At 35.9% G+C, this 288358-nt stretch overlaps 2 protein-coding genes across 2 annotated transcripts; one reads left to right on the forward strand and one right to left on the reverse strand.

The window, feature by feature from the left end:
- Positions 1 to 19243: 19243 nt before the first annotated feature.
- On the reverse strand, positions 19244 to 174996 carry LOC128863460 (protein sickie-like). Its single transcript, XM_054102623.1, has 10 exons — positions 174147 to 174996; positions 136668 to 136798; positions 129482 to 129590; positions 127608 to 129254; positions 47812 to 48479; positions 47219 to 47363; positions 44487 to 44855; positions 20562 to 20932; positions 20329 to 20480; positions 19244 to 19273 (listed from the first exon to the last, which is right to left on the reverse strand). The coding sequence occupies exons 1-10, from the start codon at positions 174236 to 174238 to the stop codon at positions 19244 to 19246; spliced, it is 3714 nt and encodes a 1237-aa protein (XP_053958598.1). The 5' UTR covers positions 174239 to 174996.
- Positions 26564 to 29473, forward strand: LOC128863065 (chitinase-3-like protein 1). Its single transcript, XM_054101966.1, has 4 exons — positions 26564 to 26723; positions 27422 to 27878; positions 28033 to 28280; positions 28340 to 29473. The coding sequence occupies exons 1-4, from the start codon at positions 26645 to 26647 to the stop codon at positions 29050 to 29052; spliced, it is 1497 nt and encodes a 498-aa protein (XP_053957941.1). The 5' UTR covers positions 26564 to 26644; the 3' UTR covers positions 29053 to 29473.
- Positions 174997 to 288358: the final 113362 nt, after the last annotated feature.

Raw genomic sequence — 288358 nt, forward strand, 5'->3', positions numbered from 1 at the left:
ATATTGATTCGTTTCGAGAATTTAATGAGAGATTCGATTTTCAGGTCCGAGAGTAACAATGATAACTTACAATTTTAAACTTTTTATTAAGTTTAAAAAATTAAAAAAAAAATTATTAATTTTAAATACATTTTTTTTTTTACTTTTCATTGTTAAAATGTCAAAATTTCAAACTTTTTATTAAATTTTAAAAATTAAAAAAAAAAAAAAAAAAATTCGTTGTTAAAATGTCAAAATTTCCAACTTTTGAATCAGAAAAATTTTGGGAAAAATTTCAGGTGTATAATTTTTTATATCCATAATTGGCGCTTACACAATTCATTGGGTATTTACCGCGCTTCTCCTCCAATTTGTGGCTTGCATCTTCAATTTTTTTTTCAAATGGAGCTTTCCACAATTTTATGCCGACTTTGAACGTCAGTTGGTTTTCTGTGAGAAGTTTTTTCACAGCAATACACTCGGAGGCGTACTATTGCTTGACGAGGAGCGACCGCTATTTACAGAGGGTGGCCAAATTATTATACTCAAACAAAATGTTCTGTGCTTTTGTTCGGTTTCTTAGCGTGCAATTTTTTCTTAATATTTCGAAGATAAACTTTTCCTTTGGTATTTCATGCCCGGAGACTCGAACTTTTGCACTTCCGAATAGGAGTCACGCACCAACCCATTCGGTCACGGTAGCCCCAGTTCTATAGCCTATTGCATTTTGCTGTCAATTTCTCCATATTCTCCATATAAAAAATGGCAAGCATTCGATATAAGGTAAAAAAAGAACAACTACGCCAACAAAAACAAAAAAAAATTATTAAAAATCAATGCAAATTTTTATCCAGTTTAGAGCCAGGCACAATATTATACCAAAATGAACTGCATATCCAGAATTTTTCTTATGAATCTGACAAAAAAGTTTGAAAATTTGGGACAATTTTTTAATTGTTTTTAAATTTTATACAAAATACCCAGAATTTTTCTTAAGAATCTAAAAAAAAAATTTTTAATTTTAATGTTCATTTTTTTGTTTTTTTAATTTTATACTACAAAGTTTGAAATGTTGAGTTATAGTATTTTTATAACAGTATGAACAATTTTTTATGAAAAAAAATATAAAAAAGTAATTAAATAAAAAAATATAAATAGACATAAATTTGCAATTTGTTGCACTGCTACTATTCTGAACTCGAGTGTAGAAACGCCTGTATAAAAATATAAAAAAGTTGTTACTTATAAATAATTATTTATGACTAAAGAATCGCCAATAATTAAATGTGCCATTAAAGCACAGTTCATTAGACTTTTTCAATTTTTATCAGAGTGAGTAAACTTGTGAGTTTCTTTTTTCTTAAGAGTAGAATTCTGTGTTAGTTGATAATATTCAGTATTTTTTTGTTTGTTGTGAAAGAAAACAAAATATTGATACTACTACTCCCTTCTACTTGAAGCATTCACGAAATTTAGGACGTCAATGCTTACTCTATCTTTGGCGCGATATGTGGCAAAGGTGAATGGCAGAAGCGCCACAATCATGAACTTGAAGAACTGTACGTGCAACCGTTTGTAATAACCGCAGTAACGATCAACATACTGAGATGGGCAGGTCACATATTACGGGCTAATAGCTCTTACCCACCCTAACAAATACTCTTTGGAAACTCCCACAGACATAAAAGAAAAGGTCACTCGCCGCTTAGATGGATTGACGGTGTAGATGAAGACGTAGAGAATTTTGGGATTTCGTACAATTGGAGGCACATGCGCAGCAGGCGAAGACCCGACCAGGATTGTCCAGCCATGAATGACGGTATTTACTCTAATTTACTTAAATTTACTTTACCAGCTTTAACTGTTCTCCCAGTTTTGCCGAATGTAGGGCAAATTAATTTTTTTGTACTAACAGTTTGTACATATTTCTTCCCAGAATATACAATATTAAGTAGTACAAACCTGTTTTCGTATACATTAATGCTGCAAAAATTGTTTGAACTTACCTGAAAAGATAGAAAAATTGTTTTAATTAATTTTTATTATTTTTGTCTTTTCTTGTTCTAGTCTTAAAGGTATATTATAAATTAGAGGAAGAGTTACTTGCAAATATAAAAATTTAAAATTCCCTCAATATAAATTTAGCCTATAGAAATAATAATAATTTGGCAGTATCTATAATATTAAGCATAAGTTTAATAAAGAACCTTTCAAAAGGCGCGCTTAGATGTTGTTTTAAAATAAAGCTACTAGAAATTTAGATTTTCAGGTTTCACTATTCTTATTCAAAATATGGCTTTAAAAAATTATATGTGGACAATTACATCATTTAAATGTTCACCACGAGCTCGTCTACAGGTACAATTCGTCAAATAGTCGATTCACGAATGCTTAATTGTTGAGAACTGCGAGATAGTGATGTTGAGGGTTGTTCAGCAACACTTTGCGCTATGGTAGCAATATTCTGAACAGAACGTCCAGCTTTTGGCCAGCCATTTCTTTTTCTATCCTCCACAATTCTAATTTTTGCATAAAAGTTGAGATTCGGATTTATCTGGTTTTTATTAGGCAATGAGTTATATTTCCAAAAGAAAAAAAAAAAAAACTGGCGAAAACTGGTGAAAATGTTGAAATGCTATCGGTTTTTTGCGGACTTCATTTCGCAAATCAATCTTCTCATAAATTTTACCTCAAGAACTGTAAAATAGCATCTTAACTCAGGTATATCCACCTGAGCCTTTTGAAAGACTCAGTAAGTAATAACATAGAATCACAATCGCCACAAGAACCACATCATTTCTCGCCTCTAGAACTTGCCGCGATTATTTGCTCTACCACTTATTTTCGCCCAACAAAAATTCGTTTCTAATTTTTGAAGAGCTTGCCACAAAGCGCACCGATCAATCATCTGGATGGCACGGAGATCGCACCAAGCTACTTAAGGGGAGCCAGTAGTCTAGAAATTTCAACAAATCGATATTTTGTTTTTTTCAATATTTCGAAAGTATAGTATCTAAAGAACATACTGTGAAATGTTCATGCGGAAATTCTCAATATTATAGTTTCTACAGACCATTTACTAGGTAGACAGCGGTCCGAGCGCTTCTGTACCTCAAACTTTAAATTCATTTACCTCGAAAACCTTTTTTCGGCCTGGTGTTGTCCAAAAAACTAAAAAAACTATTCAATTGAATCGTCTGAAATTTTAGTATGTGGTTTAAAAAATCAATGGCTATTGCCCTTACTAGAATCGTATTATTATTTCAATTATTTCGTTTTTTTGATTAAAAACTGAAAAAAACCCGATTTTTAGAGTGTCAAATTCAAAACCGCGCGATTTTGTAATTTTTTTTTATTTTAGTAGCGGGGCATAGCTTCACTCATACTGATTAATATTTTTTTTGGTTTTTGTGTTTCAAATAATGAACAACACCGTCTAGGACCAATTTTTCGGGAGGGTAAACTTAAGCGCCACTTTTAAAATTATTAAAAAAAAAATTCGTTTTTCATTTTTGTATGTAAAAGAAGTTAAATAAAAAGTCTACAAAATTTAAATACCGTTTTAGTTTCATGTTTGTTTTTGTAAAAAAAATTCCTGAAAATATTCTAAATGTCGAGCTCTAGACCACCGGGACCCCTCAAGTGTGCATGTACGTAGTTGGTCCAATAATTTGAACCAAAAAACTTTGATAAATAGAAGACTTTGTATTCTCAAGACCCGACTATGAATGCCGAAAATATGACGAAAAATGTAAAATGCCAACCCCTGGGTTCGGTCCGAAAAAAGTTTTTTTCGAAATCATCTTACGAAAATTCTTTAAACTTTTCTTTTCTTGTATGGTGGTAGGATTTAGTATTAGTTGGTATGCCATGATTTGAACAAATCATATAAAACTATTATAGCCAATAATTCAAATCAAAATTTGTATCAGTGAGAAGAAAAAACAAAAAAAAAAAAAATTTATAATATTTTTTTTATATATAATTTAAAAAAAATTTTTTTTTTAATTTTAATAATTTTTTTAAATATTTTATAATATACGTATTAGCTCAATAATGGTAGCAAAAATTGGAAATTAATTCAATAAAAATATAAAAAATTATTCAAAAAAATCAAACAAACTCAAATGAAATTATAGTGCGAAGGAGAAAAGCTACTGATGATATTTCTCCAAGACATTCCGCCGCTACAATTCATTGCTAATGCCAAATAATTTACTTCAACCTTTGGTCATGGATGCCATAAAAGTGTTGGCGGCTGGCTGTTTGGCTGATGGTTGGTTGCCTGCATACGAACATAACTGTAAGAGCATAAAATGTGGCAACCAAATACCAGCAACTGCAGCCGCAACAGCAGCACAGCAGCAACATAAGCTACAAATATGTACTGGTGCTGGCAGACAGACCCGATTCAATGGAGCATTAAAAATGGAGAAAATCCGGTAATGCTACGTGCAATAGAAGCAACACCAACACCAACAGCAGCAACAACAACAAGAAAAACAATAAATCGAATAACAGCATCAAAGAGCAAATATTACAACTGACTTAGTATGTACAGCAGCAAAAATCCATTCCACATATTTGTATGTGCCCGCATACTGTAAAGGTATACCAATTGATACGTATGTATGTATGTATGTATATTTGTAAGTGTGCGTGATCACCAACAACCACAACAATGCAATTTAATAGTTAAAGTATTTTCGCTTGCGGTGGCTGTTGTGGTCACGGAGCAATGATGCCATGCAGTTGGCGTCGGCTGTGGGGATGCTTGTTACTTTGGCAATGGCATTGGAGACTTCTTTGTAAGTAGCAACAGCAATCAAATGAAGGTAGCAAACAACAACTAAACCATATAAAACGTAATGCTAGGAAAAAAGGCAAATGGAAGAAAAAATTTCAAGAAATATTTATTGTCACTAACGGTAGACACGTAACACTCAACGAGACGCACTTTTTTCGTAGTAATTGTTGTTGCTACTGTACATAGTGCAATTGGCATTTGGTATTTGGTATTTGGCACTTGGGTTGCCATTTGGCATTGCACCCACATGAGGGCACAAATATTTGTGAAAGACAGTAGGCTGCTCTCTCTCTCTCTCTCTGCCTACTGATAGTACTCACTGGTTGACAAACCGACTATTAATTAAGAATTTTAATTAAAAAATCTGTAAACGTATTTGGTTATAAAAAAGGTTCTCATTAAAATCGTCTGCATTTTGCAGGCACTAAAAAACCTATCAACAAACAGGATGCTTACAGACTCTAAGATAGATAGCAATAAAGAAGGATCTTATCACAAGAGTCTTAATAGTAAATTCTTAAAAGTAGATTTAGTGTAAGAAAAATCAAAGTCTAAGGAAGATGAATAAGCACCAAACAGAACTGGCATCCTCTTAAACGGAGCATTCATTCCATAAACAGTTTTAACAATACCCACAAAAACAATTCATTACAACGGAAAATGCATAAGGGAACATTAAAATGAATTGTATTGAGCAGATAGGGCAACTTGTTGAGCCCGCACATATATCAAAGACAAAACACATCGACAGCGTAGACTCTGAGGGCATAAAATTTATTAGTAAGCAGCGAGAGCGATAGAAGGGGATGGGATCAACGAATTTCATCGTACGCAAAGCAAATCTCTCTGAAAAGAAGTAGGGCCTAAGCAACAACGTACCGGCTGACAGACATCGCAACCATTCAAGATTTGATGTCGCCTATATACATATGGTAGAGTAGTTGTGTGAGTATGAAACCGCCTTTATATTTTCACAAATTTTAAGGGACTTTTAAGTATTCGTACTTTAATGCTTTTTGTCTTTTGATTAAAAAATTATTTTTTATTTTAAAGTCTTACAGGTGGGCAGTTCCATGAGAATGGGAAATTCTGGTGCACAGATTTTTTTTAATCTTTGTAGTTTTGTAGTAAAGGGTTTTCCAAGAAGAGGTGTTATTTTTATATTAAAATAAAAATGCTATTTTTTAATATAAATGATCGGACGTTTATTCAATTATAAAGAGGAGGGATGCCGTTAATACTGGAAAAACAGGCAAATGACCACCACGACCACGCTTACAGGATTCTTTTCATGAAATTTTCCATAACCGAATCGCAAAGTGGCTGCCCTATGTCCTCGATAGCCTCACGAATCCCTTCTTTGAGGTCTTGAAGCGACCCTGGGCTGTTCGCGTAGACCTTTCACGTGGCCCCAAAGAAAAAAGAAAAAGAAAAAAAGTCACTAGGTGTTAAATCACAAGATCTCGGTCGCCAATTGTGATCACGTTTTCGAGATATGACACGATCCGGAAACTTTCCCCGTAAAAGATCAATGGTTTCGTTGATTAATACCATCCAATTCCAGCCATAAAAAATCGTTAATCATCTCTCGATAGCGATAGATAACACCTGTTATTGGAAAACCCTCTACTAGAGGTGCTAAGTAGCAGTGCTAAAAAATGTTTTAAATTTTTTATTTATTTCGCAAGGTTTTGGCAATTGAAAATTAGAAATTTTAAAGAAATTTTTTTTTAAGAATTTTTATAGCAAAAACTATTAGTCGTTCAAGAAAAAATCAATTACCCAAAATTTTAGAGAAAATTTGAAATTCTTCTACTATTAAAAAATATTTGTAAATATAAAATTTTTAAATAGTATTTAAACATAAATTGCTTATTGTTCATAAATCATCATAAATATCGTCATAGATTTTGTCAAAATATTTTTTTCAATTTTAACCTTCTTAAAAAAATAGTGAGATTAATTTTTTTTTGCCAATTCTGATATAAAAAAATCTGTGGCCGCACCTCGCGCTAAAAAAATGTTTACGCTATTCTCTGGAAATTTTAAACCTGAATGACACTCCAAATTAAAGGTTATAAAGCTAGAGTTTGAGTCAAATTAAATATTGCAAATTCTTGTATTATTAAAAAATATTTTTAAAACTAATGTTTAAATCTAAATTATTTATGTTCAGAAATCATCATCAAGATCATCATAAATTTTATAAAATTTTTGTTTTTAATTTTAACCTTTTTATTAAAATAGTGAAATTTAGACATTGTTTTAATCATTTCTGCAAGAAAAATTTAAGCTTGCGGTCTGAGTTGAAAAAAATTTCCCTACACTGTGGAAATTTAGAATCTGAAAGGCACTCAAAATTGGTAAGACCTATACTCACATATGGGTGTCCTATTTGGTATAACTTGTCACCATCTTACATGGAAAGGATAAGAAAACCGGAAAGAAGGATTCTAAGATCATGCACTTCCTTATATAGGACAGCAAAAAGCAACTACACCAAATATGTAACGAATGCAAAAGTATATAACACAGCCAAAGTACCCAGAATCGACTGTCATATAATAAATCTAACTCGGAGACACATAATGCGCTGTCTTTACAATAATAATAACACTCTAATAAGGGCATCTTACCATGAAAGCGATGAATATTTCCTGTCAACCATTAAAAATGGATTTACACCACCGGAAACATTCCTCTATCTTGATAAGAACGGTTTTATACAAAATAAGGACCATATACCGATAATTTATCACATTCATAGAAGAGCGAACGTTAAAACAGTCACGTCAAAAGCCCTTAACAGAGAAAACCAACGTTTTGATACATACATCTCCCCCAGAGACAAAATAGAAGCCCTTGATATTAATAAAAAATGCTGGTGGCTAAACAATACACAAAAGTAAACACTATTTCATGCCGAATACCCGACATAACTTCCTTCTAAACCATTTTATCTTCTATTAAAAAAGCTAAGCATGCACTGTTTTTAGAGGTTTTTTTCTCTGCAATATAATCATAAAATTTTATAAAAGCTTTAAATTAAAGCGGAGACATCTAAGATCCATCAATTAATAAAATGTTACTATATAGGTATATCTATAAGAAGCTCGTCATGTACTTGAGAACTCGTCTAGAGTCATTGTATAATCATATTATATACTTAAAACTATTGTTTAGTTTAGTACATAACATTATTAATACCAAATAAATAAACAACTTAAAAAAAAAAAACAAAAAAGGCACTCAAAATCAAAGCTGATAATTCAAGTTAAAAGTTTTCATATAGCAGCGCCATTTTTTGTTTTTTGAATTTCAACCTTCTTTAAAAAATAGTGAAATTTTTGTTTGTAATTTCTGAGAAAAAAAATGTTTCTGCTTGCACTTCAAGTTAAAAACAAAAAATTTGTTAACGCTATTCTATCGAAATTTTTAACCTGGATGACACTCAAAGTCAAAGCTGATAATGATAGAGTGTCAGACAAGTTGAAAATTTTATATAGGAGCGCAAAAAAAACTTTATGAATTATAGTTTTATAGCCATAGTTGACTCATAGACTCTATGCCGTATTTATTGAAAATTCTCCTAGATTAAAGGCCTTATTTCACAGATAACACACATATTTTTCTTCATTTTTTTCAGTGCTTCATGTTTTACTTTTTCGAATAAATGTTTGTAATTTCCTGCAGAAGAGGGCGATTTTAGTTCTTCTAACTTTTCTTGCTCACTTCATGGCGATTTGCTCCTTTTTCTAACACAAATTGATAAGAGACAGAGTTACAAAATCTCATTAAATTAAATGACTTTTGCCACAGCAGCCACATCGCAAGTTGGCAACTTTCAATGTCATAAAGCGACGGACGAAGAAGTGTCAGTTATTAAAGAAGAAGAAACACGGCAACATTGAAGTATACATACATAAATATAAAATTGTCTACGAAAGAACAATTTACAGAAAAATATATTTCTGAAGGAAAGTAAATGAAAACTTCATCCATACATTCTTTTTGTTTTGTGCTCAGCTCACACTCAGAAATACAACAAAACTTTTGATAGTTAGATACAACTTCAAGAGTTCAAAACTAAGTAAAACGTGAAAAAAATAGCTGAGTAAGCGAGTCACATTAACTTTTGGTTTCTTGGGTTAAAAAGTGCAGGCTACGCAATTTAGCTGGCAACTTTAACAATGAAAGAATTACATTAGAACTAATGCCTGTTTGAAGATAATTTGGTACGGAATTCGTGATATTGGAGTGACCTGCTGAGTTTTACTGTATTGACTTCGATTCACTAAACTCTGAGACAGCTAAAGGACTGCTCAGCTATGTGTTTGGGGGATGACGAACAATTTTTTGCAGTTCTCGGAGTGGGAGAGAAGACTTTCACACTACTTTGATAAGCAGCCCTCAAAGAAATGATAGCATCGCAACATTTTGACCAATTTGACCCATTTTGACCATTTTTGTTTTTTTTGTTTAATGCCCATTATTTTTTTTTATAAAGGTGCAGCTCATTGTCTGACAAAAGTCATAAAAATCCAAATTTCAAACTTTATACCAAAAACTAAAAATTTGGCAAATTTTCATCAAAATATCAAATTTTTTTATCAGAATTAAACATTTACATTAAACATTTAATTAAATTTTATAGCCCGCGTCATACTTCATTCATCAGAGAGTTAACAATGAAAATGAAATAGGACAATATTTTCTAGGAAAAATTCAGAAAAATAAATTTAGAAAGATTCAGAAAAATAAAAGTAGAAAAATTCAGAAAACTAAAAGTAGAAAAATTCTGAAAAATAAATTTAGAAAAATTAAGAGAAATTTAGAAAAATCCAGAAAATAAATTCAGAAAAATAAAATTAGAAAAGCAAATTTGGAAAACAACGGAGAAACTAAGAAAAAGAAATTTAGAAAAATTCAGAAAAATAAATTTAGAAAGATTCAGAAAAATAAAAGTAGAAAAATTCAGAAAAATTAATTTAGAAAAATTCAGAAAAATAGAAGTAAAAAATTTCAGAAAAATAAATTTAGAAAAATTCAGAAAAATTAATTTAGAAAAACTCGGAAAAATATTTTAGAAAGACTCAGAAAAATAAAAGTAGAAAATTCAGAAAAATAAATTTAGAAAAATTCAGAGAAATTTAGAAAAATAAGTTTGGAAAAATTCAGAAAAATAAATTTAGAAAAATTCAGAAAATTAGATTTAGTAAAGTTTAGGGAAATTTAGAAAAATAAGTTTAGAAAAATTCAGAGAAATTTAGAAAAATAAATTTTAGAAAAATTCAGAAAAATAAATTTAGAAAAATTCTGAAAAATAAATTTAGAAAAATTCAGAGAAATTTAGAAAAATTGAGAAAAATAAATTTAGAAAATTCTGAAAAATAAATTTAGAAAAATTCCGAAAAATAAATTTAGCAAAATTCAAAAAATGTAAATAAAAAAAAATTGGTTTTATCGAATAATTTAAAAATCAAGTGATATTGACTTATGCAAAACAAGGTTTAGGAAGGTTAATTAAATTTTCAATGCATCCATTCCCATATACAAATTTAAGTAAATTTTCAAGTACCGTTATCTTGAGAACTGGAACCAGTCTGGCCAAAAGGGGGACGCCTTTTGAATTTAGAGGATCCGGATTAAGTCAGATCAGGTAACAAAATCTTTGCCCAAATTTTGAACTTGCACAGGGAAATTAATTAGAACTCCCAAAAGACCTCAAGGTCATCTTCCAATATCCGAATAAAGTCTACGTTTGTCGAATGATCGCATCAGAAGATAATCTAATCTAGAGCACTTAAGACTCTCGATATAAAAAAACAAAAAAAACTTATTTCACACTCAGTAACATTCAATAACTTTTTTGCTATGCTCGATTGTTTACGATGGAGTATTTGTAAGATACAATGAACTGTAAATGCAAATACAACAGGCTGACACAAAACAAAAACGTGAAACCTTTTGAACATTTTTAGTATCCAATTTTAATTGCACAAAATGCAATCAAATTTCCATTTATGTAATGCACTTGACACACCAGAATTATCGAAATAAACAAAAGGCAAACGCATTCCTCTCAAAACCGGCAGACAGTCGCTTTAATTCACACTTCACTACATCTGAATAGAGTTAAGCGCTTCATTGCGCTCAAATACGAATAAAATTTGTATGAGCTGCACCAGTCAAATGTTTTGAAAAGCAGCAATGCGAAAAACGAAAAATTGTTTGTCACTTTTTTTCTGGAATCATTTTTTAATGCTGTATACAAAAGTCGCTGCCAAATAAGTGCAGCGCAAAAGGAAGGACAAAATTTATGTATGCATTTGTAATCAGCGACAAGATTCGCGAAAAACTCGTTGCATACATTTTCACCCAGAAAATTAAAAGCTCAAAGGGCCGGCTGGACGTTGTAAGTAATACATACATGTGTAATCGTACATATACATACATAACTATGTATGCACGCTGGTGACAGAGAGAGATGTAAGAGCTACAAAAGAAAGGTTTCCAGCGATTGATCAAAAATGGCATACAATTTTTTTGTGCCTTTGATGGACTAGCGAATGTGACGAAAACTTTGGAGAACTCAATGGAATGACATTGACAATAAGCTTTTAATTGCAATAAAAACAAAAACAAAAAAAAAATCAATGAATTTTTCACATGTTGTCAGACATTTTATTACACTGTAGTTGTTATTCCGCCTAGACTTACGAGTTTTTCCATATGAACTTTAATTTACTTTCAAGCTTTGAGGCGACAGTCTTACATATTTTGAGTTAACACTGAACGTTAACATTTGGATGCGACGTTAACGGGACTATCTCAGTTTCTGTGCGTATTCGGACTGGCTATTGTTTTTATTACTAGGATCTCTGTTCTTTTTTATTTATTACAGGGACTTTTGCAGGGGCTTTTGGTAATGATTTCTCATGCATTTAAAAAAATTACAGCTCAGCGACTGAAGTCGAAAATTGGCTCTGCCGATTTTGCAGCAGTGAATCAGTGGCATAGACGCAAATGGATATAAAATATTTACCACAACAATTACTACCTCTGGCCGGATAAAAATGTGACACTCTGTAATAAAACTCAATCTACGAACAGTCTGCTAAGAAATATGGACCAGTGGTGGACCAAAATACACTGGACTTTACTTAAGGGTTTGGCGACAGGAGCGGCGGAAAAATAAAGACTCTTTAGGGAAATTTGTTCAGTGTTACAATGAAATAAAAAGAAACTGAAAATTGTTTTTGTTACAGATGCCATTAGTAAATTAATAAATTATTACTATTTATTTGCTTTTTTTTTGCGAATTAATATTACAGAAATAGTAGCTGTACAGCTTAAACGAAGGTTTTTGTTTTTGATGTGCTGTAATTTCTTATTCGCGGTAACCAATATTTGTTTTTTTTTTGTTTTATAAAGAAACACGCAGGATTTTTTTAAAGTTTAGATTTTCAAAGTTTTCAACAAAGGTCTGCCCAAAGTCTCCGAAGCTAGCGCTGCGTTAGTTTTAGTTTATATAACAATTTTATTGCTATGGAAGCTTTCATAAAATAAAATAAATAAATTTGAATAAAAAAATCGTTCAAAATTTAAAAAAAAAAACCTGCTACGCACGAGTATAACATATTTGTGAATATGCAGTTTCAATGGTAAGAAAATTGGTCAAGATTGTTTGGAGTTGTCCAATTCGATGTGACCAGGCTTCTTGAAAGATATAGCGGTGAAGGTAATGGCAAACCTCTGAGTGTATTTCTACCATGAAAAAGGTCCTCATACAAACCATCTGCCATTCGAAGGCGATTTAAAACCTAAGGTCCTTAAATTTTTGGAAAAATATCAAGAGTCACTCTACAAATAGGAGGAGAAGCTCTACCAAACACCTAAGAAAAGTTTACGCGCCCATTATTTATTTATTTATTTTATTTTTAATTCTTCGATTTTTCCATTTCTAAGATGCTAGGGCATATAAGGGTATGTAAAAAAATGAATTTCGCGATAGCTGCAATAGTTTAAAATTTGCATCACATCAAAGTACATTAAACAGGTAGCAGCAGTAAAGCAACAATAAGAGAAATGTATTTTATTATCCCTAAGGACCCAGAGTGTAAGTATTATCTCTAAAGACCCAGAGTGTAAAATGTTTAGATTGCCAAAAGAAAATTTAGACTGTCAAAGGTGGACAGTTTAGAGTAATTTACAAAAAATTTGGCAATTTAGCGACCAAGTAAATATAAAAAAAATGCAACGCTTTTGCTGCCGCCTGTTTAATGTGTCTTAAACTGCGTATTTATTATATCAAGCGAGACTGTGTTACACTTTTTAAGCCGCTTAACGTCCTTCAATCCCTTGCATCGCATAATAACGCGATACTGTTTTATTCGGCTATTCGGTGGTGCCCGGGTTCTGAACCTCAGACATGAAACACCAAATTGGTCCTTCGATTTGCGAAAAACATCCAGACACAAATAGAAGCAGTAGCTCTCCAAAAAACTTAGCAAAAGGTGTAAAATTGTTTTTCTGGTTTTTGTCAAGTTTTGTCAGTTTATGGTAAACAGTTGGTCCATTTCCCATTTCTTCGTGTGCTATTTCGAAAACCCTTTGGCCCCAGTGCAACAGACGCAGGACTTAGAAAGTCCTAAGGACTCCACGCCACTCAATTTTCAAACTCGTAGATGTGTTTACCAGCCATTGAATGATCAGCTCACACAGGAAAGCTTGGTTGACCATTTAGTAACCATCTCAGAAGCTGTTGACATTGTTGCGAAGGAGATTGCTGAGCACTTTCTCTGTAAATGTCCGGGTTTGACAGCTACACGATGAAGATCACTGGGTGCCCATTTCTTCGACAGTCTGGGGCAATGCTCCAACTTAAGTCCCATCAACCTTCTTCATTGCTTCAATAGCTTTCGTTGGCTGTAGATATCTGTCTTTTGGAGGTATCAAGGTGCTTTCAAAACGGCGCTTTAGTGCTACATGGTGAGCGCCTGAGTGGTACTTCAACCATTTCACCAAACTACCTATGGTAAACAATTCTTGAAATATTTGTCGCTGAAGTCGAAATTTATGAAATGGAAGTCGAAAATTAGAAAACAAGTATTTTTTTTTTACTAAACTCAAATTATATCTACACGATTAGAGATAAAACAAGACTAGTTCAAGCTCTTTCTATCAACTAGAAGTAGAAGTAGCTTAAAAATCAGTGACCTTGAGGAGCGATGAGTAAAGAGTTTAAGTCGAATTTAAAGAATCGAATCGTCAAGAAAAAAAAGTAAGAACAAATGTAGGCCTTACCAGGCGGACCAGCTTTGAAATCTTACTTCAGGTTAGCAATCAGCAGCCATAGAGACCATACATACCAATTTTTACACACATGCTCCCCTATATGTTCACTTATATTTTTTATGAAAATATAGTTCATTCTACGAGAAATAGCATATAAACCAAAATTTCAAACTTTCTCCATATAAAAAGTTGCATATGGAGAAGACTAATAACATCCTCGGGAGAAAAATTATCAAATCATAGACAATTTTGAGTCACTTAAAACTTGCATTTTAGTGAACTAAAATTTAATGAACTATAAACCTGCGTACTCAGTTCTTAATTTTGATGAAAAATTTTGTAATTTTGATGAAATTTTTAAATCTTTTATAAATTTTGTATAAAGTTTAAAACTTTGATTTGTACGATATTTGTTGCAGAATGAACTGTGGTTTTATAAAAAATTAATGAAAATTAAAAAGAAATTAGTCAAAAATGGTCAAAATGCTGTGGTACTACAGTTTTGCGGGTTGTACAGCTCCTGTATATATATATATATATACATATAAATATATTTATATAATTTCCTTTAGCTTCTGTTGGGGCGTATGACCAGAACAAAATTAACGAAATCATTTCGATTGTGAGCAAGTTGTTTTAAGGAAATCCATGTATAGTTTGAGTTCCTATCCACCATGCGTCGCCAGGAGGTCTTTGGTGTTCCACGGTTCCTTGCACCTTGCGGTTTCCACCACAGAGCAGCCCTGTAGAGTGTGACCTATCCAGCTAAATCGTCTGCGTTTGATGATGAGCTCGATTGGCCGTTCGTTGGTCGAAATAAGCAAATCTTGGTTTGAAACACGAGACCACCAGATTCTCAAAATTGTGCGTAAGCAAGTGTTGACGAAAGATTGCAGCTTTCCGGTGAGCACGGATGTAAGCGACCAGGATTCGCAGGCCTATAGCAACACCGATTTTATGTGGGAATTGAAGATGTGTAGCTTAGTTTTGGCTGATATGGAATTTGAAACCCATATGTTGTACAATTGTGAAAATGCTGCACCAGCGTTGTTGATACGGTGTGCGATATCTTCAATCGTCATGCCTGCTGGTGTGATTTTACTTCCGAGGTAGCAAAATTGCGTCTTACGATTGATCTGTGTATTGATCTGTACCGTCTCAAGGATATAGTTAAGGCAAAAAGTGGTCATATCGAGAAAAAGTAAATTGATGCTTAATTTTGTATTATGGTCACACATTTTTTACTTTGAATTAAATAGAAGTAATTTTCCAACCCATTTTAATCTATTTTAAGTGGTTACACTTCGAGTTCCAGACCCTGTAATAAGTAAATAGCGCAATTTGCGCTCCATACACAGTAAACCGGGGGTCTCGATTTACGAACAATTTGAAATGAATTCAGTTTTGTCAACGTATCCTGCGTACTCAGTTTCTTTTTTTTTAATTCTGATGAAAAAGTTTGTAATATTAATGACCATTTTTTAAATTTTGTATAAAATTGTGAAGTAAAGCTTAGATGTAGGCGATATTTGTTGCAGAATAACTAACATTAAAACAAAAATTAATGAAAATAAAAAAGGAAAAGTAGTCAAAAGTTGTACTACTACAGTTTTTTCGCGGGCTGTATAACTCCTGTAAAAAACTGGTTATTAAATTTTCCCTTTTATCTTTACGATTTCCACATACGTGAACTTGTCCTTGTGCTTCCACGTAAAATGCACTTAGAAACCAGTTTTTTTGTGCCTCACTCATGCCTTCACACATTATTTATGTAGTATTAACGTCAACTTAATAGACTTTTCGACGCCAAGTTTTAAAAATTTTGCATAAGCAATAAAAGTAGGAACAGCACAAATAAATCAAAAATAAAATGTGCACCGACCGGCAAACACATAAAAGTGTTGAAGAGGCAGAAAAAAGTTTAACAGGAAATGAATAAAGCAAATATTTGTGTTGCGCCTAAAAGTGAGCTGCATGAATAGAAGACCTTCGTACAAGCCAAGCGAGAAGAAGAAAATGCTTCTTTCATATTTACACATGACTGTGAGAGTGTGTGTTTGTTTAAGTATGGGACTTCTTCACATACACACCACTCCCGTTGTCTTTACTTACATGCAAACTGCAGGCCCGAATTTTTTTATATGGAAGAAAAAGCCTAGCACCATCAACGAAAAAAATTGCAAAAATCAACGTTATTTTCTAGTTACTTAAAACTTTTACTTTGGTATACTAAATTCAATGGGCTAAAAAAACTGCATATCCAGAAAAATTACAAAAATTCTGGTTTCCAAAAGTTGATGGGTTTGCTGAAATTCCGAAACATTTTGAAAAATATTTTACAAAGTTTGAGACCTGATTTTTGTTGCGGTATGAATGAAATTTTCATAAAAGATATTGGTGTGTTTATAATTTTGGGGCTGTATATGAGAAAAAATCATAAGAGTGGGAATCAATAGTGGGTAGGGCCCTTTAGCAAAAACCATAAGAAGGTTCTAGTGACATTTCGGCTGAAAAATTGCACTGGATTGCTTTGGACCAATAGGTGATCAGTGTTCTTCTGAGTAAGTTTGACTGAGTGGGAAAGTGCTTCTGTTAGTGGAAAGAAGTTCAAAGAAGTGGGTAAAGTTTTTGACTATCTTCATACCAGAAACGGTTTTTCGCATAGCAGCTCACAACCTCATACTTTTCCAAGTACCCTCTGATTGCCAAACACCTCTTTGGATACGAACTATAATAAGATGACGAATCCGTGTCTATCTTAAGGCATCAATAAGTTGTCTGTATTGCCTGCTTACCAGTTTGGGCAGGCATCCCCTATGGAGCAAACAGTTCTCTTTATACAATATAACACAAATACCAAAAAGTGGATTGTGCGATATGCCTGACAGCCACTACTACTTCCAATGTAAGTGGTAAATTTTGAAAGATTTTAAATTTTGTAATTTTTGAAGTGAAACTTCTTAGGCGCCGATGGACGAGCGAGAATGGAGAGTAAAATTTCAAGGCCATGCAACGTTTTGGGCATTTTTGTTCCGCGAGAGAGAAAAAAGATATAATGTAGAGGAAAAGGAGAAAGAGAGCTATACCTTATATAGATCTTAGATACACTTTAGGCTATTTTTCCTGAGTTTTTCCTTGTGGTTGCTAATTTCTAGTGAGAAACAACACTGCCTACTTTTTGGCGCTTGTTTGTTGGTGCAAACTTGTAGGAAATATATTTTTGGTGCCTACTCTTTGGCGTTGTATTTCTCTGGTGCCTACTGTTTGGCGAATTTTTTGTTCCCAATTTTTTGGCGGTTTTTTTTTGGAGCCTACTTTTTGGCGCTATTTCCATTTCCTGGCTAGTGCTTGTGCGTAACTATAAAGTGATATCCATTCCGGCGTCGGATTTATTGGTATTGCCTTGCGGTAATTTCTGCCGTTGCTGCGGTCCTGGAATCGCTGCGTTTGTGCGGAATAGTGCGCATTGTTGCCACGGTTTGTGTCCGGCGTTTACCTACACCGGTCGACCCTACTCCGTTTTTTGTAAATTTTGCCCATTTGTATTCTCTGCAAATGTTGTGAATTTATTAAGATATATATTCTTTCTCTCTTTCATTCTCTCTCGGGTCTCTCCCTCTTTCTTTGTCTGCCTTGAAAGTTTAACTTCTGCTATGTGTACTACGCTTCACGCACTTTATTTTATGGCAAATGTAGCTTAAATTAGATTTGAAATTTTCTAAAAAATTTCTAGAAGGCAATCGGGACTTTGTATGTAAATTTGACAGATATTCCCCATATAAAGAAAACGAGTTTGCTTGGTTTCAAATTCTCTACTATACCAACATCATTCCTGCTGGGTGTGCACATTTCCAGCTATATATGTATTTTTCTATGTGTGCATGTATATGTGTATATATGTATGTATAAATATTCCTATGACGACCACTTGTCAACGTGGCGCTGACTTTTTTACTCTAAGCTGTGCCATTTCGTGCTTCCTGATTTTTATGCGAGCTCTTTTGCACATTTGCCAGACACATTTTGGCAGTTTGTCAGAAAAGTTCGCTCATTTATTCAACTGCACGGGTGTAAAAAGTCTATTTTCATGAAAAATATCTGTAAGATATATGAAAAAGCACTCGTAATTTTTATTGTTGCCTGCAGTCGGTGACTTTTTGTTGACAATCTTTACTTGGCGGAAAAGTTTTCCATTTTAAGTTGGTTATCTTAAGTAGGCATTGACAGACAGGCAGTAGACAGTGTTAAAGTGTAGAAAAAAAACCGCGTCAATGCGTTGAGCTTGAGAAAAACGGAAATCGTTACTGTAATAATTTGAAGGTGCACTTGAAATTCAAGACAGTTTGAAAGTCAAAATGGTTTTATGAAATGGGGGCATAACCAAATATAATTGCTTTATATTGAAATAAATAAAAATTAAGATGCCTAAGTGAAAATTGCTCACGCGTCTCCCCTAACAAATAAAAAATTATTACAAATTCTAAAATGATGCAAAAAAATATAGATATAATCGTAAAGACCATTTTGAGTTAAATAATGTGGATTCCAGTAAAAACTAATTTTGAAACTTAAATTGTCAGCATCAACATTCCGTCTTCTATTTCATTCCCTTTCGTCGCTTCATCGACTTCCGGTAAAAAATTCAACAATTTCAACACTTTAATGTTCGCCTCTCATATGTTGCCTAAATGTATGCAATGCGCAATTAAATCGCAGCTGTTCTGCCGCAGTACACCACAGAAATTTTATGCTAAATACTTTGGGGTTTCGCTCTCTCTCGTCTCCCTCTTTTTTTGCCAGCGCTGCTAGTGTCCGTCATTTGTACATAACAAAGGACAGCATGGAATTGGTATTCAGCCAAAAAAATATAGAAGAATGCAAAAACTAATATTAAGCGCAAATTACATCGGCAGAAAGAAGGGAGAAAAGTCAAGCCAAAGGGAGGAGATGAGGAAAAGAAAGAATTTATTCCATGTTTTGGCTCTTGCGCTTGAATTTTTATGTGCACAAAATAGGGCGTGGGTGATTTTTTATTTCAAGCAGAGGAAAAGTGAATGGTTTTTTTTTTGTGCTGAAGGCTCATAAGGCTATTTGTAGGCCACCACCTTAACTACAATATTTTCGATTATACAGACCCTAAGTAGAAGTGGCAGTTGGCCTCTAAACCAACTCATTTAGACCATTGCCGATCTATTGCGATATAAAGAGTGATTAAATTTCAAGGGCCGATGTTGAATGTGAACCACACCTAAACGTCAGGTTTTTTTTCTGCATTTCATTTGACATTTTTCAATTTCAGACTAACTCAATTTGAACCATGGAAAGATACACAATCGAGTCAATGGTCCAGAATGGTGGCAGGAAATGGCAACAGTGAATGACCATCTTCAGTGATGAGGCACATTTTCACCTCAGTGGATTCGTCAATAAGCAGAATTGCAGCATTTGGGCGAGTGATAATCCAAAAGTGATTGCCGAAAAACCAATGCATCCACAAACTGTTTGGTGAGGTTTATGGGCTGGCGGCATAATTGGTCCGTATTTTTTCAAAATGAGGCCGGTCAGGCAGTAACTGTGAATAGTGTTCGCTATCGTGAGATGATAACGAACTTTTTATGGCCCAAATTGGAAGATATGGATGTGGACGATATGTGGTTTCAACAGGACGGTGCCACTTGTCACACAGCTAACGAAACAATGGCTCTTTTGCGCGAAAAATTTGATGGCCGAATAATCTCACGTCGCGGCGATGCCAATTGGCCGCCAAGGTCATGAGATTTGACTCCGTTGGACTTCTTTCTTTGGGGATGTTTGAAAGAAAAGGAGTACGTCGATAAGCCAGCAACAATTCAAGAGCTAAAGGATGAGATAATTCGGCACATTAACGGCATAGAACCCAATTATGCCTCAGCGTCATCGAAAATTTGGACCATCGGATGGAGGTGTACCGCCGAGGTCGCGGCGGTCATTTGGCCGATATTTTGTTCCATACGTAATTGAGCCATACCAATATTATCATAGTAAAGAGAAATGACAATAATTGCCTAAAAAAATTGTATTTTATTAAAAGTCAAGAGTGGCCCTTTATATACAGATCCTACATAATAATGGAAGGAAAATCTCGGCCAAAAGAGGTAACAAAGCATTAACCAGATACGACTTTTATATACTACAATTTATGTACACAAAATTTATTGGCATCTAATCCCACATACAAGCAACAAAAATTAATTTTTTCTACTCACATTTGTTGACAGTTGACTGCTCAAGCTCAACACCTGTTCACGTGCATCCAATAATTCCCGCTTCAAACGACGTATTTCATTGGCCTGGCGCTCCTCTGCTGAACCATATAATGAACTGCCACCGGAGAGCAATGATGCGGCGCTGCCATGCACTATCAGAAAAAAAAAATGAATTTTGTATTAATATAATTTTCCACTATTTTTAGTAAAACATAAATAATTCGCACATTCACCTTCATCGTTCTTCTTCGGATATGTAAGACGATGTGCCGTTGTATTGGTGTTGGCACTACCAGGCGCACCCACCAGCCCAACCATGCCAGGCATGCCGGCCGGATGTGTCGGCGAAAGAGTGCCGCCGAAGCCACGACTAATTGGTGTCGGCGATGTCGGTTGACTCCAAGCCACTGGCGCACCAGTTGGACCAGCCGTTGGCTGTCCAGTCATATGTGACATTGCAGCGGCCGCAACAGCGGCCATTTGCGCTGATAACGAACCATTTTGTGCGGTTATTGTGCCCACGGGTAGGCAATAGTAGGGTTCGATTTCCACATCAGGACCGCGACTCAGCATCGAAGGGTACATTTTCTCTGATTTTGTGGATCTGTGGGTGAGAAGAGCGAAAGGAAGAGAGCATGAAATATTTTAGTGATAATAGAGGATACAAATATTGTTTGTTTTTATGGAAGCTACATTTGGAAAGCACATCAAAAGCTAAATGTTAACAGAAAAGCGGGTGTGAAAAACAGCTTTAAAAACTTACATAGCGCTCAAAAAAAGACACTAAAATAATGTTTAATGAAATTTTTGGAAAAAAAAATTGTGCAAATTATTATATTTTATTAAAATGATTGGCAACATTAAATACTATGAAAAGAATGTAGAAATATTTTATTATAAGTATTTAAATTATATTTAGTAAAAACAATTTAACCTTAATTTTCGATATATCGCCTACATATAGAAAATATGCAGCAAATTTTTTGGAGAGCTTACATTTTTGTTGAAAATTCAATCTTTTGCTATTCCTAATTTAGTTTTGCGGCTCAGCTAATTCGAGTGAAAATTCTAATCTCCGTCTGTCGCTTACCACAAAATTGAAAACATACAAACGGCCAATTAAAGTCAATCACCCATTTCGGAATGTGGCATCCTCACAATCACAAATACCTAAAAATTGCAAACATACTGACAGGCACTCCCTTCTGCAGCCATGGTTAGCAAAAGACAGGCACCCTGTAGTGGAACCTACTAGCTCTGAATTACCTTACTATCAATTTTTTTTTGGAGCTGAAAGTGTTCGTTTTATATATTTTTTTAAAGCCGTCAACAACACTTTTACTTAACGAGGTTCCACGAAGTCAGAATTATTACCTTTGCCGCAGCGTCATAGTGTTTTAGTGTTTAACGAACTAGTCAGTCTATACACCAGTTTCAAACCAGTTAATGAACCAGTTCATAACGGTCAAAAAAAAAAAGATGATTGCATCCATCAACATTTATATTCACCTAATACCATCAATCACCATTTTTTAATAGCAGCATATTTACTTTGCATGCACCTCTAATTGGTCATTTAGTAACAGGTACACTTGTAGTCACTCTGCAACTAATATCACTTATTCCGTTAAATATTAATTCATGAATTAGATAGAATCTCTCTCTGTTGAGTAGTTTGTACTCCACCGCAGCGCACATACACACGTATTCATCAACCACATACGAACACACGAGCAATTGGTGCGCTAACTTCATATCCGTGTAGTCTACTTTTAGCTGCATGTAAAATCAAGCTATTTTTAGTCGCCACAACAAACCATATTTTATGGTAAACAAACCCACACCCGCACAGGTCTGCTTATAAATGCATTTCCAACACCAGACGATTGCAAATTTCCGCTTCACGCCATTCACTATGAAGGCGTGCGAAGACGGAAACTTGTATGGTGAAATTGGTAATGGTGGTGGGTAACTGGTAATTGAATGAGAAGTGCAATGTAAGTTCTTAGTTTTTTGCTTTTTGCTTTAGGAGCAATGCCGGCAGCGAAATTTTTTGCTAGAAGTGGATATTGAATTGAATGTTTGAGTTGATGATTAAAAGCATTTTTTCTTTTTTTTTAAGGTTTATAGTTTTTCTCCATGAGACAATCGAGTTATTAATTTACTCTGGTCACAAAATCAAACGAAAATTGCGCCAGCAATAGTAAATATGAACTTTAATATTTTTACTTATCGATCGGTTTAATATAGTTTTTGATTAAAAGTCTTGGCTCTGCAATACTAATTTTTTTATATTTTGCACGATTTTCAAGTTTTTTAACAAACAAAAAAAAAAAAATTAATAAATGTTTTCCTTTTTCTTTGAGAATTTTATTGGCTGTCCAATAAAATCATATCCATAGATACCCGGCATAAAATAATATTTGTTTAATATTTTAATACCCAGTATTTTAAACTTTGCGCGATTTCAAAGCTTTTAATTAACAACAAAGAAATCTGTGCTTTCTCTATGCTAATTTTATTGGCTGTCAAATAAATACATTTTTACAAGAACAGGCCTTCTAAATCAAAAGATACCACTTTGAACCCGGAACAACCGCCAGGTGACGCTCTGAGCCAACTGATTTGAGTTCGGTTTTGATAGGGTTTTGGTTAGTTTGCCTCATCTGTGATTAATATTCCTATCAAACTTTTATTCCCATTGCTTGACATTTGCAAAATTTACGCCGTCTTGAGTAAATCTACCACTGCGCGTGTTTTCGATTTTCTACAGTTTTAAAAATTGATTTAAATTCGCAACAACTACTTTGTATCAAATTTTACATTAAAAATAGATTCAATGGTGTGGAAACTTTAGAAATGTGGGGAAAATGTTGTTACATTACTGATACCCTAAAGAAAAAAGCCGTCATCCGTGTACGAGTGGCATGAACGCTTCTGAAGAGATCGAGAGTCCACCGAGGATGATGAAAATCATAGCAGGCCGTCGACATCGAAAGCTGATGAAAACATCAATGAAGTGAAAGCAAATTTGATCAATAACCGCAAATTAACCAACAGAGAGCTGACAGAGAACCTAACATTGCTTATGGATACGTTCAGGGAATTATTAATAAAGTTGATTCCAAACAACCTGAATTTCATTCAAGAAAGAGAACGCACTGATATCGCCAAAGGCGTGGTTTCCAGGACTGAAACTGACCCAACATTCATCGAGCGTATCATTACTAAAGACGAAACGTGGGTTTATGAGTACGACGCGTAATCCAGACATCTGTCGGGGTGAGTTGAGAGCTCAAAATGAACCAATACCAAAAAAATCACGTCGTTTTTAGTCGAAAAAAGAAAACGATGCTCACGGTTTTTATGTTCTTATTACAACTGTATTATACACCAAATATTTTTGCCAGAAAGTCAGACAGTCAATACGAACTCTTATTTGGGCCTTATAAGTCATTTACGCGAAGCAATTCACCCAAAAGGAAAGTTTTTTTTAGAAAAGAACTCGTAGATTTTGCAAGATGATATCGCACTATCGCGCAGTGATATTTTTAACACTGAATTTTTGATCAAAAACAAAACGAATACCTTCCAGCAGCCATTGAATACATCTGATATGGTTCCCTGCGATTTTTTTTCTGTTTGATGAAGTCAAAAAACCACTACGGGGAATGCGTTTTAATAATCTAAAGAAAGTAATGGACAAATCAAAGACGGCTCCGATGGCTATACCGTACCTAGAGTTCCAGAAATGATGAATGGAACCCTTAGTTCCCTTCGATTAGCGAGTTATAAATTGATATGACCCACACAAGCCGAACCACCGCGTGCTGTTATTTGCAATACCGAGTTTTCTTTAATCTAGTACAGTTGCATATATGAACTAGCGCCGGATTTCCTTCAGGGGCATTGCAATGCGACACGCTGGTCAGTGCTTGTCATTAGCTAACGAACCAGAATTTTACGATTAACTCCATTACATACTTGCAGGCGTGCAAGCAAACAAGCGTAGCGAGCAGCAGCGTGATTTTATTAGTTTACTCGTACAATGCAGTGCAGTGATTGCTCTGGTGGTAGGTGGCAAGCCAACTTTTATTTTTTAACACCTTCGGACTTACATGCATACAAATGTGTTGTTCTAAAATTGTGCTGCATAATTTCCGTTTGGATGAAAATACGAAACTTTTGTTAGAAAAGTTGTACGCAGTACAACTGTGGGGAACTGCTTGCAATTCTAACATAGAAATTCTGCAAAGATATCAGTCAAAAACTTTAAGGCTTATCACAAGTGCACCCTGGTTCGTCACAAATAAAGTCATACATACTGATCTAAAAATTCCCTTTATAAAAGATGAAATTAAAAAAATTACCACAAAATATTTACAGAGATTAAGTTATCACGATAACCCGCTAGCAATTGCATTACTTGATGAAACTAATGAAATTAATAGACTTAAAAGACATCATGTATTAGACATTCCATTCAGAACCTAATAGATAAATCTAATATTAAAATGTATTAAAATCTAACACATAAGTCTGAATATAAGTGTACATTAATCGTAGTATACATATATATCATGATTGACCTCAATGGAGCTCAATAATATAAGTCAAATTGTTAATAGTTAGATAATTTGCTTATTATTTTAAAAATAGATTGCAAATAAACGACAAAAAAAAAAAAAAAAAAAAAAAAATATGAAACTTGTATTCGACCGAAATGTTTGGCACCCAGACTAATCAATGATATTTGTGCACTACGAAACTGTTAATATTATGTCCAAGAGCTTATTTTAGCCTGTGGCGGCGAAGTGCGAAGAGTCTAAGTGAAGTGGATGCAAAAATACTGAAGATATAGACGAAAGCATTGGAGTCGAGAGCAAATATTTTTTTTTGTCATTTTTATTAAATATGTGAAAATATAAATGTAAAAATTTAAGCTTATTTAAAAAATTATTGAATACCCCTTTTTCTAATTTCTAAAAAACATATTATGGAACTAACTTATAAGAACTTATTTTTGACTACTGTGGTACCCTAAAAGTAGCGCATTGATAAAATCAATTTTTTTAGTGAATGACGATTCAGCGTTTTTCGATCAATATTATGTATCTCATGTTTTAATTTCCAAATTCATCTATTCAGTGTTTTTTGTTTTTTTGTCGGGACAACTAGCAAGTACAGCACCCATACACAATTAAGTCCATTGTACTACACTTGGATTCCCTATTAATTTTCTTTAAATCAACCCGATCTCCGAAGAAATCTGAGTAGATCTTGTGGTGCCAAGGAGCCAAGATAGTCCTCAAAGACCTCAAACCTGATTCGAGCGAAGGTGGGCAAGACGCACAGGAAGTGGTCCACCGTCTCATCTTCCACTCTTCACAAGCTGAGCAGAGTACACATGCCCACCCTTTCCATATGCTTCGCCCACCCAACCAGCTGTCTACACTCCCTTCTGCTTAATGACTGGAGGATTTGCAGTCGATCGGACATGACAGGTAACATCACTTTAGTCCATGCCAAGTTCACTTTTGGTTTGTAGTAACCTATTTGCTAACAGTGGCTTTGTTAGCTGCAGAAGGGAGTGGGGCCTCAGAGCCCTTCCTAGCTAAGGAGTCAGAGGTCCCCCACGATAGCCACGTGTCCTGGAACCCATATTAGCATCAGGCTATTATGCCTACCGACACTGAACTATGTCGGATTTACAGGACTCGACTAGCCCTGATGTGGTTAAGGGGCTGTCTAAAGCCATGAGCGCAGCTTGGCTGTCGCTGTAGATACATATAGATCTGCCTCTCCAACTGTTTTCCACAACAAAGTTCATCGCTTCTTGAACAGCATACATCTATTCAGCAGTTTTATTTAAGAAATTTCTTAAAATCTTATCAAATGAACTTCGCCTTGTCTCTTCAAATTCTACGAAATCTCACACAGTCTAGAAGCACAATAAATATCGTCAATACCCACATACACATATGCAGAAGCAAAAGCAGAAATGCTTATGATGCTATACTTGCAACTTTATCACAGAAATTCTTTTATCATAATGCATCATTTCTCATATCATTTATCGACAAAAAAAGTTGGCCAATATTTACCTTTTTGTACTTACAAACAAACAGATAAATAAAAAACAAGCTCAAATGGGGGTTTTCGTAAACAACATCAACTTTTCGCAAATATCAATCGGCTATAAATTGACGAAAGCAGCTATTTTCAGCTCAGTTGCAAGTGAAGAACTGTCACAGAATCTTGAAGCAGAGAAAAAGTGAAAAAAGTGAAAAAGTGCTTTTAATTGCAGGGGAGTGAAATGTTTTTAAAATTATTTGTGTTCATTGCACTTTGTGTAGTGTTGCAACAAGCAGAATTTACAAAGGCGGAAAATCGAAGTGAGTGATGGAAGGAGCAGAATACTTCTTTTAAAGAAATAGAAATTTAGAGTTTTGAGTAAAGAGTGTGAAATAAAAAATTAAATGAAATAAATAAAAATTAAATAAATTAAATTAAATAAATAAATATATTAAAATGAAAAATTAAATACAATTAATAAAATCTCAACTTGTAATATTGGAAAAATTGTCAAAAATCAACGGAATTTTTGAGAGACTTCAAACATACACTATCTTTTACGATAATTAAATATACTATAGAACTTCATAGTCAGAGGTCTTTTGAAATTCTGAAGAAAAAGTTGAAACAATTTATGACAAGGAGAATTTCGTACAAAGTTTGGAACTTTGTTTTATGAGGTTTTTGTTACACACTGAATTGAATTCTTATAGAAAATTCACGAAAAAAATTGTGGGTATAACGAAATAAACTTTTAGAGCAGAAATAACCACAATGGAATGTAGAAACTTGAAACGAAAAATAGTTGCACTGAAATTGAAAGATTCCAGCGAAAAGTGGTCAGCCTGGCAGAAGCAATGTGAAAAGTTTTCCCAAATAACCAACATTGTGGCAAAACCATTCAATTAACATGTTTACAAATCAAATTAGTTAACCACTCAACAACTGATAAGCAAAAGTTTGCTTTTCGCACTTCGCTCATTCATATCTCGTCTTCTGCTTCTTCTTTTTCTTCCAGAGTACGTTGTCTGTTATCACGGCACTTGGGCCACATATCGCAAGTCAAGTGGTAAATACGATGTGAACAGCATTGATCCCTTCTTGTGTACACATCTGATGTACTCCTTCTTTGGCATTGAGGAGAGTGGAGATTTGCGCATCATTGATCCTTACTTGGATTTGGAGGACAATGGTGGCAGAGGCAATATACGAAAGTTCAATGCACTCAAGCTACAGAATCCAACGTTGAAAACACTCGCTGCGGTTGGCGGCTGGAATGAGGGCTCGAAGAATTTCTCAATTGTAGCAAATGATCCGGCGCGCAGACAACGCTTCTTGCGATCGGTGGTTCAATTCATACAGCGGCATGGCTTCGATGGCTTGGACTTGGATTGGGAGTATCCAAATCAGCGACACAATTTGACTTTCGATGATAAAACCAATTACGTAACGTTGCTGCGTGAGTTGAGAGAGGGGTAAGTTGGAAAAGGTGCAGCGAATGATTGTTGTTGAAAGATTTTTGAGGCAAGATTTTTTGTTATGATGCCTCAAATGTCGAAACTTCTAGTTTAATAAGCTTCAAATTGGTGTGAGTTGTTTTAGGTTTTTAATTTTTTTTATTTTTTGCAGCCTAGACCCCTTCCAGTATCTACTCACCGCAGCGGTGGGCTCTTCAGCGGACTCTGCCTCGCGCTCATACGACATTCCTGAAGTCTCCAAGTACTTGGATATCATCAATGTCATGGCATATGACTTACACGGCCCATGGGATCTCGTCACCGGTAATAATGCGCCACTTTACGAGGGTCCCACCGATATAACCGCGAAGAATAAGCAACTCAATTTAGATGCTATAGTCAAATATTGGCTTGCACAAGGTTTGTATTAAAAAACTACCAAAAGCTTTGAAATTTTCTAACTCCAAAGCAAATTTCAGGTGCACCCCGCCATAAACTGGTAGTCGGCGTACCTTTCTATGGCCGTTCCTATACACTCAAAGACGCAGCGAAGCACGCTGTGGGCTCACCGCATTTGGGACGTGGCATTGCTGGCCAATACTCGGTCGAACCCGGTTCAATTGGCTACAATGAGCTTTGCGAACGTATGCGCACCGAAGCGTGGACAGTCGAGTGGGATGAGGTGCAAATGACCCCCTATGCATATTTGGGACAACAGTGGATTGGGTTTGAGAATCCACGCAGTATTGGCCTCAAGGCGCAATATGCGAAGGATAACAACTTGGCCGGTGTGATGTTGTGGTCATTGGAATCTGACGACTTTCGTGGCATTTGCAATGGTGAAAAATACCCGTTGCTGCAAACTATCAATCGTGTGCTCTTCGATGGACGTACAGCGACGGGATTAACGCAATCTGTGCTAAATACGGCGGCGGAATCGATAAAACGCCCTGCAGCGCCTGGCTATGTGGCGCCATTTGTGGGTGGGCAGTATCAGCAGGCGGCAGTGTTGGGGCCGCGTGGCAATGCCGAATGCGAAAATGAGGAGGACGGCTATGTGCGTGATGCGAAAGACTGTGCGAAGTTTTATTATTGCGAACAGGGCATGACGTATCCGTTTAGTTGTCCTCATAATTTGAAATTCGATTTGCTGTCAACGAGCTGCAATTATGCGCAGCTGGTGGAGTGCTAGGGAATGCGAGCTATTGATTTTCAACACATACAAACATATATATATTAAGTACACATATTTTAGGTGATAGAGTTAAAAACGATATTGGAAAATAACATTAGCTTCGGTGAAATGTAAAAATGTAAAACTTTAGCCAGAATAAAGAAAAACAAATTCACAAAAATTAAATAAAAAGGACTACTAAGCCGCGCAGTAAAAAACAATAGCACATCAACATTTGGGCAAGTTTTGTATATTTTTATTTTCTTCTTTTCTTACTTCAGTAATTGTTTGTGTAAAAATATCGTTCATTCTGTAACAAAGGCCATATTAATTAAAAATTTCAGACTTTGTACCAGATTTATAAAAATTGGACACATTTTCATTAAAATTTCAAACTTTTTAATCAGAATAAAAAAATGTAGGTACGCAGTTTTATAACCCATTCAATTTTAGTATAATAAAGTGCAAATTTGAAGTTGGTAGAAATGTTTTTTGATTTTGGACAATTTTTTTCCTTGATGGTGTTGCATATTTTCTCTATATAAAAAAAACGTCGGGCATATGTAGAGAAAAAAATCATAGAAAATCAATGAAATGTTTAACAAGCATCAAACTTGCACTATTCGACTAAAATTTAAACAGTTATAAAACTGCATAGCATATTTTTTTTTTAAATTCTAATTAAAAACAGTGGAATTGTTTTGAAAAGTTTGTGCAATTTTTTCAATTTTTCTATAAAGTAAGAGATTTGAGTCTATATGCCTCTTGTTATATGATGAGTAGGGCGGGTCGATTTAAAAATCGCTCATTGCTCTGTGAAAATCGTATTCTAGGGATCAAAATAAGAAACTTTGCCGAAGGAACCATACCTCTAAAACGAATTCTGATGTCCCCAATTTAAAAATATCACCATTTTTGGCCTTTACATGAAAAAATCAGCTAAATGGCTATGTTTTTTCTTTATTTTTATTTATTTATTGTATAATAATATCTATTTTTTCTCTTAAGAAATTTATTTAGTCAGAACATATCGTCCCCTTAGTATAACAATAGCCTATGTGCTCATAGGCTATTATTTTTTTATTGAATTTTTGGATTCTCCATCGTCGATTTTATATGTGGTCAAAATTTGGTCAAATTCTAGTTCCACAAGGTGCGTCAAAACGTCAGTCAAAAATAATAAATATTTACAGACATAACGAGATTTGAGTGAGAGCTACTTTCGACAAAAAGTTTGAAATTCATTTTCTCAAAACATCAAAAAATTTATAGGCTATTTTAATACTAAGGGGACGATATGTATATTAAATGAAAAAATTAATTTAAGTGAGTTATAGAAAAGAAACTAAAAAGTTCGACCCAAATTGGGGGACACCAGAATTCGTTTTAGAGGTATGGTTCCTTCGGCAAAGTTTCTTATTTTGATCCCTAGAATATGATTTTCACAGAGCAATGGGCGATTTTTTTGCCTCCCGACAAATCGACCCGGCCTAATGATGAGCTATACTTTTATAAAAAAATACTTTAAATTCGAAATAAAAATAAATAAATACATTTTCCAAACTGATCCAAATGTTAAGGTGCTATAGTTTTTCGTGAGCTGTACCTTTTTCTATTTAAAACCTGACGTGGCATCTATGAGATGTACCCATAAATATTTTAAATATATAAAAAACTTGCAAGGAAAATATTTTTATAATTATTTCTAAGCACTGAAGGCCCTAGTTACCAGTGTGCTAATTAAGTTAGGGTTATATTTTATATATATCTCCTATAAATAATAATAATTATTATTATTTCTAATTTCCTACAGTTACTGGTTGCATACATCAAGGCTCTTTCTCAGCTGGTGAAATAATAGGATAAACTATCGATTTCTTAACTTCAGCTCGTGAAAGTCGTCAAATATCGGCATAAGTTTATGTTGTACTTTGTAGATGCCTTCCGAATAATAGCCATTCATTTCTGCAATCACCTCCTCGTTTGAATAAAATCATTTCCCCGACAACCATTTCTTCAAATTGGAAAACAAATAGTAGTTTGAAGAATCCGAAGGAATTAAGTCTAGAAAATAGGCGAACTGTGACATGAGTTTCAACCATATTTTTATTAATTTTGCAAGCATAACTGCTGAGACGTGAGCTGGCGCGTTGTCGTAATGGAAAAGGAAAATCACTCGACTTACTCGGTTCAAACGAATGCCGCACACAAAGAAATAGACCGATCTGGCGGAAACTTGGTGTGTGTTCTTCCAAGAGATGCTGGTAACTAAGCATAAACTCGATACGCGCCAGTAGGTTCATCACTCTAACTTTGCCCGAACTTTTAAAACGACCCTCGTAGTTCAGTTACAAATTACTTGTTGAATGAAGTATTTTGTAGAAAATGTTAATGGCTACGCCATTAGGCATAAATTATTATGGCAAATTGATAACATTGGTGTGTCCAATTGGCGCCGGTTAGCACGAGAGAGAAACGACTGGCGCGCTTTGTTAATCTCGGCCAAAATCGCGTAAGCGGTTATCGCGCCAATTAAGAAGAAGAAATTGATAACATTTGAATTGGTATTGAAAAAGCTTGCGGTAATTTGCAGTTAAAATATCATTCTCTTGAAGAAGAGTGTTATTTGCAGGTCCTTCATTTTAAAGTTTTTTCTTCAATGCTTTCATGCGCGAGACTGCAAACGTTGTGAAGAATACGTTGATATATCTTATGCTCAAATATGAACGAGACGTTATCAATAAAACGGTCCGCGGATGATATATGACAAAAATAACTATGACTAAGGACTATGAATAAGTTCGTGCGGTTTTACAACAGATGGCGTAACTTGATTATTATTCCATCGATCCACATTTCCAAACATTCATTGGAGAGCTACTGTCGTAAGGCACAAACGTCAGTATAAGTTTTTTATTTGAAGCGTAAACAACAATATTTTTACCACACTTGAAAATGTCGAATTTCGTGCCAAATAATGTGTTTTTGCGGGGAATTCTTCTTCATTATTTTAATATGAAGAAAAAAGCAGCCGAAAGTCATCGTATCTTGGTGGAAGTTTATGGTGAGCATGCTCTATCTGAGCGAACGTGCCAGAAGTGGTTTGCACGCTTTAAAAGTGGTGATTTTGGCTTGGAAGACGAAGAACGCGAGGGTGCGCCGCCAAAGTTCATGGATACCGAATTGGAGGAATTGCTCGATCAAGATCCGGCTCAAACTTTGGGAGTTGATCAATCAACCATTTCCAAACGTATAAAAGCCATGGGAATGATCCGAAAGGCAGGCCATTGGGTGCCGTATGAATTGAAGCCAAGAGACGTTGAACGCCGTTTTATGGCATGCGAACAACTGCTTCAACGGCACAAAAGAAAGGGTTTTTTGCATCGAATTGTGACTGGCGATGAAAAGTGGGTCCATTACGACAATCCAAAACGTCGGGCAACGTATGGATACCCTGGCCATGCTTCAACATCGACGTCGGCGCAGAATATTCATGGCATGAAGGTTATGCTGTGTATCTGGTGGGACCAGCTGGGTGTTGTGTATTATGAGCTACTGAAACCGAATGAAACGATTACGGGGGATGTCTACCGACGACAATTGATGCGTTTGAGCCGAGCACTGCGAGAAAAACGGCCGCAATACGCCGATAGACACGACAAAGTTATTTTGCAACATGACAATGCTCGGCCACATGTTGCACAAGTGGTCAAAACATACTTAGAAACGCTCAAATGGGATGTCCTACCCCACCCGCCGTATAGTCCAGACCTTGCGCCATCCGATTACTATCTCTTCCGATCGATGCAACATGGCCTGGCTGACCAGCACTTCCGTAATTACGATGAAGTCAAAAAATGGATCGATTCGTGGATTGCGGCAAAACCGACCGAATTTTTCACAAAGGGAATCCGTGAATTGCCAGAAAGATGGGAAAAAGTAGTAGTAAGCGAAATGCATGAAAAATGCGGCTGCATCTTGTTCTAAGCATACCTAATGCATTTTTGACAACAACCCTTGTGGAAGAATGTAAAACACAAAATTTTAAAATTCTTGTTCTTCACACTAGAACAGCATAAGATTTATGTCAGTGCTGCTGCTAGGAATTAACCACTACACTGAACTGCACAACCCAGGGAAACATTTGGTAGCTAAAATTACATTATTTGCTGTTGGATATTTATAAAATAGGTCGCTTGAACAAAATTGAGAAATATTAAAATCGAGCATCAAAAATTCTAAATCTAATTATCAACTGAATAGGTAAGAGCAATTGGCCACCTAGAAGCTGCGATTTTACAGCATTAGATAATTTTTTGAGGATCACCATTCAGAAACGAACCAAGAATTAAAACCTGAAATCGAAGTTATTGGAAAGAGAAAATGCCGAAAATCGCGGAAAAGTACTGAAAAATTGGGTTGACAGAATGGGATACTTTAAAGCCAGCTGTGAAAACCACTTCAACGAAATTTTGTTCCATTTTTAATTAAAAAAAAGCAAAATAATAAATATAAAAACATGTAAAAATATTTTTGCGTCTTTTATATAGAAGGAAAATTTAAAGAATAGAGAAAAACAGGTGGGTGGAAGCTCAACTGCTTCTCTGCAAAGTTTTTAAAATTATTTTTTATGAATCTTAGCAATTTGTAGAGAGCAAGAAAATGCAGCTCGTCCATTCTCAATACATCCAATACAAATATGTAACATCTACCCTATGATCAAAAAGTACCGGGAAGGTGATGTTGACTGTTTTCTTCGATTGAAAAGGTTTAGTGCACCATGAGTACCATCCATCGGGCCAGACAGTCAATAAAGAGTATTATTTATATGTTTTGAAGCGTTTGAGAGATGTAGTACGCCGCAAACGGCCGGATATGTGGGCAAACTACTCTTGGATTTTGCATGATGAAAACGCGCCATCGCACCGAGCCCAAATTGTGCTAAATTATATTATTTCACCAAATACCAGATAAATACTACCGTGCAAGCACCGTACTCACGGGATATGGCCCCGTGCGACTTCTTTTTGTTTCACAAGTTACCAATTCGTAGAAGGAGACTTCAGTCGATAGAAGAGATAAAAGAGAATGCGATGAAGGAGCTGAAGACCATTCCTTCGTTGGCGTACCAGGGGTGCATGGAGGACTGAGTTAAGCGTTGGCACATGTGTGGTACATCAGACGGGTCATATTTTGAAGCAGATAAAATAAATTAGTTTAAAGTTTTATTTAAACATTCTCGGTACATTCTGATCATAGTGTAAGTCTGCCGAAAGACGAACAGCAGCAGAAAAAAACTTGCGTGAGGAGTACGAGTTGACTAAAAATTTTACTATTCTACAAAAATTACACTATTTTCGACTATTAATTTTTGTTTTTTTTTTTTATTAACGTCACTTTTAATATAAATAAAGGATACTAATAAATAACTTTCATTTAATAATTTAACTTGGTTTAAGAAGCGTTCTTACAATAAAATCGCTATTCGCTCTGCATCAGGTCTGCTACCGATCATTCATGATCGAGTTTGAAAAATTAATTTCGCGATGACTTTTTTTTTTCAAAGATAAAAAATTTAAAAATTTTAGAAATTCGATTGGTATTTTCCGAAGCGGCTGAACACTAGTGATGAAGAATGTGTCACTTCCAAATACAATAGCGGAACAATATTCTCAACAATTGTACCATATGAAGGAAACAACTGCCCAGAAGTAGCTAATTTTGGCCATTTACTCTTCCATCAGAAGAAGAATGTCGGGCCAGACCCATTGATAGTGACGCCAGAAGTTTTGGTTTTGTAGTCCGGACCTGGCAACAAGCGATTAGTACCAGTTCCTGGCTAAAGTTAATAATTTTTTCGCTGAAAAATTGCCTCAAAAGAAGCTTGTAACTCGACTGCCACAGTTTTTTGTCAATAGTTCAAGAGTTCCTTTGAGAGAATAAAACTGTGTATGTGACCTTAATTGGATTATTTTAATTATGCTAAATAGGGTAGGTCTTCATATTCATGCAAAAGTAATAATGTTTTTTGCTTCGTCTTATGTTTTTATCTTTTATTTCAATTTGTGTTTTAAACCTTTCACGATTATATATTAATTTGGGTTTAACAAATCGTCCAAAATATTTTGTTGGATATTAAAAAAATGTCTCTTATATCATTCCTGCGTATTAATTTCAAACGCATCATCTGGCTTATTTCTCTCATTTTAATTTCATTTAAAGTTACTAATTTTTCATTATTTTCACATTAAACTTAAAATTTAATTTTACCTAACCTCCTCCACGAACGCCTACGCTCAACTGACAAGCACCCACGTAAAGCAGACAAGTGTGAATGTGTGTGAATAAATAGCGCGTTCCAAGCATGTGTTTAACATACTTTTAGCTGCGTGCATAACTTTGACATGAATAGATCTGACATTGCGTGGTGTGGGCGATAGTAGATTTGGAGTGTTACTAAACCGTTTAAGGGTATTTCTAAGCTGGCAAGAAAAGCGAATTATGGACGAAAACCAAATAAATTGAAGTTTAAAATTTTATGAGAATTTAAACAAAAATTATAAATTTCTATCAAAATTTCGTACATTTTAATGAGAATATTTAGAGAAATTTCGAGTGCACAGTTTTAAAGACCATTAAATTTTGACATGATAAAATGCGTTGATTTTTGACAATTTTTTCTGCTGAGGGTGTTAGTGTTTTTTTTTTTTTTTCACATGAAAAAATATTAAGGATTCGCTTCAGAGAATGCATTAGCTAAATACATTGCACAAAATTTTCTTTGGCACTAAATTAGAGATTAAAAATCTAAACTGATATAAACAAAAAACAATTTTTTCATATATTATAAATACTTATTACTTATGCATTGACTTTGTTTTTCTATGAAATGGGTTCATATTTCACTGGATAGTTTCGAAAAGTAATGGTACACCTTATTGTACTTATACTCGTATATACTCTTAAAAGTATGCTCCTGACTACACTACGCAAACTTGAAATATTTTTTGCTTGAACAGCCCTCAATATGCCCACATGAATACCCCCATCGCATAGAAAAATGTGTGTAAACAAAATATTTGCATATTTCGCATACTTCAGGCATACTGGAAACGCTTATGTAAATTAAGTGTGTCGTAGGTGCTGGTGGTGCAAAAAATTATCCTGTTTCTGTCGTGTGGGAGAACTTTCGAAATTGACGCAATAAAAGTGATCTTTAGAATGCTAAGCTGTACTATTTGCGGGGCAGCGTAATTTTAGATGTGTATAAAATTAGAATAAAGGTTGCGCTAATTTATAGGAATATTAATTTAGCTTTAAGAAAAAATGCTTCAAATCTGTCGTATTAGGGTAAAATTGGAAAAAGCGGAAACATTTATGCATAGACAAGGTATTTTTACAGTTGAAGGCGAATATTACTAGAACTATAAGTATAATTAAAGTTAAATTAAATTGCAACTAGACCGCAAGAAACACCGCTGTAAGTGTGTACACACTGTAGATTATAGAGAGGATAATTTTTAACAAATAAAGATTTGTTGATGGGACCAGAAGGCAAATAGCTGCGTTTTGATACGGCATCTAAAAAAATTTTAATAATGTTCTACGGCAACAAATGAAGGAAAACAGCTAATTTTGGCTTGTTTTAGCCAAAAATAAAATAATATAAAATAAAATAAGGAAATAAATAAAATAAAATAAGGCCATACTGAACAGGAATACTGTTATCTCTTCCGACATAGATTATCATGTAAGTCTTCCCTCACCACCTTTGCTATTCTCCTGTTCACTCCCAACTAGGGAAGAATGGAAGACAAATCTAACCGAAATCGATGGCCCTCTGATTATATATACAGATGGTTCAAAACAAGACGGCAAAGTGGGATTTGGAATCTTTTCCAATTCCCCTCACATCAATCTATCATTTAGATTACCCGACTACTGTAGCGTATTCCAAGCGGAAGTAGGCGCTATCTGGTATGCTGCGAAAACTCTCTTAGAAAATAGAATATCACTAGAGGATATCCGCTTTTTCACCGACAGTCAAGCGGCCGTTCGAGCACTCAGCTCCTCTTATACCCACTCAGATGTGGTTCGATCCTGTCTCTTATCTCTTAACGAGATAAGTGTTCAGAATTCTGTCCAAGTTATCTGGATACCGGGTCACAGTGGATTCGAAGGTAACTGCAAAGCTGATGAGCTCGCAAGAGCTGGAGCTGCGCAATCAAATGTTAGTAACTTACCCACAATCCACATTCCGCTCTCAACATGTAAAATGCTCATCGATCGAGAATTTCACAGCATTGCTGATCGGAGGTGGCGAGTGGAAACTACTTGCGTTACGACCAGACAAATCTGGCCATTCTACAATCTGAAACAGACAAAAACCCTTATAAGTCTTTCGAAACACGAACTAAGGCATATAATATCTCTTATCACCGGCCACTGCCTTTTGGGCACTCACGCACGTCGGCTCGGGGTTCCTCAAACGACCTGCGAGGACGAAGATGAGGAAGTATCGAGCAGACATTTGCTGTGCAGTTGTCCCGGTCTAGCCAGAAGTCGACTCGCTCTTCTAGGCTCTCCAACAATCGACAATCTTTAAGTACTCTCGAACCTGAAAATCGAAGCTGTCATCAAATTCTCGAAACGAATTAATAACTTTGACCAAAATCTATAATAAAAATCTCGGTTAGGTGGGGAAATCATTTAAAATAATGAGCTCTAGGGCAACACAACGGACCCAACTTGCGGTCTATGTGGCACTCCGATGCGGGGTCACCCTTAAACCAACCAACCAACCAACCAAAATAAAATAAAACAAAAAAGAAAAATTAAATTAAAAAAAAAATGAAATAAAAAAAATTAAAAAAAAAATTAAACAAATACAAATAAAAAAATAACATAAAATAAAATAAATTTAATAATAATAATAACAAATATATTATATTGTAATAAAAAATAACAAATCAATACAAAGTGTAAACTGCGAAAAGTCTTATTAGTTTAAACTGAGCTTCTGAGAAACCAGAAATTTTAGAAAATTAGCTATATATAAATAAAATTAAAAACTGGGTTTTGGATCAGTGGTTCAAAAAAAAGTTTAGAATCATATTTTTGCTATGACCAGATAGTATTCTTACGAAGAATAAAATTTCACTTGTTTTTGAAATTTCTGTCGACTAGCCACAGCCAAGAGTTTTGTAGATAACTGCGGTCGAAATATGAGGTCGAAATATTGACGAATAAAAAAGGCAACAATTTCATATTATATTATTGCATTTTATTTTATTTTTCGTTGTTAAACCGACCCTGAGCTCATAAAATAAACAAACGAAAATTTCTCTTTTGGCTCAAATTACGAAAGGAATATCAAAAAACAAACTTTAAGTTTAAAATGTGTTCGTTAGAAGTAAATGTGGAATAAGTTTTTGAATTGAAAATGTTGCATACTCATACTGATTTTTCTGCGGCGAAAAGGTAACATTTTTCAATTTGAATTAATATGAATTTTCTTTCAGTACGATTTTTTCCAAATTTTTTTTAACTTGAAAAAAGAAAATAATCATTATCATTTAATTCATATCAACTAATTTCGGGACTTTCGGTACTTAAAAATTATCCGGATGTCGGGTGTCAGGGTTACGGGATTGTCATTCCTGATTTATATATGTGAAAGGCGACAGTCGCAACTTATTCTAGAGTGAACCGAGAATTAAACTGAACTTTAAATTAATAACAAATGTTTTAGTACCATCTAATGCAGTTTGACAGGCACAAATTTTAACTTGATCTTAAAGTGATTAGTACAAAAAATATGCAATAATCCCCTTTTTTCATAAAGGGATTCTCAATTAGAGCGGCTGATATTTATTTTATTTAATTCGTGTATTTCAAGTCTAAGTCATAATTACAGCATTTACAGACCACTAAATTTACTACAGACAGTTAAATAAATAAATTAAAAAAAAGAATTGAGAAATTTATTTCTTTGTTGAAATGGAAGAAAGAAGAAAACAAGGTGTGCGTGAGGTATCAACATTTTTTTTATCTGATAGACCCATACATTCATATGTACTGAGTCGATGCGCATGCATTTTAGCAACAGCCTGGTGTACGTTGACTCGGGCGATACCCTACCTGCGACTTTAGAAAATTCCATAAGAAAAGGTCTGGTTGGCTTAAGCCTCACGAATTTGGTGGCGACTTCACGTAAACTCTGCGACAGATTCTGGTCACACAAATGGTTCAAGTAGAATGTTCATGAATGGTATTCGCTGTGTGGCACAAAGAGTCTGCTTGATGGAATCAAGTAACGCAAACGTTTATGTCGCTCCAAAGGATTAGAGGTAAGTTATAAGTCGCTCAAAATCAATTAGTTAATAACAATCTGCTGTGCTCATCGCTAATAAGGCCGTCATAGTAACGTTATTCGCGAAGAAGTACAGACCAATGATGCTATCGGTCAAAACTCTTATAAAACAGTAGCTTTTTGTGGATAATTTGCTTCTTGGTGAGCCTTGTGTTGGTTGGAATCGTTTCAAATATGACAATTTTGCTTGATGGTTGTAAACATTCATTCAAAAATGGGTCTCAGTTTGGCAAGGTTTGCACGAACTGGTGTTGATAGTAAAACTTTATCATTTGGAAGTGCAGCTGGATGAGCAACCATTCAATTTGCCATGATGATTTGGCGCTAGTGTTAATATAATAATGGCTAAATAGTAAACAAGAGATTTCCCTGATAGCGCCAAAATAATATTGGAAACCCCTTTATCCGTAGCTACATATTTGCACTTTCATTTTTTATTGCTTAGAATTTCAATAAGCTTGATTTACCGCTATTTTCGGAGTTATTCAAATAAGGGGTTACAAAATAATATTATGCAGAAATTCACTATTTTCGTAACTTAAAATAAAATTAGATTTTACTAAAATAGCAAAATATGTAAATTGAGTACAACTCAAAATGCAGACTGCAAATGTCAAATTTGCTAGCAGGCTTTTAGGCAGCTTCCACCTCTGGTTGCTGGTTGAATTATTAAAAATTCCAATAAATCACTAGAAAAATCATATCAATTTCTATAACGTCCGACTGCAACTGCGTACTATTTAAAATGCGATGGCTATCACCATAACGCATACATCACATAGAAAATTTGCATATACACACACAGGCGCACACACACTCAAACATTATCTGATTGGCGCTTGCATATAAGATCGCCATAGCAACGTTGCTCGCACGAGCAACTCTACAAACTGCCTGCAGCGCCAATGCCACACACACACACACACACCTCCAATGGTTATTCAAGCAACTATGTATTGTATGTATGTATGTGTGTATGAATGATTGCACTCAGCCATTCAAGCACTGTCCTGCACATAGCTACGGCTGCTGAAATGCTCTCTTAGATTTGTTTGTTTGTGTCAATATCCACATCTATCAAATTTAAATGTGTGTGTGTGCGTGCGTGTATGCTCATCATACGCCCTGTTGTGCTGCAATTGTGTGTAAATGATATCGGCGCTTGTTGCTGCATTTCTTTCATATTTGCATGCGAAATGCCATTAGTGTCAGTACGTCAGGCGTATGAGCATAAAATTTGTATGCGTACAAAATACTCTCACACACACATATTCGTGCAGACAAAAAGTATGCATAAAAACAATATATACATATATATAAGTATTTATATCTCTTCTCTTGTGTATCTTTTCTCTAGGCAGGCATGACCAGCCGACAGTTGCATCATTTTTGCTGCACAGCTACTAATTTTCTGCTGTCATTGCGCTTCTTTTCATTCACTCCTCTACACCAACACTCACACATACAAGCGTTTGCACGTGCTTTATCCTTTCATTTCTTTGTTAACCACTAACTAACTGCTACATTTTTTATTTATTTTTATTTTTTACTTTTATTGGTTGCTGTGGCAATTTTCCTTGAAATTATTACTACTGCACCATACACATACACACATACATACGAAAACATATAATATTTATTTATATACAATAATTTGCACTGACCAATTTGCTTTATATGTTTAGCATTCATAACTAACGAGTTTTAAGACACTTAATTTCAGCGAGAATAATTTCAGTTAAAATAATGGGAGCTGCATAGTAGCATGCGATAATGGCGTGGCGTATTCATATGAATTCACATGGATAAAAAGTTTATTGCTTCCGAGTAAATTAAGTGCGTAAAATATTGCAATTTAAAACAAGGTAATGGAAAAACGGCCACAGTAGGTCGAATGAATAAGAAGTGCGCACCTTCGGAAGCCCGGGCATCAAATACTAAGTCATAGCTATATACATTCTGTCAAAGAAGTACCAGGGATTGTTCAATAAAACACAAAATAATTGTTCTATCATCAAAATTTATTTTTTCGCCTTCAAAACAGGCTCCATTCAAAGCAATACACAGAGACTGAAGAGACCCATGAAAGGACGACGCTACGCTATGATTGACGAGATAAAGAGGGCACCGAAGGAGGAGCTGAACAAGATAAAAAAACATGATTTTTTGAAGTGCTTCGAAAATTGGAAAAAACGTTGGCACAGGTGCATAATATCTCATGGGGATTACTTTGAAGGGAACAAAATAGATATTAATGAATAAATAAATAATTTTCGAAAAAACACAAAATTCGCAATACTTTTCGAACACACCTCGTATGCCAATGATTAGTCCAGACATCAAAGCACCTTCTAAACGCGTTTGAAGCGATCTTTTTCAGCTCCTTCAGCGAATTCTCTTTATTGGCCCCATCAACTCAAAGCGGCGTCCGCGTAGTGGCAAAGTAAGTTTTGGGAAAAGGAAAAAGTCACAGGGGACTCAATACGGTGGTTGTTTGATGATATTTGTCGAGTTTTTGGTCAAAAACGTGTTCACAATATGAGCTTTGTGAGACGGTGCGTTATTATAGTGCAAGATCCACGAGTTTTCTTTCCACAAATTGGGCCTTTTCCTACGCACATTCTCCCTCAAACGTCGCATAACTTCCACATAATATTCTCTATTTACCGTAGACCCATTTGGAACGAAGTGCACAACACCCTGATAATCAAAGAAAACGAGTAGCATGACTTTCATATTTGACTGACCTTGACGTGGTTTTTATGGGTTTCGGCTCATGTGGATTGCATTCAGCCGCCTGTTGACTGGTTGAGTGGTTTGCATATCAAACTCATATACCCAAGTCTCATCACCTGTTATGATGCGCTAGATAGACGTTGGTTCCGAATTCACTTGCTCAAGCATGTCTTCAGCCACCTTCTTTCGATGAATTTTTTGAAAGAAATTCAACTCTCTTGGAACGAGTTGAGCAACCACGCGTCTCATGCCCAATTGATTATGTAAAATATTGCGAATTGATTCATGAGACACGCTAAGATCACGAGCTACCTCCCTCAAACTTAAATGATGGTTTTCTAGCACCATTTCCTTCACCCTGTTGACGTTTTCATCCTTTGAAGACGTTGATGGGCGACCAGTAAGGGCAAATCTTCCACGACTCCTCGGCCCTCTGCAAAAGCCTTATATCACTCGTAGACCCATTTTTTTGATAAAGCACACTCGCCATGGGCTTTCTGCAACATTCTCAATGATTGGGCCTACGAAATCCATTCAAAACACAAAATTTAAGACCAATCTTCGTTCGATATTTATATCCATATTGAAAATCGCAGAGCATACCTGCGGTTGATTCAAATAAATACCAAAAACAAGCTCATAGACAGATTACGCTGAAACTCTCCGACACCATAGAGAGCGGTTATATCAACATTCCAGCAAAAAAAATTTAGTCAGTTCCCGATATTTTTTGGACTGAAGGTAGGTACTCATATATATACGTAACTATTTAAATGACTAATGAGTCGCATGCTATTTTCCTAGCACTGAAGTTGCGAAAGTGAGCAAAATATTTCCCGGAAGGGGAAGGAAGCTGTTTAATTATTTATAATGAGATATCCTAAATATTGAGCAGACAATTGCAGTGTCAAAAAATTTTCAATTTCGAACGCCATTGATTCTAGAAATGTTGTTTTATGTAATTAGTTTTGGCTAAAGCGATGTGAATAGTGAAAATGAGCCACTTTTTGAAATAAAATTTCAGTTTTCATTTTCGCGAACTTGCTGAAAGTTCTTTTGTTTTTTCGTGAAACGTCCAATTTGTGATCACAATTGAACCTACATCTAGATTGCTTTAAAGAAACTATGGATGTTAATTTTTACAACCTCGCGATTTTCGGAATCTCGTTTTAAAATCCCGAAATCGCGGGATTATTCCTGTGGCATTGCAGCAGTGGCGCCAGCAAGAGGAAGCGTGCAAGCGCGGTAATAGCGGAAAAACACCAAATTTAGCGAAGTCCTCAACAATCTGTGCAATCTTTCCGCCAGAAAAATGTGAAACATAGATGGCGCCCCAAGCAGTAAGAAGGCCTTGTTCCTAAGCAACGACAGGTGGGCATTTCCACCACTTAGAACTGGGAGCGGCAGGCTAATCACCTACCCTATCAGAAATCAAAATAGATTAACGAAACCAACGTAATACTGAGTCTTGTCGAGGCCATATACTCCCGAGAGAAGTGAACAAGGAAAAAAAGAAACCAATTTAAGTTTAAAAGTTTGATAAAAAATATATAATAATAAAATTTTGATTAAAAATGTGAAACTTAGATATAAAATCTAAAAGAAAAAAGAATAATTTATAAAAAAAGTAAGAAAAATAGTCCAAACTGGTAAACAATTTTATCAAAATTTTAAATTTTTTAATCAGAACTGAAAAAATTGTCTACGCATTTTTATAGCCCATTAAATTCTGCCAAATAAAGAGAAGGTTTGAAGTTAATAAAAATTCCCTTTAATTTTTTATTAATTTTTCCCTTGACGGTGTTGCGCATTTTCTCTAAATAACGAATGCACATTTTTTCAATGAATATAAAAATAAAAAAAAAAGTAATTCAGTATAACGTTTTACAGAATAAATAAATAAATAAAAGAAAACAACGCCTAAAGTATTCAAACATATCCATATTTGCTTAAAAATTAAAGTCAATGTTGGTTTTTTTTGCTATGAAAGTGAATTTTTCCGCCTCCATGAATGAATTTTTAATTTACATAAAATAATTAATAAAATTTGATTTTTGCTTCATTTAGCCGATAAATGCAAAGCTGAATTTTTCAAAGGCACAAAAAATGTAAGCAAAACAACAGGAAAACGCAATTATTCGATATTATTTTCACCTTGGATATGTCCGTTCTTTCAAGTAGCTTTAGAGGAGTTAGAAGTTAAAAATAACGTCGTATCAAAAATCTTACAAAAGTTAATTTAGTTATTGTTTTTATAATAAGTAAATTCATATTTAATAACCGAAAACAAACATTCTTGGTTTAGAAATAAAATTTAATTGGAAAAGTGGAAAACTTCACTCACCTTATGCTATTGCTCCGATTCAGCCGTGGACTCTGCACATATGGCGACTCACTGCCACCCGCTGCACCCACTGCTGACACCACGCCACCACCGCCACCCTGTTGTACAGCACCAGCTGCTGCTGCTGCCGCCGCGGCTGCTACGGCTGCGGCAGCATTACGATGTTGCAGCATTTTGTGGCCATGACGCGTCATTGCCGGCGAACCAATTTGCATATTCTCCAGCGAATCGCCCTCAGATAGGCGACTGCCTGCGGTATTGCTATGCTTCAGCCACATGGCGTATGTGCTGTACTCGGGCTTTACTTCGGCGTAGGTTTGCGTGTCCGAGAGTGAACCATCGATCATTTTGCCAGGGCGATTGGAGATTCTGCAAAGCGGAATGAAATATTGCGTACATGAATTTTAATGTACAAAATGTAGCTGTGGGTAATGCATTAAATTATCACCATAAATTAGCGAAATAAATGTAATAAATGCAGACAATTAGCAGCGTTTAATGGGAATTAGTTAATAAAATACAGGGTGTTTCAAAATTAAGGCAGTTTGATGCTTAAAAAGAATGTATTTTCGGCACGAAAGGTATGCAATTATTTTTAAATGTTAACACTTTTGGGATTTGAGCAAATTTTTCCGTTTTTTGAAAATGTTAAAACTTTTGAGACTATAATTTTTTGTGTGTGTTTTTTTGTGTGAAAGTTTACATTAATTAAATTTTTTTTTATGAATATTTCATGCTGCCAATTGTCAATGATAAGCAGAATAATCAAAATTTTTGGATATACAATAAATAGCCAAGGATATTGGTTATGCCTTGAAGCCGATGACTTTTCCGATTTTCGCCTTTGTTGTGCCCATTTAGAAACGTTTGAGCCAAAATTTTGTTTTTTGTGAAAATTTAAATGAATAAAAAAATTGTTTTCTCAATATTTTATCCTGCCTATCATTGACGGTTGAAAATTCGCGCCTAATTTCTAGCATCCGTTAATTTTCAGACACCCTATACGAACGCTGACACTAAAGTTAGACATTAAGCATAATTAGCATATCTGTTGCAGTTGCACATTAGCGGTTAGCCTGCCTGCAACACTTTTCGGTATTAATTAATTTTATTTTTACTTTTTTTCTTAATTTGTTTTATATGAAATTTTGTTTGTATTAAAATTCATATCCTCGTACTACAGCAAATATTTTGCTGTATTACAATAAAAAATTCTGCTAAACATTTTATGTTCATCATTTGGGTGCTGGATAGCTGTGTTGTTGTTCTGCGTTATGTTGGGAAGCGAAAATTAATTACATTAGTGCGGCATTTATTTCGAGCAACCAAAACCACAAAATATGTTGGGCTGAAGTGTGCCGCAATGCAGTAATTAAAAATATCAACAAACAAACTCACAAACTACATTGCGGGAATAATATTTGGCTAATTAATAGAAAAGTTTGTTGCTGAGTTCTAGGTAGAGGAAATTGTATTGGTCCCACAGGATATTCGTTAAAACCAACAATAAAATGATTTTGCTAGAAATTACAGAATCGAAGAAAATGTAGTAGTTCTGGAGGATGTGGGCGAATAAAATACCAAAATAGCTTTGAGCTTTTGAGAGTAGGAGTTGCAAAATTTAGCTTAAAGGCGCTTTAAAGGCAGCTAAGTTTTGGTTTTAGCTTAGCGCGAAAAAAGAAAATCAGTAATGGATTTCAAACGTAATAGTGTGATTGCATTATATTTGACTGGAAAATCACAACCAGTGATAGTTCGGGAGTTCGATCACCTTAAAGTAAATAAAGTTTTTGTTTATCGCACCATTACTCGTTATAATGAAACGCGAAACATCATGGAGGTGGCCATCAAATCACTGCAACGTCACGTGAAATGGTTCAAAAAGTGAAGAAGCGACTTGAGCGAAATTCCCTCGAAGTGCCAATCAAATATCGAAATAACTGAAACTATCTGATCGCAGCTTCCGCCGCATACTGAAAAATTATCTCAAAGTCAAGCCTTACAAGATCCAAAAGGCGGATGATATTACACAAAAGCAGCAACAAGTCAGACTTGAGAGAGCGAAGGAGTTGTTTTGCTTGGCCGAAAGTGGTCAATTTCCGAACTTTGCGTATTCTGACGAGAAAATTTTTCAAATTGACCAATTCGTAAACTTCCAAAACGATAGGATTTATTTGACCGACTGTTCATACGAGAATTTGAGTCATCGATTGGTCAGCAGGAGGCAGCACACACCACAAGTAATGGTTTGGACCGCTGTAACAGCTGATGGGTACTGTCCAATCGTTCTCATAGAGTCTGACGTCAAGGTAAATGCGAAATATTATCGGGAAGGTATCCTGGAGGTTGCTTTGAAGCCATGAGCAGACCATGAACGTTTCAACAGGAATCAGGACACTGTCTCACAAAGCTCAAGTGAACCCAGAATGGCTAAAAACCCACTTTCCGAACTGCATAACGTCCACACAATGGCTTTCAAATTCACCAGACGCGAAGCTGATGGATTACTATATTTGGGTCCGAGCTAAAAGATTCACTAACGCCGAGGCGCTGAAAAAAGCCATTGTCCGCGAGTCACATTCGAATATTGCTTGCGATTCGTCGAGGCAAAAAGTGGTCATATCGAGCAAAAGTAAATTGATTCTTAATTTCGTATTATTTTCACATATTTTTTATTTTGAATTTGTAAAATGAATTGAATTTTTATTTAATTTTCCAAAGCCTGTACTTACCTATGCTGAAATAGATGCAAGTCCGTGCCCGGTTTGGGTAAACTATGCGACCCAGTGGCTAGGCGTTCCCGTATCGACTGACTTAGCTGTGTGGCGCCAGGTCCAGTTAAAGAAAAGCTGCGGTGCTGGGTGTTGGGAGGAGTTTCTGAAAAATTATGGAAAGATTTAAAAACATATATAAAATGATGTAAATATTAATTAAGTAAAAGTAAATGAAAATAAATTTTTTTGTTCAAAATTGAGCCAAAAAATTGGAAGAAACATTCAATGTAAATTTTAAAATTTGGAAAAAAAATTAATTTTTAGATCTTTGAGCTTAAATCGATATTTTACCTAAAAATTGATGCACAAAAGATTCAATTAAAATAAATTAATGTTTTCAGACTTTTGCTCTCTTTTTTTAAAAAATTTGTCTAAATCAAAACTATAATCCTTATTTAAAACATGATTTGAATTTTTAAAATTGTGTATTCCTGGCGAAAATATTCTATACAAATCTTAATGAACGCGTTATTCAAACAGGCTAGAATAGCGGTTCGTTATTTTACTCTTAATCTTTATTAAACATTAAAATTATTTCTTTCTCAACTCACTTGACATATCGTTGGGCAGCGTTTGTGTTCCCCCCGACACCTTCCGTCCGCCGCCAGGTGCATTGGCAGTGCGCGGCACCGCCGAAACGTGCGCTGTGCGTCCCATGCCGCCACACATGCCACCCGGTGAATGGCCGCCATTTGTCTGACCACCACCACCACCAGCGCCCATCATTGCTGCGCCCATCATAGCGATGTTCTGTTGCTCCGCCGTAGCTGTGGCGCTGCCATTGGCACGTTTCACATAGCCAAAACTGGGTGGTACACCTTTGGTGCGACCCGATGGTGAACCTTGCTTGGAAGAGCCGCCACTACCGCCACCCATGCTACGCCTTGAAGGCGATGACTTTTCCGATTTTTCGCCTTTGTTGTGTCCATTTAGTGGCTCCGGCATTTTTGTCCAGTTGTCACGCCCATTTCGTGAATTGGAGCGATGTACACCCACGACGCCGGCCGAATGGTGCGCGTGTTGCGAATGCTGATGTGTGTGATGTTGTGGGCTTGCATTGGCGCTGGTGTTGCCAGAGCCGCCGCCGACGCCGCCACCAACACCACCGCTAGTGCTATCCATTTTCGGGTTTGAGCCACCGCTAGAGCTGGCCTGTGAGGCAGCCGATGAAGGAGGTGCGGTGCCGATGCTATCGAGACTGCCACGGCTATTGCGAATGCTGCAAGAGAAAGAAAGAAAAAGAGGGAGGATAATGAAAAAATTGAACTAATTTAATTAAAAAATAATAATTTTTTTTTCTAATTTAACTTATAAATAGACTATTGATGATATAAATGAGATTAAGTTTAATTTATTTTCAATAAATTCATTTTTTATTATAACAGTAAATAATTTAAATATTAATCTAATTTAGTACGATCTATATCAATTCGCGTATATATAACTTTTTTACTGAGCACTTAATTTAAAAAAATTCAAACTGCTTATCAGCGCATTTCCAATTCCCATCGCTCGGCTGCTTACCATTTTTCTATTTGCTCAAACAGCACAAAGTTGTTTGACTCTTTAAACATGTAAATATTTGCATTTATATGAGTTTCATGTATGTATGTGTGTATATGTGCTTCATATGTATGCACTCTGAGGTCAAAAGCTGCAGCCAGTGTTGCCGGCACTCCACTGCCTAGCATTGCATTCGCGGAATGTTGTAAGCAAACAACAGCTGCAACAGCGGCAAACAAAGGAAGTCAAACACCCCAGCCGATCGTCTGTTTGTCCGTTCGTTGCTCAGTAAGCGCGCCGTTCCCACTGCTTACATAGCACCCTTGCATTGGCTATTGTTGCTATAAAACATACTTTGTTTTTGTAAAATTTTCATTTGGCGAATATGCCTAGTGGCACAGTTTTAAGTGTTTCGTTTTGTTGTTGTTTCAGCGCTATTTGTTGCAGTCATGACTACAAAACAGCCTACAATGAGTTGGATATCGATTTAATTTTTTCGCGAGTCGCAGAAAAGGGAATAAAAAATATGTTTATATGTAGAGAAAATCAAAAAAAAATATGAATTTTTTTTTTTTTTTTAATTTTATTTGCTTGCATGGGCGGCTGGTTCACTAGCGTTTGAAATGTATTTGGGCTATAAATAAAAGGCGCATGAGTATTTTCTTGAATGGAAAATATGATTGCAGTCACTCTCTTCAATTTAGGGAAACAGAAAATTGGTTAGTATTTCAGTATAATGCTTGCCTTTGACTATGACAGAGGCTTCTTACACATTTTCGAATGCATCGGCTACTTCACGACGACTTGTGGATCTTTAGATATATACATTTGGCAATTCTATTTGTAAAAATGAGCAGATCTAAAAATATGGAAAGCGTTCTTATGTCCTGGGTCAAGTTAACCAACCTGCATCAGCCTATTACACAAAGTAATATTCAAATATACAGTCTGTATCAGAAGAAAAGAACCGGGTTTTTTCTTGTAACTTCATGATTCAAGGGATACGATGTCAGTGCTAACTCAGGTTAAGATTCTTAGAACTTTCCCGTAAACGCAACCAATCAAAAATTAGTGAGAAGTACGCGAAGCGTTTTGAGGCGGTATTTTTATGCACGACTTCGAAAGGGCCGAAATTATCTTACGCCGCAGCTGCAAAAGTTTGTTGTGACGTAGAATCAGCGGTGTACAGTGTACAAAGATATTGATGACATTTCCGAGAGCGACTTGAAGCGAGTGACGACAAATAAGCAGGATAAAGTGATCGTCCAACTTTTTAAGCGGGACCCTTCTTTGTGACTACGCCAAGCCTAATCAGTTCTTGCCAAAAAGGGAATAGATGTGAGTATCAACACGATCGAACGTCGACTAAATGATTCGAACATATCCTACCGCCCCACATCATCTAAACCACTACTCTCAAAGCAAGAAATTGGCGTCACAGTATTGGGCTGGCCCTGCCAGTCGCCAGACGTGTGTGTGGGGGGGGAACTATCAAAACGCATCTTGCCGGAAGGCCAGTCCATGATCTAAAGCAACTCGTGCGCCAAGTTTGCAAAATCTAGTCCTGTTTGTCGACAAGCTACGCAGAAAAGCTGGTTCAAAGCACGAAGAAGATGCAGGCTATACTCAACAACGATGAAGACTACACGGTTTTTTGAGTAATTACGAGTCGTAGTTTTATACATACTTTCATGTAAAAAAATTTTAAATATAATATATATATTTTATACTGTATGACTAATCGCGGTTCCTTTTTTCTGGCACAAACTGTATTGCAAGTGGATTAGATTTTAGCTTCGATATCCTAAAAAGGTTATAACCCGGCGAAATGAGTTCGCTGGCTCTGCAGTTTGAAGCCATACACTGGCACAATCTACGATCCAATCGTAGGAAATAGAGCCAATCAATGCTTTTGGGGCTGCCATAAACCTTCGTCTTAGGTCGTAAGGGACCATCCATGGTAAATATGAATTCAGGGCCATGAATAAAAATAAGATTTTTAAGAGTTGGTTGCGGTTGTAATTTATTAAATGGCTATTAATTATTAGGTTAGGTAAGGTTAGGGTGAATGGCTGCCCTTACGAGGGGCCCACTTGAACGAAAATTCAAAATGTGTACATTGCGATGCCATACAGAGGGAGGGGAGGGGAAAAGTAGAAGAGAGAAGAGAGAAGAAAGAAGGGAAGAAACCAGACAGGTTGAAGAAAAGGAATAAATCGCTTTGGATTAGAGGATATCGACCAACTGTGGCGATTTACGTTCGTATGAACCGCTTCAAGCTACTGATGAATTGCACCCGCAATATCCGCAGGTGTAGCGAAAAAGTGAGCACCCAGATGTCCAAACTTTTGCCCGACAAGAGCAGGGCAGCTGAGAAGAAGGCTCTGAGATGATTCCACCACACCCTCCAGACAGCTTCTGCCGAAAGGACTTGAAGCAATCCCAAGCCTCGCCGCATGGACAATGTCCGGTAGGGATACATACCAAATTCGAGAACTGCGGCTTTATTGGCCATAGAAGTTCCCTCGGGCGCCCCTAATTTAACCGTGGACAGAAAAATTTCGCGGCTTTTCACAATCGCGCTCTATTAGCCCAGCAGTTTCCCTCTATGACGCTGTGACCGAGAATACAAATGAGCTCTAACGGTTCGACTGCTCCAAGTGGGACAATAGTTGAACGTTGTGTTCATGAAAAGTTAACTAGAAAACTACGATTTTAATTTCAAATTCCACTGTGAACAAGGCAAGTCCTCTAAAGGAAATCTCAGAGTAAATTTCATGCTTCTCAAGGAAATTACCTGCCAATCGGAGTCCGCATCAAATTGTGGATTCCTCTATTTGTAGGACAACATTAAGACGTACACCACAAATTGGCGGAGATCTAAGCCAAATAAAGGATGTACGTGCCAATTATTCATATACACTCATATCTCATACTTGAGTCTATGTATGAGATATGCATAATTTCATATCTTAAACGAAAACAAATATGCTGTATCATGTGTGAACAAAAGCCATATTCGTACATACAAGGTGCGGTCCAAAATAAACAAGACTGAGCAAGAGTAGAAACGACATGAGTTTTGTTCTGATAACTTCGAGGGATTGATGGTTAAAATGCGATTTCTAATAAAAAAATCAGTCACAAGAGTGGATCGATGAGATGGTGCATTATCATCCAATAAGCGCTAGATTTCTCCTTCGCGGCATTCAGGGCGAGTTCGATGAATGCGATGCAACAAACGCTTCAAAACGCCAAGATATAAAATTGTATTGACGGTTTGTCCCGTTGGCACGAACTCCTTCTGGACAATTCCTTTGGAATCGTAAAAACAAATGAGCATCGACTTGATTTTTGACTGCTCCAAACGGGATCTCTGGGTTGGTGGCTCGTCTGGGGCCTTCCATTCGGCACTTTTACGCTTAGTTTCAGGTTCATGTTGAAAACGCCACGTTTCATCACCAGTTGCAATGTTGTAAAGGAAGTTCTCGTCTTTTCTCGCCTCTTTAATGAGGTCTTTCGAATGCTGAATTTTGAGTAATTTTTGGTTCTCAGTTAATTTGTGCAGAATGAAACGTGAACAGACCTTTCGTAAGCCCAAATGAGCAGGTAAAATGTGATACATGGATGATTTTGGGATATTCAACACCGATTCTATGAATTTCAACGATCATTGTGTTTCATTTTTGATAAATTTACCAACGATTTCGATGGAGTTTTCGGTGATTACTGATTTCGGGCGTATGTTCTTTGTTATTCATGTTCTCACAACCATCTCTGAAACGTGTGCACCACTCATGAACTCTGGCACGAGATAGACAATCATCGTCATAAACTTTTTTCATCAATTCAAATGTTTCGGTAAATGTTTTACCGTTTTAAAACAAAATTTTATATCAGCTCTTTGTTCGAAACTCCTTTTTTTACCAATGACACAAATATACTGTCACTTTAGACGCAATAACTTCGCTTCCACTGAACCGAATGTCACCAAGCTTTCACTAGAAGTCAGTTAGGGATGTAACTTCCAACGCGCTAGCTCATTAAAAATATGGCGTCATCAAAAACATTTTTATCACGCCAGTCTTGTTTATTTTGGATTTCTCCTTGTATATTCGCTTGGTGTTTATTTTTATTTATATATTGTTGTTTTTTTTCCTTAATTGGTCGGTATCAACAACCCAAGAAAAGCCCGAGCTGTCATTACTGACATATTTATAGGCGTATTAAATATAATTTATTATTATACTACGCGCTGGCTGACACATTTGCCTGCAGGTTTGTATACAAAATACTCTTCGTGCAATGAACCCTTGGGATGTGGTTTTTCATAGCAGTCATTTGTATGGACACTCAGGCCAAGTACTAGAAGAGTGCATATTAGTTGAGAGTTTGGAAGTTTAATAAAATTATACCTGTTTGACCTTTAAACCTACGCATTGGGCTTTAAGGGATCGTAGATCGAATGAGAAAGAAATAAATCCCCAATATTTTGCAAAAAGGCCAAACTAAATATGCTCCCCTGTTCATTTCAACTCTATGCATTTTTCCAATACAATTTTCAGTACAATTGAGCAAATCATATAATGAATATTACTTGGAAACCCTTTGCAGCTGCATTTGCATTGATAATAACTAAAATTTCAATTCAATCGGAAATTAAATAAGAGCAAAAATAAGGAAAAAGAACACGCCATGCATGCATCACTTTGATTTCAAAGAGCACGTAAATGGATATGCACATGCCAGCAGCTCCCACACTCCCTCACGTACATGCAACAAAGGCCAAATATTCGCAGTGATGACTGAAAATCAAGCGAATATGAAAATCGGTCGAATGTGAAAGACTGTTTGATAATAAAATTTTTGCAGACACACAAGCGAATGTTGAAAATACATAAAAGGAAACGTCTAACGATCGATAAATTTATAGAAAAGGGTATGAGTAAAGCAACGAAAATGAATGAACGGGGTGGTGAGGAGCGACAAATGCAGGCTGACGGATGGTTGTAGGGCCAAGTAGCGAGGGAATACGAAGCTCAGGTCTGTTGGGCGGCGATGAGCACTGAAGTGTTGCGCTGACTAGACAGATAGGAGGAAATGCAGGAAAACGGATGCTATAACAAATACACAAACACAATACTTGAAGTGTTTTGTGTGTGTGCGAGAAAAGCGCATTCGAGTAGAGAAAACAGCAAGGAAGGTTTTCAAAATATTTGAAGTGTTGCGGTAACTGCAGAATTTCGGGCGACCGTAATAAATTTGTGGCTATTCACGAGAATGCTGCAATAACTGCGAAGGCGATAGCTGCATGAAATATTCAATGGTAGAAAAGCAGAGTGATAAGAAGCAAACAACTCGGTTGAATAGAGTGAATACAAAGGAATTCTACAATTAGGATAGATAGGAACAACTGTGTTGCTGCTCAATGCTTACTTGGATGCTTTTGTGAAAATAAATGAAGAGGCGAGGAAAATATTATAAGCTCTTTTGTATATTCAAGGGTTTGAGAGAATTAAAAAAAAAAAATACAGACGCAATTTATTTAATTTTCCGTTGCTTCACGTCAAACTGGAATATTTAACGGAAGCTGGTTAAGGGGGAATTCTGGTCTAGAAATTTGAAAAAATCGTTCTTGTTTTGCATATCTTCGAAGCTTAGACTTTCAAAAATATGCTCTTGAACGGATTTTTCCAAATTCGAATTATTTTCGGAGATACAGTGGATTTTGTGACGTGGCGTCTAAGCCGGCCGAGTGGAGCGAATCGCACAATGAACGGCAGATGTTACCGGACGACTTGAGGGCTCGTTCTTTCCAGAAAATCTTAGGTATTCGATTTTTTATTATACATCTGTCTATCGCGCCTGCCTCGCATTTTGAAAAATTTAGGTTTGAAGTATTTTTAAAAAATTTGAAAAGCTAAAAAAAAGGGTAAACAAATTTTTTTTTATGTTAACGCCATTTTGTGAATTTTTTTTTTATTAATTTTTGTATACTTTTCCAATATTAATAAAAACCATAAAAAATGGATGGTAAAAATGTTTTTCCGTCTTTTTTTATCTTAGTTTTAAAAATACCTAAAATTAAGGCGTCTTGACCAGATAAAGTTAAGATAAAGTGAGTGGAATAATAATCTTGATAGGTTTTGACTACATTTTTTTTTCTTTAAATGAATTTTATTTATTTTTTTACAGTGATAAAAATATATTTTTAAGCAGAAATGAAAAAAAAAATTTATTTAATTTATCATTAAAATATTTTAAAATAAATAAGTGAACATATGAGCATAAAAAAATTATTTTTGTATACATTAAGAAAATTATTTTACTTAAAAACATACTTTTTGTTATAGAATAAAAATCACATGCATCCAAGTTTCAAATCTTGTGCAAAATTTTTAGGCATTCATCGAATTTCCAACGAAATTTCACACTTTTTAATCAAGGTACAGCGTACGCTCTCTTAAGCGGACACTTTGGGAACAGAAAAATTTGTCAGCTTATGGGATGTGTCTGCTTATGGGAAAAGTGTAAAAAACCTACTAATATTTAACGAGACAAGACAAAAAAAAAAATTCTTAAGCATTTGAGGTCCGGAATTGGAGGTGCCCGCTTAAGAGGCGTGCCAATTAGAAGATAGTACACCGTTTTTAGAAAATTTCTGAGTATGCAGTTTTGTAGCCAATTCAATTTTAGTATATCAAAGTGCACATTAGAAATGGCCTAGAAGTTCTGGCTGATTTTTAATAATTTTTTTCTCTGACGGTGTTGCGCTTTTTCTCTATGAATAAAAACTATGTGATCACGGGAATTTTGAGCCTCTTCGAATTCGCACTTTTTTATGCTAGAAATTAATGAACCATAAGGCTGCAAACCTTAAAATTTTCTACAAATCTTGAATAAAAAGTTTGAGATTTTGATGGAAATTGGATGAATGTTTAAAAGTTATGAACAAAGAAACAAATGTACATAACCGTCCTAGCGAAAGCACTATTCGGCAAACTATCGGTCGCTAATTCCATTTGTAGGGATGAATTTTCAGCAACATTAAATTAAATATTTAAAAAGAGATATTAAAATAAAAGTAGACACTGGAATTTCCTTATTAAATAATCAGCTAGTAACGAAAGTATATCTTAAATGCCCATTCACATGAAATAAATGCCTGTTGACTTCGTTTTTTTTCTACTTTCTCTCACTTCCACTTGTTTTTGCAGTTACTCACTTCACACCCTGAAATAACATAATTTGCACTTGTCAAAGACGAGCAATATGCCACCAATAAAGTTATACCTTTAGGCGCTGTCAACAGTGAGACAGGCTCCCCTTCGCAAGCCAACCGCAATCACGCCCAGCAACATCAACAACTCGCCCATGCACACCGAAGAAGTTGGAGTAATTTACACACCTGCAAACACACTTCACACAACAACAAACACAACAACAGCGAAGCATAACTAATATGCTTGCATACTTTTAGGGTTAATTGAGCGTGATATATGATTTTGCCGTAGACATAGTAAAGCATTGAAGCGTTAAGTGGGAAAAGGGAAATGGGTAGAAAAAAGTACTAATGAAATGGGTGAAAACAAGAAACCGCTTGCGGCTGTGCAGATATTTATGAAAGCAAAAATGTGTTTAGGAAAGGCAAGTAGCATAAACAATATGGGGTTTTAAAAATCTTAGGCGCCTAGAAGCAGACTACAGCATAACATGGGAAAATAGGCTTGTCAGTGTGGGTGCAGTAAGGCAGCGACATTGTAGCTTTTAAATATCACTTTTTAAATGAGACTAATTTTCTGAGCCTTTAAATTTGTTCTATATTTTCTTTGTAACTAATTTAATGCGATTACAGAAGTGGCAAGGCGCAGCCAAACAGCTTAGAGTTCTATTTATGTCGTGCTATTAAGCCTGAAAGTAGGCAGTGAAGAAGAAAATGTAGCCAATGAAATCAAAAATATGGGGCAAAATAGTGTGAATTATTCTTTTTAATAACAACAATATTGTATACAAATTGCTTGCATAATTAATCACGATTTTTTTTCTAATGAAGCTGATAATGAAATCATAATAATTGTGAAAAAGAATATACGATAAAAACCTTACAGAATAGAAAGACCATTTGGCCAAGAAGGCAACACCGATGAGATTTCGAAATATGGCGGCGATCATTTGTATCAAGAAAATCTTTGTAATATTAGATATATTAATATTCAAAAAAAAATTCAAAAGGAAAAGACGCCCTTCAAAACTATCGCAGAATGACCTTATTTCCCTTCACTTAAAAGCTTTTTACAAAAATCGTATCATTAAAGTTACAACCATAAGAGGTGTGTTCAAAAAGTATCGCGAATTTTGTGTTTTTTCAAAAATTATTTATTCATTCATAATATCTATTTTGTACCCTTCAAAGTAATCCCCTTGTGATATTATGCACTTATGCCAACGTTTTTTTCCAATTTCGAAGCACTTCAAAAAATCATTTTTCTTTTTTATCTTATTCAGCTCCTCCTTCGATGCCGTCTTTATCTAGTCAATCGTAGCGTAGCGTCGTTCTTTCATAGGCCTCTTCAGTTTCGGGGACAAGACAAAGTCACAGGGGGCCAGATATGGGGAATACGGTGCACAGTGGTCCGGCGGCCGGACAAAATTCAATTTTTCAACATTTTTGAAATAAAAATTTGATAATGCAGATGTTTTCTTAAATATTCAAGGCAGATTTCCTGAAAATATGACTTAATTTAAAAAATTGTTCATTGTAGTTTTTTGACTTTAAACATGAAATTGTATGCAAATCGTTCTTCATACAAGAGTTTCATTTTCATGTCTGCAAATAAATATTACCATTTGATTGTTAACCAAATATTGAAAAAAAAAAAGATAATTGAATATATTAACGGAAACAGTAATAATTCTCTTAAGTTGTGGTACGAAGACGAATTTTTTTTTTTTGAAATTTCAAAATTTTTCGAAACATTTTTTTTTTAAAGATCATTTTTTCGAGTGGTCAACCGGTCCACTTGAAATCAACCTGAGTGCTGCAGCCACATATTTCAGCTATGATCTCAAACTGAAACCTGTTGCGCAAAGTTGCGCAAATTAAAAATAATGTAGCTTTTGTGCATTTACCCACAGGCAAAACGTTACATATGGCTTATGCAATTTTGTGTAAAAGACAGAAAAAGACATCACAGACCCCATCAGCATTAAGAGACAACTAAAAAAAAAATGTTATTAAAAAAACAAAATTTTTTTTTAATATTATTACAATATTAATATGATATATGTATATATAACACTATATACAATAAAATTATATATAATAATATAACATTTTTATCTGTCACCGGAGGAACGGGCATAAGCCGATTAGAATATTAACGAACATCTGAGAATTGCTTGTAATAATAAAATCAAAATGACGTATAGTTTTGAAAAAAGGAGTTATTTATTGTATTTTTTTGCGTTCTTCAGAAAAAAAAAAGTTTTGAGTCAAAGAAGTTTGAATTACACGATACAAGAGGGTTCTGAATCATAAAAAAAAGTTAAGAAATGAAAAACAAAAAAACAACTAAATATCCAAAAAAAATTTAAAAACTAAAACAAAAAAAAAATTTAAAAATTAAAAATAAAAAAAACATTAAAAATTAAAAAAAAAAAAAATTTTAAAATTAAAAAAAAAATTAAAAAAAAATATAAAAAAAATCTAAAAACAAAATAAAAAATGAGGAGAGAATAACCTTACCGTAAACCTCCACGTGGTACTCTCTGGGGTCGTGAAAAATGTAAAAATGAACTCACCAGCTAATTACGGAAGTAAAAATGTATTTATAGTATTCAATGAAATTAAAATTTGCTAAAACTAAGGTCAGATTCGCCATCACTGATCCTTTAAACCCCTAAATATATATTTTCAGCTTAATTAAATGAGTTTTTGAATTTTGTCCGCCATCGCCTTCTGGTCGGACCACTGTGCGGTGGCAGTGGCATCATTAGTGTGTTGTTCTTGGCCAAAAAGTCGGGCACAAGCAACGATGGGTGAGCAACGCCCCTGCTCGTGATACAAGAGACAATTTTTGTTCTTCCACAAATCCGGGCGCTTCTGGCGGGTAAGGCGGGCGCAGGTAATATTCCTTATTGACCGTTTTACCCTGTGGCAAGAACTCATGATGCACAACGCCTCTGCAATAGAAGAAAACGGTAAGCAAAATTTTCACATTCGACCGAACTTGGCGCACTTTTTTCGGCCTTGGTTCGTGCGGCAGCTTCCATTGAGACGATTGAGCTTTGGTTTCCACGTCATGACCATAAGCCCACGATTCGTCAGCAGTTAAAACTCTCTAGAGCAAATTTGGGTCGTGGCGGACAGAGTCCAACATCTCATTAGCAATGTTCATGCTATGCTGGTTTATGTCGAAATTGAGCAGTTTTACAAATTACAAATTTTGCGGCGACCCGTCTCATGCCTAAATCATTGAAAAAAATAGAATGGCAGGAGCCAATGGATATGTCTAGATCCTCAGCAACTTCTCTAATGGTGATTCGACGATTGGCCAATACCATTTTCTTGACTTCATAAATTTTTCGTCTGTTGTTGAAATGCTCGGGCGTCCGGCACACTTTTCGTTGTTCACATCTTCTCGGCCTTCTGAGAACATTTTGTACCACCGATAAACGTTGCTTTACACCAAAGTAGCTTCTCCGTATGACACAGTCATCATTCGGAATGCATCCGCGCACTTAATTTCGTTTGTCACACAAAATTTGATACAGGTTCTTTGATCCATCTTTTTGAATAGGTAAAAATCGAAGACGAGCCGAAACTCGTGCAAGCAAAGCAGCTGTCAACAATAAACTGAACATTCCAAAAGGCCGAACTCATCGGCATGAGTGAGAGACATGAGTACCAACATATCGCCACAAAAAAATTTAAATTCGGATATACGTAACCTACGAAAATTCAAAATTCGCGATACTTTTTGAATACACCTCGTATTTAAAAGAGCACGAAAAATAGCAATGCTTCCGTAAAAATAGATTAACAACAGATGGCATATTTATGCTGCGGCAATTTATGGAAAATCCCATCTTTTATGTGTTTTTCCGACCTTCAAAATCGAGTCAGGCTGTAAGATGTATTAGAAATATCAACAGAAAGAAAGACTCCCCAATAGACTGTCCAAATTATTAATGAACTCAATATTGACTGTTTAGAAAAAGTCATGGTAATGGCAAATTTACTAAAAACATAGATGGTGGCCGCCGTAGCCGAATGGGTTGGTGCGTGACTACCATTTGAGATTCGGAGAGAACGTAGATTCAAAGCTCGAAGAAACACCAAAATGGAGAAAAAGTTTTTTCTAATAGCGGTGGCTCCTCGACAGGCAATGGTAAGCCTCCCAGTGTATTTCTGCAATGAAAAAGCTCCTCATAAAAAATATCTGCCGTGCGGAGTCGGTCCCTCCATTTGTGGAACAACATCAAGACACACGCCACAAATAGGAGGCAAACACCTAAATGGGTTTACGCGGCCAAATACCTAAATGGGTTTACGCGCCAATTATATATATATATGTATAGATTGTGCAACGGAAATACGACAGGGACACTCTCTAAGCCCATAATTATTTAATCTCATCAGGGATAAAATAATTTCGGAGGTTCACCAATTTCAAGGTTGCAAATCGAACAGACAAAACATAACAATTATTTGCTATGCAAACGATGCTGTTGTAATAACAGACTGCGAAGATAATTTGCAGGACTTCGACATCGCTTCATAGCAACGAGCACGAAATACAGCATGGAAGTGTCTGCCGAAAAGACCAAATTCATAGTAACATCGAGAATCCGATAACGATCGAAATATTATAACATAAGTACGCGAAAGATGTTCCAAAGGTTCGAGAGTGTCGAATTATTTGCGTGATATTATATGCAAAAATAAATACATGAATGTTGAAAGCGAAGAGCGTATATACAATATTTAGTGGGATATGTTTGTAAGCAATTTATTACTGCAGCTTTTAAAGCAAATTCTCTGAGTTCTTAGCTCTGTATATTCTATTTAAATACTGCTACTTTAAATTGATTTTTATGTGCTATATAAACAGCTACCAGTACAACACAGCCGCTAGACAAGTGTGTGGCCGCCCAACAGCCGTACGCCTAAGTGTATGTTACAGGGTTGTCTGCTAGGTTGCACTTCCTCTTGCTTTGCTTCGGCACAAAGAGCCATTTCACTTTTCTTTTCAACAACCTCTGCCATTGCCTTTTCTAACTGCTACGCTAAGGGCATGTAATTTGTGTTGTTGTATTATTAATTTAATCTTATGCGTGACGTCTGCCACACTTTAGATTTTTATCATATACTTTATACGCCACTTTAGCAGTTTTTGTGTAAGCAGTTGTTCTTTTGTTGGGCTTGTCTGTGGCTGTGTGTTATCTCTTTGTTGTAGTGTTATCAGCGGCTGCTTCAGATTTGATTTTAATGCGGTAGCTCTTCATGAATTTTATTTTGTTTTCATTTTGTTTCCATTTTGCTTCAACAAATTGTATCATATGCTGCTTCTTTTCATATTTTCGTAAGTGAAAAGTCCAAAAGTAGGCGATAAATTACAGCGCACAATCGCCTGAAACTTATTACGGTTAGTTGCACTTTGGTGGTGCTTTTGGCTGGAGTATATTTTTGGAGGCGCATAATAAAAAAAAAATTGTGTTTTCTCCTAGCAGGGAGAAAATAGAAAAATTAAAAGTATTTTTTTCAACGTAACTTAGCATTTTTATTGACTTTTATGTGTGGAGATATTTTACTGAAAATTCCTTTGTGAAAATGTGAGTTTTTACAAATTTTTCTCAAACAATTTCTAAAATGCCTGAAACTCCCTATAATTCATTTGCAATTACTGTTATCAGGAAAATGTGGCTGGCAGTCGAAATAATCAATAATCCGCAACAATTGTTCTCTGGGGTATAATAGAAAGTTTTACTCGATAGGAAACATTGAAAAAGAAAGGCAGTACAACAGGGTGTTCTTGCTTGTAGAAAGTTGTAAAGAATAAAGAAGAAGAGGTTTTTGTACTGCAGAGAGTACTTCATATGAATTGCTAGTATGCCACTCAAAACATAAATGTGTTTATTTTTGTCATTCGTGACAGACAGAAAATTAAAATTGATTAATTTAAGCATAGAAGAAAATCTCTTCTTCTTTAGACTAGATCAGGCACGTCAACCTCCGTACTTCATCAAAAATGTATTACCACTAATATGCCTTTAAGTTTGGTGAAAGGACTGGGTTTATCCACTCTCACAACTTCATCGACTTTCACCTGGTTTAATCTCCAAGCCCGCCTGCTCATGTAACGCAGTTCTCCTTTGGAACGCTTTTTATCTAAATGAAACAACTTTGCGATATTTGAACCCCAATCAGTCTGCTATTTTGATCCGCTATTTTTAGTTGCATTTACAAATGCACTTTTTTATTTAAAATCAAGTTTTCAAATACTTTAGTGTTAAAAAAACTTCCAAGCTGTTCCCTATTCACTATCTTATCATGCAATTCCCAACTTAATTCTTACATAAATTCTTTTGGGAAGTGAGTTCTACCCTCTGCCGTCGTTTTGTTTATACATTTGTATGCACAAGGGTATAAAATTCTTCATTGGTATTACGATATTCTGCACGCGAACAATTTAATTGAGTGGATTAAATTACATGCGATGTTTATCAATAACAAAAGAGAGACGGTTGGTGAAAGGGAAAAAGGAAAGAAGAAAATATATATGTGGAAACTGAAGGGTGGATTAGAGTAATATTTTAAAAATAAATAATAATAAAATTGTTTCCTTATATAAGGAAAGTCTAAAATTTGAATATCTATGTTAATATATGTACAGTATGTGAGCCCAAAACGGCCTCGATAGTCTGGCGTAAGTGCACAAACCTGCGTTGCAGTTGTGGGTTCGAATCCCACGGAAAGCACGGTCCTCGCACTTTTTCAAATTTACCTACCTTCCCTGTTTCTACAAAAAAGGTGAGTTCTTAGGGCCCACGTAAATTTTTTCTTTTTACATAAAGCATTCATTATATTATACTCTATAATTTTTTAAAATTTTGGGAAGGAAAAACAAATTTTTTTTCAGCCATTCTAATTTATCAGTATGGCGTGACAAGCTAGCGAGCAAAGCGGAGGCTACCGCGGAGGCGTGTGGTACTTCTCGCCTTTATCCCACAACACGTCAATTGACGAACACCGAGGTTAAAGCCACCAAACTACTAAAATACCAAGCTGACGAGCTGACGACATCTAAGTACATACAAACAAGTCAGCACATGGGAGCGATATTATAAAAATTTTACTTTCAGTTTTATCTCCGCAACCTAGCTAATCAAGTGGCTGCTAACGCCATTAAACAAAACACGATATACCTACCGCCTGCCCTAGTGAGTGCGAGAATAATAACCGCCATCAGATCGTTAGAAACAACAAAGTCCTCGGATCAGATAATATTAGCTGCGAGGCTGATCATCGGATAAGCGCCCGAGTTTTACTGCCGCTACTAAAAGACATCTGGGTCGCAGAAAAGACGCCAACTGAGTAAAAAGAAGATGCTATTACTCTTCTCTGGTCTGGAAGACGTTTGGGAACGTCATAAAGATAACTTCAGAATCTATAAAAGTACTTTTAAAAAAGCAAAACGGGTGTAAGCAAACTTTTAGGCTTAAGAAGGTATTAGCCACCTATATTCCCATGCTTTGTAAAAACGCCGGCCGATTCATGGGCCATGTCTAATAGAGAATATCTGGATCTCTTATTAGATACTCAGTTTCCTGGCAGTTTAGGCTTCCTTACTGGATCTGCCACCCCAGCGTTACATCATAACGAAGAATACAATAATGAACATTATAATAGAAACTTTGACGAAATCGTCCCTGAAGCCAAGAACCGATGGGCGGTTAATAGTTTCATACTTTATAAATCACCTGGCTCTGGCGGTATTGCTCCAGTAGAGTTTCAGCGAATGCTTGATTCGGCAAAACTATGGCTCCTGATCGTTTTTAAAAGGTGTCTCAGGTGCTATATAACCCTGATATGTGAAGAGAAATCGATTTACCTCTTTTTCGGGAAAATATATACATATAAGTCCAACATATATACATAATAGCGCATATACGAGTATGTGACTGATGCAGCTCAAAGCCAAGCCCCCCAAAAAAGATTTGCAAGGCAAGTCACTGCAATTATGGTTTACATTCTATCATTCATTCTAAGCAACAATTGACGGTTTGTGTGCCTACTTAGTGGCAAACAAATAATTCTCCTTATTTAGTAGGCAAATATATATCCATATATGTATAGGTATATCTATGTTTATATGATTAAATTAGTGGGTAAGAAAATTGCATTAAACTGGTTGCCTTGTCGCGCTGAAGGGTAGCGCCATGCGTTTTTTTTTTGAGACCAAACAATGTGGGGGGTTTTTGCGATATATTAATTGTTGCCGCCAACGAACCTCAAGTGACACAATTCACATATACGAGCCTATTATACATACATACTATAGCACACATACCACACCACCACTCATATTCCAGTGAGTATACGCATTACACTTATATATTGCTGTGTGTATGTGGGGAGTGTTTGGAATAAAATAAAATGTTGCATGCTAATTGAAAATCAATACGTATTTTCTAACCACTAATAAATTTTACTGTGTCAGTTATGATTGGCTTCTCCACAAAGGGGGCTCAGCATAAAAATCGATGAACCATAAAGTGAACGAGCGTGAAAGTTGTCTAGTAAAAAATAAATTAATTTGCTATTATTTTATAATTTTTCATTTTATTGTTGTTTATTATTTTATTATTATATTTATTGTTATTATTATTAATTATTATAACTCATTATTATTATTTTTTTTTTTTTTGAAAATAAGTAAAGTAATAGAGAAGAACTATCAGAATGACCCACATACAAATTTTAGTTAATTTTTTGTAACTTTTTGGGTTTATTGTTTAAGTTTTTATGTTCTTTAACTAATTTCTATTGTTTTTTCCCTTCTTTATTACTTTTATAAATGATAAAAAACACTAAATATTTTTCTAAATTTAGAAATGTTACGCCTACGACTTCCACCTAATGCCAGTCTACAATGTAATATTGATAAGAGATTCGTTTTGGAATATTAGCCGCCAGAAAGCTTATGAGTTTTACTTTCAAATTTTTAGAAGATTTCGACAACAAAATAAATGAATTTACAATAAACTAATTTTGAATTAATTTTGACGATAAATAACCTGGCGAACTTAACCTATGTACTCAACTAAACTACGCATATTTTTTTTGCTTCTGTGTCTAAAAAATGCAATAAAACAAGAAATAATACATTTTTCAGAAATAATTAATGACACCAGACAACTTAATGAAAAAAAAGACAATCCATTCCTCTCATGATTTTTTTATAGGGCAGTTCGATCAAAAATCCATACTTATCTGAAATTATATTACTTTTTTCTTATAAATAAAATTCGATCTCCAAGCAACGACAACACTAAAACTATTCTTTCCCATGGTACCTAAAATAAATTGCGTAAATTTTGTTAGCATCTGTACTTCAAGGATGCAATAAAACAGGCAATGACACATATTTAAGAATTAATTGAAAAAAGCAGGCATCAAACTGAAAAACAAAAATTCATCTCTAACTGACTTCACTTTTTTTATAGTACAGTTTGAGTTCCAAGTCATGGAAATGACTAAAAATAATTTTTTCAATGCTGCAGTTTTTTTCAAAACTTTTTATTTATTTATTTTTTTCTTAAGGAAGCATCCCTACACTCATCCTCAAAAGAAAGTGCACGCCACATATTGACAAATTTTTACAATTTTTATATTTATTTTCTAATTTCAATTATTTTTATAAAGATATAGTTCTCATGCCACAAGGTTTGGCAATTTTTGTTTGATGACCTTTTCGAGTAGTTTCTCCCATATAAAAATCACGATACCTTTTAAATGGAGAAAATCCACAAAAACTAAAAAGAATTCTCAAAAATCAATGTGATTTTTGGCACATCTAAAACTTGCACTTCATTACACTAAAATGCAATGAGCTATAAAACTGTGTACTCAAATTTCATATAAAGTGCGTACTAAAAAGATTGAAATTTTTATGAAAATATGACTTTTAATATATTTTGAATACAGTTTGAAATTTTATGTTATATGGTTTTTGTTTTAGTATGAATTATATTTTTATAAAAAAATAATTCCAAATGAAAAACAAGAAAATGAATAGTGAAAACTTGTCAATATATGACCTACACTTTCTTTTGACGCTGACTGTATATCCATATTTTAGGGCACACTTAACTGCTTATGACGGCTAATATGTCAATCGACAGTAGAAATAATTGCAATCAATTCTTGCCGTGAACAACTTTTTCTTAAGTTAATCGTTTAAGTTAAAGTTTGCAAAGGTGAAGATTTGCAAATTAAAACTTTTAAAAGTCAAAAAATAAATATTCCTAAAACCAAAAAACAACAAAAACAACCTTAAAATCCGAAAGAGGCCAAAACTAAAAACAAAAATGCTTTCCTAAAAAAAACAAAGAAAAGTTAAAATCCGAAAGAGGATTTTAAACATTCACGAAAATTTTCGGTATAAGTTCTAAGTTCTTTACTCGCCTTCAAACCTCCTACTCAGGCCTGATTGACTCAGAATGTGTGAGCACTGAGGTAGAGAGGATTGAGAGAGAGGGATACTGGATTTTTTTTGTATTACAAGGTATTTTACGTTAGTGCCTAACTACCATTTCTGCAAAAATGTCGAGCTTTGTGGCTCTCGGAAGAGTTTTACTTTTAAGTGAGAAGAATAGGAAGAATAATCAAGCAGACAATATATTCTTTACTTTATAAACCGTTTGAGATATGCAGACGTGTGCTAAGTATGTTTCAACAGGACTCAGCACAGTCTCACAAAGCTCGAGTGAACCAAGGATGGGTAAAAACAACGTTCCAAACTTCAGAACATCCACACAATGACTCTCCAAAGCTAGACGCGAGTCCAATTAATTATTCCCTTTGGGCCATTTGTGAGAGTAAAGTCCGAACTAAAAAATTCACTAGTCTCGAGGCGCTGAAAAAAGTCATTGTCCGCGTGTGGGCCAAAATACCGGCAAGTCACATTCGGGCAGCTTGCGACTCGTTTCTGGAGGCCATAGTTTCTCAAGGCCATAGTCAAGGCAAAAGGTGGTCACATCGAGCAAAATTAAATTGATTCGTAATTTTGTTTCATAGTCACACATTTTTTACTTTGAATTGAATAAGAGTAATTTTCCAACCATTTTAATCTATCTTAAGTGGTTACACTTCGAGTGCCGAACCCTGTGATAAGTAAATAGCGCAATTTACTGTTGAGAATGGTATAGCTTCAGGCGGAAAAAATGACAAGTACTCTTTGTTTAAAGAGGGTAAGAACATTTGAATTTTTGCTTGAATCTTTTTTTCTTTCAATGATTGCATACTTCATCAAGAAAATTACGTCAATTTCCTGTCGGTCGGAGCAAAATTGACGTAGTTATGGCTATTTCAGCCCCTGTTGCTCCTGACTGGGTATCTATACCTGCGCGACAACTGTGCGGTGTTCTGAAACTTTTTGATTTTATCAATTTCGTATACGTCTTCACATAATTCACCAGATATCTCTGTTTTTTTTAATAATTATTAACCTTTGCCGGGTTTTGGACTTTCAACTGCTACCAAAATTTTAAACATCAAACACAAAAAACGAAAAAAAGAAAAACTAAACAAAAATCCTCCCGCGAGAAACATCTAATTTAACACATCTGCTTTGATTGCCTTTGTTTCAGATGATTCTGTTGGGAGTTGTGATGTACACTGCTAAATATTTTTTTTTCGAGGCGCTTCTAGAGATTCGTTGTCACTTGCTCAATTTACAATATTTAAAAAAAAATTTCCGAAAATATTGCAAAAATGTTGACTATTATAATCCCAAGGAAATTAACTGAATAAACCAGCCTTATCTACCTGCATCGCCAAAATAGTATTTAATATCATTTTTTCGGCGAATTAATCTTTCGTATTATTGGAAATTCCATTTTTTTGCTCGGAGGAAGAGAAAACTCTTCCATATGAAATGGCACGTGATGAATTAATTTTGCAAACAACCCTTCAAAGCTATTAAAATGTATTTTAATTGAAATCAATATACAAACAGTTTTGCTATGTTTTTGCAAAATTACAATGACGTTATTAATGCTAAATTTCTTGCCTAACCACACAATCTGTAAAATTATGCAAAACCAATGCACAAACAATAAAAAAGTATGTATAAATCCATGCAAATCCGTCAATTCCATTAAAACATTTTGCATTACTGAAATTGCTTGTATAACTAAGCAAATTCTGCTAATGTCAGCTCATTTTCGAGACAGCAAATAATAGAGTTAAGCCAGTGGCAGGTTTACACAAACAATTTCCCCGAGGAGTACTTAGATTAAATTTGCTTGCATAAGCACAAAAACGAGCAAAAAATTAAATGTAAATTTAAAGAACATTTCCACTTAAAACTTGTGCGTTTCATAAGTTTGCTATTAAAAGTAGAAGCCCACAGAATAGTGCTGCTGATTGCAAGTTTGGCTTAACGGTACATGACTTGAGGAAATTTGATTTATTTTAAGGAGGCAATAAATCACAGACTTCAATCTCTGATAGCGTCGTGTAGAAATATGTACGAATGCATGTATGCGTTCGTGTGCATGTACAAACAAAGGATAGGAGTATGGAAGCCGGCATGTAACTAACCTCATACACCGCAAAGTATGCAATGAAATAATGTGGACAACTGTATACAAACTACGTTTTACAAAATAAGAGACTTTTTGTTGTTTTGGTTCGCCTGCGAGTCTGACACTGAGTGGGTTTGCTTCTGCAAATGTGTGGTCAAATATACGTTTTCTTTCATGGAAGAAACTTTGCAGCTTTTATTTGTATGTGAGTGTAGTATAGCTCCAACCAAAAAATGTAGGCACATATCGAATTTCCGAATGAAAAATGGTATGCTGGCGTTTAAATTGAATTTAAAAAAATTTTAAAAATATTATTGATATAAACATAATAAATAATAAAATAAAATAAATAATAAAATAGAATAAATAATAAAATAAAATAAATAATAAAATTGAATAAATAATAAAATAGAATAAATAATAAAAAAGAATAAATAATAAAATATACAATAATAAATAATGAAATTGAATAAATAATAAAATATAATAAATAAATAAAATAAAATAAATAATAAAGGCACCTTGACGGTGCAGGGGCTTAATAAAATCTCAAAACTGATTCAGGCACCGGGAGGAATCGTCGTTCCGACGATAACTCACCCTGGTGTCTGGTATCGCTCCCACCTCTTAGTCCAGTGTGTCATGCGTCCGGTGCCCATTGTATACTTTGCAGCCAGGAAGTAAATTCGGCTGTATTATAACGCCGCCTCCTCAACGTCGGGTCGAATTGAGCAGTAACTGTGGCCTTACTGCGACAAGCGGAACTGGCGCGGCGGACCCATTGAGATCCTCAAGAAAAGAAAATGTAAGACTGCCGAGCTTGCCTTGTCGTAAGACCAAGATGAATATAAATAAAAACAAAAACAACAACAGCAAAAAGGGCAGTAGTAAAAAGCAGAGCAAACATCACCTTACGGAGCGCTCGGAGGCGGAAGTGTCGCTCTTTGAGGAACACGCCCGTAAGGATGTTGAATCATCCACCAACCGTGGGGTCTGTACGACGAACCAGCCCTAGATGCTGAGATATCGAGTGGGTCAGTCACCACAGACTCAGCATCGAAGACAGTAAAGCGAAGAGATCCTCGAAGGGAAAAAACTCTACTGCAAGAAACCAAAAGTAAGCGCTTCGACTCGATGTAGCGATCGAAAATTAATAATTATCTTTTAATTTTTTTTATATCCAAATTTATGAATCTTGTATTCTCTCACAAAAAAATATGCACAAAAATTTATTTATTATATAAATATTCACATACATATTTTTGGTCAATTTGTACCACTTTGTAATTTGGCAAACTTTTTTCACTAATTTGTTTTTCGTGTTCAAGTTCCTGTTCGTGTTCACTTTTGAAAACACGCGCACTACCAGCACACAAAAGCAGTACAACAATAACAAAAAATCGAACCTAAATTGCAATTTGCATTGCATACATTTCGGCAGCGCGCAACGTTGGCTGTCCGTGACAGAACATGCACATTGTTGTCATATACTCGTATGTATGTATGTATGCATGTGTGGGTGTGGTATATGAAATTTGCGCAATCGAAATGTGGCGTTCAAATTTGTGAGAAGTTGAATTTGGAATCTTTTTCACATCACAACAATGTTTTTGCGCTCAATTTATACTTCTATTTTTAATATTTATTTCGGAAAAGCGCTGATTGGAGTTTTGGTATAACGAGTGAAATTTTAGAATAAAAAATTAAATTTATGTATTTATTGGTGATTTAGCTGCATATTGAACCTGCATTGAGTGTTTGGCGGATGTTATAGATCATTCACCTAAAGAATATGTGAAGTGTATTTCATTATAGATTATTGTTAGGTTAGGTTAGGTTATATTGGCTGGTCGAAGCCACGCAGAGACCATTTTGGTCCATAGAGATACCAGATCAGAGTTCTTAGCGAAAATATGCATCACTCAAGATGCGCGTACCTAAAATAATAGCAGGTTTCTATGTAAATATTTTTTTTTCAATTCTTTTAGGAAACAGTTTGGCGTTGGGTGGGACCAACCTGCGCTTCATAAGAGCAACGAAATGGTGTCATGAAGAAAAATAAATGAGTTTCCCTTGTAGCACAGTGATATCACACAGGACCTGTACGTCTACGTGAGTTAGTCGTATAGTCCAACTACCAGCATAACCTTTTTATTTTTCCTTATACATTCCTCTCGCGTTGGTTTCATTAATGTATTTGATTTTTGACTTGATCTTGATTAGGCTGCTGTTTTTTCTTCACCACCATAACCGAACCTAGTAAGAAAGTTATTTAAAAGCGCAATTGGATGACCAATTTTGGGCTGTCTTGTATTAACCCGGCAACTTTAGATTTGTGCTAGTATGTACGTATTTCAAATATATAAAAAAATGTCTTTCAATTTTCGCAACTTCTGAATATGGACTAAATTTTAAACAAATTAGACCTCCAGCAGATTGTGTCTGCTTTGCGCAGAGCGCCAAATAAAGGTTGGCCAAAAAGTCTTGCGGTATTTTTATTGAATTTTCAATTGTTCATAAAATTGGTTATAATAATGCGATTTAAGTCAAATATGCGCCGTTTTGTTCGATGACGAGTTCCCAACGAGTTCCCAACGAGATGCCAACTTCATAATGCCCCTCTTATAGAAGCTCGCTTCCCTATTGTCAAAAAACTCGGAGAGCCAATTTTCACAGGACTCTCTTGTGGACAACTTCCGACTATCAAGCTCGTTCGCCATGGACAGAAATAGGTGGTAATCACTTGGTGCGAGATCCGGACTATACAGTGGATGCAAAAGAACCTCCCACCCGGGCTCCCGGAGCTTCTGGCGCGTCATCAAAGATGTGTGTGGCCTGGCGTTGTCCTGATGGAAGACAATTCGGCCTCTTTTGATCGAAGATGGCCTCTTCTGCATGAGTGCTGCATTCAAGCGGTCCAGTTGTTGGCAGTACAAGTCCGAATTGAGCGTTTGGCCATAGGGGAGCAGCTCACAGTGGATGATTCCCTGCCAATGCCACCAAACACACAGACCACCGTCTGGGCAGCTTCACCGCTTTTCGACCACGACCGTTTGCGCTTCACGTTGTCTTAAGTGACCCACTTTTCATCGCCAGTCACCATCCGCTTCAAAAACGAGTCGATTTTGTTGCGATTCAGAAGCGATTCGCATGCATCCATACGGGCAAAAATGTTTTTTTGCGTCAAGTCGTGTGGCACCCATACATCGAGCTTCTTTTTGAATCCAAGCTTCTTCAAATGGTTTATAACGGTTTGATGACTCATGCTCAGCTCTTGGCCAATGTTACGGCTGCTACTATGCCGGTCTCTTTGGATCAATTCAGCGATTTTATCGCAATTTTCGACGACAGGCCTTCCGGACTGTGGCGCATCTTCGATCACCTCTGCACCAGAACGAAAACGTTGAAACCATCGTTGTGCGGTGGAAATGGAAACTGTATCGGGTCCATAAACTGCACAAATTTTATTGGCAGCATGAGATGCATTTTTGCCTTTATCGTAGTAGTACTGTAAAATATGCCGTATTTTCTCTTTATTTTGCTCCATGTTTGCGACGCTATAACTCACGAACGACTAAAAGCAAACAACAATCAATCAAACACGTGTTAGCACGTGAAAACAGCTTTCCAAAAAGCTCTAGCGTGAAGCGATGCGACGAATACAACTAGAACTACGCGCTTGCAAAGACAAGCTTGCGGAAATACCGCAAGACTTTTTGGCCAACCTTAATCTAACAGCTGAAGCCGTTGTGTTTTATCTCGCCATACCGTTACGCCCTCGTGCACGTACACGGCTAATCGTACTTACATGAACAGCCAAAAGGGTCTTAATGTAAAAATATTTATCAAATGTTTACGTTTTAATGGACGATGCGAGAATGGAGAGTAAAATTTCAAGATCATGCAACGTTTTGGCCATTTTCGTTCCGCGAGAGAGAAACAAAATATACCGTAGAGGAAAAGGAGAGAGAGAAAGCTATACCTTATATATATCTTTAGGCTTTAGGCTATTTTTCCTTGCGATTGCTAATTTCTAGTGAGAGATAATACTGCCTACCTTTTGGCGCTTGTTTGTTGGTGCAAACTTGTAGGAAATATATTTTTGGTGGCTTCTTTTTGGCGCTTATTTCCGTTTCCTGGCTAGTGCTTGTAGGTACTATAAAGTGCTATCCATTCCGGCGTCAGATATATAGTGCGCGTTGTTGCCATGGTTTGTGTCCGGCGTTCACCTACATTGGTCGAACCTTCTACTATTTTTGTAAATTGTGTCTATTTGTATTCTCCGCAAATGTTGTGAATTTATTTAGATATATATTCTTTCTCTCTCTCTCTCATTCTCTCTCCGGTCTCTCCGTCTTTCTTTCAAGTTTCACTTCTGTTATGTGTACTACGCTACAGGCACTTTTTTTATTATACTTTGATTTTTTAGCTTCTTTTAGAAAAAAAGTGCATTAATGGACTTTCAAGATTTCCAGTCAAACTATGCAAAAACTTGTAAACCAAGTTAAACATTATAAATCCATACTTTTTGTAACGTTCAATGTGTTCTCGTACTACACCTGCCACTGCTAGTTACGCCTACAAACTCCGTCAACAGCAAATCCATCCATTTGCTATATCCCATTCTGGGTCATGAGCGCTCTGTTTAACTACTTGCGGGTGCAGACGAAACCAATTATTTTTTTGCACTCCACATTTTCTGTTGACGTTCTACTTGTCTCGGCTGTGGTCTTGACTCATTCGCCTACATTTGCGAGCGCAGCCTTTATGAGAAAATCCTTTTTTCATGCTAACTGAGTTAAGGCACAGTTTTATTTTGCTCGCAGTCGCACGAAATATCCTTTAAAGTTTTTCCACAGCAGTAACGCTATGAATTTACTGAGTATGCAAAAGTTGCATAGTTCCATGTATATATATATGTATGCATATATTCTTTTGTGTACAGGCATTTGTTTACACACATAAATGCGCGTCCGTGTGCTGGAATATATTTTAAATGCACGCAATGGGATCGGATACGTGTAGGCAGGCAGCAGGCAGCTCAGGAAACGCTGTCAGTTGGCGCAAAAATAAAGTTGCCACGATTGAAGTAGAATTGTGACAGTTAATATTATTTTATTATGCAGCTTGGGAAATTATCGAGTTCTTTGCTATGTAGGCATTATAGTTTTAGCACACTTTTCTGCGCCATAACCACAATGCAGTTTTCTCATGTGGGTGTATGTATGTATGTGACTCAATTGCTATTCAATTCCCGTTCACATAATTTTTACGCGGAAATACCACAGCAAAGGATGTGTCTGAATAGAATATTTAATTTTTTTTTTTTTTTTTTAATTCTAATGACCAGTTCAAGGCTTTTATTGCATGCAATAAAATGAAAGGAAAAGCTTCCAACTAATTCAAACGCACATATTTAAGCAACCACTAATCCTATTAAATTTTGTTCAAGCAAATATATTTTCATTCACTTTCTATGCCACTTGACAAAGCAGATACTAATAAATTTCGCAGCTAAATCTTTGCCTTAAAGCATTTTCTCTTATCTCGCCCATAAGCCGCTTTTATTGTCATATTTTTCAAATAAAATGCGAGCATAATAATTTTGCGCTTTAACGCCACAAAGTGCTTAGAAAAATACTTATGCGAAAATTCTATATTTATACATACGAGTATATGTATACAGCACAGGATACATTTAATCTTCAGGTTAAAGTTGCTCATGCGCGTATTGCATTGTAGGCGTTCATCTGTTGAATTGTGAGCCCCGCTCGACTGAGCTGAGTGCTGCCTAAAATTCTGTTATGCCTATTTTAGTGCCCCCTTATCTCACTAACTGACCGCTGGACAGTCACAACCATAGTACGGCGTACAGTGTACAGCTTAGACCAATAAATTACGCACGAACAATGGCTGGTCATTTTATTTATATTAAATTTGTTGCTTTTGGGTGAATGGTTGAATGAGCGAGCAAACGAATGAATGAATTTTATGCGATGTCCGTGGCGAAGGAACAGTAAAAGTAACTCGAAATGAGTAAAGGCAGAAAGGTATACATATACATACACAATACATATCCAATATGTGTCTATAAAAACAGTCAGGCTGCGTATAAGTTCAAGGGTGGACAGAAGGGCGAGCATGCTGTGTTTTTGCGTATGGTTTTGCATGACGTCATCATTGCAATAGAAAAGTGTATAAGAATATACAGTGAGTCAAAAAAGTTTTTTAACAAAGCAATAAATTTTTGGTATTTTGCGAATAAAAAAAATTATTTAATTAAAAATTTTAAATAAAAGAAATTATAACAAAAAATATAATTTTAACATATACAGTTTTTACAGTAGTTCAATCAAATACAATATATATATATATATATATATATACCATACATGAAATTAAATGACTTAGTAAAACTTAATTTCGAAAACAGATGACACTGATGAGCTGCTACCTTTTTGCGGGTGGTTATGCATGACGTGCCGGTTATTGTTACAATGGAAAAATGTACGGGAATGTATAATTTGTTAAGAAAGTGTTTTCACAAAGGAATACATTTTTGGTATTTTGCTAATAAAAAAGAAATTAACCAAATTTTTTTTTAATTTTAATTCTATTTATTAAAACATTAATTTATTTTTTAACCATTAAATTTTTTTTCAAAATACTGAAAAAAATTGGTTAAAAAAAATAAATATTGAAAAAATATTTATTTAACAAAAAAATTTTTTTTTACTTTAAAAAAAAAAAAAAAAATTCTTTTTTAATAATAGTAGGTACTTAATAAATTAAAAAAAATATTTTTTTAAATATTATTATTAACGAAACAATTAAAAATATAAGAAAAAACTTTTTTAAATAAGTATTTTTTTTAATACCTTTTTTTTAACAAATTTTTTTTTTAGTATTTTGAAAATTTAAAGTATTTGACATTATGTGGCTTAGAAAAAACTAGATAAAGTCAGCAAAACTATTTAATAATTGCAAAGAGAAAGGCACTATGCCTGCAAAGTATAAATAAAAAAATTGCATAACGCCATTTTACGCACACAATAACCAGAAAAAATATTTATTGAACAATCTTTTGTATTTCACTTTTCATGTTGATTCCTTTGGCAGTTTACAGAGCTTTTAAAAACTTTTCCATTCCATCAATCTGACTTTTGTCATATTTGACTAAGACTTTCAGCTATAGGGTGGGCCATGTAAAATTTGCTTTTTGAATCGGCTATAAAAAAAAAACTAATCAATATTTTTTCAAACTGTTTTTTTATTTTGAAGATTGAACATTGACATTTATTAATGAAAAATAATATCGTTCAAATGACTGCCACGACTGGCTTTACAGTAGGCCATTCCATCAAGCCAATTTTTTAGTCCATTTTCGATTGTTTGGGCTCCAATTTCATGAATGGCAACTTCGATTTCGTGTTTTAAAGCATCAATCGTCTCTGGATGGTTCGCATAGCATTTGTTCTTAACGGCTCCCCACAAAAAATAGTCCAACGGGCTTAAATCACAGCACCGAGGCGGCCAATCGATATCGGAATTTCGGCTGATTATTCGATTTTCAAAAACGGTAGCCAAAAGTTCGAGTGTAACTTTGGCATTGTGACAAGTTGCACCGTCCTGTTGAAACCAAATGTCGTCCATGTCATCCTCTTCAATTTATGGAAACAACTCGTTGAGCATGTCGCGGTAACGCTCGCCATTTACTATAACCGCAGCTCCTCGTTCATTTTCGAAAAAAAATCACCCGATGATGCCGCCAGACCAAAAACCGCACCAAACAGTGACTCATTGTGGATGCATTTGCTTCTCTACAGTAACGTGTGGCTTTTTTGAGCCCCAAATCCGACAATTTTGCTTATTGACGTAGCCACCGATGTTGAAAATCAGAAAAGAAGAAGAAGACTCACAACTTTGGAAATAGGTTTTCAATATTTCCCAATTTTGTTCAAGCGTATAGCGTCCTATTTCGTAAATGTCAAACCTTTAACCCTTTTTAAGGCAGAGGCGATATATTTACCACCAACAAAAACTTTGTTTATCTTTTTATGTAAGTTATCAAAGGAGTCCTAATTTGTTGCACTGGCAACTAAGGAGGTCTGGTTTATTATTATAAAAAAAGAAATGACGTTTGTGTGACATATTTTTTCTTGGCGGCACTAGCTGTCAAAAATTGCGGTAATTTTGAAAGAAAATTTGTTACTGCGTGAATCTTCATATTTTTTATTTGAAAGGAGGTAAGAAACTGTTTTTTTATTATGTATTTATGTTTATTCTACAAGTTGTTTGCTTTACCTTACAAGTTACTATCGTATCTAGATGTGAGAAGACTTTTTACTCGGTGGGAAAAATATTCCCTCTGCCCGTGGCGTGTTATGTACATTTGTTGAACTAGTTCTTTCTTTTCTCGGGTTTTCATGAAAAATGCCGCGCTATTTGAATGAAAATGATATTGAGCAGATGTTGGACATGCCCGATGATGGCTCAGAAGACGGATTTGAGTCTGATGAGGCAGAAGAGTTCAACGTGAATACAATACAACGGTTACTTCAAGCACTTGATGATTCAAGTGACCTTTCACAAAATTCTCCCACTCATTTGAATTCTACACCTAACAGTTGTTCCGAGTCAGGTACATCTACAATAGCACTATGTTCACAATTAGATAATTCGCAGCCAGAAGAGCCTTTGATAGTACAGTCATCATCACCCTTAGAACAAGAATTGACTGATGAATCTGAATGTGAAGTTGAGTCATGGGGCAAGGTTTTCTGGACATCCAGGCCAGATCCCGATGAATTTGATAAGGTGACAATAAAACCTCGGTATTTATTGAATAGGAGAGCACGTCCAGTAGCGCATTTCAAAAATTTTTTAGTGATGAAGTCTTCGATTTGATTGTTACTCAGACAAACTTGTATGCGGAGCAGCAAAATATAAAAAAATGGCAGCCTGTTGACACACAGGAAATTAGTGCTTTTTTAGGCATTCTCATTATAATGGGTTATCATATTCTTCCACATATCGATTTATATTGGTCATCGGATCCTGGATTTCGTGTGAATGAAATAGCTGAAGTTATGCCAGTAAAACTCTTCAAGAAAGTTTTAGAGACTTTGCATTTGAACGATAATAGTCAACAACCAAGTAGAGAAGATGTAAATTTTGATAAATTGTATAAAATTCGTCCTCTTATATCTTTACTTAGTCAATCATTTCAAAACAATGCCTTCTATTCCTCTTCCCAAAGTATCGATGAGAGCATGATACTATTCAAAGGAAGGTCCAGTTTGAAGCAGTACATGCCGCTAAAGCCCATAAAAAGGGGCTATAAAGTGTGGTGCTGTTGTGATAGTAGCACAGGGTACTTGTATAACTATGAAATATTATATATACAGGTAAAACAGGACAAAGAACAGAAGAGGGTCTAGGGGCTAATGTCGTAAAGAAATTGTCAAGTAAATTAGCACAGGAAGATTTCAAGTCTCATGTTACATTCGATAACTTTTTTTGCGATTTTTCTCTCATGCAGTACTTGTATGAAAAAAATATTTATGCCACTGGAACAGTAAGAAGAAATAGAGCAATTTTACCTAACATAATAAAAAATAACACAAAAAGAAACGGCAGAAACAAAAGCCTACAGTTGAAAAAAGGTGAATTCAAGTAGAGAACTAAACAAGATGTAGCATTTACTGTGTGGCAATATACTAAAGAGGTTTTATTGTTGACAACTGCATTTCATCCTAAAGTGGAAGTAACAACTGTACAAAGAACGCAAAAAAATGGCACCAGGGAAACTGTAAGTTGTCCTATGGTTGTGAAAGAATACACCAAAAGAATGGGCGGTGTCGACCGTTTTGACCAAGTGAAGGGGACGTATGCTGTCTGAAGGAGAAGTAAACGCTGGTGGTTGCGGATATTCTACTTCTTGGTGGACGCAAGTTTGACTAATTCTTTCATTTTATATTCCCTAACGTCGAGAGTAGAACAGCTTACCACTTAGAATTTCGGGTGGCTGTTGCCAGAGGATTGATTAGTGGATATAGCAGCAGAAAAAGAAGATCAAGCTGGCCTAGATATATCTGCAAGAAATCACGCATAGCATGCCCAGAGGTATATCAAAAAACTGTAAATGCAGTACCTGAAGAACTGCGGTTTGTAAACGTAGGTGACCATATGCCAGTAGAGTTGGAGACTTACCGACGCTGTAAATTGTGCAGCACAAAGGTCAAAGATAAGCGTAGCAAAATAAAATGCAGCAAGTGTAATGTCCCTCTTTGCATCACGCCTTGTTTTGCACAATTTCATAGAAAATAATGTCTCAAATTCAGCTTGCATGTGGTTCTGTTGACGGGCAGTGGGAATATTTTTACCACATATTTTTCCAAAACTTCCGAAATAATTAGTGTTTTTTTTTAAGTTTATTTTTGTTATATAAATAAAAACATGCCAAAAATGTAAGCGCAAGTTATTTTATTACTCTGAATCCTTCTGCCTTATAAAGGGTTAAGTAAATTATGAACACATTTGACATGTCATTTGTGTTAGCATTCCCAAAAAAATAGATGGTTCAAAAAGTAGACGCTATATGGCCCACCCTGTATTATACCAGTGCCAATATCCATGTTTTTAAATTTACTCAATTTCCTAATTTGCCCCTTTTCTAATAAGCTATTTGCCCCTTTTTCAAAAGGCGTGACAAATTTACTATTAGTATCATGTGGAGGCTGTGGCTAATCTATTGTCTTGAGAGAATTTAAAATTCGGCGGCTTGTCTTCAAAAACAGTAAAATCTAATAGGAAAGTCAAATCACTTGATCGCTTCGATTTTGATTAAATTTGGTGAAGATACTCTACTATAGAGGGGCAGAAATTGTGTTAAAAGGGTGAGGTAATATCAAATGGTTGCCGAGGCTACCTATTACATTTTTTTTGAGCAAGTATTTTTTCTTTATCTGAAAGTCAAATAATTATCGGTCTAGGGATTCTTTCAGTATTTTCCGATAAAAATTAATAAAAAAAATTGTAGTTTTTTCTTCATTTTTTTTTAGTTTTTTTTAATTGTTTTAGTAAACATTTTTTAGAAAATTTTTTTCAACTGGAAAATTAAACAAATTCAAAATAATAATAAAAAAATATTTCTAGTAAAATTTTTGTAAATGAAAAATTTAATATTTAAATAAATTTAAAATAATAATAAGAAAAATTTCTAGAAATGAAAAATTTAATATTTAAATAAATTTAGAGTAATAATAAAAAAAGTTTTCTAATAAAAATATTTTTTTTTATGTAAACCTTTAAATTAAAATAAATTTATACTAAAAAATGAAATTTTTTTAGATAAATTCATGTTTTTCTAATTTTTCGAGAAATGGAATTGAGTTCCATATTGGAAAATTTATGATATGAAAAAATAAATAGTAGGAATCTTGCTTCCCCTGATTATCTGTTTTGAAGCCTGTAACGCCTTTTCTTCGATATTTTTTATTGCTTCCTTTGATATTACAACTGTTTTGAGACATTAAGTAATTATTAAGGTATATGGAAGATCGCTGCGGATTGCCCCACCATTTGGTTTAATAACAATTAAGGAATGCACCCGATTTAATTGAAGCATCAAAAAATACGAGGAATAAAATTTACTCTCAAAATGGAAAATAAAAAAAAATGATGATAGGAATCCAGAGCAAAAACCACAAATATTTTGATATATTCAAGACAAAGTTCCCCAAATTTACGTAAATCGAGACATTATTGTAAATAGATTTTCATTACCAATTGGCTAGCCGTACCAAAAGTTTAACAGCCAAGTACTTGAAATCTTAATAGCATAGAATCTTAGCTCCTTTGTGTTCGAAAAAAATCATAGATTACAAAAAGTAGTTGTAAAAATTATTTATTGAGACATTGAAAAGATTTTATTTTTGAATTACGAAATTTTTAGATAGCCTCGCTCAGTATATCTAATTCTAATCTATTTTTTAGCGATGTTTTTATAAATATAACAGATATTTTAAATTATATTACTTTTTTGATAAATTATGAATATTATCATAATTATAATAAATGAAATTACTTTTTTCTAAAAAACCAACCGAAAGCCTGAAAAGCATATTTTCTTCCTTATATGCAGATTTTCTTGACAAACTGTATATGTATCTACATATAATATATATATGTATATGTTTATTTATTTGCGTATTGTTAGTGAGTTAGTGAAATTGGAAAGGAAGCGGAGTACACAAAGGATAAATTCAATTGTAGGGAAAGGCGAAAAAGTTATAAAAATAGAATATCATGGTGAATAAGGCATGGAAAAGGCTGTCGAAGTTACCGATAAGAGCAGTGTTAGTTGATTAATTCTTCTCATTTTGGAATATATTTGGGAGTTAGCACTTGTGAGAGAAAGTAATAGTAGGCATCGGACAAATAAGTGGTCATATAATATATGTAACATATCTGCTAAAAGTAGCAATCGATTTATTTATGCATGTATGTATATGTATGCATGCACTTATTTAGGCGGAAGATTTGGTTGGTTACAGGATAATCAACAATTGAATAAAATTAGCGCAAAGCCGGGACTAAAATTTAGTTGAGTTATGCCAGATGAATCTAAGGTTGTATTCGCTCAACCGCGAAATCGGTCTTAATACTACTGATAGAACTCTATACAAGAATTCTTCAATCTGGTGCTGGATACGATGTTTTGAGCTCTTTCCCACTAACGCATATGATTAGCGCTTACACACTATTTGGGTGTGTGGCCAAGTTTCTCTTCCTATTTGACGTGTGCGTCTTGATGTTGTTCTTCAAATAAAGGGATCTACAGTTTAAAGCCGACTGCGAACGGCAAATGGTTTTTTATGAGGAGCTTTTTCATGGCAGAAATACACTTGGAGATTTGCCATTGCCTTCCAAGCAACGCCCGCTATTACAAAATCAGTTTTTTATCATTTGGTGTTTCATGCACAGATACTCGAACCCGCGCAGTTCTGAATGGTAGTAACGTACTAATCAATTCAGCTATAGCCGCCGCCTATCAACGCTTATAAGTACTAAAAATTAACGCCAAAACCGCGGCGCACGAAAATAAGATGAAGTACTCGTATGAACTACAAACTAGTCACAACACCCGCAACTTGATAACTTCTTCATTTTTAATTAGAAGCTTGAGCAGTTGGCACATTTTTGTGAACTCGGCTAAGCTACTATAAAACATCACGAGCGAAAACGCACTTCTTCCGAAAAGTGTAGCTTTATTACAGATTTTTTGTCGGAATGTAAAACACAACAGTTCGACATCGAGTTCTCTTCTTTTATATGATTTGCAAGGCTCAACTTGTTTGATATGCCCAATCAGCTAAAGCTTGCATGAGATGATCAGGCGGCTGAGCAAAGCCATATTTTCTATTAAGAGGCAGTGCTTTTCGAATGCTTGACAATTTTAACCTCATTAGAAAGAGGCAGAACTGAAACGTACTTAGCAAAAAAAATAATAATGTGTTCAAATTGGATAAAAACAAGCACCTCTCATTGTACACAAACTGGCGAGCATAGCTGGAAGCTGAGTGATATTTTTGTTTTAATATTTGCAATGTTTTTGAGTTACATTTGTTCGTTATTTTTTTAATATTTCTCATTCCAAGTTTAGAAAAATTAAGCAAATTTGGATCTAAGTTTTAAACTTTTAGAAGATGTTTTAGAAAATCTTTGGGTATGCAGTAATATGATTCATGAGATTTTAGTAAAATGGCAAGTTTTAAGTGATTAAATAATGGCGTTGATATAAGTTTTTTTTTGTTTTTTGCTGTAGACTTTTTTGCACTTTATTTCTTGTGGACGAAAAAAATTAACGCCAACCATTTTTATAAGGAATTTTATGTAGCAGTATTCGCATTTCGGAACGAACCAAAAACACAAATTGCAATACGGAATTTATAAATTTTTAATTAAGGAACTTTTTTCTGCTCTCCCTATAAAATTTCGTTAATTTCTGACGAAGTCTTCAAATTCCTTTGCATTAATATTTCACTAAGCCTTGGCACGCACTTTTTCAACATTGTGTAAGTATGTTTGTATGTATATAATTAACTTTATTTTTTTTTTTTTTTGTATGCTGAAATAAATTTTTGTCTAATTGTAAGTGCTGGATCATTAAAGAAAATATAAACGAAGTTTCGACATTCCCAACTCTAACACGCGTCTCATGTCACAACAAGGAAAATTTAGTATTTACATATATTTCTTAATTGCTTCGACGACTCAATTGGCAGGCTTCCCCATTTTACAAACAAAATTTATGTGCGTGATTCCACAAACACACGTTTGAAATACTCATTAAAATCCGCATGACTACGAGACGTCATTTACGATGGCAACAACCGCTGCCGCTACCTACCAGATGGGTACTTTTATTTTCCACATTTTTATTTATATCAAAGTTGAACTGAAATTGCATGTTATGCAATAAGAGAGCCAAGCACTATCCATGTACATGTTATATAATACATACATACACGTTTTTTGGGATTGTTTCTTGTAGTTATTTTTTATGTTTGAAGCGGCGATGATTAAAGGAGCTCCACGCATGACAATAATCGTGAAGGTCATCAAATTTTAAGTGACTTTTTCATGTGCGTAGGGTCATTAAAAAATTTATGATATTTTAAATATTTTTAAGTGGACGTTTATATATTTTTTTCTATACTGGGATATGTTTATTAAGTAATATTGAAGCAATATACATTTCTTTCTTTCTCAACTTCCGTATCGGTCAATTACAGTGAAGGAAAATGAAGTAAATGAAATGAAGTGAATGCTAATTTTGGGCTTAATTGCATGGTACTATAAATTTTGAATTTTATGCTTGTAATAGAAAAGCGTCCGAATAATCCTGAAATTATTTTCATGAAGAGTTGATCGCTTTTGTAGAACAAAGTTATAGTCCACTATGTTTTGTTTTTTACACACCATCAAATTATTTAAATTTTGTGGATATAAGACTTCTAGTGGAAAATTTTTTGTCAATATTCTGTATTAGAATTTCATGAGAATCATTTATATAGCAACTTTTCAACAAGTCCGTTTACTTAGAATATTTGAGGACAAAAATGCACTACGATGGTATTTTTTAGAAAATTTCTGTGGGGATTATCGAAGACACAAAAGTCGTGAATATAACTGAAACATTTGACTACTCACTCATAACAACATTCTCTAGTGTATATTAAAAGAAAATTATTGAAGCATTAAAATATAATAAAATCGATTAAAAATATTAAGAAAAATTTATGGAAATAAGAGGCGATTGGCAAGCTAGTTTCACTTTAATTTAGAACCATCGATATATTTCAGCTCCATTTCCTGCGTGTACCGAACTATGGGAGATGCCACATAGTAGTAGCGGTAAACAGTAGCGTTCATGAAATGTTGCCATGTCAAATTTTATTTTTTTTAAATATAAAAATTCAGCCTGCGTACGTTCGTAGTTGCAAAACTCGTATACTAGTATCGCATAGTCTTGACGACCTTATTCACACCCGAATACGCCTGCTTTTTTGGAAATCGAAATTCTGAGAAGTATTATTCTTGACAGCGTCAATAATTATATTACAATCGAGGCATCAAGCAAAAGAGTTTTGAGAAAGCTGTTACACGAGCCACCTAGCTAAAAAATTTAAACGAGTCAAGTTAAGTTTCAAAAATCGTTATCAAAGAAAAGCTATGTAAGAAGGACTTCAGCAAGTATATTTTTGAACAGGGTTGCCACATAAATGAAAGAGTTAAATTTATACAATATGGTGATTGTGACACATATATCACACTATTGGCATCCACCGAAGCTATTTGAGAAGATTTCGCGGAGGTGTATTTTTGAATAGGGTTGCCATTCATTAAAAAAAAAATTAAATATGTTGGCTATACTCATTACAATATTGCTATGCAAGGAAAGCGGTTCTTGAACAGATTTTATGCAGGTGTATTTTTGAATAGGGTTGCCACAGCTGTAAAAAATAAACATAACTTAATATGGAGGGTATGAAATATATCATAATATATTTATAAAGCTGTTTGAGAAAGATTTCGCGCCAGTAATTTTCTATAGGGGCAACCCTACTTATGTAAAAAATTATAATTATTACTAAATAATGTAATTATAAAACATATTACAACATTGGCATTCACCGAAAACTATTGGAGAACGAGTTTTTGCAACTTTATTTTTGAACAGGGTTGCCACTTATATAAAAAATAATAATTATTATTAATTAATGTGGTTACAAAATATATTACAATATTGATATTCACCGAAAGCTATTGGAGAACGATTTTTTACAACTATATTTTTGAACTGGGTTGCCACTTATATAAAAAATTAGTATTAATTAAACGTAAAACCATCTAACGAAAACGATTTGAGATAGATTTGATACAGATTTGTAAATAGGGTTGCCACATGTGCATAGCACTATAACATTTTTTTGAGCCTTGTTGCTCGCAGGTTCTTGGCATCAATTGCTCTTATGACTAGCGTCCGCCATAGCCGAATGGATTTGTGCGTGACTACCATTCGGAAATGCAGCTTATTATAATATTTTCTTCTTTCTATAAAAACCGGTGCAATGGTTTTTTCACTAGAAAACAAGTTTTCAATAAATTCCAGCAACAGAAAGTTAGAGGAAAGTATTTTTGAATTAATGAAAAATTTACTGTGAGCCTGTCTTAGCTTATATCCAATTTATACTAGACTTAGCTCCAATGAACCCTTCAAACTGCGTGTCGACCACCCCTCAGAAAAATATTTCAAAACGAAAAGCGAGCATGATTGATAATTAAACATAATAAATCTAACATGCATTGTAAAGTCTCAATAGTATTTAAAAAAAAAGTAAACCGCGATAATTTTAATATTATTTAATTATTTCATTCTAAATTTTGTGTCAGCGCTCCATCAAAATAGTCAATTACAAGTAAGGCCATTTGTAAATAAAATAGAAGCCTTAGTAAAAGAAAATGCAAAATACTCGTATATTCGTTAAGAAATTCACAGCTTGATGTATGTTGCAAAGAATTTCATTCAACTGTATAGGTGCCCAGAAACTAATTTTAGCTTAAAAGAAAATCAATGTACTTTTCTCACCCGAATTGTGGTTCTACTCGGGCCGACTTCTTCGTTTTAATTTCACTCTGCATGACTCACTTTCAAAGCTGAATTTCTAACCAAATTTCATTTGTATAAGTACATATATATATACTCGTTCATATGTGCATGTGTATATATACAAAAAATCCTAAAAACATAGTGCACACATAGTGCATTTTTAATATTATTCCACTATCTACCTATCTAAAGCGTGCCGCCAATTCATTCATGGCTAATCCTGCTCAATTGCCCGGAAAAATTTCTCGCTCTCTACAGTCTCTAACGGCGAAATTGTCAGCTACGTCTACGTGTGCTGTATACTCGTACAAACATATTCATGGCAATCAGACAGTGTACATCTCTACATATATACCCACTACTCCGCATTTTTATAGCCACCTTAGCTGGCTAGCTAAATTAAGCGCGATTTACTTTAACAAATCCCCCATACAGACATATAAGCAAGGTGAGATAGAGTGGAAAGCAGGTGCGTATGGGGCTGCACATAGGTGGGCTTATAAGGACGAGCAGGATACGTATATACATATATATACACATATACGCACACAGTTACATATGCGATGAGTATAAAGTAAAAGTTGGTGTACTATAAACTTTGTACTACGTGGTAATAAATGTTTGTGTGTGTGTGCTTGTAGGTGTGTAAGTTCTAAGTAAAATGTAACTAAGTAAAATACCATTAAAGCAGATGAATATCCTTTTCAGGCACTGCTACATTAAGTTCTACAGCAACTCATGAGTTCACTGTACTTTAATGAACCTTAATTGCTGTTTCTTCTGTATTAGTTAATATTTGTTTTTATACCATATTTTTTAGTGTTGTAAATTTTAAGGCCACAACAAAACTTAGCTACTCAATGTCGGAGCAATACAACGCAAGCTCAACAATGTTTTTGCTCCCAGCCATGTTAAGTGTTTTGCTTTATATTTCTTAGTTGTTGTTGTGGTCTGCGTGGATTTTGTGCAGCGAAGAGCTCGACTGTTTTACTCAATATACTATTGTATATATGCAATATGTATATATTTATGTATGTATGCGTACGTACTTGCCCACGTACTAAGTGCGCCTGTAAATAGGTAGTTAATGGCAGTTAATGAAGAGGAAAGTTGTTAAGTTGCGACCGAAGACGAAAATGTTTTAGCAGCTGCGTCTCAGCCGCAATTTACCGACCTTTTGAAGTAGTTGTAAGGACCGAGTGTAATTTTTAATTAAAATATTTCGCTTAGTTAGTCTAGCGCAATACATTCTGTGAGGCACACACACATACATACGTACATATACATCGTGTCCTTACATGCGTCTGTTCGATGTTTTTCTTTTTTATTTCAGAATTCCTCGCCAGGGTGAACTGTTTTAGCTCCGGTTAGTTTAACGAAATTCTTTGCATATATTTTGGCGCTTCAGAGCTAATACAAATAATTAAGGCAGTGCACTTATCACTGTGTGGGTTAAATGTAAATTAGCACGCAGGGTGGCTAATGAAATTTTATTAGCTTGTATGTATGAAGGTATGTGTGGAACTTTATGTGCATGAACAGCAGTTTATGTTCGGATGTTGATAAGAAAAAGCTGGAAAATGTGTGCAATTGAGGTTTTTAAGTTCGAGTAATTGAAATTTTAAAATTTTTTTAGACAGGTTTAATAGATCAAATATATAATGTAAGATTAGTTTCACGTATAGGAAATGTATTACAGCGTTGTGTTTTTTGTTTCGATTTTTCCTTGTACCCTTATCTCGAGAGCATAGGGCCTCGACAAGACATTTGTCTTGCGTTGGTTACGTTAGTCTATTTGATTTCTGATAGGGTAGGTGATTAGCCTGCCCCTACCAGTCCTAAACTCAGGAATAACGCCTTCTTATTGCTTGGTTCGCCATCTGTGTTTTACATTTGTTTGCCAAAAGGATCGCACAGATGGTTGAGAACTTCGGTAAAGTTGTTACATGGTTGTTAGGAGGTTTTAAATACAAAAATTGAAAGTTTATCCTTGACTGATATCGTCTGAACTGTTTCTTAAAAAATGTCACTACACAAATATTCAACATCCACATTGCAGCACAAAGGACCTTTCATACCGGAGAGTGTCGAATATACATATGTACATACAAGGGCTGCTATTTATATTTCTGGCTTAACATTCAACATTGAAAAGTGACCATTGGTGGTGGAAAACGGTTTTATTATTTTTCAAAATAAAATGAAATATTAAAAAAAAAAAAACAATATTAAGTATAATGATTTTAGTTCATCGATGTATTCCTTTTTTGTTAATCCACGTCGAAAATTTTGAAAAATAATGTGCATGGTTTCATGCCAGTTCTTTAACGAGATGCATTTTTAAAGCCACAGCAAATAACACTAAAATGGCTGGCATATCAAAACGTTCTGAGTGCATTTATGGCAAAAATTGCCAAACTATCCAACGGAAACGTCAAATGGCGCATGATAACTCGAGAAGTACCCAAGGCCCGATATATAAATAGCAACCCTTTTATGTATATATGTTTAACATGAAAACGTTGTGAGTTATATTCATAGTTAAATTGTTGGAAAAGTTGGTTCAAAACCCTGTTTACTAATAGAAAATTAGACAAATATTCCTTTTAAAATATCAAGGCAATTTAAATAAACATTTTTCAATCAAATTAAAAAAAAATTAGGCAATTATAATCTTCTCTATCAATGACAACCTGATTCAGAATGCGATTTTCAATTATTTTGAGTTAATATATTCCCATAAGCCAGTATAATTCGAAACCACGCACTTCCGCGTCGTAATCCATTCGGTTACGGCGGCCGCCAGTTGGACTTATGGCCTCTAAAGTATTACTGCATAACGAACAGCGACAGTTTAAAGGTATCTGGATCCCAAAACTCGGTGGTATTATGTCAAAAAAGCCAAGGATAGAGCCAAGCCAAGGATAATAATATGGAAAGTAGCCAAAAAGCTTATAAACAAAACAATTCACCAACCGCCTATATGGAAGGAAAACGGAAACAGCGCAAGAACGAATGAAAAAAAGGCAGCAGTACTAGCATATATTACACAGAAATATTTTCAAGCTCTACAACTCCCAATACCTTCCCGTTTGCAGGGAGCGAACTCATATTCAAGATTATAAATTAAGACCGGTGACTACACGAGAAATCCAAAAAATAATAAAGACTAATATAAAACCAAAAAAATCCTTTAGGATTAAATATTTTCCGAAGGTTTGGAAATAATTGCTATTCCCGAACCTGGCAAGGATCCAGCAATAGCATCATCATATAGACCAATTAGTCTACTTCCTATTATGAATAAGACATTCGAAAAGCTGCTCATTGGGAGAATAAGACCTATTATTGACCAACACAAAGTGATACCTGACCATCAGTTTAGTTTCAGACAAAAACACTCGACAATACAGCAAATACACCGAGGATCACATAAAATATTAAGTGAGCTAGACGCAAAGAAATTTTGTGTTGGCATTTATTTGGACATAAAAAAAGCATTTGACAGGGTTTGGTACAAAGGACTGATCACTAAGTTAAAACAGATGCTTCCAGCAATATACATATGCAAACTATTGGAAAGTTACATATCGGATCGACATTTCTACGTTAAGTTTAACGACAATATCTCATCACTCCGAAAAAGGACTGCAGGAATTCCTCAGGCTAGCGTTCTCGGACCACTGCTTTACAATCTACATATTCACTGTTGACATACCAGTGCCCACTGACGTAAATGCAATGTTGGCTACATTCGCAGATGACACAGTTTTACTTTACACGCTTAGCGAAAGCTGCACAGAATGATGCAACAAATATTTAACAAATCTGGACTGGTTTGACTAGTGGAATACTAAAATAAATGCTCTGCCCAACGCAAACGACCGATCGACATTATATAAATCAGTATCTTAGCAATATCACTTAGCTGTTAAAAGAAATTGATCCAGTATCTCTAATATATTTTTAAAAAGAATTATATTGAAAGTTAAATAAATAATATTAACTAATACATAGATGATCTTGCAAAAAGTATAATTGTTAATTAAATGACAAATACGATACTTTGGGAAAAAAACAAAAAAAAAAAAAAATAATAAATTTTTGAAGCATGATTTAGCGTCAAAACCCACTTAGTTTCCATAACACTTTGTAACGCATAATCAGCAGTAGTGACATTGTTAAAATAAGGTTCACTTTCACCTCGAAAATATTAAGTGAAAACATTTTTTCATATTCATAGACATACCAGACTTCAAGTTCTCTTGAAGACTTAGCTATATAAGTATATATAGAACTTAAGTGTGTATGTATGGTAAAAAAGCACTTCGCAACTTGACTACGTTGAAAAGCAGCCAGCCAATTATCCTTTCAAGCGCCTGTTGCTACAATTCACATGCCAATCGTTAGGGAATTACTTGACTTATTTGCAATCACACACTCACACACACTCTCACTCACACAATTACACACTTCTCTACACCTAATGTCTAGTAAAGTTGCGCATGAACATGTGTGCATATCCAATGCTGAAGAGCTTGAGCTTAACGGCTAAGCAGTTAGTTACTTTTACGTCTTGCAGCGTGCGCAGCTGCTCGCAGTATAAAAACGACAGCAAAAACCACTTTATTCTATCTCCGAAGCACATACGTTTGTCATTTGTTATCTTCAAGACAGTGGGAGGTGTTGCATGTGTGTATTTGTATGTGAGTGCTGTCCATGCAAGGATAGTTTCGAGACGTTCACCAAATTTATTTATTTATTTGCTTCTTTTTTTAGTGTTTTCTTTTTCGTCAGCAGCATATCCTTGCGGAATAATGCACAGGCTATTTGAGACCTATTTGAGTGCTATACTTATTAGTATTTGCGTGTCTTTTTGGCAGTCAATATTTTTCTCTGTCGAAAGCAATAAACCTATTTGACGTACGGTGGCCACCCTCGGTTGAAAGAAAAAAAAGCTGTGAGCGGATATGTGCGAGTATATATTTGAATTTGGAGGACTAAGAGGAATCGAATGTTGGTAGCTGCAAGCGCTGCTAGATATTTTTTCTGTTTTTTGATTTTTTTTTACTCTTACTTCCTTTCAGTGCAATTCATTTGGCGATTTTTCCAAAAGCTTTGCTTATTTTTGGCGCATTCGCTTCGTGTTTTGTTTCACCCTTTCTGCTTTTACTTTTATTTGTAGTTGTTCTCGTGCCATCATCAGGGGAACTGTCAAAGATTTATTATCCTTGAAAGCAGAGTTTTTTTTTATTTTCATTCTCTTTTTTTTTACTATTTTGCTTTTCCGCTTGCAGGCCGCTGACTAGTGCGCACAGTTTTGCCTTTTTTGTTTGTTTGTGCTAAGATTTTTTCAACGCACTGTTGCTCGCTCTAGCATAAAAAATACATGCTTACACTACATGTGCATGTTTCATGTGTAGTAGTACGCGTTATTTGTTGCACGCGTACACTTATTTTCGTATATTTTATTCAAGTGATATCGAAAAGTCGAAAACGGCAAAAGGACTTACCCCTTGGCATTGCTGCGAAGTGTTGGCTGCTATTGAAAAATGTATGAATTTTAGCTTGGAAACATTGAATATTTTACAGAAGTGACAAGCGCACATATACACGCACATATGTGTAAACCCTAAATGTATGCTACATGCGAATTTAGGCAGCTATCCCTAAACGAAAGGTAAAGTTAACGAAAAGTTTGGCTTTAAGCCAAGAAATTTAACCCTAAAATATCTTTAAAATATCTTTCTCTATGCAACTTCAAGCAGATATCAAAATGTATCTTCTAATCTGTTGGTGTCTATGTATGGGTAGCTTCATTAGCATTTATCCTGCGTCACATATCCTGCATGCGGTCACACCTGCTGCTGCTAGTATCAGCATTATTCTAACATTATTTGCTTTTCACTCTCCTTTCACATCCACTTCCTCTTCAGTCGTTTATCCTTGCAATCGCTAGGGTTGAATGGCTCACCTTTACTCTATTCCCTATTTTAAGTGAGATTTACTTGCACCTTTCTCTTGCTTATTTTACCTTTTTATTTGCTCAAGCTTTTTAGGTTTTTTATTTCACTGATGATTTTTGTTTACCCATCCACTATAAATGTCATGTGACATGGCGAGAGTGTGTGCGTGCGAGTCACAAATATTCCAGGCATTTACATGCAAAACATTTCCACATGCCGATTTGTGTACTTTTCCACATCTCTATGCCTTTAAAGTAGTTGAAAATACGTGCATACATACATGCATACATGCATACGTACATACATACACGCATACATACATAAATAGTGCTATCCATATCAACAATTCAACACCACTCTTACAAGCTTTGCTTTCATGCATTTGCGAGAGTGCCTAAATTCGTATGAAATTCTTTGCTCCTTGTTTTGTTGTCCTTGCGTGTCATTAACCTCTTCGAAATGCATTCGAATTGTCATTTGTGTCACACGAATCGGCATGGAAATGCAATCTAAGAAAAAATATGTGGCTGTATTTGTTGGGGGTCGCCTGGTGTGGCAGCTGTTTTCTGTTTTCCACTTTGTCGATATTTTTTGTGACAAAGCAAGAAAACAATAACGCTTTCGTGTTCTCATAATAAAATGATTATATTTTCAAGAGTTCTTTGAAAGTCTTTCTAACAAGAAAAAAACAGTCATTTTAACTTCAGATTGATCCAGTCCCAACTATGCTGCTAATTTGAGATAAAAAATTAGCAAACGCTTAAATCAGTACACGGAAGGTTATAGTTGGATCTACACACTCGTCCATAAAAAATAAATTTTTTATATTATATATGAAGGAAAAGTTAGAAACCGTAACAAAAAAAAGTCTCAGAAATCAATGCGATTTTTAAGGAACTTGCAACTTTAATTTTATTTTACTAAAATTGAATGGGCCATGAAAAGGCCTGTATACTCAAAAGTTTTATTACAGAATCCTGCTGAATTGAACTGAATGAAAACTTGGACGAATCTTCCTTAATTTGGCTTTGTCTGTATTTGCAGTCCAACTTAACTATTCGCTTGCAAAATACTTTTTTAGTCATTATTCATAGTACCGTTATTACAAATTTGTGTTGCGAGATTTGGTTTCCATATGAAATAAGTATATGTGCAGTCAGAGATCAGCATTGATTTGGCAAGCATAGAGAGCAAGTTATCAAACAATTTTGTGTTATTTGCATTGGTATCATAAAGAAAAATGTAAGTAAAATAGATTACTTCTTTCGAACAAAGAATAATTGAATTATTGATCGGTTAATCTGTAGAATGCCACGTGGAGGACATTTATCCGATGAAGAGCGTGGTCTGATTAAAGGGCTAAGCGAAAGTGGCAAAAGTAATCATGAAATTGCTGCTAGAGTAAATCTGCATAGGAATACCATCAGCAACTTTCTTAAAAATCCAGTAACATATGTATGTTCAACTCAAACGAAGCGGCAGGCCAATTAACATCGACAGCAGATGCAAGCGAGAAATTCGCCGTCTGGTTGCTCAAAAAGAAATGTCTTGAATGGAAATCAAATACCATTTAAGTCTTAAGGTCACTGATAGACGAATAGGTACATCAAATTTTGGTCGAGGACGGCACATTTAAATATTGTTTGCGGAAGCCGGTACCAAGACTATTAGCACGCCACATTAAGGCTCGTTTAGCATTTGCCGGAAAATATAAATTTTATGTAAAGTTCAACTTAGATGGTTCAAATGTTTGCCAGAAATATTGGCGGGACCTTAGGCAACCACGGCAAACATGTCATAAGAGGTGGAGGTCATGGTGGAAAGTCTCCAATTTGTTTTATTCTGACAAAATTCTATGTTGAAATATTAGAGGATGTTTTCATTGAGTTCGCGGGAAACATATACGGAGACGACTGGGTTTTTTAGCAAGACAACGCCCTAATCCATACGGCTCGTTTAATTAAGGCCCTCCTATCGTCAAGAAAATTTTTAGTTCTGGATTGGCCAGCACTAAGTACGGATTTAAAAAATGTGGCAGTTTGAGACAATCAAGGACCTGAAAGGTTGAAGAGTGAGACAAGATAGATGATTCCACTCTTCAAAACTTGGCAGCCTCTATGCCTAAACGTTTAAATGATATCCTTTCTCAAAATGGAAAACTTATTAATTATTAGAAAATCGAAAGTTATAGAAACGTTGAAAGAAAGTGTAAAGAAAGGTCAATGCACATATACTTATTTCTTATATTTACTTATTTCTTATTATTAATTTTTATTGAAAATTAGTTAAAATTCAATTAAAAAAGTTAAATGCCAAAATTTTTAATCACAAGAGAGGAATTGGTTCCTTTTTAGCGACGAGTGTACTGTAAGTTGAATCAAATGTTAAGCAAGCTAGTGAACTTCGGTAATTTTTTTTAATTTTTCAACTGAGGATGCATAAACAGAACAGAACAGAAACTATTTTGTAATACAGAGTTCCAAATTTTAGTGGAAAATTATGAAGTGATGTCGATGAGGTGTCTGTGAGAACTAGGAAGAGAGTGTCAAATAGTCAGCTTTTGTCAACAATAATTTAAAATGAGGCTGGATTCATGTAAATAATGAAGATATAAAAAATAAGATTATGTTCATGTAAATAATGATGATAACAGAAAATAGAAGAAAAGTGGTTCGCAGGTTCCTTTGAATTTTATGCTCTGCTCGCCAACTTTTAGAAAATTTCCAAGACACTTAATAAAACAGAGAAAATAAGTTTAATAAGGAGAGGAAATAAGCATTCAGGACAAAATCCTCCTTATAAGGGCTTTACTGAGGCCAGCCGTGGTCATAAGGTCCTGAAGTTGACTTCAGACTGAAATCGAAATATCCACTGAAGACATAAAAAAATATAAATTTGTGTTTTTACCGTTTTTTTAATTTTTTTTTTGTTTTATTTTTTTTTTATTTTAAAAAAACAACAGGGATTTTCGGTGAATTTAGGGCTTTGATCAGAATTTTAAACACTTGACTATACCTGCGCAACTTGCTAGCCTTTCCCGATAAAGAAAAAAAATACCTGCGCAAACTTTTCAATTTCAGACTTTTTTTGCTACTCTGCAATATTGTTGTAAAGGGTGGTTAAATTTCAAGGGCCGATGTTGAATGTGAACCACACCTAAACGTCAACGACACCGTTGGACTTCTTTCTTTGGGGTTATTTGAAAAAAAAGGCGTACGTCGATAAGCCAGCAACAATTCAAAAGCTAAAGGATGAGGCGGTCATTTGGCTGATATTTTGTTCCATACGTAATTGAGCCATACCAATATTATCATAATAAAGAGAAATGACAATAATTTCCTAAAAAAATTGTATTTTGTTGAAAATCCACACCGGCCCTTGAAACTCAATCACCCTTTATATGGGGCACCTTAACAGTTTTGCAAAATTTTAATTTTTTAGCAAGTTATTGCTCATCAAACTTTTAAGTCATCTTTTTTTCAGAATTTGTATCCAATAACTATTTATTCTTGAAAAAAATTGTTTAAACGAATATTGCAGGCAATAATTAAAGTTTTATAATACATTTTTTAAATATACATAAAAAAAAAAAATAAATAATTGGCGCGTACACTTCTGTTAGGTGTTTGGCCGAGCTCCTCCTCCTATTTGTGGTGTGCGTCTTGATGTTGTTCCACAAATGGAGGGACCTACAGTTTCAAGCCGACTCCGAACGGCAGATATTTTTATGAGGAGCTTTTTCATGGCAGAAATACACTCGGAGGTTTGCCATTGCCTGCCGAGGGGCGACCGCTATTAGAAAAATGTTTTTATTAATTTTGCCTTCACCGAGATTCGAACTAACGACCTCTCGGTGAATTCCGAATGGTAATCACGCACCAACCCATTCGGCTACGGCGGCCGAAATATTATATTTTTAAATATACATAAACTAAATAAAAAAAAAAATAATATTTTCAAATAATAGTTTTGATGTTTTTTTTTTTTGGTACTGTTTTACTCCAAGGGGATAAGCAAAAGTTATAAAAATCTATTTTATTAAAGTTAGAAATGAAATAAATATAATTTTTTTTATTTTCTCAAGAATTAATTTTTAAATTTTTGGCTGTACAGGTCGGTGACTGTACAGCCTGCGTGGTGTTACCCAAAGGCTCTTGAAAGGTTCTTACAAAACACTATCGGCACTCAACTGATTTTTCGGTGATATTCTGCTGTTTTTAACTCATTAAAAATGTAAATAAGAAAAATAAATTTGCCTGTCTGTTAGCCAGTAGGTAAATTTTACTAATCAAAGAAATAAGTCCTCTTTTCCTTATTAGGTTCGAAATTGGAAAAACACTGGCTGCGTCGTCGGCAAAAGAGATATAAAGAGATTACTCGGTTAAAATGGATGGGTAAGGACAATAACTTTACTGCTTTCGAATTGTTAAAAAATGTGGAAAACCATATGAGAAATTTATAAATTGTATAATTGTAAAAGAATTGGGCGGGCAAAAGTTGACTGACGATGAGTGTCAAGTGAGTTTTAACTGAATATGAATCGGCGCAGAGCTTCCCATAAAAGGTTCTGTATAAGCTACATGAACGAAAGAAATTCATAAACCTACTATGCGACTATCCAGCCGGAGGATGATATAATTATTTTTTCGTATGAATACCTCGTTTTCGACACTCAAAAATAAGTTGATAAATTTCACTTCTATCTTACGAAAAGTTGTAGTACCTATTTAAAAAAAAATTTTTTTTTTCAAATAAATAGTTGGATTTAATTGCTTTCTCTCTTAGTTAAGTTTTTGCATCTAAAGTTAATTTGACTGCTTGCTAGTGCCTTGGGTGGGCTCCTTTTTGTCTACGTATCTCCAACTAATGCGAGTGATCCTTTCGTTGCAGACTTGATATGCCGATTGTGTGTGCGAGAGCAATGTCAAGAGGGTTCGGGTGGGTCTGGAATTTTTTGATTTCTTTTTCTCTGGTAGTTTTAACCTCGTCATCTACCATCGGCACCTGAAGATCTCCATGTATATATAAATATGTAAGGGACTGTGTTTAATCTATGCATAAGCGTTAACATAAATATTTTAATAACATAGTTTACCTCAGTTACAACGTGACTCGGCCAAGTCAGATGCAATCAAATTTTAGTTTTACCGTAATGATAAATCAACTTTCGCGGCAACTTAGAACACATCACTTTAATTTAAGCACTTTTAGTGGTATTTAAATTTCTTCCATGAAACTTAGCTATCACAGCAACAAAAGGCAAGAAACAGTGTCACAGAAAAACAAAAAAGCCAAGCTATTACAGCCGCGATGTATGCAATGCCAAAAATATTTCAATTATGTCCACTCACACATACACACACACACGAACATTGAACACAACATTTTAATTTAAGAGCCAACATAGAAATGTTGCGGTAGACTTGACGGCACTCGAGCAACAGCACATTCACCACCACCCTCACACCCTTCAGCAGATATTTTCAACACATCAAGTGGCGGCTAGAACGCTCCGAAATATTTGTTTTACTTGTATGTCTGTGTTAGCTTTAGGTTTGAATTCATTTCGACGGGCATAAAACACTTTACACAGCAAGGATACCGGAAGTGAAATTGCGAAGGGTGTGGCACTGTTGTTTAGAGAATTCTTTTGGTTTAAATGCTGTAGTTCTGGTATTCGAAAATTATTTATTTTCTAATATTCTCACTCGTCGTAGTCCTTGCATTTGCTTCACTCACTGCTTTCATTCAGTAATTTAATTACATACTCGTACAAATATTACAGTCACGTTATTGTTTTCAGTCTGCGCGACCGTTCATAATTTTCGCGTTCAACCGCATCCACCGAAAGTCAAAATAGGTTTCATTCTTGTCGAGTGGTTGGCGGCGCGTTTGTAGCTGTTGCAAGTGTAAAAGCAAGCAGCTGGCTGGTTGTTCAAAGCAGAAAGAAGTAACGTAAAATAATAAATAGTAGAAGTAGCGTAACGAGAGCGGAGTATTTTATTCGAAGTTCGAAATTTAAGAGTATAGCTAGAGAGCTAGAAGAGAGTGAGCTTCTATGGGGAAGTTCTTGGTGCAAAGGAGGTGTAAAGCTCCAACTATGTTGTGTTTTGCTTAAGAGTAGAAAGCTGTTTGGTGTTAAATGCAGGACGCGCTTAAGTATTCACAAGTATGGTGAAATCGTGAATTCGAAATACAGTTCAAATAAAGTTTACAAATAATGAGAAAACCAAAACTTTTGGCTGCCAACTCTAATATTTTTCCTTAAAGCTCATCTGCACGAAAAATACAAATTTTGTTTTTTTTTAGAAATTTATAGATAACAAGGATTGGAGGATTTTGTATAGTTATTAAAAAAAAATTTAAAAAAATGTTTAGATTATACAATTTTTATAAAAAAAAATATTATACATTTTTTATAAAAAAATATTTTAAACAAATAATTAAATAAAAATTTAAGAACAAAAACGAATTATAAATATAACTTTATAAAAAAGCATTATAAGTTGTTAAAAAAATAAATATATTAAAGAATGTGTATAAAAAAGTGCGTGTAGCGCTACATAACGCTAGTACACATAACAGAAGTGAAACTTTCAAGGCAGACGAAGAAAGAGGGAGAGAGCCGAGAGAGAATGAGGGAGAGCGAGAGGGAGAGATAGAATATATATCTAAATAAATTCACAACATTTGCAGAGAATACAAACAGACAAAATTTACAAAAAACGGAGAAGGGCCGTCCAGTGTAGCTAAACGCCGGACACAAACCGTGGCAACAACGCGCACTACCCCGACCGTTTATCACCCGCATAAAAGCAGCAATTCCAGGACCGCAGCAACGGCACAAATTATCACAAGGCAATACCAATAAATCCGACGCCGGAATGAATAGCATTTTATATTTAGTACGCACAAGCATTAGCCAGGAAACGGACATAAGTACCAAAAAGTAGGTATCAAAAAAATTGGGACCAAAAAACGCCCCAAACAGTAGGCACCAAGGAAATATAACACCAAAAATTTATTTCCTACAAGTTTGCACTAACAAACAAGCGCCAAAAAGTAGGCAGTGTTATTTTTTACTAGAAATTAGCAACCATAAGGAAAAACTCAGGAAAAATAACCTAAAGCATATCTAAGATATATATAATATAAGGTATAGCTCTCTATCTCCTTTTCCTCTACGTTATATTTTTTTCTCTCTCGCGGAACGAAAATGCCCAAAACGTTGCATGGCCTTGAGATTTTACTCTCCATTCGACGCTCGTCCATCAACGCCTAAGAAACTTCACATCAAAACTATTTATAAATAGAAAGTTAATAAAAAACTTAAAAAGAAAAATTAATTATACCACTTTATAAAAAAGAGGTGTAAGTTGTTAAAAAAAATAATGTTTTAAAAAATGTTTACAAAAAAATTTATTTTAAGCACATAATTAAAAAAAGTAATTATATTTTAAGTTATTAAAAGAAAGAATTATAGAATTTTTATAATAAAAAAAAAATTATTAAAAGTTGTTTAAACAAAAAATTATTGAATTTTTATTAAAAATATTACTATAATAATGAAAAATATAAAATTGAAAAATAAATGATTATAAGTTTTTAAAAATAAAAAGAGTTCAATTTTTATAAAAACATAATTTTTGAAAAAGTTTAAGGCCATTCGCATTAGATGAAACCTCCTGCTCAAAATTAGAAAAAAATCCGCTTTTGTAACCGGATATTCAAAGAAATTTTTCTATCTACTTCAATATCGAGAAGATTAGGAAATTTCAAGAGTATCGGAATTGACAACTTTTCGACACGGACCACTAATATATTAGTTCGGGCTAAAATAAATCTGTTATTTTTGCTTAAACTTTTGAAAAAATTATTTAAAACTGTTTTACGGCAAACCTCTAGCTCCTGAGCGATGCTACGACTACTAAACTGTCGGTCAACTTCGATTATTTTTCTTCTTTAACATTTCATACAAAATACCTCAACGGAATCGATGAATCGAAAATTGCACGTAAATTTCTGCGGCCTGGCTGGCATTTTCGTCTTTATCAAAGAAAAACTGTAAAATGTATCGAATTTTCTCTTTGTTGACTTTCATTGTTAGCACCCTGTAACTCACAACATAATGGAACAATTAAAAAATAGCAAACGAGTTTTTTTAGTGTAAAATGCCACCTTGACAACGAGCATAAACTTTACGAGATATCGATCACTATAGCCACCTACCGAAAAAATAATTTATTTCTTTTCCCCAAACTAATATGTAGATATGTCACTATAATCTTACCAAATACTGCCTTACTACCATTTATATCTTGTGACTCGAAGATCTCAAAGCACAATTTATTTCTTATCTACGCACTTTTACCCACAGTGCAACTCAATGTTCGAAAGTCTTTCGAATGACGCATGCCAAGATACTTCAAAGCAATTTTCGAGCGTAACTGACAGCTGACGGCTGCAAATGTCAAAATGGTAAAGTCCTAGCCCAATGCAATGGCAAACGCAAATGCCTTTCCAGTGACAGCCACAGGACAATGCAACAAACACAAACTAACACACACCTAAAGAACGCCTGCCGCAAATAACACGAAAATAATGTAAAAGAAATAGACGAAAAATATAATAATTTGAGAGAGCGAATTGATTTCGAAAAGAGCGCGACGATATGCAACAATTGCTTTTTCGAATAAGCAATTGAGTTGAGAGTTCGATTCAGAGTGCTAAAAAAGCACAATGCAAGGTTTTGTTCTCAAAGAGTAAGCAACTTTTGCATTCATTCATAAAATTTTGCAAGCAAGCCGCGGTTGCGAAACTATATGCAGTTGCTTTTTTAGGACTAATAAATAAATCCACTTGAATGTTTTGATATTTTTTTGTTATTAATAAACAAAGGCGTGCAGGTTTTTAAGTTTTTATTTGTTTTTGCTTTATATTCGTTCCGCAAACTTGTCTTTAACAACCCACACAGCTGTTGATTGCTTGTTGCTGTCGCTGCTGCTGCTGCCTACTTTGTGAATGAAAGCGAATTTTGCTGTTGGCGAAAATCGTTGCAGTATAATCGTATAAATGATTCAATTTTTTTTCTTTTGTCCCGATTGCTCATTTGTTGCTGTTGGCGTAAAAACTTGTTCGTTTGAGTTTGTAGTTATTGTCGTGCTCGTCTAGGTAAATTATAGACGGAAAGAATGTTTTTTGGCCTACGTTAAGTTGTACGCAAATTGGCGGAAAAGGCGTTAAGTGGAAAAATCGCGTGTGCGCATGCGCGTTGAGCAGGCAGCGTAGCCAACTAAGAGTATCTGACAGATAGGCGACTGACGGACTTGCAAATAGCCAGCAGGCGATGAGTTATTGTGAAAGAGAATTACCTATAAAGGAGTTTACGCATACAAACATACCCGTGTGTATGTGTAGATAACAGTTCGGGTGGGCTACTTGTCAATTTGGTGGATTAGAGATAAAGTTTAATAGCTTTTATGGGCCTAGGCTGTACGATATGTAAATAAAAAGGTCTAAATTCATTTCAAACTCAAGTCATATATTTACTGATGGTCGCCGCATCCAAGTACGCATGCGGGGAAAAGTCGATTAGTGGCCCTAAAAGGTCTTTTGAGTCCTACTACTTATTTTAGAAGTAGTTAATAATAGTTCTATTGATTGGCACTACTACCTCGCCAAATTTGATCACTGTAGGTTGAATGAGTATTGGAATATAGGCTATATTTTCCTTTTAAATATTTCAGTTATGCGGTCGATTTTTATCGTTATCGATTTTTTTTTTAATAATATATGTAGATCGACGGGCATTAAGATATGAGGAAATAATTTACATATTTTTCTTCATCATAAGAGGATTTGCTAAGTTCAAATGGTGTATACCAAGTATATATGGAAACCCATACTCGCATTCGGATACAAGTATATTGTCAATACTGTCAGAGCCAACAGTGAGTCCCAGGAAGATCTGTAAAGATCTCACATAGTCCTCTGGGATCCATTGTGTTGCCAGTGCTATGTATCTGGAGTCGAAAATATCATTTTATATAATTCATAATGCACGTCTTCGCGAGTTTTAAAAAGCCGCTCAGCCTTTAGATATTCAACGTAGGCACATTTGTCGAGTCCTACAGAGAGCAGGGCAGTGACAATGTAGAGTTACTAGCATTCGCTTCGTTGCATGTCTGACACACATCACTATGGACTAGTCCCATTTTGGCTGCGTGATGTGGGTGAGACAGTATATTCCAACCAATATTTTGCAGTCTTTTATAGAGAGTAATAAATATAAATAAATGTAGGTATAAGGAAACACGGCTAGATGCGGTTTTAAAATAAAATATATAAAAATTTAATTTCCTTCAGGTTTCACTATTTTTGTGTAAAAAATGGCATCATTTCAATGTCTACCATGCGCAAATCTAATGGTAAAAGCCGCCAAACAGTTTACTCACAACCGACATTCTGGCAAAGGAATTGAACCGTCTCTATGGCAGGCGAGGGACTTAGCCGTCATTAGAAGAAAAAGCTGAAGAGAGACTGCATTCGATAGAAGAATGGCAAAGCAGATGGGATTCGTCAACTAACGGACGTTGGACTCATAGACTTATTTCAAATATTAGCCAATGGGTGACCAGGAAAGACGGAGACGTTGACTACTATCTCACTCAAATACTGAGTGGTCAACGCGATAGAAGGTGCGGAGCACGTATTCTTCTACTGCGATTATTTCAGAGAGGAGCGCCTAACGCTTGAAGCACTTCTGGGTGGTCAGCTGTGCCCGGTAAATCTAATCACCAAGATGATCGCATGAAATACTTGCTGGAATGCAACAACAAATTTTTCAACAATGATAGGGCTATATCTTCAACGCGCAGAGGGGCAACGCAACGCACAGCGAAGAATTCAGCAGCAGCATTTGACTAAAGGTAGACTGCCGACAAATCACAGACGCCTGAGCTTAGTGCTCAAGACGGTATCAGACTACGACATGTCGGTAATACTTACGACACCTTTTCCGATGTTCCATTTGCTGCAGAACCATTTATGAAGTGGAAGCAATGAATACTATCGTTAGCGTATAACCTCCATACGCCTATGAAAGAGGAACCTGAACGCAGGTACCTGTTGTGTCAATAGACATAAACGCGGCTCCACCTTGACGAAATGTTATCACGGTCCCAGGGTGGAACTCAGCCGATAAAGAGGGTAGTTATAGTGTTAGTGGGAGCATGCCCCACATACCACTGGTGCGACGGCACCTTTGATGATGTTTCTGACATTTTGATTTTAACCTTCTTAAAAAAAAAAGAACAGCTGACTCATGAATGCGTAGAGAGAACATCGAGATATGAAGATTGTACGACAACAATTTCCGCTACAACAGAAAGTCCAGTTTTTGGCCTACTATTTCTTTTTCTATCCCCCACAGAACCAGTTTCTTGACATTTTTTCACCAACCATAGAATTGTCGACTCATTCTGCTGATTATTTCCATCGTAAAAATCAGGAATTTTGCGGAATGTGATTCTGAAATATCGCCGCTTTTCATTCTAAGTTTCCATCATTGTTCTGTCGTGTAAAACTGTACATCTGCCTACCTTACAAATCCCAAAGATTAAATAGAAAAAGATATAACTTGGAATTATTCACTACTGACATTTAGGCATTGAATGCCTTATTACTTGTTGCTCCGGTAGCGTTGTTCATAAGCTGTTTCACAGCCAGTCTCGTTGAAGTTAATTGAGGTGGTAATTTGGGTAGTTTCATCAAATTCAATTATTCTGGGAGATAGTTGGCTTAATCGTTGGTTGGTTGGTTGGTTAGAGTGGTGATTCATCCAGAATCCAACTAGCGCTTTCGCATCATTTTGTTGCCACATCCTCGTTACCAACTTGTTTAACAATTATTTACAGCAAGACTATATCCAGTCTGTGCGGTTTAGGAACCTTATTAGGTTGTTGACGTCTAAGCCAGACAGTTGCTCGAGACTCTCGACGTACTCAATTGATGAATGCAGCAATCGATTTGAAGGATTTCTCTTTTTAGCCTGCTTAGTGCAGCGACCATGCACACAAACTGTGATTTTTTGAAAAAATTCTTTTTTTGTTTTCATAATTTTAATAGCAATAGACAATAATTGGTAATTTTTTTAGATAATAAAAAACCACCAAAATTTATTTTATGATTTTTAGCACATTTTGTCTAATAAACGGAATAACCTCTTTTTTAAAACCTTCTAGGAGAGATTAGCTCCAGAATACAAAAATCCGTGCAAATAGAAGCTTTCGCTGCATAGTTATTATCATACATACATATTTTGAGACTTTATTTAATTACACGTAGAAATAGGTATACCTTCATTTTGGCTTAGTTTCAGTTTTCCTACTGCAGCTGTGGCAACTCTATATTGCATATTTCACTTTATGTTTCCTACTGCAAAGGAAAGTGTTATAAATTGTATGTATGTTCACACTATTACATACACAAATAAATTTTCGCTGCTGGGCGCAATTATCGAAATTGGCATAAATACGCTATGCGCCTAATACCCAATGATTTTACAATGGCAATAATGGCAATATGCAACTGCCGCAATGAGCCATGGGGTTTACGCTAGAGTGTGAGCATATGAACACTTTGGCTAACATAGCTAAGGTTATAAAAATATGTACATATGTATGTGTGCATACTTATAGTTACCACTAGTAGATACGTAGATGGTTACCGATTGAGGTAGGCACTCCGACCTAACGATCTATTTACCCTGTGGTAATTTTTTCCGACTATTACAGTGAGACTCGTTAGTACTGATTCCAAGTTCGAGTGTTAGAAACCAAAAGGCTTGCCTAAGGGTGTGTATGTATGTATGTATATGCGTATGTGTATTACAACATAACAGAGACAGAATATTGAAAACTGCATATTTCTAATATTGGCTTCACTGGTTATTAGATGTGAGCAGTTCTACCTACGATATGCAAATATGTACATAAATTTATAAAGATATATGCAAACTTATTCCTACATATCTAAGTATGCACATATGAACTTAAATGCTGATACACAGGCTGCTTCAATTGCCAACAAGTTGCCAGCCAACAGCTAAAACTTTCAACTGCCAACTGCTACCACACAAAGCAAGCATAATTATATATTCACATATACTTATGCATATATGTACATATGCACTTACATATCTATTATATTATACTGTTTGCTGTGTGCATGCTTGTGAATATTGGCTTGTGGCAGCTGCGCCAGCTTGACAACAGTTGCCATAAGTGGGCGGATGGTGCCAAGAAATTATAGATTTGCAAGAAATTAACGATTATTATGGCTGCTCTTATTCGTAACGTTGAATTTCGCAATCGCTTTTGTGCAAAATATGACAGGAAAATTTTTCAATTTTTATTTGCGATGGAGGGGAATTTAATGGCAGTCGATGCAGGAAGATAAAAATTGAAATGTATAAAAAACTGAGCGACTGGTATCTAAAAAGAGTATGCGCGGATTAGTCACCATGGCGCGCATTTGGACAACAATTAGTCTCCAAATAGTCAAAATCGGGTGAAATTGAAAAGTAAGCAACTAATACCTTAAGTGTGCAATTCATGACGGACTAGTCTTCAGCTAGTAGCGCTACTTGCGCTGGACAGCAATTAGTCTCCAAATAGTCAATTGCCGGTGAAATTGAAAAGGATGCGGCTTAAGCCTGAAGTGTGCAATTGGTGACGGACTAGTCAACTAGTTCCTTAAGGGTACAATTGAAGGTTAATTGAATTGCGGGGTCGGGTTTGGCAGTAATTGATTTTCGAATGTCGAGTATTAAAAGTTTGCATTTGTACTAAGCAAAAAAACGAAAATTAATTTAAGCAAATAAATTAAAAAAAAAAAAAAATGAAACGCTTTTTCTTTCACCAACTTTGTACAAAAAGTAAGCATTCGCCTTCAAATATTGTGTAAAAAGATTTTAAAAATTTATAAAAAAAACACTACACCCATTAGGTACGAAAAGCGACTAGTCTCATTCTGTACCGATGGAGTACGTCCGATGGGTGTCGCAAGCCACTAGTCCCTCTAAATATCCATTCTTGCATAAAAGTGCGAAGTTAGTCTTTTCGTTCGATATGCTCGAACAAAACAGAAAAATTACTTTCATATAAAGAGATCAAAAATGCTATTTGTCTCGTTGCGATTAATTCGGCAGTCATTCCGGAATAGTTGCAATTCTCGCAAGAAAATAATTTTCCTTATATACGTCTGTATACGTACATATATAAAAATATATATTCTTCAATCTCTGCTAGCATTCAAACCGTTCACAATTGCAGCAAAAAAATAACAATAGCAATCCGCTTCTATTCAATGATGTGATTTCATTATCTTCTCAGAGCTTAGCCGCTTATGATGACAATTATTATCTGATTTTCTTGCTCATCCGCTTAAAAGAATATTGCTTTTGTTACACAAAATTCAATGAAGATGATTGCTTTCGATTTCAATATTTATACAAATGAAAAATGGATGCCAAGGGCTTATGACCTTGAATATACGTACACCTTTTCTGCGCAGCCAATTCTATTCGGAGAAAATTGTGAATGAAAGGGCTTTCGATGGGGGGTCATTTGCGTTTGCTAGAATAATCGTTTCAAATCGACTTTGCATACACACGTTTTTAGCAAACATAATTTAAAATCAAACCATGAATATCAAATGAATAGAACACCATTTTCTTCTGAATATAATTGGCTGCGTAGAAAAGGTGTACGTACATTCAAGGTCATAAGTTTTACGCAACCATATTTCATTAACAGGGGGATAATACAAGGTGGCCCAAAATTAATCACCCTACAAGATGCATTTGCAAATGACGTCATACGTCAATCATATTTGACAATTGTGAGCCAGACAGCTGCAGTGTACAAACAGGTAAGCAACAGCAGACATTCAAAACTATTATTTTTATTTAGTAAAAAAATTATTCAAAAACAAAATTGGATAATTAATTTTTCAGGAAAATTAAAAGGGAGTGTGCCACATAAATATTCTGAAAAATTACAGAAATAATGAGTTGTTCACGTAAAATGGTATACAGTGACATCAAATGTAGGACAGACAAAAATATGGTTCAGAGAAAAAAAGTTCAAAAGACGCCTGCGCGGAAGACTACAATTCAGCAGGGCAAGGCCATCGCTAAGAAAAGTAAGCGTGACCCCTTTAAGTCCCTTCGAGTGATAAATAACGCTGGAAATAAATGAGGAATATAGGCTGAATATATCAAGCAGACTTGTGCAATGACGCCTCAATGAAAATAAATTATGTGGGCGGGTCAGCAGAAAAAATATCGATACTACCGAAAATCAAATATGAATACATTTATACGTTTGTCCTTCGTAAATGCTCATAGAAGTAAAGACGTAAAGTTCGGAAAAATAATACTTGTTGCTGACTAAATTAGACTGTGAGGCTCGTTAACTAGGAAGCTAGCAGGGAGAGGTACTAAATTCTGCTTTTCAAAATTCTTTTGGATGAAAATTCTGTAAAAATCAAAAAAAAAATCCTGTCCAGCCTAAATTCTTTTGGTTCAATATTCTGTATTTAAAATTCTGTATGATCAAAATGATGGAGAACTGAAATTCTGTATATTAAAATTCTGGAATCAAAATTATTTTCGATCAAAATGCTGTAAAAATATAACCAAATAAGCAGATAACCTGATAAGCACGCTTACCTGAATAGCAAATTTATTTTATGAATAATGGAATTCTGATTTTTTAGAAACAATGTTATATATACATACGTCAATTAAAGAAAAATTCAAAAATTCATTCAAAACAAAAGTTATTACATTATAACGGCGAAACAATTATTATATTATTAAATTTTTAGCAATTCGCTTTAGAAAAGAAACATGCCGTAATATTATTTATATAAGCCTTTTTTTTTTGTTATTCTTTTAATTCTATTGTTTGCTTTTACAGCCTTCTTCGTTTGACTAATTTTGTGACCATTTTGAATTTTAGCTAGTTGTGCTTTCGCACAAACCAGCTAGGCTTTTAGATCATTAATTAGTTTGTACAACCCTGAGTTTCGTTTCCCAACAATAACTTTTAGCCGTCGATGCCAAGCCTCAATACTTTTTTGCGTTCTGGGGAAAGTGATATTGGACTCATCGTGCACTGACCAAAATTTTGGTGGGTATTTTGGTATACAATGAAAGAATGGGAATTGATTAAAACAGTTAGGTATTTGAACGAAATATACAGAAAATATTGCAATTATTCTACAATATTTTTTAGCACGGTTGCTCGAATTTCATTCACATTGTTACTGAAGCTATAAATACATACAAACATATGTACATTTGCTTTGTGTAAATCTGTTTTGATAATACAGGAAACCATATGGATCAAGACAAGTCATGTATTGGCAGTATTTTGTTTTGCAAAACTCTATATTGAAAAATCGGAAGAGCATATGGTAAAATAAAAAAAGTGCATACAGAATTTTGCAATGCAGAATTTTGACAATACATAATTTTGATTTACAAAATTTAAAATTACAGTGTTCCGCAATACAGAATTGTAACATTACAGAATTTTGCATTACCGATTTTTGAATACAGAATATTGAATACAGAATTTTAAATACAGAATTTTGAACCAAAATCATATTGTACCCAACCCAAGCTAGCAAACTTCTTACCACAGACCTAATCTGTCGACTTCAACGAAAAAGGTCATACGATATCATTGGTTGTTAATACATCAGTAAATAAAATTCTCTTTATAAAAACCCCACAAAATTGATAAAATCATACTGCTTGTTAGATTATTTTAAAGTAAAGTAAAGTTTAGTTTAAGGTAAAGTTTAAAAGCTTGTAATTAAAATAAAAAAAGCTGTATAGGCGGCCGCCGTAGCCGAATGGGTTTGTGCGTGAGTACCATTCGGAACTCAGAGAGAGAACGTTGGTTCGCATCTCGGTGAAATATATTAGCAAAAATTAAGAAAAAGCTTTTTCTAATAGCGGTCGCCCCTCGGCAGGCAATGGCAAACCTACGAGTGTATTTCAGCCATGAAAAATATCTGCCGTTCGGAGTTGGCTTGAAACTGTAGGTCCCTCCTTTTGTGGAACAACATCAAGACGCACGCCACAAATAGGAGGAGGAGCTCGGCCAAACACCCCAAAAAGGGTGTACGCGCCAATTATATATGTATATATATGTTATAGGCAGTATCATGTACCTCCATGAACAATTGAAATCACACTACATAAATTTTATTTTATGTCGAACAATTTTTCTTACTTGAACTTCAAACTCATCTGTCGGCAGTAACAAGCCATGTTTGGATGGACATATCATTTTTGTCTTCTTATCTATATTTGGACGTATTTCATTACGCAAAACTTTCGTAGAATATTTTTAATTTTCTATGGTTATTATATACGAGTCTGGCAATATTGTAAAATTAGTTTTTTCTAATTTTTTTTATTGCATTAAACGAATATAATTAATTCGAAAAAAGATTAAAACAAACGCTTTAAAAAAATTAATAACCAAATGCAACTGGACATGTCTTTGTTGTAAAAGAAATAAGAGCAAAGTGCTTTCTCTTTCAAAGTGGTGAATTTTTCGCTTGAAATTAAACTCAACACTACAGCAGAGCGCCATCTGCATTGGTTACTTGTATTTGCCCTTAAAAGCTTGTGAAACAAATTACCAAATTTGTAGCAGTAGATGTCGCCAGTGAAACGACAACAGTGGAGGTGAAAGATAAATGCAGAACTGATTTTCGTTTCTTTTTAAAATGTTCAAGGATTCTAATTCATTTTTTTTAAATACTCGACTTTTTATTCATTAATTACCTTTCATTTCATTAAGTTTTTTTTTTAATTTTGTAACTGAATTAAAAACGTCATAATCCAAAATAAAAATATAGAAATTACTACCAGCTCTAATGCTGGTTAATGGCGGTTTTCTGGAATGTAAAATGATGTTCACGTATGCGAAATTATCGAATCAGATACAAGTCTGCTGACGTGGTTAATTAAATTTGTGACAGTTTCGGAGATTCATGTTGGCGAGTTCATATTGGGTTTGAATAAATAATACCAACAAAATAAAAGAAAGGCGAGTTTTTAAACCGTGCTCAAAAAAACAGTGCGTGTAGCGTAGTACACATAACAGAAGTGAAACTTTCAAGGCAGACAAAGAAAGAGGGAAAGAACCGAGAAAGAATGAGAGAGAACGCAGCGATTCCAGGACCGCAGCAACGGCACAAATTACCGCAAGGCAATACCAACAAATCCGACGCCGGAATGGATAGCACTTTATAGTACGCACAAGCACTAGCCAGGAAACGGAAATAAGCGCTAAAAAGTAGGCACCAAAAAAACGCCAAAAAAATTGGGACCAAAAAATACCCCAAACAGTAGGCACTAAGGGAATATAACACCAAAAAGTAGGCACCAAAAATATATTTCCTACAAGTTTGCACCAGCAAACAACCGCCAAAAAGTAGGCAGTGTTATTTCTCACTAGAAATTAGCAACCACAAGGAAAAACTCAGCAAAAATAGACTAAAGTGTATCCAAGATATACATAGGGTATAGCTCTCTCTCTCCTTTTCCTCTACGTTATATCTTTTTTCTCTCTCGCGGAACGAAAATGCCCAAAACGTTGCATGGCCTTGAAATTGTAATCTCCATTCTCGCTCGTCCGTCTACGCCTAAGAAGTTTCACTTCAAAAAAATAAATACTTGGCGCGAACACTTCTGTTAGGTGTTTGGCTGAGCTTCTCCTCTTGTTTGTGATGTACGTCTTGATGTTGTTCCACAAATGGAGAGACCTACAGTTTTAAGCCCACTCCGAACGGAAAATGGTGTTTTATGAGGAAGAAATACACTGGGAGATGCTCAACTCTGCAAAATTGTGTGTTTAAACTTAGTTTAGTTGGAAAACAGAGTTAAAGTTTATCTAAAAACCTGATTCTTTATTACCCATTTAATACCTTTTCTTGAGGCCATAGCATGTCAGAGCATGACATACAAGTTTATCTGCAAATGTTCGATACTGACCTGCTACCATTGCTATGGGAGGGAAGTGGAGTTAGACCACAGGTGAAAAAGCTAGAAATATACCTACGACAATTAATATTTGTACGAGTAGCACTAAGAGGATAACACGAAGAAAAAATTTCAAATTATGGTAAACAATGAGCACCCCGAAATCTATTAATTGGACCCAATTCTTTAAGGCTTTGCAACACTACGCGTGATGAGTTGTAATTCGAAAAGTTTGGTACTTTTTATCATAAACTTACATATAACTTTTTCATTTACGAGCTCTATTTTATCTTTTTTCGGTGACTTCAAAAATTCAGCTCGCTCGTGAAAATTTTCGTGGTATGATTTATTAAACTTTTCGACATAGATTATCGCGACAGGAGTACATTGATCAACTTACTTTGACTTTTGGCGTTAAAGCACCAAACTGAAGCACTGTGAAACACTGGCACAACGAGTACCAATATGGGCGATTATAAAGTATAAGTACAATTTGTTTGCCAGAATTTTTCGGAGATAATTTTCTACTAGATAATGCGAGCTCTCACGTACCGGCTCACAGAAGAGAGTTTTGGAGCACCCAAATATCGATTTAATGGGTCATCCACCTTACATCCCTGATTTTGCACTTAATGATTTTAGTTCCCGAATATCAAATATTAAATGCACGGCCAACGTTTTTCAATGCCTCAAGAAGCCATTGAAGCCTATAAATAACTCGTTTTGGAGGTATGCTTTTCTGAGTGACAAAAGTACTTTGAAAATTAGTTCAAGTGAATGCAGAAGTGTATTGACCCCAAAAGAGAATATTCTAAAAAACTATAAACCATGTTTATTATTATTTTACTGTGCTTTCATTCTCGGGCACAAAATATTAGTTTGCGGAAAAAGAAATCCAATATTTTTTGCGTAAAATTTCCAGCCATGTACTAAGAAAATAATATAATATTTTTCCCAAACAAATATAAAACGCAATTTCGTATCAATATCAGTTAAAAATAAAATATCTTTGGCTTAGTTTCAAATGGCGCTGCTCAAACAAGTCCGGCTTACGTTCGTTGGGTATCAGAACACAGAAATGAGAGAGGTAAGGAATCGGTGTTTGGATTCTCACCAGAGACACCTTTCAATGAAGCTATTCAGAAAAATCTCATAGAACTGCATTTATTATGAGACATAATTAATTCTGAGCTAAGCGCCCGAGAAGCGTTCAAGTGTGGCTTGAGATAAGTGCTTAAACAGAATCATTTCATTTCACAAAAAATTATCCTCTTTCTCAATCAGTTACGTGGCCATATCCTTACTTTACCTTTTGGCTTTTTTCAATCCAAAGCGAAAACAAATCCGGATTCACGTGGGTGGAGTGGTGGGACCCTTATGGAATTTTTACATATTTTTAGGAACTTAAGCACCTCTCACTTCTTTTCAGCTTTTGTTATATGTAATACATATGTACATATAATATAATCGTATACATATATAGATATTCATAACATGCGCCAACATATATAATTATTTATTTATTGTTTGTTTTTTCTTTTTTGCATGTGTATCGCTGCTTTTGTGTTATTTGGGTTAAGGCTGATACGTTATTTGTGTCCTTTCAGTTCTTCATCTCCTTCGATGCTTTTAGAATTTGGTGTTTTTGTTTACTCCTCCATGTCCTTGTTTAATGAACTGTGAACGTAAATGTCGTGCGTGCAAGGATAAACAAAAAATTTTGTTTATGGGAAAAATTGATTTTCTTTCGGACTCCCACTGTCACTCTTTCAATTTGAGTGACTTTATGTTTTGTTTATGCTCCTAAAAATATGTTGCTTTCGTACGTGCTTTGCATTTAAAGCCAAACAAAATTGCAAAAATTACAAATATTGTACTATATAGTGTGGCGTTAATATTTATTGCGACAATTTATTAAAAGTTGAAATTGAGTTGTTGAAGCACTACTCTGTTTTATTTGTTTTAATTCTTTCTTTTAGACTTTGCAAATAATCAAATTGTCATGAACATTTATTGGATGAAAATTTATTGGAATTATTTTTGATATAAATTAAGTCGTATTTTTATTCTCATATTTTGATTTTCGGTTCCAATTGAATGTGCTTTTGTAGTCCTTAAGAGAAGAAAATATAATAATTACACAGGTCTACAAAATAAATTAAAAAAATTTTTTTGGGATGTGGGACTGATTTCGGATGTATTTTTTATGCGCTAAATATGATTCTAGGGTTTTTCAAAATTTGGAAGATGGAAATTAAAAATTTCAGCCAACTACCGCCATTTTTAATGTAGAGAAATTGACTCCAAAAACCTCCGAAAATAATTTTTTATGAGCTTGCCATTTAAAGGCGACAGAATGGATGACAACAGAATTGCAAAGAATACGTTTAACTCTCGAATTTTGGGCAGCAGAAAGCACGAACAGCCACCAAGAAGGCGGACAGAGAATGTGGAAGACGACCTGCGTAGCCTGAACGCACGAAGAAGCCATGGAATGAACCGAGACGTATGGAGCCCAATAGTAAGGGAAGCATTGGCTACCCCCGTGCTGTAAATGCTAGGATGGTGATGATGATTGCACCCCCATGGATGGAACTTAATATCATAGAGGTCAGATAAAAACCACGCATACCGTTTATATGTTAAGCATATATTTCCGTCCGTCTGATCCCACAAGCATTGTCTATAAATTGGTTTGATTCCAAAAATTAGCAGACAGACTAAATTAAATTTTACTAAAATGTGTGCGGGTATAAGAAGTTTGGTACGGGACAAGGTTAGCCTTTCTTCCTATTTTGTTATTTAGTTCTTTAATTATTTTTATAAAAACGAGGCATCCTTTTTTTATTAGGTACTTTTATAAATCCAAAATTTTTGTATAAAAAAAGTTCATAATTTTTTTATTTGAAAAAAAATATTGTATAGAAGAAAATGCATACTTTTTTTTTAAATTTTTATAAACAAAAATGCAAAAGTTTTTTATTATTTTGTATAAATATTTAAAAAAAAAAGTATTTCACGTTGTTTATAAAAAAATTCATAATTTTGTTATTATTAAAAAAAAAATTATTTCACTTGTTTGATCTCTTTCTTTACGCAATCAGTTGTACGCGAATTTGCCCCAGAACCACCTAAACGCGATTGGGCGAGTTGAAATTACATTCAAAAAACCAGTTCCGAATTTAGTAACCTTTTTAATGACACGCATCATTTACAGGCATTAAAAATTCAATATAAAATGCGCATAAGCAACTAATATTTTGTATACAAAGCAGTTTTTAATGCACGCACCATTAAAGTTTTTTCGAAATTGCCGCTTAACTGCGGGATAACGGTCCGTTATGAGGCATTGAATTTACAAGCTTGCATATTTTAAGGCGCACGGACACAGCGTGCGAGCGACTGTTGCGACAAAAATAAAGCGATGACAACAAAAGTGAAGATTTACGAGAATGGCAGCAAAAATAAATATAAAAAAAGTCGCATATGTATGTTTGTATGTACGCTACGTTTGTATACACTCTAAAATATAAACGCAGAAAAAATATGGCAATGAAATGTTGAACGGAAGCACGCACACATACTTAAAAATACACACATTTCTTAACATTTATGCGCTTCCGGTAATTGCGACGTGCTGCTGTGACACATCCTTTGCTAGTTCCACAGTAGGCACACAGCAAGGTCTAGGCGGCCATAAATCAAATGTCTGAGAAAGAATTGCGTAGTTACCACTTTTCAGTTTCTCAACGCACGCAAGACTACATTCGTACATGAATATGCACGCACACATAAGCATGGAAGAAAGTATGTGGAAGTATAAGATCAACAGGCTGCGGCTAGCCAGGCCAAGCGTGCAAATGACAGTCTCATGGCGAGTGCTACTAGCTTGCGCTATGAATTGAAAATTATTTAGGTTGCATTTTTGTGTGTATACGTGTATGTGTGTGTGTATGTGTCAAACGCCGCTAGCAAGGACATGCAATAGTCGTTGCGCCATGATAAGAAACGCCCGTCGGCCTTACAATGAATTTTCACTTCCATGCCATCTTTTTTACTCGGCTTTACTTTATTTTACATAAAAAAAATAGTTTGTTGGTGTGCGTGAGTAAATTACTATGCAGGCGTCACGCTGTCTGGCTTGCGCTAGACTACACACAGACCACAAAAATACCAACAATTCTTCAACCTATTCCCCGCCCACTCCTCCTTACTACCCCACTGACCAGTGCGTGTCCAGACAGTTGTGTCGGTTATTATCGCTTTTACTATCGCCTACAACTGTTATGAATTATTATATGTTCACTACTCTGGTTGTTGTTGTTGTTGTGTCTGGTAGCCATTTAAAAGCTTGTTGCATGCCACGTCGCAGCGTTCTTCTGATTGTGGTTGTTGTTGTTGTTAGTGTGAACTTAATGCGCCTTATAGTGAACTTATTTTTAATGCTCTCGCGTTTTTGTAGATATTTTACAGGTAAGCTCACAGGATTAGCTGCGTTTTCAGGGTGCTGCCGTGCAGCTATTGGACGTGCGGAAATTCAATTGTCGAGACATTTAAAAAATATTGCAAAAGTGTGAGTAATTGATGGCTGTTGCATGTTTTTGACTTGCAACGTGATTGAATGCTGCTCACTGATGCTTGGCATGAGCTCTAAACTGGGTGTAGTGTTGAATTTTTTTTTGCTCCTAGGAATTGTGGCAGATTAAAAGGAAATTCAATTAAAATGGAAAAATGGAAAAAAGCTTATTTTGTTATTAAATAGAATTTTAGATATTGAAAATTACGGATTTTATGGAATTGAAAGTTGAAGCGTTTTTTTAAGAAAATGTAATTGAACAGCAAAAACTTATTTTTTTTCAAGCAATTGCATTTTAAGCGCATTCATCTTTTGTTTTTAGCTCAGCTAAAATTAATGCTAAGACGGTTTCATAGCCAAAAGGGTTGGTGAGTGACTACCATTTGTGAGTACGTAGGTTCGAATCTTCGTGAATGAAACAGCAAAAATATAGAAAAAAGTAAAGTTCTAACTGCCATTTGAACATGTAACGATGTCTAATTCTCTACACCATACGATTATAGCTTATTTATATCCCAGACTATAAAAAGTAATGAGAACGCAGTTAACTTGGTAAGAGAGATTTCTACAAAACACCGAATAAGTTCTAAAAATGACCCCACTTTACAGTGGATAGTCACGTAACGTAGAAGAAGAGCTCAGAGATGAAAGAGGACACCAAGAGACACTGCACTGAAACTAAACAATGTGACAGTCCCAGTTAAGTTACTGGGAGGTATACTTAACTTTGAAAAAGATTTTAAAAACTTCTAACTTCTCTTACAATAAATAAACCGAAATGAGAGATATTTCAGGAGGTCGCCATAGACTAAGAAACTATCTACACATCCTCAGCATATGATCGAATGACTCATACCGTATTTGCCAAATGGCCGCAGAGGCTCCAGGGCAAAGGCTCTCTCTCTCTCTAGCTTCATCAACAATCCTCCTCCAATGCAGTCTCTCTCTTGCCCCATTTCCCCAATTACGAACGTTCATCGCTTTTAAGTCGACTTCTACGTCATCAAGCCATCTCTTTCTTGGTCGGCCTCTCTTTCTTCCTCCAATTGGACGCAAAGTAAACACCTTTTTTGGGATTGTTTAGGCTCCAAAGAACAACTAAAGACAAGAGGCTGCAGCTCCCAACTAATTTCGTTAACAAAACTCGGCTGTCTATAATTAGTTCTAATTGATTTTTGGGTATTGAAATTTTCTAGACGAACCTTGTTAGCGGAAAGGGTCAGGAACTGCAAACCCAAGGCCACTTGTTCCAAGAATAGGATTTCGTAGCAAAGAGGTGGCCGTAGTGCCCAGCTTAACAATAATTAAGATATAGTAGTGTACTTCTATTCGTTATTAGCTACAATTTTTCTAGCTTTTCTAAAGAATCTAGGTTAAGTAGACGTTCCGTGAAGAGTGGGACATACAACAATGTTCGAGGACACAAAACGCAGAGCTCTTCTTAAAAGTTTTGTAGAAGACAAAGGTAATCAGGAGACGGCTGAAGCGCATCGGGAGCTACAAAAATTTTATGGAGATGCAGCTTTAAGTGAAACAACGTGAAAAAAAATTTCAATAAAAAATGATGTTAGTGGAAATTATAAAAAAAAAAATTGGAGTAATATTCTAATCTTTCCAACCGGCTATAATATAAATATTAAGAAAATAATATTAAGAAATTTCGAATCAGGAATATTTAAAAGAAAATGTCAATCAATTTCTGATCAGCTATAACTAATTCAAAGAATTAACATTAAGGCCTCGATACTACTACTCTATTTTTACAATTAGGATTTAGACTTACTGTTGAAGCCAATTTTATAAATTAAAAATAAAAACAATGATTTATTTCTACTACTTAAAGTTAAGCAATGAAACTTCCAATAAAGAATATTTTAAACAATATTCACTCAGCTTTCGGTATACTGGTTCCAATTTTGGTTATGCTCAATTGGGTGCCACCCTTGCAAATTTTTGTTTAATTTTTTTTATTCATTCAAACTTTATACATAAAATTTTAAGCTTTCAAGTTCTACAACAAATACTCCCACTCCATAAGACAATACTTCAAAAATAATTGAAACTGCTAATTTTTTTTTCTACCTCCTTTCCCTATCTTCTAATTCAATCATCGCACAACTGAAGTACAAAATTTTTATTACCGCTGTTAATGACACCACCGAAAAAGAAATCGACTGATGAGTATTTCATAAGGATGTGAGGGACGTCCTCTTGCATTAATTTGAGAGATCAGACGTGATGATTTGTACGGCGTATGAAGTTTTTTTTTTGTTCCTTTGAGAGGGAGTGAGAAATATGCTAATGAAAGACAATCATCTGCAACAGTATGAAGCCGGATGGCACAGGGAAAAAGGACAATAGAGTTGGACTTGATGAAATGCTAAGCACGTGAAGTAAGAAATGAAGTTTGTAGTATAAATAGAAACAAGCGGAAGTGGGCAGAAATGGAAAGTTTTTTGATTATGATTTTTCATTTAGAGAGGATGGCGGCATTTAGGCTGGAAATAAAGTTCACTGTTGTTAATAAGAAATTGAGTTTTAAAAATGGAAGCAACAAGACAATACACAAACAATTTGGAAATGATAAAAGCAATGGGAAGAGCTGCTTTTGAAAGTTTTAATGAGGCGCAATGAATAATATATTTTAATCTGCATCAAAATAAAATGCAGACTTTTAATTGCTAAGCGTGATTTAGGGATTTTTTTTTTTTGCATAACTTCATTTCATAAAATTGAAAAAAAAAAAAACAAAAAATGAGAAAATGTCTAGTATTATAAGCTCGAAAGGAAGATGGAGTCTCGGTGAATGGCAACGGCTTTCGGTCCACGCTGCCGTCCAAAAATAAATCTGCGACATTTGGTTCCATTAATACGACGCAACTTGCCACACATTGCGCTTAACAATCGATTTATTGCAATACGCAAGCCACCATTGATGCCACACAGCCAAATTTATTGGAAAATTAGTCAAAACTTAGATTGATCGAATGACTCATGTAACTCCCAACCGCGGCGAACATATGTCGGCTATTATATTTAAAAAATAAATTCCAGGAAATTATCTACCAGACTATATTGTTATATTGGGGAAAAAAGTGCATTCCAAAAATATATTTAATTCTAATTGAAGTTCTCACGCTCCTAAAAACACCCGATACATACAGAGTTGACAGTTGGCAGTCAAAGCTCTTGTGATTTTTACTTGTCACCGCTCATTTCGCTAGTAGTCCCCGCTACATAATTTTTTCTTTCAGTCATGTTTTTTGAAATATCGCCAATGAACGGTTTTTGATTAAAGAAACAAAGGAGGATCATAAAAATTTCCATTATCGGGAGAATTCGGGAACCGATAAATAAATTATATAAAATAAAAGATAATGAAATGTTCCGTAATTTTTTTTCTTTAAAATAAACGTTTTCCAGATATTTATAAATTTTGAAAACAATTTTTTTTTTGTACATTTGCGATTTAGTATATATTATAAGAAATATGTACATAAAAAATTGGATATATCACCTTGGAGATTGCTCAATGTACAACTTCACTTAGTATAAGCGAAACATTCTCCACTCACATTCCAACACGAGAAGAGTGGACGGAGCACAGCATGTGGAGACAAGGTCTGGTGAACTTGTTCACGGATAGGTCGAAGTTGGATGGAAAGAAAGGCAGACACAAGTTCAGGTTACCAGACCATTGCATTGTGTATTCCAAGCAAAAGTACCCGCAAACGCAACAGCAGTAGATTGTAATAACTGCATCGGAAGTAAATATCTACTCTGACACCCATGCGGAGACTCGGCATTACTTCGAGTACTTTTTGCTTCAGCTGTATTTTGAATGAGATGAAATCATCTCAGCGTCTCCGCCTTAGATATTCTCCTTCCGCAGCATAAGATTTCGCGATCTTGGTTCTAATTTCTTTGCTACGCCTGCTGATATAGTAGACTTCGGTGTTAACTACATCAATGAATTTCATCAGCAGCAGGAAGCGGTTAACACGACCTTAACTTGGGCATCGTTAGGTCGTCAGACACAATGCCAAAACCTGAATAGGGTATCATATAAAATTGATTTACGGTGCTTTTTAAAAATATTATTACTAATTTCAGACATTTAAACTTTTATAAATTAATTGTTTTACAAGTATGTAATTGCATGCAACTTTACAATTTCAAACAATTATTTTCAGTATTTATAACAGTTTATACTATTGCAATTGGAACCCTTTTAAAATTAAATCAATAAATATTATTTTTTATCAGATACTAAAATGAACAACTTTTTTAATCAGTTTTTTGGTATTTTTTAATCAGCCTTTGTCAGAACTAAGTACATATATGAGTACACGTGAGAGAAGTAAGAGAAGTAAGACCTTGAAATTTTTTAAATTTCAATTGGTCGACGCAAGGAGCACCAAGAGATTTGGTGGCTCCTAAAACACCCATGCCAAAAAGCCCATTGTATTTATAGCTCTGGGAAGAGGGTAGATAGTCAAGGAGGAAAGGAGAAAAGTATCAGAGAAAGAGATAGGAAAGAATAGAGACAGAGATAGAGGTAGTTAGTCCTGTGAGAAATTTCCAGTTTCTTTTGTAAATCTGTAAACATCCTCCAGTTTTAGAGAACGAATATTACTCATTCTCACGACATAGGAACCTAAAACTCTTAGCCGTACTCTAGCAAAGGCAGGACACTCACAGAGAAAGTGATCAGTGCTATCCGCCTCCTCCAAGCAAGACAGGCACAATGGGTCCTCAATGATTCCAATGGTGGTCATTTGCTGACCCCATGGGTTGTGTCCTGTAATAATGCCTTCCATCAACCGAACGTCTTTCGTTTCAAGTTTTAGTAGAAAGTTTGACAGTTTTCTGTTGGGAGTTGTCACAAAACGCTTTGGAGTTCTGCAGCTTTCTAGACTGGACCATCGCTCTTTATGTAGGTTGCCTACATAATCGCTGATCTAATTCATCATTACTGTGGAAGTTATTCCGATTATTAGCTCTGGCCCTTTTGAGGGAGCCGCTGATCCACGGTTGGCCAATTCATCGGTAATTTCGTTTCCTTGAACACCGAAGTGTTCTGGAATCCATATAAGTAAAAGCCTGTTTTGTCTTGCGACAGAATTGAGCTTCTTCTTACATTCCTGAACAATCTTTGAGGTTTGCCTCGCGTTCTCCCAGGCGTTCAATGCAGCCTGACTGCCACTGAAAACTCCAATCTGTTTCCTGCTTCATCTCTTCTGGTTTATTCATTCGGCTACTTCCAGAATTTGGAAAACAGTTGCGATTTCCCCCCTAGCATAGTGATACTTAAAATCTTTTTTTAACTGGGCTGTGAGCTAAAACGGACACTAAATTAAAAAAAAAAAATTGGTGATACGCTTTTTGCTTCATACTCATATTGTCAAACTTAAAGAAGTAAACGTGAAAAGCAACAAATGTTGCTGAAAACAATTTTGCCCGTGTGACCGCGAATGAGAAATCAATAGAAAATTTCCAATGTCTCCCTTCCAGATGCCTCTGTATAAACCGATGCCAGGAAAACAAATGCAAAAACTTATTACTAAAAACTATCTTAAGTATAAAAAAAGCCTTTAGAGAATTGACTACAATATTTTGTGTATTTTCTATAGGTATCGAAGGCTTGCGGAAGGGAAATTGCTTATATTTAGTTCATGGCTACTACTTGGTCAGGGCTAAGACTTGATAGAATTTTTTTTTTTTTTTTGCTCGACTCCAAACATGTCACTTGCCACTTGCTACTCATCGCACAAAACATAGGCATAAAATATAAATATAAAATGCCAGAATGCCTGATACATTTAAATGAAAACTACCGGTATACGTATATATAAACGTAATTTAATTATATCATTGAATCCTACAAACGTAATTCAAAAATTTTTTTTTTAAACGGAAATCAATTACTTAATAATTTAAATCCGATAAAATGTATTTAATTTATTTTTCCTAACTTCTTAAAGTATATTTTCGTAACATTTTTGCATACTTATAAACTTCAAAGCACAATACGCTTACGCGCCTTGAAGTTTCAATAACCTCAAAAAAATTCTAACAACACAATTAGCGCCGCACTAAGGTGCGTTCATGAACCTCCCAAAATGAGAGGGAATGATTTTCTACGAGTATTACGCTCATTTATTTTATTTTCATACTCTCTTAAGTATTCTCTTACTTAACTGCATCGAAGGGGACAAATGAAGGTGAATAGTTCGGATGAGCGGGACAAAAATTATAATACAACAACAACGAAAACACGAAGCCAGTTGTATAACTGACTCTATCAAGTAGAAGAGCGGCAAATAAATACAAATCAAGTAGAAGTAGAATTACAATAAAGCCAACAACGGCAATAAAGCAAAGTAATGAAGGTAACTAGACTGCTGAAACTACAAACAACCAACAACAACATCAATACAAATAATAACAACAGCACTGTCAAGCAACTTGTCTGCCGATTGCTGAAGTATGTTGCAAATTTATGGCTTTGACAGGTGACAATTGTATTCGGCTGTCGAGAATGCCATGTTAAGTTGTTGACAAATTGAAGTGGTTGGTTGCTGTACGAAGCAAGAGGATGGTGGTGCGTATATAAAGGGTGTTTTTTTTAGAGGTTAGGTTTTCAAGATGAAATAAAACGTATATAATTTAATGTTATGGCCAAGAATTTAGCTTTATTATAAAGATAAGGGTTTGCCATTATGTTTTAAAAATGATTTCGGGCAAGTGGCCGCCGCGGCTGGCTCGAATAAATTCCAGCCGAGAGGCCCAATTTTCCACCACTTTTTGCAGCAATTGGGGCCGTATGTCAGCAATAACGCGCCGAATATTCTCTTCCAAGACGTCAATCGTCTCGGGCTTATCTGCGTAGACAAGCGACTTCACATAGCCCCACAAGAAATAGTCCAGCGGTGTTATATCGCACGATCTTGGAGGCCACGCCACAGGTCCACGGCGCGAGAAAATGCGCTCACCAAAAGTTTCCTTCAATAAATCGATTGTTGCGTTGGCTGTATGGCATGTAGCGCCGTCTTGTTGGAACCAAAGGTCGTCCACATCAACATCGTCCAATTCAGGCACGAAAAAGTCATTAATCATGGCTCTATAGCGCTCTCTATTGACTGTAACATTATGGCCGGCTTCATTTTTAAAGAAATATGGACCAATGATTCCCTCTGCCCATAGAGCACACCAAACAGTGACTTTTTGAGGATGTAACGGCGTCTCAGCAATGGCTTGTGGATTATGTTCACTCCAAATGCGACAATTTTGCTTATTGACATACCCATTCAACCAAAAGTGAGCTTCATCGCTGAACAAAATTTTCTTGTGAAAATCGGGATCGGTGGCCATCTCGTTTTGGGCCCAAATTTGCACGATTTGCAAACGTTGTTCAGGTGTAAGTCTATTCATTATGAAATGGCAAACCAAACTGAGCATAAATTAAGTGACAGCTGTCAAAAAGACCATCTACGAAAAAAGTAGTGCCAACTTGAAAACCTAACCTCTAAAAAAAACACCCTTTAGTAGAGTAGGCAATAAAATAGACAAGAAGATGGTGTGAGCGAGGACCTTCGGTTTTTTGCTTCGATTTTATCGTAAGTTTATTGAAATGATATTTTTAATTAAGTATTTAAACAGATTATATGGCAGTTATGGGTATTAAAAATGTTTAATTTTAATTGAAACATTTTTTAGAAGTGACGTGGTAATTTTTAGCTAATACTCTTAAGACACATTTAGCATTTTAATGTCTTTTAAAAAATGCTTAAAAATATTTGAACTTTTTTCTGTATTTCTTTTTGTTAATAAATTCATTATACCTCTTGCCTCAAACTTTCAATAACAAATTAGCCAATATTATTTCAGCGATAATCGGTTTTTTGTCTTCCAAGTGCTACCAAAAAATCTTTACGTCGAGAATCATTGCCCTAAACAAATGCTTTTTGATTTTTTTTTCAGTTGATTCTGTTTTTTAAAATCGATTGTTTGCCTCCGTTTAGGCTTATACACTGCTGTTCTAGTTTGTTGATCCTCTCCGAATAATAGGATTTGTCTAAGCCTGAAAAATAGCTAAGGAGTTGGAAGCATATTTCCATTAATTTTGCGACCACAACTGCTGAGACGTGAGCTGACGCGTTGTTGTGATGGAAAAAGAACATCACCCGACTTCCTCGATTCAAAGGAATGCCAAGCACAAAGAAATATACCGAACTGGCTGAAATTTATTGTGCTCAAATTTTGAATGTATGCGACTTACAAGGTAAAATTTATCACGGCTAAAAAATTATCTACTAGGAGATTCTTGGGTATAAGATATTTGGGAAAGTTGTATTCGTAGTCCATTTCAGCTCATATTTAGATGCCACTGAGCGGAAGGTGGTGAGGACAAGTATTGGGTTGAAGCTTTGGCTAGTAACAGTGCAAGCCGCATAGTGGGTATACAAAACCGCATTACAGGGAAGCAACTTACCAGTGCCATAAGTACAAGGCGAAGGCATTAATAGAGAGTAAATGGCAGAAATAAATTACAATCCAGCAGTCCAGTATAAAATTAAACTAGTTGAAGGTTTCGAACAATTTTTAAATTAAGCAGAAAAAACAAATTTCAAGTGAAACTAAGCAGATCCAAGTAAATACGCAAATCACACGCTTTTTAGCGCTTTTTTTACTTTACTCTTTTTTCTTTTATTTTTTGTTACGCCTCTTTGCCAGTTGGCGTTCCAGTTACACGTAATTAAATTGTATGCCACAATTAAAACGCTCAAAGGCAAGCGGCCGAATGACGGCAAAAACACCAGAAAAAAATAACAAAAATTAAAAAAAAAATCGGCAAAATTAAAAACAAAAACAAAAACGAAAATAAAAGTAAGCAGCAGAACAATAAGCCAAACCGCATTAACAACGCAAATGAGCAATGAGGAAGGCAACGAAACAGGCGACAAAACTGGCACTTACAAGCAAAATAAGAGCGGCACAAAAACAAAAACAAAAAAAAAAAAAAATAAAAAAATATTCAAAGCAAAAAACCTGTTCAAATGCTGTGACGTTTCATGGTTCAGCAAAAGAGAGCAATTGGCACAAATTATTTTTGGCTGAAAACGGGTGTAGCAGCGCGTAAAAAAACAAAAAAAAAAAACATGAACAAACGCATTTAAAGTCACAGCGAGTACCGCAAGCGTTTTTGGCTGGAACTGGCTGCATTCAAACAAAACCAAAGCCTTCAAAAGAGAGTAAATGAAGTGAAAAGTGCGTGAAGAATCCAACGAAGTGAGTCATTCCTTCACTTAGTCAGCTCACTCGATGCCTGTTTGTATTCGTATATGTATTGTTGTTGTGCGCCATAGAAAGAAATAAAGAGGCTTCTGCCTGGCACTGCTCTGCTGCAGGACTTCTTTTGTTTTGTTTGCTGTGCATTTGCATTCTCTTCTGCTTTGAAATTTGTGCTATTATTTATGTGGTAAGAACATGAAAAAATGTATCTTCGATTCGCACGAAAAAGGGCATCACGCGAACAGACCAACCGCAAGGATGGAAGAAAGCGACGAGCGTGAGCAATGAATCATTACGGAAATTTCTTGAGCTAAAGAGTGGAGAGTGACTCAAGGCCGGAATGGTGGTGCATTACGCGGAGAAGGGTGGATGTTTAATTGCTGGAATGTCTACTGCAGAAAAGCAATTTCGAAATTGGAAAATAGCGTAAAGAAATTGCTTTTGTTTTAATAAATTTTTAATGCAGTTGCGTAAATTACTTATATTTATACTTATGAGTACTTAATATGGGCGTTTGACCCTTGCGATGTCACAAGAGTGCACTACTACCAGGCAGTGAAAAAGTATGAAAATAGGAGAGTATAAAAAATTATGAAAAGTGAAGAGAGTATTCGTGAAGTCATCGGTCGTCATTGTCAATCTTATTTAACGGTAGGCCCAGGAAAGATGGGCTATTTTGACGATGTGGGTGCAACGGATGAGGGGTGTTGATGAACCGTAGCTGTAATTAGAAATTACTTCAGCTGTGTAAATATTCGTTACCTTGTTACCGAAATAATCACTCAGTAATAAGAGATATAATAGTAGGTAACTTAAGAACGGAAAGGCAGTACAAAATGATATCCTAATATTACGAATATAAACGCCAGAATTTGAGGCAACTTTAGACTGCTTATTCAAAGCTAAAACTCCTTTGGTTAACTATTTTCTAGCTGTAATAGAATCAGCCACACGTTTCATGGAGAAAATCAAACAAGTAGATCCTTCCAACCATGGCCAGACATTCACATAAACGTAGTCGGCATTCTGTCTCAGTTGATAGATCGGTGCGGTAGAGATGAGAGAGTAGCCGATTATGACCAGTGTAATATTTTAAAAGCAATCTTAAGTCACCTTTACCCAAAAAGATTACATTCTTCCTACGAAAATAGTTCGTAGTAAATCCTCATCACTCTGAAAAGGTATTATTACAGGAAGAAAATGTTACCTGTCCAAGATTTCCAGACGTGGTGAGTACACTGCAGAAAGGGGATTAACGAGCAAAGTAGGTGACCACCTCATCAGGCGCGTAAATGCTTAAGATACTCCGATTTCAAACTTGGTAACTAGTTTTTATACAATTCCTCAAGCAGGCGGTTACCACCTGCACTAAATTGTACCTCTTTCGTGTGTCAAATATGGATATCAAATATTGTAATTTATTTTTTTTTATTTAATGATATGATTGAATTTAATTTTTTAAGTAGGTGGCATCTCTCTTTAAAAATATTCTATATATTGTACTATCCAATTTATGCACTATTTACGTCCTAAATTTTATTTAAATCCGTGGTAACTAGTTTTTATACAGTTCCCCAAACAGGTGGCAACCCTATCGAAAAATATTTTCGAACTTTTAACTCTTCGTGTGCCAAATATGGGAATCAAATATTGTAAATTATTTTTAAAGTTTATTAATATGATTGAATTTAATTTTAAAATAGGTGACATCTCGGTTTCAAAATTATCCTATATATTGTACTATCCAATTTATGCACTATTTACGTCCTAAATTTTATTTAAATCCGTGGTAACTAGTTTTTATACAGTTCCCCAAACAGGTGGCAACCCTATCGAAAAATATTTTCGAACTTTTAACTCTTCGTGTGCCAAATATGGGAATCAAATATTGTAAATTATTTTTAAAGTTTATTAATATGATTGAATTTAATTTTAAAATAGGTGACATCTCGGTTTCAAAATTATCCTATATACTTATCCAATTTCTGCACTATTTACGTTCTAAATTTTACTTAAATCCGTGCAGTCGTTTCGACGTAAAAAGATAACAAACATATACACCTACTCACCCACACTCGTAGGCCTTGGCCTACGTGGCTATACGTAGTCAAGATGTTCAAAAAATCATAATTTTTATTTCATTTTCGTTTTGTACATAAAAATATTTAAGTTTAAGTATACTTATTCCAAGAAAATTTCTTTTCAATCCTACAAATATTTTCGATATCCATGCAATATGAATTGCATTTGTAAATATGAAATATGAAACCTTAAACATGTTTTTTGTTTTCAAAACTATGTAGTCAAGTGGGTAGAATTTCGTGAAACCAGCTAAATCGATCAGTCTTAAATTTTAACACAAGTTTTATAAATATATTTTTTTTTTGTAAGTGATTCAAATTTTTTCATACCGGTCAATTTTTTCTATTTCATAAAAAATTTAAGTAGAAAATTTCATGCTAAATGGAAAATTTTCTTCGAAAGCTGCTATTTTGTATAAAAATGCACAGTTTTCTTATTTCTTCGCCTGAATACTAAATTATAACTTAGATTAATAATATCCTGTTTATTTTTAAGGTTTAGTTGGCCCAATCCAGAGAGTCCGCGCTCAATGTAAAACGCCTTTTTTCGAAGAATACCCGGGGAACGGTTACGGCAGCTTAAGAAATTATTATTTTAAAATAAAAAATATTAAAATAAAAATATAAAAAAATTATTAAAATATAAAAAAATATGTTTTTAAGTTATTAAATTCGAGATGTGTTTGCAGAAAAAATTCTTGAAAAGTAATTTGCAAAAAACTCTTGATATGTTGAAGTTTTTTGCGACTTACAGATAGACACATACATACACTCTTTATAAAATACTAATTTCTAATAATTTCATATAAAAATATCACCTATGCATTCTGAAAAATTATTAAAATTATTGAAAAGTTCTCTTCGACTTACCGCTCTTCGATGGTCGTCGGCAATTGCGTCCTCGCTCGCATCATACTCAGGAAGTGCTTCGTATGCGCCGCCGCACTCATACCACCACCCATTACCATGCCATGATTTCCCACACCACCACTACCCTCCGACAGGTAGCCATTGTCTATGTCATGATAACGTCTAGCCGTTGCGGCTGCGCGTTGCGCCAAACGCGCCGATGCGCTAACCCTCAACGAATCTCCGTCGCTACAATAGCCTTGGTTTATTTCCGTCTCGACAAAGTCGGCGACATAATTGTGGGCGCCACCACCACGCACGCCACGTGTAGGCAACGTTACATGCGAATTATAGCCGCGCAGTAATGGTGGCATGGGCAGTAGACCCGTGGGTTTCTTCTCTTCGTAAATAGTATCGATTCGGGAAGGTATTGTATGGAACTTGGAGTTCGCGTGCTGATGGTGGTGGTGTTGATGTGCGGATGGTGAGTCGGGCGATTGTGCCAGACCACGTAGCGGTGAACGTTGTGGGGAGGAGAGTATCCCCGGCCCGGCATTGTACTCAAGCTTACGCGTAGGCGTGTTGGAGGAAGGAGAGCTAGCGGATTTCGGTGGTGGCAGGCGACTGTTGTTGATGTATGTGGCATGCTCTTGTTGCTGTTGTTGCTGCTGCTGTTGCTGATTGTAGTAAGCCTGTTGTTGCTGTTGATATTGTTGCTGCCGTTGTTGCTGTAGCTGTAATTGCTGTTGCTGCTGTTGTGATATGCTTGCTGTGTTGGCGTAATATGGAGGCTTACTACCCGGTTCCGGTAATATCGGTACCGGTTTCACGATATGTGGCTGCTGCTGTGGCTCCTTTGACTTCGTCTCACCAGATATGTTTGTATGCATGCTTGATATGTCACTCTTTTCACGCTTCATCATTTCATGTTGCGAGTTTGAATTACTCATGCCACGGCTACGATTATCGCCGCTGCCACCACCTAAAGGCGGTTGTGGCAACTTACTAGTGCCCTTAATGGCAGCGATCGGTTTGGGCAGACCAGTATTAGAGCTATTTGGACTGCAGAGTCCTTTGGTGGGCGGCACTATTAGAGAAGACTTCGAGTCAGACTTGGAATTGAGTGAACCCTTCGAGGAAGACTTCGCTGAATTTTTTTCGCTAACACGTGGCAGTGAGTTTTTCGTGCGACCCATTGTCGAACTTTTGCTTTCACCACTAAAGTCTTCCTTGTTCAGCGAACGTGCTGGACTCTTCTCCTTTTTGTCCAGCTTACTGGCTTTGGTTTGCTCCTTCTTCAGTTGTGCGGCCATCAGCTTGGATTGTTTTGTGTTGACTTTGCCCTTACCAGATGTTACGCTGACAGCGGGTGGCTTGATTTGGGATATGTGTCCATCGTTGAGACTCAGCGAAGAGTCGGAGCGTTCGGAACGCGCTGAGGAGAAACCTGACGATGATGAGGTACGCTTTGATTGCGCCTGTATTTTAGTAGAGGCGGCATTTACTGCGTTCTGGTGTTGCTGTTTTTCCTTATTGAACAACTTAAGCTTGTCAAGCATAGAGTGCTTTTGTTGTGTGTGCGGTGGTGCCACATTGGCGGCTGCGGTTATGCCACTTGGTGGCGGTATGCCGCTAGGATGGGTTGCTTTAATCGATGGTGGCCGTAAGCTAATAAAGTAAGGAAGAGAGGATGTGGGTATTACAAATAAAAATCTTTAATGAAAATATAAAATTTTAAATTTATTAAATGAGTACGAGAAAAATATTTATTTGAACTATTTATTAATTTAACATCAGAGAAATGAAACTTCTGTACTGCGAATTTTTAAATATCGAAAAAATTCATATAATATTTGAAAAGCTGGTAAAGTTATTTTAACAATTTGTTTACTCACCCATTATTATTGCCAGTTTTCAGACTTTGTATGGTGTGATTACTGGTTGGTGGACTGTTCGGACGGCCGATGTTGAAGTCAGCGCCGCTTTTGCCCAAACCGGGTATGGCTGAAAGAAAAATTGAGAAGAAGTATAAAAATTATTTTAATGAAGGATCCATTTAAATGAAAAATAAAGCGCAAATATATTAAAATATATTTATAAAAAATTCAGAATTTATAAAAAAGTTTTAAACTTTTTGACCTGAGCTTCAAAAATTGTATAGGGCAATTAAATTTATTTTTTTTTTAAATCCGAAGTATATTCTGATGAGGTTGTATAAATGAACTAAATAGAGATTGGATGTGAGCCTTAAAAAAGCGAAAATTTTCAAATGATTATTCGGATCTTACATAAAACTTCTTAGCATGATTTGGATAAACTTTTCCTACCAAGCTTATTGAAAAATGTAGGTCATTTTGCAAATGTTGGTTTTACAATTTTTTAAAATTATTTTATAAATCCCTCCAATGACGTGAACAACCTTTGTCATATGTAAACTTCAACATTAATTTACGGCGCTTGCTACTGCAACATTTCAACACCCTTTCAATATTTTTTTTAGTTTCCCTTGACACTTACAACCAAGTCTGGCTCGTGAAAAACAAGTGGACATAAATTTAAATTACACGCATGCGATGTAAAGTTAGCTACACTCTTACAACAACAAATACGAGCACATCGAAAACTGATTTATGCCAGAAGGATTTGCTGCGACTTACTTGCGACTCTGTGCAAGGAATTTCATTGTGGGAATACTGAAGCGGGACAACTGCAATGCAACATGAAGATATGCGTTAATTAATTTTCGAAACACGCGCCTACGCAACACACACTGGTGTATGCCAAGCACATGTGTGTGTATGTATGTATGTGTTTATGTATGTAAGTATGCAAGCTTGTGTGCCGGTTACCCTTAGAAACGTCGTGCCTGCACAGGAATTCATTTGGCATGAGTGGAGGGTACGCCGATCATTGTGAGCAATTTGAGAGTCAGGAAGACCAAATTGAATGCGGGAGAAACAAATCAGTGACAGGCATAAATCAAAATCACAGCTTGATGAAGCGATAAACGTAAAATTAATTATGAACGCATTTTGCTCTGACACATTCCAGTTTGCACTTCCCCAAGAGGATTTTTTCGGCATATGGTAGGTACCCGCACATAAATATGTAAATTTAGAATTTTCTTCAACAAATTCATGTGTCGAAGAGCACTTCCTGGTTGGATGGGAGTGATTTATTTCAAGTGTGAATAAATATTTGTGGATTTCCTCATTTTTTTAATAAATTATGACGGAGGTTCTACTCAAGTCAGGGCGGTTTTATTTGGTGCGATATTAGGACTTGAAGCAGGGTTTTTATTCAGCTTTTTTGGATATAATGGTGGCCTTAAAATTTTTGTTCACAACCTTAAGCTAAGCTGATGGGACATAAAATATATGGGAGTTAGAAGGAGCTTGAGTTTAAGCATATAAGTCATGCTGAGCCTCTTTTTTTCACAAACTGAGAATCAGGCTAGAATAGTCAGTAATAGTAGGTAGACTGATCTGGATATCTGCACAGGATGGCATTTACTTTGGTTAAACTGAAATGATTATACGATGTCCCACGGGAAAACTGACAAGTCACTGTACTATTAACCATATAACCGTCAGGTTATGGTCATCCCATAACGATTCTCTCGACTTTGGGACTTATGGGGATTGTTAATCCTGCTACAAGAACAACAATAAGAGCTCCAGAACGAATTCTGTTGGAGTTGAGGTCTGCGCATGAAAATGAATCAGAAGTCAGCAAATCAAAGATATTGGTTAACAATTTTTAATATTTTGTCACAATTATATCAATGCCCAAAAAAATTTTTTTTGAAAAGTTTTGAGTTTCTGTTTTCTTAATTTTTAAGTTTTTGCAAAAATTTTTGGAACATTTTTTTTTACCCCCACAGATTTTCCTAAAAGTATACAAAAAATTTCGAAGAAAAATTTCGAAGAAAAAAGATATTCCAAAAAAATTAATTTGTTTCCAATTATTTAAGTTTACACTCATTATACTGTTGCCTAAGTACATTTTTTTTTAAGTATTTAATATTTAGTAATTTTAAATTTTTTGTAAAATTTTTTTAAGTTTTTGTTAAAAAATGAATTAAATTAAATTAGTAAGTTTTAGTAAATAAATAAAAAATTTTGGTAAACAATTTAAAGTATTTAATTTTTTTTTTAATTTTCAATTTTTTGTTAAAAAATTGATTAAATTAAATTTGTAAGTTTAAGTAAATAAATAAAACTTTTTGGTAAAAAATTTAAAGTATTTAATTTTTTTTTGTAATTTTCAATTTTTTGTTAAATTTTTTTAAGTTTTTGTTAAAAAATTAATTAAACTGAATTAGTTAGTAAGTTTTATTAAATAAACTTTTTTTACACTAGTCGTAAAAATATTTAAAAAAAAGGACTTTAAAGCTGAAGAGTAGTACTTTGCGATGCCGTTGTGGAAAATTGAAAGCTTTACCTTTCTCAAAAAAAATTTTAAAAATGGCCAAAATCTGCATTTTTTGACTATTTAACCTCAAATTGGCAAAAATCCTGACGTGCTGGAGCATTTTCAAGGTCATATTCGTTTTCAGCATAAAAAACCTTCAGGAAACACCCATTGCGGTTTTAGAAACTGTAAAAAAGCGAGATTTCGCAGGCCTGTGTTTTTTAAGATTACATTTTTAATTTTTCGCTAAAAAAAATTAGTTAAATTAAATTATTTAATGTTACTAAATAAATGCAATTTTTTTGTAAAAATTCAAAGTTTATTTAATTATTAATTTTTTGTTGAAATTTTTAAATTCTTAGTTAAGAAAAATAAAATTTTGTTCTTAAAAAAATAAATTTTTTTGTTAAAAAAAATATAATTTTTTGTTGAAAATATAAAATTGTTCGTTAAAAATTTTAGAGAACATTAATTTTCTTTGGCTGCTTTGAAAATTACCTCCCTCATATTTTTCAAAACTGATAAAAATTAATTTTGAACAAAAAAAAAACATTTCTTTCCATAAAAAAATATTTTGTTTTTTTAACTTTTTGCAATTGTTTAATTCACTACTGATTATACTAACTCCCAAGCAAATTTTTTTTTTAAGTATTTAATTTTTATTTTTAATTTTAAAGTTTTTGTTCATAATTTTTGGAAGCATTTTTTTGTCTTATGTTATTTTTCTTTTTTTATATTAATTTCATCTTTTTCTAATGTTTTAGTTTACTACTCTTTATACCAAAGTCTACAAATAATTCAAATTTCAGAAAAATTAGCGAAAATTTCGAAATACTCTCATCACTTGGCATGGAATCAGTCAAATTTGTAACTTTTATATCACAGTTCTTCTCCTCTACTCTACATATTGCGGAAATTATTTCAAAAACATTTCGATTGTCTAAATTACTGCAAAGCCGTTAATGTTTCATGCAATATTTCGAATATTTTGTATTGACTTCGGCATCCTAAGATTTTAGAGACTCACGATGATGCCTCTCGAAGGTGGGGAATAATACAGACTCTTGGTTTTTAATCTAAAGACAGTAAATTTAATACTATGTGGGAAACTTCGGTAAGCATGACTAGCGGACGCAATTGCATTCATTATAAATACAGCTTTAAGTAGAACTACAACTTCAGATATGCCCTTGAACATATAAAACTTTGATAGAAATGCTGCTGTATTAACCCCTCTTGTCTTCTACACTGTACTAATATATATTTTCTTTGCAATGCAGCTTTATATTAAAGAGTACTTTGAAAACTCATGGCGTTTGGTTGATGTAGTTGAAACGAGCAGCACACCAACAAACGTTTCATTAACCTCTGCTTTACTATGAATTGAGTTCGCGAAGATTTTTTTATTTAAGCTCACATTATAGCCTTTCCCAATCTACCTATAATCAACTATAACATCAAAAGCTTTGGCAAAAATAAGAGATTTAACTTCTCTTAGACAAATATCTATAAAAAAATCAGTGATATGCATAAACAACTTTTAGCCGATAGCAAGGCTTTTATATGCTTACCAGCCACTTAGCAGCAATAGCTGCACTAAGCTGTCGTTAACCGGAAAATAATTGCCATCTGTGATAGGTTGAATTTCGCGCGCCAAAGCAAAGTTGGCGACAAATTTTGGCGCCCATACGAGCCAGCGCAATTTCTTCACATGCAGTAAAGCAAACAACCACAATAACATCATCACCATCATCGCCATCAAACAACCATCACAACCTCGTTAATACCATCATTATCAAGCCCAAAATTAGAAATCCCCATGTGTGCCATTTGATAGATTCGCTTTTATGGCGGTGCGTCTCTGGTCTTGTACTCATTTTTATGCATTTACTCGTACAGTACTTAACACCGTAACACAACCAATGCGCACTTCTCCCCTGGCGGCGTTTTATGTGCTCACATATGCAATATTTTAATGTACTTCTATGTATAAGCAAACTTCTGTATTTATATCAGCCCACTTCAACCACTCTGCCTGGCTATTTTTACCCTTTTCGCTGCGGCTTCTGTGGACCTACTCATTGCCGTGCACATCGCTAACACTCCCACATTGGTTGCGCTCTCATGCTCATCACGGTTTTCGGCTTGAAGTGCTATTGTCCTCAATGGTTGTCTGTCAAGCAGAAATCTCGGTCAATTTTCATTTCGTTCGTGGTCGCTTTAGACTCACTCGCTCCATTGCATCACTTTATTATTTGTGTGCATGTGCGTGTGTTGTTCGCTATAAACGGCTGCATACACTTGTATGCGTATATGAATACATACATACATACATATACACATAACATGCGCCCGTTATCCTCTTAAGACGAACATTTCTATTAATCTGGGCTTAAATCTCTAGAGGAATATGGCAACGGTTGGATATCGGGTTGTTAACTGGATTTTTGTTTTTTGGTCTTCTGTATGAACGCTTGAAAGGATTTCCTTTTTATATCCCGTTGTTCAAATGTAAACAGAAATTTCTAAATCAGTTGACTGGGCGAGAGGGCGCAATTGTTTAGGGTGACTTCTGCATGACTCCGAGTAAAATAGTGCTAGGAGCGTGAGTTATGTTTTTATTGAAAAATGTTGAGTGGATTTTTAATTAAAATTTGTGGAGCAGCTAGCAAATATTTGAAATGAACTTGCGGTAAACTCTTTTTTTCTTTCTTTTCAATGGCGTTTGCTATATGTGGAGTAAGATTTTTTGCGTGTTTGCTAATTTATAAAAAATCGTATATACATATTTATATATATATAATATATTTTCACATCACTCCTAATAATAATTTCGTGTTTCTTTCACATCCCATTGACAAAATATAACTTTAATAAAAAGTTGACTTTTTTATGTGATATTAAATTGGAAAATTATAATATTGACACATTTTTTAAATGCTTTGTTCCAAATTCCATTTTCTGTGTGTGTTTTTGAAGTGAAACTTCTTAGGCGTCGATGAACGAGCGAGAATGGAGAGTAAAATTTCAAGGCCCTGCAACGATTTGGGCATTTTCGTTCCGCGAGAGAGAAAAAGATATAACGTAGCGGAAAAGGAGAGAGAGAGCTATACCTTATATATATATCTTAGATACACTTTGGGCTATTTTTCCTGAGTTTTTCCTTGTGGTTGCTAATTTCTAGTGAGAAATAACACTGCCTACTTTTTGGCGTTTGTTTGTTGGTGCAAACCTGTAGGAAATATATTTTTGCCTACTTTTTGGCGTTATATTTCTTTGGTGCCTACTGTTTGGGGCGTTTTTTGGTCCCAATTTTTTTGGCGTTTTTTTGGTGCCTACTTTTTGGCGCTTACTTCCGTTTCCTGGCTAGTGCTTGTGCATACTATAAAGTGCTATCCATTTCGGCGTCGGATTGGTATTGCTGCGTTTGTGCGGCTGATAAACGCTCGGAGAATTTTGTCTATTTCTATTCTCTGCAAATGTTGTGAATTTATTTAGAGATATATTCTTCCTCTCTCTCTCTCTCTCTATCTCATTTTCTCTCGGCTCTCTCCCTCTTGCTTGGTCTGCCTTGAAAGTTTCACTTCTTTAATGTGTACTACGCTACACGCACTTTTTTTGTTTGCTACCTCGTTGCAAATTTCAATTTTTATAAAATTTCAGCATATTTTCTGAACGTATTTAGACGTGGCCGTACAGACACCGATGATGCTGAACGTCCTGGTCGTCCAAATGAGGCAGTTACTCCAGAAAATATTGAAAAATCCCTAAAAATCATCACGGGCAATCGCAAAATGAAGTTGCAAGAGATAGCAGACATATCAAAAGGCAGTGCGTTCACTCGAACTTTTGGCCATGAGAAAGCTGTTGTCGAAATGGGTGACGCGTTTGATCACGCCGAAACAAAAACAACAACCAATTGATGATTCAAATCGCTGTTTGGACATTATTAAGCGGGATACGTCTGAGTTTTTTCATCGATATGTGACAATGGATGAAACATGGATCCACCATTACATACCAGAGTCGAAACGGCAGTCGTCTGAGTGGGCTGAACTCGGTGAAAACCGTCCAAAGCGACCAAAGATGCAACAGTCCGCTGAAAAGGCTACGGCGTCGGTATTTTGGAATACAATTGAAGGAGTAAATCACAGAAAAACGGCCCCATGTGAAGAAGAAAAAAATCCTCTTTCACCAAGACAATGCACCGTGTGACAAATCGATGAAAGCGATAGTCAAATTGAACAAATATCGTTTCGAATCGCTTCCCCACTCCCTGTATAGCCCAGATCTGGCCCTTAGCGACTACTGGCTGTTTTCAGACCTCAAAAAAAAATACTCGAGGGAATGAAATTTCAATCAAATAAGGAAGTAAAACTGAAGCGTATTTTGAGGCCAAAGATAAATGTTCTACAAAACAGGCATATAAATGCTACAAACTCGTTGGAATGATTGTATGATCGCCAAAGGGGACTACCTTGATGAATAAAGAAGAATTTTTGAAAAAAAAAATGTTATTTTCTTATCCAGGCCCGGGACTTATTGACCTATGTGTTGTAGCATATAAAAACTCAAATAAATATGTATATATATATATGTATATGTGCATGTATGTAGGTATATGCACTTTTTATATCAAAATTTTCTCTTCATTTCATTTCAACTTACATGGCGTATGATTCGGTGTGGGCGGCAGTGGTCGTACTTTATCCGGTGGACACCGTCGTTGCACCATAACGGTGGCGGGCAACGGTATAGCAGTGCCGCCATTGGTCTTGGAATAAGCGGAGGATATTTGTCTGCAAAGAAAAGTGAAAAGAAAGATGAAAATCAGCTGAAAGCTTTCGAAATTGTAACAATAAATTTAATATTATTTTTTTACTAAAAATAAATTTAAAAAATTAAAATCTATTTCAATATCCTCGTAAACTAATTTAAGCCCTCGTTAATGAAAAATGTGCCTTTCTCGTTATTTTAGTAAGGAATTGTGTGTATTTTTATAAAAATGTTTATTTTAGTACTTTTAAGTGCATTTTTCATTAAAAATATACTCTTGGCTTATTTATAAATCATTGCTGCTTATTTTGTGATTCCTCTTAAAATCTAAATTTGCATATTTCCATATACTCGTATGTCGTACCCCATCTTATCGGTCAATCTCTTATGCAATGCGCTGGCAGCTTTGCGTGCACGATTTCTTGGCATTCACCACAACGCTGACAGTTAAAAATTTACGATGATTTTATTACAATTCAATTCACTGCAATTCGCTTGTGATGCGCTGCGATGCGATGCGATGCCCGTATTACCAATTTGCATGCAAGCCAACGTTTGAATGCATTCATTAAGCAGTAAAATTACTTATATATGTGGAATTGTGCAAAAATGACGAAATTATGCAAATTTGTGTGGTTGCATCGTTAAAACCTGCCTAATACCACAATTACCGCACTTTTTTCTTCTTAAAATAAAAAAATTAAAAAAGCACAAACTGAGGAGATTATTGAGTAAGGGAATGAGTGAAACGGTTCAAAAGGGATTGGTAAAGCTGGAACGTAAAATAAATGTGAAAAGGTGTGTACCTTAAGTTGAAAGATTTTTAACAAGAATTTTTTTTAAATACCTATATTTAATAAGGTTAACTAATTTTTGTCATTTCACCATTTGCGTCAATGAGTTGGGGATTTTGGTAAACGAGATGTAAAAATCACGTGATTATTGCGTGAAAGCTTAAGTGAAGATTTTTATTAGCGACCATAGAGTGTTAATGCTGACAAGGCAGAAGGAATTAATGCAACTACGCAAAGGTGTGGCAATAAGATGTAGTTTTAAACTTTTGTAAAATACAAATTGAAGCGCTCACTTAGAATAAAGAAAGGCAGAAAAGCACCCATCTTCAATGCTTTTTCACGCTCGTCATGGCGCTTTTTACGCAAATGTGTGGAATCACAAAAACTAATTAACTGAACTTAAGTAGTTGCACGTGAGGTGAAATTAAGTGACGCAGGTGGTGAAATTGGTAGTTTGAGCTGAATTTTTAATTTTATTTTTTTTATTAATACTAGTTTTTATTTATTTTTTGGAATATTTTCAGTTCAGTGGAAAAGTACTGGATTAATAGGAACTACTCTTTAGAGAGTTAACTGAAATTACTTTTGTTTCACTTTAATTGGCCGCGCAGAAATGTTGTTGACTCCATGCTTTGTGTACTTATACTCCAAGCAACCCATACACCCTTATACATATTTATTTATTTTAATGCAATTGGGTTATGGAAATTTAAAATATTTAATTGCTTTAATTTGAATTTGCGACTTTATGTTGAAGCCCATTTGGGTTGAGATAAAAATGTTGACACCGAGGCTTAAGCATTTTTTGTTTTCTTTTGAGACCATCAAGAAAGTAAGTTAAAAGTAAGGGAAAAAATAATCGATGAAACCAAATATCTCAATATGAAATTGCACAAATAGGAGTAAGAGCTGGAATAAAATTTTTTCTACAGTTCTTCAGGCCATCTGGCGCTTAAGAGTAGCCTTGGAAGCAGTAAAAAGAGTACATTTTCGATGCACTTCTCTCGGTATCTTTAATTAAGTTTTTTTCGGACTTGCCACATTTTATTTAAATCGATAGTACAGTCCATATAATTTAATGTTTGAAGATAATTTCATGCAAATGTTGACCGCGACTGCGCTTCAAATGGTCCACCCGCTTAGTCTAATTGGCATACTCTTTCCAATGTTTCGGCCGGTATCTCACATATTAATGCTTTAATGTTGTCTTGTCCTAGCCCCACAAAAAATAATCTAAAGGCGTTATATCGCACGATCTGGGTGGCCAATTGACAGGTCCCGAACGTGAAATAAAATGTTCACCGAACTCGCCTCTCAACAAGTCCATTGTTACGGGTGCTGTGTGGCATGTGTCACCGTCTTGCTGAAACCACATGTCATGCAAGTCAAGCTCTTGCATTTTGGGCAAACAAAAGTTGGATATCATTTCACGGTAGCGCTCACCATTCACAGCTACGTTACGATTCGCAGCATCTTTGAAAAAGTATGGTCCAATGATACCTCCAGCCCATAAACCGCACCAAATTGTGACCTTTTTCGGGATGCATTGGTAGTTCTTGCTATTCTTCTGGCTGATCTTCACTCTAAAATCGACAATTCTGCTTATTTACGTGCCCACTGATCCAAAATTGAGCTTCGTCGCTGAACACAATTGTGGATCTTCCGCCAACTTTCTAAGAGCCCATTCACCAAAAATTCTGCGTAGCGGTCGGTCGTTCAGCTTCAATTCTTGCACCAGCTGTATTTTGAAAGGCTTCACACCTCAAATTTTCCATGTTGTTGAGTAACAGAGGCCCAATTGCTGCGAACGGCGACGAATCGATAATTGATGGTCATCATTAACACTGGCCTATACAGCTGCGATATTTTCTTCAGTTCGCACTCTACGTTAGCGTGTTGGTCACAATAGCTCGAATAGCCGATTCAGTGGGCCGATTAAACTGTCCATAAAATGGAAGAAGCGCGCGATAAACTTTCTTAACAGAACACGCATTTTTATAATAAAATTCAATGATTTACAAGCGTTGTTCGTTTGTAAGACGATTCATGGTTAAATTATAGGCCAAACTGAAGATGTTTGACAGTGAAACAAAACTCGAAACGTGCGTCAGCTGTTTAAACCAACTGTTTAAAAAGATAATAGTTAAAAAATTACCCGTTACTTGTACCAGAAATTTTAAAGTTTACTTCTTCTTGAAGTGCCTAGTAGTTGCAGAAATGTTGGCTGCCACATTTATTAATATAAATACGTGGACTCGTTTTATATTTAAATGAGCTTACATATTTGCACAAATTACAAGAATTTGCCTACAATTTTAACTGCACCAGGACAAGTTTGCAATAAAATTTGAAAACACTATTCCATCTTGGGCAGTGTAAATGAATTCTACAGTCGTCCTCAGTCCGGTGCATTCGCGAATATTTCTGAACCAGGACATCTGCTTCCGCCCGATGCCTCATTTTTCATCTATTTTTGCATCAATTATTTGGATTAGATTGAAAAGTTTACATTAGAAGTTTGTTTTAGGGGTTGGGTGTCAAAGTATTTATATTTTTTGCACAATCATATGGCTAGTTGGGATGGAAAAGTAGTGATCCCTATATTTTAATTATATGATGTGTTCAGCAGCTTTAGGGGAAAAACAACAGCGAAGGACTTCCTTGCAATGGGACAACACATCATCAAGGAGGAGCGTATAAGTGTAGCTTTGGCTACGAGACATAAAATCGCACTAAGCTATAAGGCTACATCAGACGAAGCTTTTGCAATTTAGTCACTTTATATGCTCTCTAAGGCCGACATACAAATCCGACTGCTGTAAGAATCCAGCGGTGGCTGCGATAAAAACTAATTCAAAATAACTTGGCTTTCAGACTACTTCGAGGGCTGTAGAAGCTAAAACTGCATACACTTATTCAATATTAGCTCGAGAACCGTCTTTTATATGTTGTTACATCTATGATGTTGGGCAACGTGATGAAGTGCATATTTGGACGATGCGGAACCACTCTTACATCAAATTATCTACAGATATTTATTACGCATCTTATTTGAAGAACTTGCGTACCAAATCGGCAAAGGATGTGTAGCTCAACCATATTTGAAAAAAGATTGCTTCTTATCCAGCCCGAAGCTTAAAGTAATGGGTGTCTAACAAGGTAACATGGTCTATGGATACACTTCGATGCAATCCAATAGACTTCGAAAAAGCACAAGCCTTAGGGAGCTATTTTATCGTGTATGAGACATCATCATCAAGTAGCGATTACAACTCAGGGTGAGCTTTAACTTCATCCACAATCCTCTTCCAATCTGCACGGTTCATAGCAACAGATCTCCAGCTCCTAACTCATAGCTTTTTCAGGTCGGCTGTGGCTTGGTCAAGCCAGGTTAACCTTGGACGTCCTCGGGATCGGGTCATTAGACAATTTCTTGATAAAAAAGATTTTTAGGGGCGGCTGTCTTCCATGCGCACAGTGTGCCCTAACCATGGAAGCCTTTGGGACTTAATGTATTTCCCGACGTCTCCTCCCTGGCATAAGTTTGGCAACGTATTCGGTACGTTCCGTGTGAAGTTGGCAGTCTTCCATCGGACGCGTCCGGCGGATAGGGGAATGCTCGGCAGATATGCAGGGTAGGGGGGAAATAGAATACCACCCGTAGACCAAAACATGCAGAACGGGCGTCGGTCTTGTAGCAAGCGGCTCGCTATATAAATGTGACCTTTTTTTGGTAGTCCCCCCACAGCCTTAAAAAAGGCGTTAGTCGTTGGGCTAACAACCCACACTTACAAAAATGTTTATGTTAAGAAACGTTCACAGCCTCGGATTATATGTGAGTACAACTCCTTTATATTTTATGCCCTGTTAAGACCATAAAGAGCACAGATATTGCAAAGATCTGTCACTAAAATAATTGAAGTGTTTTTTAGTTGATTCGGAAATGGCATTAACTTGCAAGACGGGGATTTGAATGGAAAAGAAAGTTGGCTGCATGACAATGACCCAAAACCAGTTCTAGATGAATAAATAGTGCAGATTTCAGAAGATATTCGATGTAAGTGAACTAACATTAAGACAAAGTGGTGCTGAAAATGTCCAAAAATGTACCAACTTTACGGAAGGTCCTTTATTAGATATCCATCCATGTCTACTAGGGTGGCCTAAACAAAATTTTTTTCTGACACTGCCTTCCTAATTTGTTGTATGGCCCGAAAAATGGGACGCCTATATTTTTTTTTTGTAATATTTACTTGTGTCGCTAATGCTTTATAAATTACTATTGAATTTCCATGGGGAAAATACATTTTTCAGTAAATTTGCTATAAAATATTTACAGATCTTTAACGAATGCGCAAATAATGTTAACTATTTTTTACTCATGGCTCCTATAATTTAAAATAAAAAAAGTTAGACATTAAAAAAAAATATTTACCTCGTTTTTATTTTTGGTATCATCTTTTCAATATTTGTTCAAATGAATTAAAAGAGTGGAATTTTTTTTTGAGTGTCCGCAGGCGCACGCCGTAGACGAATGGCTTGGTGCGTGACGTGCAGGTTCGAATCTCCGAGCATGAAACTTCAAATGATAGGAAAAGTCTTTGTAATAGCGGTTTCATCTCGGCAGACAATGGCAAACCTCCGAGTGTATTTCTGCCATGAAAAAGCTCCTCATAAAAAACCATCTGCCGTTTGCAAGCAGTGTTAAGATGTGGAACAATATCAAGACGCCCACCACAAATAGGAAGAGGAGGAGCTCGGCCGAACTCCCAACGAAGGCTCTAAGCGCCAATCTACATATACAATTTTGAGCATTTGTCAAGAGAAATTGAGACAGCAGAACTTCATTTCTTTGGTCATTAATGCTCACACTCTTTGTTGTAGTAAATGAAACAGAACTTTTGAAATATACACAAAGAAATAAACGTTTTTTTCAAGTTTTAAAATTAAAGGCCTTAATGGTACACCCTGTATTTACTATTTTATAACTCCTTACATCAACAAAGGTATTTCTAACGTTCACTTGGGCGGCTCACTCATTTGCGGATTGCATCAATCGCGGACTTCACAAATCAGCGACAATTCTGACTATCAGCCATCGTCAATAAAATGTGGCAACTGCCATTAACCATACCATGCACAGGTTGCAATTAATGGGAGGAATACGCGAAGTGCGAATTAGCATAGTGTGGGTTGGAGTAGCATGCATCATAGTAGTAAAATGTAAACGAATGCGATCTCAGTGCCAGAGTCCAAAGTTGCTTGCCACAAACGCAACTGCTGCTCATTAAAATATTGAGCAGCAAAGAAACACATAAAACAGTTCCCACACACGCACTAAATAACATTAAATGATAGTAAATTAAGTTGGAGGAGGAGGTTGAAGGAGCGGTGGAGGAGTGGCATGGGGTGGTGTGGCATACGAAGCACTTACTATGCATGCAACGTCTCTGAATGCGTTCGGTGGGTAATGACGAATGCGCGCAAGCACAAATGCCTAATGTAAGTGCACACGCACACATGCATACCATATATTTGTATTTATACAACACTATGTTGCCACTTGTTGTGAGTCTAGTAAGACTTCACGCATTTTGTTTTCTTATTTTTTAGAGATTTTTTTTTTTGCTCTTGCTGTTGCATCACGCGTGTATGTGCATGTACGTGCATATGTATTTGTATTGAATTAGGTATATGTGTGTGTGTGTGTTTTGTTTATTCCTTCTGTTGGTTTGCGCTTACCGGGAAGGCATAACCGTTGCCATAAACAAATGTGACAGAATCATTACTTAGTGACTTGCCTGTTTGGACTCTAGTCGAGGCCGCCGTTGCAATGGCAGTGGCAACAGCATTGATGAATGCATTTGCTGCAATGGCACCACTGCTGCACAGTCAGTCAATAACAGCAAAAAGGAGTTGGTTGCTGCAGAGCTGCTGACGGAAGTCAAAAATAATGTTGCATATTCACATAAATATTTTACGGTTCCTTCCTTCTTCTTCAGCTGCTGGTGCTGCTGCTGCTACTGCCACTTTTTGTTGGCTGCCATTTCTCTTTGTTTCACTGCCTACTTATTTGTATACTGTTTTTGTCTTACACATCTTTTGCTCGAATGGCAAAAGTTGAAGTTGTGCAATTTCACATAAATAGAAAACGTGCGGAAATGTTGAAATGTCCCTAAATGCAAATGCAAATGCAACAAAATGCCGACTCACTCCCGCACAAACCCAAGCACATACGTGCACATGTCACGAGTGGTAGTTAACAGGCAACGAACCATAGCAACGCAGCTCAGTGAATCAGGAGCGCACACAAAGGTATTGAAGAGTTTTCGCTTTTCAGCGCTCGCGGAGTAGTAGGAGTTGATTTTGCTGTTAGTAAGTAGACGCTCTTCTGCACCAGCCACAGCAGCAACAGCAACTTTCTTTCATTTTCATTAAATCGAAATATGCACGTTTGCACGTATGATACATTTGCTACAAAAATACATAAATGCACGCAAACATACATACAAACATGCATATCTACGTGCCCTTTTACAAACTTGCATGCCTGCATAAATATGCAAATAGTAGTGGCGACATTTTCCAGAGCGCAAAAAACATTCCAGGAATCGTCAGTTGGAGCTAAGCCGCCGTTCAATGTTTGGGGTCAAAGACATTTTTAAAAGATTTGTGGCTCAATTGAAAGAAGGTGAATGGTTATTAAATAGGAATGAGTAATGAGGGTTTCGTGAATTTATTATATAATAATTTATTTGCTTAGTTCGTTAAATCAGAAAAATTCGCTATTTATTTAAAAATTTAGGAGCAGAATAAAAATGTTCAATCAATTTGGAGCCATCGCGCTATATAATACTTCAGAATTTGCAATTGTTTTTTCAATATCATACAACGAAGAAACTTCCTTTCCTTCTTCTTTACTGGGACAGTAGCCGCCTAATCGATGTTGGCCGAGTTCAACAAAGCACATCAAATGTTTCTTTCATGTGCTAGTCGACGCCAATTAGAAATACCAATGGGAGCTAAGATCTTCTCCGCTTTGGTCTTCCAATGCCCTTTCTTCTTCTTCTGCTTTCAACCTCGAGCATAATTATTTACCCTGGTCGTCATCAAAATAGGGAATTCTCATTCGAGGCATTGTTGTTCTGGTAATTAGATTTTTTTACATGGTAGGTCTCGAACCCAGCGCACAAATAGGAACCCTGACCAGTTTTGCCTTCTGACATTAAAGACGTGTTCAGGAGCTACCCAGAACTAACTTCAGTGAAACCCGGAAGCTGCTTGAACCGTATGAAGAAGAATTTTCCGACTACACTCTATTGAATAACGATCAGAAACTTTTCTCATTTGACTTTACATACCTTTACAGATGGAACCATCCTACAGATAAAGGAAATTAGCTTTCGTCTCAAAAACTTCCTGAATGCTTGGAACGAAATGAAATTGTGGCTGGTCAGAAATTTTCCTAGCACTTAAACAATATGGCCCATTTCACTTAAGCCCTAGATAGAGAATATAAAGAACAGTGAGAGGCAGGTGTTGTGAGAATTCGTGGCGCTTCTGCAAACTTCGAAGATTTTTTTTACACTCGCAGTGTAACCAATTAAAAAGGTCCTCAATTTAGTTCGGAAAATTACTTTTATTTAATTCAAATTAAAAAATATGTGAAAATAATACAAAATTAAGATTCAATTTACTTTTGCTCGCCATGACCACCTTTTGCCTTGAAAATGGCCTTGAGGCGGTCTAGAAACTAATCGAAAGCTGCCCGTATGTGACTTGCAGGTATTGGGGACAATATCTTTTTTCAGCTCCTCGAGCCTGGTGAATCCTTTAGTTCGGACTCTGCTCTTCAAAATGACCCAAAGAGAATAATCCATCGGGTTCGCGACTGTTGAATCTGAGAGCCATTGTGTGGATGTTCTGAAGTTTGGAACGTTGTTTTTTAGGTTCTTAGGTTTTTTTTGTTCACTCGAGCTTTGTGAGACGGAGTCCTGTTGAAACGTCCATGGTCTGCCAACCTCCGGAATACCTTCCCGATAATATTTCGCATTTACCTTGACGCCAGGCTCGATGAAAACGATTGGAGAGCGCCCATCTCTAGTTACAGCGACCCAAACCATTACCTGTGGTGGGTGCTGTCTTCTGGTGACCAATCGATGACTTAAATTATCGTATGAACGATCGGTCAAATAAACCCTGTGGAAGTTTACGAATTGCTCAATTTGAATAATTTTCTCGTCAGAAAACACAATGTTCAGAAATTGACCGCTTTTTACCAAGCCAAGCGAAGCAACTCCTTCGCTTTCTCAAGTCTGACTTGTTGCTGCTTTGCTGTGAAATCATGCGCCTTTTGGATCTTATAAGGTTTGGCTTTGAGATAATTTTTCAGTATGCGGCGGATGTTATGGTCAGATATTTTAAGTTCTTTCGCCATTTGATTGGCACTTTGTCAGGGATCAAGTCGCTTCTTCACTTTTTGAACCATTTCACGTGACGATGCAGTCTTTTGATGACCACTTCCGTGACGATCCGCGATGCTACCAGTATCATTGTAACGAGTAACGGTGCGATAAGCAAAACTTTATTGACTGTAAGGTGCTCGAACTCACGAAAAATTGATGGTTGTGATTTTCCTGCCAAAAACAATGCAATCACACTATTACGTTTGAAATCCATTACTGATTCTCTTTTTTTGAGCTTACTCTCGGCACAATGCTTCCGTGCGCTTGTAAAAACTACTCTGGACTATCATTTAGCCAGCCAACAGACAGCTGATGCCCGTACACTTCGAGTGCCGGACCTTGTAAAATCTTAACATTTTGTTATTGGTGAGAGAATACAGTTCGTTCGTTCTTAATGCATCCGCATCCCAAACATGTATCGCTTATGTTTGTCAATAGTCGAACAACCGCAAAATAAATTCTTTATACGATCCTCATCCTCCGAATAAGATGTACGCAGTGGGTCGTCAATGATGCCTATAATGGCCAAATGTCGTTCCGACAGAATGTGGCACGTAACTTGTCCTATCAGGGCTCATTGCTCACTTGTCCTCTGTCTGAGAAAGGCCACTGTTGAGTCTTTTCAGGAAACATTTCGTCGATTTAGAGAAAATCTTAGCTTTGCCGGGATGGCATACAAATATCTTTTCGACCATAAGATCGTTTTTTACTACAGTAACCTTAACTGTGACTGGGTTTAACTCGAATTCACTTTATCGAGGATATGCATTTCTCAAGATGAAGATTATGGATCTGGAAAAATTAAGTGGGAAGGCTCGACAACTTCTATATATAATATATAATTGGCGCGTGCACCCTTTTTGGGTGTTTGGCCGAGTTTCTCCTCCTATCTGTGGGTTCGAGAACTTAAAAAAAAGATTTAATACTAAGGAAATTTCATGAATAGACGAAGACCTAACAACGAAGAACTTCTATGCTGGATATTATTAGGCAAATGTGAAATTGGTGACTGGAGTACAAAATTGAGTACAAGAAACGTGATGCTATGAGATGCGGAGACGTAGAGACAGTGCAGTGGTTGAAAAAAAACTACTTACACTCAGTGTAGCTCCAGATTCGATAAAAAAATATTGGTAAAAAGAGAATAAGCTTGCTGCTGTGCCTAACTAAGGTTAGGGTATTTGGGGATTCAAACCAATGAATTTATTTAAATACATTTCAAAATTAAAAATTACACTTATCCGAAACACGAAACGCATATAAATAAATAAATAAAAAATAATAAAAATAAATAAATAAATAAATACGAAAATTTGTTGAAAACCCCTCCGAATAATTTTCTGCGTTCACCTATGGCTTGCACCATCTTTTTTGTTCATAATTATAATTAAAAAATATAATCTGCACACTTCCACAAATTAAAACACAAACACCCCATTTCAGGAAAAACTCAATATCCATAAAATCATTCATCACCTAAACATTTCCCAAGAGAGAGAAATTAATGAAAATAAAGCAAAAATATCGCAAATTGCTTTCAATTTAAACTTTTTATTGTTAAGACAAAAGTGCAGAACACAAAACCAAAGGCAAAAGGAAAAAATTCACAAATTAAGTTCTTGTTTTGTCTTATTAAATACTCACACAAATACACTCACACCAGCAGAGGCAAACCTATGATATGCCAAGCCGCGGCAAGCTGTTGCGCCTTACAACAAACAACAGCTGAAGCATTAAAGTAAAAGGATAACAAACAGTAAAAGCAAATTGCAACTGTTTGTCGAAAATGATATTAGATTTCCCTATTAACAAGTAAAGTTGGCAAAGTGAGCGAAAAGGCAAGCAAGAAGCACTGGATGGCGGACGAGATCGAGGTGCACAGCAAAAATGGAAACTTGGCATGCCACGACTTTGGCTCGCTCGAAGAATCATTTTGACTTCTACGAGAGAATATATATGTGTGTGTGTGCGTGCGTCTGCTGTGGCAAAATTTAAAATTACTTTTGTTTCATTTCTACTTTTTTCGTCACTTTTTCTGCTGCTTAACTTCTTCGCTCCTGTAAACACTGCCAAAGTCAATGCCGTTTGTGAAAGTCTTCATCTTTTCGTTGCCTCCGCATACGTAGAGTGGAAGAGAAGTGGCAGAAGTGTCCTGGCAACATGTTGACAATATGTGGGTGTATGCTGCGTAGGGGTTTGGGAAGTGGTAATGGTTGCGCACGGCAGTCACAATCAGCTTTCAACTCAAATGAAGTAATTTTTTCACTTCATCCTGCACGCGGTGTATTTGTAATTGTTCAACTGCTTACTAAGAAGGTTGTTTTGGCATGTCGACGACGAGGATTTATGTGTATCTACGTATGTATGCGTGTATGCGGAATAGTTAGAGGAACAAAAGCGCGCCTTTTGACGCTGCTAAGAGTATTTTATTTCCCCTTCTTATTTTTATTCGCTTTGACTTTGCTTTTTTCTTACGCGCGCGCTGGAAATTAATACGCTGCTGTCTACATTTTCATTTCTCTTTGCTTACTTTTGCTACAGCAAATAATGGTTCTCGCCTCTTTTTTGTTATCGTTGCTGGTTTTTTACCGCTTTTTATTTAGGTTTTTTGTAACGAAACAGCATTTGATATTCTTGCTATCCGAAATTTGGCTTTTTTGCGTGATTTGTCATCTCGCAAACAGTTTCTCTTTATAGGTTCTAAACTTCAGGGTTGATTTGCAGCAGGAAAATTTTTATTTTCGGTACTTAAGTCGAGCTAATGGAAAAAATTATTAATTTATAAATTGAGTAATATCTGAAAATTTTTTAGTTATCATTGTTTTTTATTAGCAACCGAAATTTATTTGCTGGATTGGTAGGCTGACACGGCACCTGATTGCATACAAATGTCAAGTTTCAGGTTTGAAATTCACTAGCTGTCTGTTTGGATTAAAACATTCCGGGATGGATATTTTCCTCCCAGCTCGAATGTAGAACTAAACAAGGAATGCATTCTCGTAATCAATCACACCTTTTCACTTAGATTCTGCACTTAGCTTCTTTAGTTTGCAGGGAAGTATGTTTTGATGCGGTTAAGCTACTAACCAGTCAGGTACCGCAGTGGAGTGGTATTGAAAATATTGCGAGAAGCCATACACAGGCACGCTTTTTATACTTCGCCAACCTGGCTTGGGCGGTTACTTCATCAACTAATTAAGAGCAGAGACTCTGTGCCTTCCAACAGTTAGAGCTAGGATAATTAATATATATTATAATATAAGTATAGGGTTTTCCTATAACAGGTGTTATTGGTGAATGGATTGCGCTATCGGGAGATGATTAACGCTTTTTTATGGGCGGAAATGGATGGAATTAATCTGGACAACGTTTATTTTCAACAAGACGGAGCTACATGCCACACAAGCAACGAAACCATTAATCTTCTACAGGGAAAGTTCCCGGAGCGTGTTATCTCTCGAAGAGGTGATCACAATTGGCCACCGAGATCTTGTAATTTAACACCTTGTGACTATTTTCTTTGGGGACACGTGAAAGAGAAGGTATACGCCAACAGTTCAGGGTCGAATCAAGACCTCAAAGATGGAATTCGTAAGGCTATCGCGGACATAGGGCAGCCACTTTGCAATTCGGTTATGGAAAATTTCATGAAAATGATATTGTCCTGTAAGCGTGGTCGTGGTGATCATTTGCCTGATGTTATTTTCCACTATTAACGGCATACCTTCCTTTTTATAAAAAAGTAAACATCCGATCATTTGTAATAAAAAATAGTAGTTTTCTATAAAAAATAACACCTCTTATTGGAAAACCCTTTATAATCCTGCGTTAATATCTATCGCAATATGCACATATGTTTATCTCTACAGGAGAGCTGAGAAATGTGTCTGATGTGGCAGACTTTAGCATTTTTCTAGAAAGTAAGATCTCGTGCCGACTGCCGTAGCCGAATGGGTTGGTGTGTGACTACCATTCGGAAGTACGTAATAGGACTATGAATAAGTTCGTGCGGTTTTTTTCGAAATTTGAAACTTTATTGACGTAAAATGGTTACAAATTTAATATTCAAAATATTGTCCATCGCTTACTACTACTTTTTCCCATCTTTCTGGCAATTCACGGATTCCCTTTGTGAAAAATTCGGTCGGTTTTGCCGCAATCCACGAATCGATCCATTTTTTGACTTCATCGTAATTACGGAAGTGCTGGTCAGCCAGGCCATGTTGCATCGATCGGAAGAGATAGTAATCGGATGGCGCAAGGTCTGGACTATACGGCGGGTGGGGTAGGACATCCCATTTGAGCGTTTCTAAGTATGTTTTGACCACTTGTGCAACATGTGGCCGAGCATTGTCATGTTGCAAAATAACTTTGTCGTGTCTATCGGCGTATTGCGGCCGTTTTTCTCGCAGTGCTCGGCTCAAACGCATCAATTGTCGTCGGTAGACATCCCCCGTAATCGTTTCATTCGGTTTCAGTAGCTCATAATACACAACACCCAGCTGGTCCCACCAGATACACAGCATAACCTTCAGGCCATGAATATTCTGCGCCGACGTCGATGTTGAAGCATGGCCAGGGTATCCATACGTTGCCCGACGTTTTGGATTGTCGTAATGGACCCACTTTTCATCGCCAGTCACAATTCGATGCAAAAAACCCTTTCTTTTGTGCCGTTGAAGCAGTTGTTCGCATGCCATAAAACGGCGTTCAACGTCTCTTGGCTTCAATTCATACGGCACCCAATGGCCTACCTTTCGGATCATTCCCATGGCTTTTAAACGTTTGGAAATGGTTGATTGATCAACTCCCAAAGTTTTTGCAACCTCTTCTTGCGTTTGAGCCGGATCTTGATCGAGCAATTCCTCCAATTCGGTATCCATGAACTTTGGCGGCGCACCCTCGCGTTCTTCGTCTTCCAAGCCAAAATCACCACTTTTAAAGCGTGCAAACCACTTCTGGCACGTTCGCTCAGATAGAGCATGCTCACCATAAACTTCCACCAAGATACGATGACTTTCGGCTGCTTTTTTCTTCATATTAAAATAATGAAGAAGAATTCCCCGCAAAAACACATTATTTGGCACGAAATTCGACATTTTCAAGTGTGGTAAAAATATTGTTGTTTACGCTTCAAATAAAAAACTTATACTGACGTTTGTGCCTTACGACAGTAGCTCTCCAATGAATGTTTGGAAATGTGGATCGATGGAATAATAATCAAGTTACGCCATCTGTTGTAAAACCGCATAGTCCTATTAGGTTCGCATCTCCATGCAAGAAACACCAAACTGCTAATGGCGGTCGCCAAACGGCAGACAATGGCAAAACTCCGAGTGTCTTTCTGCCATGAAAAAGCTGCTCATAAAAAATATCTGCCGTTCGGAGTCGGCTTAAAACTGTAGGTCCCTCCATTTGGGGAACAACATCAAGACGTCCGCCACAAGTAGAAGGAGGAGCTGGGCTAAGCACCCAAAAAGGATGTAATCTTGTTTTTTAATATTTGAAGGCTACTATAAAAGTCGTTCGCCATATAGAGTTTTTTTATTTTTTTTATAAATTAGTATTTTTGGTTTTGTTTTATAATTTTTTTTTGTTTCCTACAACATTTTTTTCGTTTGTTTTTTTTATTCGGCTTTTTTCTAGACATTTGGAGGCCACTAAACCAATTCAAACAAATTTTTTATTTAATTTTTAAGAACTCGGACATGTTAGTAAGTGACTCCAAATTTTCCTATGCGACGTTTCGTTAAATTTGGATAATTCTCTGTAAAGTCATCCCACAAATTCGATTCGCTACTTATTTTTTAATTAAATTATTTTACTTAATTCTTTTTTGCTAGGAAATTTGTTTCACTCATGATTTTATTTAAATATTTTTTTTTTATTTGAAAGCCTCTAAAACAGTTCAAACACTCTGATTTGTTAATTTTTATAAAATCGTTAATTAGTGCAATTAGTATAACAGAATAATTCACGTAAAGCTCATCCGCTGTATTAGATTCCTTTTTTTAATTTTTATTTTTGGTTAATTTTTTTAAATTTGTTTTGATTTTTTTATAATAATTTTTTTTTGATTTTTGATTTTTCATTTTTTATTTGAATTTCTCCCCCACTACCTGTAAAACAGTTCAAATCAACTTTTTTGTATAAATTCTGTTTCGACAATGCGAGTCGTAGTGAATGGATACAATCCTGCTTATTGAACAATTTCTACACTTTTGGGTGAACTGGAACATATTTTTTAAAAACATCTGGACTTATAAGTAACAATATTTTTAAAAAATATATACGCTATGTACTGTTGTAGCAATATTTTGATATATTTTTTGAAAAGTAGGAAGAGTCAAACCCTCACATAAGCAAGTCTTGACTTGTGGATTAAGGCTGATTACTATTAACTTTTTGGTCTGCCATTTTCCTTGATGAATAAGATAATCAAAATTAATAAGATTGCAAAGAGTTGTATCGTCTCAACGCTCGTAAAGAAAACAGCAATTTCTACATGAATCCTGAATAAAGCAACAACAATAATCGCTCCACCTCTGCAATAATCAACGCTATTGTCCTATTCTGCCAACGACTCTCGAAACACACCCTACTTAATCGTTTGCCACTACAAAATTCATACATGCAATGCATTCACACACTTTAACACCTTTCAGAGGCAGAGACAGGTTTTCCATCTCACTCCTTTCCCTACAACGTCTTGCAACATATCAATGCCGCGTTAATTACGCTTATTATCAACCATTCAACACCTACTCAAAAACTATCACTTATAATAATTTCTTTAGCACATATGCCATGATGCCTCCTGCCACCTCTCTCCTGGCATATCCACTGCAAGTAGCGAGCTTTGCATTCAAATCTGCGGCACATACGAGTACGTACATGTTGCATGACTAAACCATCATGTTTCCACTGTTGCTGGTGCCATTGCTGCTGGCTGCATAACGAGCCGCAAAAGTCTGGACGCTTAACGTAAACTCGTAGGCAAAAAAGAGCGAAGAGTAGAAAGGCATTTAACGGACTTGGTTAAGTGGCGTTTGAGGGTATAAATGGTGGAGTTTGTGCAGTTTTACAACTACAAAGCGACGCTCATAAATTACTTACAACACAGCTTAGATGGTTAACTTTGAAAATTGTTGTTATGTTCGTGCTATTTTTTTAATGCATGCTTCAACCGTACTCATACGTACTCGTATTAGTTTTATTTTTTTCTAGTTATTGTTTGCTTAGTTATTGACGTATTCCTAGCCAGTCGAGTTGACAGTTGTGGAGCTCGTTGTTGCATGCTTCGAATAAGCGTTGCGACTGCCTATTTGTTTGCATTTTTTCCATGGCTGAGTGCAGCCTCGTGGGTTTCATTCGTGTTGTTGTTGCCACTGCAGTATGCAATGCTTTGATGTTTGTTGAGAGTTTAGTTGGGTTATAGCTAATTTTAATTTTATAGCCAAAAGTCAATTTCGCGAAAATGAAATGCAATTTAAGTGAGCTGCTTTCGGGTCCATTACATAGTTGGTAAAATGTCTTATGACTCTAAGGCAGTTCTGTGCATCATTGAGTTTTTTCCTATAAACAAAGTGGGAGTAAAAGGTTGCGCGATAATCTGATGGGCAATAAAGGCTTGTTAAAAATAATGGAAATTGATTAAGTGAAAGTAAAATGCTTGCTGGTTAACCCATTTTTTATGATACAAAATCTGTAGCTAATTTTAAGTTACAACGCAAAAGTATGTCATGGAAGTAAACTAGTAAATACAGCCTCCGACAAACGAGCACCTATCAACATTTTGATCATTTTAACAAGTTTTGATTTTTTTTTTCAAATATTCATTATTTTGATCAGTTTAGATTTTTTTGCTTTGAATATTCATTGTTTTTATAAAAATTGAGTTCATTGCATAACAAAAACCATATAAATCCAATGGTAAAATTCGATAAAAAAATTTTGCATCGCATTTGCACCCTTTTTGAATAGAATTTCAGAAAAATATTTTGGTACGCAGTTTTATAGCCTATTAAATTATAGTTAATGAAGGGCAATTTTTAAGTTGCTAAAAAATTCCATTGATTTTTTATAATTTTTTTTCTGACCGAGTTGTGCACTTTATTCATACAATAAATGCTCGACAAACGTCTGTTAGGCGTTGACTATACTGAAAAAAGGCTAAAACGTTAGATATATAAAGGGTGATCAAATTGGAGGTACTTTTTCTAATCGGGTCTTTTTTACATATCACGCGTGACTATTGACAAACCAAAACCGATATTTTTTTCAGTATCAACATGGAAAGATTACGCTTCAAAAATATTCACAAATCGTAAATTTGTATTACGAAAATCGACGGTCTGTGGAAACTGTTCATCGCGCGCTCAGTCCAAGTTATGGTGTGGAGCGATGAGGCCCAGTTTTCGCTTAATGCAAAATTGACTACTTCAGTAAGCAAAATTGCCATATTTGTTCTCAAGAGCGACCAAAAGTCATCCAAGAACAGGCCTATGAGCTGGAGGAATCATCGGCCCATATTACTTCAAAGACGAGGCTGGCGCCAATGTAGCAGTGAATGGCGAAGGCTATCGCGCCACGATAAACGACTTTTTGATGCCGGAAATTAAGGCCAATGAACTCCACAACATTTTGTTCCAAAAAGACGGTGCTACTTGCTATACAACCCGTGAAACAATGGATTTACTGCGTCGTCGTTTCGGTGAGCAATTTATCTTTCGTGTCGGACCAAAGGATTGACCACCAAGATCGTGTGACTTTTTATTGCGAGGGCATATAAAGTCTAAATGCTTTGTGGGTAAACCAACTTCGACTGAGGCATTGGAAGCCAACATCACTAAAGTTATTGACGAGATATCAACCGAAGTCTTCCAGCGAGTCATTCAAAGTTGGTGTTTGCGAAAGGTCGAATTACGGCACAGCTGAAGGGGATTCCCTTTAAAAAATACTTACAAATGTCATGAATGGTTTTACACAAAAATAATAAAAATTGCTCAATCAATTTGAATTTTCGTTAGGTTGGTATGGTTGCCCAAGGAATGAGCACATTTGGACGAGGAAAAACGGATTCGTCCTTTGTAATACCATTATGAAGGAGGTGAGGTGAGAGAGGAAGACCGATGGGATGCGGGGAGAGAGCGGGAAGAGGTGGTGCTGGGATGGTTGAGACTTGAAGTAATTCCAAGCCCCCCAGCATGCATTCCTCACGCATAGTGACCTGTGAGAAAACCAACGAGATTCGAGAGCTGATATTTTGTCAACCTCAGAAGCTTGCCCGAGCGCCCCCGGTCCACACGTGTCCAGAACGATTTCGCGACCTTACAAGTTTGTGTACTTGCCAAACGCTCGCTGAGTTGGCGCGATGCCCATATTTCCGGAGCACGCCGCAGGTAGTCAGGGGGATCCCAATTCTCTACTTTCGCGGGGAGATCACCTCATATGTCCCTTGTCTGGCCAGCTCATCCGCCTCGCAGTTTCCCGCAATGTCGCTGTGACCAGAAACCCAGATGAGGCTAATGTCAAAGAATTCGTACGCAGTCGAAAGTGAGGTCAGGCATTCCCTGACCAGTTTCGAGTGCACCGTCACTGACCCGAGGGCGCTTATTGCCGCTTGGCTGTCGGAGTAAATATTTACTTTCTTCACTGTTAGTACGAATGTGAGCAGCCAATCAGCTGCCTCCTTGATTGCGGCTACCTCTGCCTGGAACATACTACAGTGATCCGGTAACCTGAATTTGACTCTGATGGGGAGCTCCTCGCAGAAAACTCCGTCGCCAACCTTTACCTTTCAACTTCGATTAATCCGTGAACAAGTTCACCAGACCTGCCCCCAGGTGTAGCCCCCGGTGCATTCTTCCCTTGATAGAATATGAGTGGAGAAGGTTCCGGTTGGACTAAGCGAGGGTATACACTGATCCATTGACAGGGGGATGAACTCGAAGTTTCTAAGAATTTTCGTTGTTTTATTTCAATTTAAAATTCGATAACTGTAAATTGATTGCCCTTTACTATGAATGGAACAAAAGGTGGGACATCCCAGCGAAACAAAATTTTAGAACTTGCACATTATTAAACTAAAATTCAATGGGCTGTAAAACTGTATACATAAAAAATTTGAAAAATTCTGGTTAAAAATTTAAAGTTTTGATGGATTTATAAAAAAATGTTGTTGGATTTTTGTTGTAGTATGAACATTATTTTTATACGAAAAATAGTGGTGCACATATAATTTTACAACGAGGGGTGACTGAGCAGAAATCGTATAGGTACAAAATGACAGTAGTTAGGGCAAATAGGCAAGATGCAGGGTGTTACTCGCTAGAGTTTAATACGCGTACCACAAAAATTATGCCCCATTTATAAGTCTGTGGTTATAATGAATTTGCATTTTATAAAAATGCATGCAAAAATTTTGATCACACAATTTCTGTGTGCAAAGAAATAGAAAAAGTACACCTAATAGCAGTGAAGTGCTTAACTTCAACTTTAAACGAAAATTTTGATGGAGGCTGCCTTCGCCATAAAATAGTTTAGTTTGCTTTCAGAATTCTATGCCATTTGCAAACCACTATTATACTTGTACTAAAAACGCATTTTCCTCTACAACATAGTGCGCTCAAGTACAATGTGACATTCTTCAAAACACAATCCTTTGCACTCGAGCACACATCAGCACATCACCACCACCGCAAGTGCTTCGGTCTATGCCAGATTTACATACACACGTCCCAGTTAAACCCAGCACTACGTACTCTCGAGTACTTCTAGGTGCTACTAAAAGCGACGACACTTAAGCAACGCGCCCCACCTTAAACAACCAGTATAGCATATCCTTAGTGCCAACAACAACAAAAAACATCAACTCAATAAAAGCGAGCGTGTTGAGGCTATATAGCCACTTCATCTTCTACTTTCAGCGATCGCAGGTGATGAGATGGGCAACATAACGTCTGTCCTTAAAACGATACATATGCATGTGTGTGTGTGTGTGTCACTGAAAGACGCACTTCACTACAATGTGGAGAATGACTCCGTGCAAAGGGATATCCACACTAAGTACTATGTATGCACATGTGTGTGTATGTAAATAAACAAACAGGCAGACAAACAAGTGGAGAACTTCTGTATGACAGAGACACATTTGAAGAAAGGTATCATAAATGAAAGTGCTGTGCTACGAGTGGGGCAGGTGTAGGAAGCACTCCTACATGCTTTGCACAAAGGGGAAGTAGACATGGAAGTGGCATTTATTATTGTTTTGTACAACACGCTTTGACTAGCTTGCGCGCTGGCTGACTGACTGTTGTCTTCAACTTTGTTACCAAGCCGGCACTTGATTTCGTGCAAACAATTGCGTGTTTGGGTATCTATGAATGTATGCATGTATGTATGCATGTATGTAGTATGTATTTATGTGTATAAACATATACGAGTGTGGTACAATTTTATCATTTTAATGCAGGTTTTATGCGCTCATAAATGGATGATAAAAAGTGTCAACTTAGTAGTGAAGGAACTTGCAGCTAACAGGAAGCTGCAAGAAGCGAAGAGAATCGCTGCACTGGTTGGTCGAAAGCGCGCATAGACTAGCCAGAATGGAGTTGGACCTGCATTTGTTACCATTTCTATCCAATAAATGTTGAATTTTATGGGCGCATATTAAATTTTTTTTGTATATTTTGGTAAAAAGATAATTTCCTCATATTTTGAATATTAGAAATTTTAATTATTTTCAGAGTGGTTGTGGGGAAAAATGCTCAATTCCAAAGAGTCCGCAGAGAAGTCTTCTCAGATGAAAAAAAAAATTAAGCTGGACTACTTCAAGGCAGTGTTCTTGGTCCACTGCTGTATCTGTTGTACACAGCTGGCATCACAACAAATTTGTTTTTTTATTTATTTATATTTTATAAAATATTATCTTACACCCGCCGTTAGAAATTAATTAATTTAATTTAAAAAGAGAGAGTCATATTGGAGGGCGCTCAAGCACATTTCAAGTAATATACTTGGCATTTTAAACAAGCGACTAACAAACAATGACGAAAGCGGTTAGTTAACAATTGTCTACATAGATTTTGCAAGAGCTGTTGGTGTTTGACGGTTAAGGGGTTACATGAGTTTCGTCGGGTAAAAAAAGGCCTATTTTCAATATTTTTTTTTCCTATGTAAAAAATTTTTATTTAATTCAAACTTTTTTCTGTCTTATAGACACATATTTAAAGAATAATTTCTGAAATTTTCAAAAAAAAAAAATTAAAACTCCTGTGACGTCATTTCCGCTGACCTCTCGAAAAACAGGTGCGTCCTCGTTGTCAGCATAACTCCTGACAGGATCATCAAAAATGAAAAAAAAACAAAAATAAATGTTCTAATTAAAACCATAAACTCGCGCTTAAACGAAGAAAAAAAAAGTAAAAATTGGAATTTCGGCAGACATTTTTCCAAAAAAATGAAAATTTCGGTCAAATTTGCTTGACATTTTTTTTGTTTATTTTTTAAATAGTTGTAATTGAAAAAAAAAACAAAATCCTTCGTTCAAGCACGAGTAAATTGTATCTCGAACACCTGTGTAAAATTTCATCAAGATCGGTTGAGTAGTTTTCGAGAACATTTGACAACCGTCTTTGAAAACACGGTTACGCGTTTAAAGTTTTGAGTAAAAATAAAAGTGGCTTGGAGCGCACACCTTCAAAGGCTGTATCTCCAAAACTATTATTCGGATGGACTTGAAAATTTAGGAGAATATTCTTGAGATGCTATAGAAATTAATAAGCTAAGAAATCGATTTTTGAACCCACGAAACGCCTTAAACTGACTTTGGGTAGATTTCTCTTTATTTGCGCTCTAAAGCCTCACCTGAGGAACCTCGTTTCAATCAGAGCGGTGATGTGAAGAAGCCGATGGGTGAAGATATGCTCTCCTCGTGAAATAATATTTTCAATGCGACCTTCAACCTTCCAATTTCCGACTATTTATGTCGTTACCCTGGTAGCCAAGTAGGAAGCGAGCCGAAATAAAACTCCAATGGAATTATTAGTGTTGACCTTTTTTGAAAAATTGTTTGTGAACTTCGAAAAATACACAATCGTTAGATGACTTGTGGAGTGTTGAGCATAAATGATAAAATGTGATAATGATAATGAGATAAAAGGAAATAAGTAATTTTAATGCCATTAAAGGTGTTAAAAAAAATGTCAAAAAAGTACCACGAAATGCTCGATTATGACTCCAAAAGGGCACAAGTAAACCATCTTCTTCTTCCTTTTTGACTCACTTTAATTAAGCTTGCCAGTCGCTTCTTTCTCGTGCTAACCAGCGCCAGTTGGAAACATCAAGTGAAGTCATCAGAAAGATTAATATAATACCCAAATATGGCTCCAAGAGCTCGGAAAATTAGTTGTAAATGCAGCGAATTTATCGAATTTGGACTCTTTTTGAAGTCGTTTTTCAAACCTATTTACGGCCCGTTGTTCATTTAGAGCTCCAAGCGCTCATTTATGACGGCAAAGCCACGATTTAAAAAGAGGATTGTAGGATCCTTTATGTTAGCCGAGAAAGCTTATTTAGATGGCTAAGAGTCACGTGCTAGGACTATTGCCACATGTTTAATCATTTCTGTGGTCGTATGACATAGTAACTTTCATTAGCCACTTCTGTTCACTTTTTATGATAACTTTTAAAGAAAATGGCGGTTGCACAGATTTTTTTAGACAAAGCCATGCAATTTTTAATTTATAGTGAAAAAAATTTTTTTTTATTATAGTTAAAAATAAAAAAAAATTTCCGAAAATTTAAAAAAAAAAAACCTTTGTAGTTTATTGAAAAAATCTATCCGTACTTCCTCAATTTATAGGGTATGATTTTTAGAAATGAAGGTATGTATATACCTATGAAATGAGACTTTTTTTTTCAATTTCAAACGTTTATTAACAAAAAATGGTTAAAAATATAATAGCCATCGCTAGTGACGTCTTTGGCCGCAAACCAATCATCGAGCCATTTTTTGGCTTCTTCGTGAGAATTGAAGCGCTGCTCGGAAAGTGCGTGGCAAACAAATGAAAATCGGAAGCCACCAAGTCTGGTGAGTAAGCCGCATGCACCAGCGTACGTCTCCACTAATTCCCGGGCCGCTCTTGTTCGATGTGGCGGTGCATTGTCACATTGTCAGTTCATGCGGCACCCATTTTCCGACCTTTAAATCATACCCATGTCTTTCAAACGTTTGGAAATGGTTTTTTGGGTCACTCCCAACATTTCTTGCGTTTGATCATCATCTTCATCCAACAATGCTTGCAATTCGGCGTCCTCAAACTTTTTCGGTGGCCGGCCACGGCCCTCGTTCTCTACGCTAAAATCACCACTTCGGAATTTTTCAAACCACCTGAAGCACTGTGTTCTACTTGGAACAAGTCCACCATAAGCCTCTATAAGCATTTGATGAGCTTGAGAAGCGTTTTTCTTCAATTGATAACAGAAAATCAGAGATCTCCGCAAATCGTAGTTTGAAGGCACAAAATTCGACATTTTTAAGAGCGACAAAAATGCATTTTTGTATGAAACGCAACAAACAATGAACTGAATATTGTTGACAGATGACAGACGAAAAAACAAGGCATTTGTGAAGGTTTAAAAATACTTCGAGCGACATCTATGGACTAATAGCTGAACGTCTCATTTCATAGGTATATACCGTGCATACAGTTTTATGCCTCCCCCGAAAGGCAGATGGTGGCGCTTTTTCATGGCAGTAAAACACTCGGAAGTTTTCAATTGCGTATCGAGCGGCGGCTGCTTTTTAGAAAAACTGTTTCAACCATTTGGCGTTCCATGCCCACAATCGCCTTCGAACCCGCGTCGTATTGAGTTGTGGTGATGCACCTACTCAATCAGCTATGGCGGCCGCCTAATCGCAAATCGAATTGTTCACTTTAATTTAACGATTTTTCTTGCCTATTATGGAGCCTCTGGAGTTAACAGATCAACGAAATACAGTGCATTATTTTTCCCATTGACTAGCCATGTTGTAGTCCTACACTTTTAAATTTTAACTTCTTATATTCTCGCTCTTGTCCAAAGTTAAGCAAAATGCGCTTAGAAGAGCAAATTTATAGCAGTTTCAATAAAGTACAAGACAAACAATTTCAATTCTAACATTTTCAACTACCACAAACCAACGTCGTTTTTTTAAGTGCCACAACATGGTCGCATAAGCCCTCAACAAAGAATAAGCAACACAAAAAAAGTCATGTCGCGACTTTAATATGCTTCTAACAATTGACAATGGAAAAAAAGAGTAGGGACTGTCTGCGTGCGCGCCGAAAGCAAAGCGAATGAAACATTTTGTAATACTATACAAAAAGCGGTAAAAAGATTTGCCACACGTTGCACGTGTCAGTATTGTTAGTTAAAAATGCATAAAAAATACAAAAAAAAGAAGGTAAGTTGCACCGACCAACCAGTTTCCTACTGCGCCCTACTCTCAGCCGTGCGCGTAGGTACCCACCCCTAGTACAGGCATACGCACACCCAATATGTACTTATACGTACATATCTACCACCAACATATTGAGGTTTGTATGAGTCTATGGCTTTTTAATAAAGCTTCGTACAAAACCAAGAACTTTACACTTTGCACACGTTCGCAATGTGTCGCATTACAATTTATAATTTATATTCATATGCATATGAGATGACGGTGCGTCGCTACAGTCTCCTGATATCACCACCGATGCGCACGTTGCATGCCACAAAAACCTCATTCATGGAACAATGAAAGTTGTGCTGTGGCTTTCACCAGGCATGCATATGCGCATATGTATGTGTTCGGGTTGGTTCGATGTTTGCCTGACTGGCCACACTACCGGTCGTTAAGGTGCTTTGCGTATCAACTTTTGTCCCTATTGTCATATGGAGCCTATCAATGTTATTCTAACTTAATTGTACACACTGGCTGGATTTTATTGTAATAAAAGTTTAATATGCAGAGATTTGTGACACTGATATTTATATTGTGTGGTGCATAATAAGCCTAGGTTTAAACCAGCGGGCAGACTGGCGAAGAATTAACGGGATTACAGGTGTGTAAAATACTTTAATAATCGTGTCGACGAGAAAGAGATGTGAAATAAAGACAAAATTGTATAATAAAATATTCATATTTAGAGTCCTCTTCTCAATTAATCTCTAACTTTAGAGGCCACTTGATTGAGAAGGTAAACACATTTTCGTTTTCTCAAGCGATCTCGGGCCGATACATCCAATGGTCAGTTCGTATTCCCTTTGAAATTTTATAGTTAGTTCCAAATTGTATTTTTCAAGTAAATTACGTGTGAGTTACCAAAATTTCGTGATTGAAAAATTAGGAGTGAAAGTGCACAAGACAGAGAAAACTGGAAATCAATGGCGGAGGCCTGTGTTCAACAGTGGACGCAAACGGCTGTATGATGATGATGGTGATGAAGAGTGAAAGGTTAATTTAAAGCGAGGCGCAATTTATCATTTTGATAAGTAAAGTAAATTCTATTGGTTAGAACAGAAAACATGATATTTCACAAAACCAGTGCGATGGGATAAGAAAGAGCTGGTTGTACTTCCAATTTCGCCTGTATTTATATAACTTCAAGCCGCCAATTGTGACTCTTCTTTATCTGATAGATTCTCAAAATAATCCTTCGAAAAATCATGCACAAACTAAATTTGAATATTTGAAAGTACAAAAGAAAAAAAATTAATAATAATAAAAATAAAAATTGACGCTTGCACACTTTGTTGGGTGTTTGGCCGAACTGCTCTTTCTATCAGTGGTGTGTGTCCTGCTGTTTTTCACACAAATGGAGGAACCTACAGTTTTAGGCCGACTCCGTACGGCAGATGGTTTTTTAAGAGGATCTTTTTCATGACCGAAATACACTCGGAGGGACTATTATTTGAGGTCGAAGATTTTGCACGGCCTATGAAAAAATAAGCTTTAGACAAACTTTTTCTATCATTTGGTGTTTCATACCAGGGCTTAGAACCCAGACTCTTCAGAATGGTATTCACGCTCCAGCCCATTCAGTTAAGGCGTTCGATTTATGGTAGCCAAAACTGCGCGATTTTTCAAAAGAACTTTTGAGGAGGCTCACTTCCAACTCGGCGGCTTTATTAATGAACGAAATTAATGATTGAATAGTTGCACGTATGATTATTACTGCGATAATTTCCAGCATACGCCAAGACATCATTATTACCAACTTTTTATGGTTAAAAATTGACGATCTGATTTTGGAAGATTTTTGGTTTCAGCAGAAAGGAAATCTTTGAAATTCAGCTTAAAAAATACTATATGGCCTTTGTGTTCGATAGTCGTGTTATTATACCTCTTAGTGATGTCAATTTGCAGACTCGAAGCTCTGATCAGAAACTGTTAGAGTTTTTTAAGTTAAAGATCGGATAGAGTTTCATTGGAATAGTCTGAAAACTGGCGATATCCTTAAAACGAAGATCAGCCAGGCTATTCGGGAGATAGATCCAGAAATTGTCTATATTATCTGAGGAAAATTGGGTTGATGGTATTGGCTGCTGCATAGCAAACCGATTTAACATATTGAATCGAGACTTATTGGTCAATCTAGCGGAAGATTTGCGCTTACTTGTAAAGCAAAAGTCATTGCGCAGGTCAAATATATTAATATTTTGCATTTTTTTAGTACTTTAAAAACAACAAGCCGATGTTTTCTCTACAACTCAAACAGTTAACCAAAATTGTGGCTATAAATATCCTTACTTAGTCGAGGCAAGCTACTTTTTTTATACAAGCTAAACCATCTGATACTGCTTTTACTCTTCAGTAAGTATGCGAATGAGAAGAGGGTCTTAAGTGGCACATCTATTATGAAGGTTAAAGTATTAGACTCACCAGAGTCTAAAAAGATTTGATTAACATTCATAACCAAGAACCAGATTACATTTTTGAAATCAAGTTTTGCAGATACTTAGTTTTATTGCGCCATAGCGAGTCTATGAATGAAAGGTTTTAAGGAATGTGAGTACTTCCTCGGGCTGTTTATTTCATACTATAAATCGACTTAGAGTCACACCAGCCAGGTGAGTGAGTTCTCGAGGTGCGAGAGCGGCACATTCGCAGAGGATTTGCTCTGTCTTTCATTGTCCAGCTCGAAAAAACGACAGATGCTTCGTTCTGCTTTTCGTAGGTTTCAGAAATGATAAAAAAGACCTCAATGTGCCTTGGTACCAAGTGAGAGAGAGTTCGTAAGTTTCCTTAGTCCAGGTGTAGCAGTCTATTTGATGCTATTTTGGAATTAAGAATACATTTTTATGCTTGCCCCTGTTGGGAACTCGCCATCCAGTATCGTATGAATTCCGTGCCTTTCCTTTCGTTGATTACTTTCTTTATATGAGCTTTGGTACGCCCGCAAAAGGGTTTCGGTATATGAAATTTGAAGGAGCGCCTAATTTCGGGAAGCAGTTCGCCTAATCGTCCATGTTACAATTTTCTTGGTAACCAGCCTAAAAAAACGGTGCTCCTTCTTCCTAGGGTATTGGGTTCAGTGAAGTATTCCTCAACAAGTTTGGATGTTTTTAAGTCAGACTGCAGTGCACGTTAAGCTGCCGAAAGTCTGATCAAATGTAGAGGCGCTTTAGAAATGTGTTTTTTGGATATTCCGGCTTAAAAGTGCGATTCACAGAATATGTGCAATATTTGAGGTTATGTAACACTATGAATGACTTGTGTTTTAAAGGTTCAGATTCGGATGCACTACGTCAAAAATCTTCATAAATGTTCCATTTCGGTTTAAAGTTAATAAAAATGCTAGAAAGCACCGAAAATGCCTCTCTTTGAAAAACTCTAGACCGAAAATTTTGAATATGGAATAAATTTAAAAATTATAAATTTTTGTTTCAATACTTTTTCAGTTTTCTTCTTATTAAATCAAGCCTACAAATGAATTGATTTTCAGAAATATTGAAGACCAAAATCCTTAGAAGCATGTAATCTCCCAAAAACGTCCTACGTGCTGTGTTCCCTAAACTTCTTTAAACTTTGATGGGTACCCAAAACTGCTTCCCTCTATTCCCACGCCCTCCACTATTTTACTTCGATTTACCACTGTTTAACTTTTACTTCCAATATTATTGAAATACTTAACCCAATTCGTGCCAAAATCGGTATTTCAGGTATTTGAGTGCACAATTCTAGTTCGTGACTGACGAGTGCTGCGCATGCGCAGCATAATTTTACCCAACTTCCCTCTACACGTAGAATAAGGCGTTAATGGAAAACGTATTTATAATCTATTTATTACAACTCATGCAATAAAGATTGAAAATGATGAGATGTGACGGCGGAACTAATGTGCGGTGAGAAAGAAATGTGTGGGAAAGCGGCGAAATGGTGGTGGGAAAAAAGGGAGGAATAAGAAGCAGATTTTTGGACAGTGAATTTATTTGAAATAGAAGCGATTGATCTATTGCAATATGGAAGGATGTTAAGGAATGAAAGAGGGGTGAATTACGCTAATGTGCGAAGTAAAAATTATATTCGATAGCAAAGATATGAAAGAAGCCGATAATGATGTTTTCATGTATGAAGCAATGAAATCTATGCGAAGTCGCATTCACGCTTTTGGTCATCAAATAAGATATTCATTACTTTATGACTTTTTTTTTAAAGCAAGATGACAAGCACACAGCTTCGTTACAGCGATAGGCAAGCCATGGTTTTGAAATTAATTTCGTGAAGCCAAAAATCCCTGCTGCTTCAAGCATTACTTCTCAACAATATTTCAGATACAATATTTTTTTATTTTTTGGTATTTGTTTGCTAATGGAAATGCCAGCTTTTTATTTACACTTTGATGTTTGTAATTGAATCAAATGCTTGTAAAGGGTGGTTGATTTTATGATTTTTTAATCTATATGCGGTGGTGGAAAACGCAATTTAAGGGTGGCTGCTGAAGATGTAAAGAGATGCTGCAATCAAATACAATTCGGCCCGAAATATGAATTCTATGACGAATGAAATGATATACGAAAGAGTGGTATAGGAGATGATTATAAGAAATATATTGGAGAAATAAAAATTAAATAAATAGCGGATATCAATTTTTTGAAATTAGCAAAATACCAGGGTTCCTGCTTAAGTTTCTAGATATGGAAAAATAGGTATGAATGTGTGTATGTCAAATCAAATACTGCTATCGTAAGCTTTGACTCTTTTACTGTTATTCGTACTCAGAACGTTTTGTCATAAGAGGGTCTACTTTTAACAGGGTCGCCATTGCAACAGTAGAATAAGCTGTAATTCGTGATTTTCATCGAAAATTTTGATATTTCTTCGCACAAGGTCGACCTGGCTGGGTGAAAGCCATCACATAGACTTATTAGTCCGTGGTGGTACCAGATGGAGCTAGTCCTTTACGTTTCTTTGTAGTAGACAACCTGTATTAAGTCTGCGCCTTTTGCGAATCCAAGTAAACTTTGAAGCTCTCGGGGTTAGGGACATTCTAACTTCTGATATTGTAGAACTCCTGAGCATTTTTATCTGTTCTAGGAAACGCAGGGTAAGAATACAGAAGGTGTTCTTGAGTTTCCCTCTTTTTTTTGGCGTAAATTTACATATAACTTATTTGTTCTTTCTTCAGTGAGTTGAAAAATTCATTTCGCTCAAACTATGGAGTTATTTAATGTAAATTTTCAAGCGAGGGTTTATTACTATTTTGTCATGTGGATTATCGATACACGAGTGCATTTATGAATTTATTTCGAGTTTTGGCATTGAAACACCACACTTAGCCACTGCGACATACTTTTTGAAGGAAGAATTTCGTATCGGCCATCCAAAAACGGTTGTTGTGCCAAAAATAAACGATGGTCAGTTAAGGGGAGAAACCGGTTTAGATCGATCAAAAAATCGATTATTTTTTATTGCATAAATCGTTACTAAAAAATATGTGGTACAAATTTTAAAACGAAATTCGCATTATTCGCGATTCTATGATCACTTAAGTGGCTGCCCCTCGGTTCCGCACCATAGAGCGCGTTAGTTAGAACGACGTTTTTCTCGAAACTACTTTTTTTCAACTGGTGGGAATTCTAGCTTAAAAAGGTATCAACCAATCGTTCTAATATAAAATTTTTCGGGATTTTTTCTTTATTCAATTCTAATTTATATGAACCTAATCATGGGATTATATTATTATTTAAAATATGGTTTTTTAAGATAGATGAAAAAATATGGTATAAAAAACTACTTTGTGTTCAAGCGCCTCAAAAGCATGCAATTTTCAATATTTAGGTTCACATTCTTAGGAAATATGTTGTCAATAAAAAAAAATTGCTCTTGATTTCAGAGAAAAATTGCAACTTCAGGAATTCCCACCAGCAAGGCACTCGGATGGCGATCGTCCATGGACAACACGCTCTAACGTCACTATCTTCCGCGGAAATAGCTTCAATTTCTGATTATTCCTTCTTTGTTCAAAAAATTCTCGAAAAACACCAACATTTTGGCCTCCTAAACCGGTTTCCCCCCTTAACACCCCAAGATCGTCATGTGAAATATCGCGAGGAAGAGGCGTAATTGGCCATTAGTGGGGCCGTCATTCATTTAATATTGCATGAACATTTGGTAGTCACAAAGATTTGTTGAAAATTGCCTAAAAAGTACTCGTGATGTGTAAAAAGAAATGTTGAAGAAATTCAGCCGCGTATGCTCAAATTACGTCTATGACATCGGAACAGTGTTCCAAGGCAAACTTAATCCAAAAAAATTTGTTCGAAGAAGAATCACCCCAAAGCAAAAGGTCTCTTTTTTTTCAGAAAAACTCGTTATGACGCAACTGTATCACTAGAGAAACTCTGGCCAGTCAATTCTGAGTGGTACACAATCAAGAAATTGCCAGAAATTTTCGGAGAATTAAAGAAAACCAACCACCGAAAATTAAACATCTTTCACCAAAACAATGCGAGCTCTCAGGCATCGGCTCACACAAGAAAGTTTTTGAGCACTCAAAACATGGAATTAATAGGTTATCAGCCTAATAGCCCTTATTTGCTACCTAATGATTTTTTGTTTTGTTCCCAAACATCACAAATAAAATGCAAAGTCAATATTTTTCAAGCCAGTTCGTGTGGGCGCAAAAGTGCTTCGAAAATTGGTTTAAACGAGTGCAGAAATATATTGACTTAAAAGGAGAGTATTGGGAAAAACAATAAAACCATTTTCATTATTTTACTGTGTTTTAATTATTAGGCGAAAACCGTAAAAGGCGACCCTTCTAAGAGAGATATTTGTGTTCCTTGCAATTACTTTGAATAATAATTTTCGTGAAAGAATAAAACTAAATCATGAAAATTTATTTAGGATGATTTTACATGAATTTCAAAGTGAATTAAATCAATAACAATTGATCGCTCAACTCGCTTCGACTTTCGGTAACGAAACACCATCCTGAGTCACCGCATTTTGTTGGTTTTTTGTATGCAAACGTAGTCGCACTTTCCAAACGAATTTCGTCAAGATCCGTTCAAAATCAGTTATTATTCGATGGATAATAACTTGAGCAAGAAAAAAGCTCTTTTCGATTATAAATATTTCATTTTACTTATCCTTTCAAAGCTCGAGTAGCAACCCTCGTAAAAATACTGTATTCTACATAACTGCAATACAAAAATGTTAACACCGTCTGTTTCTCGCTTGTTTTTTGGGTTTGGGTAAGACCAACTTTTGGAATACAGCCTGTGGCAATGCAAAACTGTCTGAAAGCAGTCGAATTAGCAATTCAACAAATTTCTTATGAAAAACTTTTTTGTTGATATCAATTCCAATATTTTTTGTTTTTTTTTTTCAAAAGGAAAAACATCGAAATATTTAAGTGCTTCATATGGGAATTACGCCACGGAGGTGGCACGGAGGGCGCACCATAGGCCGCATTGGAAGCTGCAAAAACTGTGAAAGCAGCAAAAACTTTAAACAAGCAAGACTATGCTCGTTTTCTTGAGAGCAACAAAAACAAAAAAACACTATTAAGAAAAAATTTCTATATGTAAAAATGTGCACTTATACATATGAAAAAAGAGCATAAAAACAGCAAACAGCATCCACCACATGGTACGTTTTTGCAACATTTTTTTTCTGCAACAAATGCAACTAAGGAACTGTACGAGTAAGTGCATGCAGCGTAAAAACCACAGCCGTGTTGTGATTTTCTAAGTATCAGGCTTCAACAAACACTTGCTGCAACAACTCAATTCCATTTAATGCGGTTTTTAGCACTTTTAGATTTTCATAAAAATTTAGATATTAAATAATTACGCTTTAAGGCGATGCATACAGACATACATTCATTCGACCCGCGACAAAATGATAGCCCATGCACTTTTGGACCAGTTTTGACTATTTGTCGTTTTTTGTTTTTGTAAATGTTCATTATTTTTGTATAAAATTGACACATACACCATTTGCTTCTGAAAACTTAATAATTTATAAAAAAACACGCAAGCTATTTGAATATTTCAGTCATTTCCGGAACTTCATTTCTAATCTCATCACTCAATACAGCTTTCAGCTTTGACCTTAAAGTATTGAGTGGCCTTAAAATGTATTAAATCTTCAAACAAGCCATTTTCATGGCTTCTCCAAATACTATTTTAGTGCAATATTTTCTGAAAAGTCAAAAAAAAGAAACAGTGTATCGCAGCAAAAACAACAAAAGAAACCAGAATACTTTCAAAAACTACAAATGAAACGAAAAGAAAAAAATTTAAGTGCAGCTAAAATTAGAAGCTGTACGCTGAACCACATTGACATTCGTTTCTGCGGTGCTCGGAATGGTATATCCCCGACTAAAATTTATGGCTACAACAGACAATCTTTGACGCCCCAAAAGGGCAGTAGTGGAGTTAGAAGTGAGTTATTTTTGTTTTTCCACATTTCACGCAACACATGTACTTGTACACACAGACATACAAATGTACAGCGGAGCTACAGATCTATGGCTACCATGCAGTAGAAAGCCTTACACATTCTAGTTTAAGAATTGATATCTAATGGAAGAAGTCAGACTAGTTCGAAAGAGACTAGTATATTACTAGTTGCAGAATAACCAATTAAGGGTGTATCTATACAAACAAAATTGTTTTCTTTTATACTAAGGGCAAAATAAAAAGAAGTTGTTCTAGTTCGAAAATGGGTAGTATTGGACTGGTTACTTAATGACCAATTACAAAAGCATCCAAAAAAATTAGTTTTCATTACCCTATTGGTAAAATAAAAAGAAATTGTACTAGTTGGAAAGTGCCTAGTATTGGACTGGTTGCTTAATGACCAATTGCAAAACCAACCACAAAAATTGTTTTCTTTTACACTAAGGGCAAAGGAAAAAGAAGTTGTACTATTTCGAAAGTATCTAGTCTTGGACTGGTTGCAAAAATTACCAATAACATGAACATAAAAAAATATTTTTCTGTTGCTCTATAGATAAAATAAAAGTTTTGGAATGACACACAAAACGCCGGGGTACGTAAATTTAATTTTAGTTTATGAAGTACGGATCTGTGGTCAGTTTTCTGGATTAGTTAATTTTCTCATAACATTTTGATTTGCAGTTTACTTTGTCTCTCAAGCGATTCATCGACTAATTTTGAATGAAAAAAGTCGTAGGTTTCTATTATTATGATTTTTGCAAAATTCAACACTAACGCAATTAATTTATCCAATTTTGGGAAAGTCATAACTTATTTTTAACAAATTTTTTTTTAAACTTTTTTTGTTATTCCATATTTTTTGTTTCACAATAATTTAATATTCAAATCAAACAAAAATTATTCAGTTTTTTGTTTGTTTTTGTATTACAATCAACCAACAAAAATCAACAAGCAGAGAGTAAATTCCCTTCCCTTTCTTCATATAAAAATAATCGGCAATGCAAACTTAAGACGGAAATTTTGAAAGATTAACCTGATCTTCAAAAAAGAAAACAAACGCACAGATCTGTAATCTTTCTTCTTTTTATTCGTTGATAGTATATACTGTTAGATGACATTTTTACAAAGAATTAAATAACTACAAAAAAACATATATCTGCACGTATTATGTCGGAGCATAGGTCGGAAACTCTAATCTAGGACGGATCTGTAATCTACGACCCAAGGTTCGATTTGGTTGACTTGGCTGGCTGAAAGCCATCACATATACTTGTTGATCCTTAGTGTTACCAGATGGAGCTAGACCCTTACGTTTCTTTGTAGTAGACATCCTGTGATACGTCTGCGTCTTTTGCGAATCTAAGTAAACTTTGGAGCTCTATCCCCGAGAGGTTTTCTAACTTCTCATATTGTAAAGCATTTTAAAGCTTTAAGCATTTTTTTATTTAGAGCGTTTCCTTCTCTTCTAGTTCATTGCAAAATCTACAGCTATCGTTGTTAGTGATTCCTATCTTGTATGCGTGCGCCGCTAGTGAATTGTGGCCCGTCAGCATACCTACGATAGCTCGGCTTTCTTTTCTAGACAGAGCTAGTACGAATCTGGCATATTTATCTGCATTCTGTTTCAACAAGATTTTCGCGGTTTTAGAAGTAGCTAGATTGTTCCACCTTCTGTCTATCCGTATTTTCATGTACGCAGCGATGTCTTTGTATACCGTATTTAAAGGTTTCAGTATGTCGTTTTCTTGTTCGAATTTTCTGTAAACAGCGCTCTTGGCAATCTCATCTACAATTTCGTTTCCTGCAATGCCCTTATGCCCGGGTACCCAATAGATATGCAACCGTCTGTCTGCGGCTAATCACTCTATGGTTTCCCTGCTTTTTAGAACATTTTTAGATGAAATTTCATATTGGCGTTGCTTGAGTCTTTGCGATTGCTATTTCTACCGCAAAGACTTCTGCTTGAAAAATACTACAGTGGTCAGGAAGCTTAAATAGCTGCCTGATGCCCAGCCCTGCGCAATAGATCCCTGCCCCTACTCCGTCTACCATTTACGAGCCATCGGTAAATATATTAAGAGTATTTGGGTTAGGTTTCATTCCTTTTTTCCACCACTCTTCTTCTATTGTTGTTCGGAATTTCTTCACCTAATTGCATTTCGGAGTCATATAGTCCGTTTGGACCCTATAACTAATGCCTATTGAGCTATACCCGGTAAATTGACCTGTCGCGCTGAGTCTTCCGGCGGATTTAGCTGCTAGGCATTCCGCCGCAATATCAATCAGTGACAAGTTGAGTATTCTTTCAAGCGCTGCCGTTGGAGTAGTTCTCAATGCACCTGTTGTGCAAAGTGCACCAAGGCGTTGAATACTTTCTATAGGCTTTTTATATGTCGGTTTTCTTAGCGCAGTCCACCATACCAGAGCACCGTATAGTAATATTGGCTTTACTATAGCCGAGTAGCACCAATACATTATAACATCATCTTTTTACATGCGTATAGGGCGTTGCTGGCCTTTTTCTTCCTCTCTAATATATATTACTTCCATGATAGTTTACTATCCAAAATTACTCCAAGGTACTTTGTGTGGTTTTTAAGTGTTAGTTCCACGTCGTTTAGCTTCGAGGGTTGCCAATAGGGGATCTTGTACCTTCTAGTAAAAAGTATCATATCCGTTTTATCAGCATTTATCCCTAAGCCTGCCTGTGTTGTCCATTGGTGCTCTGCTGCGAGTGTATTATTCATTATATCACTCCATTATGTCACTCACGGTGTTTAGGTATTTGCCTGTCACTACTATGGCTATGTCATCTGCATATGCTACTGGTTTCGATGCCGTACCTTCAAATTTCTTTAGTAACTCATTAAGAGCGAGTAGCCAGAGAAGTCGCGATAGAACACCACCCTGTGGCGTACCCTCGCGTGCTACTTTAGTGAGTTTAGCTTCGTTCCACTTCGCCCTTATTATTCTACACCCTAGCAGGTTCTTTATCCATGAATAAACAGCGGGTTCTGTATTCGTTGTATTTAAACAAACCAATCTTTTAGAGCTTTTAAAACCACAACCTGCTATTTAAGAACTGCCTCAAAATTAATGATATGACTTGAACGACACCTTGCGAGCCCCTTAAATATATTTTTAACTGTTTAAAGTTTACTACATACAACAATACGGCACTTACGACACCTTTGTGAATACTAAAAATATTTAATAAATTTTATTTCAAGTTGCTATGATTTAATTTCAGAAAAAATAAAAATGCAAGTATATAATTAAAAAAATGTAATTAAGTCAATCAAGTGGCAAGTTCGAAGGTAAAAAAAGAACTTGTACCATTTTTTGATTCATAATAAAAATGATGGCATTGAATTTTTGTTTACTACTTCAACTCGTCTAAAATTGGTGATTTACGCTACAAAAGAATTTACGCTAGAATTTTTTGGTCTATTATAAATTCGTTTATTATTTGGCTGGCAAAGGCTGATTCATGTCTTACTAGTTCTTTAACTGGTCTAATTTTGATTCATGTGCTGACAATTTTCATTTCGTAGGGCATCGTAGTGTGAAAAAGATAAACTACTTCAGCTGCGAGGCAAACTGGGTGCAAGGTATGTAGTTCAGAGTATATTGCTTTGATTACAGGGTTTACCAAGAAGTGTACAATACCTAGTTACTAAAGCTTAGTTTTTTTTTGTCTTTTATGTTTTTTGTTTCCTTCTGAGGAAAAACACATGAAAATGCTTGAAATTATTATGCTGTAATGTGGGCTCATTAGCAATGCTCCGCAGATGAAGTGCATGTGCGGCATATTTTCCTCAGGAGGAGTTAGACAACAGTTGAACATTTGAAGCCAACACCCACTCCGACAGTACAGACATACCTACACATGAATATTTAGTTATAGAAATTCCCGTTAGCCCGGAAGTTTACTGCATTTTCGTGCAGACATTCTTTAGATGTGTTAATGGCAAATGATATATATCAACTTTTACCTCACCAATCTTTTCTCATCCCCTCCAACTGATTTTCATTGATATTCTTTTGAATCGCTCCAGCAAAATATTTAGTCACATTATGAATATTTAGTAGTTCTCGCAGCATAATTTAGGATTTTTTTGTTGTTTTTTTGTTCTTTTTTTTTCTTTACATTCTTCTTTCGTTCTTGTACCTACCTTCTGACATCCGGCGAATTTGGGAGACTGCGACATTTGCGGCTACTTTTGCTGCTGCTGCTGTGGCCGTGCGATGACGATGAGTTGCCCATGTTGTTGGCGCTTGCAACAACAAAAACATTTACGAATGTTTGATTGTGCTAAGATGCACGTGATTTTTTGTTATTGTTATTTGGTTTGGGGTTTTTAATTTTATGTGGTTAATTTATATTTTGCCGAGATTTTTCTGCAGCATACCAGATCACGTGATTTAAAATTATTTCACGAAATTTTTTGTTGTATAAAAATAATTTGGCATATCTTAGGCGGCTTTGGCTGATATTTTTTTCGACTTGAATATTTTTGGCACTTTTTGGAGTGAATTTTTTTTTCGCTAACAGCACAAAATTAAAACTTTTGCTTGATATGTTTACTTGAAACCGTTGAATTTCTTATGTCTCTTTAGAAGGCTCGATAAAATATGGGGTTCGATTCACTTCACTTCCCTGCTTTGGGAAGTTACTCGTATAATTTTTAAATTTTATTTGGGTTTAATTTAGGTTTTTTTTTTTTAATTTTGTTTTATTGAATTTAATCTTCACTTGAGAAATACATGCTTTATAATATATAATACAGTATATGGAACAACTTGCGTTTTTGTGTGCCCACAAAATATGAAAAATACCATTGTAGTTAAAATGTTTATAAATAAGACAAAACCAGTAAGCAGTTGACTCTAATCATATGAACGAGGATTTAAAAAAAATTGTTTAAGAAAAAAACTTTTTTTTATTTATATATAGGTATATATATAATTGGCGCCCACACCAGTTTTGGGTGTTTGGCCGAGTTCCGCCTCCTATTTGTGGCGTGCGTCTTGATGTGGTTCCACAAAAGGAGGGACCTACAGTTCAAGCCGACTCCGAACGGCAGATGTTTTTTCATTTTAATATCACAAAACCAACGAACTTTTGAATCATATGAGGGATATTTTTGAAAAATTTTTCAATTTTTTTTTTAATTTTAATTTTAAGAATTTTTTTTTAATAATATTAATTTTAATGCCACAAAACCAATAAAGTTCGAAAACATATGAGGGATGTTTTTAAATTTTTTCTGAAACTTTTTTTTCAAATTTGAATATAAATTTTAAAAAATGATTATTAAGTAATTTTAAATAAATAATGTTTTTTCATTAAACGTTTACAAAAAATATAGCGCAGTTTACACCAAATATCTTATAAATCAAAGTTGCAAGCCAAGTACAAGAATTATAAAAATTCGACAAAAAATGTCATCGATTCCTTGCATGGAGAAAATACGCAGCACCTTCACAAATGTTCAAAAAGCAACGAGAACTTTGAGCCACTTCAAACTTGCACTTTATTTTTTTAACATTTAATGGGCTAAAAAACTGCGTACCCATGATTAAATATTAGAGTTTATAAACCTTGTATAAAATTTGAAATTTTACTTTACGTGGTATTTAGTGTAGTGTGAGCGATATTTTTTAACTAATGAAAAAAAAAAAAAAATAAAATAAAATAAACGAATAGAAAGTGTTAGAAAAGTATTCAAAACAGCTCGAAATATCGCTATTCCATTATTTTTTTCGTTAGTGTACACATCTCTACAAAGAACTACCGTCTTTAAAAATACCAAATCAATAAAATGGTTCAATCTCAAGGACTCTTCTATTCGCCACTTCTCTGCTCGCTATCTCTCTCTGTTCGGCTAACTTGACGAAACATTTTCTTGTGAAAGCAACCAGAAAGTTATCGAGCAAGATTCGGCGCTACCTCATAAACTGTTATAACTCACTGTCTTACAAAAGAAAATGTAATTTTAGGCAGCTCTATTCCAGCGCTGCTGAGATATGTTTATTTATACCAGTTGTTTCCTCTATTCCAAAGAAGGGACTTTTATAATAATCCATTAAGAGATGGCTAAAATTATTCAGACACTTTTGAAATAAATACTCTATATCACTTGAAACACACTCTTAAAGTTTTCAATTGATCTTATTCTTTTATGACTCCTTTCTAAGTCAAAGTTCAAATTTTTATAACTAAACTTTTCAGGCCACCCAAAATTTCCATTCAACGTTTAGGCGTTTCTCAGTGAATTTTGAAGGAGAGAGAATTTCTAGAGTTTTGAATTGTTGGAACGGCGTCGAGATCATTCAGAAAAAATTTTTTAAAATTTCTTTACTGGAGAAAAATTTAACAGATTTCTTCCCATTTCAGTCCTCATTGCCTGATTGTGTCTTCCTTTTATTTATGTTTTTTTTTTTATATACATTTATAAAACTTGTTTAGAGAGTAAATCTTAAACGGTAATTGTAAATATGAAGGAATACCATCGAGATCTTAAGATTTTATGCCTTCCACAACAGTCGGTTCTACGTTACCGGAAGGACCTGGATTTATATTCAGCCCTAGACTGTCACTCCAGCAGCAATCCGCTGCTATGAGGAATGTTTATGGTGCTACAAAAACAGACCTTACACTTGAAGCATATCATCAAAAAAGCAGGTCCCTAATCAAACCTTATAAATAAATGATTTTTTTTTCATAGTTATTTAAAAATGAATATTTTGCACCGTTTGGTTAGAGAATTTCCCCCCAAAATACCACAAACACCCTTGTATTACTCATTGTCTCGCAACCCGTTATTATTTATGGCACACTAGAGAGCTTGTAAATCATTGAAGTTCGGCATTAATTCAAACTGCGGCTGCCTCTGCCTCTCACCTTCATCCTTACTATCGCTTTTGAAACACTTTCTATTACCTAATCACATAAGTCATTGATTTAAAAAGTGTATTGCTTCCCTTTCTCCACCCTCATTTATTCTCCACTGCTGACTCACTTTCTGACACACCTACCTATGTCATTGTACTCGTACTGAGCTATTATTGCCTTAGCTCTTATTAGCTATTGTAAATAGTATCCGTCAACTGCAGTGCATTTGTAAATCCGGTTTCTTCCAGTAGTCACATTTATCTTGTTTTCTTAAGTTCAATTGCTTTCGATTTCTTGTCTTACAGGCAATTATTATACAACTAAGTATCTATACGAATACTCGTATTACTATTTTGAGGCGATGAGGATGCCAGATGTATGCTCTTTTAAAGGTTTGAACTTCAGAGTTGCTAGAGCTGTTTTGGGTTAATTGTATTAGTTGAATGGTAATGGAACATTTTTGGGACAATTTTTTTGAAATTTTTTTCAGCATTCGCTCCACTTAAAACGTCTCAAAAGAAGAAGAAAACCATTTCTTAACAAATTTTTTTAGGACTCACAGCAAAAACAATAATGAAATGAAATCTTTACTTCTTAACTGGGCATCTATACCAGCTGTGGGCACTTTTATACGATACATCGTAAGAGATATTTCTCAGATGTAGACCGTTCATGGAAAAAGGTATACGATATCGAGTAAGATATATCGTATGCTTTCGGCCGCATGCCATGAACTATCGAATTCAGGGTTTGACAGCTGATTTGTCAAATTTACTTTGAAGTCGATGAAACGGGAAACAGTGAAATTCACGGAATAGGAACGTTTGGATATTCATTATTTTCTACTAAATTTCTTTGATTTTTCTTTGTAATATTTGCAAAAATTTTCGAGTTAACATTTGTTTAACCTGGACATGCTTAATTTTGTGTTTCATTATCTCAAGTCTAAACGTCTTGCATTACTTTGATTGCATTGAGGCAGAGAAGTGCTTTCCTCGACCAAATGATATGCGATGAAATGCCCAGGAAAAGATTAAATTTTTAGTAGACTGTTTCGTATGCGATCAGCAATCTACAATCTGTGTAGAATTTTGAAAAAAAAAAAATTTTTTTTTTTTTGCTTAACAGTAGTCCGAAACCCTTAAAAATGACATACGTAAAGTATTAAGGTGTAGAAAAAAGTACCAATAAGACCTTCTATTTTGAATTTAGAAAAGGGGTATATCTGGCAACTCCATCTCAACAGCATCAAACTTCCTTATCCTTACCACTCCTTCAAGAAAAATCCACAATCATTAGTTTTTACGACAAATTGATTAACCATAAATTCGCACCCTCGTTTTTTGGCAATAAAGAAAAGAAGGAAACCCAATACTAACAACAACAACAAGAATAACCACAGGGAATACCATTTGCTTTGACATTTAGCAGCCACTCGAAATAAAAATTGATGTTTCCGAAATTGCAAGAAAACCGAATATTCCCAGCTCGCAGTGCAAGGGTGTGTGTGCGTTAGCAAAGAGTGCAACAACATCAGACGAACGTATGCAACTGCAAATCCAAAATGGCTGTTGCATCACGTGTCAGACACGCGTGTAAATTATTTACACGCAATTTCCACTCAGCCCCCCCAAAAGCACACCCACAAAAGCGGCTGCTGGTAGAGGCAGTTAGTCGGGTGGAAGCTGTGCATTTTGGCTTTGTATCATTTCGCAGCGTGCTGAGCAGGCCTATGGGCTGTGCCTTGTAAGTTATTGATTTATTCCCTTCGTTTTTTTTTGTTTTTAATTTTCTTAATCAAGCAAATTTGTAAACTGACACTTGTCACTTATCACAAAAACGAGTGATGTTGACGGTAACTTAACCCTTGTTGGGAAGTGTATTCAGGAATTGTAAAATTTTGTAATTGTAAAAAGATTTTTCAGAATGATTTGGTTTTCGAAAACGGAGACTGCGCGAAATTAAATTAAATCTTCGTGCACCCATTTTCCATAATCCATTTAGAGCCCTTTTCTCTCACTCTGTGGCTGAGTGCTTTTTGAAGTTTCTGTGACCTTCAATTTTTGCCATTTTATTTTCCCCCCAATATTAGCTGGAAGTAATTTACAATTTTAAATTAATTATCAACTCAATTCAGACTTTGACTTACACTCAACCTCTGTATGACCCAACTTGAGTTTTACCTCACATTTGCAATGCCCCTCTTTTAGTGCCCACTTAATGCGAGCATCTCTCCCCAATTGCGCTACGGCAGTTTCGTTTATTAGCCAACTTCAGTGTCATATGTCATGCGATCATTCTCGTATTTCAAGCCACCACAACCTCAGGCGCTTTTAATCTCCCTTTTTCAGAGCATTATTGACTATATTTCAGTTTTCGTTTTCCTCTTATCATTTTGCTTATTTGCCCACAGTCTGTCGTGTATTTACCCTGCTCATGACGGAAGTTGAAAATCTGTTAGCTTAATTGCATTATGAGCCAACAAAGGCTCGCAGAGCCCGCAGTTGTCAGGGATTGTTTTGCCTGACCATTGGGTTTTAGGCAATCGGTCATTTTGGTCTTTAGCCTTGGAGCTGAGTGCATTGTTAGTAAGATTTTGTTATGCCTGTATGGTTTTCACCTTTTGTTTGGCTGCTACCTTTTGTATTTTCCAACTTCTTTCAGATTGGATTTATTTTTGGTGTGGTTGTTAGATGGAAGGCAACAGCATACCTGTGGCATTTGTATGACTAGTTTGTGATTATTGTTAGAGGTGATTTGCGGTGATTGTGTTGAGGGAAGTTATGCAAACATTGCAAATAAAATTGTGAAAGTTCTTCATGAATTAGACACAAATCATTGTAGCTGTGTTGGTTGAAATTTTAGCATTGATACAAAGGGTAAGAATGTAGGCCTTACATTTCTTGCTTCAACTTTCGTATTAGGGGTGCCTTTTATATTCCGGGATTTGGCAACCCTGATTACAATCTGGCAACTGACAGCTGTATCTCAACTTTTGACATTTTTTGGCTTTTACGTACTCAGAACGTTTTGAAATACCAGCGTTTACAGTAACTTAAAAGATTTATCTCGGTCGAAAAATGGAATTAAATCGTGAACATTTTCGTGCGATTATTTTTTACAACTTTCGACGTGGATTAACTCAGCAACATTGCATGGATGAACTTAATTCATTTTTTGGCGATGAAGCTCCATCAAGGACCAGTGTTTATCGATGGTATGGTGAATTCAATCGTGGTCGTAGTTCACTCCAAGACGAATTTCGTGAAGGTCGTCCAAAATCAGTTGTTGTTCCGAAAACCATTGATGCTGTGCGCGAACTGATATTGCAAGATCGTCATGTGACCTATCGTGAGATTGAGACAATCTTAGGCATTAGTGGGACCAGCATACATTCAATATTGCATAAACATTTGACTGTCAAAAAAATTTGTTCGCGTTGGATCCCACACAATTTGTCAATCGCTCAAAAAAGAGTTCGTGTCGATTGGTAGAAGGAAATGCTCAAAAAATACGATTGCCGGGCGAAACACGTCTATGGCATCGTGACAGGTGATGAATCATGGATTTATGCGTATGAGTCCGAAAGTAAACAGCAGTCGACTGTATGGGTGTTTCAAGATGAGCCAAATCCAACAAAAGTTGTTCGCGCACGAAGCACTTCCAAGCAAATGGTCCCCTGTTTTTTCGGAAAAACTGGACATGTCGCAACCGTACCATTAGAACAACGCAGAACAGTAAATTCTGAGTGGTACACAACCATTTGTTTGCCAGTTGTTTTCCAAGAAATTAGGAAAACCAATCGCCAAAGACGGATCACTCTTCACCAGAACAATGCGAGCTCTCACACATCGGCTCAAACAACTCCATTTTTGAGCACCCAAAACATCGAATTAATGGGTCATCCGCCGTATAGTCCTGACTTGGCACCGAATGACTTCTTTTTATTCCCGTACGTAAAAAACAAACTGAGAGGTAAACGTTTTTCGACACCTGAAGAAGCGGTTGCGGCATTCAGAATGCATGTTTTGGAGGCACCTCATTCAGAGTGGCAAAAGTGCTTCGACAATTGGTTCAAACGCATGCAAAAGTGTACAGATCTTCATGGAGAATACTTTGAAAAACAATAAAGTGATTTTCGATGATTAAAATTTGTTTTTGTTCTCTAATCCCGACATATAAAAGGCACCCCTCGTATAGATATGAGTTTCAGTTTCGTAAAGTGCGCGTTTGTCACAATCTGATATGAAGAGCAAATATGTATATTCCGCAGATCTGGACTCAATATACATGATTATATTTTTAGGTGCAACTTGCAGTAATAAAGGAGTCCATTAGGCAGAATAGGCCTTATCCACCAATGAAATAATCTTGCTTCATCTTTCCTTCTATACTTAACTTAGTATGTTTTCGCGTATCTTACAGTTAGTAAGATCAGAGGGTAACGGACATATTACTAAGATAATTATTATTGGGCCATAATGCACTGTGAGCTCTGATGTAGTTTCAAAGCAAGCCTATAATTGGAAACTTTTGATGAGTTCAAGTACTTTCTCATACTTTTTGTTTCAAATCATCAACGGATTTAGAGTCGCACCAACTGCTTGTAGGAGTTTCGTCTTGCGGGAGCCGCAAGTTAATGTGCTCTGGAATTTCAATATCCAGGTCCCAAAAACAGAGACGTCATCTTACAAGTTCTCCTCTCCTGAAAGATAATGAAGACTTGAACGTCCAGTTTGATAATAGGCTGAAATTCTTTGATAATAGACTCCTTGGGGTACCTGGTCGTAGCGAAGCTGCAGGTAACTGCGAGGCGGATGAGCTGGCCAGACAGAGGACAGGGTGAGGTAGTTTCCACACAAAATTAGAGAATTGGGATTCCGGTGACTATTTGCGGTTTGCTCCTGGAGAGTTAGGTTTCGCGCCAGCTCAGCGCGCGCTGCACAAGTATACAAACTTGTAAGGTCGTGAAATCACTCTGGCCACGTGTGAACCGGAGGTATTCGAGGGATCTTCTGAGGTTAATAAAATCTCAGCTTTCGAATTCCGTTGATGGGCTTGCAGGACTTTGACCGCGAGTTATGCGTGCTGTGATACTCGACTTGGAGTTTTTATTTTGCGGTAGTTGTATGGGGGAAATGGGGGAATCATCTCATCACATTCTCCTAAGCTGCCATGATTTCGCGTGTCTAAGATTTAAATATCTTGGCACTCATCTCTTAGCTGAGCCTCCTGATATACATATCGCACCCTAAATACAACAGGGGCACAACTCAAAATTTTCCACACTCGAGCTTGACTTGTTTACAGTAGCACAGAAAACAAACTATGTGACATATCACGCTGAAATTTGCCATGTAAGCTTATAACAGTCCTACCAAAAAACAAAAAATTTATTTTTGCCATATGTCATTCGCGGACCGTTTTATTGATAACGTCTCGTTCATATTTGAGCAGAAGTACATTTTGAGTTGTGACCCTTTTGTATTTAGGGTGCGATATGTAGGAGGCATTGATAGTAAAAACTTCATCAGCAATACGAAGCGGCTAATACCTCCTTAACTCAGTTATCGTTTGGTAGTCCTCAATAAATACACATCCACCCCTCCCCCCTTCCTTTCTTCCAGTCTTCTTATTTCTTTTAAAATGGTATCACAAAGGACGCTTTTCTTCGTCCAAGTGTGCCCTCTCTCTGGGAAACCACTTCAACCTAACCTAACCTAACAATGTCTTGTGTAGTATCCAGTGGGAGGTCGAGAAAGAGGTTTTGGAAAGCGGGATTACCTATAGACGCTGTCTCTGTCTTGGACTCTCCATTCAGTGTTGTATGAGTTCACTGTCTTCCCAGAATCTGAAAGCTTTGTTGAACCCACAAAAGGGGGAATTTCACAGTAGTGCTTAATTTCGCTAAGTAGTCCGCCGTCTCGTTGCCGTCATAACCTTCATATCTTGGTGCCCAGCTCAACAGAGCGGTGTTCCCTGATTCCAGGGTGTTGAGGACAGTGAAGCGTCCCCAACCAGTTAAGATGTTATTATGTGGGACTGAAGTGCATATAAGGCCGCTTGACTAAGGTTGTGTGACAAAATGCAGAGGCGCCTCGAAATAGTGCATTCTCTCCCACAGATTTCTAAGCGATGGATCTGCGCTTGAAAGACTGTGAGATAATGAGCATAAAACAGCTTTTCTCACAGCATGATCTCCTCTGCAGACAGCAACAAACTTTGCATGAAAAACATTCGATCAGCTATTTGGAGGCAACAGACATTCACCAATTTCATTTCTGAAGTAGGCGACTCATTAATTTTGGTTTACTGACTCATGTAACATAAAGGCATATGCAAGTGTATTGTGATTAATTTTCAATTTGAAGTCGAAGATAAATTGATTTTATGCAGAATTTCGTCTTTATGAAATTTTGACTAAGTTTTAGAACTTCAAGTAGCTGCTCATTTCTGGCAACTGACATTTCAAATGTCATTCTGTAGAAAAATATCACGCAAGTTGCCAAAGCACTAAATTCACCTCGGTACGCCATGCACAGCTGTAATGACTTTGATTTTTTCATATTCCATATAAAAGTCAGCTGCGATTCGATTGCAATCATATAAATTGTTGCAAATTTGTGACGGCAGCCACGCCAAACTGTCACAGCGAGCAACAACAGGAAAGAAAAAAAACAAAACATCTTAACAGGCAACAGAAAAAAAAAAAAAAAAAAAAGCAAGTGATTGCAGAAAACCATGAGTTGCAAGAAATTTATTTGCCTTTTAACCACAACTGCATAATAATGAGTAGGTAATACGCGAAAGAAGGTACTCTCGCAATGCAAAAATGCCAGCAGCAGCGCCGAATAAGAGCCACCAACTCAAGTCAATGCAAGTGATTGTGGCAATTACAGGCGTCAACCTGACGCGCGCAAGCAAAAATATACATACATACATATGGACATATTTGTGTAAGAAAAAATCAAGTTAATAAAATGCATCGTCATGCAAATGCAACAACATTTACGCTGGTGTTGCGGCCGCAGGCAAAGTGGCTAGATAAAATCGCAGTGATTTTATTTAATGGCAATTTTGTTTTTCCTCTCTTTTTTTTGTGTTGCTTTTAAACTAAATTTTGTTATGCACACTATTTAATTGTAACGACACAAGTTTGCATGTCGCATGCAGCATCTTGCGTCGACAATATGGCATGTAAGTGCATATGTGTGTATGTGTGTCTGGCGGAACATGCCGAGCACAATGTCGCACTGTGTGGAAGTATAAGTGCTTGAATGTGTGTAAATGGCCACATTTCGGCATCCTTTCATCAAAACTGAGCTACATATGAATAATTTTGTTTTACATGCAACACTTTTTTGTGTGGCAGCAATAATTACAAGCATTGTTGGCATGTGGTATATGCATGTTGCACGCTGCATGTAGAAGGGGCATGTATGCAAAGCTTGTGGTAAACAAAAGTTGCATACGACACGCAGTTGCCATCGTAAATGACTGGCTGAACAGCAAGAAGCTTGAGAAAATGGAAATGATAAATGGAGATATTGACAAATTAATTAATAACGGCCTGTGAGAGTGTCAATCTGTTGTGATTTGCGGGTTTATCGAAAGTGAAAGTAAATTTAAAGTAAAATATGTGTAAGAAAATAAATTAACTAATAATAATAATTAACTAATTTAATAAAATAAAATAAAATAAAATAAAGTAAAATAAAATAAAATAAAATAAAATAAAATAAAATAAAATAAAATAAAATAAAATAAAATAAAATAAAATAAAATAAAATAAAATAAAATAAAATAAAATAAAATAAAATAAAATAAAATAAACTAAAATAAAATAAAATAAAATAAAATAAAATAAAATAAAATAAAATAAAATAAAATAAAATAAAATAAAATAAAATAAAATAAAATAAAATAAAGTAAAATATAATAAAATAAAATAGAATAAAATATAATAAAATAAAATAAGAATAGAAAAGCAAAAACAAAACCACACAAATAGAAAAATTAAAAATAAAAATTAAATAATATGAAATAAAAATAACTTTAGCTAAAAAAGAATAAATAAAAAATTACGAGAAATTAAAATAAAAGAAAAATAGGAGTTTTTTGTTAAATAAAATAAAACAACATTAATTAGAAACGAATAAATAAAATTTATTTAAATAAAAATAATAAAAAAATAAAAAAGTAAACCAAAACATAAAAAAAATTAAAATAGAATATAATTAAAAAATTAAATCAAATAAACAAAACAAAATAAAGTATTAGTAAAAATTAATAGAGAGAAAAACTACATAAATACTATGATAGAATGAAAGAAAATAAAATAAAACACTTCTACCTAAACAAAAGTAAATAAAAAGTGAACAATAAAAATAGAAGAGCTAAAAATATATATTAAAAACAAAGAGTTAAAAATTAAAGAAAATAAAATGAAATAAAATAAAATAGAGTAAAAAACAAGATACTTAAAAAGTTTTAAAATAATATAAAATATATAATATATAATAAAGTAAGACAAGATAAAATAAAGCGAAAAAAATTAAAATAGGAAAAAATAAATAAAACTAACAGACAAAAAAGACTAAAAATAAAAATTTAAATAAAATGTAATAATAAAAAAAGCAACAAAAAACATAAATAAAAGAAACTAATTAATAAACAATTTATAATTTAAAATTAAATAAAATAAAATACAGGTAAGTAAAATATATAAAAAAAGTAAAATAAAACGAAATGTATTGATTAAAAAAAGTAATTTAAAAAAGTAAAAAAATTAAATAAAGAACAACCAAAAATTAATTAATTAAGTTAACTAAATTAATATAAAAAGTTGTACAAAATGAAAAAAATTTACAAAATATAAAGAAATGCAAAAAAAATAATAGCCAAAATAAAAAATATTAAAAAATAAATAAGAAATACATAGCTTAAGGCCACCAAGGTCAAAGTTTAATATTTGTTGTAATTAAGATTTAACTTTCGTAAAAAAAATTAATAAAAATAAGAAAAGATTATCAAATAAAATTCCCAAAACTTTGTAAATAAAATATTAAGATAAAGTGTTGTTAACTAAAATAGTAAATTCATTCAAAATAAGTTTAAATTTTTCAGACCGAACTATACTAAACTAAATTAAAATATACTGAGATAAAGAAAAAAACTAAACCAAATTAAATAGAACTTAATTAAATCAAATAAAATTAAATAAATAGGATAGTTCAGTTTCAAATATAACTTATTTATAGTTTTAAGATACTAAAAACTAAAACCAAACTAAACGAATCTTAACTAAAATTAAAATAAAATCAATAAAATTAAATTAGATTAGATAAATAGAATATAACAGTTTCACGTACACACATTTACAAATTTTAAGAACTAAAAACTAAATTAAAAAAATAAAAACCAAATGAGGTCAATAAAATTAGCTTAAGTTTTCTATAAAAACAAAAAATACGTTTATGAATAATTCTAGAAACTGAAAATATCTAGTAGCAATGCTTCCCAAAAATCTTAAGCATGCATGTATACATGTCAATCCTACAGTGTCACTCCACTACGTATTCATTTTAATTTTTTTTATTTATGACTTTAACCCTTCTGATATGCCATAAATCCTTTAAATTCCAATTAACGCCTCCAACTACGCCATCATCACTACGACTGTCAATGGCAGACCCGTTTACCGGTGCGTATTGACACAGCATTAATTTATACGATCTATTTCCAATGCATTTTACCACATTTTTATTACTTTAGTACTCATCGTCTCGCACCAATATCGTACACCACGCGCTAGCTGCTTCAACCACTAACTACCAACCACATCACCATCACCGTCAACATTACCATCCACAGACTGCACGCCGCATTAAATATTTTACTCACACCTATCCTCGGTAAAAGGCCTGCTAATCGTAAAAATCGTAGAAAATCACGTTTCAAACACATTAGAATTCATGCACACACACACACGTACGCTTTCATAGAAGACCATATATAAATTTAAGAATCTACATTACCAAGCTTATCGTGGGTGCATTTGCCCTTATTCGAAATTAATGCGAACCATCCACCTACACAGCGAGATTTTTTTCCATAAAAGTTAAAGTGAACAGTGGAGGAAAATTGTAGGCGTACGAAAGCGGAATGACGCTTAAATAAAGTGGTGGGAAATTTCGTTTGGAGTAGAATAAAATTTGCTCTCGACACAACTACATCTAGAGCTCGTTTTCTAGTTTTGATACTATTCGCTGATACTATCAAAGAAAGCTGATTGATTTTGCATATCAGATTCAGGGTTGAAGAGGCCTCACTAAATATTAGGAGATTCCGACATTTTCTTGTTTTTCTATGGAGAGTAATTTATGGATACACCTCGCGTTGAAACGATAGCACATCAACATTATATCTCACTACCAAAAATCTTACATATAATTTAATCTTCAAACTTTATTAAAATATTGGAAAAATTTCACATCCCAATTCATCGGCTTTTAATTGAAAATATTTCAAATATTTTTGGTATGCTATTTTATAGTCTGTTAAATTTTTGGTCTTTTTTAGTGCCCCCTTTGTCACTAGGAGGGAGTGAAGCATGCTGATCCACGGGTCTCAACTTTATTCGTATTTGCTCTTGAGAAGATTACGCGGATGTCTGGTATATGAACGATACTCTAATGTTAAAATCATTGCAACTTCTAGCTTTCGCGGATGATATCGATCTAACATGCAGGAGTGAAAAAGGATTACACAAAACGCTGCCAGAAGCTTGGGCCCCACATAAACGAATAAAAAACTAAATGTTTGTGCACTGGTACAGCTTCAAATGATTGCAAGTCTGCCATATTGATGGGCAGTTGTACTTTTGAGCGGGAGGTGGTATTCAAATATCTTGGATCTATCATCTCTGCGACATCTCTATCACAGACAGAGACATAAGAAGACGAGCCTATAGCATGAAGCTGGCTACATGCATGGTGGACCCTGACGTGTATGAATAGAACTGGTCTACTTCATGGGCGTCGTTCTGGGCCCTCCACGAACTAATGCAGAAAGTAGTCACGGAAAGGGAGTCTGACCAGAAGAGGAGGAGGAATTGTTTTAGGGGTCACACCACACGGCGTAGTAGACGATGGCCGCATTTTGAACCCCACCTCACCAACCATAAAAAGAAAAATGCTTCTGAAACCTAAGACACGCTTGAAGACACGCGGATGAAGAAAAGCTTAACATATTTGAGCGAAAAGTCCTACGCCACTTCCTTTGACCGATGCGGAACGATCACATGAACTACCGCCTATCTACTATCATTACAACGACGAATGCCTAGTTAAGCTAAACGACTTTCAAGCCGACCACATCAAGCTTCAGCGTCTGAAGTGGGCTGGACATGTACTGAGGATGAACCCAAATGCAATTGCCAAAAATATCTAGAATAATAAGCTGTATGTGCCTTATAAAAGGTGTCGCCAAAGGAAAATGTGGATTGATGAGCTAAGGACGACGCCACGATCTCAAGATCTTTGAACTGAAAAACTGAAGGAAATTTGCAAAGCACCGAGATTCCTGGTTGAAGTTATTGAGGGAGGCCAAGGTTCAACCTAGACCGTCACGCCAGCAAGGATGACGGAATTTTAGCGTAAATCTCGAAAAATTATTGGTTAATCCTTTATTAACAAATCATCTTACTAACAAAGGTCGTTATTAAATTTTCTAAAAAATATTAGGTTACCAAAACCACCTTCTTTCGTTGCGTCCCTTTATGGAATATACTTGGATATTCGAACACCATCAAAACTCATATTTTCTTGTTATAATAATCCTCCCAGTGTAGTAGACAATGCCTCTTTAGCCAGCCCCTGTTTAGTTTAAATTAAAAGCAGACCGCAACGATTAATGCAACATTGAGCTTAATTTTGCCACCCACCACAATTTCCAAAAAGAGTCTATCGAGAAACAACGGCGATGGCTGAAGAATTTCCGATATGCGAATTATATCGATATGGAGAAAAACTGAAGTTTAGTCACGTACGCTCGCTTAGCGAACTAGAAGTTACTTAAGTGGAAAGTGAATTAAAGTAAAAAAAAAAAAAAACAGCAAGCCAAAAGAGAATTTTAAACTGGCTGCAAAAGGAGATGTCGCATTTAACTGATAATAATTTATGTTTGTATGTAAGCAGTGAAGATAAAAGAAAAGGTGGTATTCAACTCTAAAAGGGAGAGATGCGCTCGCATGCAAATTAGAGCGAACAACTACGACTGAGCTGCGTAAATACATAGTTGCGCAAGAAAAATGATGAAGGGGAAAAAAACTCTCGTGCGACTATTTTGCAGCAACAAAGGCAAGTGCTGTTAGTGACAACGACTGCTTAATTTATGCAGTCCTCATACAAATATGAGTGTGACACTGCACTTTTTGCTTAGAGACTTCCAAACCCTTTCATCGCTGGTTGTTTGGCAACCGATTGTTGCTAGCCTTCTATGGCTGTGATGGCTGCTATCGCAAAGGGTTCTGTGTTTGCCCATAAGAGAATTGAAATAAGGAAGCGACAAGGCGCGTGCAGCCAACAAATTATCATAAAGCACATAAATATCTCGAAGGCAAACTTCACTGCAGTTCAGTTCGCTTCGATTTTGGCAGCCAGCCGCAATGGCGCTGCAGTCGATTAATGGCAGGAAATTGCCGGCACGCGTCTTCTTCTTTTACCAATTTTCGTCTTTTCCACGCATAATTTTGAGCCAGTGAGACGCAACAATTTTTGTTTTTTAATATGCATTTAAATTTTATGAATCGGTTTGCGTGCGGCGTTTGCCCTTTTTAGTCAATGTCTTCCTATATTTCGGTTTGACCTTTTTGCTTTGTTGGTGTCCTGCTTCAAGTTCGCTTATGGCTTCGAATGTTAAATGTTGCTTACTGTTATTTTGTGGCATTTTAAAATTGACAAACCAGAATTGTGCCCAGCTGCACGGTTTGCTACACAAAAAGGAAGAGGAAACAATTAACGTTGCTGGTGTCGTTGAACGTGTTTTGACAGTTGAGCGGTAATGCAAGTGTCCAAAAAAAAAAAAGAAATTGAATAAGTTGACCAAATTAAGTAGCAGAAAATAGATGGGAAAAAGCGAGGTGACGTGACTATAATAATTAGTTGAAGAATTCTTAGAAGGCATTTAGTTTATGTTTATGTCATTAAAATCTGTAATACAAAATTAGAATTGAAAGACCGAAACGTGTCTTAAAAAATTTACTAATAATATGGATTGGTAATAATTTACGAGCGATTATTGGTATGGCCAAAAATTTCACTTCCTTTATAGAGCTTCTTCGCAAGACCAGAATGACCAATAGTAAAGCAAGAATAGACTCTCATGCCCAACTTATGACACAGAAGATTGAAATGTTCCTGAGAAAGATTCTGTGGAAGATTTTTGGGCACTTGCACGTTGACGATGGCCGATATCGCAGGCGATGGATCAAAGAGCTGAAGCTTTACGACCACATAGACACAGCGCAGCGAATAAAGATCCAGCGGCTATGGTAGCTGGGACATAGTGTCCGAATGGAAACAAACGCTCCGGCTCTGAACGTATTCATTGCAGTACCAGTTGGTGGCAGCAAAGGAGGAGGAAGGCTACTCTGCGTTGGAAAGATCAGGTGGATAAGGACTTGGCTTCACTTGATGTGTTCAACTAGCGCCGGTTAGCACCAGAAAGAAACGACTCGCAACTCATCTAGCCGTTACTGTGGAAGCTAGTCTTAAACGAGTTGCTTATTACCATGAGCAGGAAAGCAAGCAAGATAGTTGTATATGCGGATCGCGTTGTCATCCTGATGACAGGGAAGTTTCTCTCATCTATCAGCGCGCTTCACTAGAAGATATCTATAAGATACAAGTTTTCAGTTAGCGTCTATTGATGGAGTAACACTAAACTAACACACCTGTCAAACGAAGCCAAGTATCTCGGCATTATTCTTGACCCTAAGTTTTCTTGTAACAGGAACTCCGAGGAAAGGATGAAGAAAGTTTGTAATGCCCTCTTGATCTGTAAGAGGACTTTTGCCAAAAAATGGGCCTGAAACCGTATAACAATCAGTGAGTGCACAATACGATCATCAGACCTCTTTTGATTTATGGAACTTTCGTGTGGTGGAAGGCGGTGCAGACACAACCGTACCTAAAGAATCTCAAAAAAGTCCAACGCCATCGATATATGTATATGTTGAAGGGATAGCGGCCAAATCTGTTTCCAAGATTAAAGCAGCAGACTTTCCAAAAGAAAACACGCACGACCATGTATCAGTTCTACTATCAATGGAACACTTGCGAGACGTATCGAAAACAGACTATCTGGTTATCAAAATAAATCTGAACAGAGACTATAAAATACGAAAACCCGACAGAAAGGATTGGCAGACTAGAATCAAATCAGATGAAGGTGGTTAACATATTTATACTGACTGCTCAAAGATGGACCATGGCACTGAATCGGGAGTGCACTCGGAACAATTATATATAAATTAGCTCGTTAGACTCCCAGACTGGTGTAGCGCCTTCCAAGCTGAGATCTACGCTATAGACACAGCAGCAAAAACGATTAGACTAATTGACTTACCTCCGGCAAACTTTACCATTTTTGTTGATAGTCAAGCAGTGTTCGAAACACTGACTTTAACGCGCATCAATTCAAGATAAGTTAATATAAAAGATGCAGGAGGTCGCTCTCGCTTATGCAACAACACTTTGTTGGGTTCCCTGCCACTCGGGAGTGGAGGGAAATGAAAGAGCGGATATGTGTGCAAGGAAAGGCTCTGGACTTTACCTTTAAGCGAGTGGTAAAGGACATAATAATTCGTCAACGAACTGTACACTGTGATTGACTTGAGCGTAATTGTGGGAGCCAATAGAAGGTAGTCTCTGTACTACTAACTGCAGGGCCTATATAGCGGTCTGGCCAAAACTGAATCTTAAAAGGACAAAATGTCTACTTGGATACAATAGATCAACTACCAGCATCCTTACAGGCGTTAGAACGGGTCACTGTGCTATTGGCACCGTAGCCATTAGAAAGGGTGTACCTCACATTGACTTTTCTAAGAGCTGTGGAGATGAAGAAGAAATTGAGTCGATACAACACCTCCTCTGAGAATGTCTTGCACTTCAAAGAAGCCGTGCAATTATTTCTTTGAAGCCCTGAAAATTTGCAATATGTCTCACTACAGGGACTAGTTACCTTCTTAGAAAAACGGTTTAAGCAATTTAGTTAGCGGATGGAAATCAAAAGCAGATATCACAATAGGCTTTAGGGCGACCGAGTGCCTTGTTTTACAGAAGAAACTTGGGTAACCTAATCTAACGGACGGACGGAAATTAGTCTTAACAGATAAACAGTGGGCATGGCTTTTATGCGATCTCAGTAATATTTAAGTCGAGCATAAATGAGGTGCGGGGCAAAATGAAGTTTCGGAAATTTTTCTTCAGCATTTTTGAATCGCTGTTTTAATATGGAGTTTTCAAGTTCCTTGAAATCAACGTAAGGGCCCTACACTTGTAAAAGAGTTAGTCATTTTTTTTCTTGAGTTTGTATTTTTTACTTGATTTTTGTGTTTCTTTTTCTTCGTAAATGCATTAAACTTGATCAGCTGTGACTGGTGTTTACCTGCTCATTCTATTTTTAGATCTTCTGAACACGCATTGAATTTTAATACAAAAGTTCTTTCAAGAAAAACCGCACAAATATAAAAGGAGGAAGCGAAAAAATATACGCGTGAAAGAGATGATTTAATTCGAATCAAAGACCTGAAATTAAATAAAAATATCCAAAAATCGAGCCATTAAAACCAAATTGAAAGAAATTTTTAAGGCGTGCTCAATGTAACCCAAGAAATTCAGCTTTAAAATCTCACTTCAGATTTTATTTTTCCACTTATATGTACTTTATCTAAAAACTGTGCCATTTCTTATTGCGCCTTTATTTTGCGACATTAAATTACCGTTCAAACGGAATGAAAAGAAAATAAGCGAACCGATTGATTTCCATTTTCGATAAAGCTCATACTTAAAGTGTGTCATTTCAGAATACCGTTTGCGTCACTTGTTACTGATTTTTTCCCGCTATTGTTTCCACCAACTTCATTTTGAGCATCACAGTCAAATATCAGAACGATGAGGCACTGGCGTGACATTTATCTTGCAACGCTTCAAAGCGGTTTGCACTGTTTTTTTATGACTTTTCCTTCTTTGGCATTAAATGTCACTGCAATCAAAGCAGAATAAACTGAAAAGTAACGCAAAAAGGTCGTAAACGAAAACGAAGCAACTGACAAATTACCGATTAACTCTGACATATAAAACAATCGCATGGCGTTGCGTCTGTTGCCGTTAGCATTTTTTTGGATTTTTTTTCCTTTTTACTGGTGATATTCGCTGCACTCAAGTTGGTGGGTTTTCTTTAACTTAAAGCAACGAGTGCTTTAAATCAGCACCAACATTTTTTTTTATTTTTTGAGATTTTCAGAGGAGCTACTCTTAGCATGCTGGTGATACGAGTATTCTTAGCGAGACTGGCTGCTTTGACAGCTGTCAAGTTTTCGTGCATTTTAAACGAGAGACGCGTGACAAAATTTCGCGATTTTTTAAACACAAAAATATTAAAGGAGTTAAAAATAAAATTGAACAGAAAGTATTACGGTTACCTTTTGATGTTGAGGGTCTACAATCTTTTTTCGGTTTTAAATTTGTATTTGCATTAATGCATTTAATTATGCTCTTGCTCATTAAAATCAATAAAATTTCCTAATAACCGGCCTTATAGTGAGTTTCATGATGAAAAGTAAGAAAGACTAAATTCGGTTCGTGACAAATTTTTTTATGAGCGCACATTTTAGTACAAAATTTGTGCAGGGTGTTAATTAATGGAATCTAACAAACTCTTCAGAGAGATGGAAGGAAATTTAATTTTAATGCATAAAAAGTGAGCGTGGTTTTCATCCATTTGCAGTAATATTTAAGTATGCTCGAAATGAGGTGGGGAGCAATATGTCTACAAAGTTTTGAGCGAGTTTTATGAAGCTGCTCTCTAGATACACGCAATTGTTCAAAAGTGGGCGTGTCATCACCAATTTTGCTAAATTTTAATTGCGTCGTATTACTTTTCTTGGCTTCATCGCTTGTACCCAATACTAGGTTGTTCAATAAGTCAAAAATAGAGGGCGTTGCGCTTAGCCTAAATTTTTTTGTTACGCTGGTATTAGGATATCGGAAAATCGTTAGAAAATATGTATATTGGAAAACCGTTAAGTGACTGGAAGAGTTTTAGTAGAAGCCCTAGGCATCTCGTTGGGCATATCTAGGAATATTTTGACTGTAGTATTGGGTTAGAAAGCTGTCTGCACAATGGGTGCCGCATTCGCTCCCAATGGAACAAAATCACATTCCAATCCGACTTTCTCAGCGGCACTTAGAGCATTTTCGAAAGGATGAAGTGGATTTTGTGCATTGATTCATAACTATGGATGAGACTTGGGTCTATCACCATGATTCTAAATCAACTAAGAGGCTAAAGAGCGGTGTGAATGTGGTTCTTCAGCACCGAAACGAGTTCGTTTCCAGAAATCGGCCAAGAAGGTGTTAGCGTCAGTTGTTTGGGATGTGAAAGAAATTTTGTTTGTGCATTCCTTGCAAAGTGTTACAACAATAAATTCTGAATATTATTCTAATCTTTTAGACCAGCTGAATAAAAAAATTCTTGAAAAAAGACTCAGCAAAGGAAAAAAATTATTTTTCATCAGGACGTGTCACAAGAGACACATCGTTTAAGATTCTCACATCAGGAATGGAATTCATAAATTGGAATCTCGTTAAAACAAGTGTGTTGATGTTCAGGCAGGCTATACTGAATAAGAAATTAGTATTTCAAGTCATAAAATTGTGTCTTTCGTATCGAACCGCAAGACTTATTGAAAAATTCCTTCATTGAAATAGAATAATTTTTGCGTACGGGTGGAAAGACTTAGCTAAATCGACTCCTCCCGCCATTTTAAGTATTTTGTTACATATATATACACATGTATGTGAAGGGGTTTTCCAATAAGAGGTGTTACTTAAATATAAAAAAGGCTATCGAGAGATGATTACCGATTTTTTATGGCCCAAATTGGATGGTATTGATTTGGACATCGTTTATTTTCAACAAGAAACGAAACCATTGATCTTTTACGGGAAAAGTTTTCGGATCGTGTTATCTCTCGAAGAGGTGATCCCATTTGGCCACCGATATCTTGTGATTTAACACCTTGTGACTTTTTTCTTTGGTGAAAAGGTGAAAGAGAAGGTCTACGCCAACAGCCCAAGGTCGATTCAAGACCTCAAAGATGGAATTCGTGAGGCTATCGAATACATAGGGCAGCCACTTTGCAATTCGATTATGAAAAATTTCATGAAAAGGATATTATCCTGTAAGCGTGGTCGTGGTGGTAATTTGTCTGATGTTATTTTCCACTATTAACGACATACCTTCCTCTTTATAATGAAATAACTGTTATTAAAAAATATCATTTTTCTTTGAATATAAAAATAACACCTCTTATTGGAAAACCCTTTATATATTTATCTCGATTCCTTTATACAGCTACATACAACCGTTATGTGAACAAAATTTTAATACCCTTGGCCACAAGTGGAGGGGTATAAAATAAAAAAAAAACTATTTTTTTTTATTTTTATTTGTGGGAATGAGTTTTTCACACGGAATTCACGATAAGGACGAGTAGTAACAATTTTGAGTAGCTATTTAAATTTCTCCCATAAATCCGTCGGTGGTAGTGGAATAAATAAATTTATAAAAAGGGGTATAAAATAAAAAAAAAACTATTTTTTTTTATTTTTATTTGTGGGAATGAGTTTTTCACACGGAATTCACGATAAGGACGAGTAGTAACAATTTTGAGTAGCTATTTAAATTTCTCCCATAAATCCGTCGGTGGTAGTGGAATAAATAAATTTATAAAAAATAAAAAAGCAATATTTCAAAATATAGTAATTTTAGTAGCATTCCACAGCTTCAAAAAATTAAAAAAAAACGGAATTAAAAACTCATCAATTCCACAACTCATCACTCACATTAAAAATATTAAGTATAGCTACGAACATAAGTATGCCCGTACGTATTTACTTATATATAAAAAAGAGCAACCAACTCCCTGGAGCTGCTATGCTGCCCTCGCACACTCACAGTTCTGCTGCTCCCATAGCGCCAAACAACAAAAATGCATAGCAATAAAAACTATCAACAGTCAGTGTCATCTTTGCTATGATACCAATAATAAGCGAAGCTTGTTTGTATTACATACACACACACACACGCACGCACACAAGCATTTGAATTATACGGCTATTCGCTACAGCTGTCATTAGCTGACAAGTACGCTACTGCCGCTGCCGCTGCTGCCGCTGGTTGTTGGTTGCCATGTGCGTTGTTGTTGGAATATTTGTTTTTATTTGATCTGCTTTCAACTGTTGTCCGTCTTTGTGTCTCTGCCTTTTGGCCGGTCGACAATAAAACAAGTTTACGCTTATCGCACATTTCCGCTGCAACGCACTCAAGCGTGCAAATGTCGTTAGAACAGAAGCAAAAGAAAAAAAATATAAAACCAAAAACAAAAAACAGCACGTTCAAAAACAACAAACAAACAAAAAATTAAATTACAATAAAAACAAAATCGGTAAATCAAAACTTTGACTGCACATCAATAATACAAAAATACTAGAACAATCGGATTGTGTTGGGTTCTCTAAGCGTCGGATGGAACATAAATTTCTACAAATAAACAATCACACTCTGCTCAAAAAGTATGGTACTTTTAAAAAATACACTGACAGAAAATAATGTTTATAGTTAGTAATTTTCGAGTAGAAAGTTGTTTGTGAATTGAGACGCATTTTTCATTTAAAACTAGAAAATGTTAACACTTTCTGCTGAGTAGGCCATATTGAATCTGAATTCGTCTCTATAGCATTTTTAATGAATCTGGAAAATGTTTGTAGTTAGTAATTTTTGAACAGAAAGCTGTTTGTGAATCTGAAGAAGAGCTCCCCGAGTCACATTTTGCAACTAAAACTAGATAAAATTACACTTTCTTTTGAGTTCGCTACATTGAATGCGGGCCCCTATCTAGAAAATTTTTAATTCATTGAATATCAGCAAAAGTACGTTCATGGTCTTTCAATAATTAGCTGCAATCGGACTTGACTCCCAGTTGTTGTCGCATGAAAATCCAGTTCTTGAGCATGGCGTGGAAGGGACGGTCGGTCTTGGGTGTTTCCGCACACTATACCAAATGGCTCAAATATTCTCCAATGATTTTACGTTTTTCTAACGAAATAATCAATTATCGTGCAGTGATTGAATTTTTATTTTTGCGAGGCTTAAAAGCAAAGGAAATTTATGAGCGAATGCTGAAGGTGTATAAGGACTTTTCGTCACCAATAAGTACATTAGAAAGTTGGGTTGTTGAATTTACACCTGAACGTGCAAGCCTTGAAGACTATCCACATTAAGGATGCCCAAAAACAGCAACATCAACAGGTTTTGTTGCACTGGAAATCGTAGAAAAAATACAGAATATCGTTTTGGGAAATCGACTAGTGACTGAAAGAGACTTAGCAGAAGCTCTAGGCATCGCATTAGACAGTGTAAGCAATATTTTGACTGAAGTATTGGGTTTCAGAAAGCTGTGTGCACAATGCCTGCATTTAGAGCATTTTTGAAATAATAAAGTAGATTTTCTGCTTCAATTCATCACTGTAGATGGAATTTGGCACTATCACCATGATCCTAAATCAAAACAAGAGGTTTAAGAGTAGTGTAAACCTGGTTCTTCGCCACCGATTGTGGACCATCTGAAGGACAAAATTGTAAAACAAGACCAGTTGGCAAAAAAAACAAATCTTTTTCATCATAAAATTGTATTTTTCTTATCGAACTGCAAAACTTATTGAAAAACCTAGTAAATATAGAGATTTTTCTTAAATTTGGGCTATGATCTTTAAAATTTTCTGATCCAGTCCCTTTCTACAATTCTCACCCAATTTTAATCAACCTTAAATCTATTGAATCAAGAAGATCGATTATTTCTATCTCCCTCGAATTTACAACTATTAGAGGAGTAAGCCATTGCCCAGGGTCTGGAGCGGGATAGTACTTAAACGATAGTAATAAGTATCACTATGCTATGGGGTAAATGGCAATTGTTTTCCAAACGGAGGTTCTTGCCAGCCTGAAAGTAGCCGAATGTATAATCGAGAGGAGATAGAGCGGGAAACAGATTGGAGTTTTCAGTGACAGTCAGGCTGCACTGAAGGCCCTAGAGAACGCGAAGCAAACCTCAAAGATTGTTCAAGAATGTAAGAAGAAGCTCAATTCTATCGCAAGAGGCTTGTATTTATTTGGGTTCCGGGACACACCGGTGATCAAGGAAAAGAAATTGCTGACGAATTGGCCAAACGTGATCAGCGGTGCTCTCACAGGGGCCAGAGCCAATAATAGGAATCAGTTCCGCAGGAATCAAGAATTGGATCAGCGATTATGTAGGCAATCTACATAAAGAGCTATGGTCCAGTCTAGAACGCTGCAGAGCTGCAAAGTGTTTTGTGACAAGTCCGAACTGAAAACTGTCAAACTTTCTACTAAAACTTAGAAGGAAAGACGTTCGGTTGATGGTCGGTATCATTACAGGACACAACCCATGGGCCCAGCATATGACCACCATTGGAATCATTGAGGACCCAATGTGCCGCCTGTCATGCGTGGAGGAGGCGGATAGCACTGAGCACTTTCTCTGTGAGTGTTCTGCCTTTGCTAGAGTATGGCTACGAGTTTTCGTTCTCCAAAACTGGAGGACATTTACAGATTGGCCAAAGAATCGGGAAAATACTAACAGGACTAACTATCTCTATCTCTGTCTCTATTCTTTCCTATCTCTGTCTCTATTTTTTCCTATCTCTTTCTCTGATACTTTTCTCCCTCCCTCCTTAACTATCTACCCCCTTTCCAGAGCTTTAAATATCATGGGCTTTTTAGCTTGAGTGTTTTACGAACCACGAAATCTCCTGGTGCTCCTTGGCTCGACCTTTTCACATTTCAATTTCAAATCCATTGCCCGACCTTGTTGGCAGGCCTTCTTGCTCCTTTGAGGACCTTTTGCAAGTACTATCCCTTTTACCCAAATGAGTGTAAAACTACTAGTTAACTTTGTCTCCCGCTCTTCGTTAGTTTAACGAGATCTCGAATTCTATCTTTCTAGATTTATCATTTTCTGAAGATGCCATTTTTATTTTATTTTTACCCGTTGCCTTGTGCTTTTAACTATATCTTAACTTATAATTGAGAGCTCTAAATAGTCTGAAAAAAACCACTTTTGTCGATTTCTTAAATTAAACATTGTGAACAAATCAATAAAATAATGATTGTCGAAGGAAGGTCAAGCTATCTTGCGGAGATGAAATCGTTACCTATTTTTCGTCATGAAACATAGTAAATATTTTAATATTAGTATAATAATATTTTGTTTAGGTATAATGAGACATTTTTTTTCAATTTTTTTTGTTAATTTTTGTTTCTGGAAATTATTTTATTAAATTATCAACAAATAGGATGTTTACAGACTATTTGAAAGATACATACAAACATGTGACAATTGTATAAATATTTGTAAAAAGAAAGTAAGAAAAGCAGGTGTAGTATTCAAGAAAATACACGAATTAATGTAGTGTCCGCGTTTCAATGCGCAGAAATAAATATTTTTCACTCAAGTAACCTGGAACTCCTCAACAGATTATCGATAAAAAGTGGCACAAACTCTTTTAATGAAATGCATTAAAAAACGCAGCATTAAAAATGTTTTGGCGAAATAGCGGTTGCACGCTTTATTACTCCACTTTTAAATTGATCTTTGTGCAAATTCTAACTACAAAGCTGTCACTTATGCATTTATAACCCCGAATAACAATACAAAAAATTAGAATAAAAAATTTCGAGTCACCCAAACACAATCGCTGATAATTTGATGCACCTGATAATTATGTGAATGACATTCAGTGATGATTGTTGGCTTAGCACTGAGCCATTGCATGTTTGCGGTGTATATAGAAACACTTCTGCATAGAGACCATAGAGACGTACATATAGACATACATCTATGATAGCGCATTCCAATGAATGTAGACGAGAACTAGCACAAGTGCAGCACTAAAAATGACAATTGCGAATGCCACTTGATACTTGCCGTACGCTCGCCATGCCTGTGGTCCCACAGTTGACAACTCAGCAGTTGTCATTTGTAATAGTCAGCGACTAGCACAACTGTCATTCACTATAATAACTTTATGAATGTATAGTGGCGTAACAATTTAAACTTTTTTTGCAGATTAAAATCTTTTATTCATTTTAGAATTTAGATATTTTTATAAAGAAATAAATTATGACTGAAGGTCGGTCATAATTATTTCTAGATAAGTTGCAGGGGTGAGTTTGAGCTGAGAACTGACAAGCAGCTGATGTGCCAGTTTTGAGTAGAAGATAAAAATTCATCGCAATAGGGCAATGAAATGATCGGAATGCGAATGTGAGATGGATGGTGTAACGCGGACTTTAGAGAAGGTTTAAATAGCAGAGGAAAACTATGTGCGAGCAAGGAAATATTGAGTCGAATTTAATATTTTAAGTCTCAGTTGCTTCTGTTTTTTCTGCATAAACTTTATCTTGGTAATATTACTACAGAGGCGTATAATATAAATGTGGCGATCTTGGCGGCCAAATTGCTGAAGAATATCGTGAAATTATTCTTTCCACGAACTTCGTTTGAAATAAAGTGTTTAGTTGGTGGACTGTGTGGCGACATGGCGTTATGTTTGTTGAAACCATATAGCCAATATTCATACCAATGGCAAAAACAAAAGTTTGTTACTACATTTCTATATTTAGCAATCTATGGACAAAAAGAACATTTTCAGATTTGGTTTGTTTTTTTTTGTGGAAAAAAACTTAGCCAATGATGGCACTAAACCATGGTTTGGGTTTGGACTTGATTTTAATGTTAAAAACGTATCGTTAATATCGCCAAATACATGATTTCAAATGCTGAATCTGACCCAGGATACATCAAACACATCATTACAAGAGTCCAGATATGGGTCTATGAGTACGACTCGCAATCCAGACATCAGGTGAGTGAGTTGAGAGCTCCGAATGACCCAATACCAAAAGACGTAAGTACGTCGCTTTCAGTCCAAAAGGAAAACAATGATCCGGGTTTTATGGATTACAACGGTACTGTGCACCACGAGGTTTTGCCAGAAGGTCACAGCGTTAATCAAAACGATAATTTGGGCGTTATGAGATGTTTGCGTGAAGCAATTCGCCAAAACAGAAAGGGTTTGTTAGAAAACAACTCGTGGATTTTGCACCAAGATAACGCATGGTTGCACAGTGCCATTATTATCCTTGAATTTTTGATCAAGAACGAAACGAATATCATCCAACTGCCATCAAATTCACCTGATATGGCTCCCTGCAATTGTTTGATCCACTATGGGGAGCGCATTTTATGAGCCGAAGGAAGGTAATGGAAAAATCGAATATGGCTCTGACGGCTATACCGAAAATAGAGTTTCAAAAGTGTTGCGAGTGTTGGATAAAAAGCTGACATAAAACCGTTCCATTGAAGGTGAGGAATGAACTTGTATTTTGCATTTTCTAAATATATTCCGGGAACTCTTTGTTCAAGATGGTAGTTTTCACAGATTCCCTATTTTTATATTGGTCTTTAAATATGTTTATACGATTATTTGAAATGAAATGCTCTCATTTTCATACAGTTTTTTTTTTGTTTTTTTCTGATACTCACCATGGAACTGTGACGATCGTAAAAAAAAAACAACAACAATGCAATCAAGAAATACGCACTCGAAGGACCCTGTATACACCTCTATAATACAAAATATAATTTGGGTCTTTCAAGGACTATCATAAAGCAATTAATAGTCGCCGTAGCCGAATGGGTTGGTGCGTGACTACAGTTCGGAAATCAGAGAGAACGTAGGTTCGATTCTCGGTGAAGAACCAAAATGAAAAAAAGAAGTTTTTCTAATAACGGTCGCCCCTCGGCAGGCAACGGCAAACCTCCGAGTGTATTTCTGTCATGAAAAAGCTCCTCATAAAAACTTTTTGCCGTTCGGATTCGACTTAAAACTGTAGACCCCTCCATTTCGACATTGGACCAACATCAAGTCACACACCACAAATGGGAAGAGGAGCTCGAACCAATACCTAAAAGAAGTGTACGCGCCAATTATTATTATTGTAATTTTTTTCTTTTAATTATGATTAATGAAAAATTTAAAAAATTAGGTTTACCGCAATATTAAAAAAATTAATTAATAAATTTTTTGTCAAAACTATTTTTTGTTAAGTCATTTATAGAATATTCATATGTAAATAGTTTATATTAATAATTTGTAATTAGAACTAACGACAGCTGACATTTGAAGGTTTCTAAAGCAATTGCTTTTATCTATTTGCTTATCCATTAATCGCAGCAGCAAGAAAACAACTTAGAAAGTACCTTAAACTGCGCCTCCAACTGTTTTTTGTTTCTTGTTTTTGTAGCAAATTAACAAATAAAGAAGCATAACTAGCAGCTGTTTTCCCCATCTTGCCCCAAGCAATGCCATGTCCATTCAACACCACTTCACAGTCACTTCACATTCTTGAAGTTAGCTAATATTCATTCAACTATGTAATTATCGCTCCGAAATAGACAAATTAATGAGGCATAAACGCATAATTAAATCACCTTTTCACTGAGCCACTCAAACAACCGTTCATCTTTTCTTCTCTTTTATTGCCTTATTGCAACCCGTATCATGCAGCGCCGTCCAAATGTTATGTTGACTTTTGAAACGTGAGCGCAGCTGTTTTTGACACTGGCGCTGTCAAATAGTAGAAACATATTTTCAGCTGGTCTGCCCAGCTACCTTTTGTTGCACATTTACTACGCCTTTCTCATTTAAAATGGATTAAAAATTAAATATATGAAAATGCGCTTGGATGTAAGATTGTAGGTATGTGTGTGTGTGCCACTCTATCTGTTTGCCTGCCTACCGCTGCTGCTACTTTGGTATTTTGACAGCTTGCGATTGACAATTGTGATATGGAATAACGCGGCCGCCCGCTGCATGAGAAGAGTGCAGAACTCCATAAATGACAGCAGATAAGGGTGCAGCAAGCTACGCAAAGCCAGTTTGATTGATTCCCGCGTGGGCTTATGAAATTATTTATATTTGTATCTTTAAAGTTTGTATTTATTTTTATGAATTTGTTTTCCCTTTTTTATGCGCCTTAAAGTTCGTTGACACCGTACACCCGCTGCAAAGAAGTTCATTGTCAAGATGAGCCGAATGCAATAATTCTCATAAAGCAGCTCTTCGACAGCTAAGTGTGACAGCTATGCATTCCCGTAAATGTATGTATGTATGTGTATATATGTATTTATATGGATGGATGTATTAAGAAGTAATGCGCTTTCAGTAGCAGTTTTGCTTTTCACACAATTGACATGACATTTGACAGCTCTGTCATTAGCTGTGCAACTGATGGAAATGCGTGTAAAGGCGTTGATGTCAGTTTAGCAAAAGCTGGGATAAGAAATTATAATCTCTTGAGGGCGGAGAGTTTGAGTGAACTTCATACAAAGCATTGCTTTGAGGGTTAAGCGTTTCGGGCCCTTTGAAGAAACACAAGTCAAATCAAGGGTTAAGCTTATCTACAATTGGATATTGTGCGACATTCGTCAAATGCTTGATTAACAAAACCAACAAAAAAAAAACATGAACAAACACGAACGAAGGAAAATTAGTCGTCAAACAAATTGTTGATAAATCCAATACCATTCAAATACTCGCACATACATACATACCAACTCTCTCAAACGTGTGCAAATACTATTTCACCACTTCAAACAAATTAACTTTACAACAATTTAACTTTTTCCTCTCCACAAAATCGCAGAAAGTTTTACAAGCATTTTCCCAACTTCGACTCAAATAAGTTTTTTAATACAACGAAGCCACTCGAAGCTAACTGGGGTTTTACATCGACGAGCATTTATATTGGTTTTTGTGTATGTATGTATGTATGTATATGCTTGTTCTTGTTTCAAGTGCGCTTTTGTGCGCGCAAAATTGGAAAATCTACACAATGTTTCCGCTATTTAAAAAGGGGAGAAATTTATGATGCCAACGACGAGTGGAAGTAGATGGTGAAAATTGTTATTGGAAAAGTAGGAAAGTAGAAAAGGATGTTCTCTACCAGAGAACGACAAGAACTACAACCTATGCACTTTTGCGTACAAGTCAAATGAAGATTAATTAAAGTCACGCGACGGTCTTAAAAAAGATAATTAAAAGCGAAGCGCAGCCTGCACAAATTGGTGCTTTGCAGTTGTCATTGTTGTTAGTGGTAATGTGGTTGATAACAATGCGAGACTGAAGTAGAAAAGGGTTAATCAGCGAGAAAATTTATGAAGAAGAGATGTGAGCAGGGGGAACATTGTATAGTGAGAATTCTATTTTCCGTTAAGCGTAGATTATGATGAATGGAAAATTTGAGAAATTAGATAAATAGAATATTAAAAAAATGTTTCATTATTTTTTTATAGGAACTATTTTTTAAGTAAGTTGTGAATAATGAAAAATTTGAGAGATTAGATGTAAAAAAATTTTTTTTTAAATTTTGGTTGATTTTTTATAGGAACTTTTTAAGTAAATTGTGATTAAGGGAAAAAATTTAGAAATAAAATATAATAAAATATTTAAAACTAAAAAATTAAATATTTTTTTATTAGAACAGAATAATATAATATAAAACAAAAATTTAAACTAATTTTTTATGAGAACTACTTTTTTAAGTAAATTATGAGTAATGAAAAAGTTTTAGAAATGAGATATAATAGAATATTTAAAATTAATTTAAATTAATTTTTTACTAGAAACAATATTTTTAAGAAAATAACGATTAATGGAAAAATGTAGAATATTAATAAAATGTTTAATTAATTTTGTATGAGAACTATTTTTTGAGTACTATAAATTATGGATAATGAAAAATTTGAGAGATTAGATGTAAAAGAATATTTAAAAAAAAATGTTGTTCATTTTTTATATATACAATAAATTTTTTATAAGAATAGAATAATAAAATATTAAAAAAACAGAATTTTTAAATTAATTTTTTATAAAAACATTTGTTTTTTTATTTTTAAGTAAATTGTATAATTGCAATTTAAGTAAATAAAATTAATAAAAAATGAGTTGCCATAGAATATTAAAAAAAATTTAAAATGAGTTTTTATAAATACTATTTTTTTAACAAAAAATTATGATTAATGAAAAGCTTTAAGATAGGGGTTTTCAATAAGGGCGGGTAGATGTTGAAATGGAATAAAATGGCGTTTGCTGTGTGGCACGTAGCGCCGTCCTGCTGGAACCACATGTCGTCTAGGTCCATATGGTTCAATATGGGCCATAAGAAATTGGAAGGGCCACCACGTCTACCGAAAAATGGGCGCAATGCGCGCAACGTTTGCGTTAATGAACACTCATTTTATAATAAAGTTTTATCTTTTGAACGTGCTGTTCAATCATGTAACTTGCCATGATGATTTGGCATAAACAACTGAATAATAAACAAAAGATTTGACAGATGTCACCAAAACAAAATGGCTGCCACAGGGCGCCAAAATCAACCCGCGCCAATTGAAAAACCCTTTATAAGGCCTTAAAAAAGAATATTGAAAAAATTCAAATTCATTTTTGATACAAATTATTTTAATTAGTAGTAAATTTTGACTAATGAGAACCCTGAGAAATGAATAAGAATATTAAAAAATATATAAATATGAAAAAATGTGATGATTATTGATAAACTTTACGAAACTTAATATAATAATGAAATAAATCCAATCCAAGTTCTGGTTTTTTAGTAAATTATGATTAATGAGAAGAAGAAGAATAGAATAAAAAAAAAGAAAAATTAATTCTTTCATAAACGCTATTTCTTTTTAAACACAAAATCGTGATTGATGAAAAACTTTAAAATATTAAATTTAAAAGAATATTTACAGAAAAAAGTTGTATAGGAAATTTGTTAAGAATTTTTTTTTAATTTTTATAAGAAATATTTTTTTTTCTATTTCTACAAAAAAAATTTATTTTAATAGTGTATTATGATTAATGAAAAACTTAAAGAAACTAAATATATTCGAAAATTAAAAAAAAATTAAATTAATTTTTTATAAAACGTTTTTAGTGGTAAAATTGTTTCTTTATTTATTTAAAAAAAAATGTAACTAATTTTTGCTTTTTTTATTTTTTTTAAGTAAATTATGATTAATGAGGAATTTTAAGCAATTCGATATAATAGAGAATAAAAAACTTGCAAGCCATTTTTTATAACAACTATTTTTTGTAACAGTAAATTTTGGCTGGTGGAAAATTTTAAGAAATGAAACAAATTAGAATATTGAAAAAGAAAAAAATTAGCTCGTCTTTTATCAGAATTATATTATTTATGTGAATTATGGTGAATGAAAAATTAAAAAAAAAATTTAAAAATTAAAAAAAGTATTTTAAAAAATAGAATATTGAAAAAAGAATTTAATTAATTTTTTATAAATAAAATCTTTTTAAGAACTATACTTTTTGTAAATTGTGGTGAATGAGAAACTTAAAAAAATTAAAAAAAAAGGTTTAAGGAAAGAGAATATTGTAAATAAATTTAATTCATTTTCTATAAAAAAAAATTTATAAAATAGTATAAAATATAAAAATTAATTAATTTAGTTTTAATTTTAATTAATTTAATTTAATTTTAGTTAAAATTATTTTTAGATTAATTTAATTTTTTTTTAAATAATAAAAAACTTTAAGGAATTAAATATACATATAAGAATTAAAAAAAAAAATTGTTGATTTTTTAAACATTTAATTTTTTTTTTTACTTATTTTTTATTTCATTTACAAATTTTAAGGAACTAAAGAATTAGAATTAATTGCTTTTTATTAAATTTTTTTTTTCAAAACTTCGAAATTTTTTTAATTTTTATGAAAAATTAAAAAAAAGAAAAATATTAGAATATAAAAAAGTAAAACTCAATTTTATACGAGTAAACATTGAATTTCTTCAACAACTTTTCAACACATTTCCCCCCAAACAATTAAATTATCAGCTCACATCTCCATCACCTTTTCCACACTGCGCCACTTTTCTTATCAACTTTTCCCCACGCCAACAATTTGATCATAAATTTTGTAACCCTTCCAGCCGAAAATTTTAAATGCCTGTATGTATGTATGTGTGTATAAGTATAAGCCGTTATGTGTCTGTACTTTGCACGCACATTTTATGTAGTATTTGCTCGTCGGTAATAAATTAACGCTTATCTCAAACACATTTGTCTGCCCACAGACCTGGCTCGGTGGTCAACGAATGCTCTGTTTTTATCCTTTGGCGACAATGTACCGTTATTACCGTGAGCTGTGTGATATGCATATTTAAAGTACCAATGATATATTTTTTGTGGGAAAATGCGAGGTAATTAACGCTGAGCTTATGATGATTGGAGGGTAAACAGCAGACAAAAGCAAGGCATGGAATTGAGCTTGATTTTGATTTGATTTTTAATATGGAAATTCGTGTGTTAAATTTCGGCATATGAAGCGGGATGCGCCAATAATTGGTAACAGAGATAAGCGTACACGCCGGTGGAGAGTTTAATGTGACCACACACAGAGTTTTCCCACAAACTTAGTTTGAGAATCAGGTAGATTGCTGAGAGCTTTGTAGTAAAAGATAAGTTTAAAAAATTTCCTACAAATTTGAAGGGTTTAGAAAAAGTGATTGAGATATTTGTCATGCCCCCTTAGTTCGTTATTCAAAGAATGCGAGTGAATTTTGTTGCATACATCGAGGTTCTAGTGAGAGTAGTGAAACCTTGGATTGATATTGTACGCGGTGACAGCCCATACATCTATCAGCAAGACTCTGCTTTTTCACACAAAGCGATGGCGAAACATTCTTAGAAATTTTGTTCTTTATTCCTCTTTCTAGAGCTTATGATTTGCTACGAAATACCTCTTCACACTTTTGTGGCATAAGCACAATTGACTCTCCATAGACGCACTTTTTAATAGGTTCTCTCTCTAAGCGAATCAGTTATTAGCTCAGGGAAATTTCTATATTTTTGCATTCGAACTTTTTTTTTCAAATGCTCCCAATGATTCCGAATGGGATTCTGGTAAGACCTGTATGAAGGGTCGCCTAGCACTGTAAGCATATTTTCTTCCAATCACTTTTTTCTTGGCCGAACCTCCTACTCCGAATGGCAAATATTTATTTATTTATTTATTTAATATATGGAAAATAACAATAAATTATTATTTTATTTTTTATTATGAGAAACTTTTTCTGCCGAAAGGCGGCCGCTATTGGATACAACTTTTTGTATCATTTGTTGTTTTGTGCCTATTGTGGGTTTTAAACTCGAGGCAACCGAATGATAGTCAGATTAGATTAGATTTGTGTGGGGTTGGACAAGTCCAAGCACTCAGGCAGTAGACCATTGTACTACACCCGGATAGATATCAGTAGAAAGAATAGAGATAGGAAATATAAAAAGTGGATGCTAAAACGGATAAATTAGTTTGAGGTCACTCTTCCCCAAATCTCTTGGATTCATTGATGAATTTTAAGAGATCCGGAAGAGGAAGAGTATGAACTTTGTCCATACTCAGTGTAACGCAACCCAATATCCTCAGTCTAATTCTGGAAAATGCAGGGCAGCTACAGAGAAAATGCTCTGCAGTGTCGTCATTCTCAAGACAGGATAGGCATATCGGGCTGCCTACGACCCCCATGGTAGCCATATGCTGACCACAGACGTTGTGCCCTGTGATTACACCCACCTTTACTCAGGTCCTTTCTACTGAGTTTTAGGAAAAAGGTCGCTATTTTCCTGTATGGTTCTTTCACAAAGCACTTGGCTACTCTGCACGAGTTCAACTCAGACCAACTCAGACCAGTAGACCTCATGAAGTCGTCAATCCACAGTTGAATCGATGCGGAATTGACACATAGAAAGGGTTCAGGGCCTAGTGGCATACTTGCAGAGCCATCATTTGCCAATTTATCAGCTAACTCGCTCCCTGCAATACCACAATGTCCAGGCATCCAAATAAGACTAACTTTGTTGTGTTTTGCAATACTGTTCAGTTTTGTCTTACATTCACCGACTAATTTCGAAGAGCAGCGTGGGTTAGCAAGGGCTTTCAGTGCAGCTTGACTGTCACTACAAATTCCAATACTTTTGCCCCGCCACTTTTTCTCAATTAGCCAGTACGCCACATTCAAGATGGCATAGACTTCCGTAAGAAATACCGCTGCCAGTGGCATAGGAGTACTTAGTGTATTCGTCTAAGTACCATCCAGATCCGCTTTATTACTAGTACCTTAATTGAACCTCTATTTTAATGGAACCTCTAAATTTGTTGAGATAGATTTTTCATTTTCAAAATAGGCGATCTATTGAAATTTTTGAATAGGTATTTGTGGCAACCCTGTTCGAGCGGAACGGAGAGCGCCACGATTGAGAGCGAGGAGGACGGTTTTGACAGTTGATTTTGAGATGTTTGGGAAAAAGGTAGCGGACAAAAGTGAAAAATAAAAGCTGAATTAAAAACGCAAAACCGTGTTTTATTTATGCGGTGTTACAGTATTTATTATAAAATTTAATTGTACTTTCTTTTTTTTTAATGTCTATTACCCTTAGAATATGTTTTCTTTGCCTATAAGATTCTATTCCATTCACTGGCTTAATAAATAAATAAATAATGTTACTGTCACGTTACTACAGGTTCCGGCACACAAGGTGTAACCAACTTCAGACCAATCGCGCAGCTGATGCACCTGCATCATTATTTGACCGACCGTTCGAACGAGAATTTAAGTCATTGATTGGCCACCAGGAGCCTGACGTCAAGGAGAATGCGAAATATTACCCGGAAAGCATTCTGAAGGTTGCTTTGAAGACGTGGGCAGACAAACATTTCGTTTCAACAGGACTCTCGACACCGTCTCACAAAGCTCGAATGAACCAAGAATATTTAAAAAAACAACGTTCCGACCTTCATTCCGTCCACACATTGGCTCTCAAATTCACCAGACGAGAACCCGATGGATTTTTCTGTTTTGGCCATTTTGGAGAGAAAAGTCCGAAATAAAAGATTCACCTCTCTCGTAGCGCTGAAAAAGCCATTGTCCGCGAGTGGGCCAAAATTCCTGCAAGTCACATTCGGGCAGCTTGCAATACGTCTCTTGACCGTCTCAAGGCCATAGTCAAGGCAAAAGGTGGTCAATTGATTCTTAATTTTTTATTATTTTCACAAATTTTTTACTTTGAATTGAATAAAAGTAATTTCCCGAACTAAATTTGTGGTCTTTTTCATTGGTTACACTTCGAGTGCCGGACCCTGTATGCTGCAGAATTTGGGCCTTTCTAGCTCGAATTTCACTAAACAATTTTTGCTCGAATTTTTCGGTATCATTCACTATTAGCTTGTCTTCCGTAACGGATGTACACCCCTCGGCAGGCAATGGCAAACCTCCGAGTGTTTTTGTGACATGAAAAAGTTCCTCAGAAAAAGTACCTGCCGCTCGGAATCGGCTCAAACTGTAGGTCCTTTCATTTGTAGAACGACAGGAAGAGGAGCTCGGCCAAGACATCTAATAAAAGTGTACGCGCCAATAATTTATACAATATATTTTTTCTTAGTCTTCTTCTTCTTCTAATTTTTTTAAGACTGCATCTTGATTACAAATATTCATATTCACAAAGCTTTGCAGACAGTTCGTGTTTTAGCAATTTCGTCATTGGACAATCTGTAATCGAACTATTAGTCTTGTCATGGGATCACCTTTTAGCGATTCTAAGATACTGTTAAAATCTGCATAAAATGCAGTTGAATGCAAATAAATAATGTTGCTCTTTTAGTTTAGTGGAATTTATCCAAGAATTATATGATCAACTGTTTTTCAGAATAATTTTTAATAACAAAAAAAGTTCCAAAGTATCGAGAGGTAATGCAGCAAAATTGCGATTTAAATCAGTGCGTATTGATAATCGTATTGATACTTGATAAATGGACTTCTTTAAAGTATGGTGCTTATTATTGTAAAGCTCGACTGGTGATAAAAGATGTGACTACCTTAGTTAGTTGGTCATAGCTGTACTTAGACATGAGGAGAATTATTTTTGTCAATTATTCAATGTTTTGTTAAGCATCGCGCAGTTTTGAATTATTTTCTGCAATTAACTTAGTCTTAGACTTAATTATTTATAGAAATTTATTTTTTAATTCACTGTAGAAAAAATTTCGCTTCTAAGGGTTAAGCGCAGGCCTTTTGTTTGTTTGAGTAGATTCAACAGGAGATGGTGAAAAATCAAAACAAAAAAATTAAAAATTAGAAATAGAAAAAGGCTGAAATACATAGATATGCACAAATTAACATTGTCGTATGTATATTCGTGTATTCATTAGACTATTCCTTACACTTTTAATACGTTAGGTTTTAAAAATCTTAAAATTGTCAAAATAGTGTATTTCTTCGCAGAGTTCTGGTTTTTAAATTTGTATTATTTTTGTGATTTTTTAAATATGTATGAAGACCTTTGATAAATTAATTCTCTGTTTACCACAAACAATTTTCTCACAATATATTAGACAAAGTTTAAAAAGCAAATGGGAACTTGTCAACGCACGTGTGCTCACTTGCACTATGTGTATGTATATGTATATGCATGTGTAATAAATATGTATGTCGGCTTATCACAATTAGAAAACTCTTTTTTTTTTTTAATTTTCACACGTACATATTTTGTTTATGGAATTTTACATTTTTTTTGTCATTTTAAACCGAACTTTTGCACAATTTATTTATTATATCTCATACAAAAATTATCAATTTCTTCATAGCATCCAAACTCATTGACATCATATCCACGATAACTGATATTCATTTCAATATTTTCCACTTTTAACACAGCACTGCACCAACTCAAAAACGTAATAAACCAAAAAGTTCGCGAAAAAATCGAATTTTCTTCACTTCTCGTTCACTACATGACGCCGCACAGAACTCTTAATCATAGAAAATAAACGTTCAACACGTTCAATGTGCGCGCAACGACTACCCAAAAACACATACGAAGAACTTCAACAACAAACACTGACTGCCGCGCACATAACTTTTACAACCAGACGAACGACGAACTACCAAAGCCAATGTACGCACCAAGAAGATAGGCAGCCAGCCATCAAACAACGAACAATACAAACTTCACCAACTATGGGGGGTGGTGGTTGGTGGGTGAGTTGCGACAATGCCCGGCGTGGTATATTCGTGGTACTTCAGTAATAAATACAACCCGAGCATGTTGACGTTGGAGTTGAAAATGAAGCACTGTCGAATGTTGTAAAAGTTGCATTGCAACCATTGAGCAGGAGTTGCTGAGAGCATTGCACTTTATTTACGAGAGCGCGTGAGTGTAAAAGTGAATAGTTTGTATTTGGTTATTTGTTTGGTGTGTACGCCGTTTGTGTGTTAGTGCGGCGGTATGAATAAAAGAATCAAAACAGAAACTGACAGCCGGCTGCCGGAAAAACCGGTTCGCTAATACAACACAATTGGTTGTGGTAGAAGAGTAGCAAAGAAAGGACAGCAGACTTGTGTGAGCACTGTGAGCGTTGGGTGGTGGTTGTATGGATACAGGCAGGCGTAGGTGGTGGAGAGCTTTGTTTTCTCATGGAGTATTGTAACATGTTTGATGTTGGAATAGACGCAAAAGAAAAAGTTAGTGAAGTAAATGTAAAATCATATAAATATTATTACAACTTATGTGGATTTTTACAGGGAATTTTTACGCGCTCTCAAAAATTTAAGTGAATACGGAAAATTTTAAAATCAATTTGTGCGAATAAGTTAATAGTTTTTAGTGTAAGACCGCAATATACTTATATATATATATATATATACATAAATCTCAAGAGATAAGAGACAATGCTGCCAGTGATTTTGTGAAATTGAATTTTAAAAAATATGAATTTTATTCAAGTTAAAAATAAAAGCGAATAATACTAAAGACCGGGAAAAGTTAGAAATTCGCTTAGGGCAGCGTTGCCATGCGATTTTTAAATTAAATTGAGTCGAATTCATTTCCTTTTGGAAATTATTCACTTAATTTTAATAATATTTCCATATTATCCTTCGCGATTTTCGCGTGCCTTTTTTAAATAAAATAAAATCGTGTTAATATTTTTTATATTTTATTATTTTGTTTACATCATAAAACATCACATTTCTAAATGGTCACCCACTTTAAGCAAAGACTAACTTTGGAGAGTGGAAAAATTCGAAGATTTCAGGTAAGGTACCAATAATTTTTTTTTTGTTGTTTCAAAATCACAAGAATCTCGATCAATAGGTGTAATCTGACAATTATATACAGTGTTCTCTCGCTTGAGCGGACACCGAAGAGATTGAAAAATTTGTCTGCTTATGGGAGGTGTCAGCTTATAAGAAAAGTTAATAAAAAGAGTGAGTGTGGCGTAGTACCCATAACAGAAGTGAAACTTTCAAGGCAGACACAGAAAGAGGGAGGGACCCAAGAGAGAATGAGGGACAGAGAGGGAGAACGAACATATATCTAAATAAATTCACAACATTTGCAGAGAATACAAATAGATAAAATTTACAAAAAACGGAGAAGAGTCGACCGGTGTAGGTAAACGTCGGACACAAACCGTGGCAACAACGCGCACTACCCCGAGCGTTTATCACTCGCACAAACGCAGCGATTCCAGGGCCACAGCAAAGGCACAAATTACCGCAAGGCAATACCAATAAATCCGACGCCGGAATGGATAGCACTTTATAGTACGCACAAGCACCAGCCAGGAAACGAAAATAAGCGTCAAAAAGTAGGAATCAAAAAAAAAAATGCCAAAAAATTGGGACCAAAAAACGCTCCAAACAGTAGGCACCAAGGAAATATAACGCCAAAAAGTAGGCATCAAAAATATATATCCTACAAGTTTACACCAACAAACAAGCGCCAAAAAGTAGGCAGTGTTATTTCTCACTAGAAATTAGCAACCACAAGGAAAAACTCAGGAAAAATAGCCCAAAGTGTATCTAAGATATATATAAGGTATAGCTCTCTCTCTTACCTTTTCCTCTACGTTATATCTTTTTTCTCTCTCGCGGAACGAAAATGCCTAAAACGTTGCATGGCCTTGAAATTTTACTCTCCATTCTCCTTCGATCATCGACGCCTAAGAAGTTTCATTTCTAACATTTAATAATTTGTTGGTTGGAGGGTTGTCCGCTCACGGGAAAACATTTTGAAAATTTTTAAGGGTTTGTGATATGTTCTGAAAAACTGTCTGTTTAAGGGAGGTGTCCGTTAGGAAAGAATACACTGTATATGTATGAAGTTATAACCCAAAATAAAAGCCAATGCTATTTATTGGTTTCAGTTATTAAATTGCTTCAAGCAGCGTTGCCACCTGGTCAAATCAATTTAAAAATAATAAGTGGATTAAAAATGATAAAATAGCGCCTGCTTGAAATGAAAACTTGCAAGGGGCTCAAATTTCAAAATATTTGTGGTCAGTGTTGCCACCTAATTTGTATTCTTTTTAGAAAAATAACTTTTTTTATATTCTGCATTTTTTCAGTTTACGCTACTATGTGTGATTTGATCATGGTTGCCATATGTGCAATGGAATTAGAAAATATTGAAAAATTGGCAATAAAATTAAAACTGAAAGCCCAACCACAGTTTCTTACGATTAAAGTATGTAAAATAAAATCATTAATTTAAAACTATTTTGAACAAACTATTAAATTTATTTGTCTTTCGATTTATCTTTATCGAGTAGGGTTGCCATCATACCATTATAACTTAACTATAAATAAGTAAGTTTTGGAAAAATTTTAATATTAATAATTGGTGTCTGCATTAAAGACATTGAAGAATACTTGAATTTGAAGTGGCTCCCGAACAGGGTTACCATATAAAAGGAACCAAATGAATATAGTTTGACGCTGGAATATGACTCTGAGGAAAGTTAAAAAAAATTATATTTTTTTAAAAGAGAACTAATTATAAATAATTAACTTTTTAGTTTCTCTTCTCATGTAAAGGCCAAAAATGATGATATTTTGAAATGATTGTATGGCGAACGACCCAGGGGAGTTCCAGGGGGTGTGCCACTGGCATGGGTGCATCGGCCGTCCAAAGTTAGTGGGGGTCGATCATACATTTGGACTCGATTGGAGCACTCTAAATGGGTCAAAGTGGGATTTTTCGTTTTAGAGGTATGTTTCCTTTGGCAAAGTTTCTTATTTTGATCCCTAGAATACGATTTTTACAGAGCAATGAGCGATTTTTAAATCGACCCGCCCTAGTGTACATGCATATTTAAATAGAAAAGCGTAGTACTAAGTTCACGTTTCACGTGAAATGGCTGCCAAAATCCTTACAAATTATATTGCCGTGAAATATGCGTAAAATTTCGTAAATCACCGCACCGTAGTACTGAGTTTACACCGGGAAAACACCGCGCAACACACAACAACATGTTGCTAGCAACATTTCACGGCTGTGAAGTTATTACTAGCCTTTAAATGTCAAAACTAAGCACAATGAGTGGAACCAGACGGGATCAATAATCTCACAAAATTATTCAAAAGCTAATTAATTCTTTTCTAATCACTTTACACTTTTATTTACAAATTTTTTGTCAAAGCAAAAACAATATCTCAGTATGCTAAACAAAACTAAACTCTATGTATCAAATCATTAGAGTCAAAGAAAAAAAAAACATTTGAGGAACATTTCAATAATTTCGCTTACCAACTTTCGATCTCACTTCTTGAATGTTTTCCTAAAACCTCTACACTGGCTCACCTCCCATTGCCATGCCTTAGATGGCACCCTTCAGCGCTCCAAAGCACCGCATTACCATAAAATACGCATATCGCATATTTGAAGCACCCTTGAATTCCCAATAAGAATTCTCAAGTGCTGAGAATTCCTTGCAGCTCTCCAATAGCAGCCAACAAAGGCAAAGCAACATTTTTGCAAACTAAACTAGTAAAGAAGAGCGCAGCCAGCCACACATCAGCGACGCCAACACCAACACCGATCGATGTTGCAACGACGCGACGTCAGCTGCTCAAGTGGCATTGCATTGCGTATACGGTTATTTACCTGCTCTCGAGGGAGTGGCATCACAAGCCGTATAGGAATTTTACGCACTTTCCTCCAGTGAAGTGTTCTGCAGCAGTAACAACAATAACAACATCGACACAACAACATCATTGTTAGCATTAACCATTGCAGACGACGCATTTTGATGCAATTTTTCAACGCCGGCAAGGATTTTCCATATACGTGTGGAAAGGCAGTGTTGCAAATATGAACATGGAGTTTTTTTCTCTCTATGGACATATGTATGGATGTATTTATGTTTGTGTGTTATATCTGTTTGTAGGCTCCATTATAGACGCTTTTTATCCGTCACATTTCGGAGTCTTTGCCCGCACACTGACTTGCCTGCCTGCCTGCCTATCGGCCTGCTGTTTGCTTGATGTTTGAGGTTTAAAAATAGCCACGCATTTGATGTACGCGCACAAGTGGAAGCGTTAAGTTAGTGTTCTCTTCCTATTTTCCGCATCTTTGCATGGAAAAAGATGCATAGACAGCCGGTCGGGGCGCGATGGTTGGACCAGCAAATAGACGAGCAGTTGTGTGCGTCTGCTGAGGTGAGACAGAGGTTAATTTGCAACTACTTAGAGTAGGCGCAGTGATGTTTGCGGAAATGTTTGGAAAATTAATTAGATTGTAGCAGGGAAAAATACTAATATATATCTAATTGGAAGAGACGTATACATGCAGATGTGGGGGTAAAAATAGATTAGAAAAGTAAAAGATGAAATATGGGATTTTTGACAAATTCATAAAAGCAGGATGAGTTTTTCAATTAGTGCGATTGCGACACAAACATGAAGCAGTCAAAAAATATCTTGTTGAATAAAAAAAATAATGAACACAACGGATTTTCTCACTTTCTGTTGCAACACTTTCCCACTCGCAAACTCCCATTTGCTGTATTGAACCAACAAAAGGAGGTCAACTAATGCCAATCAACTTTTCGCTGTGGCTAAACTATTTCTCACTTAGACGGCAATCAAAATGCAATTAATAATAATTTACTAATAAAAATAATCATAGCATAAAGAAATACAAATTTAAGCATTCAATGTATTTTCATATAAACTTTTGAAAAAAATAGCAGGAAATTGTAAAAACAGCAAAAGCGAAATTGTTTAATCATCGCCTTTAATTTTCTCTAAATACACACATCCACTTGGTCATATGAACGCCCAGTCCAACAAGCAGTCCGCTCAGCTGGTCAACTCAATATGTAAGTATGTATGTATGTGTGGTGCTCCGTACGGTGGTCAGTCACTCACTTGGCCATGATAATGAATTGCTCTTCAATTGGCCGGGCCGCCAAACAAGCCATGTAATCGGCTTAGGCGCAGAACGCGCGGCCTTTAGAAACACTCGATACGGCGAGAGCAGTGCACGTCGTGACTTCGAATGGAGTCATTCGTACACGCGTAATTAATGCGATCACTTAGCTGGACAAATGAAGCTAATAAGTGCGCAAGTGAGCTGTGTTTAGTATGCTGCTGAAGTGTGTGTGTGTGTGCCTGTTTGTGCATTGCCATAATTGGGCAGCGCTTCGAACATTCTTAAACTGCATTTCAGGCCCAACTAGTTTGGCTTTGCAGAAAAGCCATCATCTAATGAGAAGCAGCCAATGCACTTTCATAGGTTACGCCCAATGAGGAAAAAGTTGTGTGATTCCTTGAAAGTAGTGAAAAAATACAGATGTTTCAAAGTACTAATTACTTATATAACGTATAATTTTCAATGAATTTTAGGCTCTCTCCTTTTTACTCTCTCTTTTTTACTCCTCAATTTCCATACTCGTAGCCGTGTTTACCGGCTACCGCTTACCATTTAACCCCCATTTCAGAAGCTTTGGGGACCTTTCAGAGAAGAAGACTGTTGAGCACTTTCTCTGTAAATGTCCGGGTTTGGCAGCTAGATAACTAAGGTCACTGGGTGCTCCTTTCTTCGACAGCCTGAGGCAGTGCGCCAACCTAAATCCCATTAACCTTCTCTACCTCTGGCTTTCTGTAGATACCTGTTGGAGGTCTCATAATGATATCAAAACAGCGCTTCAGTGCTACTTGAGGAGTGCCAGACTGGTACTTCAACCATTTCACCTACCTACCTACCTAGGCTCTGAAGGCTAAAATGTCTCTTCGGTTGTGTCACATCAAGAATTGACCATAATTTTTCCTGAAATTTTGAACTAGCGGCTGCCCACAGAAATGTATTCATTGTACAGATCCATAAGTAAAAGCTCTCTCAGCGGGTCCACAAAAAATGCTCACAGCTGAGATCACCTGATTCCAAAACGCACTTTTATGTTATGTTACTTGGTTGCATAAAAAAATGATTAAATTTCATGGAAAATCGTATCAAAAAGTTAAAAAAATGTCGTACGAATTAAGATATTTCTCAATAAAAGAGCATTTTTATAGCTAAAAAATGTATAAAAAATATTTGTTATTGCAAATTTCTAAGGTTAAAGACATTATTTTGTATTTTTTTCTGTCGATTTTCTATAATTTTTAATAAAAATTTTAATTTGGCATAGCAAACCCGCCAAGACGCTGAAGCAGAAAGGCCAAGCAGCCACACCAACACACACTTAGCTGCCTGTCGAAAAATATGTCTGATTTTGTGCCGAATAATCGTCATTTGCAGGAAGTGTTGATTTTCCTCTTTCATTCGAAAAAAAACGGAGATGCTGCTTTAAGTGAAACAACGTGCCGAGATTGGTTCCGTCGCTTCAAAGGCGGTGATTTTAATGTTGACGACCGTCCGCGTGCCGCATGAAGGAAGGTCAAAAACCTTCGAAGACGCTGAATTGGAGGCATTGCTCAAGGAGGATCTATGTCAAACGCAAGAAGAGCTTGCTTCAGTATTAGGAGTTACCCGCCAATCCAGGAACAGGGGCAGGAATCAATGGACCTGAATTCAAAAAATCGATTCCGATGGGATTCTACCCAACAATATTCCAGGCAGAAATACATGCCATTGAAATATGTGTGAGAGAATGCCTTAGCAGGAAAATGAGAGGTACTCACATCTACATACTTTCAGATAGCCAAGCGGCTCTAAAAGCCCTTCTATCAACAACCATCACCTCTAAATTGGTAAATGATTGCCTAAACCTTCTTAACACGTTAGGGAACCTCAACATAGTAACACTAGGCTGGATTCCAGGACATGAGGGAAATGAAAGGGCTGATGACCTTGTAAAACAAGGAGCAAATATGCAACTTACTGGTCCTGAGCCTTTCTGTGGACTCACAAAAGGCTACATTAATGAATTCCTTAGGAAATGGGAGGAAAGAAAACTTGCCGCACACTGGCTAAACTGTGTCGGTCAGCGTCAAGCCAAACTATTCCTAAGTCCCAACAAAGGAATATCTGACAAACTTCTCTCACTAAACAGAGTAGATCTGCGTCTTTTAACAGGATACCTTAGAGGTCACTGCAGCCTGAGGTACCATCTAAATAATATTGGTCTATCCGAGACCAATGTCTGCCGCTTTTGCGAAACGGACATAGAAAGCTCAGAACATGTGCTTTCTGAATGTCCTGCGTTGGACAGATAGAGATTTCATCACCTTGGTGGTATCGTAGTATCTCCATGCAATCTTTGGAACAACAAATCCAAAATTGTGCTAAAATTTTTAAAAAGGCTAAAACTCTAGGGTTACAAAAATAGGCCTTTCACAATAGATCAGCTCTGGTCGTAGTGCGTAATGGCCTTCTAATAATAATAATAATGGTCATTTGTGTTATTATAACTCATTAAAATTCCCTTTCTCTGACTAAATTATTAATAAATCTTTACTTACGAGCAGAGGTGGAAAAAAAAGTTCGGTAACAGAAATTCAAAAAGTAGCATAAAATCGGCATACAGATTGCACAAAATGCTCCATTTACATATGTATGTACATATATGAACTAAGTAATATTTTTTAATTCAAAGAAATATTGTATTTTTCGAAAAAAACTTGATCAAGTTAATTTTAATTAAATTCAAAAAACCATCTTATCAATATAAATATTAAACAACAACTGAAAGCTCCCTTTCTTAAGGAGATTTACTTACGCATGCACATAATTTACGAAGCAAAACTTTTATTTGCCAAAGCAATGCGCTCTGCTTATATTTGTTGTTTACATTTATTGCAGTAGACAAACTTCAGAAGATAGCGAGATTAATGCATCCTTCATTAGCTACAATGAGCTATGAACTATCCATCTGCTGAAAAACTAATCTTCGCGTTTATTATGACCGAACACATGCGTGCATTTTATTGCATTTATGCTACTTACGACTACCAACACGCACACACCAGCCATTAAATGTGAGCTGTAGAAAGCATGCAAGTATTCTGAATATCTATGTATGTATGTATAAGTATGTGTATATGTAAACATGTGTAAGTGTATAAGAACTGCACTTTTGCATTCACTTAACAAATTCGATTTTGTTTACTTTTCATTTCAAACAGAGTCTACGCAAATATTTTCACTGAAACATTTACTTTTGCCAGCAGCCCTGAAGCAGAAGTGGAGAAATTTTAGGGGAAGTCAGGCGATGGCAGCGAACGGAAAAGCGATGCCGGATATTAAATGCAAAAGCATGCTAGATTTTTTATGTATTTAGCAGTACGCGAATTCATACATACTTATGTGCGTATGTATGTACGTACGCGTATACCCTGTAGGGAAATCCAGCGCGCTCGTGCATATGCATCTATAGTAGAGGAATTAGAACCATGACTAGATCGTTCCATTACTTTTCCATATGCGCAAGTGGGAAAATGTGTACTGTGATTTTCTATTAGTATTATTAATATTTTTAGGTCTCTAAGTGACAAATTACCTAATCGTATGATTTTCAAGTAAATATAGGAGCGTTCATAAGTGACGCCTAGATGTCAGAAGTGATTAATTCTTAGACGGTACCTTTTTTTGGCTTCTTTTCATTAATTTTTTTAAGTATACAGATCTACAATTTTATGCGATAGAACAACGCGTTAAAATTAGGGAAATTTATTATGAAAATGGTAAAGATCGACACTATCACAAAACATAGCAACATATCGCAAAATTCGTAATTATTTTGGTAGAAATAATCGTTCGAATGAATCGAAAATTCAAAGGTTGGTGAAGAAACTGATTCTGTCGACGATGGAGTAAGGACTGGCAGACCAAAAATTGTAAAAAACTGGACGTTCTGATGAAAATATTGCTGCTGTAGCACAGAGAACTGCTGAAAAATCCTCAACATCAATATCTCAACGTTCTCAACAATTAAACATTCATGTATCGCCTGTTTGGCGGATTTTACCTGTAGACGAAATCATGGTGGACATTTAAATTATGCAGTTTCTCACATACATATAATTGTTAAGTGCCGTATTTTGAATAAAATTAGTGAATCCTGAAAGAATATACATTTTTACATGTTCAATTTTAAGGCTAGATGTTGCCCGCGTCTTTTGAAAGATTCTTTATCAATTATTCCCCGTTAATTGCGTCCTATTCAAGAGGGACTAGTTCACATTTTCTTTTTTATATATTTTTTTACTTTATTTCTTTTTTTTTAATTTTTAATTTTTTCATTTGCTTCATTGATTAATTCATTTTCATTTTACTAAAATGTAAATACGCCACAAAAAGCCTCATGCTTTTGAAGTTAGCTTTATGAGAATGGATCTACAAAGCCCTGAAAATATAAGATACTGCATATTACTTCTCAAGAAGCATCTTCATATTCTGACTACTCAGTCAACTAGTTTTATTAGAGCGATCATTTCAAACAGACGCTTACAAACATTTTCGGAAAAACGAGAGATAATGAATTTCATATGCTAATTGAAATTTATTTAGTGCGATAAAAACATCACCAAACAAGAACTTGAAAGGTAATCGTTATTTCAGATTTGAAAGTTTCTCCGATATTTCGGCATATTTCAGTAATTTGTGCCCGAACATTATATTTATCTTAAATTCTTTACCGTTTACTCATATAAGCTCTACTTTAAGATAACCCCACAGAAAAAAGCCAAACAGCGTTAAATCAGACGCTCTCGGTGGCTAAAGGGCTACAGGATGCCTTGAAATTATACTTCCCGAGAATTTCATTCTTAATAAATGGACTGTTTTATTGGATGTGTGCCATGTCGCGCACTCTTTTTGAACCCACATATACATAGTCAGTGTTCATACCATCGGGAATAAACGACAAAAAAACGCTATTAACTCATCTCGATTTATTGTTGACGATAAGAGCCTTCCGAGCTGCTTTTTGACCTTCTTCCATACATTCCCTTACAGCACAGATATCTTCAATTGCAATATCTACCAGTATTTTTATATGTTTCACGGACCAATCGACTAAAATTTTTTGATTAACTTTTCACAATTTTGGTGGAAAGCGAAATTGTAGCTTAATCTACAATTTTTTTCCACACACATCTGTGAAAAGTGGCAACATAGCACTGTGACAGCCGTACACACAAATCATTGCTAAAAAAGGAGCTCAAGAAAGATGCCATACTATTCACTATCTATTGAGCCCATCCACTCATGGCTGACTCAACTTCCAGCTGTACTAGCAAAAGTGATGTCGAACTGATGTCAACTGAGATTATGACACCTGAAATAAAATGCTATTGAATGATTGATGAAGAATAGACCAAACGTTGAATAAATTGTATCGAGCTTAAAGGAGACTGCAGATGTTGAAAAAAAGCCCTTTACCGAAAACAGCGTGACTATTTTTAATTATTAGGTATTTATTTATCAAATATCGTAGCTCAAACTAAATTTTCTGAGTAAAGGGTGTGTATTAGGGGCATACAAATGTCTTAACTCACACCTACTCCTGCTGTGATATTGATCACAAAAGCAGACTTTGAACTCAAATAGACAAATATCTAAGAAATATTAAAGTCGTCTCAAAAACCTTTTCTTTTTATGTATCAAAATGTTTTTTATGTATCACATTTTTTTAGCATAATGCTTGTGCTTCTACAACAACAACAACAATAGTGAATTAAGCAAATTTTGAGACGTAAAAATCTTTTGTACAGAAAATTAGGTAGAATACCTAATTTTATCAATACTCGAGCCGAGTAATCTTCTGATGCCATGATTTTTATGTAAGAGAAGAGCAATTCCTTGCGCTGACTGCTGGCATTGACAATATCTCAGAAAGTGGTACACAATTGACGAAATCGTACTAGTACTGAATCACAGATTTATATCATCAGCTCAATTTTTCCCTGCAGGGTAGCGCCAACATACAAGTAATAGTTTCAATCTCTTAGTATGTGTGAGTGTAGTGTGAGTAAGCTACGGCTATTAAATTTTGAGTAGGAATCATTTTCATGGCCATCTATGATTTTTAAAGGCCAAGCCGCTAAAAATTCTATATATGTAAGTACATATCTACTCTACATATAGCGCTGTGAACTCTTTGGGGAGTGTATTTAGAGGGTGTGAGCTTTAGTTGTTCTGGACAATGAATTATGATCATCTATGGCATGATTTTTTAACACCTCTGGGAAGCTGCGTACTCGTATTTATGCCACATGTTGCTTGCTTAGCCTCTAAAATATTTTGCACCCCTTTTAATTATAAAATCATGAAAACTACTTCGTTTCAAACTTTGAAATTTTCGCTTTCAGCTGGAAATTAATTTTTGCCAACTCGCCGCTTATTATTACTGAAACGAGTGGCGTCGGAATTAATGAGAAAATGGATTAACATTTTTAATCAGCAAACAGACAGACTTTTCCGTCAACGTGTTGACGTGCTGTTGGCTGCTGGACAAATTGGACGCCTTTTGACACCTTTGACGCTTGGCTGTCAAAATGCTATTTACAACTAAATTAAAATAACAAACTTGTATAAATTTGTGCGAATGCTCGAGAGAGTTAATTACAAAGGCATTAAGAATTTAATGAATAATAAAGTAGTATTAAATACTTATTGTGAAAGGTAGTTCAATTATGCAGGGTTGCAATTTTAGATGCTCACTTAAAGCAGAACAAAATTGTATGGCACACACACACACACACAAGCAACTAATAAACTAAGCGCTCCCTCGTGGCATTCGTTGGGTGGTGGTGTACTTTACTCGCACTTCTTCAGTTGTACCAACTTCATTTTGCACATAATTCATCGCCATTACTTGTAAACGCATTTTTTTACGCCCACTATCTGTGGAAACTCAGTTTGCTGCTTGTTGTTATTTATTACAATATATTTTTGCTATTCACCATTTCTGTCAAAGGAAGTTGTGATCGCAACAGCGAAATTGTTTCATATGTTGCCAGTCAGTTTGGAGTGGTAGTGGAGCAGCGGTGTGACGGAGAATAAAAGATGAAAGTACAACTGTAGACGACAGTTGGTCATAAAATTCGCATTGCGCTCCCCTTCACTCTCCGTTGCTAGCTGTGGTGAAGGTAGGGTGCATAGAATATGGAGTGCCAGCTGTATAGGAGTGGAAGAGTAAATAAGTAAAAAAGCATTTGAAGTAAAAAGGGAGTTACTCTCTCAGCGCGAGTCCAGTAACTGATTGAGTACCAACTACTGTTTTTGACAGCTGAATAAATAGAGTAATATTTTTTCTAAAGCAAAACACAAAAAAATAGTAATCACATAAATAACAAAATGCACCGACGCAAGTGAAGTTGATAATGAAATTGTAACAAGTTTTTTTATATTTCACTATGGAAACAAATACATTTTTGTAAAGGGAATCTTTTTTTTCGTTTATTTGTGTATATCTGAAACAGGGCTGTGGATATTGAAGTTAAGGTGGTAAGGTTGGTGGTTAATATTAGTCGAAAGTTTGATTCAGACTTTACTGACTCCTATACGTTGAAGGTATAAAACAGTTCCCTCGGCCGACCCAAGTTGTGATATGCATTCAGTCCTTATATGGTTAGAACTACTAAACAAAAATGTTAAACCGACATTGAATTTTTAAATTTTTTTATTTTTAAATATTTGTTTTTATTTTTCATAGAAATATTCAAGGGTGTGTTTTGATATAACAAAAGAAAAATTTAAATTCAGGGGTAGACAAACTCTTTCGAAATCACCTTAATTCAGGAATGTTTCCCCCGGTCAAGGCTGTTGATTACCTTGGAATAAAGACAAATGGATATAGAGCTAGGATTGACCTCGCAGGAACAAACGGGCGATGAATTCTGATTCAACAACCTCAAAAACATGTACCTCAATTTTTTTTTTAATATTTTCGGTGGATATTCTGCATTTGACCTACAACTGACCTTCAATTTGACGCCACAAGAGCAAAGTGACAACGAATTCGGACTCAGCAATCCCAAAAACATACACATACATTTTTTTTTAATTTTTCCGGTGGATATTCTGTGTTTGACCTTCAACTGACCTTCAATTTGACGCCAAAAGAGAAAACTGACTACGAAATCAGACTCAGCAATCCTAAAAGCACACACATTATTTTTTTTTTTAATTTTTCCGATAGATATTCTGTGTTTGACCTTCAACTGACCTTCAAGTTGACCAAGAAAGGACAAACTAATAACAAATTTGGACTCAGAAACCCCAAAAACGTGTGCACCAATTTATTAAAATTTTTCCGGCGAATATTCCGTGTTTGACCTTTAACTGACCTTCAATTTGACCCCGTTAGAACAAATGGCTCTTGAATTCGGACTCAGCAACCCCAAAAACGTATTACTGTAATTTTTGGAAACTTTTTCGGTGGATATTCTGTGTTTGACTTTCAACTGACCTTCAATTTGACGCCACAAGAGCAAAGTAACAACGAAGTCGGACTCAGCAATCCCAAACGCGTACGCATCATATTTTTTTTAATTTTTTCGGTGGATATTCTGTGTTTGACCTTCAACTGACCTTCAAGTTGACCCCGCAAGGACAAATGGTTAATGAATTTGGACTTAGCAACCCCAAAAACGTATGTACCAATATTTTTAAATTATTCCGGCGAATATTTCAGGGTTGTCTTTGAAAAAAATAGTTTTTAAGTAGTTAGGGCTTGATTTCACCACTTAATGGGGGTTGAAAATTTGCGTACTTGCCGGGATATATTACCATTGATTAGAACTACAATAAAAAATGCCGAGCCGTAACGTTTTTCTCAAGGTACCCCCATTTAAGGGTGTATTTTGATATAATAACAAAAATGAAATCCGGGCGTAAACCATATCTTTCGAAATCATTTACGAGCATTTAAAAAAAAATTATAAAAATCGGTCAATAATTGCATTATCTACGATTTACTTGTATGAACAAAATGTGTCAAAAAATCTTTACTATCCGGCGGCCGCCAATCAGTCAATATACATACTTAGATGGATTACTATGAAAAGGCTCTTCGGGAGCACCCAAAGACACATTCGAATGCAAATTTGCCACTACTTATCGCCAAATCATGAATATCTTTTTGACGAATCTAAATTTTCTTAAGGGATGATATCAACTAGACCTGCCTGATTCTCGAAGAAGTGACAACCAGAATTCTGATTCGCATTCTTCAAAGTGTTAGATAATCCATATCTTTATCAGTTTTAGAATTTGAGTCCATATTACGATGCGAAGGAAGCTTTTTTTCACTAATCGGGCGACTTAGCCAAATGGGTTTGTGTGTAACCATCATCCAATTGACCCCAGGTTCACTGCTCAGTCTGGACAGAAAACGTAAAGATAGATAAAATTTTTCTAATATCGATTTCTCTCTGGCAATCAATGGCCAATCGCAGAGGTTGTTGAGATACTGTAAGTCCTCCTTTTACAGGAAATTATAAAAAACTGAGCCCAAAAGTTGGGAGAATAAGCCTAGCCAAACACATAGTGAAACGTGTATGTAAGTTTATTCCTCATAAAAAATGCAGCCTTGATTTGGATTTTACAATAAATCTCACAGATGTCAGTATGAAGTTTTCGCCTTGGCATCAACTGTTGAAACGAACTTGTTTGGTCCCTATACCCTTGATTGATTCTGTAACTACTTCAAAAGTCCTCTGATTTTGTTTGATATAATTGGAACAAACCTGCTGGGATTTTTTTCGAATCATCTGTTTTGCGTAATTTACTAGAAATACAGTCGTATGTCTCCCTTAAGTCCTATGCGAAGGAGACAGTGATTTTTTTCTGCTTCAGACACTTCAAGATATGCTCTTCAGCCTGTTACAATCTCTCTGTTACAGTTACTTTGTATTTAATCTGGGTGGTATATTAAATACGAAGTAACGCTACAATTATGCCATCAATAACCAAACCACTCACAGCAAAGTTGGAATTGGTGAGTCGGCAGAGAACAAAACAGTCATTATCATTATGAAATCATCAGCGCAACATTTCAAAAGTCTACCTAGAAAATATGGTAGATGTAAGCCTGTGTGTATGCAGACGTTTAAAGAGGCGGAAATGTAACGCCCCTATTTTGTCATGGCATGCAAATGCTGCAATCCAACGACGATATCAAAAATATGAAAAAAAGTTAACTGAATTACATTTATGCGTATGAAAAAAAAGCGGACAATGAGGCGCTTGATGAGCGATGACCAAGTACTTTCTGTGAAAAATGATATTTAAATAAGGGCAAAGCTAAAAAGCACAGCAAATGGTGCGCTCTGAAGGGTTGGTAATTGTCTGCCCATTTATTGAGTGCGTAAATGGTGGTGAGGTTCAAATGCAACAGCAGCGGCAACAACATTGGGAACGGCTGTTGAGCAGTTGACGTTTAAATGACAGCAAAGTGTGTGGCTACTGATTTATCGAATGACGGAGATATGTACATATACATATATACTCGTACATATACAAATATATACATAGTACAGTCATTGCCTGCAGCGTCATATGTGTGAATGCAAGGACGACAAGTGTTGCATGTGACAATTAGCATTTTTGCGCTAACGGAAGGGTTGAAATCAGTGTAGAGACTGGTTTTTTAATAATTCTACAACAGATTTATTAAGAGCATGGGAAGCGGAATGTACTTTTTTAATACACACACACATATGTACATCGCATGTGTGAAGTCAATTCCTTTGCTCAGCCTTAGAATTTAGAGCGGCCATAATGCACAAATGCTGATGACAGCTGTCAAATGCATGTAGAAGCCGATTGCTTTATCTATGTATGAGTGAAGCTGAAAACTGTAAAAACGTTTTATGACCAAATTGCCATCAATTTGCAACACCTTATTACGGCTTTCCTAAAAGTGAGCCTTATTTCGTCTTACATCAGAAAGCGTTCAACGAAAGAGTTGTTTGTTGAAAGTTAATAGTTAAAAATTTGAATTTTTGTATATTGATTATTTTGATTCATAAGTATATTCAACCTTTCATTAAAAAAGAAAAATATATTTCACTTTAAAAACTCTGTACCAAATTTTACAACATTGCACATTAGGTCAAATGACCGATAAAAAAATTGATGCCGTTTTTAATCATGTTCTTGGAAAAATTAAGGTCATTAATATTTCTGATGAAATGAAGAAGGATTTAATGCCAAAAATACATTTTTTTACTGTATAATTAGCACAAAAGTGGAAAAAATGAAAGATAAACGCCTTTAAGGATTAAAATCAGGTGTGGCTAAGTTCGGAGTTAAAGTTGGTGGTAAATAGCATTCCCAAAAAAGCAACTAGTACCATTGTTGGTCGTCCGCGTATGCCATTCAGCGAAAATTCAGAATTTGGCAAAAGAAAAGAAGCCGCAGACCTTTCAACTGAGAGTGCTGATACTAATCTTCCTGTACGTGCAGCAGCAACATCGGCTCGTAAGCAAGGAGATACCGATTTGGCTGCAATCCTGAAAGAAAGTATGCAAATCAAACAAGCCCCGCCAATTCAACTTCCTTCTTGAAAATAATTTTTCAAAAGAGCAGTACAATGCAATACGTTACGAAAATAAGTTAAGAAACTGCGACATTTATCCAGACTATTCTAGAACCACAGCCGCTAAATTCAAATGTTGACCTCAGGGTATCCAAGCAAAAGATATCCTTGTAAAAGTTTCGTTGCAATCTATTTTAGAGCATACGGCTGAAAGAATTGTTGAGATGCAAAAATAAGTTTCTCAAGCAGTAATGGAAGAAGAGAGCTCTCTTAGACGTATTTAATAGGGTGGTCGATACTTCAAATTCATTAATTTCCACACTATTCTTAAATTGACGCTTACAAAAGCGCAAACCTTCCACACTTCCTTAAGAACTAATTAATCTATTATGATGCGAAGAATTTAATCTTAACAACCAAGACGACGAAATTAATGAAAGTGAGGATTTTATATTTAAATTAAATGTACAAAATGAATTAAATTTAAGGAATTAATAATGTTTTCTACAATTAAAAAAAATAAATGAATTGTCACGTTTACATTAATTGTTGCAAAAGGGTTAATTTTAATTCGTGGTCGTTAATGGGTTAAATTCCTTTTTTTTAGATTTATTCTTACTAGTGAATTTCTGACTAGTTTTGGATTGAATATCATGCTTTTCTAGCTGTAATTAATTTTGCACAGAAAAAGTAGTCATATGTCCTATAAATTTCAAAATTATTAAATGTTTTTTCAAAATTGTTTCAGTTTACTTGCTATTATACCCAAGCCTCCAAATAAACAAATTTCGGTTCGATAAACAGAACAAAAATTTATAGTTTGAAATACACTTTATTATTCAGTACAGTCGCCCTGAACATCAATACACTTGTTCCAAAGCGATTCTAATTTATTAAATCCATCCCTGAAGTGAGAAGGCCAGCAAAATTCGCTTTCTCAGCTGTATGACCTCATTAAATTACTCGTTCTTTAGAGAGCTTGACTGTATTGCTACAAGGACCGAAAATTCCGGTATCTTTGTGCTTTTTTTTTTGGATCGGGAATTCCCGGATTAGTTGGTATGAATGCATAAATAATTATTTTTTATAATTTTTTATAATATAATTCTATAATTATAATTTATAATTTTTTTTATGTAAAAGTGATAGAAAGATTTGGAATACATTATTGCTTTAAGAAAATTGGCTTTGAATAAAGTTTCAAAACTTTACCATTTTGAAGTAAAAAAAATAGTATAAGTGTTCGGGAAAAGTTGGGACTATTACCTACAAAGTGACTGCATTTTCGTGGACAGTTTTATGTGCAATATTTTAGCTCACGGTCTGAAGACTCAAATTAAAATGTTTTGCAGTTCCTGCAAATTCTTTTGAAATGTAGCAAAATAGCCGCCAGATTTTTTGGGCACGTATTAAACCGAAGTGAAATTTAAGCGGGCCAGCTCCTCCAGGCAACGAGTTTTTCAATCATTTTTTGCAAAAAACTGAGAGTATTTATTATCTTAAAATAAATTACATATTAATATTAATGCTTCAATGAATATACAAAATTTTTTTGAAATATATTATGTTAAGTGATAATTAATATAAAATTTGAGGTACATGCAAAGGAATATCCCTGTAAAATTTTAAGTTGATATCTTGATTACTTTTTGAGTTATATTCGACAGCGCGGAAAAAATGTATTTCGAAAAAAACTTCATTAAAGTTTTCGTTCTTACTCAAAGATATTCTTTAGATTGTAAATGAAATTTTAAAGCAAAAAAAAAATATTGAAAATTTGAAAGTGTTGGAGAAGCCGCCCCCCTTACTGAAATAAGAGAAAACTTTTCTATTTCACTGATGTTCCCCAATCTACTTAGGATGTCCAAACCTTATTTATTCTCAATTTTCACGACAATTTTTTTTATATCGAAACATAGTATTCTAAACGGCAGCCGTAGTTACTCTCACAATTTTGCTCTGGATGGCCAATCTTTGTAATCTATTACCCTTGCTTAACCACTACTTTTCAGGTAGAGGAGCGTGCCTATAATTTGCAAGCGCACACTATTCCATAGGCATGTTGAAAATTGATGACAATCGACTTGTGTGAATCAAATAATTATATCATACCGCAGCTCGCTTACACGGACTGAGATATTAGGCTTTTCTATTCGCCACTTCTCTGCTCGCTATCTCTCTGCTCGGCCCACTTAACGAAAAATTTGCATGTGAAAGCAACAACAAAGTTAACGACCAAGATTTGCCGTTAGCGAGTATGGCTACACCTCATAAAACTAATATAAATCAGTAGCGCTACCAGTACTGCCAAGACATGTTTATTTATACCAGTTGCTTCATCTATTCGCCACCTCCTAACGCTTGGCGAAATGAATAGGCCTAGTAAAACCATTAAAACGTAGTTACATACGCAGTCGACCAAAGTCGCACGGGTGATTATTATATAATATCATATAAAAAGAAGAAAAAAATTCGCACACCACAACTCGTGAAGATCTGCTTTGGATAGCGCGTTTCGTCATTTTGAAAGATCCTCAACGACAGAAAATTGAAAACAATTTGGAGACTAAGCATTGAAACACATTTTTTGTGAATTGAAACGACCAACATTTCACCGATCGCTCACAAAAACTAATTTGTTTAATCCACTTACATAAGGAAGGTCACAATATGCCCCCCAAAGTTCTATCAGCTGAAATCATAAACCACACGACGGCATGTGACCACTCACTAGACGTAGGAAGACAAACAATAGAATGAAATTAATTCGACATTTACGAAATTAAAGCAAATGAAATTACGAAAATTTCAAGCGCCTCAGGTAAAGCAAACAATGGTGTTGCATGAGAGAAACGCGCCAGCAAAGCAACAGCAGACAAGAAAAGTGTGACCAGCACTTTTTGTTTGATGAACCGACTCAAAGGTAAGGTGGTAAAGCAAAGGACGCTCATACGCCGCAGGATGCAAAAGTTAAGCCACAAAGGACATCGATGATAACACTACAGTAGGAAGTGAAGAGAAGGAGAGTGAGAGAGGGAGAGAGTGAGGTAGAGCTGGAGCTAGAGAAGCAAACGCACCAAACCCATTAGCATTTGCAATTTTGTCAGGCAGTCAGTTAAATAATTCGTCAATATGTGGTTTGCATGAATGAAAGTGGCTACATTTACGCTTCGACAGGCAATTTCTTTTTTGCACTCCACAAATAGCAAATTTGGAGCAAGCAGGGCTATGAGCATTTGGCAGATTTGTGTAAATATTGCACCGTTCCTCCCAGCTGCGAGCTGGGTTAGTTCGCTGCTGTGATGTCCTTAGAGGGTGTTTTTGCACGCCTAAATGCATTTAAATTAAAGGCACGTACAGGATGACTCCAACCACCTGCAGTTTCATGCTCTATGCGTGCATATGTATGTATGCGTGCTCGTTCTATTGGGTCCATGTCATGCAGTAAGCTTTAAGTATGCTTTGAGCCTGTGGCAAGTGGGTGGAGTAAACAGCAGGGAGTCGGCTATAATGCCAGCTTAAAATTATAATGCGTATGCAATGGAATTTCACAGCGCTCGCAGGCGGAAGGGTGCCACTAACTTGCCACTGAAATGCCAACACTCTGTTGCAAGTTCATGGTTAATGCCGCAGACGGCACAGATAGCAACAATATTGGGGTTGTTTGCGGGTTAAAAGCTCACGTGTACGTGTGCGTTGGCAGTGAAAAATCAGCCAAAGGACACACGACAGCCGCAACTATGTGGCTCGACAGTCGGGCGAGTGATACGACAGTGTCTAGGCAAGGAAGTGTGGGTTAAAATGCGGTTGTCTGCATGCTTTCGCTTGCAATTTTATTGCCACACAACTGTATATGATAACAAATTGTATAATTGTTGTTGTCTTGTTTTTTGTTTTTGCTTATGTTTGTTTGTGTGCGCAAAAAAACACAAATACATTTGGGAACATATTGTTGTGTCTGGGGATATTACAAAAACACGAATACACGAATGAATGAATACGCACACTTATACATGCATACGCTTGTTCGTTGGCGCTTGCTTTTCCCCTCTGCTTTCGCTGTCCCCAAATGAGAGTGATCAGGGGGGAATTGGGGTTGAAATTGGCGCATTCGCCGGCGCTCCATATTCACTCGTACATCGCAGCCCATCGATTGTTGTCATCAGCTGCATTTTATGTGCGTAATTTTCGAAATAAACTTTTAATTCAACAACAATAAATCTGCGAATCAGTCGTGTGTGCACTTCGGTTGAGCGAGTTCTCGATCGTCTTTTTGCTTTGGCGCTTGGAAATTGTTATTACCACAGGGTGCCTAGCTAGCTTTTGGGGTAAAAAAAAAAGATTAAATGGGTCGCTTTCGCTTGAACAAATATCGAAAATATTAGGAATGCTCTTTTTTTTTATTATTTTTTTCTTTTTTATTTATTTTTATTTTACTTTATTTTTTCTTTATTTTTTATTTTATTTTTTATTTATTTTTATTTTTAATTGGCATTTGCTTCTATATAAAAGAGTTTTTGAGCATTCGTTATATGCAAGAAAATGCTTAGCCCATCTGTAAAAAAAATTATCAAAAATCAATGCAAAATTTTAGCCACTTCGAATTTGTACTCTAATAAGAATTTAATGGGCTATAATGGGCATACCCAGATTTTTTATTAATTTTTAATTAAAAAATTAAATTTTATGAAAATTTGCTGAATTTTTTAATTTTGCACGAGGATTTGTGGAATGATTTTTGTTTATATAAAAAAAGTTATTATAATTAATAATAATAAAAAAAAAAATAAAAATAAAAATTACATCACTTATCTTTCCATATCTTTAACTTAACTTATTAAAGTGAACTTTTTGATTTTGTCTAAATTTTAAGTTTTTGAAAAATAGCAAAATTTCTAAAAATGCAAAATTTATATTACGGCGATAAATTTTCATATCTGAGTGAATTTAAAAAAATTGTGCTAAGTTATATTATTATTATTGAGATTTGCCTTTCTATAAATTACTAGGAATATTTCTTTTAAATCTTAATAATTTAAAAAAAAACTAGCAAAAATTTCGTAATTTGTTAATTTTACACCCTCTTGATGACTTACCATATCTGAGTTACTATATTTTTCGCAAGCCTCACTATTGGTTAAATTCTAAAGTCCTCCACCTGACTTTCAACTTTCGCCAAAACCTCTTTTGCGTGTTTTCTTCCTTTAACTTCTTGGCAATAGGTTACTAATTATCCTTCCTTCATTTAAATTCTCACCAAATTGCTTGGTAACACCACCCAAAAATTTAACAAACATTTTGCTACTTTGAAGTATTTTAATTATCCAACGAGCGCCATGCACACACCGCCATTCTTGTGCCTCACACATATCAACTTTGCCCCGCATACCACTGCTAATAATAAATATTTGTGTGTGTATGTGTGTATGCATGAGTGTATGTAAATATGTGTGCATGTATCCTGCCTGCTATTCTTGCCCAATGCTTGTTGCTATGACACAATATTATAGCTTTTGTTGTTGTTGCTGCCATAGCAACATGTGACTGTCCTTGCCCTTGTTGCATTGTTGCAGAATGTTTGCTGCCAAATACAAAATTACTATCTGGGGCAGGGGCATGGGCATAGAGCCACCTTCGCCACACTCACCCATTGAGGGTAATAATAGCCAGTGGCTGCTATGTCAGTTGGCAGTGGCCTTCGAGTGGGCATATTTATGCAACTTATAAGTATATGGGCGTCCGGATAATGTTGCTAAATCCTTATAATATCCAGTACAACCACATTTGGCTTAAGTGCAAGGCATGCGGGATATTTAAAATTTGTCATGTCAGACAGAAGGGGATATCCTTGGGTGTTTTTTGTGTTTGTTGTTTTGAAAAGGTTTCGTTAATTTTTGTTTATTTTCCGTTTTCACATTTATTGCGTTCGAGACAATATACTGGCCTAAGACAAAAATTACACAGTATTTTGTCAATGCTTCTTTATTGTAGTTATATTTGTATCATTTTGCTACATTTTTCATCATCTTATTTCATTAAATATGTCTCAATTCCATGTTTTTTACTCTTAATTTCGTGCTATTTCATTCTATTAAAATATTTTCAATTCTGTTCCTGGAACTTTATTAAATTTAATCATTTAATTTCTTTTCATTTGTTGCATACTGTTAAATCCATCCTGTTGTGTCCCATTCAATTGCATTCTTTTCGTTCCATTTCATTCTTTTTGTCTCATTGCATTGTTCACATTTTGTTGCATTTCAGTGCATTACATTCTCTCAAAATCCGTTAGGTTCAGCTCCATCCGATCCATTTTTTTTTTCACTCTGTCTCATTCGACCCATTTCGTTTCGTTCACGTCATAATCATTTCATTTTATGCAACTTCATTTTATTTTATATTTTTTGTTACACCTCATTTTATATAACTTTCATTTTATTAAATTTTATTTTGTTTCTTATTTCACTATAATATTTTATATTATTTCATTACATAATTTAATTTAATTTTTTTTATTATATTTAATTTTGTTAAATGATTTTTTCTTTTTTCCATGTCCTTTCATATTTTTATTATATTTTACTTTCCCATTTCAATTAATTTTATTTTTTATTTAATTTGTTTTTCGAAAATCTTCTTTTTTTACAATACATTGAAGACTTTTGACGTGAGAACGTCTTATAATTCGATGTAGCCGGCTGCACGCACCAAAAAATGCGGCGTTATTTTACTAATGCGGCGTTACCTTGCTCGAACTGCAAGCGAGATCGCGGAACGAACGACAAAGAGGCACAATCGGCCCCCGCGTTCGGCAACGTCCGACATCTGGCTCTCTCCTACTTGAGTGAGCATATATATGTATGCATATGCCTTCTACCTGTGTGCACGGTAATGAACCATTTCTCTGTCGATAATAGGGCGATGATAGGAAACGTAGTGTTGTTGACTTATTAACGTCTGATGCACAATCGAAATTGAACATATCTTTCATGAATTTGATCAATGTTTCGTAATTGTTCACGTTTGTGTAAATGTAACTTGACCTATTCCGTTGCGATTCCATTTACCTCCTCCTCTATATCCATACAAAATATCTATCAAACAAATAAAATTAAAATTTTGTTTTGAAAAATGCAACCGTTCCATCAGTATTTTCCTATGACGTTGTCACGTTAAACTATCGTCAGTAAACCTACTTTACAGACCACCTCTTTTTTTATTTTATTTTTTATATCTTATTTTGTTTTATTTTATTTTATTTTATTTTATATTATGAAATTTTACTTTTCCCATTTCATTCCATTTAATTTTGGTTTTAATTTTTTATGGTATTTTATTATATTTTATTATTATTTTTATTTTACTGAATTTTATTTTGCCTTTAATTTATTTTTTAATATTTTATTTTATTTTACTCCATTTCATTTGTTTCATTTTATCTTAAATCTTTTTTTTTCTGATTACATTTTATTTTTTTATTTTTATTTTTTATTTTTTTATTTTTATTTTTTGAAGTATTTGATGTTGTCAATAAGTTTTTTATTTAATTTCATTCCGCTTGTGTTATTTTTTACTCGTTTTTTTATTCTCTTACATTTTTTATATTTGTGTTTTTTTTTTTATTAAATTCTATCTTATTTCTATTTTTATTTCATTTTACTTTTTCTTATCCATTCCTTATATTATTTTTTATTTAATTTTTTTTGTTTGGAAATATTTCATGTTTTCTATTATTATTTTTTATTTCATTTAATTTCATTGTTTTTATTTTTTTATTTTAAGTTTATTCCCTTCTTGGTTTTATGTTTTTTCTTTATTTTTTAATAATATTTGAGTTTATTTCACGTCATTCCCTTTAACATTTTTTTTTGCTTTTTTTGTTGTTGTTTTGCCAAATTCTTTTTTTTATTTTATACCAATTCTTTAATTATTTTTTTTATTTTCTAGTGTTTCATTTCATAAGTTTATTCTATTTTTATTCTATTCTAATTTTTCTCATTTTATTCCATTTAATTTTTTTTCAGTTTATTTTATTTATATTATATTAAAAATTTTTACTCCCCTTCGTTTCATTTTAATCATTTTTTTTTGTTATATTTTTTATTATTGTTTATTTGTTTTATTTTCTTGTATTTCGTTTCATAATTTTATTTTATTTTAATTATTATACTTTATTTTTTTCTGACTTCATTCCACTTATTTCTTTTTTTTTTGTTTTTGTTTTTAATACTTTTTTATTAGTTTCATACCATTTTATTTTTCATATTTTTTTATTTATTTTACTCCAATAATTTTTTTTAGATTTATTTGTTATTTATTTTTTATTATATTTTGCTTTTTTAATGATACTTAGTTTTATTTTTTTTATAAAATTTTATTGTTTTTCAGTACATTATATTTTATATTTAGTGTTTGCCTCTTCAATTCCGTTCCGTTTCATTTCGCTTAAGTCCGTTTCGTTCTTGCCCTTTTCTCTTCTACCCACAGTACAGTCATAAGCAATTCCATTCTCAATAACCGCCTATTATTGCATTTTCCCTACTTTTATTGTAATAACTCGGCTCTTGACATTGTTAACTGTTTTTTCTCACTTTCTATGTCTTCCCTACCCAGCCGACTGCGCTTTTCCAGAATGGTCATTTATGCAATTTTCGCAATCGATGTGTTTTTCTTCATTTTCCACCAGCTAAAACATTTTTTTAACTCACTAAGGGTTGTTTTTCGTTTTTCCTATGCCATCCCAGCCTCATTTTCTGTTTGTCTGTTTGTTTGTTTGCCATGCAAAAACTGTTTAAATCTGCCAACGATCCACATTCTCCAACTTTTCGTATCACAAGCAAATATCCTGGATTCAGCTGGCGTAAGAACTCCTCAAATGCATGTTGGATGTCTGCTCCACTTGTTTCGGTTCGGTGTCGGTTGGGTATTTGTTTTCAATGTCGCCGACAAGGTTGGTGTTGAAAGTGACTTCAGTGGTTGGCTGCCGGCAGTTGATAAGTTGGGGGTCGGGCGCTAACTGTAGTCAGAGTCAAGCCGCAGACGCTATAAACAAGTGGCAGACAAACAGACAACTTCTGCCAGACAGACACACAAACTCACGCTGGCGGACAGCAAGCATTCGGGAAAACACAGTTGTAAGTTGATTGTTTGTCGTGTTGAGTTTTAGTTGGTATTTTCATTTGGCAGTTTTGTGACTCGTAACTGTTTTGATTATAGAAATATTTTTTGGTTTTTCATGAAAACAAATTTTTGTGCGAACTCATTTCTATCTAAAGTGAAAGTTATATGCGCAAATGGGTTTTTTTTGCGTGAGCTGCAGTTGGTTTAAATAGAAGGACAGTGGCGAAAATGCAGTGAAGCTTTTAATTGCGTCTGCTTTTGCTGTTAAAATTTGGGGTATCGTGAAAAAAGAATAATACGAAAATAGCAGAATTGTAAACATTTTTCTTTTATTATTGCAGTTAGCCACAATTCTGTCACAATAAAGCCACGAGAGTTTGCAACCTCTCAGCTGGGCCAGTGAGCTGCTCGAATGCATGCGTTCAGTCCTATGGGTAAAGCAGTTGCATCTTCAATATTCTGAATAATGCATTACATTTTTAAGGAGTCTAGCTCCGAGTAACTGTTTCACACTGTATGGAAACTCGTACTATGCAAATTTGTATGTACCTTCCAGTCACACCAAAGAGAGCAGCTCGGATATCGCTATTTCTGGATTCGTTAGCACCGCAAAACTTATTCAGCTGTGTAAAATATTAAACCAGCTTACCACAATTGCTAATATACCTTCTAAGTCCTGTGAAGATAGTAAGAATCTCAGATGGAGTGATTCGTTGAAACTCAAGTTGGAGAAGGTACAGATTTACCAAAATGCTCTGGCGCTTAGTGCGTCAAACTACTGGCCTACATTCAAAATATCTCTACCATTGGTTGCAGTAACTTATATCCATTTCCTCTAAGTACTAGTGAGTCAATGCTATTTTCTGCGCCCATCAGAAATAGATTTGGAAAACTTTTAACCACTGCTGGGCCTTAAATAGGCTTATCTACTTAAACCCTCATCTTAGCCATGTTGAAAAAAATGGAACTAATTCAGTTCAATGACAATTTCTAAACATTACTCAGTCGGAATTCAATGATATCGTTAAAGATTTGAAGTTAACTAAGCTAAACTACTGAATTGCTTCTTGGATCTTGACTTCAATGTAATTTTCTTCACCGTTTAAAGAAAATCAACTCTGATATTACTTTTTGCGAAAAATTAAGGCTTGGCATCCTAATTCAAATGAATTGATGAAAAAACTGATAATTTTGCTTCAAAATTGGAAGGCAACATGAATTATCACGAGTAGGTATACCACAACGCCATTTTTTTTTGTAAAAATTTAAGAATTTATAAAAAAAAAATTTACATTTCGTAAAACTACCCGTCATTTACTGCTACTTTCTCTAAATTTTTTGCGTAGCGCATGAATTCTACGCCGGAAAAACTTATGGTCTTTTGATTTGATCCATAAATCGAGCAATTTTTTTCACTTCGTCATGAGATTGGAAATGCTAATCAGTCAAAGCATAAGCCATCGACCGAAACAAATCACAGTCGGAAAGAGCAATGTCTTGAGAGTACGGTGTATGAGTAAGTATGGGTTCGCGCCTTTTGCGACTTGAAGCCGAGCGGGAGGTTAACTTTGCCGTGCCTCTCTTGATAAATTGGATGCCCCAGCAAATACAGCGCATCACCTTTACGAGATTAATTCGTAAGCATCGATCCCAAAGCTTTCATATCACTCATAACACGTTCTCTCTTGCTTAATACAGCCCCATCGTAAATGTCCAAGAGCATTCGATGCACCCAGCCTCAGTTATCTACGAATGAAAACAGAAAACCAAAATTTCCCGCAAAAGGCAAGAATTTGGCACAAAAACTAGCATTCTTTACAGAGAATAAATTTATGATAAAGCACAAATTAACTAAAGCGGTGTTGTGGTTATGTTCCATGGAGAAAAGAGTTCAGACGGTGTAGCTGAGATCATACCGTTAATTGGCTCTCAGTGAATTCGAAAGAATCACCTTATTGGCTGTCGTCTCTAGGGACATCACAGCGTTTTGTTTACGAAAAAACTGAGATTGTGTTGGTGGTTACGAAAAAAGTCAACAATCCCCACAATTGTTGCTTCTCCGCGGTTTTACTAACGGACTGATTGGACGAGAGTGTGAGTGCGAGTGAAATGAGCGGGAGAATTCGGCTGGCGAGTCCCTGGTGATGTGTGACGTACTCCCAGTATTTGCACTTGATATTGCAGCCTGCCTATCTGACTATTTCATGTATTGCTGTCTGAAAGATGGACATTTGTTTTCCCATGGCTTCAGAGTATCTTAACCTCGGCCTAAGTACATCAAGGCGTGCACTTTCTTCGGTAACATCGCCAATAGTACGCCTATTCGCCAAAATCTCATGAAGTGGATTATTTTGTATGTTCTGGATACACCAACTCAATTGTTTGCTAATTTTCGTTCTGACTTTTTTTTCACATCTCATCTTTGGTTGCATGATCCTCTTCGATTTTGCGATGCCGTTTATTGGATACTTACAGAGAATTCTTAAAGTAAGAAAAATTTCGCTGATATTTATATATAAAATTTGCTTATAAGTTTAGCGGTACATGCATCCGCTGCAAAATCGTATAAATAAATAAAAATTGCAGTGGGCTACTTAAAAAGCTTCGCTACAAAAGTTCTAAATGCAAACGGAGGACATTTTTCATGGCAGAAATGCTGCCGCTTGTAAAAGAAAGCCTTTTCTACCATTTGGTGTTTCATAAATAGTCACATATAAAGGGTGGTTAAATTTTAAGGGCCAATGTTGAATGTAAATCACACCTAAACGTCAAGCTCTTTTCTGCATTTCATTTAACATTTTTCAATTTCAGACTAACTCAATTTGAACCATGGAAAGATACACAATCGAGCAATGCGTTAAAGTTATTCAGGCTTATTATGAAAACGGGCGTTCAAATCAACATGCATATCGCGCACTTCGTGAAGAAAATCATCTTCAGTGATGAGGCACATTTTCACCACAGTGGATTCGTCAATAAGCAGAATTTCCGCAATTGGGCGAATGATAATCCAAGAGTGATTGCCGAAAAACCAATGCACCCACGAAGAGTGACTGTTTGGTGCGGTTTATGGGCCGGCGGCATCAATGGGCCGTATTTTTTCCAAAATGAGGCCGGTCAGGCAGTTCCTGTGAATAGTGTTCGCTATCGTGAGATGATAACGAACCTTTTATGGCCCGAATTGGAAGATATGGATGTGGACGATATGTGGTTTCAACAGGACGGTGCCACTTGTCACACAGCTAACGAAACAATGGTTCTTTTGCGCGAAAAATTTGATGGCCGAATAATCTCGCGTCGCGGCGATGTTAATTGGCCACCAAGATCATGTGATTTGACACCGTTGGACTTCTTTCTTTGAAAGAAAAGGATGAAAAAGGAGCTAAAGGATGAGATAATTCGGCGCATTGACGGCATAGAACCTCAATTATGCCTCAGCGTCATCGAAAATTTGGACCATCGGATGGAGGTGTGCCGCCGAGGTCGCGGCAGCCATTTGGCCGATATTTTGTTCCATACGTAATTGAGCCATACCAGTATTATAATAATAAAGAAAAATTACAATAATTTCCTAAAAAAATTGTATTTTATTTAAACTCAACACCGGCAACAGATGAAGCTCGCAGAATATTCAAGTCGAGACACCAGTGAAGGACACAACAGAAATACCGGCTTAAACATAACTAATGGTTTTTACTTAAGAATCAGACGCTCCAATTTCTAAGTAAAAGCGGTCGCTAAGTTTGAAAATCTGTTTTTGTGCTCGTATTAGAAGCTAAATTAGTAGTCATTTCAGGCTTCATCGGGAATCAAAACTGCAAATGGTTCGACTGTAAGACATTTTTCTTGAAAGACTAAATAAATATGTAGATACATAAATTTTGTCAGTCATTATAAATACAGCGATTATTTGGAAGTAAGCTCGGCAGCGCCAAAAACCACTTGCTACCAAAAATTGAAATCACTGCCTTTTACTGCTACTTAAATTATATGAAAAATCCAGCATTACTTTCAGTATTACATTTCACATCTGGCCCCTTCAAGAAGTCTCCTCCACCCGCTTGTAATCCTCTTGATACATATTATATTTCCGTTTCGCATTTAATTTTCATAGTCAAAGCAAAGTCATCATCATCACTATTTGACTGTCTCCATGGCTGCACATAGCTAAATATACACACACACACGCATAAATATCTACAAGGAGAAGGAAAGTATGCAAAAACGAACCACCTCCCCCATAGCTCGGTAAAAGTACCGCCATAAAACAAGGCTAATGCCCCACCAAATACTAGCACACATCCATACACAGACAATCAACAAAATTCCACCACTTCCTTTCCCCGCGCAAACAAAACCGAAAGTTAAACGCTTTCGCTTACAACTTCTGTCTCTAACGACCTCCATTCACTGGAGCGCAAACATAGAAAATAGAGAGTCCCCAAAGCACGAAGGGGAGTATCGAAAGCCATCAACAACAACAACACCCCATACAACAGCGTACATGTCAGCGGAGTAGCTTTAAATGCAAATGCATACCAAAAATAGCAGCTTCCGTTTCCCGTCTAACGGGATTTCCCGCCACTTGCGCTATTGGGGTTGTTTGCCTAGTCATGTTTTGCAGCTGCTCCCCACCGGTGGACAAGTGAAAAGTGCCAGCTTCAAAGTATTGCGTTGCTTTGGAGATGTTGACAAAGAGGTGGGATATAAGGAGGCAGCACAAAAGTAGAAAAGCGTGGAGAAGGGACGGTGAAGGTAGTAAAGGTACGCATTTTTTTGGGCAGCACAAATAAACTTGAATCGAAAATTGGTCGGCATGTTTTGAATTTTCTAACATTTTCAGCGTCGATTGAGGTCGCACTCGGGCAGTAGACGCGCTTGAACGCACACAAAGCCAAATTTACATATACAAGCGGAATAGTAAAAAATACGCGTAGCCACAAACTCACTTAGTATCGTGGCGCAGATTTGTTGCACGCAAAGAAGTGAGAAAGAAAAAAATCGTGTGTGTGTGTGAAACGCAAAAAAAAAAAAAAAATATGTTGGAGTAATTTTTTTTCATGTTCTAATGGCTGCTATGCAGCTGGGTAAACTTTTTCCAAGGAATTTCATTTCGAAGTTTAGTCTCTGAGATTGGAGTTCATTGGAGTTGATTGAGTTTTGTTGAGTTTGTTGGTGGTTTTGTGGAGCGCATAAAAAAGTACACAAACAAGCAGGCGTACAAAAAAAAAAATTGAAAAAAACGGAAATCCACTGGGAATCGATATGCGTTGTAATTTCCGAGCAAACAATGCGATAAATCATATTAGATTTGTTTTGCTGGCAGACAGGAGTCAAATGGGCGGAGAAGCGTTTGTTTGTATTTACATATTTTATGCTACAAACTTCTCTGCTTATTTCCAATCAACTTTTTATTAATGATTTATTTTTATGTTTGACGAAGCTTCGTCATTTGGCTGTTAGCTGTTCATTTTTTACATTTCGACAAACAGCTCAATTACAGAGATTGCAAAATCTGAAAACTTAATGGACGCAATTATTATTGCGTTATTTCGTTTTTTTTTTTTGTGTTTGTAGGCAGCATTCAGATAACAAATCAGCCAATTCACAGCTGTCATGTTCCCTTTAATCACTTTTAAATTTATGCGATTAACGAATTTTTGGGGTTTTTCGCTCCTAGAGGACTCAGCTGCTTCTTTTATTCATATCTCTTTCAAAAAAAGCTTCACATCTTACCTTAACGAAGGCACGATAGAAGCGGGGGGAGTCTTTTCCCATCTCAACCTACTCAGGGCAGCTGCTATTTGAACCATTAAAGATGATTTTTTAGCAGTAAAGCAGAGAGTCTCTTCTGAGAGCAAATACCTCAATAAACGTTATACGATTGAGGGCTGTGTAAGCCCACCCTCAGCCCTTCGAGGGCTTCCAATTATCATTAAGTGAAGTATTTACTCGTTATTTGGCGATAGCTCTGATGCCAGAAGGGGGTTGTGCTAGAAGTAAAGTCTATAACTCGTTACGGGTCAAGAAAAGCTTGGCCAGATGCTATTCTGAACAAGTGGCCAAATGCCTTATGCCCAAGTACCGTCATGTAACCCAGAACCGGAAAGAGAAAAGCGCGTTTTATTTTTCAACACAGTGCAGAGCGCATTACCGAAGAGCATAGAGCCTTAAACTCTTACCTCTCCACCTGATCTCAACGACGTAGTTCATGGCCTTAAGGCCTACGTATACCTCGGTTTGGAATACAGAGGTAAATTCTCAGCAAAAATGAGAAACTTGCGCTGTTTTCTTTCCATAAACTTCAGATTTTAACTCGGAGTCTATTTTTGGAGCCATCAATAATAAAAAAAATGACCTAAAGTCACTTTTGGAGCCGTCAATAAAAATGTCACGAAGGATAGCGCTTGCCCACAGGTGCTAAGTGCGCAAGTGAGTAATACAGCCCTCTCTGGACGAACGAAAAAATAGTCTACATGACGCTCATCATCACGGTGTTTCTCTATCGCGCTGAAACCTGGACAGCCAAACAATTAGATGCAGCCACTTCTGGAGCCTTCGAAAGGAAAGTACTTCGCAAGATTTTTGCGCCTGCTCGCGTATATAGTATGACAGTTAGCGCATTCAAATGAACCACGAGCTGCATGAGCTTTAGGGAGACATTGACGAGCCACCCTGTAGCAACTAAGTTGGCTGGGTCACGTCGTCCGCATGGAAGGAACGACTCCGGCGAAGAAGATGTTTTAAACGGTAATTGGCGGTAGACGGCGAAGAGGACGTCCTTGTGTCTGGTGGAAGGACCAAGTTGAAATTTAACTGCCTTCTATTGGCTTCAGAAACTGGAAAAGGTGTGCAGAAAATGAAGACACCTGGCTAGTAGTTACTCGGCGGGCTGTAACTCGGTAACGGGCTGATACGGTCAATTAAGTAAGTAAGTAAAGTCACTTTTGGAGACGTCAGTAGAAATGTTCCAATATGCAACTTGAGCTCAGTATTGCCATAGGGCCTTGGGGAACTCAAAGTTGAGGTAATTTTTCAGCAAAGGTAGTGGAGGTAGATTATCTTAAGGCTTTGGATGCAAACTATGATACTTCCTAATTCTACTTAAAGCTATTCTCACTTCAGTCCATTTGGGATCATACAAGCGGCCCTTTCCCTTAAGGGGTTACATGGGTTTTGTGGGTTCAAAAATCAATTTTTTTCGCTTATTAATTTCTACAACATGCCAAGAATATTATCCTAAATTTTCAAGTCGATCCGAATTATAGTTGCGGAGATACAGCCTTTGGAAGGTGTGTGCTCCAAGCCACTTTTATTGTTACCCAAAACTTTAAACGCACTTTTTTCGGAACCATGTTTTCAAAGCCGATTGTCAAATGTTCTCGAAAACTACTCAACCGATCTTGATGAAATTTTACACAGGTGTTCGAGATACAATTTACGAGTGCTTTGAACGAAGGATTTTTTTTTTCAATTACAACTTAAAAAAAAAAATGTCAAGCAAATTTTACCGAAATTTTCATTTTTTTGGAAAAATGTCTGCCTAAATTCCAATTTTTGTTTTTTCATTTTTGATGAACCTGTCAGGAGTTATGTTGACAATGCGGATGCACCTTTTTTCGAGGGGTCACCGGAAATGACGTCACAAGGGAGGAGTTTTAATTTTTTTTTTTTTTTTTTTTTGAAAATTCAGATATTATTCTCTAAATATGTATCTATAAGACGGAAAAAAGTTTGAATTAAATAAATAATTTTTTACATAGAAAACAAACATTGAAAATAGGCCTTATACGCCCCTTAAGTCTGCATTTTTGAGATCAGATGTCGCACAGAATTCTCTTTTGAAAGTTTGCGAGCAGATTTTTCACACTGTTCACTGTGAGAGACTTTGCTATATCAGGCAACAAATCCATATCTGATGACAACTTTGATCATAAATGCGTAGATCCGTAGAATCCAATCAGTCGACAAATAAATATTAATAAATCCTAGATCAAGTTGTAGTAGTTGTAATAATAAATAAATCTTCTCTAAAGCTGCAATCAAAATTGTGCACCTCTAATAATTGAACTATACCCAACCAACCACAATTAAAGCTGTTCTCATTTAGGGCAGTTAGCAGGCAAAGCGAAACAAACAGCAGTGTCTCAAACCTCCCACCTTTAATCGTTCTCACACTGCCTTCCCACCAGCCACTGTTCCCAATATATTCACTGAGCAGAGCTGCTTTTAGTCAAAATCACAACCTTCCTAACTATGCAACAAAATCTTAAATTTAATTATAATATTCACCATTACTGCACTCACCTATTCAACATTGTCTCATTGCCGTTCTGCAAATGTTGCTGCTGTTGATTTTGCTGCTGATTGCACGCACCTGTTGTTGTGCCAGTTGCTGGTGTATTTGTAGCCGACGTCGCAGTTGTTGTGCCGTTACCCGTTGTTGTATTTGTCGTACCTAGTACAACATTTGCATTTGGTGTTGTAGTTGTGGACAGTTGTTTTGATTGTTGCTTGTAACGACTGAGCGCGAAGAAGAGCGCCAAGACTGCTTTCAGTCGGCCGGCACAGATGTCGTTGGTGGTGATGTTATCCAAGCCACAAACCGCTTGCGAACGCAGCACATTCAGGCACGAGTTGACGTTGTCGTACTGTGTGGGGAGAAATTAATGAATGTTGAGAATAGTTAGTTGAGGTGAGTAAAAATAGGTTGAGTACAGATTGTTGAAATTGGTGAATAGTTGAATTTGGTGGATTGTTTAATGCAAATGAATGGCGGGGTATTTCAATTTAGAAGAAGTGTAAATATAATATAAAGGGCCGATGTAAACCACACCAAAACGTCAAGTTTTTTTCTGCATTTCATATTATATGACATTTTTCAATTTCAGACTAACTCAATTTGAACCATGGAAAGACACACAATCGAGCAACGCGTTAAAGTCATTCAGGCTTATTATGAAAACGGGCGTTCAAATCAAACTGCATATCGCGCACTTCGTGAAGAAAATCATCTTCAGTGATGAGGCACATTTTTACCTGAGTGGATTCGTCAGTAAGCAGAATTGCCGCATTTGGGCGAATGATAATCCAAGAGTGATTGCCGAAAAACCAATGCACCCACAAAAAGTGACTGTTTGGTGCGGTTTATGGGCCCGCGGCATCATTGGGCTGTATTTTTTCCAAAATGAAGCCGGTCAGGCAGTTACTGTGAATAGTGTTCGCTATTGTGAGATGATAACGAACTTCTCATGGCCCAAATTGGAAGATATGGATGTGGACGATATGTGGTTTCAACAGGACGGTGCCACTTGTCACACAGCTAACGAAACAATGGTTCTTTTGCGCGGAAAATTTGATGGCCGAATAATCTCACGTCGCGCCGATGTCATTTGGCCACCAAGATCATGTGATTTGACACCGTTGGACTTCTTTCTTTGGGATTATTTGAAAGAAAAGGTGTACGTCGATAAGCCAGCAACAATGCAAGAGCTAAAGGATGAGATAATTCGGCACATGAACGGCATAGAACCTCTATTATGCCTCAATGTCATCAAAAATTTGGACCATTGGATGGAGGTGTACCGCCGAGACCGCGGCGGCTATTTGGCCGATATTTTGTTCCATGCGTAATTGAGCCATACCAATATTATCATAATAAAGAGAAATGACAATAATTTCTTAAAAAAATTGAATTTTATTCAAAATCAACACCGGCCCTTAAAACTTAACCACCCTTTATAATAAAATTAATTTAATTTTTATTTCAGCTTAAGTTGAGTTATACATCCCAGTAAATAAGTTCATCATCATTTTAACCAACTTCTTGGTATTTAGTACAAAATGCTGAGTAATGAGAGTAATTTTGCTGTAATGTACATTTAGAAGCGGGTCGCTGGAAAGGAAAAACTTATGGTCACGCTAGTCTATTATTGCGACAAACTCAGTTAACCTCGGAGAGGACTGACTACATCGTCCCGATGGTAACGTTCAATAGGAATTTTGCCACACTCTTTCCATCTAAAAAAGAATGGAAGAAGGGATTCTCTCTAAACAACTTCGATACCACAGTCTATACAGATGGCAGTAAAATGGATTGTGGTGTCGGAGCTGGTATATATTCTCATAAACTTGGAATTGAAAAATCTGTGCGTCTCCCTAATACCAGCAGCGTCTTCCAAGCGGAAGTACTAGCAATTGGGGAAGCCTGTAGGTTACTAATCGCAGATTTTTCTTTTAAGGGCAATATCGCTATTCTTTCGGATAGCCAAGCCGCAATCCAGGCGCTGGACGCGACTAGAACAACCTCTAAAGTGGTGGAGCAAAGTAGGAATAGCCTCACCAACTTGAGTGAAAACCATAGAGTAACCTTGATTTGGATCCCGGGACACCGGAACATAGAAGGTAACGAAAAAGCTGATGAACTGGCAAGAGGGGGATCTGCCATGAATAGCGCTCTTGCAGTACCAGTATTCACTCCACTAGGTGCGGTCAAGAATGCAATTTCCCTAAAATACCTTCGAATTGCAGATTGTAGATGGAAAGACCAAACGAAATGCAAAATCAGCAGAACGTTATGGCCCACCTACAACCTCAAGCAATCGTTGACATTAATAAACATGAAACGACGGGACACCTGCAGACTTACGGCAGTCATAACTGGCTTCTGGTCCATCGGAGAACAACCTAATAAGGTTCCTAAACCGCACAGACTGGATATAGTCCTGCTGCAAATAACTGTTAAACAATTTGGTAACGAGGATGTGGCAACAAAATGGTGCGGAAGCGCTAGTTGGATTCTGGATGAATCACCACTCTAACCAACCAACCAACATTTAGAAGAGCCATAAGAGATCGCTTAGGTGTAAGAAAAAAATATTTACATCCAATTACAGGTTGAGTGCTTATTAGATAGAGTGACCAAAAAATATATTATATAATTCAAGTTGCCCTGTTTGGATCCTTTGTTTATTTATTAACAAGACGACGCTTTCATACATCTGATTTCGAAAGTGATTTCGGGGAGACAAAATTTTCATTGCTGAAGATTCAAGCGTACCAAATCACAATTGGCATCTTTTTTAAAACAGGCCGAAACGAGATAAGCCAACACGAGGATATAATGAATGACAAAGATAAAAATAATCAAACCAAGGCTTAGCCTCTTTCCACCCAGTCCGCATGGCATACAAATTTATTTTTGTTGTTTTTTTTACATCGATTTACGAGCTTGGACAGTTGATGAGAGAGGGCAATATATTTTTTTCGTCGTTGAAAATCCACTGCAGTTAAAATCTTTGCATACACATCTAAATGATTCCCTCCGATTTCATTTGGAGTACCTCTCACACTCTTTGAGACCTCTGGAGACAATTTCCTGTAGGACATAGTAGCATCTTGAAGCAGATCTCCCCTTCCTTCTCTGTTTTTCACACTGATCTCTCTATCGACAAACTGGGGTTTGAGAATTGTGCTAGGGCTATCTTTCTGCGCAGGCAAGACTGGAAAGAGGGGAGAGTCGGCACAGATATAGGCACCTCTGTTTTCACTGACGGATCCAAGATGGAATCTAGAGCGGGAGCGGGATTCAGCCAGCATTTCGGTCTCCTTTAAACTGCCGGAAACGAGCAGCGCTTTTCAAGCAGAGGTCTTCGCGATTCTGCAGGCATGCAAAATATTTCGGGATCGCTGTTGGGAGGGAGACATTAATATTTTTTCCGATAGCCAAGCTGCGATCAAGGCCTTTTTGTCGCCGTATTGCAGCTTTCTTCTGGTGAACTCCAATAAGGAGGAACTCAAACAGCTCGAACGAGCAGAAAACATTTCCCTTATCTGGGTTCCTGTGCACAGGAATATAGAGGGATATGAAATTGCCGACGAGCTTGCCAGGAAGAGGTCGACAGAACCGGTTTCAGCTGTCCCCCTCTCAGACATCGGTGTCCCTTTTTCCGTTGTTAAAGGGAAACTAGACAGTTTCTTTCTAAAAAAATGGCAAAACACATGGAGCTGTCTCATCATGTGCTATATCGAAAACACTATGGCCTCAATATAATAGAAACCGCTTAAGTTGATGAGAATCCCCCGCCATTCAATTTCCAAACTCATCGCGGTGTTCACTGGTCACTGGGTGATCGGTACTCATGCGGAGAAGCTTGGAATTCCGTACAACCCTTATTGCAGAAGCTGTGGGATCCTGCAGAGAGAGAGAGAGACTGTGGAGCACGTCCTTTGTAAATGTCCGGTTCTAGCGGCTAGGCGCTTGAGATTCCTTAGCGTGCCCTTTGGGGACGACTTGAAGAAATTCTCCAGCCTGGACCCCTTTTCTCTCCTCCACTACATCAACAGCACTGGATGGCTGTAGAAGGATTTCTTTTCCCAAAATTTTTCCTTTTACAGGTAAGGGTACACATTATGGTATCAAAACGGCACGCAAGTGCTACTTGAAGTGTGCCTGGGGTACTTTTGCCATCTTACCTACCTGCCTCTCACACTAGAAAGGGGACCAGAAAGGATACGTAGAATGTCGAAATCTTTGAACGATGAGAATATGCATGAGTCTTATGCATGCCCTGAAAGCAGGCCAATTGAGTAGTAGAGGCTTAGTTAATTCCACCTCTTCATCTTTCATAAATTGTGTCTCATCATATGGATTCCCAACTGACAGTGTCCGATTAAGATCACCTTTGCCAATACGAGTTGTGACTTTGAAAGACAAAAAAGCTGCCTCAGCCGCCCGGATTCACCGACTGCTAGGACTTTACAACTTCCTTGCAAGTATGCGCGCCCAACGCTCGCTGAGATGTTTAGATTAGATTAGATTTGTGGGGGCTGGACAGGTCCAAGCACTCAGTCAGTAGACAATTGTACTACACCCGGATAGATATCAGCAGAAGGAAAAGAGATAGGAAAGATCGCTGAGATGACTTGATATCCATCTATCTAAGAGCAGACTACAAAGAAATCATGACTAGGGTAGCTTGTCGGTCAGCGCATTCGCCCATACAGTTTTCGGCAATGTTTCTGTGACGAGGTATCCACTTAAGCTTTATAGTGCATTATACAGATGCGACTTAAATGGAACTTAGGCATTCGCGGGTGGGCAATCAGTAAACGGGGTAATCGAAAGAAATATTGATCTACTTAAACGATAGACCTAAGTAAATTATTTCATGAATTGCGGCCACCTTCGTTTGAACTACTTGCATTGAATTGTAACCCAAAGTTTGAGTTTATTAGATATTTCTTTGCAGAATATCGATCCACCAAATGTTTTCGTCCAATTGCGAATTACTCTAAATGTGAAACCCCACCCAATCTTCTCTTGAGAGGATATAAGTGAAAAAGGGTCCGCTTGGACCCAGTACCAGCGAAATGAATTCGAAGTTTCTAAGAATTTTTGAGTGCACGGGACTCAAGCCGAACCTGTAGCAAGCGCTTCTTAATCTAATTAACGCAGAGGAAGCAGCAGCAGCGGCAGTGGCAACTTTTCTTCAATGCGCTAGGGTAGAGCTGACCCGTAAAACACCATTGAATCCTATTAGAGCAACTCTTAGAAGTATTATTTATTTATTTTTGTAATTTTTGTTTTTTGGATTCGCTAAAGTAGTAGTACTTGCTTGTTTTCTCATGGCTTTGACTACTGAGCGGTAATAATAAAGCAACTCCTTTTACGAGTTTAAGTAAGTGTAAAAATTTTAATTTGTAGACAAGCTGAAGTGGTGGCTTTATTACATATACGTATACCTAGATCTGATATAAGCAAGGTAGAAAATATGACAATTGATTTTTTTATGAGGCTTTCAACCAGCAAGTACAAATCACTGTTTTCCATGCTTAGTTTCTCAGAATTCTATTATGGACATTTTAGTATTTTGTGAATTATAAATCGACCTTGAGCTTTGATAAACGCACTCACGAAAATAAGAAATCAACAAATTCTAAAAATCGATAAATTTCACTTCAAAGCGCCACTTCCGAGTGATTACTTTGATTTTTTCGACATTTTGGTCATCAAAATATACTCAAAGTATTCAAAAGTCCAAACACGTCGCTTCTTTTAATTTCATTACTTTTTCTATTTTCATAACTATTCTATTCGGTGTCGTTTTAGTATTGTAGTTAACGGCTAGTAAAATTCATTGGTGGCAACAAACCTTTATTCACATAGAAGACTCGATTGGTTGACAAAATAATTAAGAAAGAAAGCAATCAACTGAGCGCCTCTGTCATCTACCAGCTTTTACGATTAGAACGCACTCGTGGATCGAGATGAGTAAAATTGGGAAGTAAAACTAAGAGTAAAGGCACTAAATGAGTTGAATTGCAACGCAAGTAAATTCAGAACCATTTTTCGACCACACACTTATACATCCGGTGCGCTATCATATTAATTTGTTTTCTTACTGAATCGGTGCTTTTCATTTGACACTCAGTCTTGAAAATTTGTCTATAAAAAAGCATTTAGATAAACCGAACATTTTGTGTTTTTCGGCATAAAAAAGAGAAGTTAAAAGCAGGTACATATGTATGTGTGTATGTAGGGATAAACTTTAAGGTGATTCATACGAAATGAAAACCGAACTCAAGCGAGTCATGGTGAGTCTTGAGCTAGTAGAACTTTTGCATATCCCTTTAGTAGGACTGACGCAGCAGGTCGAGTAGGGTCGACTTAAGATTGCTTGAAAGTTACCTAACCGATAATGACAATCGGCTGTATTCAAAATTCCAGCGAAAGGGTCTGTCTATTGAGACAAAATGTCGACTATGTTTCGAAGACAAAGAGAAGCCTTAAGGGATTTTATATATGTATGTATATATGCAAGTATTCCCATTTGACTGAATCTGGTTACTAATTTTTTGAAGAAAGTGTGTAGCTGACTCCATGAATTAGGAATCCGACTTCCAAAGAACTACTAGCCAATGTGGAATCTAAATCCCAGTCTCACTCTGTAATAGCCAAAATGCTTAACCCAATACATACCTAAAATTTTAACGATTTGCCTAAGACTTTCATCTGTTTTTTTTTTACACGGGAAGTATTCCAAGGGCTGGACGGTCTTGAAAATATCTTTAAATAGCGCGTTTTTGATGAAAATTTTTTTTCTATCTGCCGAAATATGAAAAAAATAAATAAATTTAAATAAAAAAGAACATTTAAAGTGAATTCCAAAATAAACAAGAGTGCCGTCATAAAAATTTTTTTGATGGCTCCATCTTTTTAATGAGTTATTACGGGGGAAGTTGCGTACCTAGCTGACTTTCAGTGAAAGCTTGGTGACATTCGGTTCAGTGGAAGCGAAGTTATTGCGTTTGAAGTGTCAGTGTGTTTGTGTCATCGGTACAAAAATGACTTTCGAACAAAGAGCCAATATCAAATTTTGTTTACCGAAACATTTGAATTGATGAAACAAGTTTATGGTGATGATTATCTATCTCATGCCAGAGTTCATGAGTGCTTTACACATTTCAGAGATGGTTGTGAGGCCATAAATGACAACGAACATACGGGCCGCCCAAAATCAGTAATCACCGGAAACTCAATCGAAATCGTTTGTAAATTTATCAAAAATGAACCGAAATCATTGTTGAAATTCATGGAATCGGAGTTAAATATCTTTAAAACATCGAATTATTGCATTTTAACTAATCATTTAGCCTTACGAACGATCTGTGCACATTTCGATCTGCACAAGTCACAAGGACTTCGTGCCAACGGATCAAACCGTCTATGCAATTTACTATCTTGGTGTTTTGAAGCGTTTGTTGCATCGTATTCGTCGAATTCGCCCTGAATACCGCGAAAGAGGAAGCTGGCGCTTATTGCACGATAATGCACCATCGCATTGATCCATTCTTGTGACTGATTGTTTGAATAGAATTCGGATTTTAATCTTCAATCATTCATCGCATTCGCCTGATATGTCTCGCCGTGACTTCTACCTATTCGGAAAGTTGCATTTGGCTATGAAAGGAAAACGTTTCGCGTCCGTAGAGGTCATCTAAAAGGACCGATATCCTGAGAGACATTCTGGTCAATGACCTGAAACACTCTTTCGAAAAGCTTTTACATCGCACAAAACAGTGTATAGAGGCCAGAGGGGACTATTTTGAATAAATAAACTCGAAGTTATGAGAATAAGGCTCCTGTCGTTGCTATTTCAACTCAGTCTTGTTTATTTTGGACTTCGCCTTGTAAGTGGGTAGTTTCGGTAACATCCCACGCATGAATAATTCTGTGGTGAACAAAAACTTTTAGGGGAAAATCATGAAACGTATCAGGGCTTATTATTCTATTAAAAAAAACAGTAACTTTATAGTAACAGTAACAGTCACTTTAATTTACATATGTGTATATTTGTGTATTAGGGTGGTCCCAAAAAAGGTGAAGTATTGAATATTTATTACAATATGCTTCTGGGTTATTCTATATATTAAACAAGAAAGCACCCTTGTATATTAGATATGTATATTAGGGTGGTCCATAAAAAGACGAAGTATATACTGAATATTTTTTACGGCATCCCAGTAACAGTATATGTAATATTTCTATATTACTAGTACCAAAACAAAAATATTCCGGCAAAATTAATCATCCAATTTTTTTTAATAACTTTATTACTAAATAAAAAAAAAAGATTTTAAATCCTCTATGTTCCTATGTCCTGTAATCAATATCAGAGAAAATTGAGGTGCACTCCCAAGAGATTTGATCTCCTTCTTACAGGAGTTGATCTGCACCATGACGTCGTTAGAGCCTTGATCGTGATTTGACCATCGGAAAAGATGTTAATATCTCCCGCGCTCCCACGTTCTCTAAGCATTGTATATGCCTGTAGGAACGCAAAGACTTCTGCCTGAAAAACACTAGCAGTATGCGGTAATTTTAATGAAATATGTATGTAGATACATTGGTTTATTTAGAGAAAATCACTGCTCCGACTCCCGATTCCATCTTGGAGACGTAAGCGAAGACAGAAGTGTAAGCTTCGGTACACATTTTCCTCTCATTCCAATTCTGGCTACATGGCAAGATTGCCCTGGCACGACCCTTAAACACCAGTTTGCTGATAGAGAGATTCGAGATTTTCAGATAAATATGTTGTTAACTACCCAAAAATGCTGACTGAAAAGTCAAATAATTATGGGCACCGTTCAAGCATAACATACATATATGGGTTCAAATAAGTTTATGAAACAAATTTTTATATGAATTCAATTAATTTTTTTGCAAGCAAAGAAGCGACACCAATCTCAATAATATCGGTGCTTATTTTAAGAGACGCTATACGAGGAGGTGCTCGGTCAAACACGCAAAAGGGGTGTAAGCGCCAATTCAAAAGTGAATTTTTCATTTTTTGTTCCCCAAGAGTTTTTCCAAAGGAAAAAGAAAGGATACATTTTTTTAATTTTAAATCCGTTGCTGTGTACGATGTGGGATTTGCGGTGAAATTTTCCTTGCATAATTTGATCGGAAAAATTTGTTTTCCAATTTATGTAAATTTAATAAAGAAATTTCAAAGAAATGAAAAAAATTTATTTTTAGAAACCAATATTTTTTTTTTTTTGTCGGGACAGACTAGCAAATGCGTGCAGCACTCAGACACAATTATATCCATTGTACTGCTCTCGGGTTCCCTTTTTCCGCTGGATTCCACGTAGACTCCAGAGCCGGAGCCGTGCTCGATCCTGGAGCCATCCGTGAAAATGCGAAAACAGTGTTTGCCGGACTCATTTTCTGAGTTTGACCACAGTAAAGCCTCTGGCAGCACCACACATGGATGGCATGGGGTCAAGGCACATGGCAAGGATCGTGGGATCGCAGTCCATGCCAACTTTGTTGTTCAGTGGCGTACAGAGGCCGTACCAATTCCCGTTGTGTTTCAGCCTGCAGATGGCATTCAAGTCGTCTCCTTGGACGAAAACATCAAGTGGTGGTAGAATAATCAGAGTAGAAACAAATACGCACTATTTTTCGTTTACACATAAGAATTTATAATTTTTTACCGATTTAGTATGCAATTTGAAAAAATTAGGGGAAAATGGGGAGTTGTGAGACACCATTTTTTTCGACGTTTTAACGCATCTTTCATAAGTACCTCGCAATATTCATGCATTGTTTGTATATATATCATGAAATTTTTGGTTAAATTTGAGTTTTTATTGTTTTAAGTTAAGCAGAAACAATTCCATTCATTGCAATGTACGCGATCGAGCTGTGCACCTAAAGTGCGCCAATTTACGAACTGGTTATTATACATGTTCTCACTGCGAATCATCAGATTGATGGCATTGCAATTTGTATACACTTTTTTATAACAATTGTCTTTTCTTTTTTGTTTTTCATCTTAATAAAGAACTAACAACTAAAATAAGTAATTTTTATTGATTTAAACCATGGTGTCTCACAACTCCCCACATTTTTGTATTTTGTATTATATTTTAAATGATTATATACAATTTTAATTTTAAAGAAAATTGTAGTTTTGTTAAATAGGCCATACCAATAGATTCCAGTATTCATTGACTAAAGATTCCATCGTTGACATATGCAGAATATTAAGATTTTGAGTAATACGGGTCCAAAAACAAAACCCGTCTCAAAACTCCCCATTCTCCCTTACGTTTTTTTTTGTTTCTATGAAAATACATGTAAATCTTCTTGCAGCATCATTCAATATCACCACGATTTGAAAATTAAAATTGCTTGCCTTTTCTTTTGCAATATAGAATAATTTTGGGGGTGTTACAATAAATATTCCAAATTTCGACATTTTGTGGGACACCCTAATATTTATATGTTTATATAAATTAATACAAAAAATTCTTCTATTCTTAAATCTTCAATTAATATAAAAATATTCTTCGCCCATTTCCGGACCACCCTAGTGCATATATGTCAGCATTGCTCTGACAACTTTAGAACAAGACATGAAATTGTCAATGCTGTGCTCGGTGTAAAGATGAGAAAAAGCCAGAGTCAAGTAATTTAAGTTTTGTATTTTTTTCTACCGTCTTCGATTTTTTTTATTCCACAAGTAAACAGATTTTATCCAAATGCTGTTTTTTTTTGTTTTCTAAAGTTAAAACCAACTTGCCATTGTGTTCGTGGCTTTGCATATCCGCGCAGCTGACAGGCGCATTGATAAATGACACTTTTTGCCGTTAGCTGCGCGAAAGCAGATAAAAACAGCTGATTGCTTGTGGTATTTATTTTTAAAGTTTTTCCTCCGCCGCAAAAGTTGGAAGTAATAAAGAATTAAACATGAAAAACCATACATTTATTTTAAAATCACTCGTCCGCTCCCTTTGTCAACTTTCTTCACTTTTCACACAGTGCTGACGTTTGCGTAATTTTTCAGCGCTCAATTTCCTGCTCGAACTGTCAGCTGTTGCTGTTGACATTTGTCGCTTAATGACCAGCCGCAATGCAGTCAGCGATGTTAAGTGTTTTTTACTCATTTTTAAGTTATTTTTATCACAAGTTCCTACGCACAAATGTAGGTATGTATGTGTATGTGTATGCGTATACGAATTAAAACTACAAAGTATTTAAATTTAAATTTATTTTGATTAAGAAATTAAAGAGAATGAAAAAAGTATTTAGTAATAAGAGGTTTTTTTGTGTTAATTCAAGTGCGGTCAGCAGGGTTCAAGTTCAATGTTAAGCGCCGCCATTCATCTTCCGAAAAGAATCGAGAGTGATACCAAATACAGAAATGTAGAGTATGCATTTTGAAACCCAACAGTAAAAGGGATAGTGGCAACCTCATAAAATATCTAGTTTTATATTATCCATTTCGCAATCAGTTTCCGGTAGCTTGAACTGGATGCATAAAAGACCATTCCATCTTAGTTTTGACGCCAGCGGAACTTCTTCTCATGTTGCTGTACCCTTCAAGTGGTGAAAAAATTTACAAAAATTGTTGAATCAATCTGGAACAACAAAAGCATGTTTAAGACCACGAAGAAGGTAAGTCAAAACAGAGATCTTTTAAAGAAAATCATTCAGTATTTATTAAAAAAAAAAAATCGGATTAAAAGTACGATCACGGAAGCATTGGACCCATGCATTGCATATTCACGCATGTAAGATAGGACTCCTGTAAAACACTCGACGCCTTAACTGCTAGCTCGGGGTAAGTAAGAAAACAGTTGTTGTTGTGATAGCATAAAACACTCCCCACTCATTTGTAGGGAATATTACTGAAGTGACAGTCCTTAGCGAATATAAATCCGGGTCTTTTCTGTTACGTAGAACCGACTATCGTGGGAAATAGCACTTCCCTATCTCTAAGAGTTTGCATTCTTAGCACATAAATACGGTCCTGAGCCTTAGTTACGTCTTAAAACAAAATCTCAGGGATATATCTAAGTGATGCTTGACTAATATACTATGCTTGACCAATCACATCACATTCTTCAAAAGTGGCAGAACACAAAATTTTTTAAAAACGAGTTTTTACATATTTCCTACAAAGGTAAAGGTTGATAAGGTAAATATTTGTAAACCAAGTTCTAGCTCAGAGGCAGTGCTTTTAGAATGAGAGTTGGAACCGAGCAGGAGGATAAATCGATAGTAAGTGAGGTTCAGCGGACTAGTTGACTGATGCCTCCACTATAACACCTTCACAACGAGGCTAACGTGCTCCTCCGGTTAAGAAGCACAATAAGTCGCTCATCAAGCAATTCTTGCTGGAATGTTACTGCAGAATTCAGGCATCTGCAGACACTTGCTAGAGCCTGAAAAGCCTTTCAGGTGAGTCAGAAGGCATATGTCCGACGAGATTTAGGACCAAATACAACTAACTTATCGGCATACAGACTTTAAACGACATGTATCGGGAGTATCTTAGCACCTTCCTTCACACCCCCGAATGTCGCTATCGGAGTCCAACCATACCTTCAGCTGCCTCGTCAGACTCGCGTTAAGAAATAACTCTTATTTATCCAGAATCGACCCTGAGATATTCAATATATGTCCGGCGTGCGAAGGTAACGCGCACGATACTAACCACCTATTCTCATGCCCTTTAAACCCACTCAGCGTACACTTATCGCGGTCTGGACTCAGCCAATCGAAACGGCATATTTCCTACCATTAGATGAGTTATGCGATGCCGATCTGTGACTTCTCAGCACTGGCAGGGCTTAGTGAACTGCTGCAACAACAAAACCCAAAAATGGATAGTAAATCGCCTAATCATAGCTTGGTTTATGTTTAAAGTTCTGAAAATGTTTAAGATTTACTATGTCAGATTATTAGTCAGCACTACTGCCACCCCTTTTTGGCGAATTCCGTGAATGAATTAAGAAAACAAACTCGAAGTGTGGAAGAAAAAGTCTTGCAGGAAGCAACCTTAAGAGACTTTCAACTAAATGTAGCAACGCTGTTCTAGGTCATTCGCCTTATTTACTGGGTCTTGGGTAGTGCGTCTTCCAACAGTTTCCCAAGGTAAATTCTGCGTTGGAGCAATTACATGTCAAGTGATAAATTTTTTTTAGACATTGACGTCGATTTTTCTAAAAATTGGTTAATTTGTAAGTTTGAGTATAGTAAGAAGTATGTGAACTGAAAAAATTTTGAGAAGAAATTAATATTCTTGAAATTTGTTTAACGTACAACATTTTGGTATATAGTTTTTTTAAGTGAAATACGAGTGTCTTCGGTTTTTTTACTTAAAAAAATTTTTTTTAATCAATTAAAATCATTTTTTTTTGACTTTAATGATTTAATTTTTTTTAATTATATACTTTTGATCACAATTTTTGGCCAAAAATTATGAATTTTTGGGGATAAGATTTTGTTTGGTATTTTCTGAAAAACATCTCACTCAAATTTTTATCTTAATTTTTTATTACTCTCTTTGTTATTAATATTTGAGACTATGATCAGTAATCCCTACATATTTCATCCTGCGATTCCCACAATTCTTTTTAACACTGTTATGTTTTTTTAGTTTTTTTTTTGTTTTTTGTTTTTGTTTTTTAATTTTAGTATAAAATATACCTGAAAAGAAATTATTTTTTTAAATTCTTGAGTAATTAATTTTCTCTATTTTAAATATATTTATATTTATGAATTGGATTATAACTATTTTTCACCGAGTTTTTCTGTACTGGTTCGCTGTACGTATTTCAGTATAACTCTAAAAGCTTTTCCAAATAATTTTTTTTTAAATATGTTTAAAAAAAGGTATAAAACTGATAAAATGAGTCGAAGATATTTTACCTTAAGCTACTCCATATCGAAATTTTCAACATTAAATAAGTCTCATGTTCGCTTTCACCAATCAATTTTAAAATTTATTAGACTTTAAAGTCATAATAATAACCGAATATATCAGCTGAGTCCATAAGTTCGTGCGTTTTTTAAAGGTGGTTTTAAAATTAATAAAAAAGATGTTTAAAATATTTCTTAATCAATAATATATTTTCCTTCATTATTTGCAATGTCCTTCCAAAGTTTAGGCAAATTTTTAGTTCCCTGCTCAAAAAATTCTTTGTCCTTGGAGCCAAAATACGCTTCGATATCCCTTTTTATAGCTTCTTTTGGGATTGAAGTCCACGGAAAAGGTAATGCTCACAAGGTGCAATAACCGGAGAGTATGGTGGATGCGGCATTAGCTCCCATCCGAGCTCGTTCAGCTTGCCTAATGTTTGCCTTGCGGTATGAGGTCTTGCGTTGTCGCGGTGATAGCTGATGGGAATAATAATCAAGAGTTATCGGCTGGTTTGGTTCCAGAAGTTCATAATAAATAATACCGGTCATATCCCACCAAATAGACAGGAGAATCTTCTTGGGGTGACGGCCATATCTAGGGGTCGGTTCTGGTGTTTCATCTTTATCTAACCATTGGCGTTTGCGCACAGGATTATTGTAAAGGACCCATTTTTCAACACCAGTAACGATACGGTTGCAAAAAGTTTTAATTTTCAAACCGTTGCAGCAGCTGAGAACACACATTCACTCTCTGCTGAAGGTTGGCGACGGAAAGTCTATGCGGAACCCATTTTGCCAGATTTGAAACCTTTTTCAACTGAACTAGGTGCCTGTGAACTGTTCCATACGATGAATTTAACCTCTGAGCTATCATATCGACTGTCAAATTCGGCTCAGCTTCCACGAGTTCGAGCAAGGCGTCGGAGTTAAAGACTTCAGGACAACCAGCGCACGATTCATCCTCACGTCGCAGTTACCACTTCGGAATTTTGAAAACCACTTTTGCGCAGTTCTTACACTCACGGTATCCTCTCCGTGAACAGTGTTTATTTCTGCAGCAGTAGTTGTTGCATTTTTACCACTTTTATAAAAAAAATACGAAATATGCCTCTTATACGCGTTCGAAGATTCCATCTTATTTTTTAACAACACGTGCTTCCATCCGCGATTAAAATCAATTGTTGAGTGCACAATATATCAAAGAAAATGTAAATAGTTCCGTTATATTGCGCGAATAATTTTTTATATGCAAAAATCGTACAAAAGTGAAATTATGGGTAAAATACGCTCGAACTTATGGACTCACCTGATATTTCACTTTGAAAACTCTGTACCAAAATTTTCAACTTTGAAGAAATCTCAAAATTAATAAATTTTATTAAAATGTTTTTTTTGGTTTACTTCTTATAATACTCAGACTATAAATAAACTAATTCACAGAAAAATTCACGACAATGTCCAAAATACTCAACGGTTACTCCTCCGACACAAGTACCGTACTCCGCACGACGTATGGATCATTTTTGTTTTGATGCCGGGACAAAAGAGATATATCAGCGGCAGGAAATTTTACAAGTATTTCACACTCAATCAAGTTTGATATATCAAAAGTGCTAGAATGAGAGTTAAAACTATTGCATAAGGCTCGAAAAGTTGAAGGATTTGTAATCCCTGAAGTTGTGAAAGAGAAAATAACACACGTTCTGATGAGACTAATACAAGATGATTCAGAATAATGGAAGATTTGCATGGAGCGCTAAATGTAAAGTACAGCGAACGATATGTATATTGAAGCTGATGATAAGTAAACTTGCATGAAATTAAAACAAAATAAAATATTATACAGCGTGAGTTTCGTTATGTAATAGCCTCCTTCGTGATTCGCCTATGCGCTTAATTTTTTCAATAAATTACTTTTTTCTGCGACTTCCAATTTATTTCTAATATTAATTTCTTGATATTTTCAATTAATCGAGTCTAGCCAGTTATGTTTATGAAAGCATTACATGTCTACCTCCACATTGATAGATTCACAATTTTTTCGAACGAAAAAGTGAAGGAATCTCAACCAGACAAGGCTTCGAACTCACAAGAAACTCCTCATCAGCACGAGACCAGTAGATCTCCCTATGTGGTTTGCACTCTACTCGTATGCAAAGTATTTACGAACGTCACTGACCTGCTTTTATTGACGCATCTGTTGGCCCCATCTGTTTACGTTGGCATTTCCTGAACTTTCAATGAAGCTGATTAAAAATTTTTGCTTTCAATTTTTTTAATTGGCACAAATATATTTTTTAATTAATCGCCAGGCGTAAATTTATTGCTGGTTAGTAGATAAATCGGTTTTGTTAAGTATTTTGAAGTTTTTTCTTCTAAATTCGAATGAAGCGTAGCGGCGGTTTGTTGTAGAAATGTATACAATTGAGGTCATCTATTTAATCAATCAAGCAAGTGTTTGATACACATACATACATACATGTGTGCACACAAACTTTGTTCGCTTTTTCTACACTTTTTCGTGTCAATAAATACCGTCAATTGTTATCTTTCGTGTTAGCGCATTAGCCTCATGAAAACTCAACGTCAAATAGTCAATTTGTTGGTCTACTTCATTGCTTGTATTTCGAATTATCTCATACAAATCTGATACTTAAGAATTTACTCATGCGACTACTGTCACTTTATCTTCACGAATTCGTCATAAAGTGTTTTGTCACCCGCTCACGTATCTTGATGGTGTTGCTTTTACATCATTACTTCGTTTACTTGCGCTGAAGTGATCAATCAAAAGTTACAGAATCGTGAAAGCAGCCAGTTGAAATTATCTTTGTGGTGTGATTTATGGAACGATAAAAACGAAATTGTCGCAAATACCAAAGTGTTGATGAGTAAATCCATTCAGTGGGAGGTGGCGAACAACTGAATTGTTGAATACACCTACAGGGTGTCTGCGGACAGAATTAGGTTTTAAATTTAAAGTTTCCCTCTAACCGCTGAAGAGCCGCGTTAGATTTGTTATTCGTGCGGGTTATTTATTTAGTCACGATATCGCATGATTATTCGCGTCAATCCATGCGCAAGAGAGCGGGTGCACTGGGCCAGAAAAAAACGATTGTGCATGAAAAATTGAGGAAGGGTCTTAGACCTCATCCCTTCAAAATTCAAATCATGCAAGCGCTTAAGCCTAACGATTACAATTTGTATAAAAATTTCTGCGAGACAATGTTGAAGCGATTTTGTACGGCAAGGATTATTTTCTAGAGAGATGAAGCACAATTTCATTTAAATGGGGACCGATCATTTAGACGAAGGCAGTCAAAGTACAGAACTCACAATTAAAACATCAACAGCCACTTCATAAAGCGACGATTTGCATTGTCAAGCAGTGGAATAATTGTACCATATTTTTTTGAAAATCGTAAAAGGCAAGCAATTACTGGGGACGGTATCTCTTATGGGCTAATGCCGAATGATTTTTTTTTCCTTATAATAAGAGACACACACCACACAAGAGAGATCAGAGAGACCATGCCGATACTGCGTCAATTTTTTCCCTATCAGTTTGATAACCGGTTTCAGTGACATATCCTCACCACATAAGCCCCCGACCTTACCCTAATGGCCTTTTTCTGTGGGGGTATCACAAAAGTAAATCCTATGAAATAAACCCAGCAACCATCTCAGCAAGGTTGATGATATCCCGACATCACTTATCCAGCCAGTGGCAGGGATTTTAGCTGCAGCCGATGTAACTATCAGCATTTAGAGGAAATAATTTTTGAAAAACAAAACCTGCACTTTTATTCTTTGTAAAAGTTAACAAAATAAGCTTCTAATTTCTTTTTAAATGTTAATCCTGCCGCGCCACATAAATACAGTCAACAGAATCCGATTCTGCATTGGGCTTGGGATCATTAAGGTAAAAATAACTTTCGCCAAACTTATATTGTACTTTTTTTAGTCGGATGTATTGAGAGTGGATGAGCTTTCCCTCGACTAACTGCTAAGAATAAAAAAATAAATGCGGGAGACAGCAGTAGCTCAATGAATTCTCACTCCATCTGTCCTTCCTTATCCCTTAAATCATCTCCGTTAGCCTTAAGTACAAAGGACAATATTGCCTGAATGCTTGGAATATTTTTGGTTGCCCAAAATCTCACTCTACTCCAAGCCTCTGATAAGACGCCAACCAAATTTACATCATGCCACTGGATTGTCCGTTCCTTTAATGAGGAAATTTCTTCAGCCCGCTGAGTGGTGCATCTGAAAGAGCTAAGATTAGTTAACCGCTACCCAAGAGTATCCATCGGATCGGGCAAGGTAAGAAGGCAATTGGACCGTTTGAAATATTGTGTTGTATTTGTGGTGGCAGTGGAGCGAGTGTTTTCGGTTGATGAGCATCTCATTTTCACATCAAACCGAAATTTTTCAACTGCTCGCGCCCAAAGATAACTTTTATGAGCGCTTGGAGCACATTTAAAGGCGCTGCACTAGTCATGACAAAAAAAATCGTGCTCGACGACTTCAACATCAGGCCGCAAAAGAAAATATTTGGTTCCAGAGTCGAAAAGTTCAGCAAGCATAAGGAAACCTCTGCTAACGGACTGAAGCTTATCGACTTTGCCGGGACCGAAATGGTAGTAGTCCGTAGCATAAGACTCCAGCATAAAAAGATTAATCAATCAACATGACTGTCCCAGATGTGATGCGAAACCACATCGTGTTGCGATAGACGGAAAGCACTCCACCAGTGTTTTAGGCGCACGAACGATCCAAGACGTGATTGCTTGTTTTAGTCAAGATCCGCACGCGCGTTTGTTGAGCAAAATAAGTGCATCTAACATCAGAAGTTCAAAGCGAGTGGGTTTGGTGGTGAACGAAGTCAAGACGAAGTACATACTCCTATCACAAAATTGACGCGTTATGCAAAACGCGAGCAAGTGACTATAGCGCCAGTCAGTCAGACGGCCAGCAGATTCGCAACTCAGAGAATACTACAAGGACTCGTGCGAAAAATGAAATACAATTTCCCGCCGTTAAACAAGAGGTTAGACTTCGCAGAGCTCGGAAAAATGGTGCGACAAAGAATGCCGCAGAAAGAAAAGTAACTGAATGTACATAGAACCAACTTACGATCGGACGTAATGCGTGCTTTGCATGATCGGTAAAGGCGAGTAAGGAAAGGATGAGGGACATATTACTGGAGGAATGAAAAGAAAGACCGAAGTAAGTGGAATGAAAAGGAAGATCGAATAAAACTGCTGATGAATTGGCCACAGGGGACCCCACAGGGGCCAGATCCAATAATCGGAACCAGTTCTGCAGGAACCATGAATTGGATCAACGATTATATATGCAATTTGTTTAAAGAGCGATTACCCAGTCCAGAAAGCTGCAGAACTGTAAAGTGTTTGGTGACAAAACCGAACAGAAAACTGTTGAACTTCCTTCTAAAACTTGGTAGAAAAGACGTTCGTTCGGTTGATTGTCGATATTATTACAGGACACAATCCATTGGGTCAGCATATGACCACCATTGGAATCATTGAGGACCCGATTTGCCTATCATGCGTAGAGGAGGCCAATAGCACTGATAATTTTCTCTGTGAGTATGCTGCCTTTACTTGAGCAAGACTACGAATTTTGGACTCGATGCCATGAGAATGAGTAAAATTCGTTCTCTCAAACTGGAGGTTATTTTCAGATTTGCAAAAGAATCTGGAAAACTCTCATAGGACTAAGTATTTCTGTCTCTGTCTCTATTCTATTCTACCTCTTCCTCTTTGTCACTTCTTCCCTTTACTCCTTGAATATCTACCATTTTACCTTCAAGAGGTGTGAATACAATGGGCTTTTTAGAGTTTTAAGAGCTATCCGATCCCTAGGTGCTTCTTGGCTCGCCTTTTTCAAGTTTCAAAACTTTCAAGTGGGTGCCAAGAGTTTTAAATGTGGGCTAAGAGATGAAATACACGAAAATTTTATCACAAAAATCGGCAGCTCACAGAGCGTTCCAAGACTTATTACTTACTTACGGCGGGAACACTTCTCTAACTTAAAGGATGGTGACAGCGGCGGAAGTCACAGAGAAGTTTATAGTCATGATGCTTCTAATTGTGGACGATGAAATTAAAGTCCAGTTACCCGATTATGACGAAGTGAGTAAAGCCATAGTGTGGTTCAAGAACAAAAAGCTGCGGTAGCTGATGGTTGGTACCACCTGAGAAATTTATATACAGTGGCAAAGAGTTATTAAGGTGCCTGCAATACCCCCTATGGAAAATATATTATTTTTACAATGTAGATTGAACAGATAAATATGTGAAGGTGTAACTTTCATTATAACCGCTTGATGTGGCTTTATTCCTATTGATTATCAATTTTTTGCAACTAAATTTTCCTTTTCTTATGCGGTGGAATTTCTACTCATCGCGCTGAGCTTCTATTAATCGAACTTTTGATTACATTTAAGTGTGTTAGTGTGTTTGTGGGTTGCATTGAATAGAAAAAATGTAATCTCTTAGCTTTTATGAGCTGCAATGTATTTTTAATCTTTGGAAAAATCCGCACCACGAACTTACATCCGCACGTACGGACTTCCGCATGTGTGGTATGGACAGCTACGTTAACTACTTCCTTTACATATATGTACATGTGTGTATGCATGTATATATGAATAAGAATTTTCCAAACTTCGGTAACAAACAATCAATGCCTTCCTGCCCATGCACATACACACATCGTCGTAGCTTGTGGCGCCACAATTCATATTCACAATGAAAGCGCCAAAGAATTAGAGCACAAAAGCCGGGAAGGAAAGAATGGAATTTCCCACGCGACTTTCCGCTTACCACGACTGACCAAAGACCAAACTCCAGACAATCGATGCAACAACGGATTACGATATACGGTATGTGGCATGTGGCATATGGTATGTGTGGTCAGATCAGCAAGTGACAAAACCATACGTGACTGCCACCGCTTAAAAGTTTTATACGTATAAGTGTGAATGTGTGTGTGTATGTGTAATAAAGTATAGTTGGTAAGAATATCCCTGAGTGGGAGTGCGGAAAATTGTGCGCGCGAGAAATGTAAGAAAGCGCATAAAACCAATGGCAATCTACCGAGCCAGTCTCCAGTGGACACACCAAATCGGCTTGAATCTGATTGCAGCTGCCAATACTGCGAGTACAATAATTCGATGCATTCGATTGCAGTGGACATTCGACCGGCGTTCGGCGAGTAATGCCATTTCAATGGTGACCGCACAATAGCCACTTCACCATCACGAGCGCTTGTCTGTGTGGTGGCAATAAATGCCACTTGGTGTCTTCATTTTAGCGAAAAAATGAAAATGTTAAGTGCAAAACGACAAACAGCACACAACTTGATAGAAATACACAACAACAACTACAACGTATTGGTGGGATAATGTCAGTGAATGTGAAAATGTTGAACGAAAATGAGTGCAAGAAGCGTGAGAATGCGCATTATGGTCCACACCGGTTGGCCGATGCGAGTGCGACAAGCAGCTAACTACCCAGTTCGGACAGTCGCAGCCTCCTTGGCCGTGGTCAACCATTATTGGTGGTGATAAGAAATATTGCAATTGACATAAATGACAGAAAAAATGGCAGTAAAGTGCATACGAACTCAAACTTATGGCACCCATCCAAGCGTGGATATAAAAATGCACAAATCCACATTACTTTACTCACTCATTTGGTTGGTGAGATGAAAGGAAGAAAGCGATTGTGTGCAGTAGAAAATGCATAAAGACTTGATAGCTCATTTACTCGTAAGAGTGCAAATATTCTTAAGAAAGCGATGGAAATTGTTAGTTTGCGAACGGAGGGAGTAAACTCCGGTATGGAGGGTGTGCGAAATGATGCCGAAGGGTTCTTGTGCCACGCAGAGTAGAATATTTGTAGTACTAAAGAACACTTATGGGAAGAGAAGCAGACGCAACTGATGTCAGTCATAACGGGGCACTGCACTAATAGGTAGGCAAGCCCAAAGTATGGGTGTGCAAACACATGACTTCTGTAGAAGTTGTCTCGATGAGGAGGAAGAGGAAACAATCTCGCAACTTCTGTGCCTATGTCTTGCTCTATCCACACGTAGACTCATCATTTGGGTATACAATCTTTCATGAATTGGTAGATCTCGGTTATGCAGAAATCATAAATTTAAATTTTTTTAAAAGCTCACACTGATTTTAAGAGAGATGGGTATGAGCTCCCCACGCGGCATTATAATGGGCTATGAGCCTAAGTGTGTTCCAGAAGACAACCGCTTCAACCTAACCTAACCTAACTACTTTAAAAGCATAGCCGATCCCCACCTGAGTTTCTTTTTTAATTTGAAAAAAGTCGCGCCAAGAAGCACCGAGAGATTTGGTAACTCCGAAAACACTCAGGGTAGATAATCAAGGAGTATAGGAGAGAAATAACAGAAAGAAAGAGATGGAATAGAATAGAGACAGAGGCAAAGGTAGAGTTAGTCCTGTGTAAATTTTCTAGATTCTTTAACAAATCAGTAAATATCCTCCAGTTTCCTTTAGAGAACGAATTTTACTCGTTCTCTTGACATCGGAACCCGAAATCCGTAGTCTGGCTCAAGCAAAGGCAGGACACTCTCAGAGAAAATGCTCAGTGCTATCCGCTTCCTCTAAGCAAGACAAGCAAATCGGATCCTCAATGAATCCGATGGTGGTCATATGTTGATCTCTCGGATTGTGTCCTCTAATAATACCGACCATCCCCCAAATGTCTTTTCTTCCAAGTATTAGAAGGAACTTCGACAGTTTTCCGTTCGGGCTTGCCAGAAAACCCTTTTTGCAGCGTTCTAGACCAGACCATTTCCCTCTATGAGAATTGCATAATCGCTGAACTTTTTTCGATTATTAACGCTGGTCTCTGTGGGGTAACCGCTGATCCACAGTTGGCAAATTCATGGGTAATTTCATTCCCTTGAAAACCGCACTGTCCTGGAACCCAAATAAGAACAATTTTATTCTGTCTTGCAATTGAATAAAGCTTCTTTTTACCTTATTCAGCAATCTTAAAGGTTTGCTGTGCGTTCTCCATAATCTCTAGTGCATGCAGCCTGACTCTAAAGACTCTAATCTGTTTCGCTACCCCCCACTTGAGTGCATGTGTGAAAAATTCGAGTAGAAAAAGTGGTTGCTGTTATTTTTGTACGCGTTGCTTTTTCTTTCCCTCAATCTGATATTTGTAACAGGGCGTAGCATAGAGGAAGTAGTATGTGTCGAGCTCTTCTTGATCGCTAAAGAAAATCTTAGTCCAAACTGACTACATTAAGAGTTACAATGCTTCCAAGTGACTATTCCAGAAAAAAACTATGCTAGTTTCGATTATAAAGTTACCCATGAGAGAGCCCACTTGGACAAGCGACTAAATTCGTCTATTGTACTACCATTTCAAAGAAGAAGATATTCTAATCAATAGGGATCCTGATCTTTCCAGCAGGGATGAAGCGAGCCGCAACAGCTGGGAGCACGTTGCGAAATGCGCGTTCGGCTACGCGCACATCAGTGGGGATGGGAAGAACGGCGAAGATAGCCTCAGTGGTTTCCGCGAAGCCGGCCCTATTAGCTTTGCTGAAGTTAATATAAGACCGGTGATTCGCGGAAACAAAGTAAAGTCGGCAGGTCTCTCAATCGAGACGATAATAGACAAGTGGTCTGATGCAAGCGGTAGCATATGTCGCCAGGTTTTGCTATTTATCAGACCAGCGCTAGCTATTGCTATATTAGGCGAGCTGCTGCATTTGCGCACTACCCGGGTGCGGGCGTCATCGTTCACAGTGCTGAATGTCGAATAGTCTATCTGATCTGCCAATTGAAGTCCCCTACGACGTATTGGGATTCCTCGCAATAGGAATTGGTGGTTGCGGTGCGTTCTGTTCTGGTTCAGTATGCCCGGTGTCCCGTAATAGTTGATACAGTTTTAAGTACACCTGTCCTTGGTCTACTTAACATTTCTGTTGTCCTCGTTTTGCAGAAGTTAGACCAAAGCTGTATTGTTATTCCACATATCGGTCCGCCTGCTGCTTGGCGGCAAACTATGTGCTACTGAATTCGCCTTAGGAATGTGCGAGAGTAATTTTTACGATTTTCGGAAAAGATTTGATCCTCTTTGGCCTTGTCTAACGAGAACTTGAACTTTCGTCCGAAAGTTTAGTGCACCACCAGCTCTTTTGCGAAATTGTCTTATTGTCTCTAAAAAACTAGCGAAAGCTTACTTCAACAAAAAAAATTACCTACGCTACTGTTCATTTATCGCCATTGGTCGCATTATTAGTTTCTTTAATTCTACCACTGCTTCGACCAGTGTAGACATAACTACGGATATCGCTTATAACTTCATCAAGTAAAGCAGTCGTTTAGCTGGTCGTGTGTGTCCTCAGCTTAACTACTTTTCACCTCACACCACCCGCAGCAGCAGCAGCAGCAGTTGCACCATTACTGTCGCTACCATTTCTACAACTATCGCGATGCGGCCACACATTTGCGGTTGCTGCGAGTATACACCGCGTGAGTTCATTGCAGTGTAACAAAGCAATTCATTTCGAGTGTGCCACATGTTTCCTACTTTCATATTTGTTGCTCCACTACACTCCTACCGTTCGTCAACCATGCCACTGCTGCTGCAGCTACTAAGAGAATGCAATCGTTTGCGGAAAGTCAAAAGCTCAGCGGTTTCAATTGCAATTGACAGCGGTCATGTGTAGCTTGTGTGTGGTCCACATAACTCTATGAATTTCCGTTAACAATTGACTGGAAGCTACTTTTGTACTTACGTATGTATGTGTGTATTTATAAGTAGGTATATGGGGGTGAGCGCAGAGCTGCAGTTGTCGCCAATACTGCGTCAACTCCACTGTTATGGCTTCATGTTTCTATTTATTTATTAAGAACTTTTTCGTCGATTTTATTTATTTTGAAATTTTATGGAGGATTGCAAAGGAAGCATTTCATATCAAGGCAGTTATTGAGATAATCTTTTTTAAGTGAATATTTTGTAAGATTAAGCAGTTAAGTCACAACCGCGTGGGTTTCTGTGTAACTAACATTCCATTCGTGAATTGAAATAGCCAATGATCAGCAATGTTGCCTCAAGTAGTATTAATGGCCACGGCAATACCATGAAAACCCTTCTTATAAAATCTATTTGTCGTTTGAAGGCGTCATAAAATTAAATGACCCTTCATTTCCGGTTCAATATAGAGACACACTACTGAAATTTTTTATTGTATTATTATACAATATTAGGAAATTAGCAAATATATAAACCTTTTTTTTGTCTGGCTCCCTGAGGTATTAAATTTGTAATAACTTTTCAAAAATATGACAAAAAATGTTTCACAGTCCATTTAATTAGCTGAAATATACATAAATTTTGCTCTTCAACAAATTCCCTATTGCAATGAATATTTATTTAAAAATCAAATAGTGGCAAAAAAATATTCAATATTCAAATGTGCTTTTACCACATCTTTGACAAATATTTTCATGCTTTTATTTTTACTGACAAGGCATGTGCGAGTATGTATTTGCGAAATGAACATTTTGTTGGCGAATGAATTTTTTATAAATTCCTAATTTGTTTTAGACATACTTTTTGTTTTTGTTTTTTTTTTTCAATATATCCAACACGTTCGCGGTAAAGGGATTGTGCAAAAATACAGCAAAGGCAGCACAGCATGAAATCTCTTAAATAAGAGAAAAAAAACAGCAACAATAAAGTAATAAAATAATCAGAAAATGGCATCAGGTGTGACCAGGTTTTAAAAAAGTTTATGAATTTTTAATCTCGCTAACAGACGTACATACATAAGCAAACACATACAGAAAAAAATCAGACAGCATAAGCGTTTTGAACAAAAATAGAAGTGGCAACGGAAGATAAACGAAAGCCGAATAGGTATTAAAAACATAAATAAAGTGACTAAATAAAGTCATATGGAGCTTAAATAAAAGTCATTTCATGGCAAATGTTTTAGAGCAAAACGCGTAGTAGTATGGGTAGGCACATATGTACATACATATGCATGCAAGTATTTTGTTAGTGTGTTATATGTGCATATATGTAAAGTATATATGTATGTGTGTATGCACATTTCGCCGTACATAAAAAAGGTGATTTCGAATTATTAAATTCCAGTAGCTTTTGCGGTCGAACGATTAAATTTTATGGATATTTTAGGAACGCGATAAGTTATTTATTGCTATGGACGCTGAGAGATATAAAAAGCAGAAAAATGACCACATAAGTGAGAACTGCAAAGTCACTCGAAGAATCTGAAAGGAGCAGAGAGTTGTTAACTTGAGCTTCTCTCGTTGGTGAGTAGGATTCTTGAGCGCAAAGATGAGTCTAAGAGCACGAGATTGTGCACTCAGTGAGACGCATCAGCTACTTATGATCATAAATCATGCCAACTGTCAAGTAATTGATAGCGTTAAGCTAAAGCTGGGGTTGTGCGCAAACACTATTTGTAAAAAATGATTCATAAGCCTGCTGAGAATTATGGAAGCGTGCACATATTTGAGTTTTATCGCTTTCAACTAAAAGTCTGATTATCATCAGCTTGGGCATCAATGCGCTGTGGTAATAAGTGTACCAAATTAACCCATTTAATCCGAAATTTCATTTCACTTCATTTTATTTATATCGGTAGTACAGAGTATCCTCCGCGAACGTAGGCATTAGAAGTTGTCTTAACATGTGCCCCATTCCGCTAGGCTAGAGAGAGACAAACGTCTATTTCATACGCAAGCCAGGCAGGTCCTCACAGACTAACCCCAAAGACTTCAGAGCAATTTGTCTTACGTCTTTTCTCCTTAAGACTCTAGAGAGAAGAGTGGACGAGTATATACGGGGTGTTCAGCAATATAGAGGCGAGCGCTGTAGTAGATACTTTTAAAAGGCTTCGGAGTTGAACCACACGTTGTTGCCCTGATAGAAGCAATACAACACTACTCTAAGCAGACAGGTCTGTGGAGGCACACCTAAATGTGGTGTCCTCTCCCCTCTTCTCTGGATTTGGACAGTAAACTCGCTATTGCTAACCCTGGAAAGAGGGGGTTGCCACGTCACTGCTTACGCAGATGAGGCAGATATCCTGACACCCTTATGGACATTCTGCACTTTAACATGGCCATGCTTAAGGGGGTGGTAGGGTTTAGCGCTAAAAAAAAAACACTTTTTTTTTTAATTTTTTACAGAAATATGGCTTAAGATACTTTAATAAAATCAGTTGCATGTTATTGTACATCTTTTCAATAAGTTTTTAAAAAATATTAATAATAAAATATTGACAAATAAGCCCATGACAGAGTTTTTTGGAGATATGTTTTTCGAGAGGTGCTCTGCGGTGCCAATCGGCATTCGTCGTAGAATCATCTGAAACTAAAAACGTCGATTTTTTCAGTTAAAGTATGACGTAATGCTCCCCCCCCCCCCCCCCATTAATAAACCTTTTTTTTCATTTTTGTAGTTTTGGTGGCAAAAAAACGTAAAACGAGCATTTTTGGCGAAAAATTTCGCCATATTTGTAAGTGAAAAACAACCTTAAAAAAAAAAAATAAAAAAAAAACAGTGGGGGGGAGGTATTTTTGATTTAGAAAACGTGTGCCAAATTTGAAAAGAATCGGTTGAATAGTTTCGGAGTTGTGATTGGCACCGACTTTTAAGAAGTCGTTTCGGGAAAAACGCGTTTGAAAAAATGACTCTGAAAAATTATCCGCATCGAGGTAGAGTGCCTACAAAGGCTATAACTTTGAGAGTTCTGCTCCGATCCACTTAAAATTTTGACACAACATCTTGAAATGATTTACAATAAGATGAGTGAAGAAAAAACATTTCGATTTTGTGACCCTACCCCCCCCCCCCCCCCCCCCCCCCCTTTAAGAGCTGGACTGAGAGTTGTGGCCTCGCTATAAATCCTGCAAAAACTGAAATAATTCGGTTTACAAGGAAACACAGGCTTCCTATAATCTCACCGCTGGTTTTTAAAGGTGTGGAGATTCCTTTGAGAGAGAATGTACTTAGGACTCATATTAGATAGGAAAGTCACATGGTAACCTAATATTGAGGAAAGAGTAAAAAAGGCAACGTTGCATTATATACTTGGTCGGTATTATATGGGGGTTAATACCTCGCGTTACTCATTGGCTATATACTGCGGTAGTTAGACTAATCTTAATATATGAAATACTTGTATGGTGGCCATCTGCTCAAAAGGCGAATTACGCTAAAATCATGAGTAAGGCCCAAAAAACAGATCTTTTATGCATCTGTGGTGCTTTAAGGACTACCCCAAACAAAGCGCTAGAAGTGTTAATCAATTTGCCTGCACTAAATCTCGTAGGAAAAAACGTGGCCACCGCCTCAGCGCTTAGAAACAAAAGTATGGCGCTATGGAAAGAACGGTGGTTTGGCCTAGCCTGCACTTTGCACACTCTGAACAATCGCAAACAAGAAATAGACTATTCTATTCCTAGACTTACCTTCGACAAGCTCTACAAGAGAAGTATACCGTCAAGATGGGAGTGGCAGACACCAAGGCCATGGAGAAGGGGGGAATTAAATTGTTATACAGCTCTGGTTTCAAGCTAGACGATAAAGTTGCTATGGAGTATTTTCGAAGGAATTAGGACTGGAACTATCCGTTCGACTACCAGACGTATATAAGGCAGAGGTTCTAGCTATAAAAGAAGTGGCTACATATCTAAGTACGCAAAAACGACTATAAATATATTGTCGGATAGCCAGGCGGCCATTGAATCAATGAATGCGGCTATACTAAGATCAAAAATTGCACAGAAATGCCGGGCAGCGCTAAATGATATTAGCGTCGTAGTCAAGCCCAGCCTTATCTGGGTTCCGGGACACAGAGATATTGAGGGAAACTGTAAAGCCGACGAGCTAGGTAGGAAAGGTACTGTTCTACAACTGCTCCGTGGCAAAAGTACCACTGGTATGCCTATGGCCACGAATAAATTAATAATGAAAAACAAAATTATCGAAGAGGACAATAGGTCATGGGAAAACGAAGATACATGCGTAACAGTTAGGCTACTATGGCCGCCTCTCAAGAGATGATATATCGAAGGTCGTGGCTTATGTCACCGGTCATTGGCTATTTGGGAGGCATTCCGTGAGACTAGGATTATTGTCCCCTGAATATTGTAGAAGTTGTAGAGATAAGGAAGAGGTAGTAACAGTTGAGCACTTCCTTTGCAATTGTCCAGCCTTAGCTAAAGTCAGGGCAGGTTGTCTAGGTAAACACTTTTTCAATTCTCTTACAGAACTGTCTGGGGCGGAGATTAGACCGATCCTGCGCTTCATAAGAGACTCAAAATGGTTTCATGAAAGTAAACAAGGTTCCCGTGTCGCACAGTGGTATCACAACGGACCTGTAAGGTCTAAGTGCGTTGGTCATAGAGACCGCCTACCAGCATAACCTAACCAGCAGAGAAGGACTTAGGTCTTCAGTAGTAGGTCTTAGCAATTCAACATTATTATATGCAACTAGAATGATTTTAACATGAAAATTTCTTAATCCATTTTTTTACAGCTGTTTATTTACAAATCAATCCAATATATGTAACTTGACAATAATGATAAGATAAGGCTTTGATAGCAGGAAAGAAAAGACGAATTAAGAAAACGGGGAAAAGTAGGTATTTGAGAATAAAGAGAAACATTTAATGCCCTAATTTCATGCAATTAAACACTGTTCAAGTAATCATAGACTTGTGCATTGTAGTTAAATCTGTTAAGTCCAGTTTTCACAGTGTCAGATTTCGTTTTTCAAATCTAACTTTATTTGTGGATTCTGCATTCTGAGATGGTGAAAACTAATCCAAGAGGGTAGAATGGATGAAAAAAAAACTAACTTTTGAAGGGGCGTTTTGTTTGGTACGAGGAGGTTTCCCCTGCTGAGTGAAAAAAGTGCTTTGAAAATTGGTTCAGGAGAATGCAGAAGTGTTTTGACTTCCAAAAAGAATAAATTGAAAAGCAATAAAGCAATTTTCTTAATATTTTATTCTTTTATTTTATGCGTAAGTATATGCCACACTGTAACTGCTTGGGTAGCTTCCTTAGATTGCGTCCATTCTTGATTGGGCCAAGACTCGCTGCGATTGAATCAAGGGATGGCTTTTATTGTCGCTGCTACCCAGTGTTTGTAGACAAATCTTATAAGTCTACGCTTATCACTGGTAAAAGGCTTGTCTGATGGTGCCATAATAGTACCTGTGTATACTACTGTGGGCAAAAAGTAAAGTGAATTTGGATGAAAAATCTTTATTATTTATTTATTCTTGTAAATCAATTTCATCCCCTTCAAAATAATCCCCTCTCGATGAAATACACCTATGCCAACGATTTTTCCAATCCCCGAAACATGCCAAATAGTCCATTTCCGGTATAGCCATCAGCACCTTCTTCGATTCAGCTTTTATCTCCTCAATCGACTCGAAACACGTTCCCTGGAGTGGTCTCTTGAGTTTTGGGAATAGCCAGAACTCACACGGAGCCAAATCAGGCGAATACGGTGGTTGCGGAATGATATGCGTGGAATTTTTGGCGAAATGGTCACGAAGAACGAGTGCAGTGTGAGACGGTGCATTATCGTGATGCAAAAACCAAGAGTTGTTGGCCCATAATTCTGGTCTTTTTAGACTAATTGCTTCAGATGTTATTAACAGTGCTGCCAACTCATGAAAAAAATAACTAGAGCGAAATTTTAATCCCGCGAAGTTTGACAAATAAATTCACCTTGCTCTTTCAGTCATTGATTGGAATATTCTGATGAACTACATCATTCTGTGAAACTTTTTGAAATAAGATGCCACATGGAAGTCTGATTATGAACATCGCATCGATAGTTGCATTTCGTTTCGGGAGGTAAAATTTGGATCTCTATTTTTTCTCAACGCCTTCATCATAACACTGGCACTCTAGGCATCATAACAGTGGTATTTTTTTCAGCTCAAATATACACCATATAATTACCTATTTCGCGTTGCCATATCCATATTCCATATTCCATCCCATTAAATAAATTTTTGAAAGTCTCCACGTGAGATAATAGTTTCTTTAGTTGGCCAACAATCCAGGCTTTTTCTAAAAAACACGCTTTATTGGTTAAGGGTGTGAAAATTTCCGCTGCCACGTCACGGGGGATCCGGCAGTCGAATTCTGCATGATCATTTCACATGTATTCACACACTCGTCCAATCAGTCGTTGTACAAACGGCAATGAAGTCGAAATGTATTCATTTTTTTCGTATATCACTAACACAATCTTACTTTTTTTATAAGCAAACCGCTTCGTGACTCCAGTTACGTCAGCTTATCAGCTCATTCTTTGAAATTCATTGAGAGCCAGATAACTGTCTGTTATTGGCTGCACCTTCTCAATTCTTTTCCCCACGGGTGTACAAGGCTTCCATTTCGAATGGGAGCCAGTTGGGTTTAAGCATCTTCTTGTTGTAGACGAGAGCTTTTCGTACCTCTCTTTCTCTTCAGACATTTAATCAGTATTCGAATGTCGGCGAAAACGTTTTAAACTTCCCTTGAAAGTTCTGATGTTTCGTCATCATTGTCATCTTCTTTCTCGTCGGTCACCTCAGCAGGTCAGGCTATAAAATAACCTTTTCGTATTTATAATCGCTCTCCTTCTCGACTATGGCGTTTACAGCATCTGCTTGCCCCAGAAAGCGGTTTGTGCTCGTAAATCGCGAAATATTTTCACTTGTCCTAATTGGCAAACAAATATTTTTTCTACATCACAATGGGCACCCAATCGAATCGGTATATAAAATATGATAACTATACCACCTGCGGTCTGTTTTTGGACATAGTTCCACTAATAGGTTATGCTAAGCACTTGCTGTAAATGGTGCCGTTTATTTAGTATAGAAAGCGTAAATGGGTTAATTCAATGTTTCATTAGCACGTTAAGAATTGTAGACGTGAATTGAGCGAATGAAATAATGACCACTGGTTTCCTCTTTCACAGACTTTATCTATTGTGACGTCATGTAGAAGGAATACTATAAAAATTGTCACGTTTAACTCTTATTAAACTTTTAGCAGAGCTTCTACTCCAACTTGTGATGTGGGTCTTAATGTTTTTCCTCTCAAATGGTGGTGTTTTTCCTCCTCAGCTTTATGCTGATTCGATTACCAAATGTTTTTTATGAGAAGTTTTTTCAGCACAGAAATACATTTGAGGATTGCCATTATCTGCCGAGCTGTGACGTTTGTTAGAAATAACTTTTATCATTTCACATTTAATGTTCAATAACCACTGTAGGTTTCGACCTACCGAATAATAATAACCAACACAAGCTCACTCGGCTACGGCAGCCGAAAATCGGGCATAAAATACTACTAGCTTAAATCTTCAAGTACAAAAAATATTCTTAGCAAAACTGTACATTTAAAATACAAATACAAAATAAATATATACACTATACATATTTTCTTCTAAAAAAATTTCCCTTGAATTTACCCATTGTACCCAATTTGAACTTTGACTTTACCAAACTGAACTTGTGAAACGTTTTAACGCCCATTCAAGCATCATTGGCATTACTCTCCAACTTCACTTGAACTTTGGAGAATAAAGAAAATTGTGAATGAATGGTTGGAATTGTTTAGTGATAGTCCCTTTTGGGGGATTTTCGCTTTTGTAGTAGTTGTTGACATTACACCAAAGCTACGCAGCGCCATTGATATGCGTTTCTAATGAAGAGAGGGACGATTAAATTTCATTGAAATCGATTTAATGCTCAACTGAATTGACCGCAATAACCGCCAGCCAGAGGCAAGCCGCAACCAACTGTGTCACAACCACACGCACAAACAAATATACACACACATACATACACACAAGCAATCAGCCAAAATTTTGCAGCCAACAAAGGCGTACTGATGTTTTGAAGCAGTTATGCTTGTGAAGGAGTGAGAGAGAGAGCGTAAGGAGCAGTGGCTGAATAGTGGATTTACAGCCGGTGTCCGCTTAAATGCAAGGAATGGATAGTTTGTAAGGCCACAAGTCTGAGAGATAATGAAAAGATGTTGGCAGTGATTGCAAATTTGCCGTTTTAAAGGAATAAATTAGGTGGATATGCGGCAATTCAATTTATTTGCAATATTTTTGGGGGTTTTCTTCTTTGTGATCTATTAAACTTTATCAATTTCGTAATTAATTTTATTAGAAAATATAAAATAATCCGCCCTAATGGCATATTTACACTAAGCGTTTAACAGCAGTTAAGAAAATGAGTTAAAATGAAGCAAAAAAAATATTAAAATCAGCGGTATTATGTAACCCCTTGCAACGTGCATTTAACTATAAAGAGTGGCGCAAAATTAATCAACCAATTTTGTTTTAGAATAATTTTTTACTAATTAAAAAAAAATATTTTGAGTGGCCTTTATTTTGTCCTTTATGCGCTTCATTGCTTGTCTGTTTGCATACTGCAGCTTTCTAGTTCACAAAATTGTAGGGGGATTAATTTTGCGCCACCTAGTACTAAAATTTTATGTACTCTAAAACTGAGTATGGCGGCCGCCGTAGTCGAATGGGATGGTGCGTGATTACCATTCGGCCAAACACCTAACAGAAGTGTACGCGCCAATTATTTATTTTATTTTTAAAACTGAGTATAAAAAATTATTCTAAAAATTCTGTTTAAAAAGGTTGAGGTTTTCATAAAAAATTTTCTAATTAAAAAAAAAAAAATTTTTTTTAATTTTCTAATTTTTTTAAATTTTGTACAAAGAGTGCAATTTTCTTTTTTATGAAATTTGCTGTAAAACAAACTGTATTTTTCTGAAAAAATTAATGAAATTTAAAAAGACAAAAGAAAAGTAGTCAAAATTGGTTAAATGTTGTCGTTAATATTTTGCCTTCAAGTTGCAGGTTATCAAATTTTGTTCATAAGCGGATTAGTGAAATTAAAGGTCTTGGAGTAATTTTTGATAACAAATTTTCATTTGGTAGGCAATTCAATTCAGTTACATGGAAGTCATACTCCTTTACGTTTTTCAAAGCATAATGACTCTAAATTACTTGATCCTATAAACTTCGCCTTACGTCATTTATTAGGCCACAATCCTGTTGCATGCGATCTTGTTCTACTTATACAAAGTGGCGCCAAATTGATCATTCAATTTTGTGTTTGAATAACTTTAATAGTAATTAAAAAAAAACCAAAAAAAATTATAAATCCTTGCAGTTATGCTGGTGATAGGGAAATTCATTACGATGGCAGGTGAGACACTTCAATCTGGGCTTAAAGAGCTTAGCCAGCTCTTGCAGTGCAATTATTTCTATTTTTTTGGAGCAGCATGATATTCATAGGATCTGGCATTCTATAAGAGCAGCCTAAGCCAAGCCAACCTGTTTCCTTATACTGTTTTTCAGTTAAAATTGTGTATTTACCAACACAACTTTTTATAGTCAACCATTATAAAAATAAAACAAACTGTCTTCCTTTAATTTTCAGTAAAATTTTGTTCATTTCCCCACACAACACTTATTTTTGGCCACAGGCAATGAATTGCAATACCCCCATAGGAGCAACTAAATTAAGCAAAAAAAGTTTAATAATATTTTTTTGTTGCTTCTTATTTTTTCTTTAATGCTCTTGACCGCATTTTGCTGGCCTCACTGCTAGTCACTGGTCAGTCACTACAAATGTGAGTGCATTCAATTGAAAATTGAATTTTCAGTTATTGGCAGCACGAAGCAACACAGCCACAATCGACCAGCACCAGCAACAGCAGCACCGACAAAAGTGGCTGCAAAAGTAGCTTCTCTGCGTTTTCTTTAAGTCTCATGCAAGCAAAGTGCTCGTGTAATGCACACAGGATGCGGGCGCGCCTGTAACTTCCTGCCTGCATCGCCTGCATTGCCTGCTTGAATGCCTGACTGCCGACTGGCTTTGCGACTGAACTGCCAATCTGCACGAAGCAACGTCGCTGCGATATCTTTCATAGACTGTTGCTGCCTGGCTTTTCAGCTTAAATTTGCTTTGGCCCTTTTTTAATTTCCTTAACATTTGTGGCCGTGCATATACACACATACATACGTGCATACATACATCTGCACCCTATTCTTCTTCACTTCCTTATTTAACGTCAGTGCATTTCCATTGATTTGTCTTGCATTTTTTTTTCTTTCGCTTTTTTGCGAAAATTCCTTAAACTTGAAATTATTGAAATTGTCTTCCTGCTGAATGCTTCACATCCTACAAATTCTACATTCCCTTCCCCACTACATACATTTCCAGTCAGCCATTTACCAGTCAGTGGCTTGACTTGGCTTTTCAGCTTTTGTCTGAGTGATTTTTTTCGAATAGTTTTTGATATTTCAATGTCGAATTGCCTTTGTGGCAGCTGACCATGCCGAAGATGCCGTTACTCATGGCACTACTACGAGTAATAATGAAAATATTTTGCTCCGAAAATTGCAAAAGAGGAGGACGGAGCAGCAGCAGCATCAGTAGTAGCAGGAGCAGTAAGATGATATTTACTTTGGTGATGACGATGATGATGATGCAAGTGTCAGCTGATATTTGGCTTAGAAAACTGCTGATGCTAAGCATATTTACTGATGCAAACTCCCTGGCAATGTGTTGAGTTGCTGATTGTGTGGTGTAAGCTGGTGTTAGTTGGTGTTGGTTGGTTTTGCGCTGCCTGCCTGTTGGTGGGTGCTTGTCGGCATTCTGCCCTGGCACTAGACTGGAAATTATCTTCAATCAGTCGCAAACGTGTCAGCATGTGAATTCAATTTGGTATTTTAATTGGAAGTGCAGCCAATTTTCAGCAAATGTGTGTGGGCATTTACAATTGGGATGAACCGAATGAAACTGCGTATTGTATTTCTTGATCTTAATTGAAATTATACTCTTGCATACGTGATTTAGGTATTTAAACATACAACTAGAAATTAGAGAAGACTCCACAAGCAAGTAAAAATGAAGTCATAAATTTATTATTGTGTGAATATTGGAGAAAGTACAGGGTTGCCCATATTCGACGGACCCATGTGTTTTTTGGGCCCATTCCAATCGACGAGGGTTGTCCGTAGGCAACAATCTTTGCGTCAATTGAATCTTATACGGGAATAAATGCAAATCAATGCGAATAGTTCGTTGTAAAGTGGTCCGAGCAATGCCCAACTGCTGAGAACGGCGATTTTGGGATGTCCTTGGCGACGTCTCAACACTGGCCCGTACAAGAGCAATTTGGCCTCTTTGGATTAGAAAGAGCATCACCAGTCGAAAACCTTTCGTACAAACGTTTAATGGTGTTCTTAGAAGGCGCACTTTTCACATTATTTAATTTTTAATAGGCACGTTGAGTTTTCACAATTGACTTCTTTTGTTGAATGTAAATTTCAACAATTTGGGAGCGCTCGCGTGGCATGTACTGTTCCATGGTAAAAATCTGCTTGGACTGACGCTTCCAACGCGGTATGTCATTAAGCGATCTGACGTCTCTTGCCAGATGGGTCCGTCGAATATTAACAACCCTGTAAGTAACTATGGTTTCAAAGAAAATTTCTCAAAATAATTAAAAACAATTTTTATTTCATTTTTAAACAGAGAGAGTCATTTGCGAAGTCCGTGAAAAAGTAAAAACTACTTGATTGCTTGGGGTAAACCTTTTTTTATTTTTGAACATAGTCTTTTTTTTGGCTTATATACTTTCTCCAACGCTGTTCTAGTTTGTTGACCCCTTTCAAATAATATGATTTGTTCAAGTGTAAAAATTAGCCATATGTTTCGGCAATAACCTCTTTGTTTGAACCAAATCCTTTTTCCTGTCAGGCATTTCTTCAAACGGGGTACAAATATGTGAGGGAACCGAGTCTCGATAATAGGGGGATGTGAAACGAGAGTTCCAACCATTTCCATCAAATATGCGACAACAAATGCGGAGACGTAAGCTGGTGCGTTGTCGTGAAGGAAAATTAAAATCGCTTGACATCCTCGATTCAAACGAATGTCAAGCACAAAGAAATAAAACGAAATGGCTGACACTTGGGACGTGTTTTTTCATGAGATGCTATTAACTAAATGAAACCTCGATATGCACCAGTAGTGCCCTATCTCTCTGACTTTGAACGGACTTTTCACACCAGCCTCGTAAGTCATATTTAAAGTTTATGTTCGAGCATTTTAATGAATGGTAACATTCTTTGGTATGGATATGTTTGTATTACGGCAGGAGGCTAACAGGATACTTTAAAATTCGAAAAAAAAAGTTTATTTCATTTTGTGATTAGTCGATTGAATTTGTATGAATTTTAAATGATTTTGAATCTTTTGCAATCTTGAAAAAACATCTTAAAACAAAATAATTATTAATCCGACAGGTGGCACTGGGCTCGAGCTGTTCAGAAATTCCGAATTTATATCCTATTCGACTGATATTCGGAATATTTATTACCTACATAAAATAAATTAACTTGGAAAGAAATTTACCCAATCGAATTGAATTCTTCGAGTCCTTAAAACCTTCTATGAATAACTATTTTGGAAGTGCCTGAAAGTGCTCATATAGAGACATGCGATTTTATTTAAAGCCCTCGGCAGTTTACGTACAATCTCACTGAAAGAGCTGAGAATATATATTTGTGAGGTGGGTCTTCATGTTTTTCTTCAAACGGAGAGACCTACACTTTTATGTCGCCTTCGAGTCCCAGATGTTTTCGTTGATTACCTTATTCATTGCAGAAATAAGTTTGCCATTGCCTGCTGAGGCAGGACCGCTATGAGAATTTTTTTTTTTACCATTCCTTTCGGCTACGGCAGCCATCAAGAGGAAGACCTGATGGGTTAGCAGGATCGTTTAGGGACAGGTCTCGCGAAATTTTCCATTAGGCATCGCAATGGGCCTATGTGGCTACCGACCGAGCTCATTCTTGATAAAAGAGTAGCTCCTGGTCGGGCCATAAACTATAGTTTTTTTTTGGTTATTAGTTTTTGGGTGAAAGATATGAAAATATGTGCCTGGAGAAAAGTAGAGTTATAATCAGATTTTGGGAGCTATCAAAATTTATAGGTAATGGTAAAAACGGGGCCCAGTAACTACAGCGTCAACAAATGTTTTGTGAAAATGTATTTATTTCTGATATTGCCACAAAAAACTTAAAAGTAATTCAAAATATATTTCTTTAGCGTCGACATACCCGTGACAGCAGTTTTTCCACAGTGTGAAGAATGCATGATAAGCGGATTCCGGATCCTTGAGGATGTGCGTGCCTTACTTCTTTTATGGCCCTTAAGAAAAGCTACTGAAAGTCAACTCAGGACTGGAAGACTATTCGGGATCGCTTCGACGCCGTTTTGCATCGGGTAGGTAGGTAGGTGAAATGGTTGAAGGTCCAGTCTGGCACCCTCAAGTAGCACTAAAACGTCGTTTTGATACCATTAAGAGACCTCCAATAGGCAGATATCTACAGTCAGCCAGAGCTGTTGATATAATGGAGAAGATTGATGGGATTTAGGTTGGCGCACTGCCCCAGGCTGTCGAAGAAAGGAGCACCCAGTGACCTTAGTCGTCTAGCTGCCAAACCTGGACATTTACAGAGAAAGTGCTCAACAATCACCTCTTCTGAAAGGTCCCCAAAGCTTCTGCAATGCAGGTTACATGGTAAACCTAGCTTTTCCGCGTGTGTGCCGATCGTCCAGTGACCGGTAAATAGAGCTACGAGATTGGAAATTGAATGAGGAGGACTTTCAGAGTCGCTCGCATATTGCACTGGGGATAAAGGGTTTACGAAATAACACATGAAGAAATGTAGCACCATCTTTTCTGCGCTTTCCTGAGAAATAATTTGTGCAGTTCCGCTTTAAGAACTGTCAGGGGGATGCCGATGACCGGGTAGGAGGTGTCTGAGGCCAATTCAGTTACCTTCCTGGCAAGCTCATCAGCAATTTCATTTCCCTCTATGTTTCTATGTCCTGGAACCCAGATTAGAGAAATGTTACTTGCACCCCCAAGAGATTTGAGGAGCTTACTAGTTTCGTTCTTGCAGGATCGCAAAAACTTCTGCTTGAAAAACACTAGCAGTATTCAATAAAGAAGGTAGATAAATTGGCTGATATAGAGAAAACCCCTGCCGCGAATCCCGATTCCATCTTGGAACCGTCAGTGAAGACAGAGGTGCAAGCTTCGGTGCAGATATTCCCCTCGATCCAATCCTGCCCATTTGGAAATATTGCCCTAGCACGACCCTTAAACTCTAGTTTGCAGACAGCGAGATCTGCTTGAGAGAAATACGGTGTTAACTGCCCGAAAATGCTACCATGTCCCTTGAGAGATTGCTTCCAGAGGCCAATCTCCTTGCATCAAGTTATCAGTCACAATATTTTTTGGCGTACCGTTTTTCACTCGCTTCCTGCCCTTAGAGTTTACTTCCAAGTTCATGAATAATTTTAAGTGTGTTTGGAAGGTCAGAGTCGCTGGCAACCGAGGCTGCTGCGATGCATATTTATGTAAGGCAAACATTGTTTGGATTCTTTCTAGGAAAGCGAGAAGCTAATTCTTAATCTTTATAGAAAAAGTTTCCAGATCCGAATTTCATGCAGATGATTGCATCAAAATAATTAATTTTCATAACTCTTTGAAGACTTTTTTATTTCTAAGTATTGCAAGATTGATTCTAATATCTACATACATACATAAGTACATATGTATGAATATATGTAAGTATGCAATTTTTGTTGAGATTTTTCTAAATTTTTTTCTCAAAATGTGGAGAAAGATAACAGTTTGCCACTATAATTTATTTTCTATATTATTTAAAAATTATTGTAGCACTTTTCTCTTTTTTTTTGCAAAACAACTAAATTTGTAAACATGGCGCTTGCCTGTCAGTTGCTGACACATCATTAGTGAGCTCCCCCAACCACATTTCAGCACACCAAAAAAAAGAAAATCGACGCTCGATTTCTTCAGCATCCGCCAGAACAGAAGCAGGCAGTTTTCCCACACTATTTCATTGTCATTGCTATCGATTTGAATGCGTTTGGCTGCGCGCTTTTTCCCACTACACACAAACACATTTGCATGCACACATACACATGTAGCGACGCATGCATTTCGATTGTACGAGCATAGCCGCACACGTTTTGTAAATAAATTTCTTTTCAGCTATTTTGCTCTTTTCATGCTTGTCTAAGCGCACCGCACACAAATATCACAACGCCGCGATCGGAAATATGTTTATGTACATCCTGTAGCTGAAGTGGAGAAGAGTTGAAATGCAGAACGAAAAAAAAAACAAAGTAAAGTGCAACTGAATTGTAATGCCAAATAAAGAAAATATTTCGAAAACGAAGAAAATTGCAAAACAAGTGGAAATTGCACACGTCGACGAATTTGTGAGCAGAAACGCAATGTCCTAAATTTTGCTCTTACACTTGTGTTGAAAAAATTGCATGTTAAAAAAATGGCATATGTAAATGTTTTTCTATTGTATTTTTACAGCTTCTGAAGGCGCTTTTTTCTTTGCTTACTTCAATGCTGTTTGCTCATTTCACCATTTTGAGCATTTTTTCTAACGTTGGTTTTTTTCTTTGTAGCACTGCAGTGGCGTCGTACTCGTTGCCAACGAATAGCTGCTGCCAATGATTCATTGGTTACAATATTGCAACTGTGGCACGGTATTGATTATGGCAGTAATGGTTCTGTAGGATTGGCAAAAAAGTTACTTGCCAAATTTATCTTTAAGAACTTACATAAATACCTATAAAAATTTTCTAAAGCTAAGAGCGATGAAAAATTGAGAAGTTGTGAATATCAAGCTTAGGGATTGGCCTTACTTGAGCTTCTTTGGATATTTGTATATTCTGGATATTTGAACAGTTCCAATTTTGATCATTCGAATAACGTGAGCAGAATAAAAAATACACAAACGTGAGTTCAAAAAATTGTTAAAAATCAACGAAAATTTTGAGTCACTTGAAATTTGTACTTTGGCATACTAAAGTTTAAAGTGCTATAAAACTGTATTTTTTTAATTCTGCCTAAAAATTTTGAATTTTTTATAAAAAATTGTTGAATTTTCATAAATCTTGTACAAAGTTTGAAACTTGGATTCATATGATTTTCATTATCGGATTAACTAGATGTTTATAAAAACATTATTTAAATTAAGTATTTAACAAATAATTTGTCAAAACCAGATGGAATTATCCTCGCTGACCTGCAACACACAATAGGTATGATTGCACCTAGGCTCACCTCAATTTTTGAGGCACCAGTACGACTAAAATATATTCCCAAGAAGATCAGCAACAAGCTATCACCTTCTCAACATGCATACAGCAAAGGCAAATCAGTAGAGACAGCGCTCCACTCGCTACTCGATACGATTGAGAAATCACTTCACTATAACGAATACACCCTTGCTATCTTTCTGGACATCGAGGGTGCTTTCAATGACGTACATCCGGAAGCAATTACCAAATCGCTAACGGAAATGTGAGTGAACAGAGCGCTTGTTTCGTTCATAGAACGAATGCTAATTGGGCGGACTATACGCGCAGATAGAGGTGAAACATCCAATAAGAAATTTCCAATCAGGAGTACATCACAGGGTGGGATAATCTCTCCCCTTCTGGGGAACCTGACTGTCAATAATCTTCCTCAGGAACATGAAAAAATGGGAGGTCGGATAATTTCATATGCCGATGATATTGTAATAGCAATATCGGGCAAACACCTTCCAACACTGTATGATCTTCAACAAAGAGCTCTCAACAGACTATCACTTTGGTGCAAAAGTCGTAAATCCAGGAAAAACGGAACTGATACTGTTCAGCAGAAAACATAAAACACCTGCTCTTCAACAAATATTTTTAGGGGGAAA

Source organism: Anastrepha ludens, chromosome 5 (genome assembly GCF_028408465.1).
Source record: "Anastrepha ludens isolate Willacy chromosome 5, idAnaLude1.1, whole genome shotgun sequence".
Lineage (NCBI taxonomy): Eukaryota > Metazoa > Arthropoda > Insecta > Diptera > Tephritidae > Anastrepha > Anastrepha ludens.

Bases quoted from the DNA above. Each gene is read 5' to 3' on its own strand.
- LOC128863065 (XM_054101966.1), top strand. From the start codon at position 26,645: ATGTTTTTAAAATTATTTGTGTTCATTGCACTTTGTGTAGTGTTGCAA. The intron at 26,724-27,421 runs GTGAGTGATGGA...TTTTTCTTCCAG, and splicing joins TACAAAGGCGGAAAATCGAA to AGTACGTTGTCTGTTATCAC. The intron at 28,281-28,339 runs GTTTGTATTAAA...AGCAAATTTCAG, and splicing joins CAAATATTGGCTTGCACAAG to GTGCACCCCGCCATAAACTG.
- LOC128863460 (XM_054102623.1), bottom strand. From the start codon at position 174,238: ATGGGCAACTCATCGTCATCGCACGGCCACAGCAGCAGCAGCAAAAGT. The intron at 129,591-136,667 runs GTAAGTTGAAAT...TTTTTCTTTCAG, and splicing joins CACACCGAATCATACGCCAT to CCATACCCGGTTTGGGCAAA. The intron at 47,364-47,811 runs GTGAGTTGAGAA...ATAATTTTTCAG, and splicing joins GCTGCCCAACGATATGTCAA to AAACTCCTCCCAACACCCAG.